This window comes from Globicephala melas, chromosome 5 (assembly GCF_963455315.2).
Source record: "Globicephala melas chromosome 5, mGloMel1.2, whole genome shotgun sequence".
In the NCBI taxonomy this organism is placed as follows: domain Eukaryota; kingdom Metazoa; phylum Chordata; class Mammalia; order Artiodactyla; family Delphinidae; genus Globicephala; species Globicephala melas.
In genome coordinates, this window is record NC_083318.1 from 22519229 (window position 1) to 22807586 (window position 288358).

General features: G+C 37.5%; 1 protein-coding gene across 7 annotated transcripts; it reads right to left on the reverse strand.

The window, feature by feature from the left end:
* Positions 1-218: 218 nt before the first annotated feature.
* LOC115857181 (bifunctional heparan sulfate N-deacetylase/N-sulfotransferase 3) lies at positions 219-156341 on the reverse strand. 7 transcript variants are annotated; one of them, XM_060298999.1, is made up of 14 exons: positions 156201-156341; positions 140455-141456; positions 97388-97475; positions 89905-90059; positions 72336-72521; positions 67600-67728; positions 33502-33684; positions 30791-30887; positions 26612-26735; positions 22561-22735; positions 19174-19344; positions 17637-17746; positions 7542-7644; positions 219-2936 (listed from the first exon to the last, which is right to left on the reverse strand). In XM_060298999.1, the coding sequence occupies exons 1-14, from the start codon at positions 156225-156227 to the stop codon at positions 2817-2819; spliced, it is 2670 nt and encodes an 889-aa protein (XP_060154982.1). In that variant the 5' UTR covers positions 156228-156341; the 3' UTR covers positions 219-2816. The 7 variants fall into 7 exon arrangements, with proteins under 7 accessions (XP_060154982.1, XP_030719836.1, XP_060154988.1 ...); XM_030863976.2 differs by having other exon boundaries at positions 140455-141599; positions 156201-156320; XM_060299005.1 differs by having other exon boundaries at positions 140455-141331; positions 156201-156295.
* Positions 156342-288358: the final 132017 nt, after the last annotated feature.

The following is a 288358-nucleotide window of genomic DNA, read 5'->3' on the forward strand; positions in this document are numbered from 1 at the left end:
TAGAACTAAAAAAAAAAAAAAAGACTAACATTGATTAGAAGATCTGTTAAAGGTTATATTGTTAAAAATAAACTTATTTCCTCCTGGGAAGTTTTCCATGTATCTCTCCATTTTGAACTGTATTAGTGGTACCTATGTTCTGTCACAGGCAAACACAAACAATCAAAGAAATGCCTACTTATTACCTAAAATTACCAGGCCCAAGCTCTTCATTTTCTTATCACAGTTTATTGTTGAACATATGAGGTACCATGCTACTATCAGAATTATATCCAGGTTTTTTATTTTAAAAAACTCAGAGAAAAAAACGTTTCCATTAATTTTCATTCAATGTGAATGACAAGAATATTATAGCTATAAACACTGAAATAACCATTTCATCTCTTCCTGAGGAAGTTTCATATTTTAAGCAATGAAAAAGGAATTCTATACAAAGCTAGTTTAAAATCACATTATCTCTCAATCTTTTCCCATATGTATTTATGTTCCTTCCAGAAGAGCATAACAACCAGCTGGAGTATACAATGCAGAAATTAGGTGTCCTCTAGAATTTGAGTTGCCTCCCAGATACATTGAGTGGTCACAATTCCTTGCAAAGGTTTGCTGCTCTAGGTAGCATAATATCTGTACTATGAATGAGTAAATTTTGGTATGATCTCTTCTTTTTTCTCCTTCCGGTACACAAGCATCCACTGTGTTTTTAACATTTCTTAAAGGGTGAGCTGTTTAGTTGATTCAGTTTACCCAGACAAAATTATGCCAATAGCAGCTTTGTTTAGAAGTTTAAATGCACATCTCATCCTTGAAACATAAATGCATTCTTTTTCTTTTTTTTTTTTAAATCAGTAGAACTGTTGCTGTTGAAATGAAAACATAATACCATATGTAACTACTGGGGCGTATTCTCACTATGTATGACCCTCTTAAGCTAGTTTTCTGAAATTAGTGGAGATTAAAGGCTGTATTTATTTTCCTAGGATGCTGGGCATGTGCTGCTTCTAAAATGGTAGCAGTAAGCATGAAGACTGACTTTACCATGTTTGTCCAAATGACTTTGATTTTGCTTTTACTGTCAGGAATCTTAAAACCTGGTTCGTTGTCTAATTCTTTCTGCTAATAGCTTGTTTGTTTTAAAATTAATATATCATTTGGGTATATAAAACAAAATTAAATTAATAATTATAATGCAATTAAAAAAATTTATAGTTAGTGGAAGTATCTCAAAATTTGTTTTCTAATTAGTGCATAATTGATAGAGTTTAGTTTCATACATTATAATGGCAATGAAAATATTTGGGCATATCTTTTTTTTTCCTAATCATACTTTTGATAACATTTCATAAAGGCTTATGTAATCATAGCAGGGAATTTATTTACTACTTAAATTTTTTATGTGCAGAGTACATTTAAAAACTAAGTAAATATAAGCACAGGAAAATAAGTATGATATTCTTTTCTTTTTTTGAATGCTTCATTAATCATATAATCATTAAAAATTTAAGCGTAAATGTATTTTAAAACCATGCCTGGCTCATCTTTGTACTTCCTCCATTTAATTTAGTAGATAATTCAAAAATTTGACTGTGTTCTATTGTCTTCCATGAGAGTGATGTATGAAATGTTCTTAAAAAATGGGACTGGGCTGTGCTTATCTTTTTCTGCCTTCTATCATTGCAAAAATCATATGTTTGTTTTTTGTCATAAATCTCTACATTACACAATTTCATTTCAAATTATCTGAAACAATATAGTTTTTCTATAATTTAAATGTAAATAACCTAACATATCATCTAAAGAAACTGTCCTTAGTTTTCATTTAATAGGTTTTGTTATTGGGAACATTAAAAAAAAGTTATTTACATTGAAAAGTCAGTCTGTTTCTGGAGATGACACATACGTCAGATACTATGCAAGCATTTCTGTAGAACCAGTGAGGACTACCGGAATTGATCTGCAGCTCACAGAAAAGGGACATAGGTTGTCAATCAGATATCTTCCAAACCCTACAATTTCTCCCTTTTAGAAGATTTAGTCAGTACACTTTCCATTACTTCTTACTGTTTTGGTATACTTAGTGTGTTTCTATTTCCAATCCAATGGCTTTACAATGTATCTTTCAGAGTAACAATTATGATAGAGAAGTTAGTAACTTTTACATAAATGTACTAGACTATGTGGATGAAAACTCACTTTTTTTTTCTGCTATAACACTTTTTTTTTTTTTGGATGCAGATAAACTCGTATATAACTTTTCCGCTCTTTGATCTAGCACAAGCTGTAATTTATAATTCTAAATACTTCAGTGGATTTACATTTTGGCAAGCATTTTTCATGGATGTTAGGCCTTAGCGTCTTATGCTACATTGTGATGTTTGCTTCTTGTTTTGTAGGACACTTTATAGAATCGAAGAATAAGAAAACATTGTACAGGCAAACAGCAGCCTAAAAATCTACAGAGACCCAATCTTGGTTGATATATAAAAGTGTAAATATTACTACAAAATGGGACAGTTCTGCATTTGTGTTTGATATTTATATTGGTTGCTATTGATTTCCACATGAGTGCACAGTAGTCTCCAATGACCCCACAGGCTCCAGTGTTAAGAGAAAGGCCATAGGCCTCAAGGCTTGTAACAGATACCTTTTTTGTTTGTGTGTTTTGTTTCTACTCATCCACATGCCAGCACATGGAAGGACCTTTGTTCTTTTTTTCTCATTTGAAGAGGTATGTTTATAAACCGCCTTTTGGTAGCCCCTGGAAGCTCTGGGAGAGGTGAGCATTCCACAGAGATGCATTCTCGAGATGTCTCTTAGTGCTATCTCACTTTCTGCAGCTCCTGTCTCAGCCAGGACGGCAGGGGCTGCCCCAGTCTGTGCAGCAGCTTGGAGAGTTCCACGTTGTGGTCCCGATAGTAGCTGGATAGAAACACTCTGCTCTGAGATGGGAGGAGGAGATGAAAGGACATTTAATTTTGTTTTTTAAAGTATACTTCATATACTTTGACGATGTTTACATCTGTGTCAAGTAAACCATACTGGTTTAAAACTGATATTAAGCATGTGGGCTATTTCTTTAGCACGATATAAACACAGTGACTCTGTTCTTCAAAATACACACTCCAAACACATGTGCTGTTTTCACTAGGGAAAGGGTTTTCATATTAAACATGGGATTTATTTGTGCAGAATTACATGTTCAAATAACTAGATTGAATTGCTAGAAATATAGCTGTAATAACTGATTGGGTCTAATATTATGCTCTATTAAAACTATCCTGGCTTTGGAATAAGAGTTGGGTTGGTAAATCTATAAAATAAAATACTCCTTTGTCATCATTAATTTACATTTAGATTTTGAAGGTAATATTTTCTTAAGAGCTCTTTTAAGGCGTACACAAAATATTCACTGCTAAAACAGTACTATGGTAAACCTTAAAAATATAGTAGGTAAACTAGGTAAGCCTATAACCTTATTTGTACTATTTGACCCAAGGAAGGAAAGGAATGCCTTGTAAACTATCCTGACTTATAGGGAAGTAGATTTCCCTTCAACAAAGAAAAATAGTTTAATAATTGAAATTGTCAGAAATGGAAAGTGCTGTATTGTAAGATGGTATTTAGCGGGGTTTATATGTAGTGTAAATGACCATTGTTGGGAATGTTGTGAAGGATGGATTTCTGAATCTGTATCTATACCTCCCTGCTTTACACTATTCCGAGGTTTTTATTTTATTTTTTATTTTTATTATTTTTTTTGGACTGCACGGTGTGGCATGTGGGATCTTAGTTTTCCCACCATGGGGTCTTAACCACTGGACCACCAGGGAAGTCCCTATTCTGGGGTTTTTAGTTGAGTTGAATCTTTAAAAAGTTTTAATTTAATTCCTTGTGCTAGTCTTTTAAAATGTCATATCTGGTACCCCATTTTAAAGGCCATAGAAAATCATCTTGTTTTATACTGGTAATTTCTATGTAACATAGTGGTTTTTGTAGTCATTATGATCACTGGAACCAGACTGACATTTGTACCATATTCTAACCATCACTGCGATCAAGGGAGAACCCAAACCTTTGTCTCACTTCTGGTTTTGGTCTTCCACGGTCATTAGCTGTAAAACCACTGACAGGCCCAGCTGGTACACCCAGGCCAGAGAGAGGTGGAGACAAATCATATTCCCAGATACTCCATCTGGGGGCCTGATCATTTTGTGCCTCCTTTGCTGCCAGCCAGACCTGGAATCCAGGGCTGAGCCCTAGGCCTTTGTGCAGAGGCTAAGTTTCCAAACTTCCCCACTGTGTTTTCTCTTAAGGTCTTACTTTGCATTGTTCCCCTTTATGAAAGAAACCCTAGAACAACAGCAGCCCGGGGCTGCCCAGCTCCTGCCATTTTGCTCCCTGATATTTTCCATATGGCAAAGGATTCTCCAACATCTTAACTAATTTTAGAATTGAACCTCCTGGGATCAATATCGACCACACATCCCTTTGGAGTTTGGATCGTACCTCCTGTTACTGAGGAGTATCTCAACTATACCTCAACTTTTTGGTCTTTTTGGCATTATTTTCAAACCTGGCTGTCTGTATCAGTGCTGCCTCTGTAGCCAAACCCTTGTCCTGTGCCCTATTATTTGTGCATGTTGGTCCGTATAATCAAGTACCCTTTCTTCTTGTTGCTCTGCTCTCTCATATGGCAAGATAACTGATATGAGACTTGTAATGTACAACATGTCCTATTTGAGAGTCTAATATATTCAGGCCAAAAGTTACTAGGACAGAACTCAGTGATATGCAGGATTTATTGTACATACATTGTTATCTGACCATCATTCAGAAAGGGACTATTTTAGATGATAAATCACAGATAGGATATCTGCTAAGTATGCCAACGTAGTCTACTTCATGCAAACTCATGAAATTAGTGTAATAAGAGGGAATCATAATATATGGTAAAAGAAGGAATCGTATAATAAATTCAATATCAGGTTGTTTATTGGCCTATTATTAAAGAATCTATTAAATGCTTTTGATTTGGAGAGGTCATAGACTTAGTGGTTCATTTAAAATGTCAGTTTTTATTCCCTTTCTACAATATATTTTGATAAACAAAGTCAAAGTGGAAGTAGGCTAACAGCATTCTTAATTTCCATCCTATGATGTTTTGGTGATATTTGTGAGGAAGGGTTCTGGTGTTTTTCCGTAGCAGGAGAAGCAAGCAGTGTGGTGACAGTACTGCCTATTCTAATCTGTGTACACATTTGTGTTTCCATTACCTCCAGGAAGGACCCATTACTCTTGCCTCCTCTCTGGGCACTATTTGCACAAAATCAGCTATTCTACTCCCTCAAATAAATCCAGTATGTATATGATTTTGTGATATAATAAGAAATATATATTTGGTTTTTGACTCTGGTTCCTGGCACAGAGCTCCTAAATCCCTTGTAATTTCCTGAGTGACAGGGGTGTAAAGAGTGGCTTTTCTTATTTACAATAATTTCCTTTAAACCTTATCTGAGTTTCTGCTTATGACTTGACTCTTATGGGCCCCTAGATAGCTTCAGATGGGGGCTGGTTGCTATAGAGGAACCAAACATATAATTAGAGGGTTGGAACTTTCAGCCCCACCCTCCAACCTCCAGGGAAGGGAAGAGGGACAGGGGATTGAGTTATTCACCAACAGACAATTATTTAATCAACCATGCTTGTGCAACGAAACCTCCATAACTCAGGGTTGGTAAATGCATCCATGTGCTGGGAGGGTGGTACACCCCAGATTCCACAGGGACAGAGAAGCTCCTGTGCTCAGGACCCTTCTGGACCTTGTCCTAAGTACCTCTTTGTTTATAATAATAGGAAGTGAAGTGTTTCCCTGGGTTGTGTGAGTCATTATAGCAAATTATAAAACCTGATGAGGGAACCCCTGATTTGCAGCCAAGTTGGACAGAAGTGTGAGTAACCTGGGAACCCACTACTTGTTACTGGAGTCTGAAGGGGGCAGTTCTGTGGGGCTGAGCCCTTAATCTGTGGGGCTACACTAACCCTGAATAGTTAGTGTCAGAATTGGATTAAACTGCAGGATACCTAGCTGGTGTCTGCAGAAAATTGGAGAATTGCTTGGTATGGAAAACTCACACATTTGGTGTCAGAGGTGTTTGAGAAAAAATATCTTAGGGATGGATTACGCAGTAACCTTGTTGGGAGATATGGAAATAATGATATCCTGAAAAGTTATGTTTTTCTTATCTTTCTCTACCACAAATTTAATATTAGGTCTCAGTATGTGTTTGATAGGAGTGAAATAAAATACTAAGAAAGATGTTCTACAGTGTCTTGAATGTTTTAGTTTTAATAAATATATAGAGAGATAGCTTTGACATACATGAAAATGAGATACTTTATATTACTGTCTTGAAATACAATGGGAATTGCCCTTGAATATTTATTAATATGTAAGGATTGTTTTCGTAGTGCTCTGAAGGTATATTTTAATAACCCACCAAAGAAAATTGGAGTTCTGAGAATGCAACTTGTTTAACAAAAGAACAAGAACCTCCACAATGCCTTTTAGATAGAATTTAATTGTGAGCTTAGTGAGCTTAGCTTGATAGATGCTCTGTCTCTATCAGGTTGCAAAAAAGGTCCTTAAAGTCTTCAAGTATTAAAAAGTATCCAGACAAGTTCATACCATGTTAGGATTCTCGGACCACTGCAGGATTCTTAGTTACCATAATATATTAAACATTGTGGGAAAACAATGCCAAATAATGTCTTCATTTTTGAGTTAAAAAAATTTTTTTTTACAAAATCAATCTACTTGCATTCTTATGTCCAAACTATATGTTAGCTGGACTGATTATGAAATCAAAATAATATTAATAAATTTTAATATATGTGAAATAAGCTTTAAAGTAAATATATAGCGTCTACAAAGTGGGAAAACTGTAGCTTTAAGTGATCACTATGTCACCATTTGGAACAGAATAAACCCGAAGCGCTACATACCTACTGCTAGGTTTGGGTGTCTCCATTCTCCAGAGCCTAAATTATCTGCTAGTATCTTACACATTTGGGAAATATATTCATTCTTTCATCTTATTAACATATTAACAGTTCAAAACTTAGTATACCAATAATTAATATTATTATGCAGGCCACACTTACTACTAGAGAGTGACTTAGACAGTGAAAATAAAATCTTTTGGGCCTATTTTCAATTTCCAGCTGATACATTTCCTGTCTTGGTTTCAGTTAACATTTTTAGTGCTAAAATTTCTGTGAATGTATCATTCCTTTTGGAATGAGATGTTGCCTTCTTTGTTCTGATTCAAAATGGCAAATTCTATTGTTTTCTTTTATTCTTGCATGACAGGTAAGATAATCACTGGAAAAATCAAAACAAGCAACCTGAATGCATTCTAATCCAAATGTCACTTTTAATTTTTATAAAGGGTGAATTTTTATTTTAATCACTTTTATAAGAAAATAGATATATTTTTATGTATCATTTTGCTTATTTAGTTTGTACTTTTAAGCTCTATACTTACCTCAGGATCCATTGGAGGGTATTTTCTTCCTTTGCTCTTTCCAAGGCATTTTGTTTTACCTTCTTCCAGTAATTGACACCAGAAACCTTTATGAGAATCAAACCTAAAAAAATAAAAAATACAAAGAACAAAAAAGTATTTTTCAAGCAAGTATTTTTAATTGTTCGGATATTAATCTATAACCAAGGAAACTGGCATATTTTTTGAATGCATCACTTTACATAAAGTCTTTTGGCATACTTCTGAATTCTCAGTCCATCTGTCATATTTGTGAGTTTGCCAGATTTCTAATAGAAAAACTGTCAGCAGGAGGTGTCCTATTAATAGAAATTAATAAGCCTACCTCCTTCATCTGGAAGGAAAAAGCTATATAAATTTCAAGCCCATTCTTTCCCTTTGCAGGTTTTAAAAATAACAAGTAAGTCTTCACATCTATGGATTTACACAGTACTTGTACCATTCAGTTACAGGTTAATAGAAGAGGTTTTGGTGTGTCATGGAGTAATGAATTTCAGGAGTCTCTAGCTCTAATCCATTTAATGTTTTTCCAGAGACACTTCCTTATTTTGGTATGAGCTCTGTATTAAAGGAATAACACCTATAAAAAAGATTTTCATGGCACAATTGTAATAAAAGTAATAGCAGCACATTAAACTTATATTTTAGTTTACCAAAATAGTTCATATAACCCTTTCTCATTTGAGCTTTTCTTATAACCCCTTAATGATATGGAGTATAGCATTTGTCCCATTTAATGGCACTTAGCACAGTGTTTGGCTCTTTGTGAACACTCACCAACTGTTAGTTGAATACAAAAATGAAAAAGAAGGAAGTGCTCGTCAAGGTTTATTTATCTTGGACTATATACTTTTTCAGTATGCAGGTGACAACTCAAGTCTAAGCCTCCTGACCCTAGGTAGAGGGCCTTTTCTCTTCACTGGTCTCTGGGTATGTTCTGTATTACAATTCATTATGAATAAATAGTAATTTCCCATGCTTGAATATAAAAGTGAAAGTAACAGTCAGCAATGATGAGTCTTTCACATGGCTTTTGTTATTCAGCGATTCTATTGCTATAATTTTTTCTTCATTAGAAAGAATTATCATTTAGGGCCACCTTTTCCTTTTGTCTTTAATTGATACTACTTCCCAGAATGCTGCTTCTAACTTTTTCTTAAAACTATAGTGTAAACAATGAACAACTGGAAATTGAAATTAAAACATTTAAATTAGCATAAAAACATGAAATATCTAGGGATAAATTTAGCACAAAATGTATGCAAGATCTGTACAATGAAAACTACAATTGTTAAGTGAAATTACAGAAGACATAAACAAAAAAGAGCTATACCATGTTCACAGATCAGAAGACTAAATATTTTTAAAATATCAATCTCATCTCTAGATTTGTCTAGATAATTCAATGTGAGTCCAAAACTCCAATGGACTTTTTTTTTTGGTAGAAATTGAAAAAATGATTATAAAATGTATATGGAGATACAAGCTAATAATTTGTTTTAGACAAGCTAAAACAATTTGAAAGAGAAGATCAAAGTTGGAGATCTTATACTATTTAGTTTCAAGATTTACTATAATGCCACAGTAATCAAGCCTGTGTAGTATTGGCACCAATGGGTCAATGAACAAAATAGAATCTAGAAATGGACCAACACATCTACTGTCAACTGATTTTCAAAAGTAGGTGCCACAGTAGTTCAATGGGAAAGGACAATCTTTTAAATAAATTGAACTGGAAAAATTGGATGTCTATATGGAAAATATGAACACTGACCTCACACTGTATATGAAAATTAACTTGAAATGAAATCTCATTTCGTGAATGAGCTAAGAGCTAAACTGTAAGAATTCTGGAAGTAAACATAGGAAAAAACACATAGAAAATTTTTGGGTTAGGCAAAGACTTCTTAGGATGAATGATAAAAGAATAATGATAATTTTGAATACATCAAAATTTAAACTTTTGCTTTTCTAAAACACTTAAGAAAATGAAAAGAGAAACCACATGTTGGGCAAAAATATTTGTAAAATGTTAATCTAATAAAGGACTTATATTCAGAATATACAACTGAACTCAATAAAAAAAGATGACATTACCAATAAAAATTAAGTAAAAGATTGGAATAGACACTTTATCAAAAACATAGATGAACGACCAATAAACACATGCAAATTTGCTCAGTATCATTAGTCATTAAGAAAATGCAAATTAAAATCACAAATGAAATACCACTAGATACTAGAATGACTTAACTTAAAAAGACCAATACCAAGTGTTGGCAAAGATGTGGAACAGCTAGAACTGTTACACCTTTTGGTAGAAATTTAGGATATTACAGACACTTTGGAAAGTTTCTTATAAAGTTAAATACGTAATTACTATATGGCCCACTAATCCCATTTCTAGGTCTTGATCCAAAAGAAATGAAAATATATGTCCACACAAAGATCTGTACACAAATGTTCATGGTAGCTTCATTCATAGTAGCCCCCAAGTGGAAGCAACCCTATGTCCATCAACTGGTGAAAGGATAAACAAATTGTGGTATATCCATAAAATGGAGTACTACTGAACAATAAAAAAAAAACCCAATTACTGATAGATGTAACAACAAGGAGGAATGTCAAAAGCATTATGCTAAGTGAAAGAAAGTAGAAGAGTGGTTGCTAGGGCTCAGGGGTGAGGGGAAAGGACTGACTGCAATAAAGCATGTGGAAACTTTGGATTAATGTTCTATATCTTGATTGTGATGGTGTATACAACAGTACATGTTTGTCAAAATTCATCAAACCGTACAATTAAAATGGGTAGATTTTATTATATGTAAATTACACATCAATAAAGCTGATTTAAAATTATATTGTGATTGAATGTGTGATTGGAGAGTAGTCTTTCTGTAGCTAATGTTGTAGACTTTATAACTATAGCCCTATGAAAAGAAGGCAAACCTATATCTCTGTCTCCTCCCTGCTTTGGATATTAGAGACACTAAAGGATTACTCACATCCTACTTGTGCAAAGCCCATTTCTGATCATTATTAAAGCAATTGTGTGGGATCAAGACATAATATGATATATCTCCATGTTGTTTATATTCTTGATTGCATCTGTAAGGCAACTGAATAAATGTTTCATAGTCAGAGGTATAAGAAAGGAGAGCATTAATAAATCAACTAACGTCAATAAAATAAATAAATTTAAAAAATAGAGACAATGATTGAAATAATCTATACACGAAAGCTGGGAAGCTCTAACACAACAACATTTCTGGAAGTCTGCTATTGATAAAACATTTTTCATTAACATTTTGTTATTGGTAATTTCCATAACTGAATTATGACTCATTTTAAGTGTTTGATCAAAATCCAGACTAGCTATTATTATAATTTTTTTTGCTAATATACCTAACTATAGATACATGTCTGCAACATACGCATGCCTTATGTTAAAATGAGCAGCTTTCTGACAGAATGTTTCTTTAAGAAACACTTCACACATATTAAAATTAAAAATCAAAAGAAAAATAGGTTTTTCTTTCACCTCTGCTAATTGATTACATCTCATGCAGTGGACTGTCAGGCTGGGCTTTATTGAGAAAAATGTGTGTCTGTGGAGCTGACACCTAGCCCAGACATCTGTAAGTTCCGTAAGTATAAGTTCACAAGCAGTGGTGTAACTGTATCATAGTGGAAACAAAAAGGAGAGGAAGGTACACGGGAGATCATATTATTTTTCAGGTTGCCTGAGAAGGTGAGGGATTGATGTTGATGAAGGACCTTGTGAGCAATTCAGAGCCCAAGTGAAGAAGCTTGACATGAGATGGAGAAAGATCTCTCACATCTTTTCAGAATATCATCAGTGTCCCTCTGAAAATTAGCCTCAGGACTACTAATATCTGGTAGGACAGCAAGGAAACAACCTTTTTGTGTAGGCACTGGCAGCTAGTCATTTCGTGTGGGAACTGATAATGGCTAGGATCCTCTTTAAAGGCTTTCAGGAAGAGAACATTTTGGAGAAAATTTTATGTGTTGTTTAGTGTCTCTCCATGGTTACCCCTTCCTAGAGGTAGGGATACTTTATCATTGTGTACCCAGAGTCATGCCATAATAGTCATTCAATAAATCTTTGTTGAATTAAAGAAAAAGCGAGAATGCACTGGTTCTTAAGTTTGTGTGGAGTATCACCTGGGGATGTTTAGAAATAACTGGAAGAGACCTGTGGGCATGGACAATCAAGATTCTCCAATGATTCAGCCTCCAACTAGTAACATCTCTATATTAATGAAAATGTGACCTTCATTTTACCCTTGGGCAGGTGAATCCCAGGGAACATTCAGATTACACTTAGAAGGTGCAAGAATGTTTGAAACGTCTTTACATTGAAATAACATTTCTGTGAACGAATACTGAATTGTGTGGATATGCCAAATTTTCTTAAATCCATTTTTCAGATTGATTGCAGCTTTTGGCTATTATGAATAATGCTGTGGTGAACAATTCTTTGTGGACATAGGTTTTCATTTCTTTTGGGGTAAATTCCTAGGAGTGGAATTGGATTATTTGTAAACTCCTGTTTAATTTTTTAAGAAATTGCAAAACTCCTTTTCTAAAGTGGCCATTTATTATACATTACCATCAGCAATATTTGAGGTTTCCAGTTTCTCCACATTCTTACCAACATTTGGTATTATCTTTTGGATTATAGCCATTCTAATGGTATCTCAATGTAGCTTTAATTTGCATATCACTATGATTACACATTTATTATGCAAAGTGACAATGTGTCTGGAGATGGATTATTTTTATTTATTTTTTAGCATGTTTCAAAATTTATTCCTTTTTATTGCTGAATAGTATTCCATTGGATGTACTGATATATATCACATTTTTATTTATTTATTTTTAATTGAGGTATAGTTAATTTACAATGTTGTGTTAATTTCTTCTGTAGAGCAAAGTGACTCACTTATACCTACATATACATTCTTTTTTATATTCTTTTCCATTATGGTTTATCCCAGGACATTGACTATAGTTCTCTGTGCTATACTGTAGGACCTTCTTTTCCATCCATTCTATATGTGATAGTTTGCATCTACTAACCCCAAACTCCTAGTCCATCCTCTGCCCTCCCCACTTCCCTTTGGCAACCACCAGTCTATTCTCTATGTCCGTGATTCTGTTTCTGTTTCATTGATAGGTTCATTCCACATATAAGTGGTATCATATGGTATTTGTCTTTTTCTTTCTGACTTACTTCACTTAGTATGATAATCTCTGGTTACATCCATGCTTCTGCAAATGGCATTATTTCATTTTTTATGGCTGAGCAATATTCCATTATATGTATATACCATATCTTCTTTATCCATTCATCTGTCAATGGACATTTAGGTTGTTTCCATGTCTTGGCTATCGTGAATAGTGCTGCTATGAACGGCTGCATGTATCTTTTTGAATGACAGTTTTCTCTGGATATATGCCCAGGAATGGGATTGCTGGATCATACCGTAATTCTATTTTTAGTTTTCTGAGGAACCTCCATAATGTTTTCCATAGCAGCTGTACCAACTTACATTCCCACCAACAGTGTAGGAGGGTTCCCTTTTCTCCACACCCTCTCCAGCATTTGTTATTTGTAGACTTTTTTTTTTTTTAACAAATTTATTTATTTTATTTATTTTTGGCTGCATTGGGTCTTTGTTGCTGCGCATGGGCTTTCTCTAGCTGTGGTGAGCAGGGGCTACTCTTCGTTGCGGTGCGCGGGCCTCTCACTGTGGTGGCCTCTCCCGTTGCGGAGCACGGGCTGTATGCGCACAGGCCTCAGTAGTTGTGGCTCGTGGGCTCTAGAACACAGGCTTAGCGGCCGTGGCTCACGGGCCTAGCCACTCCGAGGCATGTGGGATCTTCCCGGACCAGGGCACGAACCTGTGTCCCCTGCATCAGCAGGCGGACTCTCAACCAGTGCGCCACCAGGGAAGCCCTCTTGTGCCAATTTTTAAAAAAATATTTTATTTATTTATTATGGTTTTATGGCGGGCATGCAGGATCTTTGTTGAGGCATGACGGATCTGTCATTGCGGTGCGCGGACTCTTCATTGCGGTGCGCAGGCTTCTCTCTAGTTGTGGCGTGCAGTCTCCAGAGCACGTGGGCTCTGTAGTTGGCGGCATGCGGCCTCTCTAGCTGAGGAGCGCGAGCTCAGAAGTTGTGGTGTGTGGGATTAGTTGCCCTGTGCGCGGCATGTGGGATCTTAGTTCCCCGACCAGGGATTGAACCCATGTCCCCAGCATTGGAAGGTGGATTCTTTACCACTGGACTGCCAGGGAAGTCCCTCTTGTGCCAATTTGAAGAGCTTAATAAATTGGCAGTGTAGGCTCCAGAGGAATGATTGTGTTTCAATCCTGCCTCCTCAACTTACTTGCTGAGTGACTTTTGGCTAAGCTTTTCTGTGCCCCAGTTTTTGTAGCTGAAAAGTGGAGCTAATAGTGTCTATCACATAGTATTGTTATGAAGCAATATATAAAAAAATACTTAGAACATATAAGCATATACTGATTTTGAAATGTTATAAGCACTTTTAAAAACAAATTTATATGAAATTGGAGTAGATTATTTTCTTCTTTTTCACTTCTTAGCATTTCTAGCTGTTTCATAGGTAATCTAGAGAACCAGCAGATTTTAGCTACTATGGCTACTGTTTTTTGCTACTAAAAAAAGTTTTAATTTGGCACAGTTTTACTCAAACTCATCTAAAAAGGGAAAGAATTCCTAGACAATATAAATTTGGTTGCCAGGGAAGTAATATTAGAAACAGCTGAAGCAGCTTCAGTTCTTTATGACTTAGTTAAGCCCCATCCACAGAACAAAACAAACCAAACGCACAATCTTCATTCAACTCCTGGCCTTCAAATCCTTATTGTCCATTTATTGAAATTTTCATTGTAAACTATTATTAAAAATTCATATAACTCAGTCTGGTTTCATTCATGTTAATAAACAGGTTAATTGACTGAGAAATAAAGATGTCAGGTTCAGTATTCACTAGTATTTAACTAGTACTTATAAGTGGGAAGACTCCTGTCACAGTCATTGATGGCTTGTATAATTCTGAATGGATATATTCATGGGAAAATTTATACAAATTAACACAATTCCATGCTGAGCATTATTTTTCCTGATTTTTCTTAAATGATTAGACAGCTTTTAAACACTAAAAGCATAATATGCAAGCTAAAATAATGTTAGTATTATCAATGTTATTTATAATTTAGGGATTAAGGTTATATTGAACAAGAATTGTAAAATGTGAATTTACTTAATTGAATGAGAAAGTTCCCATTTATATTTTTTAAAGCTTAAACTGCTTATTTCAGATCACAGCCACACTCACTAAGAAAATCAGATTTTTACCGATTCAATATATCATTTAAAATCCATGATGACAGTACTAAGTCATTTTAAGATATCATAGACCATCCATGACTGTATGAAATTTGGAAGTCTTGAACACTTCTGTAGTGACTGTGGAAAAGAATAAATAACACTCTTAACAATGGAAATTTATTGCCATTTTTATTGAAAATAGTTTTGAAATTGGAGCTTTTTAAATATTGAAGATAATCAATTTATAGCTCTCTTAAACTGGAGTACTCTTTCATGCCAAGACTGTATGGTAAAACCTTTGCATAGACCTAGTTTCATTCATTTATTCTACTGTGTGCAAAGAACTGGATTTATGTGGTTAGTTGAGAATTCATATCTGTTTGCAGTTCAGAACATTCTTTGAAGGCTTTAAATAATTTTTTTTTTAAAACTACCGAAGAGGTAGTCTTCACTATCATTAGCAGAAAAAATATGAAGCAATAAATGACATTCCTGTGAACATACATTTTCTACACCCAGTCATCTCCAACATATCCAAAGCACCACAGAAACAACTTACCAGTACAATTAGTTTAATAAGAATAACTAAATTCTGAGGGCAGGATTCAGAACAATTGCAAAGGGCATGGATGAAGGAGGATTTAGACCTAAGCCAATGACATGAAGTTCCAGATATTCTACAACAGGTACACTGCTGGTTTTTATAAGGTGTGTCAGGCTAACTGATTGACAAGAAAATATAAAAAGAAACGGAATGGCAGTACATTATCTATGAGCAGGTTAAGTAGGCAGCCCTGCTGGACCTGAAACTGTGGTTTCAGAGACTACACACATCTTATCTTGCTACTTCACCCACTGAGCCCCCAATAAGGTTACAGAATCATATAAGGGGTAATTTTAGCCAGATACATCCCAGGTGCAAAGTGACCCATAGTCCTTTGTATACAGTACGTTGCTTTGATATTACTTCTCTTAAGTTTACACTCCCTTTACTTTACCCTTGGAGGTGAATAAAAAGCTTGCTGCTGAGCCGGATGCAAAGGGGACAGATACACAGCATGCAGGTCAAGGACCATTCCATAAGAAAAAGAGATTATGTTTTTATAGAATACTCCACTTCTTTCTGAAATACAGTACTTTGCTATATACTCTATAAAAAAGAACCAAAGATAAGCCAACTTGAAATAGAAAACTGTTTAGAAAATAAAAACTTTCTTTTCTAAGAGATACTTAAAAGGATATAAAGCAGAAAGTGGACTCGAATTTCTAACTAAAGCTAAATTCACTCAGCTTTCTTTAAGGTCAAGCTGAAAGTTAAATACCTAAGGCTAGTGTCTGTGTTGGTACTTTAAGCTCTCCAAATCTCTGATAGGATCCACACTATAGAAAACACAGAGGGTAGAAGGTTAATAGTAACAACAAAGTAAATGACTCTTAGGAAGGAAGCGCAAAACTCTCGAGTTCCACCTACTCCTTTGTCCTCTAGATCAAAATGTCTCTCTTATATGTGTCTCTACATATGATTTATGCAAGATGTACGCAGTATTTGATGGTTTTCTGCAAACCTTTTTCTGTAAGGGACAGGGAAAGGTAAAGGAATCTTGTCTCTCACTTTCTAAACTGCTATAGCATAAGGAGAACAATGAAAAGAGAAAATCAATTGATCTACAGAACTGAGTTTTATACTGAGAGATACAATGGAAGAATTCCACACTGCAATCTTAATCGGTTTTTTTAAGGCTCAGTCTATGACCCTAAAATTAAATATATATATTACAGTGAGAGCCAGGTCCACAGTTCATCCAGCTCAGCATCTCCCAGTTGCTTGTTCCAGTTGCATGTGAAATAGGAACAAACACAACCTTCAGACATCTGACTGCCAACCATTATAAATGGACAAAGTCAGATGGAGGTCTTATTTAAAATGCTAAATGAACCCCAGAGTCAGGATTAAGGTGAGGCAAGAGAGGCACCTTGGCTGAAAAATTTTAGGAGCCACTCACTCTCAGGTATTTGCGGGGTCCTGAGAGTGAGTGCCTCCTTAAATTCTAGTGCTTCTCTTGCCTCACCCTGGCCCCCACTCTGAAGGAGTTGACTATCTAAGAAAATCAGTGGAAACCAGAAAAAGAAAACCAAACCAGAGCTGTAACTGCTGAGGCCTCTGAAGAAGAGGGGGCAGGGTCAGTCATACAGTGGGTAAAGACCAGCAAAAAATGGAATTAAGTGTAGAAGTAATAATAGCACCTTTCTCTCTGCCTATTCAGTCGCCTATTGGGCTATTTCTTGCTGTATGACATTGGGTTTTGAAAATTTCACAGAAGAGAGAGGAGTTCATAAATCACCTGGTTCAAGAAGTCTTTTTAATACTTCCAAGAGGTCTCAGTATTGTTTGTTAAATAGGCTCAGTGCTTACCAACTTAAAGTAGCCTCTTTTAAGGTTAGTTGTTGCTTTTAAGATTTGCAACTGTTTTCTTCCTTCCAGGGGAAATCCTTCCTAGTTAGAAATCAATAGAGGATTTTGGACATTTCTTTGCCAAACTGTTGAAATGTTCTTTCTCAAGTGGTTAATATCAACTGGAAAATAATCAGTGTGTAAGGAACAGCTAACTTGACAGCTGTATCACCAAGCTACAATTTCTTTAAAATCAGTTCTCTGCTGAAACTTCAATAAATTAATTAGAATATAAACTTACGTTAAAGCTTCTGAGTAATTATAATGAGGAGAGACTCCTAGAAACTTCTGTACTTCATCCATCACTGTAGCAGGATCAGTTCTTAGCTGTTGCCCATCAATAATTAGCAACTAAATTAACAAGGAAATTAAAAAAAATGCACATTGAAAAAAGACATGTAACTGCATAATTAAAAATTTCTGCACTCTGAATTTATTCAGTGAGAGACTGAGGGGACTTGTGTGCGTTGTTGTTAAGACTTAACCAGGCCATCCTCATTAATGACCTGGAACAAAAAATAAATCACACTAATTAAATGTGCTCACGTTTTGTAGTCCGAGAAGTCCTGCAAACACTATGAAAACGAAAAAGCCATTTGAGGGTAAAAAGAGAGCTTAAGAAATGTGACTACAAAATCACAAATGGAAACCAAGTTTAAAAACAGATAAAACAATGATTCCATGATTCAAGGTGGGAAGGAGCATTGCAGGAAGGAAGAAAAGTGACCAGACCAGGTACAGTGAGACAGAGGACATGGCCATTCTCCATGATTCCAGTCAAAGGAGTAGCACTGTAAGGTTTTAAGAAATATTTTGATAATCCATTTGGAGAAAAAGGTAAGACTCCCAGAAAGCCTGAAAGGAAACAGAAGTTCCTCAACAGACTACAGGCAAGAATTTGCTTGTTACTCTGGTGAGGGAAGGGGGTGGTCCCAGCAAGATAAAATGACAGGAGACCATGATGAAGGGCCATAAAGCCTGGAAAGCAGCTCTTGCTCACACCTCTTCTCCAATATTTCTATTTAGTCTCTACCAGCATCGTTCATTAGAACTTTCTCTGTGGATAGACACGTTCAACGGCTGCAGTATCTAACTGGTGGCTATTGAACATTTGAAATGTGGCTAATGTGATTGAGAAACTTAATTTTTAATTTTATATAATTTTAATAAAAATTTAAATAGCCATATATGGTTGCATATATGGTATCATTATGGCTAGCATGTTTCTAGACACACAGGCATATACTGTGTCTGATGTGACGGGACTGCTTTATGCAATCCAGTAGGGGCTGATTTTGTAATCTAGGCTAATGGTAGGCCAAAGAGAGAAGCAAGGAAGCCAAGGAAAACATAGGACTTGTGAAAAATGCAGCAAGGTGGTTCAAAGGGAAATAACGGCACTTAATTAAGCAAGACAGTATTTGCCTTGTTTGGTTAAGAGGTTCTCAAGCTTTATTCTCAGAATAAGAATCAGGAGTATCAAGCTTCTGATGCTCTTTACAGTCAGGAAGGGTATGCACTAGAAAACAGGGCAGGGAGAATTATCCTGAAATACTTCTAGAAAGAAGAGTAGATAGTTTTTCTACCTCTGCCTATTACTGTTTGCCAGAGTCTGATTTACAACTAAAGAGTAAAGGCTAGTAATGTTTTAATGAGTAAAAATTTCCTCTAGCCTAGAGGCAAAGTCACTAGCCTAGAGGAACCAGCAAAAGAACACCAAACCAGAGATGTAAACTTAATGAGATTGTAACATGATGTAGATTCTTATTGCTCAATACCTGAAAGGGAGGGAAATAAATAAGCCATCTCTCGATGTGGCTGGCATACCACCCTGGGACCAAACATCTCTTCTGCAAGGCTCTAAGCTCAGAGGATGCACGGGGCCCGGCTGAGATCACTTCGTAGAAGCTAAACTTCAGAGCTGCGGGGTCTTCATGGGATCGCTGATGCTATGATGAAAAGGTGGATAATTAAACCGACTTGAATCATAGGCATAAATAATTAAAAACCAATCTCTGTGACAAGTCTCAAAGCTAAAGGAAGGAGTGCCTCACTGCTGGAGAGTTATTTGTTTTGCAATTAATAAAGGATGAAAATGTTTGCTTGGAGCATCAGGATTAAAAGTTATGACATTGATGAGAGTATATATTTGAGAATTAATTGGTAGAGGTGGAATTCTTCCTGATAGGATTCCTTAACCAATTTTTCTGAGTCGTTTCCTTAGTGTATACATATTATTCTGAAAGTAAACTTTGGAAAGTTGCCTTAATGCCCCCTTTTCAGCCCGTAAGAAACCATTTATCATGTCCAGTGAATATCCATAATGCACAAAGCACTCTACTAGTTCTGCCACATAGTTTTGCTCCATCTAGTAATGCAGTTTTAGATTAGAAAAGCCCTATCGGCTATTTAAATGGAGAAACTACTGAAAACTCTGATGTGCATTACCTGAAACCCACAGCTTTTATAATATACTACCTAGCATCTCAAAGCCAAGATTATTTTACCTAATGGTAACCTTTGCGATGAATCAGAATCGCTTATTGTACAGAAAATGCAGAAAGCAGCAATCCAGATAGGAAAGCATTTCATAATGGCTCAGGCTCATGCCCAGGGGTTTGAGGAAATCATCTTTCCCCTAAATTGACCAAAAAATATTCAGGCTTAGTGATGGGTTTGTGGATGTTTACCACATCTAGTTGAATAGCAAATTTGCTGCAATTGAGATTCAAATTACTATACTACAAACTCCACTAGACTTTGTTAAGGCCTGCATTTTGCCACTGTGGAGCGATTTATGTGTAATATTTAGGACGTTTTGTTAGCTTGCAGCCTTGAAACCTCCTTTTTCAGCAAATTCTCAATTTTTCAGGGGCTAAGTGGTTGCCGAGCTCCAATTTTCTTCTTTCTTGTTGAGTCAATTAAGGCTTATTTCTTTTTTCTCTAGATACCTAGTGGAAAAGGTAAAAGGCGCAATATCAAGTCAGTCAGTTTGCAATGTGCTGTATTTTTGATTTAAAAGATTGCTGTAGGAGTTGGGCATGACGTTGGTGTGGAGCTGTGGATTCCAGCTTTCCAGGAAGTCTCATTCCCTATCATGCAGATCATTATCAATATGCCTAAGATCCCATGACCTTCCCCCAGTCTGTCCCAGCCACGAAACCTTTCCTGACAATCTGTGCTTCCTTTTGTGAACATGGAAAAACTGCTTTTGTTCAAAAAGACCCCATGCTGAGAAACTTTATTCTCTAATATCATAGATTGTCAGGAATTTAGATGTTTGAGGTCAGTGAGAATGGAACATCCCAGTCTTGCCTGGAGGATCAGAGCTATGTGGGTCACTTTAACACAAAGAAGCCTTATTTCCAACCCAGGTGCAGAGTTTCAGGTAAGTGATTTTTGGATGTAACATTCCACATTTATCTTAACTTTATAGTTTCCAAGGAAATTGGACCGTTAGTCTGCTTTTCAGCCCTGACCTACTGATAACCAGCTTACACACAGCCCTGCCTGCATCTATCAAACACTTCATGTTAATTTTACCTAAATTTCTCCCCTTACAAATCCTTCCCTTCTTTAGGGAAGTGCCCAGATAGTTCTTCCAGTGTTCAGGCTCCTCTGCTGCAGCCAATTAATATACCTAACTTGTTGTTCCTGGTCGTCTTTATCAGATGGGCTTTATCACTCTGTAGGAGTCTACCTGTCACTTAACACTTTCTGATTTATACACTGGTTATTTACACATATTTCTCCAATTAGAGTGAAAGCGATCTCAAGTGTAGCGTCCAGATTTGTTAATTTACCTGTAGAGCATACTTAGAACAGTACTTTGTACATGGTAGTCATTAAAATAATTTAATGAATGGATGAACACATGAACATTAGGAAAGTGTTTTTTTAAATTACAAAACCGAGGAATGATAACTAAGGATACTAGAGCCTAAACACACTGACTCTATTAATTTTGTTATGCTCTTATATTTAATTTTGACTGCTTTTTATTGAACTTTTTCCACTTGATGATTAATAAAATATCACTGGGGCAGTTTTTTTCCTATTATTTTTAATATTTATTAAAGTAAACATGTATTTGATGTGTAAGTTTTATTATTAGAGTCTGTTAAATTATTTCAAAGTGATTGTTTCTGTACTAGGTTCTAACCAACAGCAGAAGCATAATGGCAACCCTGGAGTGTATGAGAAAGAGGCTTAGAACAGGGAACACTGGCTGGGCTTTCAAGAATGAAGAATTCTTTTTTTTTTTTTTTTTTTTTTTGCGGTAGACGCAGGCCTCTCACTGTTGTGGCCACTCCCGTTGCGGAGCACAGGCTCCCGACGCGCAGGCTCAGCGGCCATGGCTCACGGGCCCAGACGCTCCGCGGCATGTGGGATCTTCCCGGACCGGGGCACGAACCCGCGTCCCCTGCATCGGCAGGCGGACTCTCAGCCACTGCGCCACCAGGGAAGCCCAAGAATTCATTCTTATATTTAGTTTTGCTACTAAGTTATTTCTTCAGTGCAGCAGTTATTTAAGCTCTTTTAGAGTCAGGGTCATCAATCTACAGCTAAAGTTTGCTTGTTTTTGTAAATAAAGTTTTATTGGAACACAGCTAGGCTCATTAAATTCCATATTGTCTATGGCTGCTTTTGCAATACAATGGCAGAGTTGTAACCATATGGCCTGCAAACCCTGAAATATCTACTCTCTGGCCCTTTACAGAAAAAAAAAAAAAAAAAAAAGACCTGTGATTTTTGCTTTGGGGAATCAGTTATATTCCTTATCTGTAAAATTGAGATAATAATAGCAGCATTATACACATATTAGATGAAAAATAATGATTTTAAGTTATAACACTTTACTTTTAAAATGCAGATTTATAGAAGCAGAATACATACAAGTATATACTATTTTATTTGCTCTATTTTAATTTCTTCATTGTATTAATACATTTTATTAAATACATGAATTAAATGAATGCAAAATTAAGAAAAACTTAAGGGGAACGTTTCTCCATGGAAACAAAGAAAAAGTTATTTACCTTCCTGAAATATAAAGCTAGCAAGTCTCTTCTGTTAAAACCCGAGGTGGTGGCTATTGCTGAAAACCACCCTCCCTTCTCCATACTCCTCTTCTACTTGCTGGATTCTGTCTGTATTTTCCTTACCTGGTACCAGGAATATGCCCGGTCTGATGGGTCAATGAGAATGGTGATGATTTTGGCTTTGGGGACCAGAGAAGCTGCCCTTTTAGGCGCTTCCTCTGAGTGGAAGTAATTGGCACTCTTCTCAAACAGAAAGTCAGTGGTAACATTAGATGGGACTGGGAAGAAATCCATATACCTAGAAAAGAAATATTTCTCAAAATAAGACTGGTTTATACTCATACCCTGGTGACTGAAGATGTTAAAAATGTCCTACAAACAAAATTCATTTGCTTCCTAAACAAAAAGCCTTTTTCTTTAAGGCATTTGTCCCACAAGCCTGTTGGCAAGGAAAAAAATATATAGAACACTAATAATGTATTTTGAAAATGCTTTTCTAAATACATTTTCTTTTTGTTCTACTTAATATCAAGAAAAAAAGGTATGGGAGATAACAAAAATGTACACACAGAGTGATCAAATGGCAATAATAATCAACCTAACTGTATAAATTGTATCTAAATGCAGAAATATTTTACAGAGAAAAATGTGAGTGCTCAACCAAGAAGAAAATTTGATCGAAACAAATGATGTGTTCAGTTCAAAGGCATTTTGAAAAATCTTAGACAAAACAGTTTTTACTTCGTCACAAGAAAAAATAATTTCATTCCCACTAATGTATTGTGCTACTATTATATTCAACTATAAAATATCAAGGGGCAGAACAGATCCGATATAAACACTGCCCATGTCCTTAATTTTTTTCCCATATAGAGCCATTTATATTCTTTAGAAAAATTATAGAAGTTTAAAAAGTATGTATATATTTTCAGATATAAAATACTATCAAATTTTCCAAGGTCAGGTCCTGTATCCTTAAGTGTGGTGAGAATTCAAATCACCAGCAGAGTAAGCACAGGAATACCTGTCGCCTCAAGCACAGAAAGGTAGGACATAATGGGTTTTGTATAATATTCCATTTGTACAAAATGTCAAATATAACTGAATTCAGCGTATGATAGTAGGTATTTCTGAAGCACCAAGGAACATCTTTAAAGGAAAAGGGGCCTTTTTAGAAAGAACATGCAAATTTAACTTCTAGGGTTTCTTACATTTTATAATAATAGCCTCACACTCCACCCACACCCTCTTCAATTCATAAGCCACTATGACTTTGGGTTACCAAGACAAGGTAGTTCAGTAATTACTGAACAAGAGAATCATTAACATTTATGTGATGACTTCTTTTTGCAGTGTGTTGTTTTCAGTCACACAATAAAGCTTCTAGTAGGACTCCAGTTGTTACCATATTACAAAGTTTGGCTGGTGCAACAAAGTGATATTTTGAAACTCAGGGCAGTAAAGAAATCCTTTTATGTTTTCTGGAAATTGCCTTGTTGTTGATATATCATTCTTGCATCCCTTTCTTTTAGGGGTAAAGACATATATAAACATTTCTGGAAAGTTTGATCTGTTAACTGTTCTGGTGTACACTCTATTTATAGAAAGTGCCATATTTCAGGATACTTTTTAATTTAGATGCCCACACTTGTTCCAGGGGTGCTAAGGTTATATCACGTGTCTAGTGGTATCTTACTCGGTCCAAGCTTGTCTCAAGCATGCTTATTCTCAGCAAGGGTCCAAGAATCACAAAAGAAGGGCAGGATAACTTTTAATTTCTAAAAACTGTCCCACTTTCCCAGTAGTCCTCCACACCTACAACACTTTGGGCCTTGAAAACTTCCTCCAGCAGTTCTGGATCTTGGACCCACAAGGCTCCAGAGGCTCACAGAGAAAGCAGGGGCCAGTTCTTGTTTGCCTATATGCCCATGTTTTTTCTAATATAGTGGCTGGTAGTAATAAGCACTTGAAAAATGTTTGATGAATTCATAAGAAAATAAAGAATTCAGCTTCATATTTCCAGGGTGGAAATACATCCACGTTTGTAATATGAATTCAGGTTATTCAAAGAATTGGTGAGCAAACTAGAGTGGTTTAACAGTATGTGGGTTAAAAGCGAATGCCGGCCTCATTTAAGCTTTGCTACTCCCATAACAGCTCAGCAATTGTTTTTAACTGAAAGACATGATTTTTTGCAGCACTCCACATTTATTTGTTTCTTGGGTTGACCCTGTATTTTTGAGTGATTTTACTCAAAGCCAAATTAAGATGTTTAGAGGTTCCAAATGTTCACAGGATTTTATGGCTCTCCATGTGCCACTCCAACCATCCACCGCCTCCCCAGGTAATTATAAAAAATAACACCAAACTATGAAACATAAAACTTAACTGTATGCATAAATCAAACATTTTTCTTAGAGATTCTGATCACAAATCTTGGCTATTTAATCAAAGATGGAGTTTTCTCATTTTCATTTGCCCTGCTTTGCTTGTGCCCTAAGCCTGTGTTTAGGCTGCCTGTTAGTTAGGGCAACCCTGGTTTTGCCCAGTTCTCCAAGAAGAGCAGATCCATGTATCCAGATTAACTAACTGTGCCTGAGCTTCTGTAAGTGACCTTGGCATGCTCAGACACATAATCTTCAGCCTTGTGGCTCTGTGGTCCTAAAGGGACTGCTGAGGTGCTGATGCTTCAGGGAGAGGTAAGGCCAGTCTGAAGACTGAATACATTGATGTCTTTGAGAGCAAAGCTCTAGTTATTGCTAATAGATTGACATTTGCAGTTACCATTATTTGCTCTTTGTGTTAACTGCCTTTTATAAACACACAATTGTCAATCAAAAGTGTTTACAGTTGGGGTATTTTAGTGAGTTATAATTAAAAGCTTTAATTGTCTTTAGTTTTCTACTTATTTATGCCATCTCTTTGTAGACTACTTAAGGGACTTTTCATTTCTGTTATAGTGCCTGTACACATTACTGTCTATGAACAGCTTTTTTTTTTTAATTGAATATTCTCACAGATATTCTTAAGTCCCAGGGAATCCAAGTATTATTGAATTCCTCTCCACTTCCAAAGCAGTTTTTAATCACCCCCTTTAGTCCTGATGTGAACATCATTTTATTCTACTGTATACAAGCATGTATATTGATATTTGAGTCAGTGGGAAAATAGTGGCTGAAGTAGTTGATGGGTTTCTTGATTCTCACAGCTGTTATTTAACACTACTGCAATTAATATCAAGCACTGTACTGAAGAATTCGCAGGGATATATAACAATTAGAATATATGTAAATCCTAGTACGTGCTCAACTTATACTCAATCCATTTCTTCAGCTTTCCGTTTGGATGGCTCACAAGCAAAACTTGAGGGAGTTGATACATATAAAACAGAGATTATGTGATTTGACAACAGAAGTTAATATACACCTTTCTGCTAAACTACATGCAAAATGTTTATGTTCATTCTCTAGAGTTATTATAAGAATTTACTCTTTTATAGTACTTTCTGCCCAGAATTTATATCTTAAAAGAAAGACTTCTAGATATATTTTATGATTAACATGTCTGTTTGCAATATTTAGTCCTGCTACATCACATATTCTGTGTATATTGACATTTTAACTTTTAATTTAACTCTTTTACTTAGATGATTGATACGGTTCTAATTTCAAAGGCCAAAAATTAAATTTTGTATATCGTTGATAGCTTTTTTATAGCTTTCATTACTCATAAAATGCATACACATTTCTAGTTCTATTTATTTATTTACCTTTTGTACCAAAGTAAAAATTGAAAATTATATATGTGAACTGTAGCATCACTTAAATGCAAAGTGCATAAGAACAGAAAGTTATGAAAGTGTTTTCTTAAGAGTAGAGAGAAATGAAATTCCTGTGTATTAGATATTTCTCTGACTTTATCTGTAATTACCATCAAAGATAATTAATGCAAATTAAAATTACATGTAAGTCTCTTGAGGCGACAAGTCCCTTCATAACCTGAGAAAAAGTTTGTTACGAATAATTTACGTGCTCCTTCTATTCAATCAGTTTCTAAGGCACGGAGGATGACTTTTATTTGTGGCTACAAACTTAAATGTTTATAATTATAAGCACTAATTTTATACTGTGCACAGTACATATACTTTTAGATTTATACTAATAACCCATCTTACCAATCAATCCCCCTGTGGTAGTTATTTCTATTAAAGAACTGTACCTCCTCAAAGGTTTTTGGGCTGGGGGAGTTACTAAGGATGGAAGGATGCATAACCAGGAACAAATACAAAGCAGTGGTTCCTGAAAAGATAATAGAGGTTCAGAGATTAATTAAACAAAAACACAGTTTCCTACTATTAGCATTTCAAAGTCATTAATAAACTAAGTGTTTCAATGATCCAAACAGATACATATAGATACTCCTTGAATTAAACTGAATAGATAACCAGCATCTTAAAAGAAGCAAATTCTAAAAAATGAGGACAGTGTGATGTGAGAAAAGGCCTGTTGCAGGAACTGGGAGAACTGGCTTTTGACCTCAGTTCAGTCACTGACTTGGTCTGTGTCTTTGGCTTTTAGCTTCTTTGTCTTGACTTATTAGTGGAAAATCTCCTGCCTTGATTATTTCCTAGGCTTTCTCTGAGGACAAAAAGACATATTGTATCTGAAGATATTTTGATATTAATTAAGTACCATATAAGTGAAAGCTATCGTTATTTAATATGAGATGTTACATTATCAAATTAATACTTGGGTTTCCCTATAAAGTTCTTCCCGAGGCCTATGAAAGCTTATTAATTTGAGACAGAATTTAAACTTTTAACCAGTTTAAGTTTGAATGCACTTACATACCTATAAAAAGTAGTGCCAAAATTGTTTAAATTGCTAAATTTGAAAAAAAATTGGTGCCCTTTGTTAGTGACATGACAAAATTTGCAGTTTTGGGAAGAGAATGGCACATCACAGGTACTCATATAGATTTGTTAAAATAACTGTCAACAGCACTATTCTCTAAAACAATGAATTGGAAGAGGCAGTGTTCCTAGATTACATCTGAGCCAAACAATGAATATTTTATCTACAATCACAGATAACCTACGATATACAAGGTAAAAATGTTCTTCACAAACTTGACTTAAAACAGTGCTTCTCAAACTTTAGCATGCATCATATTCACCTGGAGTCTATTAAAAAACAGAGAGCTGGGCTCTATCCCAGTTTCTGATTTAGCACACTTTGAGAATCACTGACTTAGAAGAAATATGGGACAAAATCTAAAACTTATTGGGAAAAAAAATGTTCCATTACTTGAAATCCATAGTAAAGCTTTCTAGAGCATGATCTTTATTTATTTATTTAATTTATTTATTTTTAAATTTTTTTATGCATTGTGTCTTCGTTGCTGTGCTCAGGCTTTCTTTAGTTGCTATGAGTGGGGGCTACTCTTTGTTGCGGTGCGTGGGCTTCTCATCACGGTGGCTTCTCTCGTTGCAGAGCACGGGCTCTAGGCATGTGGGCTTCAGTAGTTGTGGCACGTGGGCTTCAGTAGTTGTGGCACGTGGGCTCTAGCACGCAGGCTCAGTAGTTATGGAGCAAAGGCTTAGTTGCTTTGCGGCATGTGGGATCTTCCCAGACCAAGGATTGAACCTGTGTCCCCTGCATTGGCAGACAGATTCTTAACCACTGGGCCACCAGGGAAGTCCTAGAGCATGATCTTTAGAGTCCGATAACTTCTAGGATCAAGAGTTTTATTTCCAGCACTTACCAGCTGTGTGAACTTGAACAAAAATATCTAATCTGAGTCTTAGTTTTCTTATCTGTGTAGTGGGGAAGAAAATACTTAGCTGTCAGGACTCTATGAGGATCAAGTGAGATAATCTACATGAAAGTACCTAAATAGCTCCATATCTAAATATTAGTAAGGTATTTTTGAAAATAATTTTATTGAGATAGAGTTCAGGAATGCATTTTTTAAAAATTGAAAAGAATATAGTATTTGTAAAGACAGAAAGAATAGCTATTACAATGTGAAAAAAGAAAATAGATTAATTCCATTCTCAGATCAACTGATAACATTCTTTTCTGAATTTTATTTTTAAGAATTGTATTAAACCATGTTATTTGCTTTTAATAGCATGATGAGCATTAATAAGACAAACAAAAAATGAATAAGATCTAATCATTTGCATAGTCAGTAAAAGGCATACTGTAATTTATCAGTTGTCAAAAAATGGTTAAGTTGTGGTGTTTGAATTCTGTCTTTATCTACTCATATTCTTGGGTCTGAATAAACTGTCGTGTGTGTGTGTGTGTGTGTGTGTGTGTGTGTGTGTGTGTATCTCAACTGCATAATCATAGATACACGTTCAAAAAAAGTCTTCAGTTTTTATATTTTTGTTAGTTTCAACACTAAAAATATTTGAATATCCAGATGACTATACATTCGTGCAAAGTTATTCAGAAAAATACTTTTGGCAAAACTAAAGATAAAAATGAAGCCAATTAATTTTTATGGAACTGATATAAGAAGATATGTTTGTCCATTTAAAAAATAATCTCATAAATATCAATATATACAACAATATGGATGAATCTCAAAAGCAATATGCTAAGTGAAAGAAGTCCAACACAAAAGATTACATATTTTATGATTCCATTTATGTGAAATTCTAGAAAAGGCAAAACTATACTGGCGGAAAGTGGCTGTGGCTGAGGATGGGGGAGAAAAAGACATGGAGATCATGGAAAAGACTCCAACAAGTACAGGTTTCTGGTAACTGACTATACTGCTGACCTGAATGAATAAGCATTTTCAGAACTCTAATAGAAAACTGATGAATTCATAAAAGTGCTAACAAAAGATCAAGATGAAAAAAAAATTAATTACATGGGACTGAGTGAACTGATGAGGATGATAATAATTTTTGTGACTCTCTGTTTGAATTAAAAAAAAAAAAATCCCACAAGGACTCAGAAGAAAAAGACATGGAGAAACTTTTTAGGGAGACAGAAGTGTTCTAAATCTTTAATGTTGTAGTGGTTATACCACTGTGTGCAATTTCTAAAATTCATCAAACTGTGCATTTAAAATGGGTGAATTTTACTGTGTGTAAATTATACCTCTATAAAACTGGGAAAAAATTCAATTTCTATAAAAAGAAGATAAAAATCCCCTTCCAAAGGTAAATGTCATCTACAAATTGTAACGTAAACATTTGGAAACCCAGATGAGTTGAAGATGACAAGTAATTTATGTCATCTATGATATTAAAATGTCTGCATATCTAGCACAACACAAGAAGCATATCCTGCAGGGCTTTCTGAGGCAAACTTGATCTGCCAAGCTTCAGAGAGATGTGATTGTTAATGACAAAGCTATGTGATGACAGTGGGAGTTTGCTAAAGAGACTTTCAATGTGTTTCTAGTTGCTTCTTGACTTTAAATAGATAAGGACAAGTGAAATAAATAAGGATAAGAGAACTATTTGTCATATTTATTATTTGTTTTCAGATTGATATTTGTAAATGGGACTGAGAAAACGAATAGGCTAAACTTACTGTGTGCATTACGTAGAATTCTCCCCAGTTATTTCTAGAGAAATGAGGAAAGGGAATGTATTCCCCTTAGGAAGGGTTGAAATGGCTGTTTTCGGTGAAGCTAGAAATGAAAAGCCCCAAATAATTTATCATGCAGGATACAGTTTGAATGTCTGGCATTTTAAAGCTTCCACTGGGCTTCATTTTAATACTGATTCTTACAGAGACAAGAAGTTTAAGGGAAAAAATTGCACACCAATTTAAGAAAAGGTGCCAAAGATTTCTCCTGGGTATGAATAAATATCTTTCTTAGCACAAAGTTTTGTTTACGTCTAGGAATTCTGCTTGTCAAACATCTTTTATAGACTTTTAGAAAATAGTCATTTCTGCAAGAAATAGTCTAGAAATAAACTATATCAGGAAGATGGCAGGAAGAGGCTAAATTTCCGGAAGAGTTACAGGTACTTACATGTGTGCATCTTGACTTTTGATGAAATCCTGTCAGTCACTCTCCAAACACGTGATTAGTTTTGATTTTAGAAATGTTAATAACACCACTTTTCAATTAAGGTCTTTGGAAAAAACATAACTTTTGCCACCACATTGACTGCTGGATATTCAAACTGTGTGACATCTATTTTCATCCTTTTTACTTTAAAAAACACATTATTGAGCTAAACAAAGATTATGTCGGAGAATAAAATGTTATTCATTCATCAATATTTATAGGCAGTTTGAGAAGTCATTGTGACATGAATTCACTGTCTTCTCATCAGGATTTTTACAGTTTGGTTAATTATAACATAAAAATTTCTCACCAGTTTTCTGGGGTCCTATTACCAAGAATTTTGGTAAGCGATCACAGGTTTTTTCTTTAGACCAAATGTCTCTGTGTCGTTTGTCATCACAAGGATTCTAAATGGGAGAAGAAAATAGAGATGTATTTTTGTGGGTGCCCATTGTGTGCTAGAGTTTTTCAACGTCTGTCCTTGAAAAGATATCCCAGGAAACAAGGCTATGTGTCTCTCTTTTTTTTTTTTGTGGTACGCGGGCCTCTCACTGTTGTGGCCTCTCCTGTTGCGGAGCACAGGCTCTGGACGCGCAGGCTCAGCGGCCATGGCTCATGGGCCCAGCTGCTCCGCGGCATGTGGAATCTTCCCGGACCGGGGCACGAACCTGTGTCCCCTGCATCGGCAGGCGGACCCTCAACCACTGCGCCACCAGGGAAACTCTGTCTTCTTCTTTTAGTGAAGGTCTTGAAGTGGCATCATGGAAGATTTCAAAGAACTCCTTTCCATAATGAAGTTGAGTGTCTACTGAGGAGGTGAGGGAGGGGAGACATTTCCATTATGGGAAAAAAGCTTCATAGCACTGCAGGTTTAATATTTTTTCTGCTATTGGCAGTTCTATGTCTTAATTGTGGGTTGTGTGGTTTAAGTTTTAAAATAATGAGCTTGTTGGGCAGAGACTGTGCTTGCGCTAACCTAAAAGAAGATACACTCTCAGCATTCAATAAGTAACTGAAATTTAAGGTGTCAGACTTTTATTCTAAGTAACTTTGAGCTTTCCTGCTATGCTTTAAAGGGAGATGGATCTGGCTGTAATAATACTTAAAGAGACAGCAGATTCCTTTCAGCTGCCTTCAAAGGTCAGTATGTATGTCTAAAACTACAACTTTACAGACTGTGATGCTAAAAAGCACTAAATTTCAGTGAAAGGGTAAAATGAGGGTGAATTACTACCTTAGGGAATCTGCTTTTGGTCTATAGTAGTTAAACCAAACCCACTGTGCAAGATGTATCTAGAACATCCTTAATTTTAACCTCTAAGTGCATATTATGTAAAAAATTAACAGCACCTTTTAATATTATTCAGGAATAGGTAAATAGGACATTCTATTTCTATTCAATTAACACTATAGATACGTGCCGTTAAATAAACCTGCTTATTTAGCATAAGCAACAGATTTTAAGATTAAAGTAAGGGTATTCTTTTTGGCTGTTGGTCTAGAAGAAAAGTGGTTTCACCTGAAATAATAATGATTTCAGTTTAAAAATAAGGTGTTGGGCTTCCCTGGTGGCGCAGTGGTTGAGAGTCCGCCTGCCGATGCAGGGGACACGGGTTTGTGCCCTGGTCCGGGAAGATCCCACATGCTGCGGAGCGGCTGGGCCCGTGAGCCATGCCGCTGAGCCTGCGCGTCTGGAGCCTGTGCTCCGCAACGGGAGAGGCCACAACAGTGAGAGGCCCGCATACCGCAAAGAAAAAATAAAAATAAAAAAATAAGAATAAAAATAAGGTGTTAAATTAGCAGGAAAGTTTCATGTCTTTCCAGTGGCTAATGCCTGGTGATGTTCTGTAGTGGTTAACATAAAAAGATGGGTGTTTTAAAATCTTAACTGCAAAATAATATGCAGTGATAATTTTATAACCACCAACTTTAACCTACTAAAATGTGTAGTTACGTTTCTTCTTGGGGTTATCTGTTTGTGCCCAGGAGGCAATTAGCTCAAGTTCAGAGCTAAATGAATAGAATATAAGTGCAGAGCTTACTGTAACTTCAATCTGTGAAATTTACTGAATTCTGCTTCTGAAGATCATTATTATTATACCATCAGCTCTGTCAGTAACTCTCATTTAGAACATTGATTCAGAGCGCAGTGGCCTGGAATTCTTTCCCACTCTGTCACATAGCAGCTGTATGACCTTGCTTAAGTGTCTCAGCCTTTCTGTGCCCCAGTTTCTTCATCTGTAAAATGGCGATAATAACTATACCTACCTCAAAGGGTAGTTGTGAGGATTAAATGAATGAACATATGTAAAGAACCCAGTCAGACATGTAATAAGCACTATGTAGTTATTTGCTAAAGATTATTACTTTCCCCAGATCATGGTGTGGGGAATCTAAGCTCAAAGTATGTTTTTGCAATTCTAGACACATGAGAGTGTAAGCTTTGAAATCTGGGTCATGCCTGGAACAGTTTGAATATGCCATGTTTATGTGACATTTTCTCTTAAGAAGCTCAGTGATTTTGTCACTAAACACTTTCCTCATGTCCAAAGTAATTCCCAATAATACTTTTGAAAGCTGACTATATTCTGCAGCTGCTGGTGTACCTCGTGGTTCAGAAGCAGATGTCAGTTCTGAACTCTTCTCACCTACCCCTGTAATGTCATTTAGTCATGAGAGGTGATGTGCTCAAGGCTGACCAGCTGGCTACCTGTCTAACACACACCTAAACCATCTTCTGCTCTTTCAGCCTATTGCAATCTGCAAATTGATCCCTCAATCCTGATTCAAAACATTGTATCCACTGAACCTCTCACTGAGCTTTCAGAATTCCATAGTTTCTAATGGGCACAGGAACAGAGAATATGGCCCACTATGAAGTTTCTCAAATCTACTAACGTACAAAACGTATGTTATTTTTTCCCCAGGATGTCTTCACTTTTCAGATTTGGATTACCTCAAGAAACTCCAAGATATGTTTGTGGGATTCATTAATAATACCAGTCATTGACCCAATCTTACCTGCCAGACAGGGTCTTTTTGATCAGGAAAGAGCTCAAAATATTTATGAGCCAGCTGCACTGGAGGCAGAGTCTGAAGTCGTAAGTTGGTCCAGCTCTGCACGAAGTTGGCTAGATTGACAAATGTATATAATCCCAGTCGGTCATTCCCATAGTTAGACAAATGGGTCATGAAAATGCTGATCTGAAAAAGGCAAATGAACTTCAGTGTAAACACAAGTTATTTTAACCCTAGGGGGCAGTGCAATCACAGCAATGCTAGTTTTTCTTAAGAAGTCTTTGCACAGGGTTTCAGTTCATGAAATGTTTTTGAATTTTGGACATATCTCAAATACTCTCATTATATTAATGCACTCTGGAGGATGTGTTATTAGCAAGACTTGGTGAGCATTTTTTTCCTAAGGTTTTAATGTATTTCATAACAAAAAATGAGTCCAACTGCCACAGACCCACGTTGGTGCAATTCGACTGATGCTGAATAACACATCCTAGATGTTCACACATAGTGGCTTCATGATATGTGAACTATTCATAATTTGAGGCAGCAGGAGGTTGGGATTTTGTAATTTCAATCAACTTAATCTGATTTGTAACATAGTATGTAGAATTAATGGATATAAATAATCAATGAATTGTGATTATTAGCATTAACTGAATAGCCTCTGATTTGTATTTATTAGAGGTCATAATGACAAAGGACTAGTGAATGAATTTTTACTAAAAGAACTATCAACTATTTTCCATCAATGACACTCTGAAACCCTTTTCCATATTTATTGAGTCTACTATTTCCAATATCAAATACCTCCTTTAAGAAAAGTTTTCAGTGCTCGGCTAGATAAACTATTCCTATGGAAGCAGGTGTCCTGGATTGAATCCACACATTGAAAAAAAATTATAGCAAACATGGGGATCTTTTTATAATAAAATAAATTTGAATTCTTTAGGTTTAATTAAATTGGTCAGGAATGTAGAATGGGCATTTTTAAAGCTACTGCTTAAAGTGAATGCAAATAGCTTTTGTTGGTTAGTGTTGACAAATTGAAATAATTCTGCATGAGATTTTCAATGGTAATGAAAACCACTGTGGCGTTTATGCTACTATAAAGAGATCATAAACGTAATTCATGGGATAACAGTATGCTCCTAAAATATATAATGTCATATGAATGAACAGTAATAATGGTTATTATAATCATCATAATAATGAATATAATAGGTTCATTCATTAAGAGACTGGCTGAGAGAAGTATTTAAGAAAATTTATTGAGGTTAAGTGGTGGAGATGAGAGAAAGTTTTGATATAAAAAAATCAGAAAAAATATAATTACTTACAACTATGAATAAAAGGAAGCAGTAAAATCCTATATTATATAGAACAAATCACAGACTTTAACATGAAAAGCTTCAAGTGTGATCAAGAATATTTAATCGTGTTTCTATTCACTCAGCCTGAATATATTTTAAATCTTAGAACTTTCACAGACAAAATACTTTAAGGGTGATTTTAAATAGCTACCAGCAGACTGATGCAGTCATGGAATTGATAAGTAAGACTTTCAGCTTACCATTTGGGGTATTTGTGAAAAATGAGACTTTTAAAACCTAACCTTCTGGTTATTTTTTATAGTAGCTTCAATTGTTTGACCTTTCTCACCCCCTCCTTTGTTTCCTCCAAAATTTATCAAAACAGTAGTCTATTGAGCGATTTAAGAAAATCATACTTAAATTTGGAAGTTCTTTCCTGATAACCGTTTGAAGCAGTCTTTCATCGTTTGTTTTATATGCTACATTTTTCAGTGTGGCCCAATAACAATGGCAAAATGATACTTCAAGTGCCTTTCTATTAAATTTTTTTCATACAATGCAAAAAAAAAATGTTAACCTAGTTAGCCACTAATTCAAATTTATCGCTTTATTTTTCTGAAAGATTTATTAAAAAATCTGTGTCTATATTTCACTTTAATATCTGCATTGGACAGAAAATGAAAAACTTAGAGATATTGTTTGACTTTCTGATACTAATACATTTGACATCCCTTTGAATTTACTTTTCAACCTTGGAAAGCATTTTATGCTGTGACATTTAAAGCAGAGTGCCACTTTTTTACTTGTATGAGTGTAGAAAGTAAAAAATGCTTCTCTCTCTGGTAAAAACAGAAGTGGCCCAAAGTGAGTATGAGCTGGTTGATGACATCGCTTTTGCTGAAACTGAACCGGACTGGCAAGAATTAAGGTAATACTTATAAGGTGTTGAACTTAATCCTGTAAAAGAAAAGCTACTTAACCTCCAACCAGGGAAACTTTCCTAGGTTTTCAATTCTATTTTTGTATATCAACTTTAACATAATACAAAGTGTACCATAGCAAAAGGACTGCTTCAAAGTGATGGTTTTATAATGCATGTCACCTCGTGATACTTTTAGGCTTTCGACTCAAGCCTGGGATTTGTTTTGTGCTCCTAAAGAAATACAAGGCCGTAAAAGGAATATATAATTGTCCAGGACATAAAACACTTCAATTTCTTTTTAAACTTTTATTGGGGGGTGAATCACAATATTCTCTGTACACATGGAACATTGTACATATCTTTTGCTGAACATGTCACCTCTCCAAGTTTTCTTATTATTTTTGTTAGGAAGGTATGCACGACAAGCAACAGCACAGGTGGGAACAGATATATAAAGAGAAGGTTTTGGTCAAAAATTAGCTTGCTTTCCAAATAGTATTTCTTCTTCTGTTCTGATCTGTGACAACTATAGTGTCACCTTACTTCTTGGCACTTCCTCACCTGACAGCAATGTCTGCATGGAATAGAAAGAAACAAAGCAGCTTGAAAAGGTTGCCATTTCAGGGAAAGTAGATATTAGTCGTTTGCTAAAGAAGATGCCTTTATAATTTTAAGAGTGTTTCAGAACTAAGGGGTTTTGTTTTGTTTTTTAAAAAAGGATTGAATGTGTCAAAATAAGTTATCTTTACTGTACATGCAGAATCCAATGAGAAGGAAAATGTCAAAAGAAGTTACAATTGCATTTCTATAACAGTTTTTTGCTGTAAGCAAACTGCAAGCAATTCTCCTTGTTACCCAAAAGACTAATCAGCTGCTTAAAACTCAAATCATTGGGAACTGCCAAAGACATAAAGTTTATCTGATTAACAGCTGAAAAAAATTCTAGCCTGATAAACATAGATTTGTATAACGATACTTATCTATGATTTTTTTGCTATAAAAGGCAAATGGTAAATGCCAAATATCTTATATACTGGCATTTATGAGAAAGGAAACAGATACCAGTTGTAAAAGCATGGCTAAGAGAAAGATGTGGGAAGCTTTATCTATACTTTCCAGCCTCCGATAAGTTCCAGGTATTGGAGATGGACGAATCACTACCAAGAAGAATAAGGAGCGAAACATGGGTCCTGGTGCAAAAGCAGTTGACAATGCAGTAATTATTCTGTTTGTTTTGAGATGGTCAGGGGGGAGGGGAGAGGAAGTTAGGGTATAAAAAAGTATGTTACTTATAATATTTACTATAAACGATGCCATTTATGACCATGCTGCTTAGTTAAAATCCACAAACATTTTTCGTATCCTATTTGCCAGATGCTCCAATTGGTTCTGGAGGGGTGCAAATATAAATATGATGCTCATTCTTTTTAAGTCTTTTTTGTGAAAAAATTTAGAATTCAAAAGACACAAAAGAGTTTTCAGTGAAAAAACTTTTTCCTCCTACCTCCATCCTTTAGCCAACCAGTTTTGTTTTGTTTGGTACCCTTCCAGGTGACCAAAGGTTCAAAAGCCTTAGCATATATACAGATCACCTAGGAAGTTTATAAAAGTTCAGATCACCAGGTCTTACACTCAGAGATTCTGATTTTCTAGATCTGGAGGGTGGCCTGGTACCTGCATTTTAGAGGATCATCCCTAGTTGTCCAGATGCAGGTGCCACTGGAATATGATTTGAGGAAAACTGGCCAAACCCATTGTTTATTCCCATAGAAAAGATTTTGTTCACCAAAAGCCATCAGCTTTTCTGTAGTGATCCTTTTGAATACATTTTACAAAAAAGAACATGTAAAGTTTATGAATATTTTGATGTTCTAGGCTTAGAGCTAACCATGGCACAAGGAACAATTTGGTAAGTGCCCTTGGCTATGCCTTTGGAGGGCTTCTGCACTGCTGACATATGTGTGGAGACACGTAGAAGATTGCCAAAAAGAGAACTGGTCCGTATAGACATGCGCAATTGGTTCCTAAATCCCCTTCAATCCTGTGTTGTTATTGTTGTTGTTTTTTTTTTTTTTTTTGCGGTATGCGGGCCTCTCACTGTTGTGGCCTCTCCCGCTGTGGAGCACAGGCTCCGGACGCGTAGGCTCAGCGGCCGTGGCTCATGGGCCCAGCTGCCCCGCGGCATGTGGGATCTTCCCGGACCGGGGCACGAACCCGTGTCCCCTGCATCGGCAGGAGGACTCTCAACCACTGCGCCACCAGGGAAGCCCATTTGTTGTTTTTTTACCAAAGCAGAATTCTTCTCTGTTTCCTCATGTACCTCTCAGATACATATTATCTTATAACTTCTCTATTTAATAGGCTGCTTTTCATGTTCATTTTTACTTTATTTCATAGCATTTAAAATATTGTCTGGAAGAGGACAAGCATACTGTAATTAACTTCTTTAGGGGAAAAATAAGGAAAACAGTTTATTTTTATGGGGTAGTGATCAAACTGTGGAAGTTTTATTACCATGAAAAATATATGAGTTTCATCACTGTCAAGAATGGTACTTCACTACATGAGTTTGTCTCTTTCTGGAAAATAAGCTAAAAATTCTGAGGAGAAGACTCTTTTAATGAGGCATTGGGCCTGAACCTCCAATTCTATAATTTCCCAGTTCAAACCATCTAATAGTTCCTCACTGCTTTCTGAACTAAGTAAAATTCAGGATGTCACCCTAAATTACACCATGATCTCAGGTTACCTTTCCAATCTTATCGGTGCTCCGGGTACCAGTCAGTTGCTTTGCTTGCTGCTCCCCAGTGTTCCCTAGACTCACCTACCTTAATGCTTTGTTTATGCAGTTTCTTCTCTCTAGAATACACTGCCTCACTTTTCTACTTCTGTCTGTCCTAGGTATCCACAGGGTCACATCTACCTTTTCAGATCTTTCTAGGCAAATGAAATCTTTAAAAAATTTGAGCCCCAGAGCATTACAGTTTAGTCTTTCTGACATTTTCTTACTCTGACTTGTATTATGCTTTTAAAAAGTGCTTGATTTATTTGTGTCTAGATTGTAAGTTCCTTGGGGGCTGGCATGGGGCCTTTTTCCACTTTATTCGCTGAGCTGCCTATGATATATAGTATGTGCCTTGAGTTGGCACCAATAATCTTGCTTAAAAAGTTGGGAAATCTGGGGTCAATTGTATTTACAGTGCCATTCATTCTGGTAATCCTTTAGCACCACTCAAATTGTGAGCCTCCTCAAGGATTTATTCTTGTCTCTTCCAACTTTGTCCCTGTCGCTCTGTACTCTTTCCGCAGAACTCTGGCCTCCCAGTCTCCGTTTATTTTTTTTTTTTTACCACCCATTTCCTTCTGTTTCCTGTGAAACTTCCTTCCTTTGTAAAAAAACGATATCTTTAGGACTTTAACTTTGACCTGCATGGTGGTTAAGAAAGTGGGCTCTGCCACATACTGACTTAAGAAGTTATTTAAACTCTCAGTACTTTAATTTACTTAATTAAAAGGAAAAAAAGGGGCAGAATAATAGTAACTACCTCACACGGTTGTTCTGATGATTAAATGTAATAAAACATTTAAAGCACTGCTTGACACACAGTAATTGCTTAATAAATATTGCTTTTGTTGTTATATTACTGTGGTTTTGCAGGAACATCATTTCTCATTTATAGCTTCCTTCCAGCAGCTCATCAACCTTATCTATACCTCTAGTCTCTTAATCCCTTCATTTTTTTCTGCATCTGTCAATGTTCATCTGATAGTGATCAGATGATCACTGCCTCCACCAGGCAAGATTCTAGGGTCAATAATTTGAACTTCTCTCCCACTATCACCCTCAGATTCCCAACCTTCTTTTTGCTTTCAATGCTCTGCAGGTCTGAGACTTTGGATTAATTTTCCATTCAATTTCTTCACACCCACATATGAACTTTTCAGCACAGCTAGAGAAAAAAATATACAACGGGAGCTATTCAGGTCACGTAAGCACACGGTCCCCAATTTCAATGGAATCCTCCATATTACTGGCTACTCTTTTTATTCATTCTTTATCTCCTTGCTCTTCAGTTTCCTTCAGCAGCTATTTCAAACTCTCATTCTTCTCTGAGGCCTTTTGTTCAGTCTTCACTCTCCCTAATCTCCCTAGTTTGTCCCCATGATTAATGAGGAGTAACGGTCATGAGGCAGGAACTCTTTCAACTTCCTACCCCTCTCCATAGATATATGTCTTCTAAAAATTCCTCCTGACACCTTCAGTGTCAGGCAGAAGTGTTCCATTTTGTTTTCAAGACTAATATATCTCCAAGTGCTTTTTATCCCATCTACTTTCAACTCCCAAGAAATCTCATTCTATCACTTATTTCTGTATTTTCCTCTATTTTTAATCCTCTCTACTAGTCCTTCCCTAATGCCTGAAAACATGCTTGAGTCTCTCTCTTCTTAGGCTCTCGAGTTTTTTTCTTTTCTAGACACTGTCCTTCCCAGCCAAGGTCTTCAAAGGAGCAGCGTATATGTGCTGTCTTTACTCCTCATTTCCATTCACTTTTTAGTCCTTTGTCATCTGGCTTTTGTTCCCACCATTCCATTGAAAATGCCTTGCCAAAGGGGAGCAACTCCAAATATAATATCTGCAATCTTAAAAATCATTGTGTAACTCATACATTAAACACTTCAGATTCATGGGATAGAATCATTAAAGTAACCCATCGCTTTTTTGCACTGTCCCTTTAACGTTTATTCAGTGTGGGCGGTTTTCCCCTTATCCCTGGATGAAGGCTAGGGAAGGCAGCATGGCCTCCCTAGTTTCTTCAGTGAACAGAGAGCTCTCATGCAGCTTTAGGTTGCTAACACAGTCTTGATTTAGTAGTTTAAATCTCCTGGTCCAGAAAATAAAACTCCAAACTTGTTGCAATATTAAATCTTCTGTCTCTAAGCTGTGACCTGGTATAGGAGAGAATCTGCAAGAGAGGCTGGGAAGAGAGCCTGATTGATTCTTCTCCAGTGGGTGATTTTATTCTCCATCTTGCTAGCTGAGGCTTCTGATCCCTTAGTGTTTGGGACATGGAGATGAAGGAGGGAGAGGGAGACAGGGATTATTACGTGATTGATAATGTGTCAAAAGATGGCATATGCGTAAAGCCATTTGAGATCTTTGGAGATATTCCTCCTGGCCCCCAGCAATGCAATTTCCTTTACAAGGCTAGTGCCTCCCTCAGTTCCGTGTCAGGAGCCCTTTTAAAAAGATTCCCAGGTAACATTCCTACTAAGAATTCTACAGCTGGGCCCTGAGATTTAGGGGCCTTTGATCTGACTTTGGAAAAGAGGTCACATACTCTTCGATGTGGCTCCCTCCTCTTTTGACAAAGACCATTTTAGCCAATCTCTCTCTCATGCTTTAGTTTTATGAGTCATGAGGCAGACAGCAGCCCAATATGTCCCTCTTCTGGGAACACATACCAGGAGCTCTCTGACCGGTCTGGTGACCCTCACGCCAGAGCTGAGATGAGCAGCAGGGCAGTCCTTCACCCTCTGCTCTCCTGTGGGTAGAAAGTGGTGGGGATCATGCTCACTGCACAGCACAACTCTCTCCAAAAGTCTTCCTCACAAATTCTCCTTATTTCCAGAAACTTGATCATTTGATCTGGGACGTGGGTGAGACATTTGAAATTTTTTTCACGGTGGTTGGTCTCACTCACAGCTCACTTTGTTGCTTATATCTTCCATATTTTTGTGCTGTTACAACTGTTTTACGCTAAAAATCATTTTCATTAATTTTATCACCTTGCCCAATGGAAGTAAAAAAAAAATGTCACTTTCATTTTTAAGACTTAAATTCATTAAGTGCCGTTTTTCTACCTGGCTTGTGCCTTAATCATCATTTAAGAATCTCAAAGGAAAGCTCAATTGCAGAATAATTTGGCAAGGGACCCCTAACATTTTCAATCTGGGATCTGATGGGCTTTACAGGAGAGCTGGAGGGGTAAATCAATTGCTCTCAATTAGGGACAGGTTTCAAAGGTACAGTGATGAGGTCAATGTAAGTTAAAGCAATTTAGCTTGGAACATTTGTCTTTCTTATAACATTTATGTCTCTCACTTAATTTTTCTGGCTATACATTCAGAACTGCAAGTTCAGCCCTTTTATTACAAGCTAATGATTTAATATTTCTTTTGGGTACCAGAGGAAGTAATTCTATTGGTTTAATGCATTGCCATTACTTGAGCTGCTGAACAAATGTTTACACGCACAAGAGTGCTTACAGCTCTCAGACCACCAATTTTCAGTGAATTTTGCGTTGTGTACCTTGGGTGTGCTGTTCTGATATTGTCTCTGCATTACTCTGAAAGACTCTTGCAGTTATTTAGAGACTAGACAACAGCTGTTCTTGTTCTATTAGACTTACAAAGTGACAGGATAATGAATAGTTACAGCTTATGATAGATTTAAAAATGATTAATTAAGAGAAATCCTTATTTAAGCAGCAATGTAGTACAAAGGTTATATTCAATTTTGCAATGAAAACCATTTTTTTTTTTCCTAGTGGAAAACACTTTGTTTCTTAGTTTTAAAGCACTGCCTCCACAGCATAATGAAGATGTAGAGAGGAGATGAAATTAAACCTCCCTTAAGGTGTTTAATTTAACGGAAAAACACCTGACAGAATTAAAAAAAGAGAATCCTTCAAGTAAATGGACCCACATGAAAATCTGATTTTGGCTATGTGAATGAATTACATTTAGGTAATCACAAAGAACAGCTTCATCATCAGGAGATTTCAATTAGCTGTGTTTGTGCATAAAGCTGAATTCACCCTGGGGGCAAAAAATAACCATGCCAAAGACGTATGTTTATTTTGTAGAGAAAAGCTAGGTTTTTAAAAGCTAGGAACTAAGTGTTGTCAAATTTCTGAATATTCAACAACATTAAAAATTTTCTTTTTAATTATTTATTTTAAGGCAGGCCCTCTAATAAAGTGATTTGTAAAATGCGGACAGATTTTGGGAGCATCTCTTTTGTACAGAAATTTATGAAGACAGTGAGAACTCAGAGGACAAGAAAGAACAATACTAAAGAATAAACACTCACCAGGTATTAACCGAGTCACTGAGGTCTCTATACCTTCAATGAGAGGAAAAATACCAGGGCTTGCTTGACGACTGGGCCTACACAGGCCACAGCTTACTATTTTGACTAAAAAAAAGACATTTTAAGAATAAAATGTTTGGCACAAGACAGCAGAAGTGAAGTAGTTCTTTCAGGGCTTTGAAGGAGACCAACCCAGATAGAAGAGTCAGCTAAGGTGCCTAACGAAACTTAATTAAAAGCAAGATAACTAGAAGGGCATTTCTGAAGAGATGAGTAAAGAGAAGAAATAGAAAGGATTCCAAACCCTTATGAGTCAGCACAGCTAGAGGCCACCTACTGCCAAAGCTGCTAGCAGGTGGAGGGCCTCTTTCAACTGTAGTGAGAACAATACCATGACAGAGGTTTCTGAAAGGTGATGAGGTCATAAAAGATTGTAACTAAACCAAGTACCTATTTAAAAATAATTGTAGTAGGAACCCCACATTTGGTCTAGTTTCTTATTATTGCTTTAAGCTGTAAGTCCTTTAAAATAACTTATTTATAGATACAAATCTATAAGTAAGACTGTAATGTAATGAGGAGTTACATTTTCTAAAAGTGAATTATCTGAGGAATTAGGTAAATCAGCTTAAGAAGAACTGGAGTTTTAAAATGTTTCCTTTCTGAAACTGTCAACCCTTTCACACAGCAGCAACTACCCAGAACTACACATAAACAGGTACAAGGAGATTTAATGAGGTTATGAAATTTGAAGTGTAGATTCCATCTTCTACTAAGGTCAACATTTTCATAGTGACTTAAAGGAAAATTCTAAAAATATTTGCCTGGATATTATCGTCACCATCACCATCACCATCACCATTACAATCAGGCAAGCCTCAGACAGAACTTTGAAAGAACTACAAGGGTTTTTAGAAATGGTTTCATTAAACACCAATGTCTAGGGAATAGTGTCTGCCGAATAAGAAAATTTGCCTTATTTGGTGGATTACTAGGCAGAGGGGAGGAGGGCAGGTTTCTCCCGTCCCTTCCAACTATGAAGGGAATTTTCTATACTTTTCTAAATATCGCTCCCATTTAAAGCTTTACATAGACCTTCACTGTGACACTTGTTACTTTGGGTGAAGCAGTAAACTTCCACATGTTCAGATGCTTCATCTGTAAAGATGGGATGATAATTATATTCCCCAAAGGCTCAGGCTGCAATGCATGATTCCTTAACTTCTCTCTGCTTAAAGCGCACAAACTAGTACTAGACTTTCCACATATTTCTGTTCTTGGACGTCTACATTCTTCCTTTATAAAAGTTTATCCCTCACTACCAACTTCTGATACGTTCTCTCTCTAACCGTATAGCTACCACTCTGACTTTAGGCCTCACTGCTTTTAAAACTTATTTTGGCTAGGTAATATTGCATCATATAAAATTCTAAAGGCACAACAAGGTATACAGTAAAAAATCTTCTTCTTCCTCCTGTCTTTCAGTCACTCAGTTCTTTTACCAAGAAGCCACCAACATCATTGGTGTGTGTGTTCTTCCTGAAATATTCTATGTATACAAAACCAAGTATGTATATGTATTCCTCCTCTTCTTTATTTTTAAAACACAAATGGAAGCAAACTGACACACAGTTTTATGCCTTGATTTTTTTTAAACTTAAATCTTGGAAATTGTTCAATGGGTGCATAAGGGACTTCCTCATTCTTAATGTATAGATGTACTATAATTCTATTGTATGGATTGCTCTAATTATCCAATGAGTCCTTGTGATTTTTATGCTACTATGAATAACCTTGTGGGTGCATCAGTTCACTCTTTTGCAAGTATATCTGAGCATAAATTCTTGCAGGTAGAATTGCTGAGGAAAATTTGTGCATCTGTAATACTGATAGATATTGCCAAGTTGCTTTTCATAGAGATTGTACAACTTTACACTCCTACTAGCAATGTGTAAGGGTTAGGCCCTGTTACTTTTTGCCTGAACCACTCTAATAACTTCCTGAATGATCTGTTCACTTTTATTTCTCCCAACTCTGTTATATCTCTTATGCTAATACCAGAAAAATCCTCCTAAAGCAAAACTCCTTTGCTTAGAAAATAGTAACAACTCCTTATTTTCCACTAAGTTAAACTCCTTTACCTGGCACTCAGAATCCTTGATGAAACAGGCCCATATTCCTTCTTGAGTTTTATCTTCCCCCACATACACTCTCTAAGGAACAAATGGAACTACTCCTTGTTCTCCAAATGCTCATGCTTTAGGCCAGGCATCCATTTCCTCTGTAAAGGATGCTTCTTGGGACTTCCCTGGTGGAGCAGTGGTTAAGAATCCGCCTGCCAATGCAGGGGACATGGGTTTGATCCCTGGTCTGGGAAGATCCCATGTGCCGCACAGCAACTAAGCCCATGTGCCACAACTGCTGAGACTGCGCTCTAGAGCCCACGCGCCTAGAGCCTGTGCTCCGCAACAAGAGAAGCCACTGCAATGAGAAGCCCACGCACTGCAACGAAGAGTAGCCCCCCACTCGCCGCAACTAGAGAAAGCCCACGCGCAGCAATGAAGACCCAACACAGCCAAAACAAAAACAAAAACAAACTTAAAAAAAAAGAATGTTTCTCTACCTATGTGTCTTTCAGGCTAAATTCTATCCACCTTTCAAGGACCATCTCAAATATTACCTACTTAAAGGTCAAAATTGCTCAGCCCTTAGACTTACGTTCTTTATTCTGCTAATAGTCAGTGTACACTTAGAATTATTTATTCTAATAAACATTTCTATTATAATCATTGACTTTTGGTTCAGACATAATTCAAACCTTCCTGGTTATGTAGATGCCTAGATCACAGATGACAGGAAGGAAGAGGTCAGAAGCAGGATGGTGCAATGTTTCTAGTGTGAATGTTGTAGAGGGTGGTGACAAGGAACACATATATATTGCATGCTCAATATGTGGTGGCTATTATATATTTTTAATCTCATCACGCATAAGGAGGCGGATATTATGATCCCTATTTTATAGTCAGACAAGCCAGATACCTAGAAGACAGCTGAGCTAGTATCTAAACCCAGGCCTATCTGGATGCAAAGCCTAGACTCTCTCACACTGCATTACACTGACATATCTGGCAGAGAATAGCAGCCAGAAATGGCTAATATCTTGAGCTTTATCTCTGAAGATGAAGAAAGAAAAACCTACAAAAAGCTGATATATGAACATTAGCATCACTGACTGGAACCATTTAATGTAAAGTGCCCTATACTCTGTGGATGTCAGTTCATTAGAGCACAAGGAGATAAGCAAATCATGTGCAGAACAGGCCGAGTTAGAAGGCAGGGAAAGGTTTACTGTATCTAGCAAGACATCCATTCTATTTTTTTAAATGATACGTGAATGAGTTAACTCTATCTGGAAAATGAACTCACTTGTCTGTCATTCTGTAAACAGAGGATCAAATGGGTAGGGGTGTGTGTGTGTGTGTGTGTGTGTGTGTGTGTGTGTGTGTGTGTGTGTGTGTGTGTGTGTGTGTGTGTGTGTGTGTGTATGCTCTTGAGTTTTTCTCTTTCTCTTTGAGTGTCTGTTTGTATGTCTTGAGGCCCATCTGCATAAGTGAAAATCTTCCCTATTTACACGTAAACTGTTATCACTATAAATTGGGAGGTAAGGCTGCTCAACTTTAGAGAAATGTTAGATACATAGAAAATAGAAGCAACGATAATATTAACGTTATTGGGCTTCCCTGGTGGCGCAGTGGTTGAGAGTCCGCCTGCCGATACAGGGGACACGGGTTCGTGCCCCGATCCGGGAGGATCTCACATGCCGCGGAGCGGCTGGGCCCGTGAGCCATGGCTGCTGAGCCTGCGCGTCCGGAGCCTGTGCTCCGCAACGCGAGAGGCCACAACAGTGAGAGGCCTGCGTACCGCAAAAAAAAAAAAAAAAAAAAAAATTAACGTTACTATTATTAAATTAAAGAGAAACTGAACAAAATTAAATAAATATTTCTAGAATTGATAGTTTTTTTGGCGTTAACAGAAAGTGGAGTTAAAAGCCACTTTAATATGAGGCCAAGCAATTGTATACAGGTATAGAGTGAGTGAATGCTCAAAACCGTTAGGTTTGTTGACTCTAATTTCAGATTAAACTTGTTATAAACAACTGCACTCATGTAAGAGTTAGTTCAGCTAACGGTCCTTGCCTTCCAAACTTATCAAATCCATTGCTTTTAAGTTCTAAATGGTATTAAAAAACCAGTTAATAAGAAGTAACAATATCTTAGAGTGCTTTTTGTATTTATATAGATCTATATATCTAAATACACATGCACATATATGCACATGTATACACACATATATGCACATTTATATGTTATAAAATTATATATTTTATAATAAATATATAATAAAATTATTTACCATTTTGATTTAATTTTGTACTTATTGACTTTAATTGACAGAGATTTATCATTTCAAATGTTACATATTATGCTAATTTTTGGTAGTTGATTTCTTTTCCTTTTAAAGTGAACTAAATTTGGTAAGCTTTTCTTATTTATAAAATAATTAAAATGAATAGAGACTATTAAAAATGTTTTAGTTTGCATATATACATGAAGTAAAATGCTTTCTAGAATATTCAATGAATATGATAAAACACTTCAAGTATTCCTTGAAATTCAATAGGCATTTAAAAATACACTTTAGCATATGTATCCATTATGTTTCAATTACACTTTAATGAGCTTTGGAGATGTAAATGAGTGGCTATTTCCCATTACATGTTTCTTTAGCATTGTTACTTCTTAAGAAACATAAGAAACCAATAGGATATTTTGTACAGAAATTTGGCGATTCATACATACTGTCCTTGAAGTAAAGTATAAAAGCCTTACTCCTTTGTGCCTCATTTCATTTGCCAGTTGAGTAAGAATGCGGGAAAAAAAAATTGATAGAGAACAAGGCACTTCATGGGAAATGTAAAGGCCTAGAGATGGTTTGTAACCATTCCGCTTTCATGGTCAGAGGGCTCAGGTGAGAATGCAGACCATAAATACCGACATGCTCATTATTAGATTAGATCAGGTAAGTATAATTTATTTCTTTGGTATGTAGAATAAAAGCACATTTATACTAATCAATTATGGGCACTTGATATTGTGTTATTACACAATATTGAGTGAATTAGTTAGCTTTCTCCAGAGAAATAGAACCAAAGGACGTGTTCATGCGCATATGTGTGTGTGTGTGTGTGTGTGTGTGTGTGTGTGTATGGTAGATGGATATGCTGGAGAAATACCAGTATACAAGGGAAGGGTTGCAGTTTGAGTTCAAAGACAGCCTGCTGGCAGAATTTCCTCCTTTTCTGGCCTTTCCTCTTCCATTCAGGCCTTTAATGATCAGATGAGGCTAACACACATTATGAAGGGTCATCTGATTTAGTCAATCTACTAACTTAAATGTTATCCCATCAAAAAGTATCTTCCCAGAAACATCTACAATAATGTTTATCCAGCGTTAAATGTTATCCTGGCCTACCATGGAATTTGTAAAATTATCCATCACAGAGAAGATGAATACTTTTTAAAAAAATGGTTCATCTTCTTTTTCAATACCAAGTGTAACAAAACAATTCATTAAGCTGTTTTGTGTCATGTGCTTTCTCCTTAGAACTAGTTTTATGAGAGAGTTTTGCTAAGAAAGAAGAGGGAGAGAGATGTGCAAAACTCTGCAAAACTCAAACTAGGACAGAGGCTCTGTGAGTGAGGAGGTGCCTTAGCCACCCTTTCACTACCGTGGGTAACTGGCAGGACCTTCCATTTGAGCGAAAGCCTCTGTGGTACATCTATGCAGACTGGGGCCGAGGCTTCTGAGTTTCCAAACTCAGTCCAGATTCCCTTATCCCTGCCTGACAAACATAGAAGCCACAGCCTGACAAACATAGAAGCCACAGATCTGCTGGCTTTTGCATAATCATGCAGTTTAGCCAATGAACAATTAAGAGGATGTGAAAATGCAATTATTTTAGTTTCAGTTTCATCTGAGGTCCAAAGATAAAAGCTGTTAAATCCTAAATTTCAGAGTGAGAGCCTGGAGCATTTGTCTTGCAAGGGAAGTGGTAAAAAAATCTTTGGCTATTTACCATCTTGAGGATTGTTGTTACTAAAGAATTTGACAGATCTTTGTCTCTGGTTCCTGGGAGGAAAACTCTAATCCCTTAGAATTTCCCTAGTGATAGAAGTTCTTTGTTATTCATGGTGGGTCCTAATAGTTTATACTTTGGACCCTACATAGCTTATGCTAATGAGATGACTCCAAATAGGGATAGGCTAAGCCAGAAAGACCAGTCATGTAATTAGAGGGTTTGAAGCTTTAACCATGTGATATCAAACTGAGCTCCTCTGAAGGACAGGAAGAAGGAGAGGGCTGGAAATTGAGTTCGATCATGTGGCCAATGATTTAATGAAACATGCCCATGTAATGAAATCCCAATGAAAACCCTGGATACTGAAAGTCAGTGGAGCTTCTTGGTTGGTGAACACATTGATGTACCCGGAGGGTGATATGCCCTGATTTCCCCATAAGCGGGCAAAGAAGCTCTGTGTTCTTTCCCAAACCTTGCCCTCTGTGTATCCTTGATAGTAAAACTGTAATCATAATTGTAGTGCTTTCCTGAGTCTCTGTGGGTCATTCCAGCTAATTATTGAACTTGAAGAGATAGTGGGGACACCTGAATTTGTAGCCAGTTGGTCAGAAGTATGGGTGGCCGGGGGATGGGGGCATATCCCCTGGCCACTTGGGGCTGGCATCTGAAGTAAAGGCAGTTTTCTTGAGAACCAGGCCCTTAAACCTGTGGAGTCTGATGCTAATGCCAGGTGGTTAGCATCATAACTGAACTGAATTACAGTACACTCTGTTCAGGTGGACGAAGAATAGGATATAAAAGAGACAAATACTGAAGTAATTGAGGGAGTTTGAAAATTAGAAATTTTCTTTAATGAAAATTATCAGTGTACCATGAGTGCCCTCCTTCTGACTCCTGTGGAGGAAGTGGTGCTATTTCTTCATCTTAAGACTAGAGCATCAAGACCACACGGAGAGATTAATATATATTTTCAAAATTATTTAGGGAACTGCAAGTGAAAGCTTAATAGAAGAGACAGCAACTTTTAAACCAGTGAAAATAGTAAAAGTGGGCAATACTTAGTGATGGATGAGTAATAGTTATTAATATATGATATTGGAAGAAAGAAGGGTATTACATGGAACTGAGAGCAAGAGAAGCCTTAAGTTAGTAAAAGAATGAACACTGAGTGAAAACTAGGCAAGATAAAGGTGTGAAAAAGAAGAAATCAGAAGAAAAACTATCATTTCATGGTTAAAGGGAGTTTAGTTGGTAGTACTGGCATGGATAGGCTATTAGATAAAAAAGGCAGACAGATTCAGGTGGAAGTCTTTAAGTACTCTCTGTGAGGCAAGAAAACAATCAGTGAGATCAAGGCTAAATGCTGGAGCACCGAATTGATGAAGTGAGCCAAAGGGTGTACAGCCAAGTCTGAGAGAGGGCGGCGGGTAAATATATGGTATATTATAAAGGCAGCGTGAAGTCCTCCATAGACTGTCATGAATGACCGGGGTTCTGGGTATGGGTTTCAGCTGTTAATCTTATGAGGGCCATGGAATGGTGGTTCAGAGCAAAAGAAATGTCAACATTAGAGGTGACAATGGGGAGGCAGGTAGAAGGGAAGTCACAGAAAGGGATTCTTAAAAAGGCTACTGAAGATGAACTCAAGGATATTTGCATCTGGACGAGTGTCTATGCAGAGGCTTAGAGAGTCAAGGAGAAGTAAAAAATCAGAATGAAAACTGTGCCAAACATTTTGTGAATGCTCATGAGTCTTCCTGAATTGGAAAGAGTGGTGGGAGCATTGAAACACAAAAATGACATCCGACAGAAATGTTTAAGTTAGCGGCATGCTATCAAAATATTCCATCTCCTTTCACTTGGAAGCATAAATGCTTAGGAGCATACTGGGCAGCGCTGTTGAGAGCTCTGTTCAATGATGGTTAGTTCACAGTCCAGGCAGCCATTCAGAGTTATGAACATATATTAAAAAATTCTGAACAGAATGGTGCGCTACTTCCTATATATCACTACTTCATCAGATCTGATTTCTCTTGTAAATATAAGTAGGGATCATTTGCAAAATAACACAGTAGAATTTCCTGTGCAGACAGATGCTTTTTATATTTATAAAGCTTGAGCTCCTTTTTTTTTCTTCTTAATGCTCTGGGAAACTGGAAACTGATATGATATTTTTCATATCAAGTTTAGTTTAACATATGGCAAAGAGCTCTGTGAGACTATCTCCAAACTTTGCAGTTAACAGTTTCCAGCCTACACAGGAAGCGAAGCTGTGCTTCTGACGCGTTCCCATTATATGGGAAGACCGCAGAGAACAGCCTAAAGTTAAACCACAAAAGTTGTGTTTATACAAAGCGCAGCATTCAATTGAAACCACAGTAGCACAGAAAGCTTCACTTGATGTTTCAATTCCATTTCTACATTGTTCTAGCAAAATATTTCAAGGTATATCAATAACTTAGTAGCTGTTAAGTCTATTCTTGGCTTTTACTTAAACAAAAAACAAGTTCTATATTTGGATACTGTCTATTCTGAGGGGCCTCAGTTGAGTAATCACCTTGTGTTTGTGAGTCTTCTACTAGATTCTTATGTATAACAAAAACAACAAAAGCAAACACCTCATCCATTCAGAACCCTTGGAGAAGAGAATTAGGATGACCTTTGTGCAAAATAACTTGTAGGTACTACATTCCTCCTGTATTACAGAGTATATGGAAAATAAAGTATTGAGTATAACAATTACCTCAGCATTGCATAGAGTTGTATGTCTTGTCATAAAATTGTTCTATACTACCACATAACTATGCTTTTTGAGTTTTTGGGTGCTTTGTAATAGGTGGTTTTTTTTGGGGGGGTGTCCTACTCCTTTGTCAGCTTTCGTTTCCCACTGCCATTGCTCTAGTGTTCTTTCTCTCATGTTCTAATGTTTGTGTGTAATATGTCCCTTAGGATGAGAAACCAGACTGAGAAGTGTGGCTTAATTCTGTTTAAAAATGAGGCTGTTCAAGGCTCTGAGTGTGGGTCAGGGGTATTCTATCAACGAAGCACAATGACAGTAGAATGGAGGCCCTTTCTCTTACTATATGTTTATCTTTGGTCAGATTAGGGAATCTCTTCGAACCCCAGTTTCCTCATCTATGACATGCCTCATAGGATTGCTGTTAAGGTCCAATAAGATGATATACACGAAGCCTCATGGAATTGTTGCTAGAATGAAATAAGGTCCCTTCTAAAAAGCATGGCCTAGTACAGAACAGGTTCCCTTTGTCTCTTTCCCTCCTGCTCAAGGGCCCTTCTTGCTTATTGCCTTGTTCTTGCTTCAGTCCATATACTTGTTAAAGGGAAAAAGCAGAATTACAGAAATATAATTATTCGTGTTTCACCTCTCATCCTATGGAATTTTACAAGGTGTTAATATTTTGAAATTTGAAGAAAAAGATACTCAGAAAGTACTGTTGAACCGAATCCCCTAATATGATACCCTTGTCTTAAAATAATTTGTTTAAATGGTAATTCATAATTAAACTGGTTTGATGATTCTCTGCTAATAGGAACTCTTGTGTTAGTACTTTAAAAATCAGTGCTTTACCCCTTCTTGTTAAAAAAGATGTTGGAAACTCATTAAAGAAAAATTATAGGACGAAGTGAGAGAGTAGCAATGACATATATACACTACCAAATGTAAATTGGATGGCTAATGGGAAGCTGCTGCATAGCACAGGGAGATCAGCTCCGTGCTTTGTGACGACCTATCGGGATGGGATAGAGAGGGTGGGAAGGAGGCTTAAGAGGAAAGGGATATGGGTATATATGTATACATATAGCTGATTCACTTTGTGGTACAGCAGAAACTAACACAACATTGTAAAGAAATTATACTCCAATAGAGATATTTTAAAAAAGAAAAATATAAAATACAGAAGAGCAGAAAGAAAAGTACCAAAATTTCAACATCCAAAGATACATTTCTTCTCAGTATGTATAGTTTATGTATAGTTTTTTAAAACAAAATTTTGATACTTTTGTACCCTATTTATACATAATATATCTTTTACTTATGTTATTGCCTAATTATTCATACACATAAATTTAAAAATCTGCGTAATAACCTAAGTGGACATAATTTATTTATACATTTCCATTCAGTTGGACATCATTTATTTCCATTTTCTTCCCTCATTACAATTAACACTTTTTTCTAAATCTAGGATAGATTCCTAGAAGTGGAATTACAGTGTTAAAGGATATGAAGGTTTTTTTTTTAAGGCTTGCCAAGTTGGAAAATGGCAATCTCAGAATTCTAATTTTAGTACAGAGGACACCTAGCCAAGCCTCCCTGGCATTTAACTGTCCCGTTTCCTCCAAATGAATGTCTTAGCCTGTTTCACTACGGATAGCAATCTCACCTGGGGTTTGCTCACTTTACTGATGCCAGTACAGTAAGCATTCAGATAGCCTGGTAATATGTTTTGAGCTTTGATTTCTAATGTCTATTAACTATCTGGCTTCTAATAAGAGGTACCTGTATTGTTGTTATTATTAGCTCATTGGTCCCTTATGTGGCTGTGAGTTCCTGATACACTGAATTTACCAACAAGCCCTACTTAATACAGTGTTCACTGGTTTGGAAGGAAAGATGTGGCCAACCTACTCATCTTGGAGATCAAAAGGCCCAGTTATCTGTGGGACTAATACCTCCCCTGAAAACAGTATCATATGACCTTCAGAAAGAACCACAGTTCTGCTGAGACCTAAAACCAAAACATCAGGAACAAATGTATGCAATGAAAATATGGCTTCTGTGAGGGCCTCCAGCCAAGACAGGAAATTACTAATGCCTGTGATAGGCAGCACCATGGTGTAGGGCCACAGGCAAGGGAGGTCCAACCAAACAGTGAGCTTTAGCCAAAGGCAGCCAAGCAAGAAAGCCAGTGGATTAAATCCTGCAAAGTAAAATCTTGTTAAGAACCTACTCGTTACTACAGGGCACGCTTAGACAATCTAAACCTCAAAAACAATACAATACAATATGCCTTGGAGGTAAGATTGAAAGGATACCAGGCATCCTGAGGGGAATATCAAATAGGTGAAATTCCAATTTGAATGTAACTGGGAACCTTCTTAAATTTTCCTGGCTGGATCTTTTCCCTTTCCTAAACAGAATTCTCAGGCATTTTGGGGGGTAGTGAGAAATGATCTGGCTTTGACTGAGTTCTTCAAGGGCTGAAGTTCCTACAACCAAGAAAGAAATGAGTAGGCAGGGAGCTGAGGTTTCACATCAAACCAGAAACAATGCATACACAAAGATTCATGAAGAAGATGTTTAAGAGGCATCAATTAAAATAGGACATTGTAAACTACCTGCTGTTTCTAAAACATGCCAAGCACACTCCCGGGGCTTTTGTACTTGCTGTTCCCTCCACCTGGAGATAATATCAGGGAGGTAAGTGTTCAGATCACACACGTCCTGTAGGTCATGGTAAGGAGTCTGGCATCTACTCTGAAGAGAGAGGTTTGGAGGATGTGAGCAGAGAAATAATGTAATCGGACTTACATTATTTCTCACTCAAATATTTGAAAAACATGTCATAAATCTATAGAAAAGCAAAAAATTAGGACAGGGATTCCCTGGTGGCGCAGTGGTTGGGAGTCCGCCTGCCGATGCAGGGGACACGGGTTCGTGCCCCGGTCTGGGGGGATTCCACATGCCGCGGAGCGGCTGGGCCCGTGGGCCATGGCCGCTGTGCTTGCGCGTTCGGAGCCTGTGCTCCGCAACGGGAGAGGCCACGGCAGTGAGAAGCCCGCATACCGGAAAAAAAAAAAAAAAAAAAATTAGGACAGTGAACATCTGTATATCCTTCACCTATTCTCCAGTTCCTTACATTTCACTACATTTGCTTTGCATTTTCTATTTCTTTCACTCTTAAATATACCTGTTATTTTGCTAAATCACTTGAAAATAAGTTGCAGACAGCAGGGCACTGCCACTAAAGCCCTTAGCATGCATCGTCTAAGAGCACATACATTTTACTGTAAAATCAAATATCATCACGCCTAGGAAGACATATTTCAGTATCATCTATTGTGCAGTCCATATTTAAACTCCCCTAATTGTTCCATAATTGTCTGTGGTAAATTATATTTTCCAAAGATGGCCTCCCACAATTTCTCTCTCTTCTAGAACTTTGTCACTCCCCGAAAAGAGATGGAATCTAATTCTCCCTTTGAATGTGGTCAGGCTTTCGTGAAGCAGAAATGTTGCTGTGACTTCTGAATCCCAGGCAGTTCTGCTTCTGCCTTGGTTGCTCTGATGCTTGATGAGTCCTAAAGCCACGTGACTGCCTGAGGCCCTCCTGCTGTGAGGAAGCCCCTTCGGAGCCCTTGGGGAGAGATCACATGAAAAAGCCCTGAGACACTGTGAAGAGATGTCCTGCCAGCTCCTTGCCTGGTTTTCCAGGTCTAGTCACCATCTGACTGCAACCTCATGAGACACTGAAGGCCAGAATCACCACCCAGTCCAGCCCTCGCTGAATTCTGACCTACAGAAATCATGAGTGATAAGAAAATAATTGCTGTTTTCTTTTTAAGCCATTGTGTTTTGGGGTATTTTGTTACCCAGCAGTAATAACTAGAAAAATGATACTTACAGATATATTAAAAAAAAAATTGAGGATCCAACGAAGGCTTAAGAATTATAAATTGTATTAGGTTATTATGGCTTTTAGTTTCTTTTAAACTAGAATAATCCTCCTTCTTTATTTTTTTGTAAATTTATTTATTTTATTTTTGGGTGCGTTGGGTCTTCGTTGTTGCACATGGGCTTTCTCTAGGTGAGGCAAGCAGGGGCTACTCTTCGTTGCGGTGTGAAGGCTTCTCATTGCAATGACTTCTCTTGTTGTGGAGCATGGACTCTAGGTGCACAGGCTTCAGTAGTTGTGGCTCGCGGGCTCTAGAGTGCAGGCTCAGTAGTTGTGGCACATGGGCTTAGTTGCTCTGCAGCATGTGGGATCTTCCCACACCAGAGCTCGAACCCGTGTCCCCTGCATTGGCAGGCAGATTCTTAACCACTGCACCCACAGGGAATCCCTTCTTTATTTTTTTAAACATGATATATTTTTGGAAAAGTCTAGAACATTTGTTTTATAGAATATACCAATTTTGGGACTTGTGAGATTGTTTCTTCATGGTTAGATTCATGTTTAAAATGTACTGTCAAAAATACAAAAAGGTATTTTTTAAAGTTCTTTCACTTTTTTAAAAAAAATACCTGTACTCAAAAAACTACAAGATACTGATGAAAGAAATCAAAGACGACACAAACAGAGGGAGAGATATACTATGCTCTTGGATTCGAAGAATCAATATTGTGAAAATGACTACACTACCCAAAGCAATCTACAGATTCGATGCAATCCCTATCAAATTACCAATGGCATTTTTCATAGAAAAAGAACAAAAAATTTTACAACTTGTATGGAAATACAAAAGACCCCGAATAGCCAAAGCAATCTTGAGAAAGAAAAACAGATCTGGAGAAATCAGGCTCCCTGACTTCAGATACACTACAAAGCTCTCAAGACAGTTATCAAGACAGTATAGTACTGGCCCAGAAATAGAAATATAGATCAATGGAGCAGGATACAAAGCCCAGAGATAAACCCACGCACATATGGTCAGCTAATCTATGACAAAGGAGGCAAGAATATACAGTGGAGAAAAGACAGCCTCTTCAATCAGTGGTGCTGGGAAAACTGGACAGCTACACTGTAAAAGAATGAAATTAGAACACTCCCTAACACCATACACAAAAATAAACTCAAAATGGATTAAAGACCTAAATGTAAGGCAGACACTATAAAATTCTTAGAGGAAAACGTAGGCAGAACACTCTTTGACATAAATCACAGCAAGATCTTTTTTGACCCACCTCCTAGAGTAATGAAAATAAAACCAAAAATAAACAAGTGGGACCTAATTAAACTTAAAAGTTTTTGCACAGTAAAGGAAACCATAAAAAAGACGAAAAGAGAACTCTCAGAGTGGGAGAAAATATTTGCAAACGAAGCAACTGACAAGGGATTAATCTCCAAAATATACAAACAGCTCATGCAGCTCAGTATCAAAAAAACCAAACAACCCAATCAAAAAATGGGTGGGAGACCTAAATAGACATTTCTCCAAAGAGAAATGTCTATATGTGGACACATACAGATGGCCAATAGGCACATGAAAAGATGCTCAACACCACTAATTATTAGAGAAATGAAAATCAAAACTACAATGAGGTATCACCTCACACTGGTCAGAATGGCCATCATCAAAAACTCTACAAACAATAAATGCTGAAGAGGGTATGGAGAAAAGGGAACCCTCTTACACTGTTGGTGGGAATGTAAATTGATACAGCTACTATGGAGAACAGTATGGAGGTTCCTTAAAAAACTAAAAGTAGAACTACCACATGACCCAGCAATCCCACTCCTGGGCATACACCTGGAGAAAACCATAATTCCAAAAGACACATGCACCCCAATATTCATGGCAGCATTATTTACAGCAGCCAGGAGATGGAAGCGACCTAAATGTCCATCGACAGAGGAATGGATAAAGATGTGGTACATGTATACAATGGAATGTTACTCAGCCATAAAAAGGAATGAAATTGTGTCATTTGCAGAGACATGGATGGACTTAGAGACTGTCATATAGAGTGAAGTAAGTCAGAAAGAGAAAAACAAATATGGTATATTAATGCATATATGTGGAATCTAGAAAAATGGTACAGATGAACCTATTTGCAAAGCAGAAATAGAGACACAGATGTAGAGAACAAACGTACGGACACCAAGCGGGGGAATGGGGGGTGGGATGAATTGGGTGGGAGATTGGGATTGACATATATACACTATTGATACTATATATAAAATAGATAACTAATGAGAACCCGCTGTATAGCACAGGGAACCCTACTCAGTGCTCTGTGGTGACCTAAATGGGAAGGAAATCTGAAAAAGCGGAGATATATGTATACATATAGTTGATTAACTTTGCTGTACAGCAGAAACTAACACAACATTGTAAAGTAACTATATTCCAATAAAAATTTAAAAAACATTTGTGGCAAAAATTAATATGAAATCTACCCTCAGCAAATTTTTTTTTTTTTTTTTTTGCAGTACACAGGCCTCTCACTGTTGTGACCTCTCCCGTTGCGGAGCACAGGCTCCGGATGTGCAGGCTCAGCGGCCATGGCTCACGGGCCCAGCCGCTCCGCGGCATGTGGGATCTTCCCAGACCGGGGCACGAACCCGTGTCCCCTGCATCGGCAGGCGGACTCTCAACCACTGCGCCACCAGGGAAGCCCCTCAGCAAAATTTTTAAATGTACAGTACAGTATGCTGTACATGTCTAGAGCTTTTTCATCTTGCATGGATGGAACTCTATACCCACTGAATAGCAGCTCCCCATTTTCCCCTCCCTCTAGGCCCTGGCAACCACCATTTTACTTTGTTTCTATGAGTGTGACCACTTTAGACACCTCAAACAAGTGGAATCATATAGTATTGTTCTTTTGTGACTGGCCTATTTCACTTAGCATATAATGTCTTCAAGTTTCATTCATGTTGTAGCATATGACAGGATTTCCTTCCTTTTTAAGGCTGAATAATATTCTACTGTACATATGTACCATATTTTCTTTATTTATTCATCTGTCAATGGACAGCTAAGTTGTTTCTACCTCTTGGCCATTGAGAATAATGCTGCAACAAACATAGGAGGGCAAATATCTCTTTGAGATCCTGTTTTCAATTCTTTTGGACAGATATCCAGAAGTACGGTTGGTGGATCATATGGTAGTCTTATTTTTAATTTTTGAGGAAACTCCATACTGTTTTCCATAGCGGCTGTACCATTTTGCATTCCCTCAGTAGGGGTTGCATATCCACTAGGATGTATGAGAATATCTGTTTTCCCACAGCCTTGTTAACAGAATATTTTACCAATCTTTTGAATTTTTGGCAATATGATGGATAAGAAATGGTATCTCAATATGTTTAACCTTGATTTTTCTTCCTATGAGTGAAACTGACCATCTTTTCATAAATTTAATGACTTTCAAAAGGATCTCCCTGGATGCCATGTTGGGAGAAATGAAAGCACAATAATGCAAACTCTTGAGTCAAGTGATTCTGTGAATAAGTATTTCCAAGGCAAATAGATCTTCCGTCAAAGGAAGTGTTTCCTTCAAACATGCATGGCAAGTTAATGCACTGTCATTTATTGAGAGCCTACTATGAGCTAAAATTTTGCATATATCTTGATTACAAAATAAATAAGACATGATGCTTTCTATCAAGGAATGCGCAAACTACTGGATGAGAAAGATAACCGATTATAGTACTGGGGGCAAGTTATGTTATGGTTATGCCTGGGTGCTATGAGAACACAGGAGAAACTGAAGAGTTGGGAGAGGTCTTCTGTAAAAAGATGACGTTCGAGCTCAGATTTGCTGGAAGGCATTCCAACCTGAGGCAGTAGCACTCTAAGGCACAGAACAAGATAACAGGTCCTGTTTAGGGAACTACAAATTCTTCGGTATGGATGGATTGAAAGGTGCATATATGAGATTATTGAAAAAAGAGACCATAAAGGTGGGTAGGAGCCAGACTTAATTTTTTTTTCCAAGTGAAGGATTTTTTGTTTATTTGTTTATCCTATAAGTTATGTGAAACTATGAAAGGATTAAACAAAAATAATATTCATTTCTTTAACTTAATATCAATTTTCTTAAATTTCTTAAAAATATCCATCTCAATGGCTTGAGAGTTTATCATACTCCTATTTTTCTTAACTGTAGAATCAAGACAATCATGCTTTCTTATAATATTCTTAATCTCACAGTGGCAAGTAATTATATAAAACCATAGTTAATCATGTAGAACATTGATAGAAAAATAGGGCTGATATGGAAAGTAGGAAATAAATGAAATAAAGTGTTTTGGCTTTACAAGTTTAAAAGTCTAATAAAAAATAAAATAAAAAAACAAAAAAATGTTTAAAAGTCTTATCAATATATAAGTAACATCAATAAGATTTATTGTTTTAAGATAAAAAATACATAACTTATTATTCATAGTTCTTTAAAAGTACATTTGACATTTTCCCTTAGCTATAACTGCTTATTATAGCTTTTTTTTCAAAAGCACTTATTTTTTAACTCAATATGGAGATGGGTTGCTTTTTCTAAATAATAGCCAGAAATTTTAAACCATTTGCACATTTTCCTGGTACCAGGTAACTGAGTCACATTAACAGGTAATGTGCATCACATTAAGGCCAATTTACCCAGGAGTGCAGAAGCAGCATGTTGTAGTGGTAGAAGCACCAAACTCAGAGTCAGGAAGGCTGGGTTCTCAACAGAAAAATACAGGAGTGACCTTGAGCCTAAAATTAGGTGACTGAGTAGATGAATTGTGGTTCTTTCCAGCTTTACTTGTCCATTGTTCCATGTCAGGCTAATTCATCATCACTTGTAAAAACCTGCCAAACGTTTGGGGCCACTTAAAAATTTCCTGGATCCTGAATTTCACTCTCTTGAAAGCAGAGAATCTACCAGAATGTAGTTTTGTTAAAACCAGGCTTGTTATTATTCACATTTGGATAGGCCATAAGTCAAGTGATGCCCCTAAAACATAACTTCTTACATTTAGTCAGTCATTTAAAAAACATTTAGTGACCATTTATTAGATTTAAAACATTGATCTAGACACCATGGGAAGCACAAAAATGAAACACACACAGATAATTCTGCAAGAATGCCCCCTCATATAGGAGAAATGATGTATATGTACACAAATAACCATGCAGTGAGGTAGGTGTTAGGTGATATACGAGACAGATAGGGAACAACTGGAACTGAGTAAATACTAATTCTACCCCTGATATATCACTAAATAAATAATTGCATTTTACGTCCTTCACTGTTAGTGTTAGATAATTCTTTATTATTGTTAATGTAGCATTGTGTGTGTGTGTGTGTGTGTGTGTGTGTGTGTGCTGGTTTTAAGAGTAATAGACATTCAATGTAGACATATTATAAAAATCAGACAAACGTGACAAAGAAAATCATCTTTAATCCTGTTATCTAGGGCAACCATTGCTAACATTCAGCTGAATTCCTTCTAGTTTATTTCCATGCTTGCATCTAATTTTCTAACAACATACTTTTTCACTGAATATGTCATGACTGTTTCCCATGTCATCAAAAATTATTATACAATGTGTTTTTTAATGGCTGAATGTATTCCACTATGGGGGGAACATAATTTGCTCTTTTAATATTCCCACCCCTGTTGTTGGACATTTAACTTCATTCATCCACTTATGAAATATTTTGTTAGCACCTGTGACATGCCAGGAACTCTTCTTAGTTTGAAGCTATAGAGTAAATAAAACACAAGACGTACATGCCGTCTTGGAACTTGCATTCTAGAAGCAAGATAGACAGTAAAATGATGAATGAAATTAATTGGTCCTATATCTAACAGAACTACTCACTTAGACTTTACAAGCTTCAAAATTAATCTTTAGACCTTCTCCAAAAAGGTTTAGCTTACTCCCAAATCTCTGGAATTGGCTGAGACATACTGACTATTCCCACAGGATTCAGATTCAGGCTAGACAGCAGTCATAGTACCTGCCTCTTCCAAGCTTTTGCTGAAAGGATAGCCCTTAGGCAGCCCATTGCCCAGTCATAGTGTAGAATGGAGATTGGAGGTAGTTGTGGGGTGCCCATAGCCAGGAGCACTCAGTTCACAACAGGCCAGGGCTGATATTGGCTGACTCAAAAAAGTAAGCTGGGACAAATAGATTCCCTTGCTTGGGAATTTGATCTGCGACACCACAAGAGGATGAGAAAATTAGCAAGTTAGAATTGAAGCTGAATGTTGTATGGAAAACATTTGATGCAGTCACATTGGGTCATGTGTAAAATTAATTAATGAGGGCACAGAAGCCATAAAGCAAGCAGCACTTTTGAGGCAGACATGTAATATATAGTCAGTAGTAGAAAAACGAGACACTCAGACACGTGAAAAGCACCTGTTGTGTTGTATTAAAGCACTAAGGCAAGATCAAGATCAGTAATTCTCATTTTTATGGGCCCTGAAACTGCCTTAGACTCAGCATTCTGGAGTCCCACACTTCCATTATTTGAGGTAACTTGAGTGGGTCTTTAGTTCTTACAGCCAGAGGAACTCAATGAAAACAAATCTTTATACAGAAGAGACAACTACATATGTGAAGAGCAGTACACAACAGTACATAATTCAGCCCCATCTAACTCATGATACAGGTTTTACTTATGCTTTTGATTCAAGAATTATCTTACCAGGACCCAGATGTCCTTTCCTTTCAGATTTATTGTGTTTGTTTTTGGTATCAGGCCATTAGAAAAGTCAGTTTCTCTTCCTTAATATGTGTTAAATAAAAACTAGGTATAAGGCATCATGTTTAGGCACTGGGATGATTTTGGAGATGAAAGACACATTTTCTGCCACAAGAAGCAAAGAGCCTAACAGCAAACCCACAGTCACAATGCAAGGTAGTAGGTACTTAGGAAGAGTCGGCAGAGGATGCTATGGGAACACAAGAAGGTACTTCTAAACCAGTGCAGAGAATGTTTCCTGAGGAAAGTGACCCTTAAGCCATCCTTAAAGGATAAACAGGAGTTACCTCTATTTTAAACTCCAGTTCAAGCTAGAGTTCTCTGGTCATTAAGAAAAAACATTCATTCTCACTGGTTTTTAAACAAATCTCACTGCAGATTTGGACTCATTTTCAATTCTGATACCTTGACCATAGGTCCACAATTTCTATAGCAGTTTTTGGTAATCTTCGATTACCAAAATTATTTCTCCATTTTCTTCCTCTGCAGTATTTCCCAAATTTGCCTGATCATAAGAATCACCTAAAGCTCATGATAAGTATGCAGGTCCCCAAACTGTCCCCTGCAGGTTCTGATGCATTAAGTCTGGACTTTTTTTAATCAGTTGTCCCAGGTAATACTCATTATTAGACATGTTCAGGAATTATTTTTCTACTATCCAAAGTTGTTGTTATTATTAGCATTTATTTTTCAATAAAGAGTTTTCTGTTATCACAATGTTTTCCAGGATTAGTAAATAAGGAAAGAAAGAAACATAAAATTTCCCATTAAGAAAAAAAGCTGTTTTCTTTTAGATGAATTCTATAGATAAGCACACATAAGCCATATACATGTAAATTATAGTTTTTAAAAAAATTTCAGTGTGGGTTAATTTCTATTTATACAAGTTATCTTGTATGAATTCTGTTGTTTTACTTTCATTGTAATTCACTCATGTGTTACCCAGTTTGAAATAGTCAATTCTACTCACCATGTGTAATTGTAATTAGAGAAATACAATTTAGATTCAGCTTTCAGGGATTTGGGTAGGAGGGTATGGAGGGTATGGTGGATAGATGCTATATCAAATTGAGAAACAATAGAGACAAAAAGTGTTTAATGAAACATGGGCATAAGGGGATTAGCTACTGTTTGTATGGGATGTTTAACAGTTTGACGAAGGAAGTATAATATTGCTATGCTGTCAGGGATTTGCTCCACTTGAATTCCAAACAAGTGTGGTAAGAGCATGAATCTTGTGGCAATCCACAACTGTTCTGGATTCATAAGTAAAGTAAGCACTGACTTTATTATCGAGCATGTTGGAGGGAGGCACAGATATCGGCTGTTAGGGACTCAATACCTAGAGTCTGTTCATTGAACAAGAGTGTAAGCAAAGACTCAGACATTTTGTAATTAGAAATAAGAACACTGGAGAAGGAAGGGGACATCCTTTTTCAGAGCAACAGAATATAATATGGCTCCCAAAAGAGGAACAATCATGTCTAATTCAGAACTATTCCATTTGTCACACTGCTTAAGTATTATCACATTTACCTAAGATAGGTGGAACTGGAAACTCACTTTAAAATGGACAATATACTCTTTAGTAGTGGTTTGGTTTTTTTTTTTGTATAAGTATATATGTCATAAATTTATAGGGTTCTGTTTATTGAGGGCAGGTGCAGTCACTGTGAATTAATATTTTTTGTCATCTTCATAAGTTTCAGTTCTTAGTACCCATCTATATATTATTTTATGTAGGTATGTACAGTAAGTAGACTCTTTCTCACTATTTCTTAAAGTATATACAAGGGTACTTGGAGCATATGAATTGATCAAGAATATTGTGTGTGGGTGTATTACATGTTTGTGTAGAAATTTTGTGCTTGTGCGTCTAGCTAACAGTGACTCTGGGGTAGTTCTAGCGGCTCTCTCCCCTGGTAGATCCATAAGGTAATTCATTACCTTCCTGAATTAATCAACAAACACTTCAGGGCCTGTTACTTAGCCTGATGTGCTCCAACACCTGATTCAGTACACTGAAAGACAGTGTCCATTTCTGGGGGGCAGAATCAAATTAGCAAAGACAATTGAAACTGATAAATAAAACCAAAATTTCATCCATTAGTTTAAAATGGAGAATTATACATTATAGAGGAACTGAAATATTAAAATATATACAATTGGAGGGACCTCTTCTGGTTATCAGGTTAAGTGGGAAGTATTCACCAACTGAAAGATTTATAAAATTGTGCTGCAAATTACTGTTCTAGTGAGTATGAGTTCTTATGATGGACATATTCTTTTCCTATAGTAGGATTTATATAGGAAAGCAAACTATATTCAGGAAGTTGCTGGTTGAGTTTAGAATCAGAAAGGGAATTAGAAGAATTGAATTCTTAGTGGTCCCAGGCTCAGATAGCCTGATGGGCCCACCTCTCAAATGCACCTGAACCTCAGCGTCTAATAAAATCTCTGCATCCAACCCACAACCAAGTTGTGTGGCCTGTGACACTGGAAATACCCATTTGGAAAAGGCCAAGGTTTTCTCTCTCTTATGCAGTGCTAACATTGTCTTTGAAGCTCTTTGTATTAAATTTCCAAGGTTGACACTTTTTTCTTTAGCAGTGAAAAATACTTTGGTAACAGTAGAACATTTCAGGCCAGAGAGTTACTCTGTTTAAGGAACATACTTATCTTTGCTGTGATTTATTCTAGTTTAACTCTGAGAGATACTTCGTTGTAACCACCTCTCACCACAATACTGGTAAAAGTTATTGGAATACCTTGATATTATGTTGACATATAGGAAGAAAATGTAGAAGCACATTAAATAAAATCCTGCTTATATTTTCATTTTCAACTCATTCAAATATATTTGAATATATTTAAAAGCCATATGTATATTTCTAATGCACATCTACCTTTTTGAAGTAAACAGCAAACTCATTCAGCATTCTCAGAAAATGATACTTCTGATCGAGGCCTGGAGTATTACTAAAGCTCACAATGGCTATCTTTCAAATCCACTATAATTAAAATTCTCATCTTTCTTGCAGCTTTGATTCCATCAAGGGTTTCTCATTCTCATTCTGGCCTAAGAAGAGTGTCATCTGCCAAATTACTAGTATGCCTAACTGCACCTGGACCTTTCTTAATTTTAATACAAACTTTATCTAAACATTTAATTTTGGGATGGAGAATTCATAGGAAACAAACCACTACTCCTCACTCTGTTCTGCAAAGCAAACATCACTAGCTAATGATAGTAATCTTTCCTTGGGTAAGACTTGGGCTGAGTCTAGAAGTGGGCTTCTTAAACCACAAATCTCTAGGGAACTACAGTTGTTTCCAAAAATCATGGTTCACATGCCAGATGAAGTTAATTTGGATTCCTTGCATGTCTTATGGTGTCTAAAAAGACCTGTCATTTATTTTGAATACCAGCATTTATCTGAAAGTAACTGTCTACTGAAAGTTTTCTGAATCAGAAAAGAACAAGTTCGTGAAGTTTTTTCTCCCCTTTATTCCCTGTGGATCTCCTCAGCAAGACAAACAAAATTGCCAAATGTTATTGATAAAGGCCTGAAAAGTAGCAAGGTTTACTAAACGTTTAAAGTTTGTTCAGTTAGTTTAGTCCAAATCAGTATCCAAGAATAACATAAGCTTTACCACAAGATCTTTTTTCAATTAAGAAAATACTTTGGTGTTTAATTAGTAAAAAATATAATATTTATTGTAAGTCTACTGAACATGAATGATCTTATTTTGAATTTCTTCCATGGTAAATAAAACTAATTTGGTTTAGAAAGTTTTGAAATTACAATACCACCAGGAATTTCTTAAGTGCCAAAGCAACTATTGGTTAAAAAAATCAAAGAGATGATTACTTGTTCACAGTTGCTCTATGATGAAAGGAAATATAAAACATCAGAATTTTATAGATTATAGATTAAAGCATCTTAAAATTATTGATGAAAATGTTACCATATTAAGAATATTTTAACGGAATTTTCAGTTCATCATTAGGCATTAGTTTAATTCTTTTGCCTGTGTATTAGTGGCTGAATTGATAAAAAAAGAGAACAAAACCATATGAGATGATTCCAAAGATACTTCCATTTGTTAAGAATAGAAAAGTTAGAAGAACCAGATTATTTCTGATATATAACTCAGAATTATTTATATTTTTTGGGGGTATGAAGAAGTTTATTAACTTCAAACTATGGTGAGTTTTGGATAGACATCTTGATTTTGCCCAAAGATGAGTTACTCTTACTTCTATCTCATTTTCTAGGAGCTGAGAAATAGATAGCTATTGAATACCAGTAGATAATGAAAAATATCTGAAATTTTACTTGCAAGACCTGTAAAATTAATGTCAAGAGAGGGGTCTTTCAAATTTTATTCTCTTTATCCCTCTCTTATCTAACTTTTATGCTGATAGAATTTTTTTCACATTTGGAAAATTACATTTTTTTTCATCTTGACTATTGCTAACATCAGGGACAAATTTACTATAAATAAATACAGCTTTACTTTTTATGTCAGTGATCTTCAGAAGGGAAATAAAAATCCCTTCTTTTCCTTATACACCTTACTTCAGTTAGTTCATTTTCTATGCAACTTTGTAATACTGGCCTCAAGCAGGAATACGTACAAATGGTTTATTTGGGAGCTGGCACCCTAGTATTAAGAAGTAAAGGAGGAAGAACAGTAGCCCAATAAAACAGGCTGCTCTGCCCTGGCCTGAGATGCAGCAAGATAAGATCTAATGTGAATGTTCCAACAGTGACCCTATTTGCTTATCTAATTCCTCTCCCATTTTGCTTCTACTTTTATTTTAAATAAGAAAAAAATAGAATAGTCACCTAAATGGAAAACTGGTCCCATTGGGAACTGGAGAGTTTTATAGGTGAAAAATCTTACTCTGCATAAAAGCAAGAATCTCTAAATTTTGATCACTTTCCAATGCAGAGGAGGGTTTGCTAGAGCACTTCCTCGGCTCTTCCGTAAGTTCCTCATGTCATTACTACTTGTAGAATTAGTTTGCCCCCATTACTAGATGTGGTTCCATTTAGTTTTTAACTACTGTTTTAGAACTGAAACTTCATCTTGATTGGCTGATAACCACCAAAACCCTGGCCTCTTTGTCATTTGCCCTGTCATTTTTCATTATTTATTTGGAGAATAACTCAAAGTACTTACTGGGTTGAGGACCACAGTGAAGAAAAGTTCACCTCCTTGGATACTCTTGTCCAGCTCTTTAGGACCTCCTGGATATTCTTTATAGAAAATTGTGTGAGTGAAAAGCCCACAGGTTTGTCTTGGAAGAACCTGAAGGAAGAATGAACAGGTAAGGAAAAATTTCCCTTCAACCAATTAATATGTTGAAACTTAGCTTTTTCCCTCATGGAAAATAATGTACAAGCTGGTGTCATTATTCAACTCTTAACTAACACCCCCAAAGTTCTTCACAATGTGGGAAAGTGGGGATGACATCACTACAGCAGGAATACTGAAGAGAGTGGAAGAAATATGTTAAAACTAAGATAGACTTTGAATTATTTTAGCCACTTATCTATTTTAAATCTCCAAGTCATTACTTCTGTTATGAAGCCTAGTATGTTCCAGCATCTTAAGAAATAAAACAAACAAACAGAAAGTAAAAATTAGACTTTAAAAATACTGGACTTGCCTGTGCTACATTGTAATTCTAGTAGGCAAAATTTTTAAGGATAATACTTCTATCAAATTCTACACATGCATTAGAAAATGAAGTCAATTATTAACTTAATGTGATTCTTAGGAAATGACATTTTAAATTAGAACAGATATTTGAGACACAAATCATAGTTCCTGTTCTACTCTGAAAGGACTACTGTAGGTTGTAGTAATTGCCCCGAATTCTAAGTCTGAAGCCTGCCAGTTCCAAAAGTAAGAAAGAGATGATGCATTTGGTTAATAATTTTTATAAAACGTCAGAAACAAAATGATAAAAAGGCCACTCAGTAAAAAGTCTTCTTTTTGTCCTTTGTGTATAAAAGCCATTATTTACTTCAGTTATACATATTTGTGATAAGGATTTTTTTTCAAATTCTTACAGCTTTCCTGGTGAAATATCAGTACAATTATAAAAGAAGGGGTGAACAAAAGCTGTGCAAGATGGTACAAACTTTAGCTAAATTTTATATAATGACTTCTTTATGACCTGCATTTGTCATTACACCCTTGAAGTAGCAGAAAATGAATTAGTATACTTTGGAGGGATACAAGTTTTATAGAATCTTACACAGGCAGGTCTTCTGTTTATTGTCCTAAGCAAACGGATCGTCATTTTTTTTTTTTTTGTCTTGATTCTTAAAGCACAATTGATTCAGTAAGTGCTTTCAAAATATTACCTGTACAGGAATCCCCATGCTTTGCAACCTCCTAGAAATATACTGAATATGTATTTAATACATTTCAATCTAGTCCTTGGAAAGTTTTCTTAGAAAACATAATTCCCAGCTCAATCAATAAGCTACATATTCAGTGTAAATCAAAACTGTATCTATCCTATTTATTTTGGTAAACTGGTGAAAGTTATATCCTTAGAAGCTATTTTATCTTGATGAAATCATTCCAAGAACTTCAGTTTAATTGCAGAGTATTAGCTCTGATGATGTTTATGTTTAAAAGCATTATGCATTCTCATAATGTTATGCACAAAATCAACAACAACAAAGAACTAAGTGCAGAGGTATTCTAACTGAATCAGATATATCCCCTAACAATTCATGAACATGTAATTTCCTGGAAATTAAGTTTTACATAGCAGTTATTTATTTAACAAACACTTATTCAAAATTCTTTGCAAGTCCAGGTGGGAGAATACAAAGATATAGCCTTTATATTCTTGAAGGATTTAAGGTATATTGGGATAAAGAGAAGTACCCCAAAGCTAAATAATGAAATGCCTACATGTAATTAAACGCCAGGTTAGGTTTACATTTTAACGTGCATGATTCTGAATCGCTTTTAGGATTCAGTTTGAATATCTTGCTTGAAAAACTATGGCAACATACAGAGCCAACTTTGGGATTTGATTGCCTAGCTGATTCTATGCAAAAGGGAGAGAGAAGTGAAAAGAAATTTGAATTTCATTTATTTCTCAAATTATCTGAGTTTGAACAGAGGGAAGAGGAAGTGTCAGGCTTTACCCTGCAACTCTGGGGAGGATCACACTTGCTGAGAGGATGAGAGTCACCATGAGCCCTAGGATGGTCAGTGGACCACCAAAGGAGGCTGAGGAGATCATCAGAGTGTAAGAGGGTCATATTGCATTGCCTTGCTCCCTAAATCCAATGCTACGGGACACTGAACATGTTCCTTGAAATGGCTCTCTTGTGTTAGAGAAGGAGTAAGAGAGGTTTTAGTCATTCTGCTGTGAACTGCTCTCTAGAACTGTTTCTGGGAGTGTAATGCTATCAAATTCAAACTTTGAGATGTTGATGAGCCCCTGGAAACCTTATAGCTCCTGACAATAACTAGGAGATGGTTATGAAAGCCATAGTCATAGGAATCTCGGCCAGTGGACCTAAAGCCAATATCCTGTACATAGGGCTTGAATCTAGCTTTTATGTTCCTAATGGAGTTATACAAGAGGATGTGTTATAGGAATTCAGAGGAGAATAAGATCAGTGTAGGCCTGACCTAGGTATTGAGCTGCTATATATATACCAAGGTGCTTTACATTAAATTATATAAGATATGGAACTTGATACTGAGGCATAAAGGGAATAGGAATAGGTAGAGAGTGATCAGAAAGTGGTCTTTCAAGGTGGAAAGAATGACAAAGGCATAGACACAGTGATATTGCTGCAGACCTTTTTGTCTGGAGTGAGTCTGTGTTAGCTACGGGACAACAGGAGATGGAAAGGTAGACAGTTTAAATTGTTTTCAGGTCCCTGAAGAGCAAGTTAAGGCGTATGGAAACAACTGGAAAGAATCAGGTTAGGAAGGCAAGATGAGGCAGCATTTTAGGGTTAAAAGGTTGGCACTTTCCATGGTATGGACTGCAGTGAGTGGTGGATAGAAGCCGTAAATAAACGAAGTAGAAACCAGCACCATGGTTTACAAATGAAAGTCAAGGTAGTGAATTAGGCTGTGGGAAAGGAAGTGAAATTTAAAAATATTATGAAGGAATTATTGACGGAATGTAGAGACTGATTGGAAATGGGGGGTCAGTGTGATGTTCAAATTGCAGAACTGAATTAGAGATAGCAGGACCAATAGCTAGTTTGAAGGGAAGATAATAAGTTTCATTTAAGGCCTTGTAAGTTTGATTTGTGAGTAGATCATCAAAACCCAGTTCCCCTCATTCATACAACAGGGTATGGGTGTGATCTAAGGAACGTTTGTTCCTCAGTTCCCTGCTCTTTTTTCTTTGCAGTCTCTCCCTAGGAGGGCATATTGGCTATTGTGGTCTCCACTTACAACTCTATTAGGATGACTTCAAGCCCTATCCTCTCTAACTACACATCAACTTGGAACATTTCCACTAGGAAATGCTCATACAAGGGTCCACAAAGCAAACAGAGTTTCCACGGATTGCTGCATAAGTGGAACCTCAGGGACAGTTCCCTCAAAACAGGAAATCTGTTAGAGCCTTTAATACCTGCCAGATGCATGCATTTATAATACAGGTAAAATATGTTTTCAGGAGAAACAAAGATGAACATATGTCGTGGGACATATCCAAGCAAGTTTTCTGACACTACAGAGAGAAACAGAAACAAAAGAGAACACCATTGAATAAAGTCCTTGGAGACTTAAGTTTATTATTCTAAGACTGCATATGATTTAAACATGACAGGAGAGTACTGGCATACTTTTAAATTATAATATAACCCAAGTCAAAAGACTGGCAGCTTGAGGCACAGTGAGTTCATTTTCAGTAAGGAGGAATGGCAGGTGGGATAAAATGTGGCCATTATGTCCCCATATAGCATTTACAACAGTTTTTATTGAGGGAAAAGTTAAGGTGGAAGTTGATCCAAGTTCATTATCCTATCTGTAGTAATACAAATGTCATTATCCAATCTGTAATTTTTGCTGACATAGGAAAACTGTCTGAAAAGAAGTCAGTTACACCTAATTCTAGAAGGTAGACATCTGCTCAAACACAGTTTGACAGTGTTATGGTGCCTGACCACATAGTGTTCTGTGTGGTGTTCCTTCCCAGTGTGTGTCTAAATCAGGAGGCCTACTCCTAACTTCACCAGTGCTCTGTAGATTTTCTGATTTCGGAAAAAAATTAGGATTTAATTACTTACTTTGAGAGGTCCCACAAAGTATTAGGTAATAATATATCTTGACAATATACATTTGTCACCAGTGTAAAAACACAAAACAAAATAGAGAAGCTTTGGAGAGAATTCGACAATGGATAGAAATGACTTCATTAACATTATCTCTCATTTGTACTCTATATTATGATCTGTTAATGATTATGCAGGACATGTGGCTTCTTGTTGTAAATAGTTTTTTTTTTTTTTTTTAGTCTGATATGATAGAGGACACAGCCCGGCAAGAACGGCATGGTTTATATATAGAGAGATGGTGTTAGTTTTACATGCTAAATAACTTTTTGAAGAAATGATGGCTTCTGTAAATTATCTGTAAGTTAGATGTCATGTTTCCTTAGTATTTTAACGTCAGTGCCTGCTTAATAGCAATCATGTCAGTAAAAAACATTTTAAAGTTTTATTTGAAGAATTGAAAAGAAGTGACTTTGATGAAAACGTCCTTTGCTTGGGTATGAAAAATATGTTTCCTGCTGCGTGGAGCTTTTCCTTCTGTTACACTTTTAATATTTAGTTATTCTCTTTTGTTCTTTCTTCAAATGAGGAATTAAGTCTGGCAGAATGAGGTCTACCCTACGCATACCAGAGGAAGCTCACCATGATGTTTTTGTGGATGAAGCCCCTCCGGTATCTAGCTGGTTTCAGGTGTGGGTATTCTTCAGTGCTGGTGATTCTAATATTCCAAACCTTCTTCCAGGCCTCGTACAGCTGAATGTGTACAGGGTAGACGCCCGAATGGTGAGGGGCCACCGCGTAGCCCATGTCAGTAGGAATGCCATGCTCCTAAGGCCAAGCAAATGTTAGTTAGCATGTGGGAAGATTTATCTGGTTCCTATTTTTATCCCAGGATTTTCAAATGTACTATAAATACGTTTGTTTCACTCCATCATTACTTAATTGTATGGCAAAATTTAAAGTGATAAACATTAAGACTTCTAGACTTCATGAGGCCTGATAGCCACTCCACCAGTTTTGATGATGATACATGTGTGTTTAAGAGGTGATGGGACAGGACTAGTGCTTTTAATGAATAATGTGAAGGCCTGCATTCAGACCCTCCTGTCACAGTCACCCGTGACTCACCTATCTTCACGATCTCAGTAAGTTAAACGACAAACACTCGTTACAGACAACACTCAGCACTCCCCACGAAATAAAACCAGCATTTCTTAAGGGGCAGAACACATTCTGCGTTCGCTAGACTTGCTAACAGGATTTTATTTTGTCTATAGCCCAGTTTCTACCAAGTTTGCCACGTTTCTATTGTTCCCTCAGCAAGAGGGCCGGTGATAGACAACGTTCCCTGCCTCGTTAGAAGCACACACTTTTGATTAGAAAATGTGGTAAAATTTTATAGAGCAATTTTCTTTGAAGCCAAAGCCCTGGTTATAGTGAAAGGAGAAGGTACTGAATGAGCCCAACAATCTGGAAATTTAGTTGATTTGAAATCCAGCTTTAGTATATAAAATGAGTCCAGTTTTAAAAAGTCATTTCAAAATTACTCTCTCTGTATATAAAATGAGTCCAGTTTTAAAAAGTCATTTCAAAATTACTCTCTGTCTCTCTCTCACTACTTCCTCTATTCACTTGGTCCTGGCCAAGTCTGGAAATTCTGAAAATAAATCTACGTGACAACTAGACTATTTTGGAGGGGACTTGGGAAAAGTTTGTGTAATTGTGATTATTCTTCTTCATTTGAGATGGTCCATTAGTCCTGATAAAGTCTCTTTAGCATAAAAGATGAGATGTCTTTTATTAAAAGAACACTCATGGTGTCAGTAGTAGACATGTATTTTTTCTCCTGAATAATATTTTACTTTTCTATCTGTATTTTTCAACTGCTTTGTATTCTTCTAAAGTTCTTCTAAAGAACTTTCTTCTAAAGAACTTCTAAAGTTCTACCCAAATAGACTTCCTCTGACTTGGTCATCGCTTGTCTTCATGCCAAAGTGCAATTTCACATACAAAGAACCATAGTATTAAGCTGCGAAACGCACTGAATTGTAGAAATATGGATATGGAAGAAGTGGAAAAGGCATGGCTAGCTTTGTTTTTCAACCTAAATAACAGGAGGTGAAGGAAGTGTATGAGCACTTGAACGCAGGAGGAACAAGCGTTGCCAATCATTTGTCATTACCTAAGTATCTGTCAGACTCCTTCAATACGGCATAAAAGGCTCACAACCAACCTAACATAGCCGATCTCCTGTCAGCATTCATCCTCCCCACCCCAGTTTCTGATGATTTCTTTCATGTCTTTGCTGTACACTGTACATATTGTCCACCCAACTGGAATGCCCCTTTCCTCTTATCTTGTAAACTGTTCATCATTCAAAACTCATCTCAGACAGTTGTAGTTGAGGATGCTGGAAAGGGGAGATGCCACACTGTTGCTATGAGGAAGAGAATGGGTGGAGTAGATTATACTTGTGTTCCTGAAGGGTGAGAGGGAAGCTTCATGTTCTTCATTTTATTTTCATCTTTGTTAGAAATTACCATAACTAGGCAATTATTGTTATCATTTAGAATTTCACTACAAAGTGAATTGAAATATCTCATTGCTTTCTTTCCCCCCTGTTTTTAAAAACTAAGGCAATTTTTTTCAACTAAAAATTACTTACCAGCACATACTTTGTGTTAGAAAAGTTCAGTGAAGTATTCATCTAAAGTGGTTTAAGAATAGGGGTGCAGTGATAATGGAACAGTTGAAAGAAAATGAATTTCAATCACAGAAATTTAAAGAAAAATTGTGAAGAATTATGGGTTATCAGTTTTTAAAAGGGTATAGGAAGAAGCAAGAATGAAATTCACCATGACAGGAACTACATTATAAAATTCAAATACCTCCAAATTTGTGAGAAATTATGCTGACAGAAAGCTCAAGGTAGTTTTAAATACCTGTAAGTGGTCAGCTATCTCTTCAGAACACTATGTAAGAAAAGGACGGTCCAGCACAGCAGAGACATTTCCCTTATTTTGGAATATTCCCAAATATTTGCAAACCATCATATACACAATTTGTGTTTTTCTTTTTAGCTTTTAACACTAAAGAAATACTGAGGTTTTTCAGTCTCATCTTTTATTTGTGTGCTGGTGCATTGTGGCACAGTGGCGGAAAACTCCCCTCCTGGAGTCAAACACAACTGGCTGTTTCACTCTTGCATTTACAACCTGTGTGGCCTTTGGAGAATGATTTATGACCCCTAAGCCTCATAAGAGGTTAAGAGGAAATTAAATAATGTAATACACGGAAAGCATTTAGTGCAGTTCCTGAAACATGATACACATTCAATGAATGTTGTTTATTATTGTCGTCATTGCTGGCCTGCCTCCATTGTAAAATAAGCTTTCGTCCTACTTAGCTCAACTCTAACGTGGAAATTATGAAAATACTGGGCCACCCTTTTTTTCAGTAAAAGAAAAGGGTAGATCTGGGGATTCTCCCTTGTGAGGCTTCTGTGACTTCTATCCCACTATCCCTTCTTGGGCCCGCTTTCCTCCTGATCTAAATACCCGCAACCATGTGCCTCCGGCTTGTGAATCACTTAACATTAGCTAGTAGCTGGTCTCTTTTAAATGAGATGCAGGCAACATAAATCGGCCCCCAAATTTTCATTCAATACCAGGGAGAACACCTGAAATCTCACTGGGTAGAAAAGTTGGGGCTAAGATTGCAGGTCTGTATGTTCCGGGATGCAGACTACTATGTTTCAGAAGATTTAGTCCCAATGCTAATTTCTTTTCTTTTAATTTTTAAATTATGTTTTAATTTATTTATTTAGTTTTGGCTGCATTGGGTCTTCGTTGCTGCACGTGGGCTTTCTCTAGCTGCGGTGAGTGGGGGCTACTCTTCGTTGTGGCGTGCGGGCCTCTCATTGCGGCAGCTTCTCTTGTTGTGGAGCACAGGCTCTAGGTGCGTGGGCTTCAGTAGTTGTGGCATGTGGGCTCAGTAGTTGTGGCTCGCGGGCTCTAGAGCGCAGGCTCAGTAGTTGTGGCACACAGGCTTAGCTGCTCTGCGGCATGTGGGATCTTCCTGGACCAGGTATTGAACCTGCGTCCCCTGCATTGGCAGGCGGATTCTTAACCACTGTGCCACCAGGGAAGCCCTGTAATGCTAAATTTTTGACTGATTATTCTCTTCCAGATTTTTAAATTTGAAATTAAGTACATTATTATTTTGGAATTGGGGGCAAAAAGTTTAAAAGAGTAGATATTTTAGCTTAAAAGTTAATTCTCCTTATTCTTTTTATGAATCCTTGATTGAAACTAGCATCTTAGATCTAGGAACTCTGTAACCTATGTAAAAACTTCCCTAAAAAAGGAAATGGACCAAAAAGACTAGGGAATATGGCTATTTACTATAAAATGTATGTTAAATACTTAGAACACAAGTGGGATTAATTATTCTCACAATTGAACTCTTCATCTCCACCTCGCAGCTCTACCAGAAATGCTCTTTCCCCAGGGTTCCTCCATGCCACTAGATGACGTATTATCAACCAACTAGTTGCCATATCAAAAAGATAGAGGCTATTCTTGACACCTGTTTCCTCATTCTCTCCTAAATCTAGTTCATTATCATGTCCTATCAGTATACCTCTAGTATAAATCTTAAATCCATCCACTTTTCTCCAGTTCTATCATCATCATCACCATCACCCTAATCCAACCTACCATTTTATCCCATGGCCTTCAAGCATAGGCTCCTAACCATTCTACCCATTTCCTCTCTTGCCTGCTTCCAATCCATTCTCTACATAGCAGCCAGAGTAATACTTAAAAGACCCGAATATGACCATGTGACTTTCTACTCAAAATCCTTCCATGGTTTCCCCTTGCACTTAAGATAAGATACAAAATTCTTAGGGTGGTCATGAGCCTTGCATGGTATGACCGTGCTTATCTCTCTTGCCTCATTTTGCACTACCCTCCACCTTTCATTGTATTTTAGTTACATTAATCTTTTCCCAAAACTCACCAAGCAATTTCCTACCTCAGCATCTTCCCATATGTAGTTTTCCCAGACTGGAATTTCCCTACTCCAATTCTTCACTTAGATAAATTTGGCACCTCTTTTAGGTACTTTATTCTGTGATACCTTCAGAGAAGCTCCACTGACAAGTCTCAGTGTAAATGAAGTCCACATTAAGACTTCTCTTAGCAGCATTCATTTGTTTTTCATGGTACACAGCACAGTTTGTAAGTGAATATTACTTCATATAATTGTTTTTTAATGTCTCTCTTCCTCATTAAACAATAAACTCCGTGAGTTCTGGGTTCTGTCTTATTCATTGCTATATGGCCAGTGCCTTGCCAACAATAAGCAGTCAACAAATATCAGTGAACAACTGTGTGAACTGATTCTGACTACCTTCCTCTCATTCTGATGTTCACTTTCTCAATTATCTCAAACTGTCAGTTCATCTGCAGAATGGACATATGGTAACTCACAGAGAAATTTAACATCTAGATAAGTAATACTTGAAAACACTTTTGAGACTGTAGTTAAAAATGATTCAAGTGAAAAACAGACACTTATTATTATGAATTTATATTTAAATTATACTGTATAGAATTAAAAATTGCAAGATTTTCCTAAATTGTGTATTCAGATGTTTCCACATGGAGAATGTGAAGATAACACAATTTTATCAAGCAAAGAGTGATATTTGATATTCAATAATGATATTCAAAATTTCTTAGAAAAACTTCCCCAAAACTAAAAAAAAAATTGCCATTTAGGTATTTGAGAAACACAGTAACTTCATTCCTGAAGAAATCATTGTTTTTTACTATCCTTGATAATATTTCTTTATTTAAATTCTTGCTAATTATCAAGAATGATACTTTACTTTAATATTTTTCTCTATTTCAATCTTTCTAAAGAGGACATTTTAAATTTACACTAATGACCTGAAGATTTGTTGCCTATTTCCATATTTCTCAGATTAGCAAGAACACAAACTAATGTAATAAAAAAAATGCTCAGTGATAGGAAGTCAAACAGACATTCTATACTCTACAGTCGAAAAAATCTAAAACTTCATTACCACATAATTTCAAAATACTTCTAAATGCTTTCCTATAGTACATTTGGGTTAGAATGTCCCATTTCCTCAGTATGTAGAAGTTCATGCTTTGGTTAACTATCTTGTAGTATTGAGAATTTACATTTACAATTAAAAATGGGCTTGCAATAAAGTTTCCCAATGTTTATATTGGTGGTATATTTTGGAGTTGTTTCTAGAAAAAATTGCTTTTTAAAAATAGATTTTTAGAGTGCCTTTCTTAAAAGCTATGGCTGTTTGAGGTATTATTTCACGTAGAAAATAATACATTTTTCCAGATAATAGGAGCTTGTTTGGAGTGGAATTAGAACCTTTTCACTAAAAGACACATGCATACACATACACATATGCATGTACATAACACATACACACACAGTATGTGAAGAAAACAAATTTTTTTTTTTTTTTTTTTTTTTTTTTTTTTGCGGTACGCGGGCCCCTCACTGTTATGGCCTCTCCCGTTGTGGAGCACAGGCTCTGGACGTGCAAGCTCAGCGGCCATGGCTCACGGGCCCAGCCGCTCCGCGGCATGTGGGATCTTCCCAGACCGGGGCACGAACCCGTGTCCCCTGCATCGGCAAGTGGACTATCAACCACTGCGCCACCAGGGAAGCCCAAGAAAACAAATTTATGAAACTATGCCCTTGAATTTGAGAAGCATTTTAAATCTTCTAAAGACTGTTTTCCTAAGGTAATACTGATGAGCCACACATGAATTTTATGAGAAACTGTGGGGCCTCTGGCACTTAAAGGAGTCCTCTAGCAGTTGCTGTGACTCGGGAGAAGTAAGAAATGGCAGCAATGGTGACCCAATGTACCTAAAGTTACTATTTGAAGGAGTCTTACTTCCTTCTTCATCTAGGACAAAACCAGGCAAGTCAGGATTTATCTTTAGGTTAGGGAATTAGGTTTGGTACTGAATGCTAAGAGTGTAAATATTAGAATATGTTCCTGTGATAAATGGAAGTACTTCTGGCGTGGTATGAAATGAAAGATCCTGAAAGAAATAATTACCTTAGTATAAGAATCTGATTTTTCATTTTTTTCAACTGTGAAATAAAGGGGCTGTACAAGTAGTCACTAAGATTCAGATTTAAAATCCTGTGTTTCTTTGACATAATCTTTGTGCTTTTAGAAGCAGTCATATTTGGATGCTAAATATAAATGCACTATTTTTAATCCATGATCCAATCTTAAAGTAACATGTGTACTTTTCTTCCTACATATTTAAGTAAGTGATAATGCTCTAAAATGTGATAGGCATATTTACATAAATTTGGTTAATATTTATAGAACTGGCCCCTAGATTTCTTTCTAGTTTTTTTTTTAAACAGGGTGCTCTTTAATTCATAATATAAATTCTGTTTGCCAGCTGGTATGTGAAAAATCTGCAGTGATGATCATGTTGTTTTTAATAGATTTGGTTTAAGAGTTTAAAATCATCCTCTGTCGGCAGCTGTTGTATAATTAAAAAGCTGGCTGGTCTTCATCATCTCTGGTTGCTGGGAGGTAAGCCCTAAATCCTTTGAATTTTCTAAGTTATAAGAATGTCTTGTTATTCATGGTGGGTCCCTGAGACCAAAGATCTGAGTTTATGTTAACAAAATGACTCAGTTCAGAGTTTGGCCATGCCAGAAAGACCAACCATTCAATTAGAGAGTTGGGGCTTTGAGCTAGTTTATATCAGCCTGACCTCTAGGCAGGGGAGGAGAGTTAGAGATTGAGTTCAATCATGCAGTCAGTCAGTCATCATGTCTATGAAATGAAACTCCAATAAAAACACTGAACGTCAAGGCTGAGGCAAGCTTCCCTAGTTAGTGATATTCCTATGAGTCCAGAAGCCCCAGGAAGGTGATATTCTTTGTCTCACAGTTTGGATTTTAAAAAAACATGGCTACAGTAACAAAAGGTACAGAAGTCTTTGGATAAAGGTGTTAATAATGAGATCTTGTGAAACAGAATGTCATTACAGTAACTCATAAAACAGAAGTATGATCTCGTCACTCTGAAGTCAATCAGATCTGGAGAAGAGTCTGTAGTGTTTGATTAACTATATAGTGAGAAAAGAATCTTATTTTTCCCATATTCAAAGAGATTCCGGGAGGGAGGGATGGATTGGGAGTTTGGGATTAGCAGATGCAGACTATTATACATAGGATGGATAAACAACAAGGTCCTATTGTATAGCACAGGGAACTATATTCAATATCCTGTGATAAACCATAATGGAAAAGAATATGAAAAAGAATATATATATATGTATAACTGAATCACTTTGCTGTACAGCAGAAATTAACACATTTTAAATCAACTATACTTCAATGAAAGTTTTTAAAAATGTAAAACAAAGTCAGACCCATGACAATAAATGATCAATATCTATCGGGGAATCTTGGGGATAGGGAACAGTTTAGTATCGTGGAGGAAGCACAAATGTAGAAGTCCTGGGCTCAGTCTCAGTGATGCCCTTCATTAGTTGTAGAACCTTGGGCAGGTTATACAACTTCACCAAACCTCAATTTCTTTATTTTCCAAGTAGCGGTAATAAAACAAATTATCTTACTGAGATGTAGAGAATGAAAGATATAAGCAACATTATAGGTCAAGTGCAATTTAATTTCCTTTCATCTTATTAATATTATTCTGTTATTGAAACAACAAGTAAAACACGGGAACAGAGGTAAACTCAGAATCCTTCTACCATCACTTCCAGCCCCTGCCAAAACTAAGGATTCTTATTTAAGAGAAGACATCCCTTAAAAGAAGACACACGGGACTTCCCTGGTGGCACAGTGGTTTAGAATCTGCCTGCCAATGCAGGGTACACGGGTTTGAGCCCTGCTCCAGGAAGATCCCACATGCCGGGGAGCAACTAAGCCCGTGCGCCACAACTACTGAGCCTGCGCTCTAGAGCCCGCGAGCCACAACTACTGAGCCCACGTGCCACAGCTACTGAAGCCCGTGTGCCTAGAGGCTGTGCTCTGCAATAAGAGAAGCCACCGCAATGATAAGCCCCTCGCACCACAATGAAGAGTAGCCCTCTCTTGCTGCAGCTAGAGAAAGCCCGTGTGCAGCAATGAAGACCCAACACAGCCAAAACTAACTAAATAAATAAATAAAAAGAAGATACACTCTCATTATCAGCCTTATCTAAAAAAAGTTTTACCAAACAGTATACATTTCTTCAGGAAAAAGTAATTGATATTATGTATAAAGTAGGAGCTATAAATATCCTTGGTGACTCCTTTCCCCTTCGTAGACAAGTTCATTTGTATCATTTTTTTTTTGCAAATGAAACAACAAAGGATTAATCTCCAAAATATCATTTTTTAATAGACTCCTCATATAAGCGATATCATACAATATTTCACTTTGTCTGACTTACTTCACTCAGTATGACAATCTCTAGGTCCCCAAACTTATGGTTATGGGGTGGGGGTGGAGGGGGAGAAGGGATGGTTAGGGAGTTTGGGATTGACATGTACACACTGCTGTATTTAAACTGGATGACTAACAGGGACCTACTGTATAGCACAGGGAACTCTGCTCAATATTATGGAACAATCTGAATGGGAAAAAATTTGAAAAAGAATGAAAAAATCCTTGGTGAGGGCTCCCCTGGTGGCGCAGTGGTTGAGAGTCCGCCTGCCGATGCAGGGGACACGGGTTTGTGCCCCGGTCCGGGAAGATCCCACATGCCGCGGAGCAGCTGGGCCCGTGAGCCATGGCTGCTGAGCCTGTGCGTCCAGAGCCTGTGCTCCGCAACGGGAGAGGCCACAGCAGTGAGAGGCCCGCGTACCGCAAAAAAAAAAAAAAGAAAAAAAAAATCCTTGGTGAACCATAAATTTGATAAGGCCATAACAATGACATCAGCAAAAGCCCTTTCTTGACACTACATCTTCCCCTTCAAGTACTACCCCAAGTTAATAGCTGAATTATTTGAAGAACTTTAATGAAATTTAGTAAGCCAAATGCATTAAGAAATTTCAGAAACACGTGTAAAAACATCAAATTACTATGTTGTGTAACAGGAACTAAAATGGTGTTGTAGGTCAGTTATATTTCAAAAACAAACAAACTCATAGAAAAAGAGATCAGATTTGTAGTTACCAGATGTAGGGGATGGGCAGGAAAGTAGTTAAAAGGTACAAACTTCCAGTTACAAGCTAAAGGAAGTACTAGGTATATAATAAACGACATGATAAATATATAATGAAAGTTGTTGAGACAATAAATCCTAGGAGTTCTCATCCCAAGGAAAAACATATTTTTTCTAATTCTTTAATTTTGCATCTATATGAGGTGATGGATGTTAGCTCGCTGTGGTAATCGTTTCATGATGTATGTAAGTCAGATCATTATGCTGCACACCTTAAACTTATACAGTGCTGTGTATCAATTATATCTCAATAAAACTGGAAGAAAGAAAAAGAAGTTCCAGAAACGAAAGTTAAGCTAATAATTCAGTACCAAGACAGAAAAAGGTTTACAAAATGTATGTATACTCAGCTTTAACCTTCATTTTAACTTGTAACCTCGCAGAAAGAGTTATTTCGGGGAGAGTGACAGATTTTCTTCTAGTCCTCGCTAATAATTATGTAGTTTATTTCAAGTTAGTTTCATTTAACAGAGCATGCTGTTTTCCTCTCTTAGAGTTCCCTTCAAATTTTTGAATTATCCTCATATCTTTGTTGAGTGTCTCATAACTAAACACATCTCTAAAGGGTGTGCTTTTTTAAGAATACTCAAAAGAATTATGTAAACACTTGTACTTTGCACAGGCCAGGTTGAGTTTTTTGAATTGCTAAAATTTCTTCAAGTAAACACATGAAGGAGTTTGTAGAAATGTAAAAAAATGAATCTACGAAGCTTTATTTTTTTATGCTGTAGCAAAATAACTGAAAATGAAATTATCTAGAGACATAGTGGAGGAATTGAAGGGTTTAGTCTAATCCAGCTTTCTCAGATTTTGAAGCCATGAGTTTAACATGGACCTTTGGGGTCCTTGAGAGGTAATAAACCTATAAACAATTCGGACACAGGCTCAAATTCCCAAAGTATTTGCAAACACATTTAATCTTTCTGAAAATATATAAAAGGTTGATTAGACTAGGAGTCTTTACGTGTGCATGGTATTAATTTTAACTGAAGTAATATTACTGACGGAATAGAGAAGTTGATATTGATCTTTGCTTGTTATCACTATTACATACCCTCTGGTATTTATAATAGCCGTCAGGACAGTGATGTTGCACCGTATTTGTGTGATGGTTGCACAAACACAAGAAATGACATGAATCATATAAACAGCGACTGAAAAGAAAAACATTGTAAAAAATTGTAAAAAAATTTGTTTAAAAAATATAACTCTTCAGGAAGTAATATTCTGGTTGTGAGGTTTTTGTAACAGCAATCAATAGCAGTATCAGTGGCATGGCAACTTTCAATTCCCCAAACCACGTTGGTTATGGGGGCTTTGGAACTTGACAGACCTGGGATCAAATCCTTTCTCCAGCTTTCACTGGCAAGGTGATTTTAAGAAAATTACATAAGCTCTCTGAGCCTCACTTTTTGCATTTTAAATATGGGAATAACTAGGCTCACAGGTGGTTGTGAGGATTAATTGAGGATAGATGCGTGGAAAGCACTAAGCACAATGTCTGGTAGATATCTGGAGTTCTCTTCCTACATTTCCTCTGGAGAGTCAAGACTCTCTCACTGAAATGCAAGGTTCTGTTTCATGTAGGGAAAACAGGATAATAGGATTTCAAGTTTCACAGTCTTCCCTGATATGAGCATAAACTAAAGGAAAAGAATGCGGAATTGGGGAGACTAGTTTGCATGCTGCTGCAATGATCCAGATGTGGGATAAAAAATTTGAAAGTGGAGTGGGGATGGAAAGTTTTGAAATGGAGTAGGATATGGTACAAAAGGAAGAATTCACAGAAACTACTGAATGATCGGGAACTTGGAGTGGAAGATACGAAAAAGCCAAAGCAGACACAAAGTTAGCAGTTGTGAGGATTTTACTTTCATTGATTGATTAATCATCTTCAGGGGTAACATTCAAAATATTTACCAGCCAGCATGCCATCTACTGATCAGTCAAGACCTGTTGCCAGCTGTAGAGCTGGAGCTGGATGTTGGAGACCACAAGCCAGGCCCCTTCAGTTGGGAGGTTTGCGACATGCGCCGGGAGGTTCTGAGGTGGTACTGGGGGTATTGACGCTTTTCAATATTGTAATAACTGGCATTGACACACCAGTACTTTTCAGTTTAATATTAACCCTGATAATATATCCCTTAGTGTTCTCTTCTATTTCCTGCCCTCTCCAAGTTCCTTCAGATATTCTTTTTGTGAAGTAAATTATATACTTCACCATATTGGCCATCCTGCTCTGAACAATGGTTAGTGTCTTTCTTAACTGTGCAGTTTGCATTAGTCCAGAAGTGGTCTAGCAGCTCAGACTAGACTTTGTGCATCCTGAGTTGAGCTCTATTTCTATTAGGACCATTAGAATTATACTTTGTTTTCAGTATCAATAAAATGAAAATCTAATGTCCCTTTTTTATAAAGTGCTTCTCTGAAGTAAAAATGATAACATTCATTCATTCTCTAGCTGGCAAGCAAACTAATCAAAGGATTATTATATATTCCTTAAGCCAGCAAGTCTTTCAATATATTTTAAATTATATTTGATACTATAATTTTTATTTCCATTTTAGAAAAGTTAATGTGCTCACTCACCTAAAGAGTTGCATAACTGATACTAGACATTTCAGCTAATGTAAATTAGTGGGTTCTGCTGAACTTGGAAAAGAGGGGGGAAAAGGACACTGTTTGAAAGAATAATGATAATACAATCAAAAAGTACAATCCTGGGCAAGACTTTATGTTTTCAGGATCGGGAACATTGTTTCACTACTACCAATTTTAATGGTATTGTCTGTAAACAGTGCTAAGTATCATTGATATTGGCAATGAGTTCTATGATAAAATTTCTACTAATTATTTTATCTCTAAAAATTAAACTACCATAATTCACTAAAATGTAAATCCAGTTCTCCAACTGAGAGTATATATACTGATGCTATTTTTTGAGGTTTAAATGCAATAAGCTACTTTATTTTTCCAATGGAATTTAAAAAACTGTATAATAGATATTTCTACTGTGTTGTAGGTCAATAATTAACATTACAATCTTTGCCTCAAAAATGGTACCTTTCAAAAAAATCCCGTTGAAATTTCATTTTAATTAGCCCATATTTGATAACTAAAAATATTTTTCTAATCAACCTCTAAAGCTGTATTTCCTGATGGCTGTAATCATCAAATGCAAGTTTGCTTAAAGGATTTGTTTGACCTTCCACAGTAAGCAATTAGACAGAGCTTTCAAAGTAAATTAAAACAGACATCAAATTCCCTCGTGAGACAGAAGTGTCCACATTGTGCAAAAGGATTAATAGGTCAGATGTGTTTGCTAAAACTCAATGAAAATAGCATGTGTTTGGCTGTAGATGGTGATAGAGAAGGCCCAACCAAAGAGTCTTACATCAGAGTCTCAGATTCTCTGAGCTGGAAAAGTATTTAAGTGTCCTCTAACTCAATCACTCATGTGAATATTACATTTTATCCGTGGCCTCTAGTCTTGTGTGAACACCCAGTTGCTTCTTTGTATGTCTTTCAGTTCCTTCATTGGGAAACACGCATGCTCATCTTTAAATTTAGAGCTTCTGAGCTGGTGGAAAAAAGCAGAACGTGACCCAATTTAGAAATGCAATATCAGCACAATACTGCTGGTTCTTAGATCTAGTGAGACGAGAGTTGAGGCAGAATTCCTCCAAAATAGTTTCTTTGAATAAGAGTAGACTCTATATCCATACATGATAAATGATAGTCATGTGGAAACTTCCTCAGATTCAGTTGTTTGTCTCCCTTCCCAACATTGTAGAACCTCTGCCTACTGTAGGGAACCTTTGGGAACCTAAGGGAAAAGTTGCCCTATTAGTTCCACCTCTAGCACTCAATTCCTCTTATGTTAGCAGAATTACCAGATACCCCCTTGGATTACCAGGCAAAAGAGAAATCTAGACTTACACGTGTGAATTGGTTTGGGAGTCTAGTGAGGAAACTTGGAGATCACAATTTATGCAATTTTAGAAAACCAGGATTTCTCGGGTTTTCTGTTTGTTTCGGCTGCGCCACGTGCCCTGTGGGATCTCAATTCCCCCGACTAGGGATGGAACCCGCACCCCCTGCAGTGGAAGCACGGAGTCTTAACCACTGGACCTCCAGGGAAGTCCCCAGGATTTCTGGTTTTAAATTCTACGACTAGTGAGCTTGATCATCATGAGTGTGTCACTGTATTTCTCTGACTTTTCAGTTTTCTTCTCTATAGTGTGAGAATAAATATACTTACAATTCAGGGTTGCTGTAAGAATTAAAGGAAATAATACAGAATATATAAAAAAAGAAAATAAAACACTTGAACTTTTCTTATTACATCTTTAAATTTAGCAGCAAAGCAGCTTCGTAACCCTAACGCCTTAGTGGGAAGTAAAAGAGTTAACACGCATTAGAAAATGTGTAGAATTGACACGAACCAAATGTCTTTCCAATACAAAATAAGCTTTTTTTTTTTTTTTTTTTTTTGCGGTACGCGGGCCTCTCACTGCTGTGGCCTCTCCCGCTGCAGAGCACAGGCTCCAGACGCGCAGGCTCAGCGGCCATGGCTCACGGGCCCAGCCGCTCTGCGGCATGTGGGATCTTCCCGGACTGGGGCATGAACCCGTGTCCCCTGCATCGGCAGGTGGACTCCGGCAGGCGGACTCTGAACCACTGCGCCACCAGGGAAGCCCCAAAATAAGCTTTTAAACTTGAGGATTTTTGTCCCTTTTACCTGTCACTCTAAACACCTCAGGAACCTAGGTAAAATATGAAGATGGCAGTTTTATGATACTGAATAGAATGATAATAAAAACACCAGCTGTTATCTACTGAATGTGTGTTATGTACTAATCACTGTTCCCAAATGCTTCTGTTCTCTTTCACGTTGTTATGGCTGGGGAGGGACTGACCCTGGATTCAACCTCTTTTCATGTGTGTCCTCTCCTGACAAAAAAGCAGACCAGTTCTGTATTTGATTAAACTTTTATGAATGTTCTCTACTGCCTCAAGGACCATAATTTGGGTTGTCAACCTGAAGCTAGGAATGACATTTTTAAGAACTATCCTCTGCTTGGCACTTGAGGTTAAGAATGACTAAATTTCAATTTTGAATTATTCTTTCAATTCATGATGCTCTGTAGTTGAGAATTCCAAAAAATGTATAACTCCTGTGCATCGGTTCTTACTGTATGTACTTTCAAGTATTTATGTTTGTTAGGTATAACCATAATATTGGCATGCATTGATTCATTCATCCAAGTCATAACAGAATACCATTATTTTAGATAATGTTCTATTTTCAGGAGAATATAACAGTGAATGTCATGTCTTTCATCAAATCTGCCTTGATAAACTGTTTCTTTGAAGGCTAGCTAAACAACAATAACAACAAACCTAAAAGTATTCCTCCTCACTTCTTAGTTTATCTTTTATTGGTACGTTTCTTCTTTTACAAATTCCTCTCTTTCTCCACAGATTTAAAAATAAACTACAAAGTAATTTTCTTCTCCACATCCTCTCTTGCTGATTAATGTTGCTAATATTGGCAGTCTTTTAGACTTCTGAAGATCATAGAATTAATGTTTGCTGCATTGAGGGGATTTTTAGTGCTCTGTATTACAAACTGTGGCAATTTTTACCCACTTTTACATGCTGTTTACTATTCCTGTTTATACTTTTGGTGAAAAAATACTGGCTCTCCATCTCACAGGAGTTTGCAAATACTGTCAAAATATATACATAATATTAGCATGTAGGACACTATTCTTGCTTTCTTGACAAAATATCAATGCCTGGCAAAGGTATACTTGAGGCTGTCTATTTGGGGGAATAGACTGAAGTTAAAAGGTAAGTATGAGCTCCTGATACTACCCATAAGTATTTGGTCTTCTATATCCTCATGGGAAAAGCAATATACTTTATAAATTCTAACCTTTTCTTGTACAAATTTGAGTAAGGTATCATGTGTTTCAACTAAAACATCTTGGGGCTTTAGAAGTTTATATAGAATACATTCCATGATAAGTGGGCATCAGTACTTTCTTAAATTCTGATTAGCCAAAAAAACTAATAGTTAACATGGCTGGGTGGCCAGCCAAGGGAGATGTAACACGTGCTCTTGTTTCCACAGAGTAGAGCCACAATCTCTCTATGCCATTTTAGAGTATAAATATGTTAAGGGCAGGTATGTATGGAATTAGTATACCTTCAGGGTTTAGGAACTATAACGTTAGGAAAGGCGTATATGTGTAGGAAATCTCAAAATTGAGCAGATTATACTTCAAATCAGTCATTTCTAGTTTTGGGGTCAGGACTTCAAATCTCTAGAAAAACATTTTCTGTCTGTCAATAGAGTGGTTATATTTTAGAATTTTCCAACTCATATCCAAATTAACCAGTGTAGTATATTTTAATTATTTTGCACCCTAGGTTTAGTCTACATTTAGTAGAATTTACCTAGAAACATGATTTGATGGTTTTAGATTTATTAACAACATAATCTGTGAACATTGTAATGTAAGTTTTGGGGTTTGCAAATAAGAGAAATGCTGTAATAAATAAAGATATATTACACTTCACTTGCTTTTTGAGTGGTATTTTCTGCTGCCTTGATCATTTATACTACGCATACTCATGGAGTACGTTTATGAGCTAGAAACTGTGATAGACAGAATATAGTTCCTGCCCCCAAAGTACTCCCTGCCCGGGGAGGGAGAATGCTGGGTAAATAAACAATTACTTGTCTGGACTCCCTCCACATGTTTGTGTGCCCATTAGAATAATTCATAGAAACAAAGATAAAATATCCTCCCCACCCCAAACATAAGCCTTATTGGCTTGTTAATCACTCTATACCGTCTCCGCTCATCACAAGCACATTTTACAATGTGCTGTATGTATTAGAGCTTTTACTGTAAATTCCCCTGTCCAGAATCAGAATCCCTATAGTATAAAACAGTGTATCCTGCTCAGTCAAGTGAATGTTCCATCCTATGTTATAGGTATGTGATGTCTCTGAAATAGTTTTCTTCCCAATTCTGTTGCCTTTCTGGATCGACTCTTCATTACCTCATACCCACAATATGGTCTCCTAGCTGGTGTTTTCCCTCAGCCTCATTTAACTACAAATTCTCCCTGATGCTTAAATCTTATTCTTATTTCAGAGTGTACCTAAACTCCTATTTGCACAGCATTTCCCTGGGCACTCCCAGTGACACTTACTTCTCTGAACTGTAGGTTTTATGTCTACACGGTTTGGTACTAGGTCCTGGAATATCTCATTTTATGGAGACTTTTTTAAAAGATTGAACTATAGTTGATTTACAATGTTGTGTTAGTTTGTGGTATACAGCAAAGTGATTCAATTATACATATATATACACATATTATTTTTCATATTCTTTTCTGTTATGGTTAATTACAGGATATTGAATATAGTTCCCTGTGTTATACAGTAAAACCTTGTTGTTTATCTATTTTATACATAGTAGTTTGTATCTGCTAACCCCAAACTCCTACTTTATCCCTCCCCCATCCCCTTTGGTAACCATAAGTTTGCTTTCTATGTGGAGACTTGTTTTATGTGTATATTTTTCTTTTGCAGTGCAGCAGGAAGCTCCTTCTGGATGGGAACCATCTTTTATAAGCTCTGACCATAACGTCATGCAACTGAGTCCTGTGAGTATCTTGCGAAGTTCCTTTTAAAGTAGACCCCTCAAAGCATTAAGCATAGTGATGAGCACCCAATACAAAGTCAAAAGTCACATACTGAAAGGATGCACTACCGAATTTTTCTAATGATCACATAGAAAAGCCTGCTTAAAAAGTGCCAATATGCCAAAAACCTCTAAGACATTCTCAGTATAAAAAGCTGGTCATTTCTGTAGTCAGTGCACATTAGTTCAATGTAGTGTTCAAAGTGAGTTACTTACTAAGGCAAATTTTTTGTTAAGAATCATCTGCTCCACCAAAGATGACTCATTATGGAAGAGGTGGGGCTGCATGTGGCTCCACATATGTGGAAACCACCAGAACTCATCCACAGACCTCAAAAGACGGTCATCCCCTTCATCTTCCTCTTCAGTTCCTTGGGTGGGGGGGGGGAGAGGAGAAAGATTATTCAATTAATTTTAGTTATACTGATTGCCTGTTTATCTGAATATCTATCTGTCCATCCACCCATCCGTCCGTGCATCTAATTATGTAATCGTATATATATATTTAGAAGGTACCATTTATAGTATCTTAGATACATATAAGACTTGGAACATGAAATGTAACAAAGGAAAATCTGTTACTTGGGGAAAAACCAGAGACTGTGATACAACTCTTTTTAAAGTTTTAAAACATGAGACATGGATATAAAATCACTGCAAGATGGAAGTACACAACCATTCCAAAGAACTTTAGAACTTCTAACGTTTAGGATACTTATATAATTTGCAGTTTGGAGAGAATGGGGGATAAGTCGGGAATGTAGTCAAGGGAATACGAGTGAGGAAATGTGCAGCAGAGCTCTAATGGTTGATCATTAGACATGAGTTGTGACACAACAATTGCAACAAAGTAATTCCATAATTTATTTGGGTTACTCCTTAAGTCTGAGAGGAAGGTACTCAGTACATATTTAGTGAAAACTAAGGCACAAAAAGGAGAAAAAAGGGAAATGTAGGAATTATTATTGAGAAAATGAGAGAAAACTGAAGGAAAGAGAAAGCAAAGACAGTGATAGAAAGAAGGTGAGAAGTGGTGAAGTCACTGTACAACAATCCAAGTACCACCCCGCTCCTTGGTGCTACTTATATTCCTCATGTCTGCCCTTTCTCTCAAGTTCTTGGAAGCAAACTTTCCATCAAGAGACCTGTGTTTCCTTGAGAGTCAGCTTTGTTGTTGTTCCTCTGATTTTTCGTATTTGAGCTTGTTTTAATTCCTCCATTTTCCACGACCTGCAGTTTAGCTGAGTGTGAGAAATCACACAGTTCTCTAACTTATGTGAGGGGGTAGGAGTCTCTTTTTGTATTTCCCCAGGCAGAGTTTCTTTAATAAAGCATGAAATGAGAGCAGTGTAAGGTACCTGTCCTGGCATATCATAAAATGATATTAATCATCACAAAATGATGCAGCCACACTTTAATTTCAGCCACAACACTGGATCCAGTAAGGTCCTAGAACAGGGGTTTCTTCAAATGATGTCCCTTCTTTGTGGAGAAAAAAACCTCCTCTCATATTTTCAATAGCAGTTCTGATGTGACTGGTTCTGATAGGGCGCTAGGGGCTAAAGATGGAGGATCGACTGCTTTCCCGGCTCAGCCAACTGAGCCGGTGCTTGTTACCACTCTTCTTTCATTTAATTTTCCGAGAGAAGGAAGGCAGAGCCTATTGATAGGAGAAGAATCAGATCCTATGATTTACTGTGCAGTGAAGGAGACCAAAGATAAAGGTGTAGTATGAGGCTGTTAAGGTTGCTCCACTGTATGCAGGAAGAACAGAATCAGTGACATAGACTGAGTGGAAGAAAATAACCTCTCAACACGGAAAGTCTTCAATTTCACTTTCATACACTTAAGTAGCAATACTCTGCTGATATGAAGGAACTTTTTCTCTCTCTGTAAAGGGCATCTTTAACTTGAATCGGTTTTATTTCCCTTATTTTTTCCTCTTCATCATACACTCATGTCACCACAGTATAGTTGAACAAGTATAGCCTTTTGAGTCAGAAATTTTTAGTTTATTTGTAGTTTCCAACACATTTGAGTTGTGTGATTGTGGGCAAGTCACATAACCCCTTTAATATTGGTATTCATGTAGGCAAAACATACGGATAGCAATACCTATTTTATTCTATTTGGGAGGAAGTGTCTATACAGTCCTGGCACATACTGGGTAACCTAAAATGCCCATGTCTTTCCCTCCTGTATTTCTTGCTCCTGTTCTTCTACATGTCTCTGTGAGGTTTTTTTTTTTTTCCACTATAATACTGTATGGGGGGGGGGGCACTGACATGAGTGTTATGTGGCAGAGGGGAAACTGTATTTAAGAATGTAAGAACTGGGCTTCCCTGGTGGCGCAGCGGTTGAGAGTCCGCCTGCCGATGCAGGGGACACGGGTTCGTGCCCCGGTCCGGGAAGATCCCACATGCCGCGGAGCGGCTGGGCCCGTGAGCCATGGCCGCTGAGCCTGCGCGTCCGGAGCCTGGCCTCCGCAATGGGAGAGGCCACAACAGTGACAGTGAGAGGTCCGCGTACCGCAAAAAAAAAAAAAAAAAAAAAAAAAAAAAAAAGAATGTAAGAACTGATCAAGCCATTATATTAATTGACTGGCCTGATAAACGAGTCACCCACATCGAGCATTCTTGGGGCTTCTGAGTGATTATCTTACAGCTCTGGGAAGCCATCCAGAGAGGAATGCAAAGGAATAGGAAAATGGAGGTAGGGGCTTAGAATATCTGATGACCCCAATCATGGCGAAGTCTTGCGTCCTGCTACCTTTCAGGTGATAAATAAGGCGGCCCTGGTAAAGAAATTTTAGCTATGTGCGACTGGTGATGCTTAAATACATGTTGGGTTTTTGTTGTTGTTGTTGTTTTGTTTTTACATAAGGATTATGTCATTTGGTTTCCCTGCAATTAAACATCTCTACTTACATACTCTCCTCTTAACATTTTGTATGTCCTCAGGACACCATATTAGTTAAGATTACAGTCAGTTACTTGTTGCAGTTTTACTTTCCCATACTGAAAATAGGCAGATGTCTCTTGGGGTTTCCCAGTAATCAGTTCATTTCTGATTTCCACCTCCCCTGGGAAGAGTGAGCTGAGATTTCCTAGTTTATGAAAAGTCATCCTTCCTACTACCTTTAATCTCTATTTCCCGTCTCCTATAGCTCCTATCTTTCCCTGCATCCTTCTTCTTATCTCTTTATTCATTTTTCTAGTTGGCCTTTATCCAAAGTTTATTTATGAGGACAGCACAACAGATTTCAGAATTCTTTGGAAAGATTGCTCAGGTATTTGGTGTCCTTTCCTGAATATCATGGTGAAATCTGCTATTAAAATATTCATACATTTTAATCATGCAAGAGTCAGACAAACAATGTCTGCCCTCTGACAGACATATAAAATCATAGTAGGCATAATTGTATGCCTTTCCTTTTTTCTTTATAACTCTCTCTTACCTGATTTCCTTTAATCCTACTTTGGGGATGTTTTACATCAGAATTAATTATATTGAGAACAAGTGTCTGTTGCCTAACACTTTAAACATCATGATAAAAAAGTTGAAACATAGTTATTCGTGGTTGGATTGTGCTGGCCTCTTGCTACTCCCTTATTCCTCCACTTTACACACTTTTGCCAGAACTGGACAGGGAAGAACTAGAAGTCAAATTCCTCAATTTTAAGTGTCATTTCTTAAGTTGTTACAAAACTACACTGAAATTTTATAGTTAATGCAAATTATTATTTTATTATGTATCTATTTAAGTAACATGTCTCTTCAGTATTTTATCTATAGTATTTCCTACTCTGATATTATATTAAAAACCATTATTGATTGAGACTGTCTTAAGTGTTTTTCAAGTATAGTCTCATTTAATTCTCACTACAACCCTATGCGCTAGGGGCTACTGCTAACACCATTTTATAGATAAGGAAATTGATGTTTGGAGAGGCAAAGTAATTTGTCACAAGTCACTGGGAATACTGGGATAGAACCTAAATTCAGAACCTGAAATCTAACCCAGATTACACAACTCTAAATTCAGGACCCTTAACCATCATTCACTGACCAAATGTGGAGTTTAGAAATAAGATTAGCATTTACTAATTCATGTAACATTGCTCTTCACATTGTTAATTAATTCTGTGATAGAATTTACAAATACTATCGGTTTTCAGTGATTTGGGAAAATATACAAACCTAAAGAACCTATAGATAAGGGGAAGGAACCTTTTGCCATTCAGCTTCCTTAATCAAGGATTGCCAATTAAATGATAAAAACCCATTTTTTTTCCCTAATACATAAGACTTGGGCTCTGACTGACCTTAAGTTAAGAGTATTTTTTGACACTTAAGTAGCTATATGACCTTGGGCCCCTCTAAGTTTCTATGTTATTATCTAGAAAACAAGGTAACACATTCTTTAACTCCTAGGATTCAATGAAAAGGTACATGAAAAGTGCTTAGCTAAGTACCTAGAATATGGCGCTGCTCACTAAAAGGGAACTATAATTTTTATTCTTTCATCTCTCTATTTCTCACAAAATGCACAAATCTTTCAAAAAGTAAAGTACATCAAACAAGATGAAACCCTCTCCTGAAATGAAGTCTTACTAGTATGACAGTGCTGTTTTTCTCCTTCCCTTAAAGACTGAATAAAATAGAATTTTTAATAGAAAAAGGAGTTACTCATTTAGAAAGGAAGGCTGTGTGATTCAATTAAACTTTACTATATTTAATTTTTGAAGGATTCAGAGTATTAAATTTTATATCTGTTCCCATTGAAAACTGATTTTACTGGTTTTAGACAAGTCTAGCTAAGTTTTTGTGGAAGCTTGCAGGTCTTATACAGACAACAAAACTCGTTCAAGCCTTTTCCTTAGATTCCTCCTGTGTTCTACTGTTCCTGGCTTAGAGAGAGGATATACCTACTGTGAGCTGTGGGAAGTACCCAAGTAAGGAAAGAGGTCAAATCTTTCAGAAACAAGAATGAAGGAGAGCCACTGGCTACAGTCATTCTTTAGCATTCATCACTGGCAAAAAACTGAGTTGCCAGGAGTGCTTTATTATATTTCTATTATGTTTGGGAAAAAGTTAATTATTCTTAATATTTAGAGTGATTTTCCTTCCTAACACAACATGGTCAAATTTTATTCTCTGACCTTGTTCCATATAAATACTAATAGTTAAAATAAAGGTAACTTTATTTTCATTCAATCATTTATTCATTAATTCATTTTTTTTTCAATAGGCACTGTCCTACTTGCTGGTGTTACAGCAGTAAAGCCTTTGTAGAGTGTTCATTTTAGTGAGGGAAGAAAGACAACAGATAATTTAAAAATAAAGTACATTCAACATCCATTCATAATAAAACATTAGAAATCTAGGAATAGAAGGGAGCTTTCTTAAGCTAATAAAGACTTTCTATAAAACTGTCCATTGAAAGAATTCCCCTCAAGAACAGGAAGAAAACTACTGAAGGATTTCCCCTGAGGTCAGGAACAAGATATGAGTGTTACTATCACCATCTTTAATGTTTATGGGAGATCCAAGCTAGTGCAATAGGCAAGGAAAAGAAAAAGAATTCATAAAGCTTAGAAAGGAAGAAATAAAATTTTTACTATTCAAAAATTATATGACTGGATAGGTAGAAAATCCAAAAGAATCGATAAACTATAAAATTAATAAGTGAATGTAGCAAGGTTGCTAAATACAAGATCAGTACACAAAATCAATTATATTATTATTATTATACTATCAAAAGAGAAATGGAAAACTTTAAAAAAAGACACCATTTACTATTGCATCAAAAACCCCACCAAGGAATTAATATAAAAACAATAAAGTTGTATCAAGTGTAGTTAATGAGGACCTAAATGTGTTCAAGAATAGGAAGACTCAATATTTAGGATAGCAATTCTCCCCAAACTAATTAATAGATTTAATGTAATTTAAATAAAAATTAAAGGTTTTAAATTTAAATAAAATTTTAAAAAATTTATATAAAAATTTGAGGTTCTTTGTAGATATTGGTAAGCTGATTTTAAAATTTACATAAAAATGCAAAGGACCAAGAATTGCCAAGGCAATCTTGAAGAAGATGAACAAACTTAGAGGACTTACAATAGCAGATATTAAAATTAATTATAAAGTTACAGTAAATAAGACAGTATGATGACACAAATGGAACCAATGGACAGGAGAGTACAGAAACAGAGTCCACATATATATGGTCATCTAATTTGCGACAATGATGATACCATGGAACAGTGAGAAAAGGATGGTCTTTTCAATACTTGGTACCAACTTGACATGTTTATGGAAAAAAAGAAGGTATCTTGGCCCTTATCTCACACATACACAAAAATCAATTCCAGATGGATCTCAGATAGATACATTTTAAGCATGTAGGAACATATTTTCATGATCTTGTGGCATGCAGAGATGTCTTTAAAAAGACACAAAAAAAGGAAAAAAAAGATAAATTGGACTACATTAAGATGTTTGTTCATCAAAAAATACCAGTAGGCATGTAAAAAAGATAAACCACACATTAGGAGAAAGTATTTGCAACACAGATAAGGGACAAAGGGCTCATTAAGAGTATATAACGAATTTCTACAAGTCAATAAGTAAAAGCAGACAACTCAATAAAAAAAAACCACTGAGGTATTTCAAAACAGAAGATATCCAAATGGTCAATAAATATATGAAAGAAGCTCAGTTTCACTACTTAGTGAAATGTACATTTAAGTCATACATAATATGATATCTCTACTGCCCACCAGAAAGGCTAAAGTTAAAAAGACAAATAATATTAAATACTGGTGAGAATGTAGAGCAACAGGAAAACTTACATACTGTTGGAAATAAAAACTGGTACAACCACTCTGAAAATTTGTTTGGCATTTTCTACTAAAGCTGATCATAAATGTACCACATAACTAGCAATTCTACTCCTGGTTGATAACCAACAGAAAAGAAGACATATGTCCTCTGAAGGACAGGTACAAAAATGTTCTTAACACAACTATGCAAAAAAAAAGCCAAAGACTGGAAACAACCCAACCATCCACATTGGAGGAATGGAATAAAGAAATTCTGGTAAATTCAAAAAATGGAATACTACAGAACAATGACGATGAAAAAATTACAACTATACACAATGATGTCTGCAAAACCAAAATAATGTTGAACAAAACAAGCTGTATATAGAAGAGTCCATACTATATGATTCCTTTTATACACATCTCAAAGCCAGGCAAACTAATTTATGATATTAGAAGTTAGGATAGTGGTTTTCTTTGAGGGAAGCTAGTGACCAAGGCAGCACAAGGGAGGGGGTGTGTGAGTTTCTGGAAGTATCTCATTCTTGATCTGCATGCTGGTTATGGAGCTCTGTACACTTTGTGAAAATTCATTGAGCACTATACCTATTACTTATGCAGTTTTATATATGTAAATTACAGTTCAGTAGAAAAAAAGCCCATTAAATAATAATATGGTGAATAAACTTTCCAACTATTAACATTTTGTAAAGGTGAAAAAATAATAGGTTAAATGAAATTGAATAATATGAAGAAAATAAAGTAGGGGAGAGACACAGGGAATACGGGAAGGTGTGAAGAAGAGGGGTCATAATTTTAAAAAGAGTGGTCAGAGAGGCTTTAATGAGAATAGTTAATCTCCTTTTTCTTACCTGTATGGTAAAATTTCCCTGAAAATCCCAGGTTGAACGTAAAATTTGTGATTTGTGCACGCAAAAGATTCTGAGTATCAAGCAGGGCCTGAAATACATAATTTTTAAAAATATATCAGGTAGAGCATGGCCTTGAGAAGATATCTTCCTTTAGCATTCAAAAGGTAAAACTACTCCTTTAGACATGAGAGAATTAAATGATGGAAAGTAGTTTCTTTACCACCTTACAACTAGCAAGAAGCTTCTGAGATTACATAAATACATACTTATATTTATCCTTTAGCTGCAATAAATCAGCAAAAAATGTCAGCTAGAAAAAGGAAGTTAAATGAAAAGTTTATTCTTCATGTATCAAAGGAAGCAGTATCTAGTACATAAAATACATCTCCCTTTACCCCTCAGGGACGTAGTTCACCAGTTGTCAAAAGAAGGACATTCTGTTTAAGTGAAACTATGCAAGAACATATATTGAAAGAAACAGATTGTTGTTTTTCAGATATATCTTTGGTCTTCAAAATACAAGACTTTTCAATCTTTAAGTCTTAGATTCCCCAAAGATAGTGATTATTCTTCAAAAATGGATATCATGGTAAAGTAAATCTGTAATTTGCCCTTCCATTGAAAAACAGATAAAACCCCCTACTAATGACAGGTAAAGCTATTTTGAATCAGAGTTTTAATTGTTATATCCTATAAAGTATTTTTCATGCTATGAGTATTTAATGGACTTCTTTTCTTCTCCTTGTCCTCCTTTTCTTTCTCATTCTTATTTAAGTTCACATTCTTGTATTCCTCTCTCCCCCTCCCCCAGACTCTGGTAGTTGAGTGCCCACCTCAGTGAGGCAAAAAGTAACACTATATGGTAGACCTGTAAAGGATCTTAGTCAACAATTCTTTTATACATGAAGAAACTAAGGAGAAATGACTTGCCCATTTTCAAAGATAAAATTAGTGGTGGATCCAAGGTTAAGGATATAGATCACCTGATTCCATATTGGGTACTCTTTTTACTCTACCACACCAAATCTTTCCCCACCCTTCCATAGTACTGCTGGATCCACAGCAAAATCTTTTCTTAATAGTGTAGCTGATATCTGGAAGCTCTGCCCCATCATGTTCACAGTCTCAATGTTTTTTTGGGTATAAACAGATATACATATTATTCAGAGACCCTCTCATGATTGTATGTGTTCAACAGTTATTAGTTGCCATCCCTCTATTATTGATGCTGCTACTATTACTACTCCTAATATGGTTGTTGTTATTGATAGATAATACATATCATCTCTCTGAACTTTTCCCTTCATTTATTAAAGTCGAGACAATTATCTAACTCATAGAATTATGATGAGGAATATTAAAGAGATAATATATATGGGAGTTCTTGATAAATTTTTTTAAAAGTGGCGTAAAATGGATGAAGAAGATGTGGTACATATATACAATGGAATACTATGCAGCCATAAAAAGGAACAAAACTGGGTAATTTGTAGAGACATGGATGGACCTAGAGTGTCATACAGAGTGAAGTAAGTCAGAAAGAGAAAAACAAATATTGTATATTAACGCATATACGTGGAATCTAGAAAAATGGTATAGATGACCTTATTTGCCAAGCAGAAATAGAGACACAGACGTAGAGAACAAATATATGGATACCATGGGGGAAACGGGTAGGGTGGGAGGAACTGGGAGATTGGGATTGACACATATACACTATTGATACTATGTATAAAATAGACAGCTGATGAGAACATACTGTATAGCACAGGGAACTCTACTTAATGCACTGTGGTGTCCTAACTGGGAGGGAAATTCAAAAGGGAGGGGATATATGTATATGTATGGCTGATTCATTTTGCTGTGCAGTAGAAGCTAACACAACATTGTAAAGCAACTATACTCCAATAAAGGTTAAAAAAATATTATCAGCAATATATTATATATTAATATGTATATAATTATATATTACTGATAATTATATCTATAATTATCTATATCTGTATATCTATAGCTGTATATTATATATATCTCATCTACTTATTTTTTTAATTGAAATATAGTTGGCATACAATATTATGTTAGCTTCAGGAGTATAAAATAGTGATTTGACATTTATACTATGAAATGATCAACACCTGAAGTCTAGCAACCATCTGTCCCCACACAAAGTTGTTACAGTATTACTGGCCATATTCCTTATGCGAAAATTACATCCCCATGACTTATTTATTTTATAATCAGAAGTTTGTACTTCTTAATCTCCCTCACGTATTTCACTCATTTCCCCCACACCCCTGCCCTTTGGCAATCACCCATTTGTTCTTAGTATCTACGAGTCTGTTTACATTTTGTTTTGTTTTGTTTTTTAGACTCTATGTATAAGTGAGATCATATGGAATTTATCTTTCTCTGTCTATTTACTTCACTTAGCATAATACTCTCTAGATCCATCCATGCTGTTCCATGGCAAGATTTCACTCTTTTTTACGGCTAATATTCTACCGTATATACATACCACTCTTCTTTATCCATTCATCCATCAATGGACCTTAGGTTGCTTCCATATCTTGGCTATTATAAATAATACTACAATGAACATAGGGGTGCACATATTTTTAAAAATTATTTTATTTATTTATTTTAACATCTTTATTGGAGTATAATTACTTTACAGTGTTGTGTTAGTTTCTGCTGTATAACAAAGTGAATCAGCTATACATATACATATATTCCCATATCCCCTCCCTCTTGCGTCTCCCTCCCACCCTCCCTATCCCACCTCTCTAGGTGGTCACAAAGCACTGAGCTGATCTCCCTGTGCTATGTGGCTGCTTCCCACTAGCTACCTGTTTTACACTTGGTAGTGTATAAATGTCAATGCCACTCTCTCACTTCGTCCCAGCTTACCTTTCCCTCTCCCCGTGTCCTCAAGTCCATTCTCTACATCTGCGTCTTTATTCTTGTCCTGCCCCTAGGTTCTTCAGAACCATTTTGTTTTCTTAGATTCCATATATATGTGTTAGCATATGGTACTTGTTTTTCTCTTTCTGACTTACTTCACTCTGTGTGACAGACTCTAGGTCCATCCACCTCACTACAAATAACTCAATTTTGTTTCTTTTTATGGCTGAGTAACATTCCATAGTATATACGTGCCACATCTTCTTTATCCATTCATCTGTCAATGGACACTTAGGTTGCTTCCACGTCCTGGCTATTGTAAATAGAGCTTCAATGAATATTGTGGTACATGACACTTTTTGAATTATGGTTTTCTCAGGGTATATGCCCAGTAGTGGAACTGCTGGGTTGTACGGTAGTTCTATTTTTAGTTTTTTAAGGAAACTAAAAAACTAAAAACTAAAAACTAAAACGAAAAACGAAAACTATTTTTAGTTTTTTAGTTTTTTTTTTAACTGTTCTCCATAGTGGAGAACATTCCCACCAACAGTGCAAGAGGGTTCCCTTTTCTCCACACCCTCTCCAGCATTTATTGTTTGTAAATTTTTTGATGATGGCCATTCTGACCAGTGTGAGGTGATACCTCATTGTAGTTTTGATTTGCATTTCTCTAATGGTTAGTGATGTTGACCATCCTTTCATGTGTTTGTTGGCAATCTGTATATCTTCTTTGGAGAAATGTCTATTTAGGTCTTCTGCCCATTTTTGGATTGGGTTGTTTGTTTTTTTGATATTGAGCTGCGTGAGCTGCTTGTATATTTTGGAGATTAATCCTTTGTCAGTTGCTTCGTTTGCAAATATGTTCTCCCATTCTGAGGGTGGTCTTTTGCACATATGTTTTTGAATTAGTGTTTTTGTTTTCTTTGGGTAAATACTCAGAAGTGAAATTGCTGGATGATATGGCAGTTCTATTTTTAAGTTTTTGAGGAAGCTTCATACTGTTTTCTATAGTGGCTGCACCAATTTACAATCCCACCAATAGTATATGAGGGTTCCCTTTTCTCCATATCCTCTCTAGCACTTGTTATTTCTTGTCATTTTGATGGTAGCTATTCTGACAGACATCTTTTCATGTGTCTGTTGGCCATCTGTATGTCTTCTTTGGAATAATGTCTATTCAGATCCTCTTCCCATTTTTAAATGGATTGGAGTTTTTTTTTGGTATGGTATTGAGTTTCATGAATTTTTAATATATTTTGGATATCAAACCCTTATTGGATATGTTATTTACAAATATCTTCTACCATTCAGTAGTCTGCCTTTTCATTTTGTTGATGGTTTTCTTCAAAAAGCTTTTGGTTTGATATAGTACTACTTGTTTCTTTTTATGTTTGTTTTCCTTGCCTGAGGAGATACATCCAAAAAATATTAAGACTGATGTCAAAGAAAGTACTGCCTATGTTTTTTTCTAGAAGTTTTATGGTTTCAGGTCTTACATTTAAGTCTTTAATCCATATTGAGTTTATTTCTGTATATGGTATGAGAAAGTGCTCCAGTTTGATCCTTTTGCATATAGTTTTCCAAGCACCATTTATTAAAGAGGCTGTCTATTCCCCATTTTATATTCTTGTCTCCTTTGTCATAGATTAATTGACCATCTAAGTGTGGTTTATTTCTGCGTTCTCTATTCTGTTCCATTGTTCTATGTGTCTGTTTTTGTGCCAGTACCATAATATTTTGATTACTGTAGCTTTGTAGGACTGCATGAAATTAGGGAGCATGATACCTTCAGCTCTGTTCTTTCTCAAAATTGTTTTGGTTATTTGGGGTTCCACGCAAATTTTAGAGTTATTTGTTCTAGTTCTGTGAAAAATGTCATTGGTTTTTTGATAGGATTTGCACTGAATCGGTAGATTGCCTTGGGTACTCTGGAGATTTTAACAATATTAATTCTTCCAATCCATGAGCACAGTATATCTTTCCATTTGTTTGTGTAATCTTTAATTTCTTTCATCAATATCTTAGTCTTTGGAGTACAAGACTTTTGCCTTCTTGGTTAGGTTTACTCCTAGGTATTTTATTCTTTTTGATGCAATTGTAAAGGGAATCCTTTTCTTAATTTCTCTGATAGTTCATTACTAGTGTCTAGAAATGCAACTGATTTTTGCACTGATTTTGTATCCTGAAACTTTTTTGAATTCATTTATTAGTTATAATAGTTTTTTTGGTGGAGCCTTTAGGGGTTTCTATATAAAGTATCAAACAGTGACAGTTTTGCTTCTTCCTTTCCAATTTGGATTCCTTTTATTCCTTTTTTTTTGTCTAATTGCTGTGGCTCAGACTTCTGATACTATGTTGTGAGAGGGCCATATCTTTGTCTTGTTCCTGATCTTAGAGGAAAAGCTTTTAACCTTCACGGTTGGTTCTGATGTTGGCTGTGGGTTTGTCATATACGGTCTTGATTATGTTGAGGTACATTCCCTCTATAACCGCTTTGTTGAGAGTTTTTATCATAAATGGATGTTGAATTTTGTCACAAGTTTTTTTGGCATCTAGTGAGATGATTATGTGATTTTTATCCTTTATTTTGTTAATGTGGTGTATAACATTGATTGATTTGTGGATTTTGAACCATCCTTCCATCCCTGGTAAAAATCCCGCTCGATTGGGCTTCCCTGGTGGTGCAGTGGTCGAGAGTCTGCCTGCTGATGCAGGAGACACGGGTTCGTGCCACGGTCCGGGAAGATCCCACATGCCACGGAGCGGCTAGGCCCGTGAGCCATGACCGCTGAGCCTGCGCGTCCGGAGCCTGTGCTCCACAACGGGAGAGGACACAACAGTGAGAGGCCCGCGTACCACAAAAAAAAAAAAAAAAAATCCTGCTTGATCATGGTGTATGATCTTTTTAATGTATTGTTGAATTCTGTTTGCTAATACTTTTTTAAGATTTTTGCATCTATGTTCATCAGTGATACTGGCGTGTAATATTCCTTTTTTTGTGGTGTCTTTGTCAGGTTTTGGTATCAGGTTGATGCTGGCCTCATAGAATGAATTTAGAAGTGTTCTCTCCTCTTCAGTTTTTTGGAATAGTTCGAAAGAGATGTTAACTCTTCTTTAAATGTTTGGTAGAATTCACCTGTGAAGCCGTCTGGTCCTGGAAATTTTTTTGTTGGAATTTTTTGGATTACTGATTCAATTTCATTACTATTCTGTTCAGATTTTCTATTTCTTCCTGATTCAATCTGTGAGATTATACATTTCTAGGAATATTTCCATTTCTAATAGTTTGCCCAATATGTTGGCATATAGCTGTTCCTAGTAATCTCTTAGGATCCTTTGTATTTCTGTGATGCCAGTTGTACCTTCTCCTCTTTTATTTCTGATTTTATTTATTTGGGCCCTCTCTCTTTTATTCTTGATGAGTGTAGCTAAGGTTCATCAATTTTGTTTATCTTTTCCAAAAAGCAGCTATTAGTTTCATTGATTTTATTCTGTTGTTTTTTTAGTCTCTATTTCATTTATTTCTACTCAGATCTTTATTATTTCCTTCCTTTTACTGATGTTGGGTTTTGTTTGTTCTTCTTTTCCTAGTTCCTTTAGGTGTAAGGTTAGATTGTTTATTTGAGATTTTCTTGTTCCTGGGGTAAGCCTATATCTCTATAAACTTCCCTGTTAGAACTGTTCTGCTGCTTCCCATAGATTTTGGAATGCTGCGATTCCATTTTCATTTATTTCAAGTATTTTTAAATTTCCTCTTTGATTTCTTCAATGACCCATTGGTTGTTTAGTGGCATATTGTTTAGCATTCACATTTTTATTTTTTGTGTTTTTTTCTTTTAGTTGATTTCTAGTCTCAGTATTGTGGTCAGAATGCTTGCTATGATTTCAATTTTCTTAAATTTACTGAGACTTTTTTTGTGGCCTAGCATGTGATCTATTCTACAGAAAGTTCCATGTGCTCTTGAAAAGAATGTGTATTCTGCTTTTGGATGGAATGTTCTATATATATATCTATTAAGTCAATTTTATCTAATGTATCATTTAAGGCCAGTGTTTCCTTAGTGATTTTCTGTCTGGATGATCTGTCCATTGTCCCCTACTATTATTGTGTTACTGTCAATTTCTTCCTTTATGTCTGTTAATATATGCTTTATGTATTTAGGTGCTTCTATATACTTACAGGTGTTTGCATATATACTTACAAATGTTATAGCTTTTTGTTGGATTGAGCCCTTTATCATTATGTAAGCCCTCCTTTGTCTCTTGTTACAGTCTTTGTTCTAAACTCTATTTTGTCTAATACAAGTATTGCAATCCCAGCTTTCATTTTGTTTCCATTTGCATGGAATATCTTTTTTCATTCCCTCACTGACAGTCTGTGTTTTAAATCTGAAATGAGTCTCTTGTAGGCATATATATTTGGGTCTTGTTTTTTAATCCATTCAACTCTATATCCTTTGATTGGAGCATTTAGTCCCTTTACATTTAAAGTAATTATTGATAGGTATGTATTTATTGCCATTTTTTATTGTTTTCTATTTTTTTTGTAGTTCTTTGTTCTTTTCTTCTTCTCTTGCCCTCTTCCCTTATGATTTGATGACTATTGTTAGTGTTATGTTTGGATTCCTTTCTCCTTATTTTTTATGTATCTATTATAGGTTTTTGGTTTGTGGTTACCATGAGGTTTATATATAACAACATTTATGTATGCTTATTTTAAGCTGATGATCTCTTAAGCTCAAACACCTTCTAACAGCCTTATATTTTTACACCCCCCCCCCCAGATTTTATGTCTTTGATGTCATATTTTACATCTTTTTATTTTATGTATCCTTTAATTATTGTAGATATAGATTATTGTAGATATAGATCATTTTACTACTTTTGTCTTTTAACCTTCCTACTAGTTTACATGTGATTAATCCATTACCTTTGCTATGTTTGCTTTTATCAATCATATTTTTCCTTTCATACTTTTCTTATTTCTAGTTGTGGCTTTTTCTTTTCTGCACAGTAAAGTGCCTTTAACATTTCTTGTAAGGCCAGTTTAGCAGTGATGAACTCTTTCAGCATTTGCTCATCTGTAAAACACTTTGTCTCCTTCAACTGTGAACTTTAACCTTAATGGTTAGAATATTCTTGGTTGTAGGTTTTTTCCTTTTGGCATTTTGAATTATCATGCCACTCTCTTCTAGCCTGCAAAGCATCTGCTGAAAAGTCAGCTCATGGTCTTAGGGCAGTTTCCCTGTACATAACTAGTTGTTTTTTCTCATGCTGATTTTAAGATTCTCTCTTTAATTTTAGTTAAAATGTGTATTGGTGTGGACCTCTTTGACTTCATCTTCTTGGGGACTCTCTGTGCTTCTTGAAACTGGATGTCTGTTTCCTTCCCAGGGTTAGGGATATTTTCAGCTATTTTTCCTTTCTTTTTTTTCTTTAATATTTATTTATTTGACTGCATCGGGTCTTAGTTGTGGAATCTTCACTGAGGCATGTGGGATCTTTCATTGCGGTGCACGGGCTCTTTGTTGCGGCACGCAGGCTTCTCTCTGGTTGTGGTGCGCAGGATCCTCTCTAGTTGTGGCGTGTGGGCTCCAGAGCATATGGGCTCAGTAGTTGTGGCATGCAGGCTCTCCAGTTGTGGTGTGCGGACTCTAGAGCGCACAGGCTTAGTTGCCTCATGGCATGTGGGATCTTAGTTCCCCAACCAGGGATCGAACCCATGTCCCCTGCATTGGAAGGTGGATTCTTAACCACTGGACACCAGGGAAGTCCCCAGCTATTTTTTCTTAAAAAATGTTTTCTGCTGTCTTCTCGTCTCTTCTTCTTCTGGGACCCTATAATGTGAATGTTAATATGCTTGATATTGTCCCAGAAGTCTCTTAAGCCATTCTTATCAAAACAATTTTTTTCTCTTTTCTGTTTAGCTTGGGTGATTTCCACTACTCTTGTCTTTCCGATTGCTGATCTGTTCTTCTGTATTGTCTAATCTATTGTTGATATCCTCTAGTATATTTTTCATCCCATTTATTGTATTCTTCAGCTCTGATGGGTTCTTTCTTATATTTTCTAATTCTTTCTTGTTTTCACTGTGTTCATCCATTCTTCTCCTGAGATCAGTGAGCATCTTTATGATCATTACCTTGAGCTCTTTATTGGGTATATTGCTTATCTCCATTTTGGTTAATGTTTTTACCTGGGATTTTGTCTTGTTCCATCATATGGAACATATTCCTTCATCTCCTCATTTTGTATAATTCTCTGTTTTTTCTTTTTCTATGTATTAGATAGTGGTGTTATGTCTTCCAATCTCGGAGAAGTAGCCTTATGTACGAGACATGTTATGGGGACCAGCAGAAAGTTCCCTGCTGGCCACCTAAGATAGATGTTACAGAGGTGTCTCCTATGTGGGCTGTATGTGTGCCCTTCTGTTGTATCAGGGCCGACTATCGTGGCTATGCTGGTGGGTGGAGCTGGTTCCTGGCCCAGCTGGTTGCCAAGGCCCTGCTGGTGGACAGGGCAAGTCTCCCATGATAATGGGCTAGAAGGTGGATTCCAAAACGGCGCTTGCCAGTGCCCATGTCAGCACTGTACAATGACATCTCAAAGACGGCTGTTGCCAGAGTCTCATGGGGAGTCTCAGCTGCCTTTTGCCTCTCTGGGAGGCTCTCCAATATCAGCCAGTGGTTCTGACCCAGGCACTTCTCAAATTACTGCCTCAACACTGGGACTTGGACTGTGTGAGATTTTGTGGGAGCCCTTTGTGCATGTCCTTTAAACACAGAGTCTCATTATCCTATAGAACTTTGGCTCTCCTGAATGTAAGCTCTGCTGGTTTTCAAAGTCTGACTTTCTAAGGGCTTGTCTTCATAGTGCAGGACCCCTGGGCTGGGGAGCTTGATATGGGGCTCAGACATCTCACTCCTTGGGGAGGGGAGGAACTCCTGTTTGTGGGTCATCAACCAGGGGGTGTGGGTCTTGACTAGATAGCATCTCTGCCCTTCCTACCCATCCTGTTGTAGCTCCTTCTTTATATCTTCAGTTGTGGAAGATCTTTTCTGCTACTCTTCAGGTTGTTCTGTAGATAGTTGCTCTGTAGGTAGTTGTAATTTTGGTGTGCCCATGAAAGGAGGTGAGTTCAGGGTCTTCGTACTCCATCATCTTGAGATCTCATTTATTTCTTGAAGATTTTTTCCCCTCATTTTATTTACCTTCAGTATCCTCCTACCCTTCTTTCTCCCCTTCTTCTTGCTTATTTCTTCTACTCAGCTGAATATTCTAGTTGGCTCTTCCTATCTTTCCTTCCCCTTAGATCTTATCTTTCTTCTTCATCCATCTTACTTCATTTCATTCTCTTATTTTCCTCCTTTCAATGGTGAAAATATGTATTCAAAAATCCATCTTAAAATCATTTCTTGTGTGTTCACTGCTTTATTCTTAAAGTTAGAAATTTTTTCTTTTTATCTCCCTGAAAATAAAATCCCCAAACTACACTTGAACTTTACTTTGTGATTCTAGATTGTTTTTTTAAAATTTACATTTACAATATTTAATAGGAAAAAACCCAAACAATCTATCCTATGATTAGACCTCGGAAGCAAATTCAGTACCTATTAACTAACCTCTAAATCAACTACAATACATTGACTCAAATTATTGAATTAGCTCTGATTTTGCAGGCTTGACTTGGCATTTTACATATTTATTCAATGTTCTGGAAATAAACATTAAAACACATAAAAGATATATTGAAACAGATGGCAGCTACTAATATTATGACTATGTATAGTGAAGAGGGAAGTTTATTTCTAGATAATAATTTATAAAGTTAAGTAGTAATATTTCTTATGTTTTACATTGCTTTTATGAAACAGATTTTGGGAGTGTCTATGAGAACAATGTTATATATTCACCCATTATTTCTGTCTTTTCAAAATATGCTTTTGTGCAGGAAGCTTGAATACTCAGTAATATTCTTTTCTTTTCCCAGTAATATTCTTAAATCATATCCTTTTTGTTAAACTCTTCATTGCTAGAATGTTTTTATTCATCATTATTCTATTTATAACTGATATAGTCTATTGTTCCTATGAACATTTATATAAAATGATATAAAATAATACTTTATGTGCAACATGTCTAAAATGCTTTATCCTTTATGTGCAACATGTCTAAAATGCTGTAATAATACCTAAAATCTAATCATAATAATCTAAATCAATATTCCAGTACCAAATTCAGAAAACCACATGTATTCTGGGCAAGCAAACACTCTCTGATATGCAAACTACTTTGGCCGTGGAGGAGGTAGCTGATCACTGCCACGTGCAGAGGTATTATTTACTGGTCTCCTCCAATCTAAGAACCCTAAGAACATAGATGTGTACTGTCAGAAATGGTCTGATTATTGAAAAATGGTACTTAAGTGTTCCAAAACTTTGAATATATTTAGCAGGCTAATTCACAATTCTACGTGTCAGTGATTATCTTTAAAATATCACATCTTTTCCTAATTAAAAAAAATTAAAATCACTAATAAATCTACCTCTCAGGATAAATTAATATTATGATGTAATCCCATCCCATTTTTACCAATAACTACATATACCTATGTATATGTAGATATATAGATGTATAAGTGAAATTAGAGCCATAAAGTAAAAATTAGAACTGTATCAATTATGATTAAAAATACAGAGTTTTGAATTTTGCCTTTTCCATTTAACAGTATATCATGAGCTTTCTCCTGTCACATTAACCATCCAAAACCAAAATTTTTAATGGATGCTGAATATTACATCAAATGGATATACTATAATTTATTGAACCGTTTTATACTACTGTTGTACATTTAGATTGTTTAATTTTTTTGTCTAATATAAATACTGCTCTGTGTATCAATACATATATATATATATATATATATATATTTTTTTTTTTTTTACGGTATGCGGGCCTCTCACTGTTGTGGCCTCTCCCGTTGCGGAGCACAGGCTCCGGACGCGCAGGCTCAGTGGCCACGGCTCACGGGCCCAGCCGCTCCGCGGCATGTGGGATCTTCCCGGACCGGGGCACGAACCCGTGTCCCCTGCATTGGCAGGCGGACTCTCAACCACTGCGCCACCAGGGAAGCCCTCAATACATATTTTTATAGCAAAGGAGTAACCATTTCTGCAGGAGAAAATAATTCTGCTTACTCTTCAGCAAACAGAACAGTTTCTGATTGGTGTCACACACTGAATTCCTAGGATGGTATGGAATTGATTAGGGCTACTCATGGCTGAGAGAAATGCATACTCTGAGATATTACGGTAGGCTGTCTGGATAGCCTCAATGGCACTTTCTTTGAGGTTCCATGAATTTGTGAATGCGGGGTAGGGGTGGGCTGGTAAGAAAGAAAGGAAGAGAATATGGAATACATGGGACCTCCCAGGATCCTCTATCAGCTAGAAAGGGTTATTATGACTTTCCCAGCCTTTCTACTGATCCTCACAACTGCAGCCAACTCAGGGTCCCATCGCCACCCCTGAGAAATGCCAAAAACTACAAAGGATACAAAAGAGAGAAAGACTTAACTGGCACTGTGTATTTTGTGCCACCAAGAGAATAATGACTGAAGATACTAGAATGCTGCAATTCTGAGTCTGAGATAAAGATAATATAACTTTACATTTGTATTATTGCTTATAATTCTCAAAAAGCTTTCACTTATCATCTCACCCAACCTTTACAACAACTTAAGAGAGTCAGGGTAAGCACTATTATTGCCACTTTAAATTTAAGGAAAGTAAGGCTCAGATATGTGAAGTGACTTGCTAAACCCACACAGCAAATAAGAGGCAGAATAGGGGATTTAAACCCATATTTCCATATGGTATAAGCTGTTTTGTCTAGAGACAAGAAAATGAAAAATATCTTGACTAATATGCTTTCCAAGTATAATATCTTATACAGAAAAGTCTTTCAATTTTTTTTAAGACTATGAAACAGACTTTCCTGTCACAAACCATGTCTTTTAAATCTTCCCACACTAATATTTTTGTATTGCTGAGGAAACATAGTGTGTTTTGTTTGTATGTTTATTTATTGATCTATATTCTCTCCCTCCCTTTCTGTGTGTGTATGAGTATATATTTATGTAACCTTTCTTGCGTATGACTTAGCCTTTCACTTATCTATCACAAAAAAAGCATTTAAAATGGAAGAAGCTTAGACCAAACTGATGAAAGTACAGCATTTATAAGTTCACTCATTTATAGTATAGAGTATAGATTAAGGCTTGATATCCTGAGAGTCAAGGTCTTAAAAGTCCTCTATTGTGATTTTCCACAAGCAAGATTGTCTTTCACATTGACATGAAATGTGATTTTCTGTCCTCAGGCCAAGCTGGTAGGCAGATTGCTTTTATGTAATTCCTGTGAAGCTGGCAGGAGGTGACTCATATACATAAATGCCTCTTTCAATCAGGAAGAAGGTGTCAGAGGGCGGGTGGGTGGTGTCTGAATGACTAAGTTTTAAGATGTTGGGGTACTGAAAAAAATCTCCTAAAATGAGAGTTTCTAGGGAGATGCACACATGAGGATCTGGATCACGTCAATGAATCAAAGGAGAACTTTGAAAAGATTTTACTACATTGTTTGAATCTCAGTCTTTACTTCATAACTCAGTGAAAAGAGAAATTCCCTCAACTACTCATAAATTAAAAATAGCGCAGATTTTAAACAAGCTCTTGGAATGAGACTTGATTCCAAGAGGCTCAAATTGAAATATTAAGTACATTGTATGAAAGGGACAGAGGAGTTATGGGTATGAAAAAGTCACGAGAAAGTCACAGAAATTTTTAGAAATAGCCACAGTAGAGGAAGAGTACGTTCCTGAGAAAATAAGTGACTACTCACTATCTCATTCAAGTAAAATCAAACTTTCCTACAGATGGTAGTGCTATGGAACAGAATAAAAGTCTCTGTTGAAATCCCTGAAAGGATTTCAGATAAATGCGAAGTAACAGTATGGCCAAGTATCTAGGTGGTAGTCCATAATAGCCGATGTTCTCAGTAAATGCTCAGTGGAACAGATAAAAGCCAATACAGTAATTGAACTCCTAGGGAAAGCTGAACAGGTTGACAGAGTGAAATTCTTCATTTCATGGCTTTATGTTCTGGTTTTCTCACAAGGCCATGTTATGTATCTGTTGTTTTTTCCTCTAAAAAATTTATAGGGGGGCAGAGCAGAAAACAACAAGGGCGGCGCATGTACGAAGTTGTTGACAGGAACCAAGAGCGATCAGTGTGAGTGGGAGTAGGATCCTGGATTAAACAACGTTACCAACAAAAGGCTGCAATGCTTTTTTCACTCACTTATCACTCTGTGTGTTATGCTGGTTCACTGGCTTTCCCTATATTATAACATCCATTTATTATTTTCAGGGACTATATAACTACTTTCAATTATAGCACCAGAACAGTTTCTATTAGTACTTTTCCCACCTTCATATCTGTTAAGATTATATATGAATTCTAAATTTCTTTGGTAGTTCTGGACTGTTGTCTAAACTTTTCTAACAGACTTTTCAAAAATTTTATTTTGAAGTTTTCTTGAAGTGGTGAATTTCTGAGAGAGCTCAAAGTATTATTGCAGAAGACTTTGGATATGGTCCACTACTGTCAATAAAGATTTCAGAAAATACAGAACCTTAATTCTGCAGCAAATCTATAGCAAACTTTATTCCAGTGTTAAGAAGCAATGATTATTTTCCACAGCCTGATTTTTATATGAGTTGCTTTAAAAAATGTATAATCGATTTTCCGTGCAGCGTTGCTAAGAAAAAAATTTCTATGGAACTCTTAAAAAGGCAGTTGACCTTTGTTTGTTTTAGTGTAGCATTAGGAGTCTATCTTCTAGAGTTAAAAGTGAGTTTGTATGATTTACCTGAATGAGGGTTTTGTTATTATTGCAGGCTTATCATAATTTACTTTTATAATTTCTGTTTAATGTAATGGCTCTTAAAAAAGCCAACATACTACAGAAGTTGTCATGCTTGCATTTCTCAAAAATGTCACACGGTCATTAAGATTTCTGAGAGAGATTTGAAAATGACCCAAACCAGGAATCATATATTCAAAACGACTGAGAAAAACATGTTGATTGAGCCTATGAATCTGGCAGTAGGCCATGGTACAAAAAGTGGCATTTAGGCCACAAGTCCAGCTCAAACCTAGCAGGTTGCATATATTATTGTTCCTAAAGATAGGGAGATAGTTGGGGGAAGTAAGATCGAATAGTTAAAACTTAAAAAGGCACAGAGTCAGACTAGTCATACAGGGGTTTACCCCTGCTCTTCCATTTACAAGCGGTATGACCTTGATAAGTCTGAGTCGCAGTCTACTTTTTTGTAAAATCATACCTCCTTTATGAGAACGCAATGAATGAAACAATTCATGGAAGCACTAGATCAAATAATCAACCTTGGGGAGGGATAAATTAGGAGTTTGGGAATAACACATACACACTACTATATACTTATAAAATAGTTAACCAACAAAGACCTACTGTATAGCACAGGGAACTATACTCAATATTCTGTAATAACCTATAAGTGAAAAGAATCTGAAAAATAATATACATATAAAAGAATATATATATATATAAAAGGGAATCACTTTGCTGCACACCTGAAACACAACACTGTAAATCAATTATACTTCAATTAAAAAAAAACCCCAAAAAATCCCCGCAAAACAAATAAAAACAAATAATTAACCTAAAACACATAACAGGTCTTCAAAAATGCTAGTTCCTTTTTTCTCTCCCTATTCCCGATAAATGCTTCAACAACAACAAAAGGCAAAGCAGCACCCCCAAGATACATTTGGAAGTGGGTCCAATGGTGTTAGTGTAGTGAAGGAGGTGTTTTAAGTACCTCTCATCAAACTGCATTTATAGCCAGTTCTAATTAAAGCTAACATTTATTGAGCAATGGGCACTTAATGTTTACTAGGCTCTGTGCTAAGGATGGACAATCTCATGTAACCTATTCAGTAACTCATTGTTATTGGATTATCTCAATCTATTCAACAAGTAGATACTATTAATTCATTACACACATAAGGAAACTGAGGCACACAGAGGTTAAGTAAATTAAGCAGAAATTAAAAACTGAATTTTAGGGCTTCCCTGGTGGCGCAGTGGTTGAGAGTCCGCCTGCCGATGCAGGGGACACGGGTTCGTGCCCCGGTCCGGGAAGATCCCACATGCCACGGAGCAGCTGGGCCCGTGAGCCATGGCCGCTGAGCCTGTGCGTCCGGGGCCTGTGCTCCGCAACGGGAGAGGCCACAACAGTGAGAGGCCCGCATACCGCAGGAAAAACAAAAAAACCTGAATTTTAATTTAGTTTAAAAAAAGAATATGGGGTATTCCTTTGCAAGAGGACTTATGTGATTTGGGAATTATATGTTCATAGCACTAAATCCACCTTAACGTTAAAAGCATGTATTGAAAACATTAATAAAATGTAACACAAGTCCATGAAGAAAAGCTTCATGGTGTTGGAAGACAATTCTCCATGGTATTCTTGCATGCCTGCATGTCTTGTGAGCAGAGGCATTGACTGCCCTTGCTTGGAGCTGTCTTTTCAAGAACAGACAGCTTTGTAAAACAGAGATAGTATCTTCCTTCAGAGCAAAGGGCAAGTTGCTTACTTTCCAGTATAAACAAGATCTTATCTACCCCCCCCACCCCCCCCGCCGTGCCATGCAAAGGTCACGCAGGATACCACCCATTATAAAAGATTCAGGTTCCTCAACATTAGGGTTCCCCTCCTGTAATGCAACCCACTGCATGTGCAGGTGTGAATCAACTAGACCTTTTCACATCACCCTGTAGGAAGTGGGACTTGGAGAACCAGCTCAAATGTGATACTCAGGCTGTTACTATTGCTGTGAGTAATAATTTACTTTCTCTCTGACTCAGAAATCTTGTACCTTCTTAGCATCCCTGAGACTGTGGCAGGCTGACTTGCTGGCTTGCAAACAGGATGAAATCTCTGACCCTTCCTAGTTCTTAACAAATGGAGAAGGGAAAATTGTAAACATGCAAGGACAGGAAAAGATCCAGTTTATTTAAGGTGCTATCTAAAGCAACTAAACAAGGATGTACGTGGGAAAAATAATCATTCCGGAAGGCCATGTTTCACGATGAACCAGAGGGGCTTTGGGATAGAAATGTGTGTGTGTGTGCATACAGAAAAACAGGAAAGGGCAAAGAAAACATATTGCCTGAAACCATGGAAAACTAATAAATATACATGACTGTAAACAGCTTTCTAAAGACAGGTACACTGTGCTGCACATGATTTATATGTTTGCTCCTGGCTTAAAAATGAGTGCCAGTACTAGATTCACAAAAGCTGTTAAATTCTTCTGAGGTTCAAAGCTGCAGGAAATAGTTTAATATCTGTATTCTCATGAAGCCAGTAGGCTGGTTTATAACTTTACGCAACTATTTTTTCTGGCAAATTGAGCGGAGAAAGAAGGGTTAATTTACTGTGAATTATAATTCATAGTTAATAAATTGTTAACAGGCAACAGTAAGTAAAGCTTAATGGGGATATAGCAAAGAGGCATTTTTTTCACTTTAATTGTACTTCATTAACAGAGTTCATCCTCTGGGGGGCAGGCAATAATGAGACCATAACAGGCCTTGACTGTGGATCTTGCTAAGTCTGTTTTAAAGAAACAAACAACCTAATTTAAAAATGGGCAGAAGGGCTTCCCTGGTGGCGCAGTGGTTGAGAGTCCGCCTGCTGATGCAGGGGACGCGGGTTCGTGCCCCGGTCCAGGAAGATCCCACATGCCGCGGAGCAGCTAGGCCTGTGAGCCATGGCCGCTGAGCCTGCGCGTCCGGAGCCTGTGCTCCGCAACGGGAGAGGCCACAACAGTGAGAGGCCCACGTACCGCAAAAAAAAAAAAAAAAAAAAATGGGCAGAAGACCTGAATAGACATTTTTCCAAAGAGGAAATGCAGATGGTCAACAGGCACATGAAAAGATGCTCAACATCACTAATCATCAGGTAAATGCAAATCAAAAGCACAATGAGATACCACCTCACACCTGTCAGAATGGCTATCATCAAAAGGAACATAAATAACGAATGTCGCAAGGATGTGGAACCCTTGTACACTGTTGATGGGAATGTAAATTGGTGCAGCCACTGTGGAAAACATTATGGAGGTTTCTCAAAAAACTAAAAATAGAGCTACCATATGACCCAGCAATTCCACTCCTAGGTATATATCTGAAGAAAACAAAAACACCAATTTGAAAAGATACATGCACCCCAATGTTCATAGCAGCATTATTTACAATTGCCAAGATATGGCAACAACCTAAGTGTACATCAACAGATGAATGGATAAAGAAGACGTGGTATACATATACAACAGAATACTACTCAACCATAAAAAGAATGAAAATTTGCCATTTGCAGCAACATGGATGGACTTGGAGGATATTATGCTAAGTGAAATAAGTCAGACAGGGAAAGACAAATACCGTACATTATCACTTATAAGTGGAATCTAAAAAGTACAACTAGTGACTAAAACAAAAGAGAAGCAGACTCACAGATATAGAGAACAAACTAGTGGTTACCAGTGGGGAGAGGGAAGGGGGAGGGGCAATATAGCAGTAGGGGATTAAGAGGTACAAACTATAATGTACAAAATAAGCTACAAGGACATACTGTATAACATGGGGAATATAGCCAATATTTTATGATAACTATAAATGGAGTATAACCTTAAAAAATTGTGAATCACTCTGTTGTACACCTGTAACTTACATGATATTGTACATCAACTATACTTCAAGTGAAAAAAACCAACCAAACCAAACCAAAACAAAACAAAAAAAGCAACAAATTACTGGCCAGCACAGATGTAGCTCTTAACCCCAGCTGCAATTTTCTGCAAGCCAGACAAGTGCAAGGTGCTGAGGAGGTGGTTCAAGATGGCAGCATAGTAAGATCCTGAACTCACCTCCTCCCACAGACACACCAAGTCTACGGCTACATATGGAATAATTCCCTCTGAAAAAGACCTGAAAACTAGCTGAACTGTTCCGCAACAAAGGATAAAAGAGCCACACTGAGATGGGTAGGAGAAAGAGAGATGCAGTCTCACCAAACGTGCCCCCCTCCCATCCAGTGCAGCAACCTACAGCTGGGAGGGAGCTCACAAAAATGGCACTTCTTGAGGAACCAGAGGTTTGTGCCACATGTCAGGCACCCCAACCCTTGGGATCTGCACTGGAAAGACAAGCCCCCCAAACATCTGGCTTTTAAAACCAACAAGGTTTATGTCCTAGAACCCCACAGAGCTGTAGGGAACTGAGATTCTGCTTTTAAAGTGCTCATGCACAGACTTACTGGCCCCAGGACCCAGCACAAAAGCAGCAGTTTGAAAAGCACCTAGATCACATGTGAAAGAGATTCATTTGCTAATCTTAAAGCATCTGTTGGAGGGGCAGGGCCTGGAGTGACTCTCCCTGGGCACTGGCAGGTGTCATTTGTTCACTCTCTTTCTTCCTTGCTAGCTCTGGCGGGCATGTAGTCACAGCTCTCTAGGCTGCCCCACTAAAGCCAGCAAGCATGCCCCGCCCCTGAGCTCTCCTGCTCTTGCTAAAACTGGCTGGTTATGTCCCAGCCCTGTGTTTTCCCACTGCCTTGATAAAACTGGCAGGCATGCCCCAGCCCTGTACTCTCCTGCTGCCTTGCTAAAGCCAACAGGCAAGTGCAGGCCACACACGGGACACCCCTTGAACATCAGGTTGACCTAATAGATATATATGAAACATTCTATCCAAAAGCAACAGAATACACATTGTATCTTCTCAAGTACACATGGAACATTCTCCAGGATAGATCATATGCTCAGCCACAAAACAAGTCTAAATAAATTTAAGAAGACTGAAATCATATAAAGCATCTTTTCCAACCACAATACTATGAAACTAAAAATCAATTACAGAAAGAAAACTGGAAAAATCACAAATATGTGGAGATTAAACAACATGCTACTGAACAACCAATGTGTTAATGAAGAAATCAAAGGAGAAATGAAAAAATGCCTTGAGACAAATGAAAAATACAACACACCAAAATCTCTGGAATGCAGCAAAAACAGTTCTAAGAAGGACTGTCATAGCAATACAGGTCTACCTCAAGAAACTAGAAAAATCTCAAATAAACAAATTAACTTTACACCTAAAAAAACTAGAAAAAGAAGAACAAATGAAGTGCAAAGTTAGCAGAAGGAAGGAAATAACTAAAATCAGATTGTAAACAAATAGAGACTAGAAAGACAGTAGAAAAGATCAATGAAACTAAGAGCTGGTTCTTTGAAAAGAAACAAAATTGACAAACATTTAGTGAGACTCACTAAGAAAAAAAGAGAGAAGGCTCAAATAAATAAAATCAGAAATGAAAGAGGAGAAGTTACAACTGATACCAATAAATTACAAAGGATCATAAGAGACTACTATGAACAATTATAGGCCAACAAATTGGACAACCTAGAAGAAATGAAAAAATTTTTAGAAACATACAATCTTCCAAGACTGAATCACGAAGAAATAGAAAATTTGAAATGACTGATTGCTAGTAAGAAGACTGAATCAGTAATCAAAACATCCCAACAAACAAAAGTCCAGGACCAGATGGTTTCACTGGTGAAGTATACCAAACATTCAAAGCAGATTTAATACCTTTCCTTCTCAAACTCTTCAAAAAGCTGCAGAAGAGGGAATGCTTTCAAAACTTATTTTATGAGGCCAGCATTACCCTGATACAAAAACCAGACAAGGACACCACCAAAAAAGAAAATTACAGGCCAATATGTCTGATGAACATACATGCAAAAATCTCCAACAAAAATATTAGCAAACCAAAGAATACAACAATACATTAAAAGGATCATACACCCTGATCAAGTGGGATTTTTACCAGGGATGCAAGGATGGTTCAACATTCACAAATCAGTCAATGTGATACACCACATTAACAAAATAAAGGATAAAAGTCATGTGATTATCTCAATAGATGCAGAAAAATGTTGACAAAATTCAACATCCATTTATGATAAAAACTCTCAACAAAGTGGATATACTCAATGGTGAGAAGCTGGAAGCCTTTCCTCTAATATCAGGAGCAAGACAAGGATGTCCAGTCCCACCACTTTTATTCAACATAGGATTGAAAGTCCCAGCCAGAACAATTAGGTGAGGAAAAAAAAAAAATGTCATCTAAATTGGAAAGGAAGAAGTAAAACTGTTACTCTTTGCCAGTGACATATTATATATAGACAACCCTAATGACTCCATCAAAAAACTGTTAGAATAAATGAATTCAGTAAAGTTGCAGGATATAAAATTGACACACAAAAATCTATTGTATTTCTATACACTAATAATGAACTATCAGAAAGAGAAATAAAGGAAACAATTCCCTTTGCAATTGCATCAAAAGAATAAAATCCTAGTAATAAATTTAACCAGAGAGATAATAGACCTGTACATTGAAAACTACAAGATGTTAGTGAAAGAAAGTGAAGAAGACACAAATAAATGGAAAGTCTGTGCTCATGGATTGGAAAAATTAAAATTGTTTACATGTCCACACTACCCAAAGCAATCTAAAGATTCAGTGCAATTCCTATCAAAATTCCAACGGAATTTTTCAAACAAAGAGAGCAGACAACTCTAAAATTTATATGGAACCACAAAAGACTCTAAATAGCCAAAGCAATCTTGAGAAAGAACAAAGTTGGTGGTGTCATGCTCCCTTATTTCAAACTATATTACAAAGCTATAGTAATCAAAACAGTATGGTATTCCATAAGCACAGACACATAGATAAATGGAATAGAATGGAGAGCCCAGAAATAAACCCACCCATATATGGTGAATTAATTTACAACAAAGGAGCTAAAAATATACAATGGGGAAAGGAAAGTGTCTTCAATAAATGGTGTTGGAAATGAACATTGACATGCAAAGGAATGAAATTAGACTAATATTTTACATCACTCACAAAAATTAACTCAAAATGGTTAAGGACTTGCATGTAAGACCTGAAACCATAAAGTTCCTAGAAGAAAACAGGTGGTAAGCTCCTTGACATTGGTCTTGCTCATGATTTTTTTGGATTTGATTCCAAATGTGAAGGCAACAAAAGCAAAAGTAAGCAAGTGGGACTACATCAAACTAAAAGGCTTCTGCACAGCAAAGGAAACCATAAACAAAATGAAAAGGTAACCTACTGAATGGAAGAAAATATTTGCAAATTATATACCTGATAAGGGGTGCATATCCAAAATATATAAAGAACACATACAACACTATAACAAACAAAAAATCACTAAAAACAGCCCAATTAAAAAACAGAGGATCTGGGCTTCCCTGGTGGCGCAGTGGTTGAGAGTCCGCCTGCCGATGCAGGGGACATGGGTTCGTGCCCCGGTCCGGGAAGATCCCACATGCCGCAGAGCGGCTGGGCCCGTGAGCCATGGCCACTGAGCCTGCGCGTCCGGAGCCTGTGCTCCGCAACGGGAGAGGCCACAACAGTGAGAGGCCCGTGTACCGCAAAAGAACAAAACAAAACAAAACAAAAAACCAGAGGATCTGAATAGACATTTTTCCAAAGAAGACATACAGATGGCCAATAGGCACATGAAAATATGCTCAATATCGCTAATTATTAGAGAAATGCAAATCAAAACTACAATGAGGTATCACCTCACACCGGTCAGAATGGCCATCATCAAAAAGTCTACAGATAATAAATGCTGGAGAGGGTGTGGAGAAAATGGAACCCGCCTACACTCTTGGTGGGAATGTAAGTTGCTGCAGCCGCTATGGAAAACAGTATGGAGATTCCTTAAAAAACTAAAAATAGAGCTACCATATGATCCTGCAATCCCACTACTGGGCATATATCCAGACAAAACTATGGTTCGAAAAGATATTACATGCACCCAAATATTCATAGCAGCACTATTTACAATAGCCAATACATGGAAGCAACCTAATATCCATCAACAGATGAATGGATAAAGAAGATGTGATATATATATTTACAAAATATATAAACTTATATATTTTATAAAAATATACATTTACAAAATATATAAACTTATATATTTTGTAAATATATATATTTGTAAATAACTTATATGAACTTATTTACAAAACAGAAATGGACTCACAGATGTGGAGGGCAGGCTTGTGGTTACCAAAGGGAATAGTGGGAGGGGGGGATAGATGGATTGGGAGTTTGGGATTGGCATATACACAGTGCTATATATGGGGTGGGTAAGCAGCAGGGATCTGCTGTGTAGCACAGGGAGTTACACTCAGTGTCTTGTGGTAGCCTACAATGGAAAAGAATAAAACAAAAGGAAAAAAAAGCACAAATTACTACACACGTAACAAGTCTCACTTGTTACATATGAAAGATCTTGTCATATATATATATATTTGATTTAGAAATGAGTAAATTTATTTATGTAAAACTAAACAGCACATTTTTATAATTCAATGTACTTTTATATCTACAGATAACACATAATATACTACTTGCATGCATCATTTAAAAAAAAACTGCATTTTATATGTACGTAATTGTGATGAATACGGAGAATAATGAATGCATAAGTGCAAAAAACCTTCCATAAGGTTTTAAAAAAAATATATGGCAGTATAATTTTTTTTAATATTAATGAATTAGATTTTAATTATAACCATGAATAAATCTCAAAAATATAGTATTGAGTGAAGAAATTGCAGAATGATTAATAGACGATGATACCATTCATATAAAATCTAAAAAGAAAAAATAATATGTTGTTTATATATATATATACATACATAGTAGAAAATATAAAAGCTTGTTTGGGAATGATACACACCATCTTCAGGACAGTGGTTACCTCTGGGGGGAATGAGGAAGAAGGGGAAAGGAATTGGGGGGGGTGCTTTTCCCTGTATCTGAAATATTTTATTTCTTCCACAGTAACAACAAAAAGATTTAAATCAGATACAGCAAAAAGGTAATATCTGTTTAAGATGTTGAGTACTTGAATATGCCAAATTATTTTCTTTATAGTTTAAAAAGTTAAAGAAATGCCTATTCACTGTAGAATTAAGAATGAAATAAAACTCACATGCAATCTCACCATAGTGAGATTTAAATCTAACTGACTGAAACAAGTTCCAAACCTTTATCAGAGGCCATTCTCAGTTAAGCAATACTGTGTTTAAGGGCTGTCAAGTTGAATTAGTTTTTAGAAGATAAGGCAGTATATAATTTGTAGGAGAGAAAAGGAAATCAACATGTGAGTATGCAAAGCACAGTCTCCTTTAAACTTCTTCAAATTTTATTAGGTAGGTATTATCATCATCCCTACTTTAACGATGAGGCGACTGGGGTTCAGAAAGGTTGAGTAACTTGTTCAGGTCTCACGACTTGCATGGATCTGAGATTTGAGCACACGTTTGCTTTAGTCCAAAACCTCATTATCTTTTCATTTTAAATCTCTTCCTTATGCAATAGAGAAAGGTAGGTTCTAGGAAGATACATTTATTCATGAGCCTGGATTCCTGTTTGGTTTTCCAAAGGGGTCATATTTCTTTTTTTTTCAATTAAACTCTTTCAGTTAATGTTCTTCCTTAGAGCAAAAAATTCATGTCCTCAGCAACCAGTAGTTCATATGGTAAGATGGAAAAGACAAATTATTCATTATAATTCTTTAAATATCTGATATCCAAGAGACATTTATTGAGAGCGCCTTTGTGTATTACTCTGTAGTAGGGACAGAGAAGGACATGAAAAATGTATGCCAGGGCTTCCCTGGTGGCGCAGTCGTTGAGAGTCTGCCTGCCAATGCAGGGGACACGGGTTCGAACCCTGGTCTGGGAAGATCCCACATGCCGCGGAGCAACTGGGCCCGTGAGCCACAATTACTGAGCCTGCGCGTCTGGAGCCTGTGCTCCGCAACAAGAGAGGCCGCGATAGTGAGAGGCCTGCGCACCGCGATGAAGAGTGGCCCCCGCTCACCGCAACTGGAGAAAGCCCTCACACAGAAACGAAGACCCAATGCAGCCAAAAATTAAAAAAAAAAAAAAAAAAAAAAAATGTATGCCAGATAATCTTACCATGAGGAGCCTATAATCTGATGGAAAAGCATACATGTGAAATGGGAAATGGAGGACAGTTTGTGATCCAGAATGAGACTTTTATGAGTTAATTTAGGGAAAAGATGTATCTAAAAATAACAAGTGAGATAGAATTCATTCAGACTCTCAGCCATTTCTCTGACATCTAAATTTATCAGAGCTGTGACCTTAATGGTGAAGCAGCCCAGGGCGGGTCCTGTTTTATTCTTTTCTCTACTGTCTTTTCCTAGGTGATTTCATCCAGTGCCAGGACTTTAAACGCCATCAATATACTAATCAGCTCTCGATTTATATCTTTCCGCCTGACCTCTCCCTGAACTCTAAGCCTGCATGCCCAACCTCCTGCACATCTCTGCTTGGACACCTAAAAAACATCGTAAACAAGTCCGAAAGAGAGCTCTTAATTTTTCTCCCTTAATAGTAACTAACATCAGGAGACAGGCACTTTCCTATTATTTAATTAAATTATTTAGTTATTTAATCCTTCGGGCACATCTATGAGATGGGTGCTATGATGGGTCTAATTTTACCCAAAAGGAAACTGAGGCACAGAGGCTAATTAATTATCCAAAGCTAGTAGTGATGAAGATGCAATTCCAGCTCAGCCTGTGTCCACAGTGCCTGCCCTCACAGCCACTGCAGGATACTCCTCTTCTCTCTGTGGTCCCCAACTCAGGGTACATACCACTGTCAGGCCAAAATCTTAGGAGTTATCCTTGATTCAACCCTTTCTTAAAGCTCCCCACATACCATCCACCGGCAAGTTCTTTCAGTGATATCTCCAAAATAGATCTCAAACCTGCTGTTTTCTTACCATCTTTCTTTCTTTTTTTTTTTTGCGGTACGTGGGCCTCTCACTGCTGTGGCCTCTCCCGTTGCGGAGCACAGGCTCCGGACGCGCAGGCTCAGCGGCCATGGCTCACAGGCCCAGCCGCTCCGTGCCATGTGGGATATTCCCAGACCGGGGCACGAACCCGTGTCCCCTGCACTGGCAGGCAGACCTCAACCACTGCGCCACCAGGGAAACCCCTTACCATCTTTCTTACCACCATTAGTACTCGGCTGTCTGGCAGCGGCCACCTACCTGGGTTCTCACCTTTATTTTTCTACAGTCCATTCTCCATACAGCCAGTATGATTTTTTTTTTTAAACCTAAATCTTACCTTATTACTATGCCAAAGATCTCCAATGGCTGCTCCATGAAATTAGAATAAAACCCAAGCTCCTCTCGAGGAGGAAGGCAGGGGCCTACCTTTCTGAACTAATCTCACGGCAGGCTCCTTCATGGCCACTGTGCTCCACTCACACTGGCCTCCCTTTTCTCCCTCTTGACCACACGCAGCTTGTTCCACAGCATCCTCTGCATGGAATTCTCTTACCCTGGGCCTTTGATTCATTCCTCTTTCAGGTCTCAGTTCAAATATTACATCAGAGATGATTTTCCTATCCAGCTTCTCCCAAATCAGAGCTCTCCTTGTACCCTCCCTGCCCGCCTCCAGCCCCCGCACCTTCCACCACTCTTGGTCTCACAGAACCTGTTTTATTTTTTTCATAGCTCTCTTATCTCTACCTGAGATTATTTGTTCATTTGTATACGTGTTTATTGTCTGTTTCTCCTCATCAGAGAGATAACATGTACATGGGCAGCGAACTTGTCTGTCTTGGCCACCACTACATCACCAGCTCCTAAAAGAATGCCTGGCACATAGTAGACACCAATCAATATTTTTTGAGTGGATAACCAAAAATGCTCTCATTTTCCTCTAGCTGATTTTGTATCTCTCAGGTATTTAGAAGAACTAATTTTACTCATTTTAGAATTTTATCCCAAATGCTGCTCAAATATTCTCTCCTAGTGCATGGTGTGTTCATAGTAAAAAATAGCTTAAATTTATTGAGGGTCTAGTGAAATTAGGCATTTGACATACACTGTCATCCTCACAGGTGGCAAACATGCTGTGAAGTAGGTATTGTTCTCATTTTAAAGATATGGAAACTGATGATGAGAGAGATTAAGAGACTTGCCCTGGGTTACTCAGCTAGAAAGGGACAGAGTTGAGATATGGACCCAGGCTGATTTGTCTGACTTTAGGTCCCAAGCTATTTTCAACAGGAATATTATGTTCAGCTATGCAACTTACAAGAAAAAGTAAATAATCAGAAAGATGAAATGATAACAAGTTTTTCAGTCTATGAAAATGTGAAAGCCAAGAGGAGAATGGTTGAGGTCTACAAATGGTTGAGATTGAACAGAATGATCAAAGATTTCATAAGAGCTCGGTGCTGGGAAATTTATTTCACATTAAGAGTAAGCTTACAGGGACTTCCCTGGTGGCACAGTGGTTAAGAATCCGCCTGCCAATGCAGGGAACACGGGTTTGAGCCCTGGTCCGGGAAGATCCCACATGCCATAGAGCAACTAAGCCTGTGCGCCACAACTACTGAGCCTGTGCTCTAGAGCCCGTGAGTCGCAACTACTGAGCCCACACACCACAACTACTTAAGCCCGTGCACCTAGAACCCATGCTCCGCAACAAGAGAAGCCACTGCAGTGAGAAGCCCGTGCGCGGCAACAAAGTGTAGCCCCTCTCGCTGCAATTAGAGAAAGCCCGTGCGCAACAACGAAGACCCAACACAGCCACAAAAAAAATTTATTGAAAAAAAAAAAAAGTGGGCTTCCCTGGTGGCACAGTGGCTGAGAGTCTGCCTGCCGATGCAGGGGACATGGGTTCGTGCCCCGGTCCGGGAAGATTCCACATGCTGCGGAGCGGCTGGGCCCGTGAACCATGGCCGCTGAGCCTGCGCGTCCGGATGCAACGGGAAAGGCCACAACAGTGAGAGGCCCGCGTACCGCAAAAAAAAAAAAAAAGTAAGCTTACAGAATGTACTACAATAACAGATGGTAAGAGTAATTATACAAATATCTTAAATGTTATAAATGTATAGTAAGTTATTCAGGGAAACCAGAGTGTCTTGGAATTATAGCTCTCACCTGAAGAGGCAGAAGTGTATGGAATGTGAAATAAAAGGAAAAATGATAACTGACTAGAGAGACCTATAAATATAGGGAAAGTAAATCCTCCCTTTAATTACATGAATGAATGAAAGTAACTTATGACATGTTAAATTGGGGGAAAAAAGGGAGAGACTATCACCTGGTATCTGTCTTTTTCTTTGTGAAGAGATAGTATGCTACAGATCAATAACAAAAATAAACACCTTAACGGAAAACTAGATAAAAGGTAATTCCCAAAAGAGAAATGCAAATGGGCAATAAAAATATGTGACCAAGTTAATCTGCTTTCACAATTAAATGAAGATAAAAATTTTAAAATTAATGAAATAAAATTTTTTACCTATCAGATTTTTAAACATTAAAGAATGACTAAATTCAGTGTGTAGTGGGACTTAGGGGAGACTAATTTTTTGCTTTCTTCTTTATAGTTTTCTACATTGTTTGATTGTTTTTATTACAAAGTGCATGTATTATTTACATATTTGAAAACGAAGAAAATTTATTTTTGTTTTGGACAAAATGAACAAACAAGCCTAGCCCACTCGAGCTGTAGTTTATTAGAGACAAATGTTTAAAGCTTCCTAAGAAGCTTTAAAGCTTTTCTACATTCAAAAATATTCCACTTCTTCATGATTTTTAAAAATCATCTGGTGGGGTACCTCTGTTCCACCTATAATTCAGCCCAAACCTTTGTGATTTCTCTGATATCGTATTATACGCACATTCACTTAGACTTGAAACACAAAGAATATACCTCACACTTCTCTCTGTCTCTCTCTCTCTCTCTCTCCCCCACCCCACTTCCTGTCTTTCTTTGGTCCTTTTTCCCTCTCTCCTCTTCCCTTCCTCCCCAAAATACCACTTATCCTACTTCTTGTAAAACTCTTGCTTATGGCGCTCTTTGCCTCTGGAGTCCTTCTTCCTGAAAGATCACAGAAGCAATGTACCTCTCATTACTTTACTTTGTTAAAATTATCCATTGTCTTCTTACTAGGCCATACTAAGCCATCCATTTACTGGAATCACTTCCTCAAATCCTCTGCTTCTTGTGCCTTCATGTAAAATCTACTTTATTCAACTCCACAAGAAGTTTCACATGTATACACGTTGGCTAAAGTATTGTTGAACAGTCTTGATGTATGGCTCAAAAATAAGTGAAAATAAGAACTCTTCCAGCATTAGGTTGAAATCAGTCACAAAGCTATTAATTCTATTATGACCTCTTTCCATTATATATATGCTTATAGAGAGAGAGTTATTATAAATATTTTTATACAAAATTATTTTAACATGCTTTCTTCACAGAAAGATAATAGGACCCATGTCTTTGTATTTTGCAGTAATATTGAATGCAGTTTTTTTAAACCAGTATTTCCCCAAACTTGCATGTCTGCCATCTATATTAGAATCATCTAGGTGAGCATATTAAACATAGATTCCTCTGCTCTCCCTAAATCTACCAAGTCAAAATCTGTGAGTGTGTGATTGGGAAATGTGCAGTTTCAACAAGCATTTTAAATGATTATTTTGCCTTTTCCGATTTGGAAACTCATGAAAATGGTCTCATCTTGAAAAGTGATTAAATACATCTAAATATCTCTGAGTGAAAGATTGTCAAGATGAAACTAGTGGCAAATTCTTGGATTGTTCCTTAAAAAAAAATACTAATAGCACCCTGCTTTTTGTTCATTTACAAGTTATATGTTGTACATGGTGACTTTAAAAGTATCTCTGTTTTAGGCTCATCAACAATAAAAATAGAGTTATAAACTGTTGATTTCTGTTATACATGAGTGGCTTACAGGGGTAGCTTAAGTAATGATTTTGCTCCTTAGAGGCATTCAGTTATAATAGAGAACCAGTGTGCAAATGTAATGGCTTAAAAAGGAAGATGTTCAGTGAATCACCTTCCTAGGCTGCCCTTGCTCTTGAAGATGTTAACATTGACATTGTATCAATTTCCAAGTACACAGCACTGAACACTGGCCTCTACTAAGGCTCTGAATTATCCTGAAGGGTTGATGAAGAGCCTCCTGTCACTGGCATCCTTTAAAGATTGATCCCATTTAGGGAAATGGAAATTTTCTGAGTGCAATAAGCTACTGGGTCTTCACTGAGAATGGCGTTTGAGTATTCATTAGTTCTTGTGAAGTTGCAAGTGATAGTGATTTTGGAGATCCAATTCTAGCAATAAACTTCTAACAAGAATGAAAAATACAGTTTTCCTTTTCCATTATTCATTTGCCCCTGAGTCAGACCAATGACAGTGCTCCTGTATCAGATAAGAAATATCAAAGATTGGGAAAGTGTTTTCTCTTCTCTTTTTACTCTCTTTAAATGCTTATTACATTTCTAAAGCTGATTAGCAAATCAGGCAAAAATATTTTGAATATCCACCTAAACTATTTTTTGGCAAAGCAGCAAATACACTAGAATTAAAATCAGTCTTCATTATAATGCCTTCTTTCTCTTGAAAATATTGTCAGATAATTTTTGTTAAAAATTTTGTAACATACAAAATCTCTTACAGGTATTTTTCAGTAGTGTCAATAGATCAGAAATCCAAGTCTGACAGGCTACAAGTGTTAACTATTTTTGATGACAGCAACTCTAACCTTTGAATGGTTTATTGTCAAAACCACTCAATTCAGTTACTCAGGGGTATCAAGTAAGTTGTCTTTCTAGGTGAACTCAAATACCTTGTTTCTTAGGATTCCTGAACAAGGAATGACTCTGTTATATGTTGTTCTGATGTATATATTGATAGATTATTTAATCCAAGATAAAGAATAGAATAGTGAAGAACTATTTTTTTCTTTTTCCTTTTTTTCCCAAATAGATCATTGTTCAATGCCCCAACCAGCTGGCTTAATTTCTACATGCAGTTTTTTCTTTTTTTGGAAAGCTGATTCTACTCAGTATATATAGTTCAGAGAAAAAAACAGAGACAGTAAGTTACGTAAAAATAAATATGTAAATCTAAAGGGGGAGAAAATGAAGCACTGCTGTACAAATCCAAACACTGGGAATCAAAGCAGGGGAGTGGAGGAGAGAAGGGATAAGCAGATGGAATAGAATTCCACTGTTGTTTTTGGATTGGGGTAATTAGAGGAAGGATTCTAAAGAGGGAAAAGCGATAAAATAAGGGCTGAGGTAGGTGCAGGAACACAAGATATGTCAAAGATGATAAAATGGAGAGAGAAAAAATGTATGATAAAACTGGTGATCAGTGCTTAAGTAACGGTGTGGTAGTCCTAATAAACTGGCTTTTAAAATTGTTTTTTAGTTAGTTTCATAATGGATGCATTTTTAGAAAAAATGGCCTTGGAAACTACTGAAGTAGTGAATTGGTGATAGTCACAATCTGCTCCTACTGAGCAGTCTTTGGAGAGCTAAATTTCTTAAACTTCCCAAGTGAATAAAGGGTTACTTGCTTGCCGGTGTCAACTTGTAGAGTGTAAGGGGTAGGAAGAGTTTATGAGCACAATAATTTAATTGCCCCTAATTAATTACCATTGACTCAACTAAATTAATTGTTCGATCATAGGTATGACATCAAAGTTTCATTTCCCAATGAGAACAGTAGTAAAGTGTTTTGGCGGATTGAGCAGCTGTAAGAATTGCTGACATGACTACATGAAGAGCATAGTTCGTGGCAGAATAATGCTTCCTTCCTCCCCTTCCCTCCCCAAGATAAACAAGTACTAAGCCCTGAAACCTGTGAATATGTTATGTGATATGGCAAGAAGGATTTGGCAGATGTGATTAAATTAAGGACCTTCATATAGAGATTATGTGGGTGGGCCAATCAAATCATGTGGGTCCTTAAAAAGTGGAAAACCTTCCCAGTTTTAATTAGAGGTAGATGTGGCTATGAAAGAAAGGCATAGAAAGATGTAACGTTGCCAGCTTTGGAGATGAAGGAAGGGAACATGAGCCAATCAATGTGGGCAGACTTTGGGAGATGGAAAAGGTGAGGCAACAGATTCTCCCCTAGAGCCTCCGGAAAGGAACACAGACCTGCCAATACCTGGAACTTAACCCAGTGACACCCATGTGGGACCCTGGCCTCCAGAATTGTTAAGTGATAAATCTGGGTTGTTTTAAGCCACTAAGTTGTTGGTACTTTGTTACAGGAACAAAAGGAAACAAACACATAGCTATTTTAGTAATTGGTATATTACTGGTATACTGGTATATTGCTATATATACATATATATATTTATTTATTTATTTTTGGCTGCATTGGCTCTTCGTTGCTGCGCATGGGCTTTCTCTAGTTGCAGCGAGCAGGGGCTACTCTTCGTTGCAGTGCGCGGGCTTCTCACTGCGGTGGCTTCTCTTGTCGTGGAGCACGGGCTCTAGGCATGCGGGCTTCAGTAGTTGCGGCACATGGGCTCAGTAGCTGTGGCTCGCGGGTTCTAAAGCACAGGCTCAGTAGTTGTGGCACATGGGCTTAGCTGCTCCGTGGCATGTGGGATCTTCCCGGACCAGGGATCGAACCCGTGTCCCCTGCATTGGCAGGCGGATTCTTAACCACTGTGCCACCAGGGAGGGAAGTCCCAGTAATTGGTATAATTAATAATTATAACTATTATTATGTATAATCATTCTAATCATTAATATGAAAATGAAAACACCTAATTTTTAAGGTAAAATTCCAATATGTACCAAATGAGTAATTTTAATACTTTAAAAATTTTAGTCCACTTTGAAGTTTAATAAAACCAGTTGACTATGTTTGTGTTGTCTATAAATAGTCCATAAATTATGTGAAGTAGATCTCGTAATTTATTTTATATTTACATTGTGATTTTAAGAGCTATTTAGTATCTGAGGCTACAGTTCCATATGCATAAATGGCCTATAAAAGTTAAGAATAAAAAGTGTTTTAGCTATTAATTAATGTCTCCCAGAGACTAAGACAATATACCAGAATTTACTTCATTTTAAAAAAATTTGTGTGCTTAGGGCTTCGCTGGTGGTGCAGTGGTTGAGAGTCCACCTGCCGATGCAGGGGACACGGGTCGTGCCCCGGTCCGGGAGGATCCCACATGCCGTGGAGCGGCTGGGCCCGTGAGCCATGGCCGCTGAGCCTGCGCGTCCGGAGCCTGTGCTCCGCAACGGGAGAGGCCACAACAGTGAGAGGCCCGCATACCGCAAAAAAAAAAAAAAAAAAAAAAAAAAATTTGTTTGCTTAAAAAAATATTAGAAATACCTGTATAATGCATAGTAAAACATCATAGGGACTGTAAAATCTGAATGTATACAGAGAGAAAAAGTTAAATTATCTGAATTATGGAAAATTTCTGTACTTTAATTGAGCTAGCACCAAAAGTATCTGTCATTTTGTCACCCTAATTCAATCAAAACTGCTAAACTGATGACAGTTACCAGAACTGAGGCAAAGTGCCTAGAAAGAAGACATTAGTGCATAGGAAGGTGAACTTGTTAACTCAAATCTTCAAGTAAAATCTGCCTTGGCCAAATCATTGCAATTACTTAAGTCCAAGGCATTTCAAGAAGTGATTGATACTTTTGTTCCAAACTTATAATTAAATCCAAGGCCGAGCTTCAGATATGACCCATCAAACTATAATAGACTCTGTCTTGGATCTAATTTGCTATAAAGTAGAGTAGGAAGGATTTGATATGGACACCACAGTACTGTGTTAGGGGGCAACTGGGGAGTAGTGTGTGTGGGAAAGCTCAGCTTTTGGAGCAGGTGGAGCTGCATCTTGTATCCTGGGACTGGCCCTTGCTGGTTGAAAGATCTTAGGTAACTTAATCTTAGACTGTGAACTTCATTTTCTTCATATGAAGTGATGGTACTTATAATCATTGTTTTATAGGATTTTTTAATGAAAATTAAATGATAATAAATATAAAACACAAAACAATGTATGTACTCTGTAAGTGTTACCCCTCTTGGGAGTAGCTAAGTACCCCCAAATATATCATTATAAAATAATTACATCTCTTATGTAATTATTATAAGCCATCAGCACAGAAATATGAAAGAAGACCCATTTATATTTTGACTTATTTCCAAGAATTATGGAATGTTTGAAAAAAATCAATCCAAAAAAGGAAATAACCCAGTAAAATTTTCTCCTTTGTTCTTCACTTCCTTTATAAAAAACATGTTTCATTATTCATCAATGTACCCCTTGAAATCCTTATCACGGCACTTAGAGTAGATGTTCATAATTTTCTGAACTGAACTGAATATCTCTAGCATCTAAATCTGTACTGAGAGTTTTCCTCTTGTAATCTGCTGCTCATCTAGTGTGTAAAACTTGTCATTGCCTGTTGAGCCTTAGTACCATCTATGATTGTCCTGCTCTTTATCCTGCTTGGGAAGGATTCATCACATCGCACCTTTAAAAATGTAATTAGTCACCAAATATTGTTTACATATTCATGTGGTGTTCAGAAACATTATTTTGTCTCCTTTAAATAATTTAAAACTCATTCTTTTAGAATGTCATTGTGTAACAGATGACTCCTTGATATTAATAGTAATAGAGACACATTGCATCTCACAATGTAACAAATTTAATAAAATTTATTAAATGTAAGTAGATTATGGATACAAAATAGTTTTTCCCTTTGCTAAACTATTTTCTTATTTCCCCATGTTAAATTATTGCCGAAAACTATTTCCAGAAAATTATTTCCTTAATGTAATTGTCTTTATAGCTGCTAGCACACTATGGCTATTTAATTTTGATAATAATATTGAGAATGATGTATTTTCCTGTATATTGTAAATCACATTATCTAACATTTAGAAATAAGTATTCTACCAAACTGAAAGAAAGAGAAACATTTCATATACGTTCATAAGAACAGTCCCAAACTGCCTAACTTTTTGACAATTATAAAACAATATAGGGCCCAGAGGGATTCGGACACATTTTACTACCACAAACATTCAGGTGACTTCTAGGGAGCCCTGTTTTTCCTAGTATGAGCAACAATGGTTATACATGAAGGAACTATCAACTAAGCATTGTAAATTCAACAGAACTATCTTTCAAAGACAAGGGTGAATAAAAACATTTACGTTCCATAAAATCTGAGAGTTTACCACAAATAGACTCTCACTAAAGGAACATCTAAAGGATATGCTCCAGGAAGAATGGGATTCATCCACTCAACAAATATATAAGGAGCCAGACACACTTTTAGATGCTGGGGATACCTCAGTGAACAAACAGATGAGAAAATCTTGTCCTCATGGTGTTTACATTTTAGTAGCCAAAGTCACAAACCAACACAAATAGGTAATTACATAGAGTCTGTCCAGTAGTGTGCTATTAAACCTTTAACAACTGGCTCTTTGAAAAGAAAAAAGCCTGAATTTGTAGAATTTGCCAGTTTCTGTGGTAATACTACCCCCATGCCAAAATTCCAGACTACTGGCCATGTTATTGAAGCTGGGAAGAGATGTACACAGTTGATCTGGTGAGCGTGTGCCAATTTCAGCACACTATTGATGATCATAAGTGCTAGGGAAAGAAATTAGCAGGAAAAGATGGGAAGACTTGGGGTGTTGCAATTTTAAAGAGAACGGTCAGAGAAGACGTCACTGATAAGGTGACATTTGAGTAAAGACCTGAAGGAAGTGAGGAAGAGAGCTGTGCACCAATTTGGGGGAAAAACATTTTAGGCAGAAAGAACAGCAAGTACAAAACCTTGAAGCAGGAGCTGGAACAGCAAGGAGGCTAGGGAGGTTAGAGTGAAGAAGAGGGGAGCAGGGCATGTGATCAAGGAGTTAAGGAGAGGGTATAAAAGACTAAGAATTTTGGCTTTTAACACGGGTGAGACTGGAAGTCACTGGAGGGTTCTGAGAAGAAGAAGGACATGATCTGAATTATACGTCAATGACATCACTCTGGCTTACCTGTTGAAAAGGAGTAGGCCAATCTAATTAAACCATGATGGTAGTAAAAACAATAATGTCTAATAAACAGCCATAGCATAGTTAATATCCAAAACAAGAAAGGCTCATCGGGGGGTGGGGGTGGGAGGGATTGGGGGTTTGGGATTAGTAGATGCAAACTATTATATATAGGATGGATAAACAACGAGGTCCTACTGTATAGCACAGGGAACTATATTCAATATCCCATAATAAACCATAATGGAAAAGAATATGAAAAAGAATATATATATAAATATATATAAACTGAATCACTTTCCTGTACTTCAAAAATTAACACAATATTGCAAATCAACTATACTTCAATAAAAAAAATTTTAAAAAAAAGAATAGCTCATCAGCCAAAGGAGAGTGGACATGATTGGAGACAAAGTACTTTGCACTTTTTGACTGAGGTGTGAGAATATTAATATTACCACTTGCTTATTAGCACATATGTTTAAATTTCTGGAGAAACCACTAGTTTGATATATATATATATAAATATATATATAAAAATATATAATATATATATATTTCAAACCAGGAATGGGTAGAAAAAAGAAGGAAACTGACAATTAAAGCAATAAAGGACAGAGAGAAAGAAAAGAAGATACAGAACAAGTGGGACAAATATAAAGCACCAAATAAGGTAGCTGAAATTAATCCATACACATTGATAATCATATTAAGTATACGTAGACCGATCTTGTTAATTAAAAGACAAATATTGACACAGTAGATAAAAAGCAAAAGTCATAGAAAGTTGTTCTCAAAACTAATTTATAATGTAAAGACAGATGATAGAGCAAATATAAAAATGAGATAAAGTATAATTTTTAAATAGTAACCCCCAAAAAGCCGGTGTAGCTCTACTAGTATTAAGATAGCCATAGAATAATAAAATATTAAATTAATATATAAATATATACACACACACACTTAAGTAACATAGCTTCAAAATATGTAAGGGAACAACTGACAGAAAAACAACGAAATATTTACAATCCACTATTAGAGTTGGAGAATTAAACATACCATCTTTGGTAACGTCAAGTAGTACACTCTATTCCTTCCCCTCCATCCAAAAAAAGATCAAAACAGGAAGAATACAGAAGCTCTGAACCACACAGTTAACAAAGTTGAGCTAATAGATATACCTTGACTGTACAATATATGTTCTTATAAGAATATTGTATCCAGTCATAAAGTGATTCTAGCAAATGGAAAGTATTGGTATCAAACAGACACATGCTTCCAGAGCACAATGCAATTAAAGTGGATATTAGCAAATAAAAAATAAGAAACATCACAGAGAATGGAAAGGAATTAGAGAAATATGAGTTTGGGGGAAAAAAAGATTGGTGCTACGTACAGGCCTTAACATCCATCAATAGTGAGCTATCTGGAGAAATGTTTCCTTTCTATTTTCACTTATGACAGAATAACTGGTTGCAGTTGCCTTTTCCCTGCAAACGTTTGGTGTGTCAGTTTCTTTTTCAATGACTTTACGAAACCTCTGGCTTGACCTTAGCTGGGGCAAGGAAGGTTCTTGTGAGAGGGTGAGGTCAGGCAGCACGAAGCTCCCCTTCACTGAAGCTTCCATTTTAGCCTCAGGGGGGTCAGCTCCCCCTGTATGACAGAGAAGTCAGCCAAGTCTGTCTTCTGAGCCTGATACCACTTACTTCTCAGAGCTTTACGGCTTCCTACTTCTATTTTCAGCACTTTCTTTTCCCTAGGCGCTCTGGGACCTTCAGTTAGCAGGGAAAATAATGATAAAGTCACTCATAAAGAACTGTCCTCTCTTATGAGGCCACTTACAAAATGTAGATTTAAGGGGTAATCAACAAACAGCCAAACTAAGGAATAGTGACGTATAAGGGAGCAGTGGGAAAGGTTAGGGTGGTGAGAATGGGAATGGTTGCTAAGTCCCTCCAGTCGTACTCAGGCCCCTGTTTAGTGTGCTCAGATACAGCTGGGCTGGTTCTTGATTTTCTCACGGATGTTAGAAAGTTTGTCAATGTTAGAAAGAGCGCGTGTGCCTATTACAGAAGGAGAAGGAGGGAGAAACATAGGCATGAGAGTGATATGCAGCTCTTTTATTTGTTGAGAGTATACCTGCAGACAGTTCAGTAAAACCCTTAAGACCACTTTTATCAGAGCCTCCTCCCTGTTCCACTTCCTATCTGTCTTAGGGCTGAAATGTTATACGAAACGGTCTAAGTCTAAAGGTATGATGCATCTGAGGCCAAGTGAATTCATTCTTCTAAGAGAGAATTTGAATTGTTAGTATTCATTTGGTCATGCTGTGCTTTCATGTATAACTTTAAAATGCTTTAATGGGAGAAGTATCTCTTTATATACCCACTTTCCCTCTCCAAAAAGCCTTTCTCCAAAAACCACTAGTCTCAGGAAGTTTGAGGACAGGTGTTAGAACACTAGGAACTTGAATTCTCTAACATCACAAAACTAGTCCATGGTAAATTTGAGACAAGTCCATTTAGTTCAATACACACACACACACACACACACACACACACACACACGCCCTTCCTGACTTCAATTTTACTGAACGTAGTATAATATTTGTCTACACTATGTTCTTTGGTTCTTTAAGGGCTATGGCTTGTGGCTTGTAAGTTCTCCAACTAATGAAGATAACACCTTAGGTCCCTTATTTATCTTCTTCCTCTTGAAGAGTCATTATTTTGTGACATGTCACAGTTTCTTCTGTAGCTTTGAGGCTCTTTGAAACGTGCTCATATTATTCAGTAGCAAGGCAGGTAAAAACTGATATTGCATTGCTAATTCTAATCTTCCGATTAAATAAGGAAACGCAGTGTTTTTGCCCCACATAAGGAAAAAAAGCACGTTTGCAGTGATTAGCATCACAGTTAAAATTTACGTGGTATGCAACCATGCTTCTAATTTTGCAAGAAACATTCTACGTCACCTTCAATTTCCTCACATTCTTTTCAATTTTCCTAATACATCAAATAGGGTACGTATACTTGTTTTTTTAGTGGTAATAATTAAATAAAAGAGCTTCATGAAAATATTTCTATTAATTATGTACTATTAATCACCACATCCATGACCTTTTCTTAGACCACCTGCTCTTGGATCTTTCTTCCTAGGAAAAAATCCTTCCCTTACCCTAGTTAGTTAGGGAGACCTATCATTCCAGTTTGCCTGGGACGCTGAATTTTAGCATTGAATGCCCTCAGTGTAAGCAAAGGAGGATAGTTGGTCCCTCTAACTCTAGCCCACCCTCCAGCTAATTTCTCTTCTCTCTTTTATATCAAAATTTCTCCACTGAGTACTCCACACTCTCCTTCTTCATATCTTAACCCTCTAATTTACTCCTGAACGTACTTCAGCTGTGCCTCTGCCTCGATCATTCCATTACCCTGGATCTTGTAAGAGTCCCCAGTGACTTTTATCTTTTGCCAAAGGAGACTTGCCATTTCTTACCTCGGTGGACCCTGCTATTAGATTTTATACTGCTGATCACACCCTCACTGAAGCTCTTTACTCCCAAGGCTTGTATAGCATCACAGCTTTCTGGTCTCCGACTATTCTGACTCTTATTCACAGGATTTTCTCTCTCCACTTGTTTTCTGAAAGATGATTTTCCTCAAGATTCTACACTTGATCTTCTTCTCTTGTCACTCTATAAACCCTTTCCCTGGCTGATCTCACATACTTTCATGCTGAAAGTGAACCATCCCCTAATTAGAATGATAACTTCAAAAACTACACTTGCTACCCAGACTTCTCGGGAGCCAACTACCTGTTAAACATCTATACCTGTATGTCCCAGATGCACTTCAATAAAACTGAAAATTTTCATATGATCTCTAATGACCTTCATTATGATCTTCTTGCTCTCTCCTCTTTCTTTGTTGTTGGAATAATCAACTATTATTCAACTACACTAAATATTTTTTAACTTTAAAAAAATTTTATGGAAGTATAGTTGATTGACAATGTTGTGTTAATTTCTGCTGTACAGCAAAGTGATTCAGTTATACATATATATATATATATATTCTTTTTCATTATGGTTTACCCCAGGATACTGAATATAGTTCCCCTAGCTATACAGTAGGACCTTGTTGTTCATCCATTCTATATATAATAGTTTGCACCTGCTAATCCCAAACTCCCAATCCTTCCCTCCCCCTTGGCAACCACAAGTCTGTTCTCTATGCCTGTGAGTCTGTTTCTGTTTCATAGATATGTTCATTTGTGTCATATTTTAGATTCCACATATAAGTGGTATCATATGGTATTTGTCTTTCTCTTTCTGACTTACTTCACTTAGTATGATAATCTCTAGATCCATCCATGTTGCTGCAAATGGCATTATTTCATTCTTTTTAATGACTAATATTCCACTGTATATACGTACCACATCTTTATCCATTCATCTGTTGATGGACATTTAAGTTGTTTCCATGTCTTGGCTGTTGTAAATAGTGCTGCTATGAACATAGGGGTGCATGTATCTTTTTGAATTTTAGTTTTGTCTGGGTATATGCCCGGGAGTGGGACTGCTGAATCACATGGGAACTCTATTCAACTACGCTAAAAATCTTAATGTCATCCTTGATTATATTCTCTTTCATCTCCATTGATCCAATTACTAAGTTTTCAACTTTATCTTCGATATTGTTCTTATATTGGTCATTCCTTCTCCATTCTTATTCTCATTTCCTAGTTTCAAGAAACCTTCTTTTGTCTGGATATCATCTCTACAGCCCCCTAAATCATTATATCACTATAGCTTTGCCTTCCAAATCTGTTCTACTTAATAGGACTTAACAGTTCTGGTAAACAGCACACAGTATGGTGTTTCACACAGCATTACTTACATAAAACCACACAGGCACTTTTCCTATTGTACTCACCACATTGCAAGCTATCTACCTATTTATCACTCCCACTCCACCCCTACCAAGACAGTGGTACACTCATTAAGGGGGAGCCATGCTTTATTTATCTTTGTATCCCTAGTGCCTACCTCCACGGTTGGCGTGTGATATGGCCGTTCCAAGTATTAAGCAGGAAGATGCTCAGCACAGTCTTCACCTATGTGCTTTCTGAGCTTCTCTAACTTTACTCTCGCGACCCTCTCTTCTAAAGGGATAAGACCATGGTGTATGTTTCTATTTACATATCACCAAAACTACTTCACATGTAGGACATGCTTAATACTAGTTACAGAATGAATCAATGAAGGAATGAATGAATGGGTGAATGACTATGTTTAGAGACACAATCACAGATACAATTTAGAAGTAGTTCAAAAACCCAAATAATTCAAAACGTACTTTCTTTTAAGCCTTTAGGTTGGTTAGAAAATATATTCCCATCTAAATGTGAGCAATTCATAAAATATTTTACACATGTTAAATTCTTATTGAATTTATTCAGTAAGGTTTTAATTTTTTATACCACTTAAAAATGGCTTAACCTTAAGAGCACTAAAGGCATTTTGTATTTTGTTTAATTTTAGAGGATATACTAGAATTTGCATAAAAAACTCGGAGACTTATCTAGCATATTTTTAATGATATAACAACATATTTTGACAGTTTTAAAGACTTATATTTTAGAAATAAAGCCTTAAAATTTTTTTTATCATAATATTTTGAAATGGAAAAATTAGAAAGGGAATTATATATTGTTTGTAATTTTCAAGGATATAATAAATGTTTTTTTTTCATAATAAATGTTTAAACTACCAGCTTGGTTTAATTTAGCTACATTTTCAAAGACTATTTCAAAAGACTAATGAAAACTTAAGCACAACTTCATTAATTAATTTATACTGACTTAAAAGGAAGAGTCTAAAATATTGCCAAGAATATGAAAGGTGTTTTTTTCTTTTCAGTCTTCACACTCTCTTATGGTAACATTTAATAGTCCTTCTGGTATTCTTAGCTCATTTAAGTAGTGTGATGAACATTACTATTACTTGCCAGATGCTTAGTGTCTGGAGAAAAGAATGCAGTTTCAAGACTTTTTTTCCATTTGATTCAGTACTTTATATTTTACCAAAAGGTCAAAGCTATATAGAATAAAAATTATGTATCAAAGTCTCTCCTTTCACTTTTCGTGAAATCAATATGTAGTATAACAGAGGTAGAATCCAGTGGCATTTCGAATGGGAAATTAAGATCAATGTAGATCATTTTAATTTTAAATTCCATTAATATTAAACAGCCAGTTGTTTATGTAATATAATCCCTTCACAATGATAACCAACTATCTTCACATAATTGTTTTCTATCTAAGGGCAGCAGTTTTACATAATAAGAAATCTAATCCAATATAAATGTAGCATGATAGGTTTCATATATGAACCAGAATTGTTCAATGAATTTTGAAAATTAATGTAAATTCTTATGTGTGTATGTGAATAGGTATGCTTGTGTATTCATAGCTTTCCATATTTAGTAGTGCTAATTTTCAGAGTTTCAAAAAAGTAACAAGAGAAAATGAGTCACACATTTGACTTCCAGAAACATCTGAACTAGCTACTTATGAGATCTTTAATTCTTGAAAATTTGTGGGAGTATTTATTTTCATTAAAATAAATTCACCTGGATTTCATAGCTAAATGGACTCATGTCTGAGATTAGTAATAGTTTACTGAGGTAGATAGTTTCTGGAAAGTAATTAAACAAAGTGGTTTCTACTCTGTAGTTTTAAATACACACGGAAATGCATTTCAGGATTCTGCCACACTCAATCCTTTAGTACAATCTTCATTTTCTTCTTGATTCAGAGAAAAATGTATTATCTACTTAGTTGTTCTAGGGCTGAGATATAGCCCCATATCTCAAAAATAGCTGAGGGTAGCCAACTCATCCCAGTTTGCCTAAGAATTTCCAAATAAAATAAAAATCCTATGTCCCAGGAAATCCCTTAGCCCTAGACAAACCTACTGAGAGACGAACCAAACTTTGAGATAAAGAGCCTTACCTTAACATCATTGGTGTTCATTCTTGTTCCTTCCTTTCCCACAAAAATATCATCAATATCCACGAGAATGTACCTGTCCAAGGACAATGTAAGCCTCTTCCCTGACAAGAAGGAAACAGCATCTATGAAGATGAGCTTATGCAACCAAAAGTTCAAGTTGCTGCCAAAAAGAACTCTGTGAATTCCATCATGGAGCCCCAGGTCGTGTATGACAGTGGCATAAAAAGCACCTTTAGGGATGGGAGGAGAAAGGTTTTCTGGGGTCTTTACTTTGGCAAATATTACTGGTTGGTAGGCTGAGTGATTAATCTGGAAAATGGTCCAGTCAGTTCCAGGTAAAGAACCTTTTTCAAGCTTAGAAGGTTTGGTCACATGAAGCAATGGAGAATGAGGATTAATACAACAATCTTTTACTGCAAGGTTTCCATATACAGAAAAAGGGAAACCTTTCAACTGAAAACTCTGTAGGCTCTTCTCGCTAGTTTTGTGGAATCCAATGACACCCACACCATATTCAACACAGTATTTATCTAAAAGGCTTCGATTCCAAGAGTCCATATTTATATACTTTAAAATATTCTCATAAATAATGAGAATGTATTTGCCTTTAGTTTTTTCTATAAGTCCTGGGAGATCCCCTTTTCCAGGAGCAATTTCAATGTGATACTGGAATCTGCTAGATTCTAGAATCATAACGATGTCTTGACCGAGTGATGAGTACTGGCTCTCCACAAACACCAGGACTGTGGGTTCTGTCCTTGAGGCATCAGAAAGCTTCCTTGTCTTCACTTCCATCAGCCTGTATGGTAGGTGCTGGAAGTCCCCACAGTCTACTTCTGAAGCCATCTCAGACAGTTCATTTTCCTGTTTGTAGCCACTGTACAGGTAGTAAGCAGAAATAATAATGCTCACCATACAGAATGTGGCAAGCAGAATCACCGTCCTTTGAAAGTGTCTGTGCAGCTTCATGATAAAACTCATGTTGTATATACTTCCCTCAGACTGTTCCAATAGAGGCACCATAAAAAAATAAAAGAAGAAAAGAAAAGATGATGTTTCAGACACTTTTCCAGCCTCAATCAATAGTTTATGTCACCATTGCAGCACATTTGTGTCACTTGATCAGGACTCACAGGAAATACAATCTGAAAAGTAGAATAAAATGCAATAGAATATCAAACATTCAGTCTGCAGCATTAAAATGAGCAAGTTTTTATCCTTGTGACTGGCACAAGTGGCAACCTGTGAGGCACATGAACTGGTGTTTGGTAAGTAAGAAAACCTCTTTCCTTCTCCCAGATCTGAATGAGGACATGGAAGGGGCACAAAGAGGGAAAGGCCTCCACTGAACAGAGGTCTCTATCCCTAGTATAGAAAAGACGTTGGACTAACAAGGAATTGCCTCTTACTCCTTGAGCTTTGCATCAAATTCTGTAGATCATATAGACCTAAGATCACAGAGAGGTCACCTGAGCCATACATTGCCATATCATGTAATACAGGCTCAAACTATTTGTTTTTAACTGCATACACTGAAAATTCATAAAAGTTTGGATATATTTCATTAAATGCTACTATTATGACAACAGTTTCTGCTTTTTAGAAAAAGTTCAGTAATTATATAAAAAAACTACCATAAAAGTGTTTTTAAAAAACATAATGAAAACAACTGCAACTTCATGAAACACTTTGTTACGCTATAATTTCAAATCCTTTTCAAGTTTCAGAAAACTTTGAAAAATTTAGTAACTTTTGAAAAATAATAAGAAAGAAACATGGGTGCTTTTTAGATTAGAAGTTATTAGAGTCTTACGGTCCTGGCACTTTTCATGGAAATATCATGGAATATAAAAAAATTTAAGAAAGGTATTATTATTGTCCATAAGGCAGGCTGAAAGCTAGCTGAAGACAGCTGAAAGCGCTAGTGGAGAACATCGTAGTTGACGTTCTTCACAAGATTAGGGTTTATTACACTTCTGTCTCATATTGTCACTTTGGTCCTGGCACCTTCTAAGTAAAATGATAAGGTTAGAATAAATGATCACCAAGAACATTCTGGCTCTAAAATTCTGTGATATTCACCTCTGAAATAAGCAATGAGCAATATTTTGAATAATATATATTTATCTTTATGAAGAATATAATATTCTGGAATGTAACTGCAGGATATTTATAGGATAAATATCTTATTTAAATTATATATTGTACTTTATTCATTCAAATATTTAGGGAATCTATATCATTCATTCAAATATTTATGGGATAATTATCTTTCTATTTAAAATATAAATGTTCAGCAGAGTGAATTTCTTTAAAGGAGACAAAATTATAAGGTAGAGACAGTGACTAGAATGCAAACAATAACGTATGGGTTGTTGATTAGAGACAAATGACTGGCACAGGATGAGAGAAGACAGATACCATGGCAAGTGGGGGAGTCTGCAATGTGTCAGGGGTTGGATTTGGGCAGAGCCTTGAAGGATGAGGGTAAAATGAATAGGCATCTGAGACGGAGGTAATTTTACAGAGGCAGGTGTGAGTACAATACTGGGTAAGGGACACTCTGATGAAGAGTTGAAGGAAAGAGTGAGGAACAGCTAAAAAATAAACTGAATAAAATATGGGTAACTCAGATTATAGAGAGATTAGATAGCATAGAAGTTCATTGTTGAGAAGGCCTGTAGGGAGCCATTAAACTTTCCTGATTTGGGAAATAACACGATAAGGGTGAGATTTTGTGGGGTGGGGGGGAGTGAATTAATCAAGAATGTGGAATATATCCCAGAGCAGTGTTAGAGTCAACTCTGGCAAAAGCCAGTATAGGCTCCTTCCTCACAGTCCAATCACGGACTGTTAATGCTCACACAGCAGACAGAATGTGGGCAGGGACAAGTCTGTGGGACACTGCAAAGAAAGGCGGTGCTGAACTTCATATTTCATGGAAGGTCTCTGGTACACCACCCTTTGCCAAGTAAAATGCCATTAAGGGCTCTGACATGGTCTCAAAGAAATCCTACTCTTTTAAACATTCACATAGGTTTCGATGTAATTTAAGCAAATCAAAATTACCAGGACAACAGAGAGTTTTCATTGTAACTGTAGTTATTTCACTTTGAAAAGTAACTGTACTTTTAAAGTTAGGTACATGTTTATGAATACTGTAATAGTCTGAGGTATAATAGCAGGATACAAAATCTCACATCTCTCTAGGCTTCTGTTTCAATTTTAGCTGTGAAGTGTTTTTGACTGGATATAAAACGTATTACCACATTTTGCATTTCAGATAGCAGTGTCTCATAGTTTGTTCCTATTTTCAGAAGTGAAAGGCATGTGATTCATAAAATTCTTACCTATGATGAGGCAGAGTGGTGAGGAATATTTGGTCTCACTATGCAGGACAGTTATTAGGAACCTATCAAATTATCTTCTCCATTAGCAAGTATAAAATACTGAAAGACATGTCTTTTCCATTAAACGCTTCCAGTGTCCTCCTGAAGCCAAAGGGAATTCCAATGTGTACGTCCCTGAGCGTAGGATTTGGTCTAACATATTTAAATGGATACATTAAGATTCTCTTAAGTTTTCTGCAAACCTTTTTTGGCTGCACATCTCACTTCGCTGTGGTCAAATTTAGTCTCTGGGGTGGACTCTCAAAACTTCCTGTTCCTACTGCAACCTCGTCCACCACCACCAACTTCCCATGCCCTCTCTGTCTCCGTTAGCTCTGAAAATCTCGGGATGGACTGAATTGTTGCTGTTACTCCTTCCTCTGCATTAGATGGCCCTGTAGCAGCTTCTCCTGAACCTTTCACCAGTGGGGCATCACTAACAAGACAGTTACATAAGGAAAATTAAACTCCTACACACAATTCCCCTGTGAAAACTTCTCAGCGTGGAGCTGACCTAAACATGGTCAGACTCAGCAGTCACACACAGCCATTGTGGAAAGTATCTTTCCTTTGTACTTCTTGACACTATTATAATTAAAATTCTGTTTAAAGTCAGTCTCCCCTGTTTAACTGTAAACTCTAGGAGAGTAGAGATAATGCTTCTTTTGTGTATCACTGAGCGCCTAGGGTCAGGCACAGAGTAAGCACCAAATGGCTATTTGTGGAATTAGTTGAATACAATGGCATATTAACCTTAAAGGTTAATTTGACCCTTCTACTTTATTCTAATGCCATAAATTATTTTTAAGGCTACACATCACTATTAATGATTACAATTATCCATACATTTGCTGGATTTAATGTCTCTGTTTTATTCATTACTAAGAAATATATTCATACCATCCCAACATGGGACAAAAGAGCAACAATGGTAGATATTAAATCTTCACCCACCCAAAGATACCTTTGAATTAATCATTCTGCAAGCAGTCTTTAGGTATTTATTGAACACCTGCATTGGGCTTAGTGCTGTACTAGGTGCTGCGGACACCACAGAAATAATTTTAGGAATGATTCTTGTCTGTAGAAGCATGGTCTCTATGGGGGAAATGAGACTTGTGAAACAGCAGCCAACACTATGTTGCCCATAATAAGTAGTGATTTGTGCTGTACAGACTATATCTATTATAAGTTTCAGAAGAAAGGGCAGAGAGAGTAATGAAACTTAGGAAAGTCAGTGGCACCTTCTAAGAGACATGGTGCTTGAGGGGGACATGGCATGATGGGCAGGATTTGGGTACCAGGATGAGGTGAACACATCAGGCACAAAAACCTGGCAAAGTTGAAGAAATGAAATGGTTACAGTGTGTTTATCTGAGAGTCAGCCTAAACTAATTGGAAGGCACTGTGTGTTGGGCTGAAAATGGGAATAACATGTGATTGAAAGAGTACTGCAGATTGATGAACGTCCTTGGAAGTGATTGTGAACGCAACAGTGTGAAACAGCATTGGGTGTATCTGAACAGAAGAGAGACAATAAAAATAGTGTTTACAGATGATTAGTGTAGCAGTGACATCCAGAATGGACAGAGAGCAGTAATATGAACAGAGAGAGTACACGCTGCAGTGCACGCAGTGAAGAAGTAGGTGGAGTCTGGGTAGCCCAGCTAAGATGCTGCTGCATAATCCAGGTGGGGGGTGGTCTGAGTCCAGACCAAGGTGGTTATCAGAGAGAATGAAAACAAAGAGAGACTTGGGAGGCAAAGAGAAAAGGAAATGATTACTGGTTGGGGAGAGGGCAGGCTTTGGGACTAGAAGAATAAAAGTGCCAGTAGGGCTTCCCTGGTGGCGCAGTGGTTGAGAGTCCGCCTGCCGATGCAGGGGACGCGGGTTCCTGCCCGAGTCCAGGAAGATCCCACGTGCCGCGGAGCGGCTGGGCCCGTGAGCCATGGCCGCTGAGCCTGCGCCTCCGGAGCCTGTGCTCCGCAACGGGAGAGGCCATAACAGTGAGAGGCCTGCGTACCGCAAAAAAAAAAAAAAAAAAAAAAAAAAAGTGCCAGTAATAAAAACACCTTGGAGCGGAAATTGACTTGAGCTAGTGATGGACACTTAGGGTTCAGGCAGGTGGCTAAATGATGGTGGGGAGAGAGCAAAATCACCGTGTTCTAAAAAATAGTTGGATGACGACAAATAAGAAAGTCAAAGAAAGGTTTGAAATTGATGGGTCACGGGTAAATCTCAATATGCTACGCACACTCAGTCCCTCAGGAAAGTCCTTCTGGCCAACTCCACGCCTCCCCCCTTTAGGCCAGGTCTCCAGATTACATACTCTAATTATAATTACTTTTCCTTTGGGGCCTTTATCAAAACTCTTATGATTATTAGCAACATGATTTGTTTAATGTCTGTCTGTTTTGTTAGACTGAAATTTCCAAGGGTATAGGATTTGTGTTATTCCCAGTGATCTTTCAAACAAGACAAAGGATAAAAACATATTTAAAGGCCAAAAAGATCAACAGGTAAACCCTTTGGTACAATGACAATAGTGTTCTTGAAGGGCTCTCACAAAAATATATTGAAAACTACAGACTTCTGCATGGTCTGAAGGGTTCTGTGAATGACTAAAGAACAGGCACACGAGCCTGCGTGTCAGAGTTTCCTGGACACAAGTGTCTGTCTTAGAAGCATAGAGCTGACAGCTGGGGTTGGACTTGGCCACCTATTCGACCTATGATGAGGAATATGCTGAATGACCAAGAAACTGATGATGAAATTTAGAAAATCAACAAACCATTTAGGCAGGCATTTTGGAAGAGTCACAGTAGAAACAGGAACGTTGCAAGGCTGGGCTGGTGATAAGCCTCACCACCTCATCAGGATTTCCTATAAGGCACACTGGAGGAAATTACATCCTGTGGGAAGGCAGAATAACAACAACAGCCCAGCTAACATTAAAGAACACTTACTATATGCCAACACGGCCTTGGGCCCTTTAAAGGCTAAGTAACCTGCCCAAGATGCCTCAGCTTGTAGTAGCTGAACTGATTTCGAACCCGACAGCCTACAGCAAAGATACCGTCCACCTGGGAAGGGAAGTGCAACACATCCCTTTCATGCTAGGGACATGCAGGAAATGGATATCAGGCACCTCTTTAGATTCTGCAGTTTCCTCATGAAATGGGGGATACTTGTGGTACCTACTTAATAGGGTTTTGATGAGGATTATGAGTTAAAAGTATAAAAAGCTCTTAGAAAACTGTCTGGCACAGAGAATGAATATATTAAATGTTACCTGTTATAATGATGATGACGATGATGATGGTATAAATAACATAATAAATGAGAGAAATATCCTGAAGATGGCTAATAAAAATGTATTAAGGGTTCATAAAGGGATAGCTACAAACATTCTAGTATAAGCAGAGTGGTGGGAAGTACAGGAAGTCCACTTCTGATGCAGAAGTCTAAAGTCAGATGGATCTCAGTGCAGAGGAAGAGGCCCAATGAGCGGCATAATTGGCACCGTGTCCATTCTTGGCCTTCTTTTAATCCCGCCCCCCTTTTCCTAGATAAGCTCATATACTCCCTGGCTTTCACTACCCTCCATGCTCCCCCAAATTCCAAATGTTTATTTGTAACTCAAACCTCCTTCCTCTGAGCTCCAGGACTCCAAACTGAACTATCGATTTGGTATAATAACAACTCACAGTAACTGTGCCTTTTCTTATTATAGACCCACCGCTCCTTGACTCCACTGGAATCATGTCACAAGCAAGCTTAACGTGTCCATAACTGAATTTGTGATCCACCCTCTAACACCATCTTCATCTTCCCACAACCATCTGGTGGCTCACCCTTGACACCTTCTTTTCCCTCACTCCTGCTTATCTAAATAGACCCAAGAGCTCTCATTTCCATTTTCTAAAACTCATCTGACCCAGTGCTTTTCTCTCCTTTTCCAAGCAATGTCCCTCTCACCTGAACTACTACAACCACTAGCCCCGCCATAAACACTCTTGGCTCCCGCTATACTTTTTTCAATCCAGCATCAAAGTACAAATCTGATTGTTTCTTCCAAGCTGAAAATCCGACAATGGCTGCCTATCTCACTTACAGATTAAAACCCAAATTCCTATACACATCCCACAAGACACTGAGGTATGCTTCCCACTCTGACATCTCAGGCCTGATTCGATGGTGTGCTCCCGGCTAAGCTCCAGGCAGGAGCTCTGCCTGGAGCTCTTTACTGACTCAGGGTCTTCTTACATGCTGTTCTCTTTGTCTGGAAGTTTTCTCTGCTCTTCTCATTTGGTTTCATTGTCCAAATCCTGTGGCTCTAAGCATAAATGTCTCTGCCTCACAAAAGCCTCCCTGATTCCCTAGATCTGTCAGGGCTCCCTGTAACACACTCTCACATCACCATCTACTTGAACTCTGCAGCACATTCCATAGTTATAATGTGATTAGTCATGTTCCATAGTTAGTCAGTCATGTGATTTTCTGCGTAGTATTTCTTCATAGTTGGGAAGAATCTGTAAGTACTTGCCCTGTTCACTTCTGTATTCTTGATATCAACACATCCCACTGAATACTTGAAAAATGAGTGAAAAAGAGCCTCTACTAGGTTTTACAAATAGCAGCTGCATTCACAAACCAGAGCAGTCACGAAGTCAAACCATCTTCCATGAATGAACACCCTCCATCAGTCACGTCGGCCTCAGTCAGGGTGATAACATAAACACTGTGAACGGCAGTGACCACCTTGACCACAGCCACAAACCAGGCACATCCACAATGTACCTTTTACTGACTCTTACTCAAATACCGATTTCCCCCTTCCTGATATTTTTCAGAATTCAGAGTGGTTAGGGTTGTTTTGCAATGCATCTGTTTTTAAAAAGGAAAACATCTGTTTTCCACCGAGGAAACATTAGCCATTATTTAATTATCTACATTAATGAAAGGCGGAGAGAGCAATATTTGGAATCACAGATCATTTCATATACATAGTGAAGAACTGACTATATACAAACATACAGTTGGCAAAACATTGCAAAATCTGCAAGGAGAAGCACCTACTTGTCACTGTAACCTATCTTTTTTCTTCCACTAACACCCAACATCATCCCAAAGTAAAAATCAATTTCCAAATGGAATAGAATCATGTTGGCAGCACAAGAAATGTGAAAAAAAGACTGCCATCTGGAAAATGAGTATTAATAACTAAAGAACTTCAGGTTCTAACATAAATGAAAGATATTTAAAAGATCTTGACAATATTCCTCTTTCACAAAATTAACCGTATTTTATAGTGTTGAAAAATTCATTGGGAGGCCTCAAATACATTACGTGAATTTGCTAAAAGTAATTCAGTGATATTAAAAAACTGACAAAGAATATGCTTTTCTCTGAGAAAGAATGTGTGAAATTCTGTCATATTTATTGAACCCTGCTGTGGTAGACAAGTAAGATGCTGATTTGCATGGAGTACAACCAAGAATAATACTCTGTTTCTAGAACTGTTTTTTTTGTTTTTGTAAGATGGATGGGAGAAAAGCTGCACTTGGGGATATTAGCTTTGTTTGATATATTGATGCAAAATGACTTTCTATTGCAATTTGCAATTATGAAGGAAAGAATTGCAAATTGCAATTATGAAGGAAAGAATACATTTGTTCAATTCCCTCAGTGTTATGCCATGAGGTGAGGCAAGAGAAGAAAACTATCACACTGCTGCTTGCTGTTTGCTCTGCCTGTATGACTTATAGGGGAAAAAGTCTGCTTATATCCTCTTAAATTCAACTAGAATGTATGTATCAGTACATGCCTAACAGCAGGGCATTATGATACTGCCAGTGCAGCTTTCAGGATATAACCTTGTCATTTTTGTCCTCTTCAGAGACATGGGAACAAGAGATTATTAACCCAGTCTCTTATGGTTTGCCTAGACCATAAGATGTAAAGTTACATAAAAACTCTCCAGAAAGTAGGCATAGAGGGAACTTTCCTCAACATAATAAAGGCCATATATGACAAACCCACAGCCAACATCATCCTCAATGGTGAAAAACTGAAACCATTTCCACTAAGATCAGGAACAAGACAAGGTTGCCCACTCTCACCACAATTATTCAACACAGTTTTGGAAGTATTAGCCACAGCAATCAGGGAAGAAAACGAAATAAAAGGAATCCAAATTGGAAAAGAAGAAATAAAGATGTCACTGTTTGCAGATGACATGATACTATACGTAGAGAATCCTATAGATGTTACCAGAAAACTACTGGAGCTAATCAATGAATTTGGTAAAGTAGCAGGATACAAAATTAATGCACAGAAATCTCTGGCATTCCTATACACTAATGATGAAAAATCTGAAAGTGAAATTAAGAAAACACTCCCATTTACCATTGCAACAAAAAGAATAAAATATCTAGGAATAAACCTACCTAAGGAGAGAAAAGACCTGTATGCAGAAAATTATAAGACACTGAAGAAAGAAATTAAAGATGATACAAATAGATGGAGAGACATACCATGTTCTTCGATTGGAAGAATCAACATTGTGAAAATGACTCTACCACCCAAAGCAATCTACAGATTCAATGCAATCCCTATCAAACTACCACTGGCATTTTTCACAGAACTAGAACAAAAAAATTCACAATTTGTATGGAAACACAAAAGACCCCGAAATGCCAGAGCAATCTTGAGAACGAAAAATGGAGCTGGAGGAATCAGGCTCCCTGACTTCAGACTATACTACAAAGCTACAGTAATCAAGACAGTATGGTACTGGCACAAAAACAGAAAGATAGATCAATGGAACAGGATAGAAAGCCCAGAGATAAACCCATGCACATATGGTCACGTTATCTTTGATAAAGGAGGCAAGAATATACAGTGGAGAAAAGACAGCCTCTTCAATAAGTGGTGCTGGGAAAACTGGACAGCTACATGTAAAAGTATGAAATTGGAACACTCCCTAACACCATACACAAAAATAAACTCAAAATGGATTAAAGACCTAAATGTAAGGCCAGATACTATCAAACGCTTAGAGGAAAACATAGGCAGAACACTCTATACATACACCACAGCAAGATCCTTTTTGAACCACCTCCTAGAGAAATGGAAATAAAAACAAAAATAAACAAATGGGACCTAATGAAACTTAAAAGCTTTTGCACAGCAAAGGAAACCATAAACAAGACCAAAAGACAACCCTCAGAATGGGAGAAAATATTTGCAAATGAAGCAACTGACAAAGGATTAATCTCCAAAATTTACAAGCAGCTCATACAGCTCAATAACAAAAAAACAAACAACCCAATCCAAAAATGGGTAGAAGACCTAAATAGACATTTCTCCAAAGAAGATATACAGATTGCCAACAAACACATGAAAGAATGCTCAACATCATTAATCATTAGAGAAATGCAAATCAAAACTGCAATGGGATATCATCTCACACCAGTCAGAATGGCCATCATCAAAAAATCTAGAAACAATAAATGCTGGAGAGGGTGTGGAGAAAAGGGAACACTCTTGCACTGTTGGTGGGAATGTGAATTGATACAGCCACTGTGGAGAACAGTATTGAGGTTCCTTAAAAAACTACAGATAGAACTACCATATGACCCAGCAATCCCACTACTGGGCATTTACTGTGAGAAAACCATAATTCAAAAAGAGTCATGTACCAAAATGTTCATTGCAGCTCTATTTACAATAGCCAGGACATGGAAGCAACCTAAGTGTCCATCAATAGATGAATGGATAAAGAAGATGCGGCACATATATACAATGGAATATTACTCAGCCATAAAAAGAAATGAAATTGAGTTATTTGTAGTGAGGTGGATGGACCTAGAGTCTGTCATACAAAGTGAAGTAAGTCAGAAAGAGAAAAACAAATACCGTGTGCTAACACATATATATGGAATCTAAAAAAAAGAAAAAAAAAGTTCTGAAGCTCCTAGGGGCAGGACAGGAATAAAAACGCAGACGTAGAGAATGGACTTGAGGACACGGGGAGGGGGAAGGGTAAGCTGGGACGAAGTGAGAGAGTGGCATGGACATATGTACACTAACAAACATAAAATAGATAGCTAGTGGGAAGCAGCCACATAGCACAGGGAGTTCAGCTAGGTGGCTTGTGACCACTTAGAGTGGTGGGATAGGGAGGGTGGAAGGGAGGGAGACGCAAGAGGGAAGAGATATAGGAACATATGTATATGTATACTGGTTCACTTCGTTATACAGCAGAAACTAACACACCATTGTAAAGCAATTATACTCCAATAAAGATGTTAAAATTTTTAAAAAAAGATGTAAAGTTACAAATCAGTTTTTGGCTGTTTTAGGGCAGTTTACATGAACCAGAGAAGCAGAGGCAGCCAATCTGCAGTCGATAATGCAAAAAGAGCAGAGAGGAGCAATGAAAAAATATGATAGGGAGTCCTGAGGAGGTCTGAGGTCCTGGTTCTCTTACTCTCCATCCTATGGGTGCATCAATGAAGAAGTTAGACAAATTCTTCCTCTGTTGCCTTGGGCATCTTTTAGAACAAGTGACACAACTCATTTGGGAAGCGAGGAGGAAGAAATCACCTAAACTAGATTATATATACCCCATTAGGGAAGGCACCACATATAAGGGTTCTGGGAACCGCTTTAAGTCTGGAACAATAGTTGGTGCTGAGTAAATTTTTCTTGAATAAATGAATGATCATTTCATATGTAAGGGTAGAAGTAGTGGAAATGAGTAGAGTGGTACATGAATTTCCTATATTATATCAAGAGGCATATCAAGCACAAATATTTGAAACATATAGAGTTACAGTGTAATTTAGTTGTTAAGGGCATGTGCATTGGAGCCAGACTCAAACTGAATCCCAGCTTTACCACTTGGCAGGGATGCCATCTTAGTCATGTAGGTAACCTCTCAGTGCCTCAATTTCTTCATCTGTGAAGTGGAAATAATTACAGTATCTACCTCAAATAATCTTTGTGAAGATTGCATGAGCTGAAAATTAGTAAGTAAAGTGCTTAGAACAGTGCCTGGTACACATAACCATTCTGAGCGTTAGCTGTCATTTTAATGACTTAACATATGTACTACTAAAATTCTAGACTGTAGTACTCAGTAAGTTTATTCTCAGTAAGTTTAGTTTTGCATTATTCTTTACTTTTTTTCATGTCTTTTTGTCCTGTACTCCAGAACAATTTCCACAGTGTTGGGCAATAAAGAGGATACGAAAGGATCTCTGAGATCCTTATTTTCCAGGTGAGGGACCAAGGCCTAGAGTCAGCAAGGGAGTTGTCCAAGGCTACAGCTCTCATGGCAGAACCAGACCTAGAATCCAGATCTAACTTCATGTTATTCTCAAACATTGTAATCAAAGAAAAAGATTTTAAAGTGAAATGTACATAAAATGGATACCCATCACGGAGATGCTAAAAGGTTTTAGTATAGAACTTTAATACTTGATTTTTTTGCAACAGGTAGTGAAGAGTTACAGCCCTCATTAATTTGTAGGAGTTTTTGTAAAATCATTTATTATACAGGATACTTGCAGCAGGGCCTGACTTTTTTTTCTAGTTATGTAACTTACGTGAAATTGATGAAAAATGTTTAGCTCAACTTGAAGCGATAAATCACTCATTGTGATGTCCCAGAGCCTAAGGATATAGTTTTTATTAAAAACAAACAAGCAGACAAATAAATCAGTTGGTCTTCTAAAACCAATTCTTGGGTATTCTAAGAGAAACTTCAGTTATAAAACAACTGTGAGCATTGTTCACACTAGCTACCATTATAATGCAAGCTCTTACTTTTGTGGCCTGGCAGCATCCTCGAATATGGACAGGTGTTCAGAGTTCGTGCATTTCAGTGTGAGTGCTCATTGCCAACAGCCACAGCACAGGATAAGTAAACTTCCACTGTCTTTCCCCTATTGTCTAAACTGTTAAGCAATTAGAAGTCCAAGGCATTTACTTAGTTGAGAATAGTGTTTTTATCACCAATTCTATGTCCCTGTTTTTCTAGCGCACACAAATCACCAAAGTATTTTAACCTCAAATTTTATTTAAATTTAAAAGTTGCCACTAATCACCAAAGAACAGTTGAGATTCAACCAGGATTCAAGGAAGTCATATAAGATTCCCTGAATTAAAAGAAAAATTTGTAATTTCTTTATCATTTTAAAATTCTTAATGACAAGTCAACCTTTGAATTTATAGATTCTAGCTCATAATAACTTCTTCAGCAGGATATATTGTTCAGAAAAAAAGAACCTCAAATGCCTGGGTATCACTTCCACTATATTTTTTTCAACAAACCTTTCTGTTATACCACAAATTACTCTAATATTTGCCGTAATCTTCAGAAACAATAGTTTTCTCAAGAAAATGTATTAAAAGAAATGGTATACTATAACTCAACTCAACTGAACTATAACAAATTTCTCTAGAAAGAGATGAAAGTTTTATTTTATCTAAAATATTTTAGTAATGTGAGAATCTTTATTCTAAAGACTATGTAGAAAATTAACTCATGTGACCAGTTTAATATCAATATTTACTTAGACAAAGAAAGAAGGCTTCTGCTTTCCCATCAAGACCATAAACAAAAACAATAAAAATATCAGAGAGGTGGCAGATACTGTCTGTGTTAACTGGAGAAAGAAAAGGAAAAGAGTTTCTGTTAAGGCAAGCCTCTTGATATGTTCAGTACTATTTTCCAAAAGAATCTCTTTCAAATTTATTTTTGAAATCTACTTCTCAAATACAATGTTATTAGGGAGCTATGGCTAAAGAAAAAGGGAAAAAATGCCCTTCAGGTGAATATCAGATGTTTGAGAGTTTCTCTTCCACATCACTCTGCTCTCTAGTGGTGAACAGCACTGTTCAATAGTTGATAATGTATTTTCTAAGAAAAAGAAAAAGTGGATTTGAGGTCAGTTTCTCATGTGTCTCAATATCTGATTTGTATTTTAATATTAAGATTTAGTTGTTTACATTACTTAGGAATGAATTCCTTTGAACTCTTCCGGATTACATATGTTGCCATACTCCAATATGTTTATAAAGAATATGGATAAATTTCAACTTTAAATGAGTTTGAGGCTTAAATAGTTTCCAGATATTAGAAGAACTAGAAGAACTTGTTGGAAGATGATCTAGGTAAACCCCTTAAAAAAATGAAACTTAGTTCTTCTTCAGAAAAAGTGGATATATTAAATGGAAGAATATGTATTTTCTTTTAACTTAAAGCTTCTGTATTCAATACCTAGGCTATTTCTTGCCAGTTGCATTTAATTTTATTAACTGTACAATTTAACATAATGTTTATAAAATGAATTGCATCAAACAGAAAGATTTGTTGAGGATCATTACTGTATAGTTAAACAGGTATAGCTTAAATCTCTAATGTTGCTTACAAATTTCTAGTCCATCAAGCAACAGACATTTGTTCTAACAAATCTACTGCAGAATAATTACAAGTTCTTGGTGGAGATCTTAAACAATTATAAGGGATCATCCCCTTAACACTTTAATTTTATAAAAGAGAAGCTTTAATATTACACCGGGAGAAGACAGTTCTTTATTTCACTCAATTTAATTAAATCCTCTATTTCTTCTGTAAAGATAAAATTAGGCACTTACTCAATCCTGAAATTCTTAGATTAATTAAAAACAAAGTTGCTACTCCTACATTTATGAGTGAGCCATTAATGTATAGTATAAATAAATAGACACACTTACCTGGAATGAAAACAGAAAGAGCTGAAAACGCTTGAGAAAGTTTCAATAGATAGAAAAGAAACTGAAACAGCAGTATCCACTACCACCGGCTCAGCCTTTTGGCTTTTGTAAAAAGTGGCAGCAATAACCAGTTCAGGCCCAAGTACCCTTGTGTTATGTAACAACTCATTAATATTAGCCATCAAACTGCTACCAAGCTGCTGAGGCACTAGAGGGCAAGAGTGTCACATGCAAGACCGGTCGCCAAGGGACACGTTTGGGTACCACTTCGGGAAGACAGATGCTAACTAAGCTGATAAATAACACAATGCCTGAACGCAGCAGCGAACTTGTAATGTTCCTCACACAATATTTAAAATGTCAATTTTCTGTCTAGCTGAAGAGTTAACAGATTAATAAATATGCATAAGCAGATAACCACACCATGCAAAACTTTCGGGATTATATTTACAAACCTACAGTCATCCAGGAAGATATTTTTTTTTCTTCACTGTCTAAATAAACTTATTTAAAACAGTAGGGGAAAGGACAATTAAATAAAACGAGTGGCGGTTTCAGGACCCCTTCAAACCGCGAGAAACTTGCCCTGACCGTGCGCGCCGCCTCTGGAGTCCGCATTCCAAGTCGCCGAGGACCGCCCGGTCCCTGGTGGTTTCCTCGGGCTGCGGGCGTCCGCGGGATCCGCCTTCCCGGGTCCTCAGGCTCCGCGGCTCCTCGCGGCAGCCCCGCCGTTCGGGCTTCTTTCAGGGGCGACGTGGTGCCGGGAGCCCGGCGGGGGCGGCCCCGCCCTCGCACGCCCGGGTCCCCGCGGCCGCGTCCGGTGGGCGCCTCGCGGATCCAGGAGCGCGGGCGGCGCCGGGAGGGAGCGGCCGCGGGGCGAGCGCGGCGGACGCGCGGGGGTCTCGTGCGCTCGCTCCGACGCGCTCCGCGGCCCCGGGACCCGCCCGGCAGCGCCGGCGCCGCCCTCACGCTGCCTCACAGCTCCCGACCCGCCCGCGCCCGCGCCCGCCCGCCGGCTTAAGGGGAGGAGGCGGGAGCCAGGGGGCTGGAGGCGTCTTCATCCGCCCGCCTCGCACCCGGGTCTGCCTGCCCAGCCCTCGGCTTGGGGACCTCGGGCGTCCCGCCCCGGTCGTCCGGTTCCGACGGCCACTGCGGGCAGTATTGGTAGCGGCCGCCAAGGATGAGAAGGGTTGCGCCGCGTGGGAAGTGGGTGCGAGTCCTTGAGGCGGCGCTGGGAAGGGGGGCGGGCTCACCCTCGTAGTCCCCTCTGGTCACGCTCCCGCCAGTGACACTGGACCTGGCAGAGCAAGGCGGGCGGCTTCGAGGTTGTAAGCAGGGAATTGCCACTATTTGCGGGCTTTCTAAAGGCCACGTGTTCCAGCTCCTGAAGACAAATGGAAGGCCAACAACTGGAGCAACATTTTGGATACAAGGTGTGAGGTTACACTCTTCTGAACTATAGGTTGATCAGGAGCCTCAATCGAATGATTTTTTTTGTTTTTTCTTTTAGATTCCATTTTGACCCACTAACATAGCATATGTGACAGTTTTACTAAGAGGGGGAAGTGGATCTACTAATGATAACTTGTAGTGGATATTTGTGGTTTTGCTTTGCAGCTACTCGCTCCTCTTCATGGAAACAGTACCCTCGTTTATTTTGAGGATCGTACCAGCACCCCTCGGCCCGTAAGCTTCAGGTGATGTCAGCCACTACTATGACTCACTGGGTGACCCACGACTCAGGTATGGCCATTAGAAGCATTATGTCTTCCTGGTAGCTAGGACTGGTTTACAGAAAAGTATATGACCAAGTCTGGCCAGTCAGAGACAAGAAAGCACCGTTTTGGGACTTTTTTTGGCCCCCTTAAGAAAGGGACTCCCTTCCATTGGACTTTGCAGAGTGAGTTGTGAGCTTAGAGCTTCTTTGTGTCACCATGTGAAGTCTGAAAATGAAGCAAATACTCAGGCATACCTGTGAGTTGGAGGAAAGCTAAACCTAGATGGGGATATTTGAGCTCTGAACCCAGCTGCTGCTGAAAAAAGGTCCTAACTTTGGATATTTTCAAATACAAATCACCAAATTCAGTTTTGTCTTAAGGCAGCTTGAGTTGAAATTTCTACCTTGTTGGAATTGAAAGAGACCCAAATGATACAGAAATTAAACATTTTGGTCGTTTATTAACTTTAAGGGAGCATTTGGATACTGTATAGCGAGATCTTCGATTAGATTCTCATGTTTTGAGTTAGCTTGAAAATTTAAAAAGCCTGAAAGTTGTGTATTCTTTTTGCTCTTTTGATAAAGAGGTTACAGAAGTAACTGAACGAATTACTCCTTCTGGAAGCCTATGAAAATGTCAAGATGGTAGAATTCTTTTGCCAGATGACATGTATTAGATTGTTTTTTAAAATTAACTAATTAATTTTGTTGTGGTCCCCCCCACCCCCCACCCCCCGGGAGTCTTGTGCCTTTCAGGAATTTTAAGAACTTACATTTTTTTTTAAATGCATCTTTTCCAGAGAACTTGCTCTGTCATCCAAGCACCTTTACAGTCTTCATTTCAGTTATAAAAAGAAAAAAAAAGAAAAATTATTGAACATCTACTAAATGGTCCACCTACTAAATATTAAATAATATTTTAATAAGAAAATAAAAGCAGGAACCTTCCCTGCTCTTCTGTTACTTACGTATTGTTATAGGGATAGGAGGTCAGGCTCTTCTACAAGATTTCAGGAAATAGAAAAGATTCATGAATCTTTGATTGGAGGCGCAAATTTCCTGAATCTTTGGGGAGAATTGCTACCTTCACCAGTGATTGCTACTCTAACCATCTAACTGGAAGTACAGACACCTTAGGATTCTGTGTTGTTTTCCTATGAGATAGTCAAGTCTTATAGCTCTATTCCACAAGTTCCCATCAGTGCACGTATGAAATTTAAGCCAGTGTAATAGCAGATAGATATGTTGCCTATATTTCCTTCCTCTTTACTTGCCCATATTTCCTTCCTCTTTACTTGCCCAGAAGAAGGTAAAGAGGCAATAGATAGCAGTGTCAACCGTTGTCCCCTCTAGCCTTTCCTTCCTGTTTTCTTCCCTAACCCAGGAGTATGAAGCCCGGGGAATAATTTTTCCTCCCAAGAGATTCCAGTTTATGCAACACTCATTTTAGACAGCAAAGAACCTGTGGCAGTGGCGGAAGCAGAGGTGGAGAAGATGTTCTAGCCCAGTGTCTCACATTTGTAAAGAACCTCAAATTTAGTATAATCTCTAAATGAACTTATACAATATTTTTTAATGTGATAAATGTCTTAGCTTTGGTTTAGACTTATGGGATAAACCACAGTTTTTGTATCTACCTTTAGCATATCTACTATTACTATTTACGTAAATACTGGAGACCTCAAAAATGGAAGTTCAGGCTTCTGTCAACCTCTGAGAAGCCCTCAGGTAATATGAAATATATTTATCAGAGACCCAGCTCTGTAAATCAAATACCTGTGGAAACCATTAATAAGAAAGAAAAAGAACAAAACTATGCACTTTTGTATATTGAAATATTCAACCCTTGTATTTAGTCACTCTGAAATAAGACACTGAATGATGGAGAGTTAAGAATTTATGCTTTGTATAGTTTAAAAATTATTTGTATCTTTTGATGTTTTTTTCCCCCTGCCTCTAAGTACTTCTATGTGGAGGTGATGATTATGAAGGATTGGGAAACTCATTTCAATTTGCTGTCTTCTTCTATTTTCAGTGTCTAAATTAAAGCAACATACTATTCTAACAAGTTTTTAAAAATGCAAGTGTTAATAAAGGATACATCAGTATTTCTGACCTGAAATAGCTAGTAAGTGTAGTATTACTTTTCTTGAAAATATTCAGCTTGGATCTATAGTTATAGTAATCAATGACACTGTTAAGCTGCTGAAAGGTAATGAATGAAGATTTGAAAGAAAGCATATTCTAGCTAGAAACTGCTAACTCAGCTCAAGGAAATGTACCCCAACTTTCTTCATTGTCTCAAGAGATGTTAAGTGAAAATAGATCAAAACCAAAAATCTCCCCAAAATAATTGGTTAGGAGAAAGAGAAATGGAAGTGGTATCCGGCTTCTCAAAAGCCACAGAAAAGATGAATTTTACCTGCCTCTAGGTCTCCTTGCAAACATGCCTGTGAAAAGTGTACAAGGTTGAATTAGTAGTATGAAAGTCTTGTCTTATTTTATAAAACACCAATTTAAACTTAATAGATTAGATTAGAGCAGTGGTTCTCAAATTTTAGGGTGCATCAGTATAATGTGGAACGCTTGTTAAATCACAGGTTGGTGGGCCCCACCCCAGAGTTTCTGATTCACTAGAAGTCCGGTAGGGCCGGATAATTTGCATTTTTAACAAGCTGCCAGGTGAAGCAGATACTGCTTATCTGAGACTACACTTTAAGATCCCTTGCATTAGAGCATTATTGAGAACACAGGTTGTGTCTTTATGTGGGTCTATAAGAACATTTATTATTGTATAAATTATTTGGTTTTCAAAACTAGTTCTCTTTTTTTATGTTACTCATAATAAATATACAGTAAAGTCAGGATTTTTTTAAAACATCTTTATTGAAGTATAATTGCTTTAAAATGGTGTGTTAGTTTCTGCTTTATAACAAAGTGAATCGGCTATGCATATACATACATCCCAATATCTCCTCCTTCTTGCGTTTCCCTCCCACCCTCCCTATCCCACCTCTCTAGGTGGTCACAGAGCACCAAGTTGATCTCCCTGTGCTATGCGGCTGCTTCCCACTAGCTACCTACCTTACGTTTGGTAGTGTATATATGTCCATGCCACTCTCTTACTTGGTCCCAGCTTACCCTTCCCCCTCCCCATGTCCTCAAGTCCATTCTCTACCTTTTTATTCCTGTCCTACCCCTAGGTTCTTAGGAACCTTTTTTTTTGTTGATGTTGTTTTTTTAGATTCCATATATATGTGTTAGCATACGATATTTGTCTTTCTCCTTCTGACCTACTTCACTCTGTATGACAGACTCTAGGTCCATCCACCTCATTACAAATAGCTCAATTTCGTTTCTTTTTATGGCTGAGTAATATTCCATTGTATATATGTGCCACATCTTCTTTATCCATTCAACTGTTGATGTACACTTAGGTTGCTTCCATGTCTTAGCTATTGTAAATAGAGCTGCAATGAACATTTTGGTTTTCTCAGGGTATATGCCCAGTAGTGGGATTGCTGGGTCATATGGTAGTTCTATTTGTAGGTTTTTAAGGAGCCTCCATACTGTTCTCCATAGTGGCTGTATCAATTTACATTCCCACCAACAGTACAAGAGGGTTCCCTTTTTTCCACACCCTCTCCAGCATTTATTGTTTAAAGATTTTTTGATCATGGCCATTCTGACCAGTGTGAGATGATATCTCTTTGTAGTTTTGATTTGCATTTCTCTAATGATTAATGATATCGAGCATTCTTTCATGTGCTTGATGGCAATCTGTATATCTTCTTTGGAGAAATGTCTATTTAGGTCTTCTGCCCATTTTTGGATTGGGTTGTTTGTTTTTTTGTTATTGAGCTGTATGAGCTGCTTGTAAATTTTGGAGATTAATCCTTTGTCAGTTGCTTCATTTGCAAATATTTTCTCCCATTCTGAGGGTTGTCTTTTGGTCTTGTTTATGGTTTCCTTTGCTGTGCAAAAGCTTTTAAGTTTCATTAGGTCCCATTTGTTTATTTTTGTTTTTATTTCCATTTCTCTAGGAGGTGGGTCAAAAAGGATCTTGCTGTGGTGTATGTATAGAGTGTTCTGCCTATGTTTTCCTCTAAGAGTTTGATAGTGTCTGGCCTTACATTTAGGTCTTTAATCCATTTTGAGCTTACTTTTGTGTATGGTGTTAGGGAGTGTTCCAATTTCATACCTTTACATGTACCTGTCCAGTTTTCCCAGCAACACTTATTGAAGAGGCTATCTTTTCTCCATTGTATATTCTTGCCTCCTTTATCAAAAATAAGGTGACCATATGTGTGTGGGTTTATCTCTGAGCTTTCTATCCTGTTCCATTGATCTATCTTTCTGTTTTTGTGCCAGAACCATACTGTCTTGATTACTGTAGCTTTGTAGTATAGTCTGAAGTCAGGGAGCCTGATTCCTCCAGCTCCATTTTTCTTTCTCCAGATTGCTTTGGCTATTCGGGATCTTTTGTGTTTCCATACAAATTGTGAAATTTTTTGTAGTAGTTCTGTGAAAAATGCCAGTGGTAGTTTGATAGGGATTGCATTGAATGTGTAGATTGCTTTGGATAGTAGAGTCATTTTCACAATGTTGATTCTTCCAATCCAAGAGCATGGTGTATCTCTCCATCTGTTTGTATCATCTTTAATTTCTTTCATTAGTGTCTTATGGTTTTCTGCATACAGGTCTTATGTCACCTTAGGTAGGTTTATTCCTAGGTATTTTATTCTTTTTGTTGCAGTGATAAATGGGAGTGTTTCCTTAATTTAGCTTTCAGATTTTTCATCATTAGTATGTAGGAATGCAACAGATTTCTGTACATTAATTTTGTATCCTGCTACTTTACCAAATTCATTCATTAGCTCTAGTAGTTTTCTGGTAGCGTCTTTAGGATTCTCTCTGTTTGGTATCATGTAATCTGCAAACAGTGACATCTTTATTTCTTCTTTTCCAATTTGGATTCCTTTTATATCGTTTTCTTCCCTGATTGCTGTGGCTAAAACTTCCAAAGCTATGTTGAATAATGGTGGTGAGAGTGGACAACCTTGGCTTGTTCCTGATCTTAGTGGAAATGGTTTCAGTGTTCCACCACTGAGAATGATGTTTGCTCTGGGTTTTTCATATATGGCCTTTATTATGTTGAGGCAAGTTCCCTCTATGCCTACTTTCTGGAGGGTTTTTGTCATAAATGGGTGTTGAACTTTACTGAAAGTTTTATCTGCATCTACTGAGGTGATCATATGGTTTTTGTCCTTCAGTTTGTTAATATGGTTTATCACATTGATTGGTTTCTATATATTAAAGAATCCTTGCATTCCTGGAATAAACCCCACTTGATCATGGTGTATGATCCTTTTAATGTGCTATTGGATTCTGTCTGCTAGTATTTTGTTGAGGATTTTTGCATCTATGTTCATCAGTGATATTGGCCTGTAGTTTTCTTTCTTTGTGACGTCTTTGTCTGGTTTTGGTATCAGCGTGATGGTGGCCTTGTAGAATGAGATTGGAACTGTTCCTCACTCTGCTGTGTTTTGGAAGAGTTTGAGAAGGATAGGTGTTAACTCCTCTCTAAATGCTTGATAGAATTAGCCTGTGAGGCCATCTAGTCCTGGGCTTTTGTTTGTTGGAAGTTTCTTTTTTCTTCTTTTTTTTTTTTTGTGATACGTGGGCCTCTCCCGCCGCAGAGCACCGGCTCCGGACGCGCAGGCTCAGCGGCCATGGCTCATGGGCCCAGCCACTCCGCGGCATGCAGGATCCTCCCGGACCGGGGCACGAACCCTCGTCCCCAGCATCAGCAGGTGGACCTTCAACCACGGCGCCACCAGGGAAGCCCAGTTTTTTCTTTTCTTTCTTTTTTTTTTTTTTGCAGTACGCGGGCCTCTCAGCGCTGTGGCCTCTTCCGTTGCAGAGCACAGGCTCCGGACGCACAAGCCCAGCGGCCATGGCCCAGGGTCCCAGCTGCCCTGCGGCACGTGGGATCCTCCCGGAGCGAGGCACGAACCCGTGTCCCCTGCATCGGCAGGCAGACCCTCAACCACTGCGCCACCAGGGAAACCCTCAGTTTTTTTTTTTTTAAACATCTTTATTGGAGTATAATTGCTTTACAATGGTGGGTTAGTTTCTGCTTTATAACAAAGTGAATCAGTTATACATATACATATATCACCATATCTCTTCCCTCTTGTGTCTCCCTCCTTCCCACCCCTCTATGTGGTCACAAAGCACCGAGCTGATCTCCCTGTGCTATGCGGCTGCTTCCCAGTAGTTATCTATTTCACGTTTGGTAGTGTATATACGTCCATGCCACTCTATTACTTTGTCCCAGCTTACCCTTCCCCATCCCCAAGTCCATTCTCTAGGAGGTCTGCGCCTTTATTCCTGTCTTACTCCTAGGTTCTTCAAGACATTTTTTTTTTCTTAGATTCCATATATATGTGTTAGCATACTGTATTTGTCTTTCTCTTTCTGACTTACTTCACTCTGTGTGACAGACTCTAGGTCAATCCACCTCACTACAAATAACTGAATTTCACTTCTTTTTATGGCTGAGTAATATTCCATTGTATATATGCGCCACATCTTCTTTATGCATTCATCCGATGATGGACACTTAGGTTGCTTCCATCTCCTGGCTATTGTAAATAGAGCTGCAATGAACATTTTGGTACATGACTCTGTTTGCTTTATGGTTTTCTCAGGGTGTGTGCCCAGTTGTGGGATTGCTGGGTCGTATGGTAGTTCTATTTTTAGTTTTTTTTTTTTTTTAACATCTTTATTGGGGTATAATTGCTTTACAATGGTGTGTTAGTTTCTGCTTTATAACAAAGTGAATCAGTTATACATATACATATGTTCCCATATCTCTTCCCTCTTGCATCTCCCTCCCTCCCACCCTCCCTATCCCACCCCTCTAGGCGGTCACAAAGCACCGAGCTGATATGCCTGTGCTATGCGGCTGTTTCCCACTAGCTATCTACCTACGTTTGTTAGTGTATATATGTCCATGCTTCTCTCTCGCTTTGTCACAGATCACCCTTCCCCCTCCCCATATCCTCAAGTCCGTTCTCCAGTAGGTCTGTGTCTTTATTCCTGTCTTACACCTAGGTTCTTCATGACATTTTTTTCCCTTAAATTACATACATATGTGTTAGCATACAGTATTTGTCTTTCTCTTTCTGACTTACTTCACTCTGTATGACAGACTCTAGGTCTATCCACCTCATTACAAATAGCTCAATTTCGTTTCTTTTTATGGTTGAGTAATATTCCATTGTATATATGTGCCACATCTTCTTTATCCATTCATCCGATGAAGGGCTCTTAGGTTGTTTCCATCTCCTGGCTATTTTAAATAGAGCTGCAATGAACATTTTGGTACATGACTCCTTTTGAATTTTGGTTTTCTCAGGGTATATGCCCAGTAGTGGGATTGCTGGGTCATATGGTAGTTCTATTTGTAGGTTTTTAAGGAACCTCCATACTGTTCTCCATAGTGGCTGAACCAATTCACATTCCCACCAGCAGTGCAAGAGTGTTCCCTTTTCTCCACACCCTCTCCAGCATTTATTGTTTCTAGTTTTTTTGATCATGGCCATTCTGACTGGTGTGAGATGATAATATCTCATTGTAGTTTTGATTTGCATTTCTCTAATGATGTTGAGCATTCTTTCATATGTTTGTTGGCAATCTGTATATCTTCTTTGGAGAAATGTTTATTTAGGTCTTCTGCCCATTTTTGGATTGGGTTGTTTGTTTGTTTGTTATTGAGCTGCATGAGCTGCTTGTAAATTTTGGAGATTAATCCTTTGTCAGTTGCTTCATTTGCAAATATTTTCTCCCATTCTGAGGATTGTCTGTTCATCCTGTTTGTGGTTTCCCTTGCTGTGCAAAAGCTTTTAAGTTTCATTAGGTCCCATTTGTTTATTTTTGTTTTTATTTCCATTTCTCTAGGAGGTGAGTCAAAAAGGATTCTATGATGTATGTCATAGAGTGTTCTGCCTATGTTTTCATCTAAGAGTTTGATAGTTTCTGGCCTTGGATCTAGGTCTTTAATCCATTTTGAGTTTATTTCTGTGTATGGTGTTAGGGAGTGTTCCAGTTCCATATTTTATATGTATCTGGCCAGTTTTCCGAGCACCACTTATTGAAGACGCTGTCCTTTCTCCACTGTACATTCCTGCCTCCTTTATCAAAGATAAGGTGACCATATGTGCGTGGGTTTATCTCTGAGCTTTCTATCCTGTTCCATTGATCTATATTTCTGTTTTTGTGCCAGTACCATACTGTCTTGATTACTATAGCTTTGTAGTATAGTCTGAAGTCAGGGAGCCTGATTCCTCCAGCTCCGTTTTTTCTTCTCAAGATTGCTTTGGCTATTCGGGGTCTTTTATGTTTCCATACAAATTGTGAAATTTTTTGTTCTAGTTCTGTGAAAAATGCCAGTGGTAGTTTGATAGGGATTGCATTGAATCTGTAGATTGCTTTGTGTAGCAGAGTCATTTTCACAATGTTGATTCTTCCAATCCAAGAACATGGTATATCTCTCCATCTGTTTGTATCATCTTAAATTTCTTTAATCAGTGTCTTATAATTTTCTGCATAGAGCTCTTTTATCTCCTTAGGTAGGTTTATTCCTAGATATTTTATTGTTTTTGTTGCAGTGGTAAATGGGAGTGTTTTCTTGATTTCACTTTCAAATTTTTCATCATTAGTGTAGAGGAATGCCAGATATTTCTGTGCATTAGTTTTGTATCCTGCTACTTTACCAAATTCATTGATTAGCTCTAGTAGTTTTCTGGTAGCATCTTTAGGATTCTCTATGTATAGGATCATGTCATCTGCAAACAGTGACAGCTTTACTTCTTCTCTTCCGATTTGGATCCCTTTTATTTCCTTTTCTTCTCTGATTGCTGTGGCTACAACTTCCAAAACTATGTTGAATAAGAGTGGTGAGAGTGGGCAACCTTGTCCTGTTCCTGATCTTAGTGGAAATTGTTTAAGTTTTTCACCATTGAGGACAATGTTGGCAGTGGGTTTGTCATATATGGCCTTTATTATGTTGAGGCAAGTTCTCTCTATGCCTACTTTCTGCAGGGTTTTTATCATAAATGTGTGTTGAACTTTGTCAAAAGCTTTCTCTGCATCTATTGAGATGATCATACTGTTTTTCTCCTTCAGTTTGCTAACATGGTGTATCGATTTGATTGATTGCGTATATTGAAGTATCTTTGCATTCCTGGAATAAACCCCACTTGATCATGGTGTATGATCCTTTTCATGTGCTGTTGGATTCTGTTTGCTAGTATTTTCTTGAGGATTTTTGCATCTATGTTCATCAGTGATATTGGCCTGTAGTTTTCTTTCTTTGTGACATCCTTGTCTGGTTTTGGTATCAGGGTGATGGTGGCCTCGTAGAATGAGTTTGGTCGTGTTCCTCCCTCTGGTATATTTTGGAAGAGTTTGAGAAGGATGGGTGTTAACTCTTCTCTAAATGTTTGATAGTATTCGCCTGTGAAGCCGTCTGGTCCCGGGCTTTTGTTTGTTGGAAGATTTTTAATCACAGTTTCAATTTCAGTGCTTGTGATTGGTCTGTTCATATTTTCTATTTCTTCCTGATTCAGTCTTGGCAGTTGTGCATTTCTAAGAATTTGTCCATTTCTTCCAGATTGTCCATTTTATTGGCATGGAGTTGCTTGTAGTGATCTCTCGTGATCTTTTGTGTTTCTGCAGTGTCAGTTGTTACTTCTCCTTTTTCATTTCTAATTCTATTGATTTGAGTCTTCTCCCTTTTTTTCTTGATGAGTCTGGCTAATGGTTTATCAATTTTGTTTATCTTCTCAAAGGACCAGCTTTTAGTTTTATTGATCTTTGTATTGTTTCCTTCATTTCTTTTTCATTTATTTCTGATCTGATTTTTATGATTTCTTTCCTTCTGCTAACTTTGGGGTTTTTTTGTTCTCTTTCTCTAATGGCTTTAGGTGCAAGGTTAGATTCTTTATTCGAGATGTTTCCTGTTTCTTAAGGTAGGATTGTATTGTTATAAACTTTCCACTTAAAACTGCTTTTGCTGCATCCCATAGGTTTTGGGTCGTCATGTCTCCATTGTCATTTGTTTCTAGGTATTTTTTGATTTCCTCTTTGATTTCTTCAGTGATCACTTCATTATTAAGTAGTGTATGTTTAGCCTCTATGTGTTTGTATTTTTTACAGATCTTTTCCTGTAATTGATATCTAGTCTCATAGGGTTGTGGTCAGAAAAGATACTTGATGCAATTTCAGTTTTCTTAAATTTACCAAGGCTTGATATTTGACCCAAGATATGATCTATCCTGGAGAATGTTCCATGAGCACTTGAGAAAAATGTGTATTCTGTTGTTTTTGGACGGAATGTCCTATTAATATCAATTAAGTCCATCTTGTTTAATGTATCATTTAAAGCTTGTGTGTCCTTATTTATTTTCATTTTGGATGAAAATAAGCTTTAAAGCTTGTGTGTCCTTATTTATTTTCATCTGTCCATGGGTGGACAGATGAAAGTGGGGTGTTAAAGTCCCCTACTACGAATGTGTTACTGTCGATTTCCCCTTTTATGGCTGTTAGTATTTGCCTTATGTATTGAGGTGCTTCTATGTGGGTGCAAAAATATTTACAATTGTTATATCTTCTTGGATCAATTCCTTGATCATTATGTGGTTTCCTTCTTTGTCTCTTCAAATAGTCTTTATTTTAAAGTCTATTTTATCTGATACGAGAATTGCTTCTCCAGCTTTCTTTTGGTTTCCATTTGCATGGAATATCTTTTTCCATCCCCTTACATTCAGTCTGTATGTGTCTCTAGGTCTGAAGTGGGTCTCTTGTAGACAGCATATGTGCGTCTTGTTTTTGTATCCATTCAGCCAATCTGTGTCTTTTGGTGGGAGCATTTAGTCCATTTACATTTAAGGTAATTATTGATATGTATGTTCCTATTCCCATTTTCTTAATTGTTTTGGGTTCGTTATTGTAGGTCTTTTCCTTCTCTTGTGTTTCTTGCCTAGAGAAGATCCTTTAGCATTTGTTTTAAAGCTGGTTTGATGGTGCTGAACTCTCTCAGCTTTTGCTTGACTGTAAAGGTTTTAATTTCTCTATCAAATCTGAATGAGATCCTTGCTGAGTAGAGTAACCTTGGTTGCAGGTTTTTCTCCTTCATCACTTTAAATATGTCCTGCCAGTCCCTTCTGGCTTGCAGAGTTTCTGCTGAAAGATCAGCTATTAACCTTATGGGGATTCCCTTGTATGTTATTTGTTGTTTTTCCCTTGCTGCTTTTAATATGTTTTGTTTGTATTTAATTTTTGACAGTTTGATTAATATGTGTCTTGGCGTGTTTCTCCTTGGATTTATCCTGTTTGGGACTGTCTGTGCTTCCTGGAGTTGATTAACTATTTCCTTTCCCATATTAGGGAAATTTTAAACTATAATCTCTTCAAATAGTTTCTTAGTCCCTTTCATTTTCTCTTCTTCTTCTGGGACCCCTATAGTTCGAATATTGGTGCGTTTAATGTTGTCACAGAGGTGTCTGAGACTGTCCTCAGTTCTTTTCATTCTTTTTTCTTTATTCTGCTCTGTAGTAGTTATTTCCAGTATTTTATCTTCCAGGTCACTTATTCGTTCTTCTGCCTCAGTTATTCTGCTATTGATCCCATCTAGACTATTTTTAATTTCATTTATTGTGTTGTTCATCATTGTTTGTTTCATCTTTAGTTCTTCTAGGTCCTTGTTAAATGTTTCTTGCATTTTGTCCATTCTATTTCCAAGATTTTGGATCATCTTTACTATCATTATTCTGAATTCTTTTTCAGGTAGACTGCCTATTTCCTCTTCATTTGTTAGGTCTGGTGGGTTTTTATCTTGCTCCTTCATCTGCTGTGTGTTTTTCTGTCTTCTCATTTTGCTTATCTTACTGTGTTTGGGGTCTCCTTTTTGCAGGGTGCAGGTTCGTACTTCCTGTTGTTTCTGGTGTCTGTCCTCTTTGGCTAAAGTTGGTTCAGTGGGTTGTGTAGGCTTCCTGGTAGAGGAGAGTAGTGCCTTTGTTCTGGTGGATGAGGCTGGATCTTGTCTTTCTGGTGGGCAGGTCCACGTCTGGTGGTGTGTTTTGGAGTGTCTGTGGACTTATGATTTTAGGCAGCCTCTCTGCTAATGGGTGGGGTTGTGTTCGTGTCTTGCTAGTTGTTTGGCATAGGGTGTCTAGTACTGTAGCTTGCTCAACTGTTGTTGAGTGAAGCTGGGTGCTGGTGTTGAGATGGAGGTCTTTGGGAGATTTTTGCCATTTGATATTATGTGGAGCTGGGAGGTCTCTTGTGGACCAGTGTCCTGAAGTTGGCTCTCCCACCTCAGAGGCACAGCACTGACTCCTTGCTGCAGCACCAAGAGCCTTTCATCCACTGGGCTCAGAATAAAAGGGAGAAAATGTAGAAGGAAAGAAAGAAAGAAAGAAAGAAAGAAAGAAAGAAAGGAGGGAGGGAGAGAGGAAGGAGGGAAGGAAGGAAAGAAAGAAAGAAGATAAAATAAAATAAAGTAAGATAAAATAAAGTATTAAAATAAAAAATAATTATTAAGAAAAAAATTTTCTTTAAAGAAAAAAAAACGGATGGATAGAACCCTATGACAAATGGTGGAAGCAAGCTATACAGATAGAATCTCACACAGAAGCATACACATGCACACTCACAAAAAGAGGAAGAGGGGAAAAAATAATAAATCTTGCTCTCAAAGTCTACGTCCTCAATTTGGGATGATTCGTTGTCTATTCATGTTGTCCACAGATGCAGGGTACATCAAGTTGATCGTGGAGCTTTAATCTGCTGCTTCTGAGGCTGTTGGGAGAGATTTCCCTTTCTCTTCTTTGTTCTCACAGCTCCTGGGGCTCAGCTTTGGATTTGGCCCCGCCTCTGATTGTAGGACGCCGGAGGGCGTCTGTTCTTAGCTCAGACAGGACGGGGTTAAAGGAGCAGCTGCTTCCGGGACTCATGCCGGGGGGAGGGAGGGGTACGGAGTGCGGGGCGAGCCTGCGGCAGCAGAGGCCAGCATGACATTGCACCTGAGGCGCGCTGTGCGTACTCCCTGGGAAGTTGTCCCTGGATCCCGGGACCCTGGCAGTGGCGGGCTGCACAGACTCCCAGAAGGGGCATGTGGATAGTGACCTGTGCTTGCACACAGGCTTCTTGGTGGCGGCAGCAGCAGCCTTAGCGTCTCATGCCCGTCTCTGGGGTCTGCGCTTGTAGCCGCGGCTCACGCCCGTCTCTGGAGTTCTTTTAAGCAGCAATCTTAATCCCCTCTCCTCGTGCACCAGGAAACAAAGAGGGAAGAAAAAGTCTCTTGCCTCTTTGGCAGGTCCAGACTTTTCCCCGGACTCCCTCCCGGCTAGCTGTGGTGCACTAATGCCCTGCAGGCTGTGTTCACGCCGCCAGCCCCAGTCCTCTCCCTGCGCTCCTACCGAAGCCCGAGCCTCAGGGCGCAGCCCTGCCCACCCCGGCAGGTGAGCAGACAAGCCTCTCAGGCTGGTGAGTGCCGGTCGGCACCGATCCTCTGTGCGGGAATCTCCCCGCTTTGCCCTCCGCACTCCTGTTGCTGTTCTCACCTACGCAGGCCGAAGCTTTCCCCCTCCGCCGCCTGCAGTCTCTGCCTGCGAAGGGGCTTCCTAGTGTGTGGAAACCTTTCCTCCTTCACAGCTCCCTCCCACCGGTGCAGGTCCCATCCCTATTCTTTTGTCTCTGTTTTTTCTTTTGCCCTACCCAGGTACATGGGGAGTTTCTTGCCTTTTGGGAGGTCTGCGGTCTTCTGCCAGCGTTCAGTAGGTGTTCTCTAGGAGTTGTTCCACGTGTAGATATATTTCTGGTGTATCTGTGGGGAGGAAGGTGATCTCTGCATCTTACTCTTCCGCCATCTTCCTGACCTCTCCTGTCCTCAATTCTTTTCATTATTTTTTCTTTATTCTGCTCTGTGATAGTTATTTCCACTACTTTATCTTCCAGGTCACTTATCCGTTCTTCTGCCTCAGTTATTCTGCTACCAATTCCTTCTAGAAAATTTTTAATTTCATTTATTGTGTTGTTCATTATTGTTTGTTTGCTCTTTAGTTCTTCTAGGTTCTTGTTAAGCATTTCTTGTATCTTCTCCATTCTCTTCCTCAGATTTTGGATCATCTTATCTGTCATTACTCTGAATTCTTTTTCAGGTAGATTGCCTATTTCCTCTTCATTTGTTAGGTCTGGTGGGTTTTTATCTTGCTCCTTCATCTGCTGTGTGTTTCTCTGTCTTCTCATTTTGCTTACCTTACTGTGTCTGGGGTCTCCTTTTCGCAGGCTGCATGTTCGTAGTTCCCGTTGTTTTTGGTGTCTGCCCCCAGTGGCTAAGGTAGATTCAGTGGGTTGTGTAGGCTTCCTGGTGGAGGGTACTAGTGCCTGTCTTCTGGTGGATGAGGCTGGATCTCGGCTTTCTGGTGGGCAGGACCGCGTCTGGTGGTGTGTTTTGAGGTTTCTGTGTACTTATTATGATTTTCGGCAGCCTCTCTGGTAATGGGTGGGACTGTGTTCCTGTCTTGCTAGTTGTCTGGCATAGGGTGTCCTGCACTGTAGTTTGCTGGTCGTTTAGTGGAGCTAAGTCTTAGCGTTGAGTTGGAGATCTCGGGGAGAACTTTTGCCGTTTGATGTTGCATGGAGCCTGGAGGTCTCTGGTGGACCAATGTCCTGAACTCAGCTCTCCCACCTCAGAGGCACAGGTCTGACGCCTGGCAGGAGCACGAAAATCCTGTCAGCCACACGGCTTTTTGCCTCTGGAGCTTAGAAATCCCTGCAGTTGTTGTTCAGTCTAGTCTGCCCACAGCGCAATCCTTTGCTGTCTATCCTATAGATTTTTCTTGGTTTACATCAGTTAGTACCTCTTTCTTCACTCTCTGAAGTTCGAGAAATCTGAGGTCTTCTGCCAACCTTCAGTAGGTATTCTGTAGGAGTTTTTCCACATGTAGGTGTAATTTTGATATATTTGTGGGGAGGAAGGTGATTTCCACATGTTACTCCTCCGCCATCTTGAAGGTCCCACCTAAAGTCAGAATTTTAATTTGCTTCTGATACAGTCGATTAGGTAAACTATCAATGAAACTGGAATGGTTTGTTAAAAAATATAGGGCCTTTGGAATAGTAAAAAGTAGCAAGAGTTGGAAACAGGGTAACAGTTGCTACATTCTTACCTCCTTAAGGGCTGTATCCCTCCCTGGTTCATTTTGTGTCTTCCACTGCCCCAGGTACAGGGCCTTGCACAACAGTGGTCATTTAAAATGAACTAAAGAAGAGAAAGAAGTTGTTTTCTTAGATAATAGGTAATGTTTTACATTGGCCCTGATAAAGGAAATCACCGTCTTATATTCTGTCATTAAAAGTTGTTTTGATTCCTTAGCCAAAAAATACCTCTATGCATTATTTTCTATCATTTCTGTTTAATTTTCAAATGCTTTGTCCTCAAAAATAGCTATTTCCCTAATGTGCAACTAGTTTAAGTTCTTCTGGTCTGATCATAATGTATGTAGTTAATTACCAGCCTTGGGTGATGACTATTTGGCAGTATAAACATATTCATATCTATAGGTTTAGCATAAAGTTTTGAAATAACTGTTGTTTTGTTTCATTTTGAATGGGAAATACAAGCAATCATCAGATGGTAGAATATACTGTGTGAGTCTTCAAAGCTATCTCAATATTCAGGCAGGACCAAACATCATTAACGTGGTTCTTTGATCTAGCTTGCAACATTAAAACATCATTTTATAGCTTGGCCTCGTGCCATGTAGTACAAGAGAGATTCATTGTGAGAATAAAATGGATGATTTCTCTTTCAATCTGTGTGAAAACAGCCTTCATAGAAAGACCCCAGAATACTTTCCCTACCTATAATGATGTTTCTCCATTATATCTGATCCTTTGATTTCAAGAGGTTGAAGAAAATAATAAATATTCAAGAAGTAGGAGTTGTATGAATTAATTTTGTTTTGCTCCTCTGAAAGTATCTTTGAAATAGTGATATAAAAAGTTGGTAGAAAAAAGAGAAATAGCAGAGAAAATTGAGATGCCCTGTACATTGTAGATTGACATATCCAATATTCTTAGGCTTGAGGCGTTTGGACTGAATTCTCTGCCAAACGTTTGAATTAGAGAACTGTGAGTATAAATAAATGAAAATTTAATTGGGATAGGGAAAATTTATGTGTATAGTTTTTCTCCCTCAGATATGAGCAAGAGATCTCAGTAGTAATAGAAGAAATAGAAAATGGGAACTCAGCTCACTTAGCATCACATCTGTGTTATTCAGCATCTTCTGCCTTCTGAGAAAAAAATAGTAGATGCCCTCATTCATTTTTCTTAAAACTCACACTTGAAATCAAACACGTACACAGAAACGAAATGAAATTACTGGAACCTACTGGTTAAACCCAAACATTTTTCTCTAAAGTCTCATTTTACTTGGGAATTCATGATCTTTTTTTTTTTTTTTTTTTTTTGCTGTACGCGGGCCTCTCACTGTTGTGGCCTCTCCCGTTGCAGAGCACAGGCTCCGGACGTGCAGGCTCAGCAGCCATGGCTCACGGGCCCAGCCGCTCCGTGGCACGTGGGATCTTCCCGGACCGGGGCACGAACCCGTATCCCCTGCATTGGCAGGCGGACTCTCAACCACTGCGCCACCAGGGAAGCCCCATGATCATTTTATTTTCCCTCCACAAGATAGAGCTCAGCCCTCTGGAAAAGATAAATAAGTGTTGACTGGGCAAATGAATGCAGATCTTAAAATGTTCTTTTCCTTAAGCTCTGTATGTAACCTATATTTAAGAATTAATCTTTGAAAGATTCCATTCACAGTTTGTGCCTATGGTTTTATATATAAATTATACATTTAGAACTCAATTCTCTTGTTGATCAGGGCAGGGAATAGGGTTAGTGCGGACCCTCTAGAGTTCTAAAACTTGTCATAGCCTCGTAGTTACAGCAAAAGAAGAAATCTTAAACTGGGTTAAAGGGCTTGGGATGGTAACAGAAGTATTTTTTATTCAAGCCTGACTATTCTGGAGGCAACAGCTTTCTGGCTCTTGTGAAAAACCTTAACTTTAACTCAATATAGAAAACTATTACTTTTCATTACAGGATAGAATTTAAACAAAATGAAGCCAGGAGAACCATGTCAACTTAATTTATATTACTTTATAAATAATAGGCTGTGTGTTAGCATTCCTTGAAGTCAGTCTTGGTTATTTTATATACATGTTTGTCTCTGTGAGTTTTATATAACTCCTTTACCTAAGAACTTAACCATTTTGACAAAGAGTAATGATAGAACCTCTGCACATTAATAGCAACAGGGATGGCAGTGAGACAGAAAACAAGAACTTGTCACATGTTGGATCTCTTTGTATGCTGTTATATAATGTATCAGTAGATAAAAGCTCAGCAAAATGTATTATAATTGTGTAGAAGAAGAAAATCAGTCTTAGGAAGTAATGTTCCAAAATAAGCACACTGATGGTGACCTTTGAGGTAGATTGGATATGGGGTGGGTAAGAGAGAGGGGAAAGAAAAAGGAAAGAAAAAAAGATGATTGGCAAAAAGTTACTTTCAAAACTCAGGCTCATTTCATTATTGAATGAGTTATGTTTACACCATCATCAAATATGTATGGGGTAGATATGTATTGATACATGTATATAATGTGCTGTAGAAATGTAGTGGTGAGTTAGAAAGGTTGCAGCAGACCCTGACCTCCTGACTTGCACATTGTCATTACACAGCTAAACTGACAGTTAATTTAAGTACAACATTACTTACAATTATCATGTACTATTTTTACTGCCGCAGTGAAAACATACAGGGTGATGAGAATGAGTATCAGGCAACCTGACCTAGTATGGGGAGGAGTGAGGGTGTTTAAGGGTTCAGAGAAGCTTACATATGGGACTGATTTTCAGTGAATCATGGTACCTAGCCTGATTTCATTGTTTCATTTTGCAGAAAAAAAAACAACAACAACCCACAACCACAGAGTGTCCAGGGTAATAGCGGTGAAGGGTAGGGTGTGTATGTGAGAGTTTAATTTCAGTAGTCTAGCAGGAACCTGTTTTAGAAAAGTCTCAGTGTTTGCAACCACCTGACTCCACTTAATTGTTTTCTGGAGGATTGGATTGACTATGTAACTAATACTTTTTAATACTTAAAAATTCTCTTTACAGTCACATTCAAATGTTAAAGCTCTTTTAATGGTGCAGCATCCTCTAGCAACCTAACCTACTGTCCCTTCCTTTGACCTGCCTTCCTCTCCTTCTTTCCTTCTCTTCATCAGTCCTTTTGGCTGGGGCTATGTCAGACACAGCAGAGAGAGACCAAACAAAAATCCATCAATTATCTGGATATATCCAAACTTTTGGAGCTTGAACAACATCTAGCGTTTGTTCAAATATGTAATATACTCAAATTTTTGTTCTTCAATAAAATTGATTTCTTGACATTATAGTGTAGTAGACTCTATATAGAGGTATACAACCTGGGCCTCAGCTTGGGCTGTGCTGTTTTCCAGTTACTTAACTTCACTTGGTAAACAGAGTAATGGACACTCATTGAGAGAAATGAAAATAAAATGAGATATGTGAGAAAGTGCTATGCAATTTTAAAAGGGTTATATAGATACACAAAAATTTTTTAAATGGTAACCAGGTTGACCATGTTTAGAAGAATAAAAAAAGTTATAACACTAGATCGAATTGATTTACCTGAGACTAGCTCTCAGTGTACAAGTGAATTGAACATGATATTCTTTTCAAACAGTTTTCTTCTTTTTTTTTTGCGGTTTGCATGCCTCTCACTGTTGTGGCCTCTCCCATTGCGGAGCACAGGCTCCAGACACGCAGGCTCAGTGGCCATGGCTCATGGGCCCAGCTGCTCTGCGGCATGTGGGATCTTCCCGGACTGGGGCATGAACCCGTGTCCCCTGCATCGTCAGGTGGACTCTCAACCACTGCGCCACCAGGGAAGCCCCACTTTTCTTCTTTTAAAGGAATTTAATTTCTATCCTTCTAAAGGAATTTAATTTCTATTCTTCTAATAACCAAACTACAGCTAGTAGGTCAATTTAGTAGATGTAATAAGGGAGCATCATTTGGCCTCCTCCTAATCTATGCCAGATGCTGTTGTGTTCCTCAGCTCGCCGAATTGCTATAAAAGTTCTGATGGGAAGGTCTCTGATTGGAAGGCAATCTGCTGGTTGTCTCCCAATATTCCATGTCTCCTTCTTCCACAGTAATAGCACTTGTAACAGGACATATGGCTAGCCAGAAAAAGAGGCTGCATTTTCCAACTAGATGTGGGTCAGCTGTAGCCAATGGGATACAAGAGGAAAGATTATGTGATTGTTTCTGGGAAAATTTCTGTGGTGGACAGACACTAGGGAAGCCCTCATTATCTCTGTCTTCTGGTGTTCATGCCCTTCTAGAATCCTTCTCCCTGGGAGAGTGTGGGTAGGATCAGTGACTTGTTTCTAAGCAATAAAGTATGGTGAAGATGATGGGATGTTACTCCCACAGTTAAGTTATATTACATAGGACTCCATCTTGCCAGCAGACTAACTCTAGGGGCTCTGTCCCAGCTTGGTGAAGTAAGTGGCCACACTGGGGAAGTCCATGTGTCAGAGAACTTCACGAGTCCTCAAGAAACCATGGGAGGCCTCTAGGAACTGTGGGAAGCCTCTAGGAACTATGGCCTCTAGGAGCTGAGGGGAGCCTCCAGGCAACAGCTGGCAATAAGCTGGACCCTCAGTCCTAGAAGCATAGGAAACAAATTCTGCTAACAACCTGGGTCATCTTACAAGTGGTTTCTTCCCTAGTTGAGCCCCCAGATGAGAATGCAGCCTGGCCAATATCTTCATAGCAACACTGTGAAACCCTAAGCCAGGGAACTAGCTAAGCTGTGTCTGTATTCCTGACCCTGGAAACTGTAAGATAATAAATATCTGTTGTTTAAGTTGCTAAGTACGTGGTAGTTTGTTGTGTGGAATAGATAACTAACATACTTCTTCAGAGACAGCTGGCACAAGCCCTTTGCCCTCTTTTTATTTTTCATGTCTGCTTCCATCCTTTTGCCTAAAACTCAGCTACAGCTTTACTGGACCAGGAGGTTGAGGACCACACTTTTGAGATGCTGGAGCCTTGAGGTGGAAGATATCTAGGTTCTTGAGGGGGAGGGGATTTCATGTGAGCATAACTATTTATCTTGTTTGAGCCGTTATTTTGCCTTTTCTATCATTATTCCAAATAATATAGTATTATAAACTGGAATTTGTTTCATTTTACTGTTTACTACAACAAGAATATATGTTTATTATAGGAGATTTGGAAAGAGCAAAGAAGAAATATCACTCATTACTATACACTCAGAAACACCCACCATTAACATTTGGTTTATTTCTCTTTAGTATTTTGATCTAAGTGCTGGGAAAAAAGACTTCTATAGCAAATATTTGTGACATTTAAATGTCATGACTTCTCTGTCATTAAGATAAACTTTATTGAAATTACTTTAAAACATCTGTTTGGAATGTGAAAAATCTAATCAAACAAGCATTTGGCAAGAAAGAGACAAAATGTCCCATCTTTTTTTTTTCATTAAATTTAAGTTTTTGTAAAAAGTCAATTTAAGCCATTTGTTTTTGTGTTCAGTATTTGACCTCAATAACTAAACAGATAACTCAGATGTAGATTTTTTGCATTCACTGATGAATCTCAGATTATTGCTTAACTTTGTACACATATATGTATGAGCTGTGATTTTACTAATATTTTCACATGCTAGTTAAAATTTGTGTGAACTCAAGCTTGCCATATTATTTATCACAGCTTTTTAAAAAATAAATTATTTTATTTATTTATTTTTGGCTGTGTTGGGTCTTCGCTGCTGCACGCAGGCTTTCTCTAGTTGCGGCGAGCGGGGCATACTCTTTGTTGTGGTGCATGGGCTTCTCATTGCGGAGGCTTCTCTTGTTGCAGAGCACGGGCTCTAGGTGCACGGGCTTCAGTAGTTGTGGCATGCGGGCTCGGTAGTTTTGGCACATGGGCTTAGTTGCTCTGTGGCATGTGGGATCTTCCTGGACCAGGAATTGAACCCACATCCCCTGCACTGGCAGGCATATTCTTAACCACTGTGCTACCAGGGAAGTCCCTCATTACAGCTTTTCAAAAGTTGAAGGTTTGCTAATCTTATTTTGAGTTTTATTTTAAAAATTCTCAAGTCCAAGGTTCTTAGTAGTTATGGTCCTCTACATAATGGGTCCAATCTGTCTTTACAAAAATATCTCGCAGTCAACCCTTAGCTCCAGGCGTGCTGATCTACCCCAAATAAGCTTTCTAAAGCTCCCTCCTCCACACCTTTGCTCAGCTCTCCAGCTTATTATGATCTTACCTCCTCTGCACTTTAAATGGATCCGTCCTTTAAAGTCAGTGGAACTCTCAGCTTCTTCACAGAATCTCTCTTAGATCAAGTCAGAACTCCATGATTTCTCCATCCCCCAACTCAGATTATTTCCTCTGCACACTACCGAGATGGCATTAAGAACCTGCTATTTTCTTATAATTAGACTTTCTTACTCCCGCCTCTCTTCTGCTGGTAGGCATGGAATGGAGATTTATTAGCATTTTTGTTGGCAAGTTAATTGATAAATATAGCTATTAATAGCTGTATTTGCCACTTATTAAAATGAATAGGATCATTTTCAATGAAAAGTCTATGAATTTACTTCATGCATGGGGAAAGATTTAAGAAGAAAGTAGAAAACAAGGAAATATACGCCTGAATTTTGGAAACCTATAACCTTATCTTCTGAACTAAAGTTGCGTTAAGGAGATACGGTTCGGGTCGTTGTGTTTCATATGTATTGTCCTTGATGGGAGCAAATCTGTCTATGTGATCTTACTGTATTTCCTTTGGAAATGAGGAAAACCGAATAAAATGATGTGAGGAGTACAACATGACATTTTCCAAAAAATGAAATTTGTAGAGACTCTCTAATTCAAGTTGAAGGTGTCAATTAACACTCAGCAGCTTTCGTGTTCAAGAGCACTTCTCGGGCTTCCCTGGTGGCGCAGTGGTTGAGAGTCCGCCTGCCGATGCAGGGGACGCGGGTTCGTGCCCCTGTCCGGGAAGATCCCACATGCCGCGGAGCAGCTAGGCCCGTGAGCCATGGCCGCTGAGCCTGCGCGTCCGGAGCCTGTGCTCCGCAACGGGAGAGGCCACAACAGTGAGAGGCCCACGTACCGCAAAAAAAAAAAAAAAGAGTACTTCTCAAAAAATAGATAACCAAATTGAGGTGCTCCTCTTTTGAAATCCTCCCAGGGTGTTTCGCTGTGTTTTTGTACTATAAGGCCACAAGAGCACCGATGGCAGGATCCCATGGTGCATGTTTCAGTGTTCAAGCATACCTTGTTTTATTGTGCTTCCTTTTATTATGCTTCAAGGAGTTATGTTTTTTACAAACTGAAGGTTTGTGGCAACATTGCGTGGAGCAGGTCTATTGCCGCCATTTTTCCAACAGCATTTGCTCACTTCTTTCTCTGTGTCACATTTTGGTATTTCTCGCAATCTTTCAAGCCCTCCACCAGCAAAAAGATTATAGCTTGCTGAAGGGTCAGATGATGGTTAACATTTTTTAGTGTGAAAGAATTTTTTAATCAAGGTATGCATATTGGTTTTTCAGACATAATGCTATTGCACACTTAATAGACTGCAGTATAGTGTAAACATAAGTTTTATATGTACTGGGAAACTAAAAAACTTGAGCGACTTGCTTTATTGCGATATTCGCTTTATTGTGGTGGTCTGCAACTGAACCTGCAATATCTCTAAGGTATGCCTGTACTTAATGGAGTAAGCTGTAATTTTAAAAAGTTTAATAAATCCTCATAATTATGTTAGAAACTTTAAAAAAACGGAAATGGATTTCCTAATTAGAAAATCAAAATATAGGTGGGATTGAAAAACGTGACTTGTGGTTTGCATACTTTTATAATCCAATTTTATTAAACTCTTAGGTGATTCCATGTATTACCTATAGGTGAAGCAGAGATTCAAGGTACAGGCTTTCACAGGTTCAAGTTAGTGGTAGAAAGAAGCCTTCAACTCTGATCCTTTAACTCCTTTGAATAAACTTCTTTCATTCTTGTGAAAAAGAACTTTTGTTTGTGGTGGTGTGGCATTTTAAATCCATGCCAGGTTATTAAGTGAAAGAATAGAAAACTCTGTTATTTAATTGCAAAAAGCTGGTAATTATCCTAAATTGAACAACTCTGTTTACTCTCTCACTTTCTGAGGAAAAAAAAACAAACTTTCTACAATGTTTCTTACACTAGGCACAATTTTAGATATAGTCAGTTTTCTGCTTGATCAAGGTAAATAGAATGGGCAGGGGACTCTGCCTCTAGGAGGTAAAATAGAAAGCTGGAGAAAGGGGGGATAATTTGCTCTTTCCTCTTCATTCATTGACAAGTTGCTTTATACATTTGATGTACAACTCCAAATCCATTTTGTTCCAGTTTTATTTTCTAAGTTTCTATGTAAGGTAAAATATTCCAATGATTTGCCATTTTAAGAATAATTTCCAATTTCAGAGAGATGCAGCACTTTTAAAAATTATATACATACGTATATATATATGTATATTTATTACCAGAGCACATTTAATGATGATAAATCAAGTGCTGTCACTCATGTGATCCCAGGGTAGTTCTTGTTCAAGGTGGTGGTGTCCTTGTAAATCTCACCACTGCACAGGGATTGTGTTCCAACCCAAGGGTCATGTTTTTAGTCCCCAGCTATACCTTTGACTAGAAACTACATATCAAATCTTAGTTGTCTTTCTCTGTAGCCAGAACCACAGTAATATGGAAATAGTCAAAGTGAGCACTGTGGAGCTAAAATAGGTAGAGGTGAGTACTCCCAGGAGGAAAGGATGACGTTTCTAATGACTAATTTCTGTAAATCATGGTCGAAACTCAGTGGACACTTTGTAATTATATTTCCAAATTATAATACTTTGCTTAAAAATGGAATTTAAAAATTCCAAAATCAAGGACCTTGTGGTATGGCAGAAATAATATTGAACTTGGAATTAAGGGCCCTGAGTTCTGCCCATTAAGTATTTCTCAAACAGAGTCTCTGAATCAGAATCATCGGAAATATTTGCTAAAATGCAGATACCCCAAATTCTGACCAAACGCATTAAATTCGAATCTTCGATGGAGACATATGGGAAGCTGTATTTTTACCAATTGCCTTAAGTGATTCTTATGCACTCTAAAGTTCAAGATCCTCTATTCCTATTTCTGTTTCCTGAATTTTCCCTAAGTTTCTTTTATTTCCTAACTCTGTTGATTCCATTAGTCTTTAAGTACCATATTGTGGGGCACAGTAGTTATTTTGTTTAAATTATTATCTCTTCTATAAATGAAAAAAATTACAATCTTTAAGTATAGTTAATGATTAACCTTAACAACACTGTAGTCGTCTTTTATTTACTTATCTGCTATTTTCGAACTAAAGTTTCAGAAGAATTTAGTGCTGTGTCATTTCCCTTGCTCCTGATTTTTAGAACATAAAAGAAGAAATTTCTTCCCATAAAAAAGTATAGTATTGGTGTTATGTTATGCCCTTAGGAGAAGAAATATAACAGAGATGAAGGAGATATTCACACAATCTTAACGATCGCACTGCCACCAAATCCTGTAATGATTCCACGGTCAGGTTTTATTTCAACAAGATTTTGGTACTGAAGAAAAGCACTGAAAATAAAACTGGAATTATTGAAGAGCTTTGAAGAGGGATGAAGAGAATAATAAAATGAAATTATTGAGGGAGGTACTAAAATCAGAGATGATGATGAATCTTCACTCCTCTATAAGTACCACAAGCTTCTTAAGGGCAGCAGATTCTTATAAAATTCCTCTGAGTAGCATTTTAGCTTGATTTAAAAAAAAATATATTACTACTTCTTATTAACATGTTTTCTTTTTCCTCCTCCCGTGGTATCCTGACTGAATTGCAGGGGAAAACCACATAATTCCTTTGTAAAAATAAGGAAACTATAGTATGAAGGAACTTTTTTTTTTTTTTTAATGCAGATGAAGAAAGGAAGATATAGATGTGAAATCGAGTATGCTTTATGTGGTTGTCTGAGATAATATTTGAGTCCTATGACCAATCACACTGTGATTGCTCCCCATGCCCCAAATATCTTCATACCTCATTTGCCAAAAGTTTTACACTGGAGAGATCAGATTACAGTTTTTCATCAAAGATAATATTAATGGGAGAAAAATAAAAAGAGAACATTCAGCCTGAGGCCTTCATGCAGCACTAGGAAGAAAGAATATAATTACTTTTGTCTTGGGAATAATGTGATATATGCAGATTAGTCATTTGTAAAAAGCACTGGCTGAACATGAATCTTCTTTTTCCTCTCTCATTATGGTACTTTCACAACCCGGAACGCTTGGGTTAGATTTGAGATTTTTAGCTTTAGTTATTGGCTTTCAATTTAGGACAGAATGGTTTTTCTCATCTCCTAAAATGCATAGATAAAATAATAAAGAACTTAAATTGGAATACTAGATATACTTAAGAACATTTCAGGGTATGTTTATCACGGCTTAACTATTGGCTTGTAACAATCAGTTAAAAAACAAATTAGAGCGCTAGAGTTTTTATACTATCAGATGTCAGAAGCATTCTTTTTTGAAAGTGGATAAACAATTATGAAATATTTGTAAGAATGTAAACATAGCAAAAATCAGCAGAGTTGAAGTACTTTTTCCAAGTGCCCTTTTTAAAGAGCTCATCTATTTGACCTCTGTCTGTTAGACACATGACATTATTCAACATGTGTCTTCTACAATGTATTTCCTTCTAATCCTTCTGATAATAGATTTAAAGCAGATCTCCAAGGAATGCCCTAGTCAAAAGACATAAGTATGGTAAAAGAACAGCAAGAAGGAACATGGGGATAAACAGTTAAGCTACAGTTTCTAATAAATTATTAATTATTAGAAAATAATTAATTTATAATCTGCGGATTGTATATGTTATCTACAGGATAAGATTGTAAGGTTTTTACCCACTAAAATGATTGAATTTGTCTCTACTGTTATTATTACCTAATAAAAGTTATTACTTATGATAAATATAGAACAGCTAGAATTTTTTTTAACATCTTTATTGGAGTATAATTGCTTTACAATGGTGGGTTAGTTTCTGCTTTATAACAAAGTGAATCAGTTATACATATACATATGTTCCCGTATCTCTTCCCTCTTGTGTCTCACTCCCTCCCACCCTCCCTATCGCACCCCTCCAGGCGGTCACAAAGTACCGAGCTGATCTCCCTGTGCTGTGCGGCTGCTTCACACTAGCTATCTATTTTACTTTTGGTAGTGTATATATGTCCATGCCACACTCTCACTTTGTCACAGCTTACCCTTCCCCCTCCCCATATCCTCAAGTCCATTCTCTAGTAGGTCTGTGTCTTTATTCCCTTCTTACCCCTAGGTTCTTCATGACATTTTTTTTTTCTTAGATTCCATATATATGTGTTAGCATACGGTATTTGTCTTTCTCTTTCTGACTTACTTCACTCTGTATGACAGACTCTAGGTCCATCCACCTCACTACAAATAAGTCAATTTCGTTTCTTTTTATGGCTGAGTAATATTCCATTGTATATATGTGCCACTTCTTTATCCATTCATCTGATGATGGACACTTAGGTTGCTTCCATCTCCTGGCTATTGTAAATAGAGCTGCAATGAACATTTTGGTACATGACTCTTTTTTTTTTTTTTGCGGTATGCGTGCCTCTCACTGTTGTGGCCTCTCCCGTTGCGGAGCACAGGCTCCGGACGCGCAGGCGCAGCGGCCATGGCTCACGGGTCCAGCTACTCCGCGGCATGTGGGATCCTCCCAGACCAGGGCACAAACTCGTGTCCCCTGTTTCGGCAGGTGGACTCTCAACCACTGCGCCACCAGGGAAGCCCCATGACTCTTTTTGTGTTATGGTTTTCTCAGGGTATATGCCAAGTAGTGGGATTGCTGTGTCATATGGTAGTTCTATTTGTAGTTTTTTAAGGAACCTCCATACTGTTCTCCATAGTGGCTGTATCAATTTACATTCCCACCAGCAGTGCAAGAGTGTTCCCTTTTCGCCACACCCTCTCCAGCACTTATTGTTTCTAGATTTTTTGATGATGGCCATTCTGACTGGTGTGAGATGATATCCCATTGCAGTTTTGATTTGCATTTCTCTAATGATTAATGATGTTGAGCATTCTTTCAGGTGTTTGTTGGCAGTCTGTATATCTTCTTTGGAGAAATGTCTATTTAGGTCTTCTGCCATTTTTGGATTAGGTTGTTTGTTTTTTTGTTATGAGCTGCATGAGCTGCTTGTAAATTTTGGAGATTAATCCTTTGTCAGTTGCTTCATTTGCAAATATTTTCTCCCATTCTGAGGGTTGTCTTTTGGTCTTATTTATGGTTTCCTTTGCTGTGCAAAAGCTTTTAAGTTTCATTAGGTCCCATTTGTTTATTTTTGTTTTTATTTCCATTTCTCTAGGAGGTGGGTCAAAAAGGGTCTTGCTGTGATGTATGTCATAGAGTGTTCTGCCTATGTTTTCCTCTAAGAGTTTGATAGTTTCTGGCCTTGGATCTAGGTCTTTAATCCATTTTGAGTTTATTTTTGTGTATGGTGTTAGGGAGTGTTCTAATCTCATACTTTTACATGTACCTGTCCAGTTTTCCCAGCACCACTTATTGAAGAGGCTATCTTTTCTCCACTGTATATTCTTGCCTCCTTTATCAAAGATAAGGTGACCATATGTGCATGGGTTTATCTGTGGGCTTTCTATCCTGTTCCATTGATCTATCTTTCTGTTTTTGTGCCAGTACCATACTGTCTTGATTACTGTAGCTTTGTAGTATAGTCTGAAGTCAGGGAGCCTGATTCCTCCAGCTCCGTTTTTCCTTCTCAAGATTGCTTTGGCTGTTCGGGGTCTTTTGTGTTTCCATACAAATTGTGAAATTCTTTCTTCTAGTTCTGTGAAAAATGCCAGTGGTAGTTTGATAGGGATTGCATTGAATCGAACAGCTAGAATTTGAAACACTTTTATTTCATGTTTACTAAGCCAACATTGTTTGCCAATGTGAGGTATTTTCTGAGCATGAAATTTCTAGTTACACCATGTCTAATTTTTCTAATTCCAACAGCTATTTGGAACTTGTTCCTGATCATAGATTAGCAGAAGTGAATTCGGTGCCTTTAGAAAAGGAATATAACCTTTCTTTGTCTAACTGCTGTAATATTTCTCCTCTTTGATATCAACAGTGTCCAAAGTACTCCTATCAAGGTACTTATGGTACAAATGGAACAAACATAAAGTGATTTATACATACTTGAGTGTGTCCTATACTTTATTAAATGAAGATGAATTGCTATACTTTGCAGGGATGCATTCTCTCTCTCCCTCCTTAAATTCATTTTTTGTAGATTTCAAGAGCTTGGTCTTACGTCTACTGAAAATGTGTTTTAATATATTACCACTGTTTTTCTACTTTCTGATGTCTGCTATGTGACTGATCATTGCAATGTTCCTGTAGGGAATCTTGGTTGGATTACATTTTGGACAGAACCCAACATATAGAAGATTTAGATTTCTCTTTATATTACTTGTTCTTATGTGATGTCTATTGAAAGGTTTCCAATGGCATATGTGATATTCAAGTTTTTGGTATATATATGATTTAACTCTCTATTTTCCTTTTATGTGTGTCATTTTACGAGGTCACTAATGAACTTTCTATTAAGGCACTTTGGTTAAAGCACTTTAGTGGAAAGAATGGCTTTTAGGGATCAATAATTATGGTGAATAAAGTAATGCATTAATGTAGAGAAGGAACATTTATCATTAACTTCATAAATGCACATTATCTTGTAGTTTAATGGACAAGCTCACTTCAGTCTATCACTCTATAGAGTATTACTGTTCATAGTTTGACTGCTGTTTTATCAGAAAAGTGTTAAAGCAAAGAATTAAGAGTTTTTGAGAAGCCAAAGAAGGACTATGTGATCTCACCCTTAAGCCTCAGGGAAATGTTTTGCATAAAATCTGTTCCTGATGCTTTTAAGTTTAGGATTATGAAGGTTCTTTGATTCTTCTTGTTTGATTCTGCCAGTGTGCTGAAAGGTCAAACGGGAAAGGCAATTAAGTAATTGGGATACTGAAAGGCTTATTGTTCCAAAACTTAAGTAGTATACATTCTATTTCTAGAGAAGTTCATGATTGTTCATATTTGTGTAAAAGGGAAACCTTCAGCTAAAAATGTATTACAGATATGTAGCAGTATAATTGTCAATCTATTTAGGATACAAAGATTTAATTTAAAAGTACTTAAAAAATCTTTTAATCTTCTTCTATAATTGAAAGGTCAAAACATGGTCTGATGTGAACAACAGAAGACCTCTAAAACGTTTGCAGATCAGTGAACTGGATTTTCTTTTTACAGCAGTTCTTGTTCCTTTTACAGCAGAAAGGAGGAGATCCAACTGGTAAACTTGTTATCCAAATCTTATCCCATTTTAATAATGAAGCCACCAAAATGGGAGGAATTAACTAACTTGTTGAATTTTACATAAATAAGTGATAGAACAATTCAAGTATTTTGATTTGGAAGGAAAATCTAAATGGCACAGAAATCAGAGGAAATTATAGATTAGTTAATCCCCAAACACAAAATAACAATAAAAGCTTTGTCTCCAGTTGCTTAGAAAAATCCTTCTACTACATTCATGTATTCTGGAAAATTATCAGTCCTTAACTGTTCAGGACATGTAAGAGATTTCCTTCCTGATGTAATTAGGAGTATGTTCTATACTGAATAAATAGCATTAAGTTCAAAATTTCCATTTCAAATAAGTTTTTTACTGAAGAATTGTTTTTTTGGCACTAAAATATTTTAAAATATTTATTTTAATTTATATTAATGTTTACTAATTATTATTGATTATATTTTCTTGAACCTGTATATTATTTGGCTACAATTAACATATCCAGAGGTTTGTCTTTCATTCAGGAATATGCCTTCTTTTATTTCAGTCTTTAAAAAAAATCTGTCTCAGAATGCTTTTAAAATTTTATTTGTAGGTCCTTCAGATTAAGTTTATATTTTCACATTTCACATATTTTTTTGCTATTGTGAATGGAGATGGTCTTTTAAAATGTTATTACTGATTATTATAATCTAAATATTTAGATTACTTCTGCTTTTTCATCATGTGCTATTGCATTTAGATTGTTTTTAGTCTATTTATTTGGTTCATTGCAGCTATGTAGAATAGTCCCTTGATTCCAACCAAACCTGTTTGTCTACTTTTGACTAGTGGTAATTTATCAGAAGAGTGTATTTCCCACCAAAGGATTAGTCACATTAAAGACTATTTGTAGATGTCCCCAAATTATTTTTCCGTGTAGTTTTATTTGGCTACTTGTTGCATTCTCTTATTAAACCTAAGAGTTTTATGGTTGGTTCTCTTAGGTTTCCTAGGCAATCACATAATATAAAAAATTATAATTTTGATCTTTCTTTTCCAATTGAAATATATTTGTTTCCTTTTTCGATTTATTTTTAGCAGTAAACAGAAACTTCAGGATAAGATTTTAGCGTTGATAGGTGACAGTCTTGACTTGTTTCCAGTATGAATGGGATACCTTTGATATTTGGCATTGGGTAATCTTTTTTATAGGTTGTATTTATCCCATTAAGAATGGCTCATTTTATTCCAAGCTTAATTTACTTTTCTTTTAATCAAAAGCCTTTTCAGCATCTGAGATTGTACTGTATTTTCAAACTTGACCTATTAATTTAATTATATATTGTAATTATTTATTGGAATACTCACCCCTTCCCTCCTTCCTTCCCTCCCTCTTTCCTTCTTCAGTAAAAAATACATTATGTGCCTGTCATGGATAATTCTTTTTATGTAAACATTTTAATCTTTAAATAATGTTAGTCGATGAAATGGATCCTTGATTAGATAATTTTTTCTTTGGAATATTTTTCAAAAAGTATGTGAAACATTTATTGAGTTCTTTTTCAGAAACTATATTCTGTGGTACAAATCATACGAACTAGATTTGTTGTGCCTGAGAATTCTCCCAAAATGCAGTTAAGCTTTCTTTGATAAGACACATGGAAGCCTAACAAACAAAAATAAAGAACAGTTTTTGCAAATTATACACTTAGTGGAGAAGCTAACCTCATTTTCAGCATTATAAAGACACATTTAGTGTCAGTCCACTTTAAAGGACTATTTTAAAGAAAAATAATAGGAAATAAATTTAGATAACTAATATTAATGTTTGGATAGTTTTTTTCAAATCTGGAACTCAATTTCATGACAGTTGTCTTTAAGCATGTTGTATTTATCATTCATTAATTTATTATTATCTATTATGTTGGTTAAAGCAAACTACACAGAAAAATAATTGGGGACATCTATAAATAGCCTTTCATGTGATAATCCTTTTGATGGGAAACACATTCTTCTCATAAATTACTGCTAAGTCAAAATTAGACAAATAGGTTTGGTTGGAATCAATTCTACATGGTTGCAATGGTAAATAAAGAACCATCCAACTGCAATAACACCTGAAGAAAAAGCAGAAAGTATGTGTCTTGCTGGTGGCAAATGAGAACATCTTGTCTTTGGTAACCCCCTTAAGAATATTTTGTGTTTAGTTGCAATTGTAAGGTTGAAGCTACATAAAATTTCCTCAGTTGTTTCCCAGTTATTGTGAACCTAACAAATGGAAAACACTATTTATTCAAGGCAGCCATAAGAAGGGACTTTAAACACATCTTATTTTGAAGATTCAAGTATATAGAACTATTTCAGAACTAAATGAAAATGTCATGAACAAAGAATTATTTGAAAGGTGGGTATATTTAGAGTATTAGAGTATATTAGAATATTAGACAGTTGAATATTTTATAGGTATCACCTTTAGGAAAATAATTCCACATGGAAGGGTGGTTTCATGACACATTATCATGTTCATGGCAGTGCATGTTGGGATAAAGTGAGGAAAGTTCTTTCTTACCTCTTTTTTGTTTTATAGCTTTCCTGGGGTGTTAATACTCATTTTGAGGGTGTCTCACTCTACTTATTATTCAGGAAAAGAAAAATTGATTATCTAACTTTTTGATCCAGTATACCGAGTCCCATGTTAAAAGTTTCGGCATTACTAATATTCAAGAGAATGCAAATTTAAACAGTAATGAGGCAATTTTAACATCTTTTAAATTGGCATAGACATTAAAAATGATAATAGGTTAATGCTGGCAAGTTCCTCACAAAGCTGGCACATTAAATGTGAATTCATATACCTCTCAGAAACCACTTTGGCTGTATATATCATAAGCCATAGAAAAGTTTATACTATTCAACTCTGTAATTCTACTATTGAGAATTTACCCTGAGGAAACTCTTTCAGAAGAAGAAAAAAAAAGCTATGAGTATTAAGAAGCTCATTACAATAATGATTATAATGAAAAAATTGAGAATAAATTTAATACTAAAAGCATGGGAATAATTAAGTAAAGCAAGGTATAGGCAGTGGATGTCATATTCTAGTGTCACTAAGCAAAAATTATGAAAATTGTTCAACATGGCAAAGTGTTTGGGATGTCAGACTAAATGGCAAAAAGTTAGAAGCAAAATTTTGTTTACTCACAACTGTAAACATGTAAGTCCATATGTACATATTCTGGAAAGAAAAGCTAAAAAACTGGTTTTAGATATGTAAATTATAGATTTTTGTCTTTTAAAATGTATGTTGATATTTTAAATGTGTGTGTTGCATTTTAGTGGATAATTAGCTAATGGCTTATTGATAACTTATTGAAATATTCATGAAAAATAATTCCTTCCCGTAGTTCATAGCTTAAGTCCCATGTGCTTTATATTTAAACACTATGGATTCATAACACTACCTAAAACATATGCAGCGTTGGATGGTTCAGTGAATCGGCTGTGAAGATATGTGTGATCTGGCATATCACTGAAGTTTGCTTAGCTGATAAAATATGCTCTATATATTTCATCTCCTTATATACATATAATTCATTTTCTCAAACACATTTGTATTTGTTTACAACAAAATCAAATATATATAATCACAAAGGTAGTTAAATCTTAGCGTGATAAATAAATTTGTAGAGCAATGTTATGTATTTGATGAAGAAAAAGATATACAATGAAAATAAAAAAAAATAAATTATTTATAGAATTAAATGAATACATACATGTAATACATATCTAATCACATTCTATTCTTTTCTCAGTGTATATCTGAGGTACTTAGACATTTTGGAAGCTCAGCAATCATGTAGATCAGGGGTTGTAAACTCAAATCCTACAAGGGCCAGACTCCTGGCACTAATAAACAAAGCTGTTTGGGTTTCATTTACAGTGTGTGACCCATCGAAAGAGGGCAGCAGTGAGCGAGGTCTTGCTCATTGCCTTGGGAGAAAAGAGGCTGAGTGTTCAAAAGAAGCCAGACAGATTACCTAGAGTTTTATGTGAAAACTCTTTTTAGCAGTGAAATTAGTTAGTATGAAAACACAGTGGGCCAAGCAAAATACATTTATTTGCATGTCATACCCAGACCAGAGCAGCCGTTTGTGAGCTCTAGTTCTATTACAAATCATTTTATTTTATTTTATTATTCTATTTTAGAACTAGAGCATGACACTCAAAAAAGAGAAATGACTTGTCTAAGATCACAGCAAATTAGTTGCAGAACTGCCTCTAGAACGAGGTCTCCTGAACCTTGGTTTGGTTTTTCTAGTGAAACTGATTTTTTTTTTTTTGGTCTGCGAAGGAAGAATTCTTTATTAAAAAGTATTTATAACTACAGAATATAGAGCATATTTTATTTGTATAGATCACTTAATTCTAGTGCTATACTTCTAAAACTACTTTTGCACAAATCTTCTAAAGCTCAAATTTTCCCTGAAAGTCAAACAGCAACCATCCCTACTTCCCTCACAAATATACATGTACAAACCCTGAATGTGAAGCATTCTGCCAATAATAGAACAAATGATTCCTTTGAAAAGAGGGAATCACAAGGAAAAGTGGAAACCTGGTTGTCTTTCCACACTCCCAAATGACATTGGTTTTTGAGATCCCATTTTAAGTGGAGTTTTTGTGCTGCCTATATCATCTGTCAAATGTCTGCTCTAAGAAGGAGGGCTTCAGAATGTTGAGCTCTGGATCTTCTTGCAGTTTCAGAATAATGAATGATTTGCCATAGTATTTACGTTTTAACATCTCATATCTAATGTCACATTCTCTAGCCCAAAACAGTGCTTGCTTTATAATTTTTCCTCTCATTAACATAGCACTCCTACTTTTGCCAATCAACTCAAAGGCCCTCCACATATAAGAAATTTTCATACATATTAAATAATGGTTATGGTAAAAAATATTTTAGCAGAACTAAATACCTGAGTCTCCCTTCTTTAGTCTTCTTCGTCTTCAGCCTAGTCTGCCTTCCAATTTTCAATAAGTCTTCCTAAAACATTGCTTTGATTAGGTTATTCCTCTGCTCAAAAACTTTGAGTATTTGTCATTAGAGATTAACGTGTAAGCCAATGGTTTCCAGACTATGAACACCCAGGGTACTGCAGTGAATTCATAGGGATGCCACAGAATTTTTGTAAAAATTGAAGGAAGGATAGTGGACATTTGCCAGACACTGTGGAAACTACTATCTCAGGGTGGTTTGCAGTTTTAATAGTTGATTGTGCTACAATTCCTTTTGGTGGCATCTTATCTTTTCAAAGGTGACTTTTCAACAATTGCTATGAAAAAATCAAATACCTCTTGGAAAACAATGTGGGACATGAAATGAAGATGGTAACATCCAGTCTGATTTTGACTCTTGAGAAGTTGTGCAGTGCCCAACAAGCATATACATCCCATTAGTAAATAATTACGGTTAAGAATGAAAGAAAATGTATTTTTTTCTTTAAATGTGTTATATTTATTTTTCAAATGGTTACTAACTTGTTAGGACATAAATATTTATTAAGTTGTTTGAACTTAATTACTTAATAAATGGAGATACTAGGTACTTCTTTTGGTCTAGAGGTGTCACGAAAAAATTACTGAGATAAAAAGGATGCCATGAACGGAGATATGGAAATCTCCAGCTAAGCCTTTTAGCCTTGCATTCAGTGTTCTTTAAATATTGCCCCAAATTCTTTTTAATTCATGTTAGACCATTTCCTTACTTTAATGCACTTTTATCTCTAGAATGGTACATTCATTGTCTCTTGATAATGGTTTATCCAGTCAGTACTTTGCATATTTACTTCCCAACCTTCACTTTTGTCCATATACTTTCCACATGTATAATTTGTGGAAATATTATTTGCATTTTGTTATATCTTTTTCCCTCCTTTGTCCAAACAGGTTCTCAGGCACTTGTAGATCCTTGAATTAGGGGGAAAAAGAGGGTTCTTCCAGTCAGAAAATAGAAGCTGTTGATAGACAAACTGTTTTCCGGATTTTATTCAGAAGGTCAAAGTCCTTGAGAGATTTATGTTTGGGATTGAGGGAGAGCAGGAAGGGGAGTGTGTTGGTGGGGAAAAGGAGAGTGTATTAGTTCCCTAGGGCTACTGCAACAAATTAACACAAACTTGGTAGCTTGAAACAACAGAAATTTATTCTCTTACAGTTCTGGATACCAAAAGTCCAAAATCAACATGTTAGCAGTGTTGGTTCCTTCTGGAGGCTCTGAAGAAGAAGCTATTCCAGGCCTCTCTCCTAGTTTGCTGGCAATCCTTGGTGTTCTTTGGCTTGGAGACACAGAACTCCATTATTTGCTGCCATCTTCATGAGGTATTCTGTGTGTCTCTGTGTCCTTTCTTCTTCTAAGGACACTTACATTGGATTTTGGGCCCACCCTAAACCCAGGATGATTTCATCTCAAGATCCTTAAATTACATCTGCAGAGACCCTATTTCCAAATAAAGTCTTATTCTGAGGTTCCAGGTAGATATGGATTTGGGGGGAACACTATTCATCCTACTAGAGAGAGTAATACACTGGGAATGTTAGGAGATCGGCAGGTAAAGCATAGGGGAGCCCTATGCTTACTTTCTGCCTGGCAATGCTAGCCTGGGTGGCACAGTGTGCAAAGGAATGAAGGAGCTCCTTCTTTACCAAGTAGGAGGAAACTTGGCTACCAGGGCTCTGGCATAAACCAAGATTCTCCTGTCCAAACTTGGCACAGAAACAGCAATCACCTGCCTTCAAGGAACCACACAGGCTTGGGTCATATTTGATTTGAATAAAGTAATTTCACAGTTTTTGCACGTTCACGTGTGTAAAACATAATATGTCACTACAACCACAGTTATCGCACCCATCCTCCAAGACTGAGCTCAAGTTCTCTTTCTCAGGGAAAACTCAGGCTGAAGTCAATCCTTTCTTCTTTGTAGTGATTGTGACTTTATTTTGGTAATTAATACTGTGTTGCTTCATCTCATTTTTTCCTCTCGGAGTATTTGCACTATATGCACGTGAAACTATTTATCATTTCATGTCTTTTATTGTTTCCCTAGTATATTAGATTTTAGCTCCTTTAGCTCCCTATCCCCATAGGAAGGGACTATGTTTTATATATCCTGGTAGGCATCAGAATTCTCACCACCATTAGATATGGATTAGACATGGATTTAATTAGATATGGATTTAATTTGATTTATTGCTTTTACCTTTTGTTCCTAGTATTCATATCCCTTCCTATTTCTCCTTTGATATAGTTTAAATATATTTTTTAAAACGTGATAGCATCTGGTTTTTTTCCAATGCAAACAAATTATTTGAGTGTTTTAGCAGAGCTTTCAGCTGGTAAACATTCTTTATGATTTTGACCAACACATCCCAAGATAAACGACAAGTGAAAAAAGTGGGTTTTGTTTTCTAAGTCCCTCGGCATCTCAGGTGCACCAGAATTGCTTCCTTTTGTGTGGAAAAGCGTTGCTAGCCAACCTTAGCAGTTTCTGAATTTCACAATCTAGTTTGTTTTATTAGAAGTGTATAGCAGTAAGTTCTGGGTAAGTGGGAAATGAATTACAATCTGATATATGAACAGATCCTCTGGGGCTCAATAGGTGTTCTTATGGGGTTGCTCTGCTCTACTGGATTTCTTTTCCTTGGTGTGTAACTTTTATATCATATTGGAATTGAGAATAATACAAAACTTAGGAAAAAATTTAATCTCAAAATACTTAAGTCATTTTCAAAGAAGACTCAATTGGTCTTCCATGTCTAGGACAAAGAAGCATGTTCAGTTGCTCCTGTTTTACTAAAAAAAGTGGCAGACTTAAAACACAAAGTGAGAACTCCTGATATCAATGAAACTTTTCTTCAGTTCCGGAACATTCTTTGCCCAGAGTGGATTTGAATATCTTCTAGGAAATCTGTAAGTCATGTTCTATGGGTAGACTGTCAGATTTCAGATCTGACATTATCTTTGACTTGACAAAGATATTTCTTGTTTAAATCTGAGAAAATTAAAAGGCAGTAGTATCCTTATTAAATACCTAATTGTGTTTATTAACCGTACTTATCCAAAATGACTATTCTTAAAAATGTCTTTAATTAACATAAGGAAAAGAAATATCTTAGATTTTCTTGCCAAATTATATTGGGTTGGCCACAAAAAGAAATAAGTATTTTTTTCTCCTAATTCTAATGTAAAGAGCCATTTCTCCATGAAATTAGGAAGGTGGATTTACTTCTGTACATTTTACTGATTTTTTACATGTAACAACCTCCCTTAATTTCTGCTCCGACATGTGCAGTCTATACAGCGGAATCCTTTACCTCTAGCTCTAGGATGAGCAGTCCCTAAGTTTTGAATTGGTGGCCAACACTGAATATTTGGTAATTTTACATGAAATTTGTCTTCTCTTTAAAAGTTAGAAAAGCCAAAATTACATGTTTCACATTCCCCCAAAGCATTAATCTGACAGAGTTTACCCCTTTAGAGAAATCCTGAAATAAATCATATACATAGTCCAGGACTCTGGGGTCCTTTCTGCCAGGCTTGCACTGGCCTAGAGGGTGTAGGATGACTTTTGTCTTGATTCTAAGATTCAGGTTCCTCGAGGATGCTGGCTTTAGTAAGTGGTTACTGTCTTAATAATCTTAATGATATCTTAATAATTTGTCTTGTCCTTTAGTTTCCTTGCTTGTACTTCCATAATACCCTGTATTAACTACTGAGCTCTACTGTGTCCACTTGGAGCTCTGCGATGCCCTGCATTCCTGATCTCTGTATATGGTCTTTTTTAGACCCACCCCTATGCCCCCGCCACCCTGTCCCTGTGCCTGCACTCTGCCTCATAATGATTTATTTTTGATATTAGTTTCTATTTTGTGGCCATAACTTTATTCCAATATTCAGTTAAACTTACAGAGGGGATGAAGAAAATGTAAGAGAGGTAACAAGTAAGAGCACAAAGTAGTAGTATATGAAGGCAGATACCCCAAATTCAGAAGGGCTGGGGTTAGCATGGCTGACTGTCCATGGCTTTGACCACTTCCATGGGGCTACCTTTCACTAGCCTAGAGACTACGTTATTTCCATCCAGCTAACCAGCAAGACAGATGAAGACTCTAGAACCACTTGTACTGGATCCAACGTTTGCCTTAGACAAGGTGCCAGGACTGGTGTGCTTCCAGAAAACGTTCTTAGCAGCATATTTCTCCTGGAAGATGGCTTTTCCACCAGTGTCATTATTGTGTGTGAAATTACCACTCAGGTATGAAAACAGAGTAACCATTCTGTAAATATAGAAATCCCTGTCACACAGCCCTTTCTCTCTGGTTTTCAGAGACCAAACATTTTCTGCTTTTTTTAGAACTTTGTCTGAAAAGATCTTCATAAAAGACAGGAGCTCATTGTCAATAGTAATATTGAATCGTGCAACTCTGAGCTGGTCCTGAGTGGAATCAGCCTGGCGTTTACATGGCGGCAGCTCTAAGAGGTAGCATGTGCAAAGTGCCTTGACACCTTCTTTGGACCTTCACCTAAGTCTTTTATCCTCTTCTGGATATTGAACTCCCTCCTGGCTGGAATCTTACCACCTGAGGCTGATTCATGAGTCTCAGCACTTCTACCTCCTCAGTGGGAGAGGTTGGTCCTCAGGTTCAGACGTCCCTCATCTGCTGTAAACTACTGCATTGTGTACTTAGCTGGGTCAAGGGATTTAACAAACTTCATATTCCTAGATCTTGTGTTCTGGTTTAGAATTAAAAGAGATGGAGTGCATGCAGCCATGGCATTGACTGTGGAAAAGTGACAATGATTACAAGAATGGATGAGTTACAGTGAAGATTTGGCAGTGGGGAAATAAAAGAGGACTGTCTTTTGTGGGCATGTAGGGAAAAGCATCAGTATATAAAACTTTGTTTCGCATGATCATTTTGGTAACTAAATATATAGTTTAGTGTAAATATGGACGATTAACTGTGAAGCCTGATAGAATTTCTTACGTTCATTCACTGAGTCTTAAATGTTCCACACTGGCATGTCTTGGACCAGGGCCTACTCCTGCTCCGTTGTTTATAAAACCAGTTTTCTTTGGTGAGGAAATACTCTCCTCGCATAAAACACTGAGAAGTGTTAATAAAGAGAAGTAATAACTGAAGTTATGAGAGTGTTGATAGTCTGACTTTTATGATCTCATCCTTACTTCTCTCTCTACATAGGTTTAGGGCTTGCACAAATTGAATGAAACTGAGTTTAATGGCCAAAATTGAAAAATTTACATAAAAATCCTGATATCTGTTTTCTCTTGAAAAAAACTGGAAGCTGTGGCAATGGCTGGTCCACATTCCCAGGCTGTCAGTGTGGCCCCTTTAGGACAGGGCGTGTGCTTTCATGCCCTGAGCATCGCTGCCCTGGACACTTCTTACTGCCTCTTGATCATTCTTCCACTGGGCTTGCTTCACTTATGCATGTTACTCACCAAGCCCCTGTAGACCTTTGAGCACCACCCTCTTTTAATCATGTTAGCTCTGTGTTCTCTCAGAAAAGCCTCATGTGCATTTTACTTGTACAATACAGGTATTGCAGGAAACAGCAGCATCCTTAATATAATAATACCCAGAACCTCCAAACTGTGGTAATCTTCTGGGAAGAGGAATTAAGAGTCCAAGGCCCCAGCTTTTCCTTTGAAATTTCCATACTCTCCCAGCTAGTGCAAGCACCGTGGTGACCAACCCCAGGGCACACTGCCACCCTTAGTGGGCACTTGCCTCCCTGACCACTTGCATAGACTCGGGTTTTGACTTAAATTTTTTTCTTAATGCAACTGAGAAATCCTGAGTTTTTCGAACGCCTTACTCAATAGTGAGAAATAACCAAGAAAAATAGATGCAGCATAGAAGAAATCAAAACGTTCTTGTTTACAAAGGTATAGCTTGCTCCTTGGAGAGAACAGGCCCCATCAAATTCTGTATGAAGTGATAATCACAGCTCCTGTTTTCTGAGTTCCTACCATCTGCCAGATACTATATTGGGGTGAGATTTATCTAGTTATTCACTAAATCTTTACAAAAGTCCTATTGGGTAGTGATATTTTCTCTCATTTTCCAACCTGAAACCAAGGTTGAGAGGCAAAGTACTCTCAATACATCACACAGCTTATTAACTGAAAAGCTGGGCTTTTACCCCAGATCTGATTCTAAAGCAGGCACTTTCTTAGTTCACTATACTGAGAAAAATATTAGCTTAAGCCTTTCCCTTCTTTGCTACAGGCTTACATAGGCAACCAGACTGGCAACCTCTTTAACATCCGTTCCCCAGGATGCCAGACTTGGTATTTTGAAATACAGAATGAATGATGCTGCCCACTTCTGTAAAAGGCTTGTCTTTCCAATTGTGTTTTTTATAATAAGATGCATCCTTTTTGAATCTTCCAGCCCCACTGACAGGAAATTGGCCTTATATGGCCCTAATAGCTAACAACTGCCATGTTGGCCTTCACCTTGTGGTAAAGGCATTTATGCTGAAATGTGTGGAAAGTGTTTCCTCATAGGGTCCAGATTGAGAGAGGGGAAGTCTGTCCATCCCATGTTGAAACCTGGGGCGGGGGGGCTGGTAGGGAATATGACCCCTGTTAGAGAAAGGTCAGGCCTTAGTTGCTGAATGTTCTCTGTAGGGATAGGTGGGGCTAGGGGGACACAGGCAAAACACATGCCCTCTGGAGAGGGTCCTGGGCCTTCCTAGTTTTCAGATCTTGGAAGGATATAACAAAGCAGCAGAAGCAGTGCCTCAGAGTGGTGGGAAGGTGTATTTTAATTCTGTGTTTTCTGGGTTTCTCTTGCATTCAGGTGTGATGGTGCTATGGTCTGAATGTTTGTGTTCCCCCCAAATTCATGTTAAAATCCTAATGCCAGCTGTGATGGTATTAGGAGGTAGTGCTTTTGAGAGGTGCTTGATGATGAGGTTGGAGTCCTCATGCATAGAATTAGTGTTCTTATAAAAGAGACCCCACAGAGATCTCTTGCCCTTCCACCATGTGAGAACACCATGAAAAGGCATTGGGTATGAACCAAGAAAAGGGCCCTCACCCAACCATGCAGGCACCCTGATCTTGGACTTCTCAGCCTCTAGAACTGTGAGAAATAAATTTCTGGTGTCTATAAGCCACCCACTCTATGGTACTTTGTTATAGTAGGCCAAATGGACCAAGAAAAATAGTTAAAAAGAACAGTTATGCTGCGGTCTCCAGGGAACATGGAACCATTGCTTCATCATCCAGTGGAAAAGTATGGAGGAAAAGCAATGCCAACAACACACAGACCACATTGTTGCCGGAGATGCCTAGATAACAGAATTCTTGTAAGTACTGCATGCTAACAGATCGCACCCCTGGAGCTATGAGACAACAGAATTCTGACCTGAATGTGACTTTCATATTAAGGCTTCTCGTATCCCTGCCTCTCTTTTCAGTGGAGCGTATATTTTGAGGTCTTTGGGTAGCAGAATCAATTAGAAGATGGGGAATGTGAATAGAGAGGAACAGCACAACCCTGTTCTGGGGGCCTACAGGGGTATTGGGGTGATACAGCATTACCGACATAGGCCATGTGGTGGACACTGTGATAAGCCACCCAGATTTCCACTTTAGGATTGAAGGATTTACTCCCCCAGTTTCTAGAAGTGCTATAAGCAGAAAGACCTCAGCTGTTATCCCTCTACAGAATATGCTTCCGCTGAGAAGCAACTCACCCAAGGTCACACTCCATTTCTGGGATGGCCTGTGTCCAGTGACTAATCTACATGGGAAATAAAAGTGTTATCTCCTTAACTCAGGACAACTCTGAAGGATCATTCTAGCTTTAAACCTTCCCAGAGAGTTGGCTGAGGCCTCCACTGAGATTGCATTCAACTTCTCCTTTTGCCCGTTCCTAATTTTTTCCTCTTCCTTTCCATAGATATTGAGCCTAAGAGAACTTCCTAATAACTGTCTTACACACAAAACTCTGCCTCAGCATTTTCTTCCTGGGGAACCTGACATGTGACAGACACAAACAGGGTGTGGAGCAGAAGGGGCTTCTCCATTCACCACTGCAGATGGTCCAGGGATCCATGAGGGTTGTTTTGGCAAGGAATAGTCCATTGGCTGCAGAGTTGGAGGACAATTCTGCCTGGAATGATTACACTGGCAGGGGCTTTGTAATGTTCTTGCAAACACCATGTCCTCGTTTATTTTCCCTACATAAGCTTCTGAGGATTTTGGAAATACACAGTAAGTTTATATCTTGGTTTATGTAGAGGTCAGTGGAGGAGACACAAGGATATCTCTGTAGAAGATTACAGTAGATTCTATCTGATGTATGAAACTTTCTGATTATTCAGTCCGTATTGATTTTTCTTGTTTCTAATTCTGCACTTCTTAATATGTATTTCAAACTTTGCTACTCATCTCTAGGCTTCTACCCTTTGCTGCTCTACTGTGAAGTCTTGCCTTCCTAATACATTTATGCATTTTCTAAGGATATTTATTGTTTTGGTTTACATCTGTCACAACAAATAGCTCAAAATGGGCACAGAGGAGACTTTAATAAATATTTTCTGATTAAGCTGAGATTAAGTTCTCAGTAATGGTTTGAGCAATGGGTATGTGACTCAGAAGGCTAATTCATGTTGGGAGCAGAATTGGGCCATTGGGGCAGTTTGTCAAGGAAATGGCCTTGAGTTATTTCAAAAATTTATTTCCAAGTCTCTGTTACTTGCTTTCCCCTCACCTTTGCCTCTTGTCTTTAAAAAATAGTTTATTTTTATTTTATAACTTCCTGTGCAATATCAAAGATTTTTTAAACACACACGCACGCCACCTATATTACCAAAATACAAGTAACTATTGTTATATTCTTCTGGAGATTTTTATATTCATGGCTCTACATATTTACATCATATACCTAAAACAGTTTTGGGCAGAGTCACCCTCAATCACTGTCACTAATCTTGTGAAAAATAGTATATCATCATAGTATATTGTATTTCTTTTGTTACTGATGAAATTAAACATTGTTTACCAGGTGTTTATTGATATTCCTTTCCTCTTATTGAGAAGCTACCAAGACCCAGACAATGTGCTTGATATCTAACACCTCTTAACTCATTTAATAAACATAACACTTTATCTGATGTTCCTGTATTCCTGTATGTCCATTCACCGGGAGACTTCTTTCCTCCTACTGTGTTATGATCTGGTAATACAGAAATAAAAGTTGCTATATATCTTTTTCCTTAACAACTGAAAAACCCTGCTCAACTTGCTGTTACTCAAATGAGTCTTGTAAAGACGGAAGTTCTCTTAGGAGTGAACTTCACCATTTAAAAATGTTAAACATTTCAAGAAACTGAGCCACTGAGAATAAGACCCAAGTTGCTAGGACTGGTCGGGGACTGGACTGGTGTCTGGGCCTCCTGATTGCTGTTACGTTATTTCTTCTTTACGCACACAGACACCATCCAGAGACTGATTGTAGGGAAGTCTGTAGATTAAAATTAAAATAACCATCATGAATAAAAAAGACAGGAACTATCAAGAAATAACTTGGAATTTGAGCACACAGAGCTTTAGAGCTAAAGGTCATGCTTACTTCACGGCACAAGTGGAATGAGCTTGTTAGGTGGGGAAATATACCTCTTATTCAGAATGGCAGAGATGAAAGATTTAAACGGCCTTTAAAAAATACTGCTTTCCCAAACTCACAGAAAACATTTGTCAAATAGCTAGTGCTCTTACTTTAAAAGTAACTACAGTTAGTAAAAAATAAAAGAGCAAATAGTTTGTGTACTATAAAGATGATAAATCAAATACCATGTGGTATATATTTGTCTTTCAGCTGCTATCCAGCATCTGTTCCCATTTCCAATCAACACCTTGATTTTCCTGGGAAAGGTACAAATTTCTCTTGTTCTAAATAGTACCTTTCAAACTTTTCCACAGCAGTTCACAGAAAATAAATTACGTCACTACCCACCAAACACATACATCATTTATATAAAACTAAGCAAGTTTCAACAAAAAATATTACTAATGGTGATGCGCGCTGATATTTTTATTTCTGTTCTATTCTATTAGTCTATTCTTTTAGAAAACTGCTTGTAGTCCATTGTATTGTGAGTGTATGGCCCACAAATGAGATTAGGTACAGTTTGAAAAACACTCATCTAATTCGATATTATTTGAGTGTGGTTGAATCGAACTTAGGAGTGGCCACATTATTAGCAATAGAGATCCTCTGAGGGATGGGTAAATAACCCAGACAGAGCCAATGAGATGGAAAGAAAATTTTGTTGGGACATGAGGATGTGAATTTTATAAACCCAAAAGGACGTTACTACCATCGAGGTAGAGTGTCCCGTCTCCAGTCACTGTGTAGAGCCCGAGGCTGGTGCCTCCACTGCAGAAACAGAGTGGAAACTTGGTAGGAAACTGGTCCTGGGTGATAAAGTTGGAGTCACTGTATCCAGTCACTTAATCACATTTCTACACAGTTCAGTTACATAAGCCAATAAATTCCCTATATTGTTAGGCAATCTCACAGGGTGAAAATTTAAATTTGCAATTTCTAATTTTATCTACTGCTTTACATTTGATTACAAAAGAACATGATTTTTAAAGGATCTAAATCATGGTTGGGAATTATTCACAGGAGGTGGGATTAAATGATCCATCTCAATTCATTGCTTGCCTCAGTGAACTCTGGATCAAAATACATCTCAGTGACATTGACAGCTGAAGCTCCTGAGGAGGAACATATTCTCCAATGACTCATTCTTGGAAGAAGTGAGACCTCTGTTCTGAGTACAGGGGTCGCATCCATTAGGAATGAAGGTGATGCTACACTGGACATTCATTGTGGACAGTTCAAGAAGATTGAGTGTGTTCTTCTAAAGACTAATGGAAGTAATGTGAGGGGACAAAGGGTGTGATCCTTCAGCTCTGGAAGGGGGAGTGGTTGATGGTGTAGAGGGACACATACCCAATGCCTTGATAACACTTTTGAATGGATTACAGATCTTCAGGAGGCATCCTACCTAATGAGCGCTCAGTGACCCTTTAAGGCTTGGGACACTAGGAAGTTATAAAAGAGAAGGGTGTGTTGCTTTGTGTCATGGATGGATGATGTAACTAAACCTAAATGTTACTTTGCGTTCCAAGTTTGGTGGAACAAAGTTTAGCCATAACATATATATTTTTGACTTCTACCAACACAGAACAGTATAATTGAACTTGTTGCTTTAGGTTGTGAAGTGAAAATTACTTTTGATATCTGAGGGTCATGTTGGGAATGAAGATAGTGAGACACTGGATCCAATACTCACTAGTTTATAAACTTTGGTCTTTAATAAACCACTCAGATATATCTATTTGTAAGGATAGTGTGCTTATTTTCCAGGACCTTTCTGGGAAAGCAGCACAAGATAGGGAAATCATGCTTGAAGTTAGGAGTCCGGGTTTTGCTTACTGTCTTTGTAACGATCAGGGGCTCTTTATATTGTTATTTGGAAATGAGGATAACACCAGTACCTGTTCTACTGATTTCATTGAGGTCATTATGGCCATTAGATGGAAAATGCAGTTAAAAGTGCTTTAAAACTGTAAAGAACTGTATAAATATAAGAAATTATTTGTCTACATTTATAGGAAGAAACCTAGCCCTGCTTTTCACAAATGCCCTGTCAGTATTAAAAAAGAAATTAAACAAATTCTTAATTAAAGAGGGCCAGAAATGAAAGGGTCTCAGTTTTTGCAAGTTCAATATCCTTGATTCTATCTGATAATGAGTATGTTATGATATTTTTGTTTTTAGATGACACTGTCATTAATCTTGGCAACTAATTACTGAAAGTGTTAGAGTCAAAGCTTCTTAAAGGGTTGGTAGGTGTTTTTGTCTATTATTCTGTTCTCGTCAAAGTACCATCACATCACCTTAGTCAGTCCTATGATATTAGAAATAGAAAGGATTTTAGAGATTACTAATCCAATCTCAGCATTCTGCAGATCAAAAAACTGTTAGGGCAGTTAAGTGAGTTGTTTAAAGATACAGAAGTAATTTTTTGAGAGAGCTGGAACTGATATGTAGGTCTTTTTGTTCCCAGTCTGATATTCTTCTCAATGATCCATGTTGGTTCTCAAGCAGAAAACAAAATCCTAGCTACAGTGCTTTGAATTCTTGAGTATCTCAAACCTAAATGCACACATAGTTTCTACTGTGAGAGAAGTAGCTGAGTTATAGTATGAAGTACTGTTACACTGTCACTGCTTCACATCTTCTATGTATGCCAGTTGTAAAAAGGCTAGTGATCATAGGCCTAGGGAGAAAAGTCCCATTAGAGGACTACTGATCATAAAGGCACTTTCAGTCTCATAATAAAACAATTAGCAAAAATTATGGTACTACTCCTTTGAACATTTTCTTTGCTCCAAAAGTCAGTGGTGATTTCCAAAGGTAGGGACTGAATGCGGAAACCTAGGGATTGTTTAGAAGTCCAAAAAGATCAATTAGACATTACGGTTCCCTCCTGTGTTCTGTGCAGTTAGAAACCCAGCCCTCACTGATTTTGGCATGCGTCTGGAGGTTTCTTGTTTGGGGAAACTGAACCAAGAAACTCCAGGCCAGGGACAGCAGGAATAGCAGCAAGAAGTGCCATACCAAAAAGAGAAGATGACGTGAAAACCCACGTAATGAATAGTGAGGCCACCCAGCTCTCTTGTACCTTCTGGACTCGCGCCTTTTGGCACAGCATTGCTGGTAGATTAAAGTAGATTAAAGAATCAACAGATTCTTCCCTGGAGAAATTGTAGCGCTCCTCAGAAAAGACACATGATTACTGACATCTGTGGACGGCTCAATAAATTGGCTGGGTTCCACTAAACAAAATGCACCCACTCCTGTAAAACTTCCAATCTGCAGGCTGTTATCTCTTAAACATGAATAAATCAAAAATAATAATTAAACATGTGAGAGAAGTCTCCAACATAGAATACTGAAACCAAAACCAAATCAATAGAAAATGAAACTCAGAGAAAAAAGAGAAAATACAGACAGTAGAAGAAAACTTCAAAGGAGATAATACTGATTCATAAAAATTTTAAAAACTCACAGGGATAATCAGAGCATATATACATATTAGAAATATATGGCTAATTAAAAAAATCTATTAGTAGGAAGATAAGGTCAAATAAATCTCCCCAAAGGTAACCAAAATACAAAGAGATCTAAAATTGTAGGGAAAAGATAAGAAATTTAGAGAATGAATCCCAAGACATTAAAAAAAAAATTATTAGGAGTACCAGAAAAAAGAAAGCAGAGGAAAAAGAGGGAGAGGAATCTATTTAGAGAAATAGTGAAGAACTGAAAAATGTTCGCTTTCACATTCAAAGCTTTCACCATCCAAACCACGCCATCTCACCACACAATGTCACAGACTTGTTAATATCGTTCATTAATTTAACAAAAATGTATTGCATGCCCACTGTGTGCCAGGTCCTCTACTAAGTCCAGAGATAAATTGGAAGCCACGTTAGTGGGAGCCTCCCCTCATAAAGTTTACCCTCTGGTGAGGCAAAGAGACAGGACTGAATCATCCCACCTACACTGCAAAAGTCCGCTGAGATAAGGGAGCATGTTGAATACACGTGACTGAAAGAAATCCAGTGTGGATGAAATGGGGAGTACAAGTGGGGCACGTGGGGTGAGACGAGGCCAGAGATCAGAGGCCAGTGGGGTGCTGACCAGGCAGAACTTTGTAGGCTATGTTAGAGTTTGCCTTTTTCCTATGGGTACACAATTGGCACTCCTTGAAACGTTGTAAGCAGGAGTGGAGATGGAGTAAAATTTGTGTTATTGTAAAGGTCACTGCCTGCAATGTGGAGAATGGATTGGAGGAAGGTCAGGGAGTGATGCTGTAGTGATGTTAGGCAGCTTTCACAGTTGCCAGGCAAAGGATGATGGTGGCTTGGACAAGTGTGATAATGATGAGGTTGAAGAGAAGAGCAAGTTCTTGAGAAATACTTAGTGGGTTAAATCAGCAGGACTTGGTGATAAGTTATATCAAGGGTTGATTCTTTGAATATTCTAAGAACAACTTGGCTAGTCTTACCAAAAAATCAAAGAGAGGGAAATATAAATTAAGGACATTGGAACTGTCAAAGCAAATATATGTACATATAACAAAAGTGTTCTAAAAAATTACCAGTGAGTGCTAGGTGTAATTCAATATAGTAAGTTTGAAAATCTAGATAAGAGGTCAATTTTCTAGGAGAATAAAAATTACCATTTCTCTTTTCATGATTTATGACATCCTGGATCTCCAAGCTAGAAATAAAAGAACCAGGCTCAGTGGTGACTCCTGTGAGGATCTGGCTACAACTGGACAGTGTTCTAATCATGGCATCTGGAAATGCTCTAATCAGCTCTTGTGGCCCCTTAAAATAAACTTGATAATCACTCCATGGTCCACTTTTGCTTCCCACCCTAGTGAATAATAAACTTAGCATTCTTCTGGGGAGTTACTGGACAGAGGAACTGTGATCTCTGCAGAATCCTCTCCTAATCCAGAGCTTTTGGAGATGTGCTGTATTTCTCATGTACTTTTCTGACATTTCAGCAGGACTGTAGGGAAAGGGAAAATAACGTATGTTTTTTTCTCCTTTCATATTGAACCAGAAGGAGTGGGTATTTTTCTAAATATATCTCTATAGTTAAAATTCATTATTTTCATAATTTTTGAAAATTAAATTAGTATGATAATCTTTGAATTAAACATTCAAAGAAAAATATTTTTCTTACACTTATCTTGTCTTAGTATTCTTATTTATGATGAAGTTTATTTAGACATAAGGAACATCAATCACCATTACCTATTGGTGCTCGTATATTATTTCTGTATAACTTAGAATTATAATTTGTGGAATTAGGAGTATAAGTTAAAGAATTTAAGAAAAAACATTCCATAAAGTTGTGAATGCCAAAGAAGTTTCTGTGTCTCAGAAATTTTGGTTTCTCTGTTTTAAAAGATCTGGCAGAAATGAACTCCAAGTAAAGCAGGATGAATAATTAAATTCTTCTTCATGCAACTACAAGCCATTTTGGAATAAAAAAACCATAACCATTCAGCAAGTTACATATTTTAGAAGTTACAGATTTTGCGGTTATGCAAACCAATGTTGTGGTGTGCTAACTTGTCATTAAAAGGCTAACAGAAGCATACTGTGAAAAAATGATTTTATTGAATGGTCCTGACACAGCTGTACTTAAAATCCTATAGCTTTTGCCTGTTTTCATAAATGGTGGTCTGGCTCAGCACACAAAATCAGGGCTCAGCCTAAAAGGCGAGGAATCACAATACTTAAAATATCCACACTATGCTACTAATTTGCTATTTGCATTGGAAGAAACTATGTTAAAATGCATTCTGTATCTTAAAATACTATATTTAGGCCTCAGAAACTTTTTAAAAAAATTTCATTAGGCCTTCCCTGGTGGCGCAGTGGTTGAGAGTCCGCCTGCCGATGCAGGGGACACGGGTTCGTGCCCTGGTCCGGGAAGATCCCACGTGCCGTGGAGTGGCTGGGCCCGTGATCCATGGACGCTGAGCCTGCGCGTCCGGAGCCTGTGCTCCGCAACGGGAGAGGCCACAACAGTGAGAGGCCCGCGTACCGCAAAAAAAAAAAACCAAAAAATTTCATTAAAATTTATTTATAATTGGAAGCATTCAAAACATCTGGTTAAATGTTACTGTACTATAGACATACAAATATACTATGCAGATATTGAATTGTGTTTTTTGACATTTTTAAATTGAAGTATAGTTGGATTACAATGTTTCCAGTGTATAGCAAAGTGATTCAGTTATAGGGCCTCAGAATCTTTTATATGGATTTATTACATTTTATTTTATTTTTCCCGAATACTCTCAACTTTCTTTTGCTAGGAAATTACCTGTGTGTCACCAGAAGAGTCATGACCTACAGTGAAAAAGACAACTTATACATCTCTCTCCATTACTGAGGACCATTGATTTTAGCTCGTAAAGGTTTCTCAAGTCATTCTACATTGCCCCCTCTCCCTTGTATCCACTGTAGACCAAAAACTCCATTGTGTGGCTCTTACACTGGTGAAATAGTCTCCCAATTGTTCTTGAATCCATTTTGCCCTAACAAGCAACTCTTTGGGAAGTAACTAGAATGGCATCTTTAAAGTAAAAATTTTATTATGATACTCCTTGCTTATCATTTCTTAATTTCCCATGCTCTTAAAATACAGTTCAAAATTCTTAGCATGTTCTGTAAAAGCACAAATGACAGCTTCTGAAAAAACCCTGAATGTTTCCTTCACGGTGCTTCTTATAGTTTATGATTGTATATTCATTTGTACAACTATTCCCCTTACTGTGTTCCTCATTTGTAATCATTTTGTCATTGATTTCACTTCTACATATATGTAAATCTCACAATATATTGTTACTATTTTAATTTTAGACAATTATTTTAAATTTTTTTATTGAATGAAAGATTCTTTAAATTCTGTATGCTTTACAATTTTCAAAAGTTTCACACAGGTGATTTCATATAATCCCATAATAACTCTTTTTTTCTTCTACCCTTATATTTTCTCTACCTTTTTTTCTCTCTCCACCCCACTGGTAACCACTAGTTTGTTCTCTATATCTGTGAGTCTGCTTCTTTTTTGTTTTAGTCACTAGTTTGTTGTACTTTTTAGGTTCCACATATAAGTGATAGTATAGGGTATTTGTCTTTCTCTGTCTGACTTATTCCACTTCGCATAATGCCAAGTCCATCCATGTTGCCGCAAATGGCAAAATTTCATTCTTTTTTATGGCTGAGTAATATTCTATTGTATATATATACCACATCTTCTTTATCCATTCATCTGTTGATGGACACTTAGGTTGCTCCCATACCTTGGCAACTGTAAATTATTTTAAAAAGAGACTTAAACGTCAGATAAAAATGGCTTTAAATATTTACCATCATTTTTACCATTTCTGTAGCTCTTTATTTCTTTATGTAAATAAAAATTTTAATGTGGTATCAAATCTGTTGCCTAAAGGATTTCCTTTAACATTTCTTGTAGTACAGGTCTCCTACACTACTCCTACTCATTTTATTGACTTTTGTCTGTCTGAAAAGTCTTTATTGTGCTTTTATTTTTGTAAGATATTTTTGTTAAGATTTCTGTTTTGACAGTTTTTTCTTTCAGTACTTCCTTGTTGACTGGTTTTGCATTATTTCTGATAAGAAGTCTGCTGAATACTTCATCTTTATTTGTAGGTAATGCTTCTTATTATTTGATTGCCTTCATGATTTTCTTTTTATCTTTTTTTTAAAAGCAGTTTGACTAGGATGTGTCTAATTTTTAAAATATCTATCTATCTATCTATCTATATCTCCTGCTTGGGTTTCTCTGAGCTTTTTAGATCCGTGGTTTGTTTGTTGTCTTTCATTAATCTTTAAAAATTCTTAGCTATTATCTCTTCAGATATTCCTCCTGTCCCATTCTCCCTATTTTCTCCTCCCAGAACCTAATGGTTAATTTATTAGACCAATTGTTGTCCCACAACTCTTGGACGTTCTGTTCTGTTTTTGTATTCTTTTTTTTCTTTATAGTTGGATAAATTCCATTGACCTGCTTTTAACTTTACTGATTCTTTCCTTAGCTTTATCCAATCTGATGAGGAGCTCATCCAAATAATTCATATGTAATATCAATGTTTTTATTTCTTCTTTTTTTAAATGTTTTTATTTCTAACATTTCCATTTGACTTATTGTTTCCATTTTTCCTGCTAAATTTTCCCATTTATTTTATGGGAATTTTGTCATCTTTACCATTACAGGTTTTAATATATTAAGAATAGTTATTTTAAAGACTTTATTCGTTCTAACATCTTGGTCATCTCTGAATCTTTTCTGTTAAACATTTTCTGTCCTGATTGTTTTTTTTCTGCTTTTTTGGGTGTGTTTCATAATAAATAACATTTCTTCCTGAAATGGTCAATCCTTCCTCTCCTTTCTGGTCATTAGTTTTGGGGACTGAACCCATCTAGTCAGTAGTTGAACTGGGTTTTGGTTTTATTTTTGCTGTAATCAAATTTAGTGCTCAGCAGACTTTAGATTTTTCCAGGCATGAACCACTGCTACGTTGTGCTTAGTGTTGGGTTTGGGGTACTGGCTAGGTTTCTGCATGTTTCTGGTCCATTCCCCACTATGAGCAGTCCCTGCACACGTGTGCACGGTGAGGGGTTCTCTCTCCATCCTCCAATGAGAGACTCCTGGTGCTTGTTACTCAGTGTTAGGTTCATGGTTAGGATGGAGAGTTCTCGCCTATCCTGGTTCAGCTTCAGTCTTCAGCAGGCCCTGTGTACTTGGGACTCACTTTTACAATTTCTCAGCATTTCTTTCCCTCCCTCACATGAGAGCCAAATTCATCCTTCTGTCTATCTATGTGTGTATTTGTGTGTGTTTGTGTGTGTGTGTGTGTGTGTGTGTGTGTGTGTGTGTGAGACGTGCACGCATGCCTGGGGGTGGATGGTCTTGGATGGGACATGGTTTCCTTCTGCTGCCCTAACGTGAGCTGATTTCAGCTTTCTATCAGTGCACGATCCTAGGCCTGAGCAAATGTCCTGCCTGCCTCCAGGGGCAAACAGCTGTTCTTTCTGCCCCACCCCCTGAGGCATTTTGTATTTGCCTAGACCCTGGGAGTGGGATGGTTTACAACTTGTCTCCCAGTAGGTTAAGGCTTTTGCTTTGTGTGGGAGAAGGGTCTAGGGATTGGGTTGGGTTTTGTACCTATGTGTCACTGAGGAGTTTCTTGCAGTCTCCTCCCTGCCTGTCTTTTTCATAGCACCTGGTGGAGGCCTGGGCAAAGAACTCATGTGTGAGACTGAACTCTCCTTGTTTGTGTTAAAATTTAAACTATTTCTTAATATCCACTTTTATGCTAGTCGCCTCTCCAAGCATACTGTGCCAGTGGTTCATGTCACTTGTCTCTCCTTGGAAGTACAAGGGAACTAGATTTTTCCCCGCTTGACTTCAAAAAGCCATTTTGTGTTGAGGTAGTTTCTATATTGGACAAAAGTAGATTTTAAGGAAACACTCTTAACCACAAGATAAAACCCAAAGCCTTTCTGTAATAGGATATTAAAAAAATAAACAGATGTGTTTAACGATAAAATGAGTCAGATGATAGTTTAAGACTGTTCTATATTGTTCCAAACACAGTAGTGGATTTTTGTAATCTTGGGAATTATGTGAAATTATAGGTAGTTTTGGTCTTCCATAATTATCTAAGGATTACCGATCAGTATCAGTTTTTAAATTTCTATGTATTGTTAAAAGCCTCTGCAAACAAGAATTTTCCAACTCTGCTCCTTAGTGTGCTTAGAAAGTCTTAGAATTTCATTCATGAAGTAAAGAAAGGTCAACCACCTCTGCTGTCTGTATTCTTTTTCTCATTTCTCTTTAAAACAACAGCAATAACTGTGATCATTTATTGAGGACTTATTAAGTGTCAGGAACTCCTCTGGATGTGTTGTTTGCATTAACTCAACAGTCTTAGTTGGGAGGTGATATTTGATCCCTTTACAGGTGAGGAAATTGTTGTGACCTGGCCAATATCCTGTAATCACTGAGCCGTCTGACTCTGGAGTACTTAAGCACAACAGCGAAGCCTTTTCTTGGTTAATAATTTTGTGAAGGTTTTATTTACTTATTTATTTTTTTGGTTCAGAAGCAAAGGAAAGATTTATTCTTTGATCAGAGAATGGAGAGGTACGAGCCTGTGCAGGCTTTAGTTTTTCTAAACAAATGAAAGCAGAGACACCATGGGAATTCAAACTTAAATACTATTTTCTCAGTGCTGTCTCATATAAAAAGTAAATAAAATGTATTTTCCCTATACTCTGGTTTTCTACCTTAGTAATATATTATGCTTTACATTTTACTTCAAAACTTCTTAGACCTGGGAGTCTCTTCTAGGTATACTACTAGTAATTTGATGTGTATTACTAAATACAGTTTGGGACAAATAGAAGAAATAATTATTCTCACTGACTGGATATTGGATGACATTAAAGAATAAATATTAAATTATTTTGGGTGTAATAATGGTGCTGTGGTTATGTTTAAAAGAGTTCTTAGCTTTAAGAATTCATACTAAAACATTTTAAGAGGAAGTAATATCATTCAGGGATTTGTTTCAAAATAAAATTGGTGTAGGTAGTGGATGAGGATATAGGTAAAAATGATTGCCATGAACTGATAATTTTGAAACAGGGTGAGGGGAGCATGTAGGTCATTATTCTATTCTGTTTGAAATTTTCCATAATAATAAACAAAAAAAGAAGAAGAAATAGTTACATCAAGGGACATCGCTATAATATAACAATATTACAGTTTAGTTTAAGGAATTGTGATAAGCTTGCCTGCCTATATGTTCTAGACAATGGCAGTAGAAGGATGGCTAAGAGACAAATTTTTTGCCATGCAATTATACACTAGTAAGAGGGAAAGTAATAATAAGTGATATTTCAAGACAATATAGTATGGGTTATGATTTTTAAAAGTAACAGACTGCTAAAGGATTAGCACAAATCCAGACAAAATGGGTGAGTTCTCAGAAATCCTATAAGAATCTGCTTATTGTTGTCTCATACTTTAGAAGAATATTTGATGGCAAAAGAAAATTTTCATCGAAATTTTTAAGTAAGGAAAAGCACTTTTAAATTGTGTAATTAAAAATTAATTTTAATTAAGAATGTTTAAAGCCTGCATACCAAACTGAGAAACTTAGTTTTCTAAACTTAGAAGATTAAAAAAAATTATTTTGAGTTTTCAAATAGTATGTATTTAACCTGTATTTTTATAATAAAATTATACATTTATTAGTATTAATATAATTTTATTTACAGTGAGTTTTTTAGTGATATGCTTATGCTATAAAGAAAAAACAGCATAAGTTCATGTTAGAGGAATTGTAAATTTTTTATGCTTATAAGGAAGGGGACAAAAAGCCACCACAAGTGGCGAAAAGTGTTGAAGTAAAATGTATAATCTCATGGGAGTGGTTAGTATGGTATTAGGTATTCCACACACATTGGAATTTTATTGGATTATACTTCTAATTCCTGATACCTAAAGGAGCCTAGAGAAAAGATGTTACTCTTTCCTGAAATGGAAGTTTACACATAATCAAGTCAGATTAAGAAAGAGGAAAAACAATAATTACGTGTTGTGTTGAAATTTTATAATCTTTAAGCAAAAGGAGAATGCATTTGAAGCATATAATATAAAGATTGCCAGAATGAATTTATCATAAACATGTCAATTTATTAATGCTACAAAATATATCTGAAGGAAATTTTTTAAACTGCAAATAACATGAAATAAATGTTTGTCTTTATAAAAAAGTGAAAATTCTAATATTATACCTCTTTCATCTGTATTTGTAACACCCTTTCATTTATCAAATATACTTTTTGTAGTGTATTTGTATATTTGTAGTATGAAGTAGTTTATTGGAGAGTTTATTGCTCCATTTACATAACTCATTTCATCTTTCTGCAGCTGTATCAGTTTTACTATTTATCCTACTCGTGTGCACTTAAGTTTATTTTCATATTCTATTCTTTTTTTTTTTAAAGATGCTAGAAAAGAAATTTGGAAAGTATCACTACATTTTACTTTTCTAAATAAACAAAACCATATTATACTGTTTTGGACATAAATGTTAGCTTTAGAGGGAGTTGATTAGGTCATTTTGTCCTATTATCTCATGAAGTGTTTTTAGACCAGCCAGACAAGCATTCTTGCAAAACAGTATTTTTTGCCTTTTTATTAAAGGTATTCATTTTGCAAAATATTCTGGTACTTGAATAGTATTGGTATTTTTTTTCTTAAAGAATAATATGGAAAGTGTCTTAGAATTATGTAAGCATTTGCACAGTCATTCCACTTACCATGTAATTTATATGAAAGAGTCAGCTTTCCAAATGTATTTTAAAAACCGTAATACTGTTTCCAACCCTCTGCAACTCATTTTTTTTTTTTGTAATTAGAAAACTTTTTTTAGCTCAATTACTTGGCACTATTTTTAACCAAAGAATTTGCAGGATGTTTGTTGCCAAGTTGTGTTATGCCCCAAAGTGAACAATTTGTTTCAGTTTGGAGAAGTTCAACATTTTTCTGTCTCTAAAGATAAGTAGGAAGAATGATACCATTCTATGAATTTGCTACCCATTGATCATAACTCTAGCACACATTTATTAAGATGATCTCTTACTGAAGCAGAATCTTAAAGTTTCTTTTTTATTTGCAGATTTGTTTCCTCTTTTTAACTTTCTATATTATATATTAACTAGAAAATAATATATATCAAATATTCATTCACTCAGCAAATGTTTTTGAATGAATACTATATGCAGAGCGTTGTTCTGAACACTCGAAATACAACTATGAACATATAGGCAAAATTCTCCACCCCTCAAGGAGCTGGTGGAGGCTGGAGACAGTACATAAAGGAGTGAAATGGATCATGTGTTATGTGGTCACTGCCTTAATCTGTTTGGGCTATTATTATAAGCTACCACACAGTGGGTGGCTCCTAAAAATTTTTTGGTCACAGTTCTGGAGGTTGGAAAGTCTAGGATCAAGGTACTAGCATGGTTGCCTTCTGGGCAGGGCCCCCTTCCTGGTTCTCAGCCAGCACCCTCTGGCTGTGGCCTCGCACGATGGAAGGGGCTAGGGATCTCCTGGAGCCTCTTTTATATGCCACATTCTTAGCAATTCAGGACTGTATTTTAAAGTTTTCCTTAGAGCTAATGCATTCTTTCTTGGGCCTTGATGTAGGTCCTAGGAGGCCACATCTCTGTACTCTCCCGTGGAACACTCTGGATATGCTCCCTTTTCTCCTCCCCTCCCCTTTTTGAATCTATTTCCCTATTTCTCTCTGTTTCCCGCCACTGCTGTGTTAGACCAGTTGGCCATGCTGTTAATCCTCATGAGGGAAAGTGCCTCATCTACAGCCCCTGCGAAGGAAGGAGGTCTCAATCATCCCAGAGACGGGGTGACCACAGTCTGTACCACATCAACCCCCAGGCTTCACTGAGAGCACCTGATCTGGAGTGGGCACCTGGCCAATCCACAGCCTTACCCGTGAGGCGATCTGACATGTGAAAAACTCTACCCAAACAAGGATCAGCTGAGCAAATTAAACTCTTGTGAATTTAAACTGGAAATATGGACCAGGAGATTAGGTAGTTGAAGCAGAAGTTGAAAAAAGCATTCAGAGAAAGTGGTGGGACAGGAAGGCCACAAGGAAATACGCTAAGGAGAGAAAAGGAGAGAAAACAGAGACAGACAGGAGCTGAATATCATGCAGCAGAGAAGCAATAAACTTCTGCCCCCCAGGTAAAAAGAAAATCCATTCACTCTCTAGAACTCTGTCCGAGTCTCCACTTCTGAGTTTCAGTCTCTGTGGCGTTTTCTGCTCCAGGATTGCCATGAGATTCCTGTGGTCCTCATGTGTATGTTTATCTTTACAATAAATTTATCATGACTTGGGGTAATCCTGTATGAACCCAACTCATATCAGTTTTAACATTTTAGATTATTCTCTCTCCTTTATCCTCAGATGGCTATTCCTGGCTCTGAACTCAGATCCTTTCCCCCTTCAGTTCGTCACAGTTTAGTTCTCACACTACCATTCTTCACAATTCTATTCCTGAGAGAGTTCCCTTTTACTCTCAGCGTGGTCAGACACTCTTTAGTATATCTCTACAAGGACTCACAATTTATATGTTACAGCAAAACCCTCACTGGCTGCAATTAAACATTTAAATCAACCACCCACCTTCCCTCACTTCTCCGTTACCTCATATTTCTGTTGTAAGACACACTGCTCAAAATAGAGAGAATCCCGTCATACTTCACAATCTTCTGCAGGAACAGGACCAGTTCTCTCTCTCTCTCTCTCTCTGTATCTCTTTGTAGAAACAGATAAGTTTAACTTCTACAAACCTACAGTTGTCAAGTGGTTTATAAATAAGATCTTGGGTTGCTGGAATGACTCACTGTGCTAAATTATATGCAGAACACATTAACAAAATGTGTCAAGGGATTTATGTTTTCGTTTCTAAAAACTTTTATGACATTGTCCTTAAGCCAATGGTTGTCAAAAATTCTTAAAACAGTTGAGCCATTTTTTCCAAATATGAAATCCCAATGTGTAAAACATACAGAATGGAGCTGCTCTGTTGGGAACAGGAGTGAAAACCCCAAGACTCCCTGTCTTTATAGCTGACCCTGCCAAATCCCTGCTGGCCGCTCCTTGAGGCACCTTCTCTGAGCCGTACAGCTCTCTGGAATGCAGTTTGAAAACCATCTCCCTGAATTTTGAGACCTATAAACAAAGTGATGTTACCTGCTGGGGGTGAATGGAATAGTTCACCGTTATCCAGGGGCAGACTTCTCTCCAGCCCTGGGAAGCCCTGAGTCAGACTCTCATATTTCCCAAGAAAGGTATTTCCCCCTTGTCCACTCCCTACTTGCACCGTCGTTTTCTATGTCTGATTGGACCATCCTCACAGCTTTTGGACGATTCCAACGGACCCTTCATTTGCTTCTCAAGGGAGTATAGTAACTTGTTCTAAAGCATATTTGTGGTTTTCCCCTAGAGCACACTGGACACTACTTAGCCAATCTCCTCCATATCTGCATCCCTTCAGAGCTGGGATATGTATCCTATCTGAGCCTCAGGTTTCTGTGATGTCAGATGCAATGGGAGGGTGCCAAGACAACTAAGAGGCACTAAAGAGGAGGGGCACCAAGAGGAGGTGACTTAGTTGGTGTCCCAGCTCTGCAGACTGCCTGGATCTCAGTGAACCATCACTGGATCTCTGACTTGCACCAGGATCAGTACAGGTGGGAGATGCCCTGACAGAGCCCCTGTCTCCGAGGGATTGCCATAGTGTTTGGCTGGGCAAGAGCTTCATCATCACAGGGCTGCAATACTTTGGAGCCTATCTTGGTATGATGCCCTCCTTTCCTTTTCTGCTCACATATCCTTTCTTCTTCCTTTTTCGTTATTGAAGCATAAGATACATAGCTCTTTCACAATTTGAGTGGCATGTAGAGCTCTGTACCAGGATGCAACTGTGAGTTCCCATCCCAACTTTCATGTCCTGGTCATCTTTTGCTCTGTCTTTGTGGAAGGTGATAGCATAGCAACACAAGTTACCTGTGGGGACTCCTCTGATAGCATAGCAACACAAGTTACCTGTGGAGACTCCTCTGACTATGAGTGGCAGTGTGTAAGCTCTCCCTTCATGCGAAACTTGGGAGAATAAACAGAAATCACTTGTGTGACCGCTTAAGGTCCGGGAGGTATTAGGGGACATGTCAGGGAATAAGGTTATGCTACTCTTGATAGAAGAGGATCTTGGGATGATATTGTGCACTGACATAGTTTGCTGTGGAAGCAGGATGAAGTTACATAAGAATTGATATAGAATATATACATATATATCTCACTAAATGCAATATTTAGGTCACTGATCACTCAGTGAATTGTGGTTATTATTATTATCATTATTATTTTTTAATTAAAAATTAGTTTAGCATCAACCTGTGTCAGATTGACAATATGACATTAGATCATTGTGAGGACTAGTTAATGTTGTCTTTCATTCTACAGGTACATTACCAGCATCGTTTCCCTAGTACATATCATTATGCCTAGTATCATAATAGGTTTTTAAACAATTTTGTGGAATGGCTGAATGAGTTCCTAACCTTGGCATATTGTTTCCCATATTCTGGCATGTCATGAAGCCATGTACATCTATCACCATGAATAGAAAAAGAAAACAGAACAGCTTACTGTAACTAGTGTCACTTTAACTAAATTTTGGATTTCCTTTTGTCCTATTTTGTTTTAATGCCAACTTTTATCTTTTGTAGACCCTGCACTCATAGAGGGGACTTGGGCACTGCTACAGGAAGCATTAAGAGGAGAGTTACAGATGTTTTCAGTCTGTGTTTGTTAAGCATTGACAGCCACCTGAGGATGGCTCTTGGCAAATGTGAAGTGCTGAAACACAAGGGTTGCACCATATGCGAAGCATTGTGCCTCTGCCTGCACTTTCTTTGCTTTCTAACAGTTTGGAGCCAATAGCTTAGAACACAATGGCTGTTAAGGCTGGTTGTACAAGTCAATGAAAGGGGAAAATTTATCAGATGATAAACTTTTATAGTTCCTGTTCATGGTGTGGTTAGCAAAGGAATAATTCAAATTGACAACATATTCTTTTTTCTCAATCTATTTTCTTTTAACCCAAGGCCACCTAAAGGCCAAACTAGATCTGTCAGCTATGGGTGCAAAAAGTTTTCTCCCTGCATTATAGGTATTCTTGCACTTTCTTGGGAAAGTTACAGAATATATCCACAGAATATCTACCTATTCTCGATGCTACTGTTTTTCAGGGCCTCACTGCCTGTGTTTGAACGGAAGCAGTGAGCCTTTACAGGGCAGAGATCAATCAGAAAAACCATATCCTGCTGAGTTTTGCCTTGTGGTTATGGGGACAGAGGAAGAGACAGGTGTATAAGTAACCGTTTTGCAAACCGCATTAGGAGAGGGGACCAATTCCTTCACTTGTTGCAAAAGCATCCTAATATATTTATGCTGTTTTAATTTTCTGCACAATTTCAATTTTATAACATTGTTTGCCAGCTTTACATTTGGCTCCAGGTATTCAGTTCAAAGATAGCGTGATTTACAAGTCCATTCTGTTTTTAAAAATTATCAAGCCAAGTTCTGCAAATACTTGTAAGCCTGAAAAAATTATGAGGGATGGGAGATGCCAGAGAACAGCTTAATATATTGACATTCACAACACAGGTTTTGGTCATGAAATTATTATCCCACTTATGTAAAAATTTAGTTAAGACTTGAGTTGGACCCTAGAAATATTAGATATTTTTCTTTAAAATGAATTAAGGATTTTTAAAAATTCCTTTTTAAAAACCAAATTATATTATAATGATTTGACTATAGAAATTGGATGATTAGTGCTGGGATTCTAATTTTCATGCTGCCACTAACCTTGTTAGCCACATAGATTAGGCTTTATCTGTATGGTCCAAAAAGCTATGTGTGGAGCAAGATAGTATTTTGCATGATTTTCAATTCCAACATTATGTATATATATATATACATAATATATACATATATATATTATATACACGTATATATTATATATTATATTATATTATATATAATGTATATATATATGAGAGAGAGAGGGACAGAGAGTTAAACAGTCATCATCATCCCGGGCTAATCTATAATTATTCATTGAGCATCTGTTATGTGTCTAGAAGTGGAATATGAAGGGAATAAAAGAAGTGGCATGTACAGTTCTACTTTCTGGTAGAAATTCAAAGGGAAAAGATATTGAGTGTTTTGACTGGTGACTTTTAATAAGTGATCTGACAATTTTCATCAGTGCCACCCAACCCTCCTCAGACAAACATCACTCAAAGAAAACCAGGGTCAGACAAAACTTTACCCCTCACTCCCCCTGCCGGCCTTCCCAGGTTCCACATAGTGAAGTCCACCAGCAGTTCTGGAGCTCTCTCTGATGTTGTTGTATATTTTTGTAACTGAAAAATTTTGCTGGTTTTGTGTTTCACGTTTCCTCACAGAAGGAAAGATATCTTTATGAAATTCTCTAGTCTCAGAGTGATAAACTTTTTTCCATATCTAGAGGAGTGACCCCAAATAAATGTTTTTGTTGACATAGTGTAAGGAATTCTACCCAAAGAATAATTGTATGAATCTTATATGACAAGTGCTTTCTCTGATTCTCTGCAGATAAATGACCTCTTAATACAAGATTAGGATGTATTAACAAAGACAGGGTACTTGCCAACACAGAGACTCACTCTGCTACCACCACCCTCAGGACGAGTGAGTAATAACTCTAAATCGTCACATATTCCAGAGTAAGGTACATTTCTTTAACAAGGGGGGTCTCTAAATGTAAAGGTGATGTACAGTTATCAACAATTGGGGAAGATATGGCTGCATTTCTGGAAAAACCAAGAGCTTCATCTGAAAAGCTAAATATTATTTCAGATGAGAACAATGTAAAAATTTTAAAGCCATAAGATGTTGATAAAATACATAAAAAACTTCTTAAAATAATACTATAAACACCTCAAAAGACCTATATATGAGGAAGACCTAATTACAAAATATACAGAAAACTACTACAAATCTATTAAAGGCAATTAAAACATGAATAAATAACATGGCCAGATTTTGTAGAAGAAAATAAAAATGATTTTTTAAGCAAAAGACAAGACAGTCAACTTTATACCTAATAAATATGTGAATTAATATTAAAACCCACTTTTTTTCACCTATTAGATTGACAACGTTTTTAATAACAAAATTGGTAAAAATGTTGGCAGGAGATTTACTGTTTTATTGATAGGAGTGTGAGTTGGTTAAAGCTCTATGGAGAAAAACTTGACAATAGCTATTAAAATTTAAAATGTATATATTCTTTCATACAGCAATTCTACTTTGAGATTTATTCTTATGGTTTACATATCCAATGCGTGTGCAAATATTAACTTCATTAGCTGAAGGATTTTTGATACAGCAGAAGATTGGAAACCACCTAAATGCCCATGTAGATCATAAGTTAAATAAATTATGAAACACTGTAATGTGGAGTGCTAAGTCGCCATTAAATGGTAACAAAACAGTTCTATCTATACTATATGGAATAAGCCTTAAAATCTATGGTAAAATGAATAAAAGACATAGAACAGGATGCATAATATGTGTGCTGTTTAAAAAATAATACACACATGTATATGTTAGTATAGGAATACAGCTAGAAGAATACACCAAAACTGATAATATTTATTGCACTTGGGAGCATGGAAAGGAAGAAAAGAGGACAGGGAGGAAGATTTATTTTTTCTTTCTATATTTTTTCATGCTCCCAGAGTGAATGGGGTTGTGTGAATTAGTATTTACCGACCTTTGAATAAGCTATCATTTATGACACCATTATTATGTAATTTAGAAATCATATTAACACAGATAGTATCATGTCTGTTTTACAGATGAGGAATGAAAGGCTAAGAAAATTTAAATAAGTTGCACAAGGTCAGAAAGCTTGTTGGAGGGAACCCTTGTACACTGTGGGAATGTAAACTGGTACAGCCACTGTAGAGAACAGTATGGAGGTTCCTTAAAAAGCTAAAAATAGAAATACCATATGATATGATCCAGCAATCCCACTCCTGGGCATATATCCAGAGAATACCATACTTCGAAAAGATACAGGCACCCCAGTGTTCATTGCAGCACTATTTACAATAGTCAAGACATGGAAGCAACGTAAATGTCCATGGACAGATGAATGGATAAAGAAGTGGTACATATATACAATGGAATATTACTCAGTCATAAAAAAGAATGAAATAATGCCATTTGCAGCTACATGGATGGACCTAGAGATTATCATACTAAGTGAAGTAAGTCATACAGAGAAAGACAAATACTATGTGACATCACTTATATGTGGAACCTAAAAAAATGGTACAAATGAACTTGTTTACAAAACAGAAATAGACTCACAGACTTAGAAAACACACTTATTGTTTCCAAACAGCAAAAGTTGAGGGGGAGGGATAAATCAGGAGTTTGGGATTGACATATACACACTGCTATATATAAAATAGATAAATAACAATATTATAAGATATTCAACATCTTATATACATAGCATGTGCATATATATATATCTATATATGAATCACTTTGCTGTACACCTGAAACTAATACAACATTGTAAATCAGCTTTACTTCAATAAAAAAAAAATAAAGAGGCTTGTTGGAGTCAGAATCAGGAAGCGACTCCTAAAAGCACTGACTAGGAATAGGTACAGCTGTCCTTCATGGCTGGGCCCAGTGTCAGTCTAGGTTTTGTCTTTTAGTTATTGCCACACCTCTTAAAATTCTTTAGCATGGTTTTCCCAACCAATGGCACATGTTTAACTTTAGTGATATCAAAGGATGAGACCACCACTTAATCTCTGGAAACACACACACACACACACACACACACACAGACGCACACACGCACACACTGCTGAATTTATTGTTAAGTAAGGGAGAGCTATGCTGTTTAAATACATCCTCTCTGAGCATAATGTTGAACTGATTCTATACAGGGATTTGGGGGAATATCGAATCAGGGAGTGGGTGGAATTTCAGAGATGGGTTGATGTCAGCTGTAGAAACATGGTTACTTGGGTAGGAGTGTAGTTGATAGATTGGCTTTTAGAAGCATGTTCATTGGGGTGGGTATATATCTCATTGGCTGACTGTCAAAAGAGAAGAACTGTCACTGATTAGTTGGATTATGGAAATGTGTTCACCAAAGCAAGTTCACAGTGATTTATTAAAACCAGTTCTGGTGATTATTTGTTGTCCTGGCTACAACATAATCAGATTTTTCCTAGGTGTATGGGAGCTTAAACTTTTTTTCTCCATATTTTAGGTATTTCTTATTCCGGGTGGCCTACCTAGCTTATCTTCTCCTTTCCAAACGATGTCTGCTCCGCCAGTGCCATACGAGTGTGTCTCCTGGGTCACTTACTATGTAGATACTCATGGTTTATTGCTCTAGTTCACCTTTGTTCATTTTTTTCTCTCACATAAAGAATGTATGAAAGAAGCAATGACATTTTGGGGTGTAATATTCTAAAATTATGACATCAGCCTAATCTTTGTGTAGCCAGAATCCTTGCTCATCCTGGAGAGAATTCAGATTTCCTTGCCTCTATCTGAGGAATTTGTTTACAGGCAATTAGTCATCTATCTACATGGCAGCCTGATGATTTTGGCTGTGGGAGGAAAGGCGAGGTTGGTGCACAGGATCCCTGAGAAAGGACAGAAAACACCAATGAAGGGGTCATTAAAGAGTCAAGTTCACGCTTTCTACACATTTTCTTGAGCACCTGTGGAAGAAGCATTGGATGAAGCACTATTTTCATAGAAACCTTTTCCAGATATGCTGAGAAGTAGCACAATAGATTGACTTAGATCATCCAGGCAGCAGAAATTGATAAATATAGGAGCAGGGCAGTTCACGAGTGCCTTTCTGATTCTTCTAGATTGGTGGCTTTGGGACGCAGGAGACAGCATCCTTGATGATTTCTCACAGGAGGCACCATCAGGAATTGCAGCAATGAGGCCTCTTCAACCAGGTGAGAGACTAAATGTTATTGCCAAGGAGATACCAGGGCAAGAGAGAAAGGCAGAGAAGGTGTTACAAGGTTGTTACAAGGTATTTTAGCTTAAAGGAGTTTGAGAGCACAGGTGGCCTCTCACCTGTAGAGGCCTAAGAAGCACCAGGGGGAACACTTTCAAGAAGGCTTGAGACTGTGGGTAAATGGGGACAAGAGCAGATTACTGGTATGATTGTCATTTGTGTCATTGTATTTGTGTAATTATTATTGACTCCCATCTGCATTGATGGGATTGAGTCCTAGGGACACTGAGTTTACATTTATTTAATTCTGATTAAAAAATAATGTTGATCCTGTTCTGATTTTGACTTTTTGTTGCTTCAAGACTCATAAGAGCTTATCTCTGTTTCTATTCATAGCCAATTTATTCATTCATTCATTTACCTAGTCATTTATTCATTTAGGTTTCAGACATTTAATCGGTGCTTGCAATGATGAAAGGACAGTTTCTACCCTCATAATGTAGTGTTTGTGATCCAGTTGGGCATCAGCAGTCACACTGACAATTGTAATATCTTGATGTATATAATGGAGTTATATGCAGAGTAAAAATGTGCAGAGAAACAGGAGCTGTAATCAGCTGGGCGGAGTCTGGGAAGGCCTCCCACAAAAGTGAAAACTGAGTCATAAAAGAAGATTCGTTGGTTTTTAGATGGTGCTGGGGAGGGAGCGCATCCCAGGCAGAGGCACCTGCAAATGCCTATGAGATTTGTCAGGGAACAACAGGTGATTTTAAATTACCTGAGTATTTAGGGTAGAAGTGGAGTGGTGAAAAATGATGTTGGATAGATGTTAAGGACATATGTAATGAAATGATCCAGCTTCTCCTGTCCTCATTAGTGATATAATTCCCTTGGGAATCCTTGCATAAAGAAAGACATCTGTTTCCATTTTCTTCTTCCTAAAGAGAGGAACAGGATCTCTATACATCACTGCATAGATTAGTATCATGAGTGTTAGCGCTTTCTGTGAGACATAAGCCCGAAGGCCAAGGAGAATTGGGGACCCGGAAGACAAGATGCAAAATATTCTTCCCATGTCATAGGATGTTTTATTGCTGCTGCCGCTTAATGTGAAAAAATGCATTTTTTTCTTTTTCTTTTCCCTCCATCCCTCCCACCTTCCATCTCTCCCTGCCTCTCTCCCTTTCTTTCTGTTTTTTTAAAAAAATTTTATTATTATTATTTTTAATGTTCAGAGTTAGTAAAGAGACATAGAGGTATTCTACTTCCCCGCAAAGTGTGAATTTACATGTATAGTTGGCTGTTTGCATCTGCTGGTTCTGCACCCATGGATTCAACAATCAGGGATCAAAAATATTTTTAAAAAATTGTAGAAAGTTCCAAAAAGTGAAACTTGAATTTGCTGCTTGCAGGGGACTATTTACATAGCATTTACATTGTGTTAGATATTATAAGTAATCTAGAGATGATTTAAAGTATATGGGAGGATATGGGTAGGTTATGTGCAAATATTACACCTTTTTTTTTTTTTTTTTTTTTGCGGTATGCGGGCCTCTCACTGTTGTGGCCTCTCGCGTTGAGGAGCACAGGCTCCGGACGCGCAGGCTCAGCGGCCATGGCTCACGAACCCAGCCGCTGCGCGGCATGTGGGATCTTCCCGGACCGGGGCACGATCCCGTGTCCCCTGCATCGGCAGGCGGACTCTCAACCACTGCGCCACCAGGGAAGCCCTACACCTTTTATATAAGACACTTGAGCATCCTTGGTTTTTGGTAATTGAGGGGTGTCCTGGAGCCAATTCCCCGTGGATACTGAGGGGCAACAGTACATTCTAAATTAGAAAATTATAATTTTGTTTTCTATAACATCGGGCAAGTAAAATGTGTCTGAAATGGTTTTACAGCTCAGAAGAAAGTTATAAATCTAAAATTTAAAAAAAATTATATAAGGAGAGAAAAGAGAACAATGTATGAGAAAAAAGAGATGGTGTATTTGTGTCTCAAGCAACATGGTTAAGTCAGTTTTTTTGTGATTCATGTTGGGTGAATACACTTTATGAATTATGAACATATTCAGTAATAAGAGACTGATAAATTAGTTTACTATCACAAACGAGTTATTTTCAAAAATATGCATAACTTCAGCTAGGTAAAAGTGGTTTGATCTTATGACGTTTTTCTTCTGCAAATTATTTAGTTCTATCAGCAGACCTTGTGAAAGTTACATTTGTTCTATATATCAGTCTAACTCTTAAATTTCATGAATATCAGGTAAGAAATATACCCTTTTATGCATGTTGCATAGATAATATTTAAAATATTTATATAAACAAACATTAATATTTGTTGTGTTTTGAAGAGAATGTTGGTTTTTTTTTAAAAAAAAAATTTAGCTTGAAGCTGACAGTTTAAAGCAACAAGAAAATAAAGGCAGACAATGAACTAAGCCCTAGATATACAATATATTACCTAATCCTTACACAAATTCTAAATTAGCTGTTGTTTCCTCCATTTCACAGATAACGATGCCCAGGCTGAGAGAGGTTCAGGGACTTGGCACTGTTAATATAAAATCCAATTATTCACGCTTTAAATAAGATTCAAACCTTCCTGGCTTCAAATCCATGCTCTTTGTAGAATATTATATAAAGGGTTGAAGACTAATGACTCTATTGAGTAAATTAAATGTTTTGTGCCAAATTCAGATAACTTTTCATACTCTCAGAACTTGTTTCCAAAGTAGGCTTATCCTAAAGTATGATTCAGTCATTGTCTTAAGCAGTCATTTCTTCAAACTGGGGACTGTTTCATTTGCTCAGCTTCACCTTGCTGAGGCTGAAAACTGGTGAGAAGCCTAGAAGGCCCTGAAGTAGAAGGATTTCAGGATATCTGAGTACACCCTGGAGAAGGAAAGAGAACAGTGCAACACCGTTAACCTTTATGGCCGGTGGGAATGGTGACAAAATAACTATTTCCCCCTCTTCCAACTCCTGAGACACTTGCTGTTTGACTTATCAACTGCTATCTGATCAGGCACACATTTACATTAAAAAAAAATAAATTTATTTATTTATTTTTGGCTGCATTGGGTCTTTGTTGCTGTGCGTGGGCTTTCTCTAGTTGTGGCGAGCGGGGGCTACTCTTTGTTGCGGTGTGCCGGCTTCTTATTGCGGTGGCTTCTCTTGTTGTGGAGCACGGGCTCTAGATGTGTGGGCTTCAGTAGCTGTGACACACGTGCTCAGTAGTTGTGGCTCACAGGCTCTAGAGCGCAGGCTCAGTAGTTGTAGTGCACGGGCTTAGTTGTTCTGCAGCATGTGGGATCTTCCTAGACCAGGGCTCGAACCCGTGTCCCCTGCTTTGGCAGGTGGATTCTTAATCACTGTGTCACCAGGGAAGCCCCACATTTACATTCTAACTAAAGTTTTCAGCTGTGAGCTAAATGACTTTGGTCCATGGCTCCCAGAAAAGAATTATTAATCAATTCAGTGATTCAGGTACTATTGCCTTGTGTATTTTTACTAGCAGTAGATATCTAAAAATGAAAAACTACTTCTTTAATTCTAGGCTTTTTGTCAAAGAAATGAAGACATTTTTATTTAAAATTCCCACCTAATAATAAGTTTCATGGAAAGTCCTTTATAAGATCCTCTCCTTGGCCTTGTTTCTTAATCTGGGCACTGTTGACATTCTGCGTTGAATTCTTTGTTGTGGGGACTGTCCTCTGCATTGTAGAATGTGAAACAGCATCCTTGGGTTCTATACTAGATGCCAGTAGCATCTCCCCCTTCAAGCTGTGACAATCAAAAATGTTTCAGGTATTGGCACAAATCCCCTGAGGGACAACTACATTGAGAACCACTGCCACAGGCCCGTTAAACTTTATTTCCGGTCAGTTTGGGGTAGGAAAGAGACAGGCAGTCTTGAAGATATAGAGGGGAAAATAAGAAAAAAAAAGTGAGATAAATAAATAAAATTAGATGAGAGATAGCAGGATTATTCCTAACATACCCAAAGTGAAAACAGTCCAAATGTTCATCAACTGGTAAATGGATAAACAAATTGCGGTACATCCATACAATGGGAATTTAGCAATAAATAGAAATGAACTACCGAGCCATGCAAAATGATTTTGGATTTTGAATGAATTTCAGAAACCCCGTGCTTACTGAAAGAGATCAGATACAAAAGACTACATACTCTGTGATTCCATTTATATGAAGTTCTAGGAAAGATAGAACTATAGTGGCAGGAATCAGATGATGAATGCCTGAAAACTGGGCACAGCGAGAGGGACTGACCTCAGAAGGTCTTGAGAAAACTTGTGGTGGCGAAAATGTTCTATGTTTTGAATGTAGTGGTGGTTACATGACTGTGTACATTGCCAACACGTGTGAAATGTATCATTAACATAGGTGCATTTTATTGTATGTAAATTATACCTCAGGAAAGCTGTTTAAAAAACAGATGTGAAGACGGAGGAGGAGAATATGCTATAGAGGACAGGATGGGGAAGCCATTTTCAGGCTCATCTTTGTAAATAATCTGTGACAGCTGACCTCGTGGAAGTGGATGTGGATGCCAAAGGCTGGAGCTGACTGTGGCAGGTCTTACTTTGCTTTGGGAAAATCCCCGGGCAACCTCTATTTTTACACAGCAGCTTGTTCGGAGCGGGGCCAGTCAGAGTTGTCTCAGAGATTATCTGGCAGCCCCCAGATCCTTGGGACCTATCATCTAGGGACCCAGAGGCTCCTTTCAGAAACTATGAATAAATGAGGTAGGAGGTTTAATGCTGCTACTAAAGTTCAGCACCTACAATACAGAGTCTGCCAGTAGTGTCTTCTTAGACTCTGACGTGCTTAGCAAGCCTTAGGAATGATCTTTCGATGCTTGTTCATTAACTAAGCAGATCTTCAATGTTTCTTTCCTCCTCAACCCACTTCGGAAGCTTTTGACATAAAATAATGTGAACTAACAGTATGAGAACTTAATGCACTTTTAACATAAACTTACTTTTTCTAGGAAATGGTAAGGAAAGTGTCAGAAAAAAGCCAAAGAGACAGCTTCTGCCACGGAGTTAGAAGAAGGAGGGGTGGTTTCAAGAAAAGGTTTAAAACTGACTTAAAAAAAGGCCTTAAAACGGGACAGATCTGTGTGTACATCCTAGCTCAGTCACTCTCTAGCTCAGAGGCCCTGAGTCAATTACTTTCCTTTTAGAGCCAGAGTTTCTTGGTGTAGAAAATGAGCCAGTGTATTTAGTTACAGTTACTATGAGAATGCTAAAAGTACTGTATTTGTTTCCTATGGTTATTGTAACAAATTACTATAAACTTGGTGGCTTAAAAAAACAAAAAATGTATTCCCTCACAGCTCTGGAGAAGAGAATTCCCAAATCAAGGTGTTGTCAGCGCCACACTCCCTCTAGAGACTCTAGGGGAGAGTCCTTCCTTCTTCCAGTTTTTGGTGGCTGTCAGGATTCCTGTGGCTGCATCATTCCAGTTTCTGTCTCTGTTTTCGCATGGCCTCCTGTGTATCTCTAATCTCCCTCTGTCTTTTTTAAAATAAGGACATCTGTCATTGTATCTAGGGCCTTGCTTAATGCAAAATGGTCTCATCTCTCAAAGTCCTTAATTATATTGACAGAGACCCATTTTTCAAGTAAGGTCAGATTCACAGGTTCTGAGTAGACACCTCTTTTGGGTGGGGTGGATGGGGGCACAATTGACCCTGCTGCAGGTCCTTCTGGAGAGCACACAGGGTCAGCTCAGTACTTGGTAGCTATTACTATGTTCATGATTTTATTTTTGTAATTTCATCAGGGCTAAAACTATAGCTTTTGTAATAATTGTTTGAATGCCTCAAAGTTCATGTAATTCTATTCCTGTAAGCCCAATGATGTATCAAGATGAATCATTTCTGAAATTAATGAAAATTCTATTATTAATTAGCCCATTCTCCAATACCGTGACAATGTTTTTGTCTTCTTCCAATCTCCTGTGCAGACTCACGTTCTCCCAGTAGGGGTGAACGTTAGGATATAGTCATTTTTAGTTTATTTATTATTTTAATAACAAATATTTATTGAACAGTTTTGATGAAACAGTGAATTGGAAGACAGTACACAGTGTCAGCTTGGATAATCTGGGAATTTACTCTAGCTCCATGGAATGGAAGGGAGCTAATCTGTTTAGGGTCTCTATATACATTATCTTTGTTTTAATTTGCCATTCTGTATACATTATTTTGTTTGCTCCTCTGTGAAGCTATGAGGTTCTCTTGTTTTATCAATTGATACACAGACTCACTCAAGGTCACATAAGTTGTATGAGTGGCTTAAGGGACAACCCTATGTATGGAACTATTACCATAATTCACAGAATATATAAGCCCATTTTCCCACCCCCTCTTTCCAAATCAAAAAATTTAATTATGTGCCTCTAACATATAATAGCTTTTAAGTTATGACTCGAATGAATCTCTGCTGTGCTCAGCAGTAGGATTCTACCCAGGAGCTTAAATAAACTCCAAAGAAGCTCTTTTTCTCTCCCTCTCCCTTTTCATAGGTTTGATAACCATCTTTTCCCTCTCGATGTCCCTTTGTAGTGATACACAGGCTCGGTATTTTCTGTAGATAACACAACACACGATCAAAATGTGCGGAAGGGAAAGAAACGGCGTGTGAGCATCTTCCGTTGACCGCAGGCAGCGCGTTGGCAGCGATTCGTTTGCTTCACTGCGGGCTTGACAGGCATTCTGCTCCCTGACGGCGAAGCCACCGCGCCTCGGCAGCGGCTGCAAAAGCAGCTTCGGGTGATTAAATCTCAGGCTTCTGTCAGGAAACTGCCTGTGATGTCTTTTCTCACAACTACTTACGTCTCATTACAAGCCTCCTTTCTTCCCTGCCGACTCGGCTCTGGCATCGCGAAGAAAAAGTGCTCACACTGCAGTCTTGCTTTCAGATCCCTTACCTTTATATTTTAGGTGACAGGATGCTTTATTTGCTCATTAACAAAGAAGCTGAAAACAGAGGAAAGTATTTCTGAAAATGTTGAAGCTTGCACATGCCTTTCTAGTCTAAATATAAATGCTCGAGGTTTTTTCCTCCCCAATAGATCATAAATACACGTCCTTGCTCTGTTTTCACTGATATTTTCTAAGCAAATGTTATGGTATTTCAATAAGTATCTTTTTAAAATTTTAATTAATTTATTTTTAATTATTATTATTATTTTTTTGCGGTACGCGGGCCTCTCACTGTTGTGGCCTCTCCCGTTGCGGAGCACAGGCTCCGGACGCGCAGGCTCAGCGGCCACGGCTCACTGGCCCAGCCGCTCCACGGCATGTGGGATCTTCGCGGACCGGGGCACGAACCCGTGTCCCCTGCATCGGCAGGCGGACTCTCAACCACTGCGCCACCAGGGAAGCCCTCAATAAGTATATTAATGCTTGTTATGTAGTGGGTTTGTGCTGTCTATATAAATATATAAAAAACACAGGAATTTTACCAACAAATTTAGATGTGATCCAGCAAAAGCATAGATTTATATTCACAGATAAATGTTGTAAAAAAAAATTCATGTACAGTCAGTTTGATAGTAAGAACAGGGCTTTGGATGTAGGTGACTTGTGAAAAAAACAAAAAAACAAATACACCATGAAGGTTATGAATAACGCTGGCCTGAAGCATCATCTATATGACTCAGGAATTGGTTTATTTATTTAAAGACAAAAAGCTGAAAACAGTCACAGAAATTGAAACATGTGTCTCCCATCCTTTCTTCTATTTTACCTTCGTTTCTTTCTTATTTTCATTGACAAGCGGAGGTGATGTTTTTATTAACTGAGTCAATTCAGCAATGAATGGATCTAAATGTCAAGTTACCTTAGAAAAAACCAAGTATCCTGCTTTTGGTTTTGTTCCCTAGAAGCAGAGCCTAAGACTGAGATTCAGGTACATGCGTTTTGCTGAGGGAATGGTCGTTTTCAGGAAAACCCTTTAAGGGAGTGAGTGAAGCAGGACAGAGGGAAGAGGACTGAGTAAGGATACGGTGTCAGGCAAAGCCCAGTGTGAGCCTGGCCTACAGGGGGCAAGTTCAGCAATGAACCTCATCCCCCAGCCCTTCCCTTGAGGCCGCAGGGCTCCTGTATCATTATTCATTGGAGTGGGTTTGTGTGTGAGGCTGGATGGCAAGGTGGAGGCATAACTGCGCTTAGCTCCCAACAGCTAAGGGCAGTTCGCTGAAGGAAGGTGCAGCTGTGAGCCTTTAGGAGCCATTAGTTACTCAGGGTGGATAGAGATGACTGTGCTGGCCCAGAAAAGGGGGTTTGGACTGGGACCTCACCATCACCTACATATAACTTACTGGGGTCTATTATTTAAAAATTGTATGTGTGTGTGTGTGTGTGTGTGTGTGTGTGTGTGTGTGGTAATTTGGCCGGAAAGGACCCCATATCTTCATATATATTGGCTAAAACTTTGCTTTTCTGAATTCATTCTTTGAGCAAATGAACTCATCGTTGTTTAAAATGCTGACACCTTGGGGTAGATAATTGCAAACACTTCATCTCACTTTTGTATTAATTAATAGATTACTGTTCTTTTAAGAGGTGGATACATTTAGTTGAAGGAAATGGATTTGAATAACATAAGAAATAACTTCAATTTGAACTCAAGATGCTGGCATAAAAGATAATACAGTGAACATGTGTTTATTATTTTTTAAAATGTTACATTATAAATAAAGTTAATGCACTATTAATTTTAGTTCTTTGCCTTTGTCCTCAGAAGAAATCACTCTTATGAGTTGTGTATCCATGCTCTTTTTTAATATGTACACACCCATGTTTGTGTGTGCTTTTCATAGAAAACATAGGGTATTGCTTGTAGTTTTTGCTTTATTGTGTAAATTAGATCATACTTTACCTATTGTTCTGCAGTTTGCTTTTATTTACTTAACAATATATTTTTATGATAAATTCATATTGATACACACACACACACACACACACACACACACACACAAAAAGATAATACAGTGGGAGCCCTGGGCAGTCAGAGGGATGAAAACTGGCAGGGTAATAGCAGCAGCCTCATTGCTTTGGGTCAGGCTGTCCTGTGTATGGCTATATAAAAATATCTGCGCAGTCATCATAAAGTCATAGGTCAACTTGTAGCTTATTATTAGTTACATTTTTTTTCAATTCCACAGGCTGGTATTACCTGCAATTAATTCAGACTGTATTATTGTACTTTTAATTGATATTACATTTTGCAAAGCTGTTTAGCAAACTGAGGTTGGAGGAAGTAGAAAAGGGAAAGCTTATGATGGAGTACCTGTGTCTTATGAATCAGAAGTTCAAGACTTGGACAGGGATAGGTTTGCCCCCATCCCTAACAGTGTATCTCTAATGCTTCAGTCTAATTTAGGTCAACATTTAGATGAGTTAGACTACATAGTGTCAGTGTGGGCTGTAGATAAAGTATCTACAACTGTGTATGTATGTATTTTGGGGAGTGTTTCACTTCCTTTAATAAACTTTCAAAAATTAAAAAATTTTTTTGTAGATACAAGCGAACATGTGAAATATTCCATAATAAAAACTTTAAAAATAAAGAGTAATATATTTAGATTCATTCCAATTTTTGTTATTGTTAATAATAATACAATGAATGTGCTTACACACCAACCTTTCTCTTTTATTTCTGATAATTGTATCCTCTTTGACAAATGGTATATCAATTATTTTTATTTTCTTTTTATAGGTTCAGAGCTTCTAGGAAAAATTGCAATGAAAAGAACATAGCTAGATATTAACTGTATTTCTTTTCTTTAAAATTTTATTTATTTATTGTCTTTTTTTTTGGCTGCATCGGGTCTTAGTTCCTGCACATGGGATCATTCGTTGAGGCTTGGGCTTTTCATTGCGGCATGAGGGCTTCTCTGTAGTTGTGGTGTGCGGGTTTTCTCTCTCTAGTTTTGGTGCCCAGGCTCCAGGGTGCGTGGGCTCTGTAGTTTGTGACACGCGGACTCTCTCATTGAGGCATGTGAGCTTAGTAGTTGTGGTGCACAGGCTTAGTTGCCCCGCTGCATGTGGGATCTTAGTTCCCTGACCAGGGATCAAACCCCTGTCCCCTGCATTGGAAGGTGGATTCTTTGCCAGTGGACCACCAGGGAAGTCCCTTAACTGTATTTCTTTATAGTGAAATTCATCTATTCTTGGTACGTGTGAATATGTATGTGGTATTACATTTAGGAATAACATGAATTGAGCAGTTTTCCATAATTTTCTAGGCTCCAGAAGTGATTATATTTTTTAGAATTTTCTGCTACTCAAAAATTTAAAAGAGCTTGTTTAAATTACTTGTATATTCAGAGATTTGTTTGGAACTTTTAAGGTACATTATTATATTTCAGTTTATTCCATAATTTATTTTTCATCTACTTAGGTTCCTATTCAGATCAGTTTTAGAACCTTTATTCTTTCTATCAAATGTTTATTATATTAGAATTTTCAAGTTTATCATGCCACTCTGTATTACATTCTTGTAAAAAAATAGACAACTACAAATCTTTAAACAAAAACTCTCATTCATATCATCCATTTCGTTTCTCTTTCTCAATTTTGTTTATTCTTCCTCTTTCTCTCTTTCATGATTTTTTATTCGGTTCCTTCTGCCTCAATGATTTCAGGATTAAAACAAAATTAATGTTTAAATTAAAAATCACCAGGTTAGGTGCAAGCTTGACGCTTTTTTTGGGGGGGGTACGTGGGCCTCTCACCATTACGGCCTCTCCCGCTGCGGAGCACAGGCTCCGGACGCACAGGCTCAGTGGCCATGGCTCACGGGCCCAGTCGCTCCGCGGCATGTGGGATCTTCCAGGACCGGGGCATGAACCCATGTCCCCTGCATCGGCAGGTGGGCTCTCAACCACTGTGCCACCAGGGAAGCCCCAGTGAGCTTTTTTGGTTTGAAGAATCTGACTTTCTTTTAGGTGAGAAAATTTTCATTTTATTATGTTTCTGAATATTATTCTTCCATTTTAACATCTATAATTTCTAGCTTAAAATCATTTTTTACTTATGTTTGTTCTTGTCTTTTCTCTTTACATTCTGAGTTTTATGTTTTTCTTTCTCATTTGCAATTCAATTTTAGGCTGTGTTTTTGTTTTTTCAGCCTTCAATGGATAATTAAATTTCACTGAATTATAAATTCTTTTTTTTTTCTTTTTCATGCAATTCTACTTTTATCTATGATTTTTTTTCTTTTATCCTCAGGGCTAAGCTTCTTGAATTTTATTAAAACTGTATCTTGCTTTTAAAAAATGTCAAGAATGCCAGGAAAATCTTTCTTAAAAAAAATTTTTTTTCATACATTTCCTGAATAAAGTCATTTTCACAAACTTGATTTTCATTTTCATCTGTGTCTTTAGGGCAGTGTTCCTTGTTGTTAGGCTGAGCATTTTTTACGTTCCTTATTTTTCTCCCTTATTACTCATCTGCAGAGTGAGAGCTATCCCGGCAGCATTGATGAACAGCCCTGGCAAGGTAGATGATGTGTCTTTAGCCCTCCAAGTAATAACTTGGTTAATGGCAGCCCCACCTTCCTGATCTAATTCTGAAAACCAGGTTGATAACCTCATCTTTAATATGCAACCCTTGGTAGGCATTTCTCTACTTAGTGTATTGAAACTGGATTGTCCCCTCTTAACAATTTTGGGGTTCTCTGACTTGCTTAGAGGGTTAGGGATCTCACACATCTCCATTCTTCAGCCTGCTCTGCTCTCAGTGCTTGTTCGTTCTTTACCCCTGTTTACATCTTCCCTTGGGGTCTCTAAGTCTCAAAATTCTATAAAATTTTGTCCTTCTCCCTTTCCATTTTTCTGGACACCTGAAAGCAGTAATCTTTGTATATAAGTGATGACACTGTTGAAATTACCTAAACTCCTAGAAAATCCTAGAACTCCTAGAATTACCTATGCTCCTGGAAAACAGTAACAACATAAGAAATCCCCCCACCCCTTTGTGTTCTGGGAAATGACTTACTGTAAAGAACCACCCTTCCCATGTGACTTAGGTAAGTCTCACAGATGCCCCTATGACAATTACCTATGACAAGGCCAGATACAGACCCTCCAAATTTCCATTCTTTGCTCTGTTGATCTGAAAGAAGGAGACTGTCAGATATTTCTCCAGCAAAGATGGGTTTATTTGGGATCAGCAGAGAATTGCACTTTGGGATCTACAACCATGGCAAACCCCGTGCAAGTCTCACAAGGCAAGGGAAGGAGGGTGCAGCTTTCAAAGGCAGGAAGAGGAAGTTGGGTGGGCTGTAGTAAACAAAGAGTCCATGGCTTTTCATTAGCTGAGTCCTACTAGGAAAGAAGAGAAGTCTATCTTCTTGCTGTTGGGCTCTGCCATTGTCCCAGGGCATAGCAGAGCTCTTCTGGTTTCCTGACTCTATTTAACTGAGGTTTCTTTTTATTAATTTTTTTTACAGCTTCGTAAATGATTAGCTGAATTGTTTTGTCCCTATTGATTAATCGGAACAAGATGCTAATATTAACCAAACTTTGGGAAGTTTCTCTTCTTCCCTTAGACCCTTGAACTTTGACCCACACTCAGCCTGAGCCATCCTCCTATGGCTCTCTCCTGAGAGTAGTCTGACCGCAACGTAAAACATTTTCTGATCTATTGTCTGATCCCACCAGCCTTGGTCATCCCACTTCCCCACACCTGATGCATTCTAGCCTTGTTTATTCCTCTCTATAAAAGAAAATCCCCTTTCCGCCTAACCTCAAGATGCTTGCACAAGGCTGGAGTGTCCTACATAATGCAGTAGTGAATTTTATTCCATTGAATTGTCCTGGTGCCCTTGTCAATAATCAATTGACCATAAATGTAAGGGCTTATTTCTGCACTCAATTTTATTCCATTGATCTATATGTCTATTCTTATGCTAGTACCACACTGTCTTCGCTTCTGTAACTTTGTAGTCAGTTTTGAAATCCGGAAGTGTAAATGCTCTAATTTTGTTCTTTTTCAAGAACGTTTTCACTCTTCTGTGTCCCTTGCATTTCCATATGAATTTTAGGATAAATTTTTCAAGTTATACAAAAAAAAAAATCAGCCGGGGGTTTGCATTAAATGTGCAGGAATTTTTAGAAGTATAGAAATGTATAGAAAATTTGGGGAAGAGTACAATCTTAACAATGTTAAGTCTTCTAATTACTGAATGTGGGGTTTGTTTCTATTTATTTAGATCTTCTTTAAATTCTTTCAACAATGTTTTGTAGTTTTCAGTGTACAAGTCTTGTACGTCTTTTGTAAAATTATTCCTAAATTTTTTTGATGCTGTTATAAATGAAATTTTCTTAATTTTATTTTTCAAAGTGTGCCCGTTGTCCTTTTTTTTTTTTTTTGCGGTACGCGGGCCTCTCACTGCTGTGGCCTCTCCCACTGCGGAGCACAGGCTCCAGACGTGCAGGCTCAGTGGCCATGGCTCAAGGGCCCAGCCGCTCCGCGGCATGTGGGATCCTCCCGGACCGGGGCACGAACCCGTGTCCCCTGCATCGCAGGCGGGCTCTCAACCACTGCGCCACCAGGGAAGCCCCCATTGTCCTTTTAACATTTATTTAGTGAAGAAAGTTCTTCTCCTACTATGGTTTGAAAACTAAGGCAGGCCCTGTATTAGTTTCCAAGAGCTGCCATGACATAGTATCACAAACCAGGTGGCTTAGAACAATAGAAATTTATTGTCTTACGGTTCCAGAGGTCAAAACCAAGGTGTTGGCAAGACCACGCTCCCTCTGGAAACTGTAGGGAAATCCTTTCTTAACTCTTCCTAGCTCTGGTGGTTTGCTGGCAACTCTTAACATTTGTGGGCTTGTAGATGCATCACTCCAGTCTCTGCTTCTGTCACCTTGTGGTGGTTGATCCTGTGTCTCTGTCTTCATGTGGCCGTTTCCTCTTCTTTTAAGGAAAGGACACTAGGCTTATTGGATTAGGGCTGACCCTAATGACCTCTCATACCTTAATTACATCTGCAAAGATCCTATTTCCACATAAGGTCACATTCAGAGGTGCCAGGGTTTGGGGCTTCAGTGTATCTTTTGGGGGACACAGTTCAACCTATAACATGTTCCAGGAGGTTTCTAGGATCTCTTAGGCAATGGAAAGTCCACTGGTTCCTTTAAATTACAAAACCCAGCTTTTATTTAAAAATAGACTATCCAGCCCATGTCAAAGATAAGGTGTGTAGAAGACAAGCATAAAGTGGGCTTCTGCCCTCTAGAGACAAGTGGATTTCTTTTCTCTTTCTCCCTGGGCTACTTTCCCACTTACAAGCTGCTGTTTCTGACCTTCTGGATTCAGAATGGAGGGGGAAAAGGAAAAGGAAGGCCAAGAGTTTTTATTTTACCTGGATGGTTTGTAAGCTGCCATCCTTCTCTCTAGGCCTAGATAATATTTAAAATCGACTTTTCATGGATTCTTTGGAGATTCCTCTGTGAGCCTCTTGACTATAAATCCTGGGGAGTCTCTTCTGTGCTTACTACTCATCTGGTTGTTTGCTCCCTCCTCAGCTCCTGGTTTTCCAGTGGTGACTCCAAGCAGATACTGTTGCAGACCATTTACCCTTCCACTATGGCAATTTTATTGGGAAGAAGCTTGCCTCATATCACCTTTCTGTACTGCGTGGTACACATCTGGTTCTTGGGCAATACTAAAGTACTCCCTACTCCTTCATTCATCCTGTAAAACACCCAGTCACTTCTGTAGAAATCAAAGTTGGGTTCAATTCACACTGAACTCTTCCCTCTTGCAATAGCTATGATGGATTAAAATCTGTCCTTACCACTTTTCCTAGTGTCCATCTTTGTTTATCTTTGCTAGAGGGGTGCAGCCTTTTCCTCTCCCTCTTTTCAGGAGGTGAGGCTCATAGCACTCTGATGTCTGTCTTCAAATGTTCTCCCCCACCTAATTTTCTTGAGTCTCCATGCTTTTATATACTGGCTCTAGGTGAGAAACTTAGGCTTAAAGGGCCCAATAATCATAGAACTGGTTACTATAGTTTGGATTTCTCCAGAAGCAGCCCTTGAGACAGGGATTTGAGCGCAAGTAGTTTATGTGGAAAGGCCAGAAAACATCAGCAGGGGATAGGGGAGTGAGAAAAGGAAGAAAAGCTTATCTTCTAGACAAAAGATACACTATTAAAACAGTTTTCATGGTGGATAATTGAAGCTTAACCTTGCAGGAAAACTCTGGGTGATTGCGTAAAATGCATGCTTCAGAATGATCCCAACCAGAGGGGAGAGAGAGAGTGATATTTATGCACCAGAGAGAAAGAAGGAAAAAAGGTGTTACTTTCCTGGCACTTCCAGCCTGCTGCACCTGTGAGCAGAAGTACACTGTAGAGATTGAGAATAAGCCTTCAGACTCACAGATGCAGATCCCGGAGTTGGAAGCTTTCCAGATAACACTGAGATAGAAGGCTCAAGGGATATGGGTGGGGCGCTGGCACTGTCTGCCACAGTCTACGCCTTGCATCCTCAGGTTCCATGTGTGTCAAGGCAGTGGCTGGTCACAATTTCTTAAAAAAAAGAAAAAAAGCCTTACAATACAAAGATTGAAAGGCCAAGCTACAAGCTTAGTCCCTGCTAGGCCTTTGGTTCTGCGTCCAATTTATCATTTCGCTGTTTTTCCTCTTATTCATCATTTCTCTTTTCTACCACCCATTCTAGATTGTCCCACGCTCTTACCTAGCATTTCTGCTGATCTCGGCTACTTGCCTAGTGGGGTAACCCAGACAGACTATAGCAGATGCGTTGTCCACATCCCCTCGGATCCTTTCACCACTTTTTTGTGTACCCTGAGATTCAGTGTTCTTTCACGTCCAACAGTCAGTACCTGAATCACTTTGGCACTCGGCTATCATTGGGCTGCTGGAACCCACTTTTCCTACAGACAAGGAGACTCAGAAGTACATGGAAATTTACATCCACATGGGGGCAACTCTTAAACAATGACTGATAAGTTCAAGGATATAACTACTCCAGTTCTCTGACCCTTGTTCAGTATCACTGTGATATGTCACATACACTGTCCCCAGAGCTTTCCTGTGGGATGGAAACATTGTTTCTCTGTAGTGGTCTCTGCTTGATGTCCTACTGTTGCTGGGCCTTCTTCCTTCCCCGTCTCATTTCATCTACTCTCCTATTAGTTTTTCCTAGGAACATCTCTCTAATAAATAATTTTTCAGAAGAATCCTTGTCTCAGGCTCTGCTTCTGGAGAAACCCAGACCTTGATGTGAGTGGTTGGAACCCCAGGTTACCATGCCTTTGTCAGGCAATTGCATGCTTAGGGTTTAGAGACACTAATAAAACTAGTCAAACCCCTGAGTTCCAGAAATACTTATTCCTTCTCTTATTGTGTAACAATAACACTATCTCCTCGTGCTAATCAGCGTCAATTTTCCCTGCCATTATAGTAAATCTGTTATTGTCTTTGTTGGTTGGTTTTTACCTGCTAGTCTACTGGCGTAAAAAGCCCCAAATGACCAGGCAGTTGCCTAGCCCTAAGTTTAGTTTTAGTGGATGCCTTAGCATGCCCTCTGCTAGTACCACTTTTCAAGTGGGTGACTGTGAGTAATGGTGAAAGGTGTCACTTCTAATTCTATAACTTAGAATACTCTATTTTTCAGGATCATATAACGGCTGTTAGGTTAAAGAATGTATAGCATATTGAATGACAATGTCCCAACATTGCATGATATCATCTCCAACCTAATGCCTTAGTTGAGCCTTTCACAGGCCATTCTAAAGTTCTGGAAGGCAGCTGTTTCTGGGTAACGTGATAAATTGTAGGACCAGTGAATCTGTGATCATGGATTCACAGTGGCACCTATTTAGCAGAAAAAAACGGACCCTCCCCGCCCCCAGCCAGAGATGATACATGCAGGATCCCATGATGACAGATCAGACACTAGGCAAGCCCTTAAAATGCTTGAGCTAAATCAAGTTACTGCAGGCAGGAAAGCTAAACCCAAAACTGGGATGAAAGTTGATTCTTGTAAAAATGAATTGCTGTTCTTTGTTACCAAGTGACTGGTTCGTCTCCTTGAAGGGTGGTTTCATTGAGGTGGCTCAGCCTTGATCTCTGTTCTTGATTGTTAAGCGCTTGCAGTAGCTTTGGTGAGGTAGCTCCCTTACCGTTGAGCCCACCCATAGCCTCCATATCTGCCACCATGTCTGCTTATGCCTTCTCTTAATCTACTCTTCGTCTATTTTGGTTACATAGTATGAGCAATACCCTTGCTGCCTGCCCATCCAGTTTGCCCATAGGAACACTCTGGACTATAACCAATCTATGGGTCCCTGAGGGTCAGGGCTCATTGATGCCATTCTGTCTTTATACTTGTTGTGGTAATTATGTTGACTTTGCCTCCAGTTGGTTTTAAGTTGCCAAATGGCTTCTTTTTTCGAAAAATGATTACCTCTATTGACCCTTGGAATCAATAAATTCCATTGAATTTAATTGATACATATAATCCTTTTTTTTTTTTTTTTGCTGTACGCGGGCCTCTCACTGTTGTGGCCTCTCCCGTTGCGGAGCACAGGCTCCAGACACGCAGGCTCAGCGGCCATGGCTCATGGGCCTAGCCGCTCCACGACATGTGGGATCCTCCCGGACCGGGGCATGAACCTGCGTCCCCTGCATCGGCAGGCGGACTCTCAACCACTGCGCCACCAGGGAAGCCCCATATAATCCTTTTTGATCCAGACATTCTTTTATTAGTCTCATTTGAGGAGCACATGGGGGAAGGGTAGGAGGCGGGGCTCCACTTAAATGTTTTAAATGGAGCATATTGCTTCCTATAAGGAAGCTCTTGGTATTTTTTCCAGATTGGATTATCCGTAAACTTGATCCAAATAAAGTTCTGAAGTTTATCACTTTCCCTTCTTAATTTATTTAAAACTATCTAGTATTCAAGGGTACTCTTACCAAAGAGGGATGATGAATATTCTAGCTGTTAGTCATAATAGAAAAACATTTTTTTTTTCTTTTTCCATTTGTGGCACATCCAAATAAATTAAAGGTGTAAACATTTAAAGAAAAAATAAAACTATTATTTGTGCAGTTTCTCATTTATGAAAAGAATATCCAATCAAACTTAGTAGGCTAACAGAGAATTGAAAGATAAATGAAGTCTTCAATTTGCCTATTCCTTTCTAGGAACTCACTAAAATATCACTTTAGTTTTTCAATTGTCTATTTAAGGTGCTATTTCTTCTTGGTTTATTTCGTTTGATCACTGATAGTCTCCTTTACAAGTCAGTCACTGAGACTTCATCTTCTCTCGTACTACTTTACTTGTAGATATACTTCATTGCATGTCTTTCTCTGTCATAAAATCACCAACTCTCCATGGGAAGTAAGGTTATTTTTATTTCTGTATTTCCTCTGCCAAATATAATAGGTATTCAGTAAATGTCTACTGAGTGAATAATTACCTGACTACATAAGACTGATGTAGACAATTCTCTTATACCTTGTTTATGGTTCACTAAACATCTTATATTCCTTTCATCTGGTTTTCTAGTATTGAATAGAAGTTCTAGAGACTAGATTGGAAGCAGCTCTGCTAAATATCCTCTACTCACTTTCTCACTGGCCTTCAGAAGTCTCACTTTTGCAAAAAAGTCTTCCATTGCCCACCCAGCTGAGCTATTTTATTTCTCCTTCACTTTTACTTTATAGTGTTAAAACAGGACTCTTTTATCCCTCAGTTTCGATTGAGATATCAACGACCAAGAAACATACAGTAGATATAAAGTTGTCATGCAAATACTCACATAATCTAAAATGAGTTATCTAGGATAAGTTAGGAATCTATAAGTCAGGTTCTGCCACTATTAGAAGTCCTCTACCTTGGTCCTGTGAAAGAGTAGGCATTGGGAAGTATCTGGAGAGGATTCCACTGGGGAGAATTTTTGGCGTGCATGACATATCCTGCACCTATCTCCCACTCCTAACTATAGGAGAGGAGTGTATGTGTGGGGTTCTTTCACTTCACCTCTAAGTAAGAAAAGCATCAAGAAAACTACTCAGGAAGATGGACAGGTACCCCCAGAATTGAAGGATACATAAGGGTTAATATGAAATACTGTGTCTAGATTGGCCTGAGACAGCAAAGCAGAAAGAAAGACAGGGCTGAGGTGGAAGTCAACAGCATTTCCACCAGCAGTGGTGGGGCAAAAGTCCTTATTGGCTGTGGATCTGATACGGGCAACTTGAGCAGGATCTTTTCTGAGGCTTTCACCCAGAGGGCTATTTAGATGGGTAAAGTGAAAGGGATTTCTCTGAAAGAGCAGTGTGGATGGGTAAAGTGACCCAGTTAAAGAAGGACAGACCTTCAGGATTAAGGTCCAGGTGATGCAGGGAAGTCAAAAGCATCTATCTGGCAGAATGTCACTCTGATAAAGATGCTTGCAGATGGACATCCCCAATGAGGACAGTCATATGGACCCATCAGTGGGATCTATGGGACAAAGAGTGAGCTGTGAGCATCTACCAAACTCAGAGCACACCAAGGCTAGATCATAACCTTACGAGACACATAACTGTAACTTTTTCTTTGCTGCTTCTTCTTTTTTTTAATGGGAAAGTCTGTTTTTTTTTAAATTTACTTTTATTTATTGATTTTTTTATACAGCAGGTTCTTATTAGTTATCTATTTTATACATATTAGTGTATATATGTCAATCCCAATCTCCCAATTCATCCCCCACCCTGCCCCTGCTTTCCTGCCTTGGTGTCCATACGTTCTTTCCCTACATCTGTGTCTCTATTTCTGCCTTGCGAACCGATTCATCTGTACCATTTTTCTAGATTCCACATATATGCATTAATATACAATATTTGTTTTTCTCTTTCCGACTAACTTCACTCTGGATGACAGACTCTAGGTCCATCCACCTCACTACAAATGACCCATTTTCATTCCTTTTTTTGGCTGAGTAATATTCCACTGTATATATGTACCACATCTTTATTCATTTGCCTGCCGATGGGCATTTAGGTTGCTTCCATGATGTGGCTATTGTAAATAGTGCTGCAGTGAACACTGGGGTGCATGTGACTTTTTCAATTATGGTTTTCTCTGGGTATATGCCCAGTAGTGGAATTGCTGGGTCATATGGTAGTTCTATTTTTAGTTTTTTAAGGAACCTCCGTACTGTTCTCCATAGTGGCTGTATCAATTTACATTCCCACCAACAGTGCAAGAGGGTGCCCTTTTCTCCACACCCTCTCCAGCATTTATTGTTTCTAGATTTTTTGATGATAGCCATTCTGACTGGTATGAGATGATATCTCATTATAGTTTTGATTTGCATTTCCCTAATAATTCGTGATGTTGAGCATATTTTCCTGTGCCTCTTGGCCATCTGTATGTCTTCTTTGGAGAAATGTCTATTTAGGTCTTCTGCCCATTTTTGATTGGGTTGTTTGTTTTTTTTAATATTGAGCTGCATGAGCTGTTTATATATTTTGTCCATTGATTTGTTTGCAAATATTTTCTCCCATTCTGAGGGTTGTCTTTTTTTCTTTTTTTTTTTTTTGCGGTACGTGGGCCTCTCACTGTTGTGGCCTCTCCCGTTGCGGAGCACAGGCTCCGGACACGCAGGCTCAGCGGCCATGGCTCACGGGCCCAGCCGCTTCGCGGCATGTGGGATCTTCCCAGACCGGGGCACGAACCCGTGTCCCCTGCATCGGCAGGCGGACTCTCAACCTCTGCGCCACCAGGGAAGCCCCTGAGGGTTGTCTTTTCGTCCTGCTTATAGTTTCCTTTGCTGTGCAAAAGCTTTGAAGTTTCATTAGGTCCCATTTGTTTATTTTTGTTTTTATTTCCATTTCTCTAGGAAGTGGGTCAAAAAAGATCTTGCTGTGATTTATGTCAGAGTGTTCTTCCTATGTTTTCCTCTAAGAGTTTTATAGTGTCTGGTCTTACGTTTAGGTCTTTAATCCATTTTGAGTTTATTTTTGTGTATGGTGTTAGGGAGTGTTCTAATTTCATTCTTTTACATGTAGCTGTCCAGTTTTCCCAGCACCACTTATTGAAGAGACTGTCTTTTCTCCATTGTATATCCTTGCCTCCTTTGTCATAGATTAGTTGACCATAGGTGTGTGGGTTTATCTTTGGGATTTCTATCCTGTTCCATCGATCTATATTTCTGTTTTTGTGCCAGTACCATACTGTCTTGATTACTATAGCTTTGTAGTATAGTCTGAAATCAGGGAGTCTGATTTCTCCAGTTCTGCTTTTTCCCTCAAGATTGCTTTGGCTATTTGGGGTCTTTTGTGTCTCCATACAAATTTTAAGATTTTTTTGTTCTAGTTCTGTAAAAAAAAAAGGCCATTGGTAATTTGATAGGGATTGCATTGAATCTGTAGATTACTTTGGGTAGTATAGTCATTTTCACAATATTGATTCTTTGAATCCAAGAACATGGTATATCTCTCCATCTGTTTGTGTCACCTTTGATTTCTTTCATCAGTGTCTTATAGTTTTCTGAGTACAGGTCTTTTACCTCCTTAGGTAGGTTTATTCATAGGTGTTTTATTCTTTTTCTTGCAATGGTGAATGGGATTGTTTCCTTAATTTCTCTTTCTGATCTTTCATTGTTAGTGTATAAGAATGCAAGATTTCTGTGCATTAATTTTTTATCCTGCAACTTTTCCAAATCCATTGATTAGCTCTGGTAGTTTTCTGGTGGCATCTTTAGGATTCTCTATGTATAGTATCATGTCATCTGCAAACAGTGACAGTTTTACTTCTTCTTGTCCAGTTTGTATTCCTTTTATTTCTTTTTCTTCTCTGATTGCTAGGGCTAGGACTTCCAAAACTATGTTGAATAATAGTGGTGAGAGTGGACATCCTTGTCTTGTTCCTGATCTTAGAGGAAGTGTTTCAGTTTTTCACCACTGAGAATGATGTTTGCTGTGGGTTTGTCATATGTGGCCTTTATTATGTTGAGATAGGTTCCCTCTATGCCCAATTTCTGGAGAGTTTTTATCATAAATCGGTGTTGAATTTTGTCAAAAGATTTTTCTGCAACTATTGAGATGTTCACATGGTTTTTATTTTTCCATTTGTTAATATGGTGTATCACATTGATTGATTTGCATATATTAAAGAGGCCTTGCATCCCTGGAATAAATCCCACTTGATCATGGTGTATGATCCACTCAATGTGTTGTTGGATTCTGTTTGCTAGTATTTTGTTGAGGATTTTTGCATCTATATTTATCAGTGATATTGGTCTGTAATTTTCCTTTTTTTGTAGTATCTTTGCCTGGTTTTGGTATCAGGGTGATGGTGGCCTCGTAGAATGAGTCTGGGAGTGTTCCTTCCTCTGCAGTTTTTTGGAAGAGTTTGAGAAGGATGGGTGTTAACTCATCTCTAAATATTTGATAGAATTCACCTGTGAAGCCATCTGTCCTGAACTTTTGTTTGTTGGAAGATTTTTAATCACAGTTTCAATTTCATTCCTTGTGACTGATCTGTTCATATTTTCTATTTCTTCCTGGTTCAGTCTTGGAAGGGTATACCTTTCTAAAAATTTGTCCATTTCTTTCACGTTGTCCATTTATTGGCATAGAGTGGCTTGTAGTAGTCTCTTATGATTCTTTGTATTTCTGCGGTGTCCACTGTAACTTCTCCTTTTTCATTTCTAATTTTATTGATTTGAGTCTCCCTCTTTTTTCCCTCTTTGTGTCTCCCTCTTTTTCTTGATCAGTCTGGCTAAAGGTTTATCAATTTTGTTTATCTTCTCAAAGAACCAAATTTAGTTTTATTGATCTTTGCTATTGTTTTCTTTGTTTCTACTCTGATCTTTATGATTTCTTTCCTTCTGTTAACTTTGGGTTTTGTTTGTTCTTCTTTCTCTAGTTCCTTTAGGTATAAGGTTAGGTTGTTTATTTGTGATTTTTCTTGTTTCTTGAGGTAGGATTGTATTGCTAGAAACTTCCCTCTTAGAACTGCTTTTGCCGTATCCCATAGGTTTTTTTTTTTTTAATTAATTAATTTATTTTTGGCTGCGTTGGGTCTTTGTTTTGCACGCAGGCTTTCCCTAGTTGTGGCGAGTGGGGGCTACTCTTTATTGTAGTGTGCAGGTTTCTCACTGGGTGGCTTCTCTTGTTGTGGTGCATGGGTTCTAGGCACGTGGGCTTCAGTAGTTGTGGCACACAGGCTCAGTAGTTGTGGCTCGCGGTCTCTTGAGCACAAGCTCAGTAGTTGTGGCACATGGGCTTAGTTGCTCCACAGCATGTGGGACCTTCCTGGAGCATGGCTCTTACCTGTATCCGCTGCACTGGCAGGCGGATTCCCAACCACTGTGCCACCAGGGAAGTCCCCATCCCATGGGTTTTGGATCGTTGTGTTTTTGTTGTCATTTTCTCTAGGTATTTTTTGATTTCCTCTTTGATTTCTTCAGTGATCAGTTGATTATTGAGTAACGTATTGTTTAGCCTCCATGTGTTTGTGTTTTTTACGTTTTTTTTTCCCTGTAATTTATTCATCTCATACCGTTTTGGTCAGAAAAGATGCCTGATATGATTTCAACTTTCTTAAATTTACCAAGGCTCGATTTGTAACCCAAGATGTGATTGATCTTGGAGAATGTTCTGTGTGCACTTGGGAAGAAAGTGTAACCTGCTGTTTTTGGATGGAATGTCCTGTAAATATCAATTAAATCTATCTGGTCTATTGTGTCATTTAAAGCTTGTGTTTCCTTATTAGTTTTCAGTCTGGATGATCTGTCTATTGGTGTAAGTGAGGTGTTAAAGTCCCCCACTATTATTGTGTTACTGTCAATTTCCTCTTTTATAGCTCTTAGTATTTGCCTTATGTATTGAGGTGCTCCTATGTTGAGTGTATATATATTTATAATTATTATATTTTCTTGGATTGATCCCTTGATCATTATGTAGTGTCCTTCCTTGTCCCTTATTTTAAAGTCTATTTTATCTCATATTAATATTGCTACTCCAGCTTTCTTTTGATTTCCATTTGCATGGAATATCTTTTTCCATCCCCTCACTTTCTTTGTTGTTTTCTTTCCCACATCTTTATTGGAGTATAATTGCTTTACAATGTGTTAATTTCTGCTGTATAACAAAGTGAATCAGCTATACATATATCCCCATATCTCCTCCCTCTTGCGTCTACCTCCCACCCTCCCTATCCCACCCCTCTAAGTGGTCACAAAGCACTGAGCTGATCTCCCTGTGCTATGTGGCTGTTTCCCACTAGCTATCGATTTTATATTTGGTAGTGCATATATGTCCATGGCACTCTCTCACTTCATCCCAGCTTACCCTTCCCCCTCCCTGTGTCCTCAAGTCCATTCTCTACATCTTTATTCCTCTCCTGCCCCTAGGTTCTTTAGAACCAATTTTTTTTTTTTTAGATTCTGTATATATGTGTTAGCATATGGTATTTGTTTTTCTCTTTCCAACTTACTTCACTCTGTATGACAGATGCTAGGTCCATCTACCTCACTACAAATAACTCAATTTTGTTTCTTTTTATGGCTGAGTAATATTGCATTGTATATATGTGCCACATCTTCTTTATCCATTCATCTGTCGATCCATCCCCTCACTTTCAGTCTGTATGTGTCCCTAGGTCTGAAATGGGTCTCTTGTAGACAACATGTATATGGGTCTTGTTTTTGTATCCATTCACTGAGGCTTTGTCTTTTGGTTGGAGCATTTAATCCATTCACACTTAAGGTAATTATCGATATGTATGTTCCTATTACCATTTTCTTAATTGTTTTGGGTTTGTTTTTGTAGGTCCTTTTCTTCTCTTGTGTTTCCCACTTATAGAAGTTCCTTTAACATTTTTTTTAGAGCTGGTTTAGTGGTGCTGACTTCTCTTAGCTTTTGCTTCTCTGTAAAGCTTTTGATTTCTCCATAGAATCTGAATGAGATCCTTGCTGGGTAGAGTAATCTTGGTTGTAGGTTCTTCCCTTTATCACTTTAAATATATCATGCCACTCCCTTCTGGCTTGTAGAGTTTCTGCTGAGAAATCAGCTGTTAACCTTATTGGAGTTCCCTTGTATATTATTTGTTGTTTTTTCCTTGTTGCTTTTAATAATTTTTCTTTGTCTTTAATTTTTGTCAATTTGATTACTATGTGTCTCAGCTTGTTTCTCCTTGGGTTTATCCTACCTGGGACTCTCTGTGTTTCCTGGACTTGGGGAGCTATTTCCTTTCCCATGTTAGGGAAGTTTTCGACTATAATCTCTCCAAATATTTTCTCGGGTCCTTTCTCTCTCTCTTCTCCTTCTGGGACCCCTATAATGGGAATGTTGTTGCATTTAATGTTGTCCCAGAGGTCTCTTAGGCTGTCTTCATTTCTTTTCATTCTTTTTTCTTTATTCTGTTCTGTGGCAGTGAATTCCTCCATTCTGTCTTCCAGGTCAGTTATCCGTTCTTCTGCCTCAGTTATTCTGCTATTGATTCCTTCTAGGGTATGTTTCATTTCAGTTATTGTATTGTTCATCTCTGTGTGTTTGTTCTTTAATTCTTCTAGCTCTTTGTTAAACATTTCTTGCATCTTCTCGATCGTTGCTTCCATTCTTTTTCTGAGGTCCTGGATCATCTTCACTATCATTATTCTGAATTCTTTTTCTGGAACATTGCCTATCTCCACTTCACTTAGTTGTTTTTCTGGGGTTTTATCTTGTTCCTTCATCTGGTACATAGTCTTCTGCCTTTTCATTTTGTCTATCTTTCTGTGAATGTAGTTTTCATTTCACAGGCTGCAGGATTGTAGTTCTTCTTGCTTCTGCTATCTCTGTACCTTTTTCATTTAATCTATTTTGTGTCTGTCATTAATAGAGGAGGATCAAAAAGTTGGGTGAGAAGAGGCTACTGTCTGTGAATGTGAAATTATCCCCAAACTGTTCTAGAACACCATATTTTTGTATGATACAATTAATAATCTCCTTCTAGTGTATAATTAGTATTCTTGACGAAATGCTTAAACAATTTTCTGGTACTTAATGGGATTAAGATGTGTTCTGGGGAATAATTTATCCATCTACTCAACTGTCATTATCTAGTGATCCTTATTTGTTCTTTTCTATTTGAGTGTGGTCTAAAAATCATTATCAAGCCATGTTCTTTTCCTATAAAGTATCCCTATTAAGAGAAAATCCCTATTAAGAGAAAATCTTTGAATTAGCCTACTAGGGGCCTTCTTTCTTGCAGCAAGATTCTAATAAAACTTGGACACCTGTTCACAACTACTCTGTCACTAGGTTTGTTTGTTTGCTACTATTATTATTATTTTTTCACCACATTTTCTTCCCACGCTTTAGTCAGACCTGGGCTGGGTGAAGAGGTGTTTATGTTGAATTAAACTTAGAGCTATAATGCTACATAAAATTGGATGGGAAATTTTAATTATTGAAGTGAGATGACATTACTCTCGTGACTAAGATGAGCTGTAAAGGCTAAAGGGCTTAAAGAAAGAACTAGACCCTAGAGAGCTATTGACAGCGCAAAGCGAGAAAGAATAGAAAGTAGATTTTTGATTGTGCTCTACTAAGCAAGCTAATTAACAGTAAGTTACCCTCCCGTAAACCCTCCTACATAACTGTGAACCCCACACTCAAGTAATGTCTCATTCTTTTGATTCATGAGCATGGCTCTTTTTGCATTATTTCAGCATATTTTATGTCAGTATGTGGTTCTAGGTCTATTCACTTATTTTTCAGTGATAGATGTTTAAGATAATCCAGTAAATGCAGGAATTTCCTATTAGTTGGTGGAGACTCCAGTATGATACAAAATCTTTGAGGTAATTTGTGTAGTTAATAAAAACTATTAAACAATAATTGGGTATTCTCTCAGCTTTCAGATACTTCACCAGTTTTCAGTAAGACCTTTATATGCTTTTTGGACTCCTTACTATGATAATTATGGCACATCAAATTCAATTTGCAGGGTTTTTTTTCTGGTGGAAGTTAAACAGAAGAAATGTTTTTAAAACTTCTGTTAATATTTTACCCCCTGAACTTCATTCATTTCCAGACCAATGTCTTGCCCATATCCTGTGTATACTTATTAACAGTTAAATTGGATGAAATAACATGGTCTCATAAGCAAAGGAAATCAAAATCCTGTTTCTTAGTTTTGGCTGTTAGAAAACCACAATCATTGCTTCTGTGCTCATTACTCCAACAGTATTTCACAAATCTGTCAATTTTATCAAATGTTTGGCTTCTGAATTTTGTTACTCTATTATTTGGTGCGTAAATCTCTGTATCTATATCAATGTTGGGGATTTATGTTTTATTGTTATTAAAAATCCTTCTTTATGTCATTAGTTCTTTGAACCTGAATTTTGTTTTACCTGTTTTCCTTTTGCTGGCATTTATTTGACATGTCTTTATCCATCTCTTTATTTTTAACCTTTAGAAAAAAACCCACTGTGTTTTAGACATATTTTCTATAAACAGCCTTTATTTAAGTAAGTCTTTTGTTAATTTTTTCCAGTCAAGATTTTGATTAAACATGTGCTGTGTGTTGTGGGATCCTTCCTCTGTTTTTCTTCCAGTACTCCAATTTGAACTTTGGTTCTAACTCAATCTGAGGGTCATGGATTTTGATAGGAGTGTTCAGCCTATTTATGGTTATTTGGTCCGGGGTTCTTGGTTTTAAGTTACCCTTAATTATGCTTTTTGTGTGTATGCCAGTTTATATTTATTCTTTTTTTTTTTTGCGGTACGCGGGCCTCTCACTGTTGTGGCCTCTCCCATTGCGGAGCACAGGCTCTGGACGCGCAGGCTCAGTGGCCATGGCTCACAGGCCCAGCCGCTCTGCGGCACGTGGAATCTTCCCGGACCGGGGCACGAACCCACATTCCTTGCATCAGCAGGCGGATTCTCAACCACTGCGCCACCAGGGAAGCCCTATATTTATTCTTAATTTTACTTTATGTTACTGTTTTTTCTTTCTTTTTATTTTTTATATTGACTAAGTTATATTTCATCTTCAACAACTTTCACCCTACTTCATCCATTTTGAAATTCTGTTTTGTACCCTTCCTTGCATTAAGAAGTTATTTTTTTCTTTCTTACTGGTTACTTTCCTATTTTTAACTCTCATATATGTATCTATATTTTCCAGGACAATTTACTTGCTACTTCCTCCCTATCCAACCAGTAAGACTTGACTTTTTAAACGTTTTTGCTTACCTACTTCCTCAGGTTGCACACTTTCCTTCTGCATACTCCTGGGTTTTGTTCAGATCATCTAGACTTTTAGTTCTAAACTATTATAAAATTTTAGCTTACCATATCTTTGGTCCCTAAAATCCTCACTTGTCACTTAAATATTAGTTTCTACTCATATTATCGTCTCTTTAAATTTATTAAAAATGCAAGTGTCATTGCTCACCACTTTTTTCTCTTGTATTTCTTATTCCCCCAGCTTGGGATCCTGTATTCGAATTCATTTTTATTTCACTGGAGTACCTCCTCAAGTACGCTCCCTAGATTAAGTACATGGGTTGTGTACTCAGTAAGCTTTGAACGTCACATTGTCTTTTTTCTCTTTTATAAGAATGATATCTTGACTGCTGGGTGTGGAATTCTTCAATCACATATCTTTTCTCTCATTGCCTTAAAGTTATTTCAGTATTTTCTATGTTCCACAGTTATAGGTAAGAAGTCGGGTATTTGCACAGTTGTTATTCCTTTGCAAGTAATCTTTTGCATATATATTTTTTCCCATAAACTTACTTTTTAAAATTTTTTTTTTTTTTGCGGTACGCGGGCCTCTTACTGTTGTGGCTTCTCCTGTTGCGGAGCACAGGCTCCAGACGCGCAGGCTCAGCGGCCATGGCTCACGGGCTTAGCCGCTCCGCGGCATGTGGGATCTTCCCGGACCGGGGCATGAACCCGTGTCTGCTGCATCGGCAGGCGGACTCTCAACCACCGCGCCACCAGGGAAGCCCCATAAACTTATTTTTTTAAAGCAGTTTTAGGTTCAGAGCAAAATCGAGCAGAAAGTACATAGGGTTCTCATATACCCCATCACCTCTCACAATCTCTCCTACTCTCAACATCCCACATACGAGTCCAGTATAATTTTAAGATTTTTAATTTATATTTGAGAACGCTCATCAAGAAATGTCTCAGGATGCATTAAGAAGTTAGTTTTGCCCAAGAACAGGTGAGGTCTTTACATGCAGGAAGTTTTCATCCATCATCACTTTGATTACGACTCCCTCTATCCTCACTCTCATTTTTGTTTTGAAATTTCTATTACTTGATTATTTATACATTTGGTCTTCAATTTTATCTTCCAGTGTTTTGCCGAAAGGCTGCTTTCGATTTTAAGATTCGTTGGATTCACTGGCAAAATAACCACTCATTTCACACAAATAAACAGCTTTAATCAATTCTTTAATAAAAGGTGATTTCGCTTAATTTTAATATACGATCATTAGAAGGAAAGGGATAAGAATGTTAGAGAAACGTAATAGGGTATACATCACCGAATTGGGCCGACACCTACTTCCAGATCCAGACAGCAGCTGGGAAGTGCCGAGTGACAGCAGTCTGGAGCCCCATATGGGAAGGGTCCCGGGCGGTGCGTCCACCCCACGGGTGAGACTTCAGATTGGAGTTCTGGGGGCTTCTGTTTTGTAATTCCTGGCCTCAAACTGATATCATCAGTTTGCATGCAAAAATGCAGCTCTGGATTCACTTTAACAATGCTGTTGGTTTCACCATGTGAGTCACAAGATTTTCTAGACCCCGGGGGACTGGCCAGGTCCCCAGGGCTCAAGAAATCCCAAGACCCCCTCCCTTTCTTATCTTAAGCGCCGGGGACAATTCCAAACAGTCAGTAAAAAGAGTACAATCATAGTACAGGCAATGGATTAATCAAGGCAGAGAACAATTGTTTAGCTTGGGGGGACTGAGTAAAGAAAAAGTCCCACCAAGAATGAGCAGTATGCTTCTGTACGTTAACTCCCACATCCATTAATTTGTTAGCCACAATAGTAGCGACAACAGTGTTCTAACAGAGTACGATTACGTGTATCTATAAATTTTTGTAATAACTTTGATTTTTGTAATAATCCATTTCAAAGGTTCAAGTGACAGGCTAATGTTAGGAACAGAAAAAGTAGGAATTAGCACTTGAGTTCACAACAGTTGTGTGTGTATAGGGGAAAAGAAATAAGTTGTTCCTTTCCAATATAAGTGATCTACATGTGCCAGACAGCCTGAAAAAGTGTTTCCTGGTGATAAGTAGAAAGTGTGTTAATATCATCAGTTACTATACATATAAACTGGGAGACTTCAAAAAACATACTACAGGATTAAGGAAATATAGTCCATTCACAGTAGTTAATGGAATTCTCTAGTAAACAGGGTTCCCAGATGTGGGAAGTCTGGCCACAAAGCAATCCTTGAATAGTCTTTTCCCAGTCTATCAATAAGTGTGTGCAGTCACTAAAATCCAAGTAATTTCCAGCAAAATGAGGCAACCAGTATTCATTCCCCAGAACAATGGGCAGTACATGAAATTGACGCATAGAGCTTCTATTAGCAGCCTTATAGTGATAAAAAGTCCCTGAGCACCAGGTGTTTGTGCATTTAGTAATGCCCTCTGGAATAAGTATCCAATGGTTTTTAGGTATCCATTTGCTAAATAATTGTCTCTATGTGTAGTCATTAGTAGACATTAATATATCCCGGGCTTAATTCGACTGCAAGAGAGGAGGAATTAGGAGATCGAAGAAACCTTCTAGCCCATGGGTTATCAGAGTTTACTCCGGACCGGATAGACAGGTTTTGTCCATAGAAAGTCATAATTAGAAAAGGGCGGGCCTCGTTTGCAGGGGAGGTGAAGTTATCTTGAGTTTGGGTCTGGCTCACATTTCTCCAGCGGAAGATTCCCCAACGTTTTCGTTCATGTTCTTTTTTCCAACTGTAGCAGATATTCTGGAGTTGAGGCATGGGGGGTTGTTTCGTTGTTTGACTGCAGCACAGATCCTGGGGTTAAGGCATGGGTGACAATACACATTACAGTCAAGCTTCCAAAAACAGTTTATTCACGAGAATAACGATGAGTTAATGGCACATATCTCCTTTTTTCTCTTTTCTGGGGAACATCACCAACACAGTGTTATCTTTTCCCTGTGCAATTATATCAGCACTTATAGGGGGACCGTTGGGTTGTTTTACCCAGACTTTAGCTCCAATTGAATGTGCTTCATTCGTGGATCTAAACCCTCCATCACCCCTAACGATTAATCGGGTGGGAGGTTCTCCTTTCTGGACTTTACAAATTACACATGGAAGAATCAGTTGTTGGGCAATCCGATCATGTTTATTAATAAGCAGATCATTGTTGCCTTCATTTTGTAAAATCATTTTAATTTCTCCTTGATAATCAGGGTCAATAACTCCCCCGTGGACACAAATACCTTTAAGGGCTAAGCTAGATGTTCCTTAAGCAGCCCTAAATGTCCAGGAGGCATTTTCATGCCAATGCCAGTTGACACAGCACAAATCATCCTTTTAGTAAGCCTCTGCACAGTCATAGAATGCAAATAGAGGCCTGCAGCCTCGGGAGAGGCTAGAAAAGGAGCTAATGCTCCAGGTAAAATTTCCCAGTATTCAATTATCTCTGGATGAACATCCATCCTGTGAATTTGTAGGTTTGGTACAGTCATTCTCATTAAAGGACTCTCAGATTCTCCAATTAGACGACTGTTCAAAATACTTAAGGCAGTATATAAGTTAGTCCTCCAATTTTTATAAGAACCGCATCCCAATTTAAGCATTTGTTCCTTTAGCAATCCGTTCATTCTTTCAGTTAAACCAGCAGCTTGAGGTTAATATGGAATATGAAAAATCCATTGTATATTATGTTCCTGGGCAAATTCTTGTATTAGCTTACCTTTGAAATGGAACTTTGAATTTGGAGTGAACACCATAGTACAAATTAATTATTTCTAATATTTTAATAGTGTTAGTTTGATTGGCTTTTCCAAATGGAATGACCACCAGGTATCCAAAACAGGCGTCCACTGCAGTACACACATATTGGCAGCCTTTATCACGGATCAATGGGTCAATATAATCAATTTGCCACATCTGCCCAGGCAATTTGCCATGCGCCAATTGTCCTTTTACTAGTTGTGGCAAGCTCCTATGTTTAATACGTTGACAGATTGGACATTGTAAAATAACAGACTTAATGAGATCCATAGTTAAAGAAATACCTCGATGCTGAGCCCACCGGTATATAGCTTTTTCTTCCAGACGGCCACATTTTTGGTGTGCCCAAAGTGCCAAACCTTTGAGCTCACTGGAGTCTGGATCAATTTCCACTGTCTGGATCTGAGTTTGTTCGTCTGTAATTGAGTTATACCATCGTTCCGTGGAATTGGGAGTGCTATGAGTGTCCACATGAAAAACTGAAACGTTAGTTTTCTGCACAATTTCCCAAATATCTGCCCATAGTTCTTTTCCCCACAACTCTTTTGAATGAATTTGCCAATTATTTCTAACCCACATTGGAAGCCAAGTTGCTAACCCATTGGCTACGGACCATGAATCAGTATAAATACGACATTCTGTTAGGTTTTCTTGTTTCAAGACTTGATATACTGCATATAGTTCAGCGAATTGGTTGTTTTTTCCCTCTCCAGGAGTAGTTAACAGTTTAGTTGTGACTGGATTGTAGGCTACTGCTTTCCAGTAACGAACAGATCCTATGTATTTTGCTAAACCATCTGTAAACCAGGCATTTTCTGTCTTGGTTAAAGAGTAAAAGGGCTTTCCCCATTTTACAGGCAACTCAGTTATCTCAGGTTTAATCATGAATTCTTGCTCAAGGCTTTCAATGGGAATTTCAGAATTTTTTTTTTTCTTTTGTAAGGCAACAACCCCATATGGCCTGGGTTTAGCCCGGTCCTGAATATACCATTTGCATTTGATGATATTAGACTCCTAGGCGTGCCCAATTCTATGGGTCTTTGGTGAGCTTAAAATCCATTGCATAATCAGCACTTGAGGCCTTAATATGACAGTATGACCCACGGTTATTTGTTCAGTATCAATTAAAGCCCAATAACAAGCTAACAGCTGTTTTTCAAAGGTAGTATGATTTTTCCCGGTCTCTGGAAACTTTCTACTCCAGAAGCCGAGAGGCACTCTTTTGCTCTGTTGCTTCTGCCATAAGCTCCAGTTGGCATATAGGCCTCACTGATAGACACATGTAATCCTATGTCCCCTGGTTGTAGGTCACAGGGCATCTGATCTCCATCCAAAGATAGACTACTGAGATAAGCTTTAGAATAATTCAATTAAACTTTTTAGCAATAAAACATAACAGCAAGGAACTATCTGGGAAGTGAATCTTGGTAAACACAGACCTCAATTAACAAAACTAGAATTTAATATTCAGTGAAACATAATTTTTTTCCTCCCCATTGTGAGGGCATTAACCCTGCAGCCAGGGAAGGCTTTATCCCATCAAAAAAGGAGAATGAGGTTTGTCAGGGAGCCTGGAAAGCCCAAGCGGCTGTCTTGGATTTCCCATAGCCCTCACTATTTGATTTACAGCTATTGTTTACCCATTTAAAATTTTCTGACTTATGGGTAGACCGTTGCCATGTTACAAGGACAACAGGATAGCAAAAGTCTGACAATGAGGGGTTAATGTTTTGTAGAAGCAGAATGAGCTTTATCTACATGTGCCATAATCTTCACAGATCATTGCAAAATAATACTTACTTTACCAAAGTAACAATACAAGATTTCAAAGGCAAATATAGAACAGATCACTTCAGAGGTAAAGAAACTTAAAATCTGTTATCAAAGGCAGTTCAACATCTCCAGAAAATTTGTACCATGCATAAAACTCTTTTCTCGGGGTCCACTTTCCACAAAACTTTTTTTTTTTTTAATCACTTTCTGTATCCATCATTTTATTTTTGCATTCAGAAACAACCACCTGTAAGTCAGACCTACTTTCTTTTTCCTTAATCAAATGCAATTCCATTCCTCCTACCTTTTTTACTAAAAACACATGTCCTACATTCCTTAAGCAACCATGAACTGTCCTTTATATCAGCACTCTGTAGATTGGTAAACATAAATCACCCGAAGCTCTTATCTCATTTGCATTTTCTTTCCTTACAATTTTCTTCACATTGAGTTACTTTCCTTGCTGACAAATTTGTTGCAGATGTAAGATCTTATTTAGCTTATATTAAACCTAGGCACAATAAAAGTATTATACTTAATATTGATGACTCCTATGACATGTCTATGTTAATTAGATTAACAAACATTAATACCAGATATTGATTTAATACTGAATATTTCCTGGTTCATGTGACCCTGAAATTCATTTAGCTTAATTTCTCTTGTACTTAGAATTGTTTGATTTGTAAGCACTTACTTTTCTTTAAGCCAATTAAATAGAGCTCATTTATCACTTAACCTTAGCAATATTATCCAAAGACACATACTGAGACATACACATATACCCAGACAGACAGAGCTCTCATAGGTTTATTTTGATATTTAGCTTATGCAACCTTTATAGCAGCTTTTCTTGCTACCGACTGGAAAGTGGAGACTTAGCTAAGGTAATTTTGACATTGTAACATGGACAGACATCCTTGCAAACCTCATAATTCTTCTCCAGTTTGGTTTCATTTCTACCACTTTTAATTTGGCTTCATGTACTTTACAGTAGGCAGAGAGGGGGATCCAGCCTCTCCGACGCAGCACAGTACATTTTTGTCCTTTCTCAATTGGCAGGAGCCGCAAGCATTCACTGACTTCTAAAGGTTTGGCCCGCTTTAATTTAGACTCCCGCTTCTCACACAGTCCTGTCGATATACCCCATTCTGCCGCTAATGAGCTGTAAGGGAGCTCATCCCATCCTGGAATAAAAGCCTGATCAACTTTAACTTCCTTCTTTTTAAAGAGAGGCATTTTGCTCTGTGAATCCTGCTTACAGCGCCAATTAATGTTTTGCCGAAAGACTGCTTTCAGTTTTAAGGTTCATTGGATTCACTGGCAAAATAACCACTCGTTTCACACAAATAAACAGCTTTAATCAATTCTTCAATGAAAGGTGATTTAACTTAATTTTAATATACAATCATTAGAAGGAAAAGAATAAGAATTTTAGAGAAACGTAATAGGGTATACATCACCGAATTGGGCCGACACCTACTTCCAGGTCCCAACAGCAGCTGGGAAGTCCCGAGTGACAGCAGTCTGGAGCCCCATATGGGAAGGGTCCCGGGTGGTGCGTCCACCCCACGGGTGAGACTTCAGATTGGAGTCTGAAGCTCTGGGGGGCTTCTGTTTATAATTCCTGGCCTCAAACTGATATCAAATGCAGCTCTGGATTCACTTTAAATGAATGCTCTTGGTTTTACCAGGTGAGTCACAAGATTTTCTAGACCCCAGGAGACTGGCCAGGTCCCCAGAGCTGAAGAAATTCCAAGACCCCCTCCCTTTCTTATCATAAGCTCTGCTTGACTTGCTAGCAGCAATTGTTAGGTGGGCAAGCAGGCGCGCAGTCCAGGCAGGGTCACGGGCAGAGGCCTGCTTCTGCCTCTGAAGCCTGAACAAGACTATTTTACTAGTTTTCCCATCGTCCAGGTATAAGATTTCATTCATTATTTTTTCCATTTGTTTTCCCCTTTGAATTATGGCATAGCTTTTTCTATTTGACTTTCCCACATCTGTAGGAACCATCTGTTCTGGTTGCTCAGTTTGTTCCAACCTTTTGTGTCTCCTTTAGTGGCTTGTGGTTTTTATTTACCCACTTATATCAATCAGGATTTAATGTGACCCTTCAACAGCCATGCAAATCAGTGTGTTCAGTTTCTTTGGTAGTAGGGGACAAAAGGCAGTGCAAGATGGAGTTGAGTTGGTGGTGTGGTGGTGGTGGTGGTGGTAGTGGTGTGTGTGTGTGTGTGTGTGTGTGTGTGTGTGTGTGTGTGTGAGTGACCAGTAGGCAGTCTGAGATATTTCTTTTGAATTATTTTGGGAAGAACTCTGTTTTCAAGTAAAACCGAGGTGGGGTTCTCCTAGGCACAACAGTGTTATCTCCTGACCGCGCCGCTAGTGTGAGGGAGAAGCAGGACAGAAACGGATAAGGACAGTGAAGGAGTCCCTCAGGCCAGCCAGCTGGCTCCCCCCCGGGTTGTCTTTCCCCACATCTGCTCAACAGGCAAGTGTCTTCCCACGGTCCATCATCTTGGTTTACTCCTTCTCCTGCTATAGCACTGTACTTGCTTTCCAAAGATGTCCAAAAGCTCTCTATGTTAGTTACAGTGAAGTAGGGGTGTTGTAACAAAAAGATCCAAAACCGGAATGGCCTAAAAAGCAAGTTTATTTCCCTCTCACTTAACTGAGATGAGTGATCTAGAGCAAGAGCCAGCTCTGCTCTGCACAGATGCTTCCTTCCCTCGGGTGATTGGCATCAGGAAGATGAAAGCTGAGTTACCGTGGACTGTGCCTGTGGGAAAGGGAAGAGCTTGGGGTACATGCATGATTGTAAGCCAGGCCTGGAAGTGCCACCCATCACCCCTACAAACATTCCATTCATCAGAACTCAGCCAATGGCAACACGTGGCATAAAGAATGCAAGGAAGGAAGTATATTCTCTGGTTGGCAGCCCTGAACTAGCTAAACTCTATTTCTATGGAAGAAGAAGAAATTGGACTTTTAGTCCAGTGAGACACCTTAATCATAGTATTCCAACTCTTCTAGAACTGAAGCCAGTGGTTCACTTGTTATTTTATTAGTTGCATCAATCACTCCAGCAAGGAGTTGGGAGGGAGAGAGGGTTGATAGCACCTCACATAGCCAGAACGTTGGATAGTTTCTCACTAATGACTACATGAACCTGCTGCTGGGATGGCACCTTATTATTAGGACCTATTAGCACTCTGTAGTGATTATGTAATTTATAGGATAAGTAGAACATCTTTGATAACAAGAGGGCACTACTAATAAGCACACGAGAACACTGGGAAAACTGCAATGGCACCCTATCTATTAAGTTCTTGACTCTTAAGACTGAAAAAATCATTTTTCTTATGGTATTATTCTTTTGCTGTAAAACTTAAGCTAGGGATGGGGAGGTTATTATCAACCAAACAAGGGCCATTTCTGCAGATTTCCATTTTACTCCTACTGACTACATGGTCTCTAGGACTAAATAAGAGAGTCCTGAGTCACAGGCTTATGCACAATTGAAAGAACAAGTCATCTTGCAGCTTTCAAGCTGCTTTCACATACACTGTCTCTTTTGACTGTCACACGAATGCTACGTGGTGAGTGGTATTGTTGTCTCTATTGCATTCATGAAGAAGAGACCCAGGCTGATTAAGATGATGAAATGGTAGAACCAGAACCAGACTTTACATCTCCTTCTTCCAATGGCTATGCTCTTTCACTGTGGCAGGCGGTTTGCTCTCATTCCGACAGCAGCCTTTCTTTTGAGCGGATTTATCAGCAAGAATGAAATGTATTCAGCTCCTTGAAGTATTAGCTGAAGAGCAGATGCTGCAGGCTGGCAATATTGTCTTTGGAGTTAAGAACCAAAGAGACAATCAGGTGCTCACCATTCTCCTCCACCTCATTTTCCATTATGGATAAATGTGTGGAATTGGTTTCTAGGAAGAGACATTTACAGTTTTCCTTCATTGTCATTCCTTCTTTATTAATAGTAATTGGTCATGTCCCTTAAATAGATACTCTTTTTGTTATTCTTTTTCCTCAGAATTTTTTTTCAAAAAAATTTAAACTCTTGGGAGAATATTTTGAGGCTATAATGTTATAATATAGTGTTTTGTTGAATATTGTATGAATACTTTTAAACCAACTTGAGTATGTCACAAATACAAATATTCTGACGTGGCTATTGTTTGTTCTTCTATTTATTCATAGTTTCTAATACTATCTATTTTTCATTCTGTTTATAAAATTATAAAATACAACATCTGACAGAGATCTTAGAGATCAAATAATTTGTCTCCCAAAGCCCCATTTTACAGGTGAAGGCAGTATCCAGATATCTAATTTCCTTCCAAACAGGAAAAAAAACAAAAACAAACAAGAAAGAACAACTAAACCAAACCAAAGATACCCAATATTAAATGAAAAATAAACTGTAAGGATCATAAAATAATAAATCTTTAGTGTACTTCCTTTATTCAATTGAAATCCAACTCTTTTATTTCAGTTTTACTTGCTGGTATTGGGGCTATCCCAGACATAGAATAGTTTCTAGAAATTACAAGTTTTAAAATCATTTGATTACATCTCTTTTACAACACCATCAATGGTTCTAATTTTTTTCATGTCTTTAACTTCCTGAAAATTCTTACAAATTCTTATAATCCACATCCCCACAAAAAATATATTAGAAAACTGGTCTTCATGTCTAGAAGACACTGTTAGTGCCTTGCCAGTATCTCTTAGGCATTTACCATTCCTGGGCATGCTGGTGTCTTCTTACTGCAAACAGCTGCCACTCTCATCCAGAGACTTTCTCTGTTTGCAGAAGTAACCTTGGTTTCCTGAGCAGGGAAAGCCAGAGGTGCCAGGCAGTAAAAGCTCCTAGGAGCAGCCCTCAACCTGTCCTAGATGGGAGTGTATTAGACCCAGGTTATTTGAAAGTCCACAAATAGTGGTGCTGGCAGAAGTACTGCAAGCAGAGAACACCATCTATGCCAAGAAAATGTATATAATCCTGTGAGGATGAAGCACTGCATCCCATGGGAAGGTTCAGTGTAATCAGTTAACCTTCTACAAGGTAGCTGGATGGTCCTGCCAGAAATATTGACATTTCAGGGGCTCAGTATTGGCCTGGCCTCTACTGCTGGCAGGTTGGGCAGTTAGCACTGGTGGTATCCTGTAGCTGAACTCATGTATGGCCTCCATCCTAACGCCTTGATCAAGTCATGTGAAGCTCCACTGAATAAGGACCAGAAGTGGCTGGGGAAGAAAACTGTCTGACATCCTTAGGATGGATCAAACTGTGCTCCTGTTACTCAGAGCCTACTCTGCATTGATTGTGCCCTCCAGTGGCATTCACATGTCACATGATCTTTGTATTCTGAAACCATTCTGCCCCTATACATATCTTTCCCCAGACATCCTTATCACAAATTTTCCAATTTTATTTTTTCCAAGTTCATAATTTCCCAGGTAGCCCAAAGTTTTCCTCCCCTGCCTTTCAGGGCTACGTCGGAATGTGGTTGTAGCACAGTGGCTCAAAGGGTGAGTAGAGGAAGGAGCAGCACAAAAACAGAGACAATTACGGCCTTCTCTTGGTGTAATATACTAGTGCCTTCTCCTTCAGATCCTGTCAGTGAAATCCTACACAGAAAACTAACAGTTTTCAAAAGGAGCAACCAAAAAATATCACAATAATTTTCAAAATTTCTGAACATCTAGCCAAGTTTTTATAAGTAGACATAAACTTTCTACACTTAAAAAATATCAAAACACAGCAAAGTACAATCATTTTTCCCCAGGAAAGAACCCCACCTTAATCAATTCAACAAATATTAGTTATTAATACATGACTAATACTCTATTGGTCTACTTTTTTTTTTTTTTTTTTTTCTATACGCGGGCCTCTCAGTGTTGTGGCCTCTCCCGTTGCGGAGCACAGGCTCCGGACGCAGGCTCAGCGGCCATGGCTCACGGGCCCAGCCGCTCCGCGGCATGTGGGATCTTCCCAGGCTGGGGCACGAACCCGTGTTCCCTGCATCAGCAGGCAGACTCTCTGTGCCACCAGGGAAGCCCTGGTCTACTCTTTGAATATAGTACTGTACAGTAGAACTTTCTGCAATGATGCTAATGTTCTATATCTGTTCCGTCCAATATGAGAGCCACAAGCCATATGTGGCTATTGAACACTTTAAAATGTGGCTAGAGTGACTGAGGGATTGCACTTTAAATTTTATTTCATTTTAATGCAGCTAAATTTAAAATTAAATCATCACATGTGGCTACTGTCTGTTACAGAGCACAGCAATAGATTAATGGTTTTAAACATTTTGCTAATTTGCAAGAATTTTCTCCCATTTTGTAGGTTGTCTTTCCCTCTTTTGTTTCCTTTGTTATACAGAAGCTCTTTAGTTTTTTGTGTTTTTTTTTTCCTTTTGTTGCCTGTTTTTTTTCCTTTTTGTCTTTTTTTTTTTCCTTTTGTTGCCTGGTTTTGATGTCATATCCATGAAATACTTGTCAAGACCCAAGTCATGAAGCTTTCTCCTATATTTTCTTCTAGGAGTTTTACAGTTTCAGGTTTAAATCAATTTTAAGTTGATTTTTGTGTGTGGTGTAAGATGAGTCCAATTGCATTCTTTGGGATGTGCTATCTAGTTTTTCCAACACTCTTTTTTAAAGTTACTATCCTCTTTCCATTGTGTAGTCTTGGCACCCTTGTCAAAGATCTGTTGACAACATAAATGGGGGCGTATTTCTGGGCTCTCTATTCTGTTCCATTGGTCTATATATAACTGTCTTTATGCCAGTACCATACTATTTTGATTACTGTAACTTTGTAATATATTTTGAAACCAGGACATGTGATACCTACAGCTTGGTTCTTCTTTTTCAAGATTTCTTTAGCTATTCAGAGTCTTTTGTGGTTCCATGTGAATTTTAGAATTGCTTTTTCTATTTCTGTAAAAAATGCCATTGGGATTTTGATAGGAATTGCATTGAATCTGTCCATAACTTTGGGTAGTATGGACATTTTAACAATATTAGTTCTTCCGATCCATGAACATGAGGTATCTTTCCAGTTGTTTTTTTATTCTTTAATTTCATAAGTGTTTTGTAATTTTCAGTACACAAGTTTTTAATTTTCTTAGTTAACTTTATTCCTAAGTATTTTATTCTTTTGATGTTATTGTAAATGGAAGTTTTCCTAATTTCCTTTTCCAGTAGTTTGTTATTAATGTGTAGAAACACAACTGATTTTTGTGTCCTGTAACTTTACTGAAGATATCTGATAAGGGGTTAACTTCCAAAATATATAAGGAACTTCTACATCTCAATAGCAAAAAACTACTAACTGTAATAAAAAGCAGGCTAGCGATTTGAATAATTTCTCCAAAGAAGACATACAGATGGCCAAGTGTATGAAAAAGTGCTCAGTGCCACTAATCATCAGGAAATGCAAATCAAACCACAATGAGATATCACCTCACATCTGTTAGAATGGCTATTTAAAAAAAAAGACAAGTGTTGGTGAGAATGTAGAGAAATTGGAACCCTTGTACACTGCTGGTGGGAATGCAAAATGGTGTAGCTTCTATGGAAAACAATATGGAGGTTCCCCCCCAAATTAAAAATAGATCTACCATATGAAACCTACTTTTTGGTATCTATCTAAAAGAATTGAAATCAGAATCCTGAAGAGATATTAGCACTTCCATGTTAATTGCAGAATTATTCATAATAGCCAAGATGTGGAACCAACCTAAATGTTTACTTACAGATGAATGGACTAAAAAATAGGCATATACATACAATGAACTATGATTCAGTCTTTAAAAAGAAGGAAATCCTGTCATATACAACAATGTGTATGAACCTTAAGGATGTTATGCTGAGTGAAATAAGCTAGTCACAGAAGGACAATTATTGCCTGATTCTACTTACATTAGATCTAAAATAGTCAAAGTCAAAGAAACAGAGTGAAATGGTGTTTGCCAGCGGTCAAAGGTAGGGAGAAATGGGGAGTTGCTCATCAGCTGGTATAAAATTTCAGTTATGCAAGATGAGTGATTTTTAAAGATCTGCTGTACAGCACTGTGCCTATAGATAACAGTACTGTATTGTGCACCTAACAATCTGTTAAGGGCGGTAGATCTCATATTAGATATTCCTATCACAATAAAAACAAAAAGAATATTTCCATAATGAAAGATAAACTAATAGGCAGGTTCAGAACACTTACTGTATTTCAGTGACTCAAAAATATTAACAAAGATAAAAAGACATTTTCTGATAAACTAATTGATTTTCCTTTTTAAAAAATTGGCTTTATTTTTTAGAACAGTTTATAATTTACAGAAAAACTGAGAGTATAGTGTAAGCACGTTCCCATATAACTGCCGTCAGTTTCCCCTTTTACTAACATTGTACATTAATATGGTACATTTGTTACAACTAATGAACTGATACTGATATATTATTATTAACTGAAGACCATACTTTATTCATATTTCCTTAGTTTTTAGCTACTGTCCTTTTTTCTGTTCCAGGATCCCATCCAGGACACATCTCATTTAGTTGTCACAATCCTGGAGGCTCCTCTTGGCTGTCATGGTTTCATAGCCTTTCCTTGTTTTAGATGACCTTGACAGTTTTGAGGAGTACTGGTCAGGTATTTTGTAGCTAGGCAAGTATTTTTCTATCTTTTTTTTTTATTACAAAACTTTATTTTTTTTAATTGAAGTATAGTTGATTTACAATATCATATTAGTTTCAGGTGTACAGCATGGTGATTCAGTGTTTTTATAGACTATACTCCATTAAAAGTTATTACAAAAGAATGGCTATAATTATCTGTGACCTACAATGTATCCTTGTAGCACTATTTACAGTACCCAAGATATGGAAGCAACCCAAGTGTTCATCAACAGATAAATGGGTAAAGAAGATGTGGTATATGTATACACAATGGAATATTAGCAAAACAGAAATAGACTCACACATATAGAAAACAAACTAGTGGTTACCAATGGGGAGAGGGGAGTGGGGAGGGGCAAGATAGGGATACAGGATTAAGAGATACAAACTACTATGTATAAAATAGATAAACTCATTGATTTTCAAATTTAAAGAAAGAAACTTGCAAGCATCCAAGGAAAAGAAAGAGAGGGTCACACACAGAAAGTAAGATGACTTTAGAGTACTCAGCAATTTTTGATGACAGATGACAACAGAGAAACCTCTACCATGTATAAAAAAAAAATATATAACCCAACATTCCTCTGAACTGTTGACTTGTCGTCCACTGCAAACACAAAATGAAGATGAATTTGACAGACCCAAAGATCAGGAAGTAAAGCATTTATCTACTCACTGGTAAAATATATACTGGTGAATAATGTCCATTTGATAGAATTATATTTAAATAATCATGGAAAATAAAAATATAAAATGAAATGCAAAGACTAATTTTTAAAACAAAAATACTTCACATGAATGATAGTTTAAAAACAAAACAAAAAAGGATTCTTAACTATAATAGGATTTGCAATAATGGGGAAGTGGCTAATGAGAAGTGAAAACATTATAAAATGAATGAATGAATATCAGATATAAAGAACATCATCTCCTATCTCTGAGCTGAGATAGAGCACTCTAGCGCCCCCACCTCCCACCCCTCACCTCAGCCACCCACCTTAGGCTAAGACTGAGACCTCCTTGTAGAGGTCAGGGCTGGGCTCAATGAATGATGGAGAAATCACTGAGGCTCTGCGCTGGTGACACTTGTTGGGAATCTGTCTAGGGTTCTGCGGAAGTCATTTGCATGGATGAGCTATGTCTCAGGACCTGCTATAAAGTCATTGGAAGAGATGCCATGGGAAGTAGCTGACTGGTGGCCACTTCATGCCTCATAGAGTTGGAGAAGTTGTCCTCTGCAGAAGCTGGGTGCCGAAGAAAGCCACACACCTTGTAGGCGTCCAGAGCTTGAGAAATGGTGTTTGATAGGAACTCAACATTGGGCACAAGGTGCTCTGCAGGGAGCAGAAGCAGAGAGAGCTGCACCCTGCAGGACCCAGCATTGGAGAAACCATGCTCTGTAGGACCTGAGTGCTGACAGGTGGACATAGAAGGAATCATGGCATCAGATGCTTGCCTGATGGCAGAGCAGCACAAAAACAGGCAGGTGAGGTGTCCATGTCAGAAGGGACACGATGAAATGGTCACCATGCTCAGCCTGGGACCATGATCTCACTGAGGGACCATACACTCTGGGCATGCTGTTGGAGCAGAGAGACATTGGATGTCCTCATACATACAACTAATGTCAACCGTAAAGTAGGTACAAGAAAAACCCCCAAATAGCAGCACACTGGAACTGGGAAGAGCTTCTTCCTTTTGCAGTATTTCTCCCGCTCCCTCTAATGATAACGCATAACGTTGTGCTTGCTGCAAAGGAAGGGTGCTTAAGAGGTCTAAGTCCATTATCACAGAACAGAAAATGAAGGGTGAATTTAGAGCTGAGAGGCAGTAGATGGATCATTGGCATGCAGGTATAGTGTGACTTTAGCATTAAAATAAATCTGTAGCCTCAACTTTTAAATGTATCTAATGTTATCTAAATAGCATTGTGATTTTCTACCGTTTTCATCGATAGTCAGAAATTTTGTCATTCTTTTTAGTTAAACTAGTATTTCCATTTCACTTCTGGATAACTTCATTGTATTTTATGCGTAATTCTTTTATACTTCACTGATACAAAATACGTTTGTGAACTGAAATGAAATATTTAAATTCTTTATTACCATAAGAGAGAATATGGAATTTTTAGGAGCCTTGTATTAGCAATGTTACTCAATTCTTTTCAGTCCTTCCTCATCAGATACTAAATATCAACTAGTGATCTATAAACTATTTTTAATGCTTTCCAACCTGATGCCTTGACTAGGTTCTCCTTCATTTTGTTAAAACAAAGAACTGGAAATCACTGGTTTTGCAAAAGAATGTGTAACCTAGTCGTTAGAGTCATTTGCTTTCTCGATTTTGCTGAAGTATCCAAAAGTCTTTACAATAGACAGCAAAAGGCTCTAATTTTACCTGTCACTCTTTCACTTAGATTCTTATATTCAAAGATAGAAAAAACTGGGACAATATCAACCCTATAAAATTAGAAATTGTATTATTTTTCTCATGAACTGTGAACAAACACATATAGTCATGCCAGTTTTCAAAGTGCCATAAAAAGGCATAACAGATGGGCAAAGAAGATACTTGAGACTTTTTAGAAGTAGAGATAAATTAATAATTTTATTTTACAGTTTTAAACATTTAAAATAATAATTATGCATATGAAATAATCAGGGCAGCATAATAGTAATTGAGAGGGGAGACTTAACATTGTAGTGAAGGTGATTTTCTAAAGTGCAGGCCATTACATCTCAGATTGTTCTTTGGAATATTGTGTGCAACAATTGTACATAAATAGATGTTCTGACACTCATAGGTTTACACTTTGGGTCAGGTTTTCAGAAATCTTGACCTGTAGCTATCGCAGATAAGTGTTTCTTTTAGAAACTCATAAAACTTTCTGGTCTTTTGCCCAGATTAGAGATGCCAGAAGAAAGGTAAGTTGACTTAAAGATAGATCAACTGGAAGAACATAATTGGAAGAACACAGAGAAAAAAAAGATTCAGGAAAAATAAACAGAGCTGCAGTGATCTGAGCAACATATCAAAAGTCTTGCATATGAGTAAAGTCCAAAAAAAAAAAGTGAGTAAATAATTGGAGTAATAGCATAAATTTTTCTAAATTTGATGAAAAAAAATCAACTTACACATCCAAATGGCTCAGCAAACCCTAAGCAAAATAAATACAACTAGGCATATCTAGTATAATTGTTGAAAACCAAAGATAAAGAAAATCTTGAGAGTAGCCAGGGGAGAAAAGGAATACTACATAGAGTTGAACAGTTTTATATACAATATCTGACTTCACATCAGAAACAATGGAATGAGAGGATGATAGAACAAATTTATTTAAAGTGTGGAAAATAACCTGTCAATCCAGATTTTTCTATCCAGCAAAAATGTCTGTCAAAACTGAGCTAAAATAAAGGTATTTTTATACAAATGAAAACAGGGAGAATTCAATTCCATTAGACAAGCACTACGAGAAATGTAAGAGGAAGTTAGTTATTCATTCAGCTGAAGGGAAGTGACACCAGATAGCAATTCAAATCTATGGGAATAAAGATTTACAATGTGTTAATTACTGCTGTACAGCAAAGTGACTCAGTTATAAATATATATATGTATATATATAATATACATACATATACATATTCTTTTTCATTTTCTTTTCCATTATGGTTTATCACAGGATATTGAATATAGTTCCCTGTACTATACAGTAGGATCTTATTGTTTATCCATTCTGTATATACCAGTTTGCATCTGCTAATCTCAAACTCCCAATCCATCCCTCCCCCAACACCCTCACCCTTGGCAACCCCAGTCTGTTTCCTATGACTGTGATTCTGTTTCTGTTTCATAGAAAAGTTCATTTGTGTCATTTTTTTTTTTTTTCCCTGTACGCGGGCCTCTCACTGCTGTGGCCTCTCCCGTTGCAGAGCACAGGCTCCGGACACGCAGGCTCAGCGGCCATGGCCCACAGGCCCAGCCGCAGCGCAGCATATGGGATCTTCCCAGACCGGGGCACGAACCCGTGTCCCCTGCATCGGCAGGCGGACTGTCAACCACTGTGCCACCAGGGAAGCCCCTATTTCATTCTTTTTTATGGCTGAGTAGTATTCCATTATATCTATGTACTGCATTTTCTTTATCCATTCATGTGTCAATGGACATTTAGGTTGTTTCCATGTCTTGGTTACTGTGAATAATGCTGCTATGAACATAGGGGTGCATGTATCTTTTTGAATTATAGATTTGTCTGGATATATGCCCAGGAATGGGATTGCTGAATCATATGGTAATTCCATTTTTAGTTTTCTGAGGAACCTCCATACTGTTTTCCACAGTAGCTGCACCAACTTACATTGCCACCAACAGTGTAGAAGGGTTCCATTTTCTCCACACTCTCTCCGGCATTTATTTGCAGACTTTTTAATGATGACCATTCTGACTGGTGTGAGGTGGTACCTCACTGTAGTTTTCATTTGCATTTCTGTAATAATTAGCGATGTTGAACATCTTCTCATGTGCCTATTGGCCATCTGTATTTCTTTTTTTGGAGAAATGTCTCTGTGGGTCTTCTGCCCATTTTTCAATTGGGCTGTTTGTTTTTCTGTTATTGAAATGTATGAGCTGTTTGTATATTTTGGAAGTTAAGCCCTTGTCAGTCACATTGTTTGCAAATATTTTCTCTCATTCTGTAGGTTGTGTTTTTGTTTTATTTATGGTTTCCTTTGCTGTGCAAAAGTTTGTAAGTTTGATTAGGTCCCATTTGTTTAGTTTTGTTTTTATTTCTGTTGCCTTGGGAGACTGACCTAAGAAAACATTGGTATGATTTATGTCAGAGAATGTTTTGCCTATGTTCTCTCCTAGGAGTTTCATGGTGTCATGTCTTATGTTTAAGTCTTTAAGCCATTTCAAGTTTATTTTTGTGTATGGTGAGAGGGTGTGTTCTAACTTCACTGGTTTACATGTAGCTGTCCAACTTTCCCAACACCATTTGCTGAAGAGACTGTCTTTTTCCCATTGTATATTCTTGTGTCCTTTGTCTAAGATTATTTTCTGGGCTCTCTTTTGTGTTATTGATCCATATGTCTGTTTTTGTGCCAGTACCACACCATTTTAATAACTGTAGCTTTGTAGTATTGACTGAAGTCTGGGATGATTATGCCTCCTGCTTTTTTCTTTTTCTTCAGGACTGATTTGGCAATTCTGGGTCTTTTATGTTATATATGAATTTTAAGATTATTTGTTCTAGTTCTGTGAAAAATGTCATGGGTAATATGATAGGGATCACATTAAATCTGTGGATTGCTCTGGGTACTATGGCCATTTTAACAATATTAATTCTTCCAATCCAAGGGGATGGGATATCTTTCCATTTATTTGAATCATCTTCAGTTTCCTTTATTAATGTTTTATACTTTTCAAATATATAAGTCTTTCACCTCCTTGGTGAGGTTTATTCCTAAGTATTTTATTTTTGGGGTTGTGATTTTAAAAGGTATTGCTTTTTTTTTTTACATTTCCTTTATGATATTTCATTATTGACGTAAAGAAATTCAACTGATTTCTGTATGTTAATCTTGTATGCTGCTACCTTGCTGAATTCATTTATAAATTCTAGTAACTTTTGTGTGAAATCTTTAGGGTTTTCTATATATAATATCATGTTATCTGCATATAATGAAAATGTTACCTCTTCCCTTTCAATTTGGACATCTTTAATTTCTTTTTCTTGTCTGATTGCTGTGGCTAGGACTTCCAGTACTGTGTTGAATAGAAGAGGCGAGAGTGGGCATCCTTGTCTTGTTCCAGATTTTAGTGGGAAGCCTTTCAGCTTTTCACCATTATTATATTGGCTGTGGGTTTGTCATAAATAGCTTTTACTATCTTGAGATATGTTCCCTCTACATAACCCACTTTGGTAAGAGTTTTTATCATGAATGGATGTTGAATTTTGTCAGATGCTTTTTCTGCATCTATTGAGATGATCATGTGGTTTTTGTCTTTTCTTTGGTTGATGTGGTGTATCACACTGATTGCTTTGCCTATGTTGAACCATCCTTGTGAACTTCAAATGAATCCCGCTTGGTCATGGTGTATGATCTTTTTTGTGTGTTGTTGGATTCAGTTTGCTAATATTTTGTTGAGAATTTTTGCATCTATATTCCTCAAGGAGATTGGCCTGTAGTTTTCTTTTTTGGTGGTGTCTTTGTCTGGTTTTGGTATCAGGGTGATGGTGGCTTCATCGAATATCCTTGAGAGTATTCCCTCCTCTTCAATTTTTTGGAAGAGTTTGAGAAGGATAAGTCTAAGTTCTTCTTTGTATGTTTGATAGAATTCACCTGTGAAGCCATCTGGTCCTGGACTTTTATTGGTAGGGAGTTGTTTAATTACAGACTCTGTTCCACTTCTAGTGATTGGTCTGTTCAAATTATCTATTGCTTCTTGAGTCAATTTTGGTGGGCTGTATGTTTCTAGAAAGTTGTCCATTTCTTCTAGGTTGTCGAATTTGTTGGCATATAATTTTTCATAGTATTCCCTTATTGCTTTTTGTATTTCTATGGTATCAGTTTTTATGTCTCCTTTTTCATCTCTTATTTTGTTCATTTGGGTTCTCTCTTTTTCCTTCTTGGTGAGCCTGACCAGAGGTTTGTCAATCTTGTTTATCCTTTCAAATAACGAGCTCTTGGTTTTATTGTTTTCTATTTGTTTTTAAATCTCTATTTTATTTATTTCCTCTCTGATCTTTATTATTTCTTTCCTTCTGCTGACTTTAGGTTTTGTTTGTCCTTCTTTTTCTAATTATTTTAAGTGGTTAGGCTGTTTATTTGAGATTTTTCTTATTTTTTGAAGAAGCCCTGTATCACTATGAACTTCCCTCTAAGAATTGCTTTTGCTGCATCTCATAGGTTTTGTATGGTTGTGTTTTCATGGTCGTTTGTCTCAAGGTATTTTTAAATTTTCTCTTTGATTTCATCATTGACCCATTGTTTTTTTAGTAGCATGTTGTTTAATCTCCATGTAATCGTTTTTTTCTCCTGTGGTTAATTTCTAGCTTCTTGCAGTTGTGGTCAGAAAAGATGCTTGAGATAATTTCTATCCTCTTAAATTTGTTGAGGCTTGTTTTGTGACCTAGTGTATCGTCAATCCTAGAGAATGTTACAGGTACACTTGAGAAGAATGTGTATTCTGGGTTTTTTTGATGTAATGTCCTAAAAATATCAATTAAGTCTAACTGTTCTATTGTATCATTTACGATCTCTCTTGCCTTATTGATTCTCTGTCTGGAAGATCTGTCCATTGATGTGAGTGGGGTGTTAAATTCTCCTACTATTATTGTATTCCTGTCTATTTCTCCCTTTATGTCTTTTAGTATTTGTTTTATATATCTGGGTGCTCCTATATTAGGTGCATATATGTTGATGAGTGTAAGATACTCTTCTTGTATTGATCCTTTTATCATTATATAGTGTCCTTCTTTATCTTTCTATATGGTCTTTGTTTTAAAGTCTATTTTGTCTGATATGAATATTATGACCCCCACTTTCTTGTCATTTCCCTTTACATGAAATATCTTTTTCCCTCCCCTCACTTTAAATCTGTGTGTCCTTTGCCCTAAAGTGTGTCTCTTGTAGGGAGCATATTGTAGGCTCTTGTTTTTTTAATCCAATCTGCCACTCTGTGTCTTTTGATTGGAGCATTTAGTCCATTGATATTTAAGGTAATTATTGATAGATAAGTATTTATTGCCATTTTAAACCTTGTTTTCCTGTTGATTTTATATTTCTTCTTTGTCCCTTTCTTTTCCTTTTTACTTTTGTGATTTGATGATTTTCTTGTCTATTATACTTATGTTCTCTTCTTTTGGGTTTTTGTAAATCTATTGTATGTTTTTGATTTGTGGTTACCCTGTTTTTCAGCTATGTTAACCTCTTCCTATATCTCCTTGTCTTAGACTGGTGGTCATATAGGCTCAAACACATTCTAGAAAAAAAAAATCTCCATTTTCTTACTGACCTCTTCCACATTTATGATTTTGATGTCCTATTTTACATCTTCATGTTCATACTTTTGCTGTTCAGTGTGGTTATCATCACTTTCACAGAAAATGTTTTGATTTTGTTTTTAATCTATGTATTGGCTTATTTAAATGATTTTTTTCCCAATTGTGATTTTCTCTTTCCTATAGATTCTTCTTTCTTATTTAGAGAAGACCTTTCAATGTTTCTTTTAGGATAGGTTTAATATTGCTGTATTCTTTTAGTTTTTGCTTATGTGAGAAATTCTTTATCTCTCCTTCAATTCTAAATGATAATTGCTGGGTAGAGTATCCTAGGTTGAAGATTTTTCCCTTTCAGGACTTTGACCATATCTTGCCACTCCCTTCTGGCCTGCAACATTTCTGTAGAGAAATCAGCTGACAGCCTTATAGGGGTTCCCTTGTAATTAACTCTGTTTTTATCTTGCTGCCTTTAGAATCCTCTCTTTAACTTTTGCCATTTTTATTATAATATGTCTTGGTGTAGGTCTGTTTGTGTTTTATCTTGTTTGGGACCCTCTGTGCTTCCCGTTTCCTTCTTTAGGTTTGGGAAGTTTTCAGCCATAATTTCTTAAAATACATTTTGATCCCCTTTTCTCTTTATTCCCCTTCTGGAATCCCTATTATGCATAGGTTGGCATGCTTTATGTTTTCCTAAAGGTCTCTTATATTGCTTTCATTTTTCTTTCATTTGGCTTTCTGTCTGCTGTCCTGATTGGGTGATTTCCATTATTCTATCTTCCAGGTTACTTATTCATTCTTCTGCATTATTTTATTCTGCCATTCATTGCCTTTAGCTCAGCTTTCATCTCTGCAGATGTGTTTTATAATTTTTCTTGGTTCCTCTTTATAGTTTCTAGTTCCTTTTTACAGAACTCTGCATTTCTGTTTCTTTCTTAATTCCTTCAGTGTTTTCATTATCTCCTTTTTGAAATCAGTGTCTATTAGACTGAAGAGGTCTGCTTCACTCTTTGTTTTGTTCAGGGGAATGCTCTTGGTCTTTTAACCGGGAGTGGTTCCTCTTCTTCATTTTACTTATATTTTAGGTGAGTTTAGGAGAAACAATTTTCTACTGTGAGTTTAGGAGAAACAATTTTCTCCTAAAGTTTAGTGAGTTTAGGAGAAACAATTTTCTACTGTGATCTTGGAGGGCTATTTATATGTGGGGGTGTCCCTGTGTAGCTTATGTGGGTTTAATATATTTGGTGCAAGGGCAGTTTTTAGTGTGGATGCCTGTCACCTCTTTCCTCAGTGTGTGCTGGTTGTTATCCCCTTGATAGGGGGTGTATAGATGCGTTGGCTGGTGCCTGGTCCTGGGGTTCTCAGCTGTGGTGGTGGCTCAGGTGTGCCCCTGGAGCATGTGATGGGAATGGTTGTGGCTTGTGACCACTCCTGGAGCTTGGGTAGGTGGCAGTTGGGGCTCCCGACCACTCCTGGAGTTTGTGAGGGTGGTGGCAGCAGCTCGTGACCACTTCTGTGGTCTGGGAGGGAGGTGGTGGAGGCTCTCAACCACTCCTGGCATCAGGGAGGGAGACAGTGGTGGCCCGAGATCACTGCTGGCTTCTGGGCGGGTGGTGCCGGCTGCTTGCGACCATTCCTTGAGTCCAAGCGGGCGGCAGTGGTGGCTCACAACCTCCCCTGAGCCCGTGCAGGCAGTGTCCTGCCCTCTGTGAGCACAAGCATGGGGAAAAAGGCTACAATCTGGCTCCCCCCCACCCCCCATCTCCCAAATAATGGCGACTGGCCTCTATGGTGGCCCAGGCTTCCTCCACATACGCCCTCAGCTGTGGTTGCACTGGATTCCAGTCTCCCAGTCTGTCTCCAGATAGCTAACCCCAGTCCTCTCCCCAGTTCTGATCTCCGAAGCCTGGGTTCCAGCACCCAGCCCCTGCCAGCACATGTCACCCTGGGGAGTGCAGGGCAGCGGCACTGACTGTCTGTGCAGTTATCCCTCTGCTCTGGCTGTCACAAACTGGCTGCTACAGTCTCCTCCAAGGCTCTGAAGCTCCATTTCAGTCCCTGCCAGTGAGGGGGCTTCCCAGTATGCAGGAACCTTTCCTCTTTCACAGCTTCCTCCCAGGGGCGTATGTCACATCCAATTCCTTTCTCACTTTTTTTTTCTTCTTTTTTCCTACCCAGTTATGTGGAGATTTTTTTTGCCTCTTCAGCAGTCTGAGGTCTTCTGCCAGCGTTCAGTAGATATTCTGTGAGAATTGTTCCACATGTAGATGTATTTTTGATGTATTTGTGGCAGAAGGTGAGCTTCATGTCCTACTACTCTGCCATGATGATTGCTCTCTATTTATTCTTTTCATTTCCTAAAAGGCAACTGGTATCTTAAAGCAAAAATAATTATATTTAATTATTATAACAGGGGTGTTATAATACATGTAGTAGTAAATGATGCCAATATATGAAAGGATAAGAAGTGACAGGTATATGGAATTATACTGCATAAGGGGTTTATATTTGTAAGGCAGGAATTGTAAAGTGAAAAAATAATAATGCTAAGAGATTTTGATTAATAAAGCATGCATATAATTACACATAAAGAAAGATAAATAGTAAAAATACATATGGATAAAGTCATAGGAAATAAAATTAGATATGAATATGTTTGATTAACCCAAAGAAGTCAGGAAAAAAAGCAATAAAGAAAAAACAAATTGGAAAAATAAAAGAAAAATTGCAAGATGGTAGATTTAAATGCACCTGTATCAATAATTATAATTCGTTGGTCTAAACATTCCAATTAAAGGACAATGATTATCAGACTGGATTAGCAAGACCTGACTAAATACTAACTATATGAAACGCACATTATATAAAGAGATTCATGTAGGTTGAAAGTAAAGGAATGAAAAAAGATATATCATGCAAAGTAATATAAGATATAGATAATATAGGGCTTCCCTGGTGGCGCAGTGGTTGAGAGTCCGCCTGCCGATGCAGGGGACACGGGTTCGTGCCCCGATCTGGGAAGATCCCACATGCTGCGGAGCGGCTAGGCCCGTGAGCCATGGCCGCTGAGCCTGCGCGTCCGGAGCCTGTTGCTCCGCAACGGGAGAGGCCACAACAGTGAGAGGCCCGCGTACCGCAAAAAACAAACAAACAAAAAAAACCTATAGCTAATATATAATATAATGTTATATGTCAATTATATCTCAATGAAAAAGCCAGTAATGATATAAAAGATCTGAAGAACATTATCACCAAATCAATATTTATGTAAAAATATATCCAATAACTATGGATTATAATTCTTTTCAAGTGCACATTGAACACTTGCTAAGATATATGTTGGAGCATAAAATAAGTCTCAATAAAATTGAAAACATTGAATTCTTAGAGTTGTTCCCTGAATGTAAGGTAATTGAATTAAACTATTTTAAAAATAAGTTATAGAGAAACCCCAAATATTTGGAAATTAAAAAACATGCTTCTAAGTTACTTATGGGTCAATAAGAAGTTTTAAGAGAAATGAGAAAATAAGTTGAGCTGAATGAAAATGACAGTGCAACATATCAAAATTTGTGATATTCAGCTAATACAGGTCTTAGAGGGAATTTATATCTTTAAATACCTATATTAGAAAAGAAGAAACATTTAAAATAAAATTTTAAATTTCCACTTTAACTAAAAAAGAAGAGAAACTTGAACCCAAAATAAATATAAGAAGGCAATAATAAACTTAGAATTATCGATGAAATATAAAATAGTCAAACAACAGAAAATTAACAAAGCTAAAAGTCAGGGGTTTTTTTATTTTAAAGATTAATAACAATCTAGCAAGACTGATTGATTATGAAAAAAAAGAAAGAGAATATACCAATTACTTACATTACAAGGAAAATAAAGGGTTAATTCTAATGACTATACCAATACATCTGAAAGCTTAAATGAAATAGACAAATTCCTTAAAAAATACAGTTTACCACAAGTGTCTTAGGAAGAAATATAAAATCTGAAGAGCCCTATAATTATTAAAGAAACTTAATTTGCAATCAAAAGCTTTCATACAAAAAAAAAGTCAGATGCAGACAGCGTCACTGGTGAATGCTATAATAAAACATTCGAAGAAGAAATAATCCTAATCTCGTGCAATATCTTTCAGAAAACAGGGGAGTTGGAAACCAACCTAACTCCTTGTATAAGACCAGTATAACCCTGACACCAAAACCTAACAAAAAAATTATAAAAAAGCAAATTATAGATCAATAGCCTTCATGATCACAGGCACAAAATCCTTAATGATACATTAGCAGATCAAATATAGAATTATGTAAAAAAGAGAATACATTATGATCAAGTGGGGTTGCATCAGGGATGCAGGATTCATTTGACATTTGAAAATGATTTATGCAGTTAACCACACGAGCAGAATAAAGGAGAAAAAAAAATCATTTGTTCGTATCAATAGATGCAGAAAAAGAATTTGACAAAATTCAACATCCACTTCTTGATAAACACCCTCAGACGACTAGGAATAGGAGGAATCTTATTCAGTTTTATAGAGAAAATCTACCAAAAAAATATCAGAGCCAAAATCATGTTTAATGGTGAAATATTGAGCACTTTTCTTTTTACACCAGGAAAAAAGGCAAGGATGTTTGCTCTCACCACTTCATTCAACATTATAATGGAGATGCTAACCAGTCTGATAAAGCAAGAAAGAGGGGAGAAAGGCGTAGATATTGGAAAGGAAGAAGTAAAACTTGACTTTTTTTTGCAGTCCTAAGGAATCTAAAAGACAAAAAACACAAAATAAACAATAACCTACTAGAATTCTCCCCTCCAAAACCCAGCATCATAAAACATAAAATCCTTAGAGAAATAAATTTACCAAAAGACTTGCAGACCTCTACACTGAAAAGTACAAAACGTTGCTGAGAGAAATTAGAGAAGACCTAAATAAATGGAGAACTATATCACGTATATGAATTAGAAGACTTGTAGTTTTTCAGATGTCATTTTCCTTCAAATAGACCTATAGATCCACCATAATCCCAGTCAAAATCACAGCTTATTTATTTTTGTAAAAAATCTTCTCAACAAATGATGCTGGTTATCCATATAGAAAAAAGTAAACCTCAGCCTAACTCATATCATATATAGATATTATTTGAAATTGATCATAGGCCTAAATGTAAAAATAAAACTTCTAGAAAACAATGTAGGGAGAAATCTTGCAATCTGAGGTTATGCAAACGTTCATTAGACAAGATATAAAAAATACTAGCCTTAATGTAATAAAAATCGATAAATTGGACTTCACCAGAATTTAAAGCTTCTGCCCTTCAAAAGATGTCACCAAAAAAATGAACAGGTAAGCCACAGACTGGGAGTAAATATTTACAATACATAAATCTGAAGATGGACTTATATCCAAAATACAAACAGAATCCCTACAACTCAATAATAATTATTATTTTTTTTTTTTGCGGTACGTGGGCCTCTCACTGTTGTGGCCTCTCCCGTTGCGGAGCACAGGCTCCGGACGCGCAGGCTCAGCGGCCATGGCTCACGGGCCCAGCCGCTCCGCGGCATGTGGTATCTTCCCAGACCGGGGCACGAACCCGCGTCCCCTGCATCGGCAGGCGGACTCTCAACCACCGCGCCACCAGGGAAGCCCCAATAATTTGATTTAAAAAATTTAAAGGGCAGAAGACTAGAATAGACACTTCACAAAAGAAGATATACTAATGATTAATAAGTATATGAAAATATTGCTAGTCAACAGGCAAGTGCAAATTAAAGCCAACTTCAAAAACAATTTCACACCCTCTGAAATGGCTAATATTAAAATGACTTAGTACCATGTGTTGGAGTGGTCGTGAAATAATTGGTACTCTGATACATTGTTGGTGGGAGTATAACATGGTACAGTTAATTTGGAAACCAGTTTGGCAGTCTCATAAAGTTTAAATATCCAAGTACTATATATGACCTAATAATTCCACTCCTATGTATTTACTTAAGAATATAAAATATATTACACAAAGATATACACTTAGAACAGCTTTTTTGGTAAATCCAAAATCTGGAAATCAGCCAGTATATATGCATATTGATAGATGAATGGATAAGCAAATTGTGGCATATTCATACGATGGACCACTTAAAGCAATATAAAGAAATGAAAGAATGATGGATACAACATAGATAATCTCGAAAGCATACTGAGCAAAAACAGCCAAGCACTAAAATGCTTAACGTACGATGCCACTCATATAAAGTTCTAGAATAGGCAAAACTATGTTGGAGTGATAAAAGTCAAATCCATGGTTTTCTAGGGGTGAGGATGGGAAAGTCGATTATAAATGGAGAAGAGAACTTTCTGGGGTAATAGAACTATTCTTTATCTCATTTGGGAAAGTAGGTACCTGAGTGTATACATTTTTCAAAACTCATTAAAGCGTACACTTAAAAATGTATGCTTTTGAGTGTATTAAGTCATACCTTGATAAAGCTGAAGAGTCAGTGGGACTCTTGCTTCAGCACTGTTTCTGTAGGTCCATAACCCATAGTCTGGCGGGAGGCCTGGGGCACAGATGGTGAGCAAGGGTGACAGTGGGAAAAAGAGCTGGGTGCAGATTTGGGAGAGGGAGAGAAGACAAATTAGAACCCGTGGGACCAGTGCTCCTTTCTGTCATATTATATGTAAGCATAGCACCTGCAGAGATTAATGGCTGTTTTTCAAACCTTGTATAAATTCCTCTAACGCAGAACCCTGAAGGGAATTCTGGGAAGACAGGTTCTGGATTAACCAAACTGACACAATACACCTCGGTAAATGTGAATCACTATAATACTATTTTTAGAAGTGAGAAAAACCCAGGCCTCACAGTTTTACCCACCAAAGCTTGAGAAAATTGGGGGAAAAAATTCTAAATGCACTGTGGTTTTCTAAAGGGTAAAATTTTCACTTGATATTGTTAGCTGTCAAATTAACTTTTCTTACTTCATTTGCACACATGAAATTTATTCGTAGAGACTGTGCATGGTACATTTAGCAGCAAGATATTTCTAAATTCTCTTTGAATTCACTACTCAGTTTCTTTTTCTCATTTTACTTCCTTAGTGTTTACCATCCAGCTATTGTTATGTATATCTTGTAAATATATAATTACACACCAGGTTTGCATGTAGCGGAACAAGCCTCTTTCAGTGGAAGGGAGATATTTATAAGCACAGCTGATGTTATTACTGTGTTACTCTCAGGCCTCCCACCTAGGCACAAGGGAAACAAACAAGCGAACAATAAAAAGGCACACCTCTCTTCATTATTCCTCTGGAAATCCACAATGAATTTGTGACCAGAAAGCACAATTTTCTACCAGGTTTGGTTGCTGGGTATGACTTCTCTTAGGTAACTAATGGGCCACTGCCGCATGTGAGTGAATTGCTGAGAAGCATAGCATTTATACTCATTCTGGTGTCCAGAAACTTTCCTTCTTTCTAAACTGCTTTCCCTTTTTCAACATTCTCATTTTACCATTAGCCTTAATAATTTCTTGGTTTATGAAAAATTTAAAGCATGAAAATTTTTTTCTTTATTCCCTTATTCAGTTGGTCACCAAATTCCATAGATATTCATTTTCTATTTAACATTTGGTAAACATTTACTAAGTGCTGGGAAAGAAAATGGGCATAGAGAATAGGAGGACAAAAGATGAATTTAATGTGGCCACAGCCCTCCCCTCCACCCATTCCCATGGCTGCTGGCCTTCTCCATGCCCCAAGGGGTCAAGTGTGGTTTGTTCTTTACATAAGACTCACCAGGAAGTGTTCCCATACGGATCAATCATGCTGAAGCTCTGTTGCGTACATCTTAAAGCATCATTTCCCTCTCCTGCCCCTTGCTTCCTCTGCAACACCCCTACCCACAAATTTATTTCCCATTATTCCCCCCTCCCAAATTTATTTCGCACTACTCCCATCCAAATTCAATCTCACCTCACCCCTGTCACACCCCTTACTCTTCCTCAATGCATTAGGTTCCAGCCCATCTCCCAGACTTTGCTTCTGCTTTCCCACCACCGGGGGGCTTTCTTCTCTTCTCTTTACATCCTCCCCATGCTTTAAAATCCATGTAGATAATTCTTTATCCTATATATGAATTTCCAACTGGTAAACATTTTGTATTAATAGAATTATATTAATCTGTTTTTCTCACTCTTTGTTTTATGGGTGTATGTTTTCCTAACTAATTTGTTAATTAAAGCTTATCTGCTTTTTATGCTGTAGAACTGTTGGCAGGCCATTTAATTCACAGGCAACTGCAATGCAGTGATTAGGAGCTCAGGTTCTGAGACCTCGTACTGGATTTATATCTCAGCTACTTACTGTCTGATCCTCGGCAAGTTATTTCTCTGCCTCAGTGCCTTCATCTGGATAGAGCAGATTATAATATTACCTTTCTCATAGGATTGATACGAAGATTAAGTGATAAAAATACTGGCAAAGTGCTTAGAAAGGTGGCTGCAACATAGTAAATATTAGCTATTAGTAGTAGTACTAAGTAAATATTTGTTAGTTGAAAACAGGAAAGCACATACACTACACTTAACAAAATACTTAAGAGCAAAAGAGTATACAGCTACTGGGGAAGCTATTAATTCTGTATATAGTAAAAAATATATAATCTCCAAGTTTTCTCTCTTTGTCGTACTCACCTGGCAACCCCCCTAATCCTGGTCAAACCATATTCTCCACTGACTATGATCGCATCTTCACGACTGAACTTGTTTGGAGAAAACACACAATCATGCTGACTGATCATGGTTGAAATTCATGGGCACTGATCTTTAGTTCACCATCAGTGCTTCCTGAGCAATCCATGTTTTCTAGTCCATCCACTCTTCCATTGTCCTCAGCCAACTATTTCATACCTTCTCCTTGCTTCTTAATCCTTTACCAGTTTCTCCCTGTCCTTATGCCTAGCTGAAAACCTAACTTCCTATTGTAGTAAACAGAAGAGAACTTGGGGGTTCCCTGGTGGTCTAGTGGTTAGGATTTGGCACTTTCATTGCCGTGGCCTGGGTTCAATCCCTGGTCACGGAACTGAGATCCTGCAAGTCAAAACAAAAAAACAAAACCAAAAATAGAAGAGAAATTTCACAGCTTCTCACCAATACATCTCTCTGCCCTCCTGCCCCTGAATCTAAAAGACTCTGTCCTCCCTCTGTTACTTTGATAAGCAGCTAGTGCTCCTATCTAAGGTCAACGCCTTAAAAAATTGCGCACTAGGTATCGTTCTTCTTGACCATTAAAGAATATCCCTCCAGCATTATGCCTCTCTCTTGCGTGCATGTTTCCTATGACCCTCTCTACTGGATCAGTCTCATCTATATACAAATATGGCTCTTTCTCTCATCTAAAATATCTTCCCTTCACCACCACTTCTCCCTCCAGCTATCAGGCCTTTTCTCTGCCCCTTTAACCACAAAATGCCTCAAGAGTTGTCTATATTCTGTATCTCTATTTTCTCTTCTCTCCTGAACCTAATCCACCCAAACTGTTCTTGCCAAGGTCGTTAGTGACCTATGAATAATACTTGGTGTAATTGATCATTCTCTTTTGAAAAATTTTGTGGTTCTTTTCCTACCATATTGACTATTATTTCTCAGTCTTGCTTGCTTGTTTCTTGTCATAAAATTGACCTTTAAAGATAGGACTGACTCAGGACCCAATCCTTAGACCTCTTATTTTCTATAGTTATACTAGAACCCCTAAGTAATTTCATCTAGTTCTATGGCTTTAAGTAACATATGTATCAGTTAGGGTTTGATCAGGGAAGGAGAATCCCCATGAGTGATATGGAATAAGGGATTTACTATAGGCGTTGGATCTTTTTGTTGTTGCTGGTGAAGAAGTTCTATGGAAGCCTATTGCCTCTGCATCTCGTATGTTTTAAGGTCACTGTAAATCAGCAAGGTCTGACAGTCTGGAAGAAAATCTGGACATAGAGCTTGAGAGAGTAAGGACAACCCAGATCCAATGAGTAAGGGAAAATTGGAATCCACCAGGACAAACTGGAACTTGCCTCCAACTTGGACAAACTGGAAGAAGCTGGCACCTTTCACCATGCAGCTGCACTTATGCTGGCCCAGAACTTGGAGAAGCTAAAGGAAGAAACTCGGTGAGGGCTGGGAGAATAGTATGCCTGGGTGCGGCCCATGCCAATAAGGTGTACAAGCAGATGGGCAATAACATGTGCAAGCTTAGAGCAATGGCTGGTGCCCTCCCTTCAGAGCTTCAGGCCTGCTGATACACTTCCACCTTCCAAATCTTCCACAAACGTCTCCTGTGGACAACCCTAACACAGAGCTCAGAGGGAAGGGAATCTGGGGAAACATTTCAGTAGCTAATTTGCTGTGGTTCAAAATGACCACATCCTTTGTGCACCGACAATTCTCAAGTTTGTGTCTATAGCCCAGACCCCTCCTCTGAAGTCCAGATTTGTCTATCTGCCCACTGACATTTCCACTCAGATATCTAGCAGACATCTCCAACTTAACTGCTCCCTCTGTAGTTATTTGCATCTCAGTAAATGCAACATATTTCCAGTTGCTCAGGCAACAGGAGTTATCCCTGCCTCCTCTCAGCTATCCATATCTGATCCATCATAAGGTGGGGCTACCTTCCAAATAGAGGTAAACCTTGGTAAACCAGCTCTCACTCTCCAAAGCTCAATAACTTAATGAATTTGGGTACATGGTATCTTTTGTTATCTAAACCTGCAATCAATGGCTATGATTTGTTTGTTTTTGCGGTATGCGGGCCTCTCACTGTTGTGGCCTCTCCCATTGCGGAGCAAGGCTCCGGACGCGCAGGCTCAGTGGCCACGGCTCATGGGCCCAGCCGCTCCGCGGCATGTGGGATCTTCCCGGACCGGGGCACAAACCCGTGTCCCCTGCATTGGCAGGCGGACTCTCAACCACTGCGCCACCAGGGAAGCCCCAATGGCTATGATTTGAATACAGGAACTAAATAGAATAGCATACTGAGACCTGTACATACATTCACAGTCTCATATTTCTCACCACCTCCATCAAGACCACAATCATCTCTCTTCTGGATTTGTCTCTCTCCTCCACACTTGTTCCTCTATAGTCTATTTATTTAACCTAACATTAAGAATGATCCTTAAAAATAAGACAAATCATATTACCCCTCTGATCATAACCCAGGGGAAAACACAAAGTCTAAAATCCAAAATCTATTTCCTTAAAATAAATCTCCCATGTGAATTTTGATGCTGGTAAGTCTAAAATATGCAAGGCAGGCCAGCAGGCTGGTAATTCCTGTAGGAGTTGATGTTGCAGTCTTGAATCTCAAGGCAGTCTGAAAGCAGAATTCCTTCCTTCTCAGGGGACCTCAGTTTTTTCTCCTACGGCCTTCAATAGATTGGGTGAGCCCTAACCACATTATGGAGAATACTCCGTTTTACTAAAAAACAAACAAACAAAATACGCATACACACACACATAATCAGTGGCTCTGTGGCTCTGTGTGTTTGGTAACACTAACTAATATAGTCATCTTTTCACTGAAGTCTTCACTTGCCACTCTGTTCAAAATGGGAATCACCCCCATACAATTGCCCCATGGCAATCCCTATTCCACTTACCCTATTTTATTTTTCTCCAGAGTCCATATATACTATTATGCTTGTATGGTTATTCATCCTATCTTTTCCTTAGCTTATGCTAGAACATCTAAACTTCCTGAAGATAAGGGCTTCATTCTGTCCTCTGCTGAATCCCTAAAAGAGTGTTTGGCTTCTAGCTGGCACTCATTCATATTGTTGCATGAATAAATGACTGAATGAGTCAGGCCTAAATAAATTGTTTCTGATTTAGCTGAAAAATCTTTGGCAATGACTGAGTCCTTGGAATGGCATGGAAAAGAGATTAATTCAACATTGCGGGGAGAGAGTGGGGAGAAAGAGGAAACTATGACAGCACAGAGATACCAGATTTATTGTAAATTAAAGGAGAAAGGAAAAGAGAAAAATATCATAAAAAAAGGAATTAATAATTTCTTGATTCGCATTGTTCAATGTTAAAATTGATAATGATAGTTCTTGTATTTCTTGCATCTGCCTACAAAAGAAAAGCAGTCCAAAGAAAAATTAGCATAGAGAAATGAAAACAAAAGAAAGAACAAAAATGTAGGGAAAGCAAAGGGAAGACAAATGGCTTTAATGAATGCCAGTGCTTGGCTACGATTAGAAACCACAAATGCTAATGCTACCTATTTACATAGATCCTAACATGGCTTATCTGTTTGCAGAGAAGAGAAACTAGCTTATGCTAGAAAATATGAAACTGAATAAAGCACTAAATATTTATAGCCTGCAGAATAAAACTGAGGAGAAAAGCTTATTTGTGGAATTTAAATATTTTATGCATTGCATTTGAAAAGATATTCTGTACCACAGTCCTGACAAAAACAGATAAAATAAAATAAAAAGCATGCTTACTCCCTTTCTATGAGATATGCATCCTAGACAATGCATCGCAAGACTAAGGTGGCATTTAAAGTTCCACTCATTCATTTCCTTCTTTATTCATCCATTTGCCAAATATGCGTTGATAACTTTCCATCTGCCAGACACGGCAAAAGGCTCTATGTTTAAGAACTTATCAGATGTGATCCTTGACTTGTGAGTTTAGAGGCTTTCATGGTAGCAGATGCTAAGAGCTAATCAGATACATAAATAATTGCAAATGGTGAGAAGAGATTAAAAAGGGCAAATATAAGATGTTATGAGCTATTAAAATTGGGAGACTTAATTATGATGGAGTGTTAGGGCAGACCATTCTGGGGCCTATTTACAATAAGATCTGAAGGATCAATAGGGCTTAACTAAGCAATGAATGGGACGGTTTAAGTTTGGGGTGAAGGAACAAAATATCTCAAGCAGGAAGAAAAGGCTTGGTGCATTTGTAGAACTGAGATCAGTCCCAAATGTTCGGGAGAGAATGTTGCTGAAGAGAAAGGCATGGGCCAAGCTCTGTATACCATTGTAGTCTTTGTTAAGGATTTGGGAATTCATATTTGGTACTTAAAATGTCAACACTGTTATGTGGGCTTGAAGAGATACTATCAGAAATTTTACATAAGGGGACAAGAACACTGGCAGATACTTTATTGCTAGAATCTAAGGAGAGAAGCTGTGTAAGAGCTATCACCAATATATAATGATAGCTATCCTAATATCAGATGCAGACCCTGGGATTAGCATTGAAGTGCAAGTAGTTTGTTCGAGAACTGACTCCAAGAAGCATGGTAGGGAAGTGAATGAGGTGGATCAAAGGACAGAAACTGTGGTAGACTGAATAAGGGCCCCCATGATATTCAAGTCTAATTCCTGGAACGTGTGAATGTTACCTTATATGGCCAAAAGGTCTTTACAGATGTGATTAAGGTAAGGATCTTGATGTGGACAGATTATCCTGGAATGTCCAGGTGGGCCCTAAATGGTATTACAAGTGTCCTTGTAAGAGGGAGACAGAGGGAGATTTGACTACAGAAGAGAAGGCCATGTGACCACAGAAGCAGAGATTGGAGTGATGCACTTTGATAATAGAAGAAGTAGCCACTAGGAGCTGAAAAAGGCGAGAAATAGGTCATCCTCAGAGCTTCCAGAGAGTGTGTGACCCTGCAAACTGTAGTTTCGGGCCAGTGAAACCCATTTTGGACTTCTTGCCTCCAGAACTGTAAGATAATAAATTTGCGTTGTCTTAGGCCACTATGGTTATAATTTGTTACAGCAGCAGTAGGAAACTAATACAGAAGTAGATACAGAAGGCTATACATTAAAGGACAGATTATTCTATAGGCAACTAGTGCTTAATGCTACTGGAGGTCTCTGAGAAACAGTGAAAAATATCCCTCAGAATAGTCCCAGCCCAGTGGCAAGGAAGCTGGAATGACTATCAATCAACATGCATTCATGATTTATTGGGTGTGGATTTCAAAGACATAACTGCCTGGCACTTCTAGACTTCCTCTAGTGTGCTAACCACACGTGTGTCTGAAGCCAGAGGAAGGACAGAAAGTGGCATCTGCATGCAGTGGGAGACCACTGGTGTGCGTGGAAACGTTGAGGGAGGATGGCATTGGCAAAGCCTGCAACAGTCTACCCCTTAGAGCTCCATCCACTCATGCCCATGTTAAGTTCTCTCTGTTCTTTCATTGATTTTTCGAGGAGGTCACTATTTCTTTGTTTTTTAAATCTCAAAACACAGAGTACAGTGAGATAAACCACCTTAGTCTAGTCCCTGCTAATGTGGTCCAAGACCAAAGCTGACGTTTATTTTGTCTCTCCTCTATTACTCGTTCTAGCCTCCCTACCCTCAGGCAGCAATTCTGTGGGTCTGGGTTGTTTTGCCCACAGGGTAATCAAGATCTTCACCACTAAGGGATTTAAGCCGTGCTTACTGTGCCCTC

Coding starts and splice junctions, on each gene's coding strand:
- LOC115857181 (XM_060298999.1), bottom strand. CDS start 156,227: ATGCGGACTCCAGAGGCGGCGCGCACG. Junction 30,888..33,501: donor AAAAAGACCCTGTCTGGCAG/GTAAGATTGGGT, acceptor TCTCCCATTTAG/AATCCTTGTGATGACAAACG. Junction 17,747..19,173: donor TTTATTTCCCTCCCTTTCAG/GTATTGAGCAAT, acceptor TTGTTAATTTAG/TTGCTAATTATTGATGGGCA.